This window comes from Lissotriton vulgaris, chromosome 2_1, assembly GCF_964263255.1.
Source record: "Lissotriton vulgaris chromosome 2_1, aLisVul1.2, whole genome shotgun sequence".
Lineage (NCBI taxonomy): Eukaryota > Metazoa > Chordata > Amphibia > Caudata > Salamandridae > Lissotriton > Lissotriton vulgaris.
Window position 1 is genome coordinate 1,094,954,959 of NC_141687.1, and position 288,358 is coordinate 1,095,243,316.

A 288,358-nucleotide genomic window follows, 5' to 3' on the forward strand; every position below is an offset into this window, starting at 1 on the left:
CCAGCGGGGCATCTGAATTAACCTGCCTAAGTACAGAATCTATTTCATTAATAAAAAGGGAAAAAAGAAGGGGCGCGATGACACAGCCCTGTCTAATGCCTAGATTAACACTAATACGGTCTGTGCATTCCCCCCCTTGGCCATGCCTTATACGTGCAGATAAATTAGAATATAATCTGGCCAAGAAATAAACAATCTCTGGCGGGGCACCTTGATCTAATAGGGTTGACCAGAGCAGCGCGTGGTCAACAAGATCAAAAGCGCTGCTTAGGTCAGCGAAGCAGAGAAAGAGCGAACCCTGCTTAGCACGAGTATACTTCCCTATTAGAAGATCTAAATTAATACATTGTTCTACGGTTCCCAAGCCCTTTCGGAATCCAAATTGGGACCGCACAAGTATGCCACTGCCCTCAGCCCACTCTTCAAGCCTGGCCAACATCACCCAGCTCATGATTTTCAGTGATGAGTCTAAAATGGAGATAGGTCGGTAGTTTATGGCAACCGACCTGTCCCCCTTTTTATATATCAGGATAATTACGGATTCCCCCCATGTGGACGGGGTGCAGTCCATAATTGCTGCATTAAAGACCTTTGTCAGGACAGGGCCCCACAATGCTATGTCTGCCTTTTACAGGTCAATGGGCACCCCATCAGGACCCGGAGCTTTCGCTCCCTTGCTATTCCTAATAGCAAGATCTACCTCCCGTGCAGTGATGCTTAGGGGGACAATTGGCCATAATTCTGCCTCTCCCTGTGAAGAATTCACAGCCCTCTCTGAATCAAAAATATTAGCGAAGTGGGTAACCCAACTATCCTCACTAACATGGGCAGTGATAGTTGGCATATCATCGCTCTTCAAGAGGGGGCAGTTAACCGTATTCCAAAATAACTTGCTATCTGATAGTTCAGCAGCCCTGGTCAAGTTATCCCACGCTTCCTCCTGTAATTCCAGCTTCCGGCATTTCAAATGCCCCTTGTAAGCGGCCCTGAGGTTAGTAATTATTGACCTATCTCTGGGCCTGCTGGATAAAGCTTTTTTTAGTTTCTGTAGTGACTCTGTACACTGAGAGTCAAACCAACCTATCTTGGGTTTCCAATTGGTATGCTTGAAAGAGGTCATAGTATCTTCTACAATGGCGTTAATCCTGTTAAAACTAGTTAATATGCCCCTTGGGTCTGTACTTTCATCAAGGCAGAGGTGCAAATCGGGCAGGCAGGCCGTCACGATTTTAACCATCAACTTTTCGGAGTTCTCTCCCTTCCACTTTATTCTGTGGCCGTTTTGTCTATATGGGACTATATCAGTAACCACAGTTTTAACTGCCGATACCTTGTTACCCCAAACAAGCAGTGTTACCGTGATACAATTGTGGTCGCTGATCGCAAGATCTAGTACGACCGGAGTGTCACAGTACTTACAAATATCCTCTGATACTAACAAATGGTCAATGACCGTGGCAGCATTCCTCCCTGTAAAGGTGGGGACGGGGTTTCCATCATCATCCTTTAATGTTTCTAGCACCACCAAGTCATATTTTGCGAGAACAGAGTTCAATGACTCTCCATAGGTGCTATGTATAAAGTGAGTACAATTTTCTCCTCTATCATCATATACTCCACACACATTAGTAGAGGAGAGAGGACACAACGGAATATTGAAGTCCCCACCCCAGATAAGTACAAAATTAACGTGATTAGCCCGGACAATCCCATCCACAGCTTTCGCAACTTCAATAACTGCGGTCAATCGCGTTAGATCGGGTAGATTATTATAAAAATTAATCAGTAAAACATTACGACCATTCCTGTGTCTCAGCCATAACAATTGGGAATAACATCCCACCATTACTTATCTTATAACTGACCCCGGGAAATCAACAGAAAGCAAAATAAGTAAACCGCCTTTGGCTCTGCCCATATTTGAACTCAGTGCTGGTAAATTAAAAGACACATAGCCCTCATAGCTGATATCATCTACACTCCATGTCTCTTGGAGGAATAGAATGTCGTATTTTTCCACAAATTCTCTCCAACCCAGGGCGCCCATTTTACTGTTCCAGCCCGCAATGTTCCAACTTGCTAGATTGTACCCTCGTCTATTTTTATCTGACCCAGCCATGGCGGTAGCACCACTGTCCCTATGTGTGGCATCTACTGCCCAAGTGTTTACTGGGTCGGGGGTCAGAATGCTGCATCCGTGCTTATGCGGTCGACATATAGGGGTCGATTAGGATCGCGGACGTAAACGTGTTCGGTCCGCCGAGGAAGGTGGCAAGATACTCCGGACCGGTCCGCGGATAAACCGCAATAGCGATTAGGATAATATATGAATGAAACACTGATCGCGGCAGACGGAGCACACCAAACCCCGTCCGCGGTGGTCAGAGTACACCTGAGACCGCCGCAAGCGGACGGAACCAAAAAAACACCGACCGCCGTGTACGCACATGACCGCGAGAACATCCACATCTCCTGCTATACCTGCGTAGTGTCCGTGTCCGCAATTAGGATAACTCCGCAAGTACCCCGGTAGCCACCGCGATCCACGTCTGCTGCGGTACCAATGTAACGAGAAACCGTGCTTCACAGCGGAAGGCCAACACGAACAACATCCCTACCATCAAACCAATGCCAAACAGTGCGACGGAAGTTAATACCAAACACATGAAAATGAACGACCACCCACCTGAAACATCAAAACCAATCACAAGACACTATGACCCACCGCCAGGTACCACATAATGCACACCAGTCAACACACCCACCTAGCACCTGACTGCCAATAACCATTCAGACAGGACCAAGACACAGACTATAAAATAACTCCCACCCACTCCCGAAATCCTCTGCATCACAGCATAGCTGCTAGCAAGAGACACCAGAGAACATACAGCACACACCGATATAATACACATAACCAACACCCAAACACACCCACTACACAAAGACCCACCACACCATTCCTACACACCACACACCTGCACCTCCCAACTCACTCAAACCCACACCCCGAGCACCACACACCATGGCACCAAAAAAGAACCCCAGTTTCACAGACACCGAGGTAAAGGTAATGGTGGATGAAATCGTCTGTGTAGAACCCCACTTATTCGGGGCCCTAGTGCAGCAGACCAGCGTAGCCAGGAAAAACCACATGTGGGACCGGATAGTCACCAGGGTGAATGCGTCTGGGACCGTGCCGAGGACCAAGCAGGAGATTCAGAGGCGGTGGCATGACCTCGAAACCCGTGTCAAATCCATCCGTGCCAAAAACCATCTCCGGGCAAATCACACTGGCGGTGGAACCCCCCCGGAGCCCTTACCCTTCACCGACTGGGAGGACAAGGTGCTGAGCATCCTGCACCCAGAGACCCTTGAAGGAATTGAGGATGGAGAAGAGGCTGGTAAGTACAAACCAAGCACCACGAGCACAACGACATGGTGTGCCTCACACAACTCAGAAGACACATCTCCCAGACCCCAACCCATGCATGCAGTCCACATACCCACCAACGTCTAAACCACTCCAACAGGCCCCCATGTCCATAGGGATGGCGGTGGTGGTGGGTGGGGTGTGTGAGAGGTCACTAGTCCAACTCCCAACAGGCCCCCATGTCCATAGGGATGGCGGTGGTGGTGGGTGGGGTGTGTGAGAGGTCACTAGTCCAACTCCCAACAGGCCCCCATGTCCATAGGGATGGCGGTGGTGGTAGGTGGGGTGTGTGAGAGGTCACTAGTCCAACTCCCAACAGGCCCCCATGTCCATAGGGATGGCGGTGGTGGTGGGTGGGGTGTGTGAGAGGTCACTAGTCCAACTCCCAACAGGCCCCCATGTCCATAGGGATGGCGGTGGTGGTGGGTGGGGTGTGTGAGAGGTCACTAGTCCAACTCCCAACAGGCCCCCATGTCCATAGGGATGGCGGTGGTGGTGGGTGGGGTGTGTGAGAGGACGGCACTACAACTCCCAACAGGCCCCCATGTCCATAGGGATGGCGGTGGTGGTGGGTGGGGTGTGTGAGAGGTCACTAGTCCAACTCCCAACAGGCCCCCATGTCCATAGGGATGGCGGTGGTGGTAGGGTGGGGTGTGTGAGAGGTCACTAGTCCAACTCCCAACAGGCCCCCATTGTCCATAGGGATGGCGGTGGTGGTGGGTGGGGTGTGTGAGAGGTCACTAGTCCAACTCCCAACAGGCCCTCATGTCCATAGGGATGGCGGTGGTGGTGGGTGGGGTGTGTGAGAGGTCACTAGTCCAACTCCCAACAGGCCCCCATGTCCATAGGGATGGCGGTGGTGGTGGGTGGGGTGTGTGAGTGGACGGCACTACAACTCCCAACAGGCACCCATGTCCATAGGGATGGCGGTGGTGGTGGGTGGGGTGTGTGAGAGGTCACTAGTCCAACTCCCAACAGGCCCCCATGTCCATAGGGATGGCGGTGGTGGTGGGTGGGGTGTGTGAGAGGACGGCACTACAACTCCCAACACGCACCCATGTCCATAGGGATGGCGGTGGTGGTGGGTGGGGTGTGTGAGAGGTCACTAGTCCAACTCCCAACAGGCCCCCATGTCCATAGGGATGGCGGTGGTGGTAGGTGGGGTGTGTGAGAGGTCACTAGTCCAACTCCCAACAGGCCCCCATGTCCATAGGGATGGCGGTGGTGGTGGGTGGGGTGTGTGAGAGGTCACTAGTCCAACTCCCAACAGGCCCCCATGTCCATAGGGATGGCGGTGGTGGTAGCATGGGGTGAGTGCGAGTGGCGACTGAATAGTCAACAATATGAAAATAACACGTAATGCCCACAGTACTCATCTTCACAATTTTGTTTTGCAGGTGATCGTAATCTCACAGGTGGAACCACCACCCGGCCTCCAGACTCACCTCACTCAGGACTCTCTGGGGACGATTGCACAGCCAGCTCCGGTGCGGAGGATGGTGCGGGCACAAGCAGGCAGCCAGGGCCATCTGGCTCCCAGGTGATACCAGCACCGACTACTACGGCCTCTGCTATTCCCACCACACCGGCCACTGTAATGTAATGTAATGTAAAATTTTATTTGTATCGCGCAGCAATCGCTCCAATGGAGCATCTAGGCGCTACCTCCGGCAAATTACCAGATGACAAAGTGACTCAGAGTTGGACCGAAAACAAAGGCATGCATCAAACTAGAGTTCTGGCCATGCTATCTTGCAGTTTGAATATCCAAGTTTTTAATTCTTTGCGGAACTCTGTTTCTTTATCCAGAGTTCTCAGGGCAGGAGGCAGAGTATTCCAAGCCTTTGCACCCAGTACTGCCAGGGACTTTCCTCCACGGGTTTTTAAACGAAACCTAGGAACCACCAAAGTATTGGAATTTGATGATCGTAGGCTTCTGGTTGGGCAGTATCTCTTGAATTTCTTCTGTAGATATAGTGGTCCTATTTTGTGCATTGCTCGAAATGTTATAATCAGAACTTTGAACAGGATCCTTTTTACAATGGGAAGCCAATGAAGAGCTTTTAATGCCCCTGAGGCTGACGATCTTTTTGGCCATTTAAGCACCAATCTGGCAGCGGCGCTTTGCACTAGCTGAAGCCTGTAAGTTACTTCTTTATTTGTGCCAGCATACAAACTGTTGCAATAATCTAAGCGCGACGTTACCAGCGCTACTGCAACAGTTTTCCTCGCCTCTAATGGGAGTATATCAAAGAATTTCCTCAGGCTTTTAATTAAGCCAAAGCACATTCCTGCCACTTTTATTGCCTGCTGCTTGAAGGCAAGATTGGAATCAAACGTGACCCCCAGGTTCTGAGCAACTATGGTGGTATGAGGCGGTATTTCTGCCCTTTCTGGCCACCATTGCCTGGGAATAAAGTCATTATTAGGGCCTAGCGGAATGATCTCTGTTTTTCCTGTATTACATTTTAGGTGATTCTTCCGCATCCAATCGAAGGTGGCAGTTAAACATTCCTTGAATGTTTCTTCCCATGACTGGTTGTCCCTATCCGTAACTAGTATTAACTGAGTATCATCGGCATATGCTACTACATCTATGCCAAAGGATGATATTAGTTTAATCAGGGGCGCAGTGTAGACATTAAATAATGTCGGACTAAGGCTGGACCCCTGGGGTACTCCCATTGTCTGATGTTTTTCCGTGGAGGTAAATTCCCCCAGGGTTACCACCTGTCTCCTGTCCCTTAGGTAATTTTCCAACCACTCTAGTACCGTCCCCTTCACGCCAGATGTTTTTAGCCGATCTAATAGGATGGCATGGGAGACCGTGTCGAAGGCCGCCGACAGATCTAATAAAATCAGGACGGTCTTCTTTCCTTGGTCTAGGGCAGTACGAATGGTATCTGTTGTGTACAGTAGAGCCGATTCTGTTGAATGCTGGGCTCTAAACCCCGCCTGATTGGGATGCCATATCTCGTTGACTTCTAAGAACCTGGTCAGCTGTTTATTAACCAGTGATTCAGCGATCTTACATAATGCTGGGAGAAGTGAGATAGGTCGCAGATTGGAAAGAGTCGCAGGGAAAGGGAGGGTTTTTTTCTGTAAGGGTTTCACTGCCGCAAGTTTTCATTCCAGTGGCACATTGGCCGTGGAAAGTGAATGATTTACGATTTCGTTAATCATAGGGTTTACTTCATCTACCATGAGATGCAGGAGTCTTATGGGACAGGGGTCAAATGGGGACCCAGATTTTGTGGTTAAGATTGTCTGCCTTGTTTCTTCCAGACTAATTGGGTGGAAGGTTGCTAACTGGTTCATAATTTCATCAGCACTTCCACCTTCTCTACTGGGTTCCAGAGAGGGAATTTCAAAATCTTTGGTTAGACCCTGTACTTCGTCCTCAAAATAATCAGCTATATTTTCGCAGAGGTCTTTTGAGGGTGGAATTTCCTGTGTTAAAAATGTGGGTTTATTAAAATCATTTACAATGTTAAAAATACATTTTTGTTTGTTTTTTGCAGCGACTATGGCAGATTCGTAGAATTTCCTTTTTGTTGATTTAATTCGCGCATGGTAGGTGCTTATAGCCCTTTTATATTTACCCCGCTCTTCCATGCTATAGTTTTTTCTCCATCTGCGTTCTGCTCTACGGAGCTCCCCCTGTGCTATTTTTAATTCTTGATTGTACCATGGAGCTGATTTTTTCTTAGTATTCTGTTTTCGAGTCCTGTTTGGCCGACTTGTCATATTTTTTAATTCAACCATCCATTCTCTGAAAGTGCTGGGGTCTGGGAACTCTGAGCCTGACACAGTAGGCTTACAATCCCTAGCCATCTCAATCAGATTTGGATTTGCCATTAAGGCCCTCCATTCTTGTAGGCCAGCCTGGTCGTACTTAACCTTATTATTACATTCCTTAGGGCTCTGAATAGGGAACATGAATGGTACTAGAGCATGGTCTGTCCATTTTTGAGGTATTGGGCAGTTTGTCTTAAGCGATTGCAGATTGGTGGCTATACAGTCAAGGGCATGACCTGCGTCATGGGTAGCTTGAACTGTCCCAATCTCTAGTCCGAGGACTTCCATTAATTCTTTAAAAGAGACAGCTGCGGTATCGGTGGTAGACTCCAAGTGTATATTCACATCTCCCAATAATGTAAAATTGGAGTATCTGAGCACCAGAGGACTCAGTACCTCTCCTATGTTATCCAGGAAGTCTTTACATGTACCTGGTGGGCGGTAAATGAGGGCCCCCGCAAATGTCATGGTCTCGCTGATTTTGATGCAGAAACCCATCCCCTCCGCCTCCTTTAATTCAGGGAGTTCAATCACTGAACATATATATGCCTCCTTGTGAATTATAGCTATTCCTCCTCCTCGTTTATCTCCTCCCCTGTGACCTGCACAGCCACCACCAGCACCACCACCACCACCTCCACCACCACCAGTACCACCACTCCTGCCCCTGCCACCCTGCCTAACCCACCGCACGACGCCGGGCCTGCGCCATCCCAGCCACGCAGGGAGAGTGTGCGGCAAACCAGTGAGGCGAGGCCACATCAGGCAGGCAGGAGCACAATGCAACGACGTTCTGAGGAAGGACACCCACCCAATGCCCTGGCACAGTCATTGGAAGCCCTAGCCAGGGTCCAGGAAAACTATGAACGTGGTCAGGCACAGGCAGATCGTGCCCACCAGGACTCTGTTGAGAACACCGAAATGTTGGGGGCCATTGAGAGGCGGCTTGGCCAAATTGTAGACATCATGTCCCAGAACACAACCATGTGGATGGGATGGATAGCCGCCAACACCACCCTCCCCACCCCCCTCAAACAACGCCACGGGCAGCAACACCACCGCCACTGCCACCTGCGCCCCTGGCGGCGGATGTGGAACGAGAGCAGCCTGCGCCCCCAGCTGACTCCGTCCCGCCTCAAAGACGGAGGGGCCGTCCGAGGCTGGAAGTGGGCGAGAGCAGTGTGAATGCTCCTTCCACACGCTCCAAGAGGAGCCGACAATGACTGTGACACTACCTGAGCCAGCCATTCACCCTGCCAACTATCCTGTCCCACCTAGCCAATCATTGGCACAGGCCTGCTGCACTAGGCAGACACCACCCTATGTGGTGTCAGCACGGACATTTCATCTGCCATTACCTTTAGCTCACACTCCCCCACCCCTTCACTCATTTGTAAATATGCACCAACACCAATGCACAATCTGTAATACCACTTACTCACTCAATGATGTGTTACCTCCATGTTTATTCACATGATTGCATCAGAAACAGACGTTACCAGGTTCAGGGATCCAAGTCCTACAGAATCATGCCGCAGCGGGAGTGACCTAGGGAAATACAGAAACATCAAAGACACGTCAGGAAACAGATTCACACTCATCACAACACACTGCAGTGCAACATTCCACAAACCACACTCATCACAACATGATTGGATGAGAGTACACACATCATGGAGACTTGCATGTCCAAAAAAATAAACACACACACACATGCATACATCACATTGCAGAACACACAGATGATGCACACCACAATGACACAACACCAGCAAACATACACAGGGCATACACAACCAGCACAAGAGGTGCACACTCACATTCAAGGGAAGTAGCGATCAATGAGCTGGCGCCTCTGGTCCACACCTTCCTCCTCACCACTATCCTCATCAGTCGACATGGGTGGGTCGGGAGGGCGAGGAACTTGCTGTTCATCAGGGTCCAAGAGCAGTTCAATGTTATTGCGCACAGCCAGGTTGTGGAGCATGCAGCAGGCAATAACGATCCTGCATACTTTGCCTGGTGAGTAAGGCAGGGCCCCTCCAGTCTTATCCAGGCACCGAAACCTAGACTTCAGCAGGCCAAAAGTACGTTCTACCACTTGACGTGTCCTTCCATGGGCATCATTGTATCGCATTTCTCCCGCTGTAGTTGGATTGCGTATGGGACTCAGCAGCCAAGGCCTGTTTGGGTAAGCCGAGTCGCCTATGTTGGTGGAAGAGAGAGAGAGACAGAAACATCACAACCAGAATTGGTGGGCACACCATGCCACACATATCACTCCTGTCACCACAGCATACTCACCAACAAGCCACGCTTGTGCCGGACGCAGATTTGCCATCATTTGGGGGACAATGCTGCTCCGCATGATGTGGGCGTCATGTGCAGAGCCTGGAAATCTTGCACACACATGTGATATTATGTTGTCGGCCTGGCACACCACCTGCACGTTGAGGGAATGGAAGTGCTTCCGATTCCTATACACCTGCTCACGTGCCCGTGGTGGAATGATAGCGATATGCGCGCCATCAATGGAACCCACAACGTGTGGTATCCGACCCAGTGCATAGAGGTCTGCTTTGACCGCTGCCAACTCTGCCGCCTGTGGGAAATGAATGTAGTCATGCTTGTACAGCATCATGGCTCTCAGTACATCCCGAAGTACCATGCTGAACATGGACTGTGACATCCCCCCGGCATGTCCAACTGTGTACTGAAAGGTGCCTGTAGCAAAAAAGTGGAGTGCCGCCATCACCTTTGCCGTGGGTGTAATGGAACCTGGATAGGTTCTTCGCGGCTGCAGGTGAGGAGACAATTGGTTCACAAGCTCCATCAATCGACGTCGATCCAGCCGGAATTTCCTGATCACCTCCTCGTCAACCATATCCTCCAGCACAGTGTATGGGCGATGGACATTTGGAGCCCTCCTGTGTGGGAGTAGATGGAATGGAAGTCAATTCACATACAACGCATGTCTGTGCAACTCACTCACATGTCAACGAACTCTACCAACACGTAAAATGCAGTGTATAATTGTCATATGTGTGACATCTCTGATTGTCACTACAACATGGATTGACGTAGCAACAATGTGCAGCCACTAGCAACATGATGTGTCTCAACATGTGCAATGCTACTTTGTCTCAGGTCAACATTACTGCCAACAAGACATGTGACATGACCCAAATGTGTAGGCGCCACATCACATACACACATGCAAGTGCATGCACACAAACGAAAAGATACACGCACACCATTTCATCATGCAACAATGGCAACACCAATAATGGTGGGCATACGTACATCACGTGCATGGTGACACAATAGGCAACACACATGCACTGAACACATGTGTACCCCCACCATAGTCATAATCTCACATATACCACACACTGACAACTGAATCAGAATGTGCCGATACATCCGGGATGTACTGTGTAGATGTGAGGTACTAGAAACTTGTGTAGGGAAATACCCAATGTCGACATGCACATGTGATGCACATTTGTGGCATACCGATGGCCATGGTATGGACACACATGGGATAGAGCATGACATGTGGAGTCACGCAATCACGCACACAACCGTCATCAGGCAGCTGCAGACAATAGAACAAGGTGCATCGTCAGAAAACATACAATCATTGGCGCCGCCATGGCGGTGCACTGCTTCCGCTTTTTACGACTGGGCATACACGGCCCGCGTTCCCTCTTCCCATTGGCTGCATGTGCACGGTCCGTCACGGTCACACACCGGCAACTGCATGTGCTAGGCTCCGGGACGGATGCTTCACTTGCAACAATGTTCAATCACTGGCGCCAACATGGCGGGGCACGTATTCGGCGGGGGAGGTGCAGGCCAACACATCCATTATTATTATTATTATTATTATTATTATTATGTTTCTTATATAGCGCCAGAATCGACCCCCAAAGGGGTATCTCCGCGCTTGCCTTGGGAACCCGTCCTGGCTTTTCCCTGTGAGATAGCCCCTACAGGGCATCCCCAAGGTGAAAGCCAAGCATCCCGCCGCGGGGGGCCGTTGTGGAGATTAAGCTAGCTTAATGCCCAGAGTTGCAGAGTGTGAACCCATGATTAGGTCAGGCACCGAAGCGGGAATTATCGAGTCCATGGACATTTGAGCTCAAGACCCTGCCGCGTCGGGAATTGAACCCTGGTCCCGGGTCTGACCTCTGCTTCAGGGTCTGCCTGCTCTAACCAGTGAGCCACACTTCTCCATTGATGTCAATGGACATGTCAGGTCATGACCCCCCTTACAGTCACATTGCATCATCCACCGTACACCGGCCGGCCCAGCCCGGGCCAGGACCGCCGTGCCGGCCATGTCAACCACCGCCGTGCCATGCCCCGTCCACCACCGCCGTGCCAGGGCTGGCACGGCGGTGGTTGCCATGGACGGCACGGCGGTAGTGGATGGGGCATGGCACGGCGGTGGTTGACATGGCCGGCACGGCGGTGGTGGACGGGGCCTGGCACGGCGGTGGTTGCCATGGCCGGCATGGCGGTAGTGGATGGGGCATGGCACGGCGGTGGTTGACATGGCCGGCACGGCGGTGGCAGACGGGGCCTGGCACGGCGGTGGTTGCCATGGCCAGCACGGCGGTAGTGGACGGGCCATGGCACGGCGGTGGTTGACATGGCCGGCACGTCGGTGGTGGACGCGGCATGGCACGGCGGTGGTTGACATGGCCGGCACGGCGGTCCTGGGCCGGGCTGGGCCGGCCGGTGTACGGTGGATGATGCAATGTGACTGTAAGGGGGGTCATGACCTGACATGTCCATTGACATCAGCTAATGGATGTGTTGGCCTGCACCTCCCCCGCCGAATACGTGCCCTGCCATGTTGGCGCCAGTGATTGAACATTGTAGCAAGAGAAGCATCTGTCCCGGAAGCTTCCACATGCGGGTGCCGGTGCGTGACCGTGACGGTCTGTGCACGTGCAGCCAATGGGAAGTGTGAACAAGGCCCGCGTATGCCCAATCGAATGTAGCATATGCTGTGCACCGCAACACCAGGGCCAGTCATTGGCCCATTTCCAAACACGCATCCAGGGCTGACCAATGGCTGGCGCCGTATACCACTGACAAGGCCTCAGGGCCCTATATATGTGTGATGTGCAAAAGCACACATTCTACGATGACCACCGACTGCTGCCTGTGACCATCACCTCCACCTGCTGCTGCGGAGCTGACCACCGACTGCTGCCTGTGACCATCACCTCCACCTGCTGCTGCGGAGCTGACCACCGACTGCTGCCTGTGACCATCACCTCCACCTGCTGCTGCTGAGCTGACCACCGACTGCTGCCTGTGACCGTCACCTCCACCTGCTGCTGCGGAGCTGACCACCGACTGCCGCTCTAGTGCCATACTCCGTGAACTTGCCATGTCGAGAGTCAAAGAGATCCGGTCTCGTCCCTTCACCGCCGCGGAGCTGGATGTCCTCGTGGACGGTGTGCTCCACAACTTCGGACGGCTGTACGGCGCACCCGGACAGGTGGTAAGTGCAGTGGGGGACATGTTGGTGTGCATGAGGTGGTCCATTACACCTGGGCTCTGAAATCTTGGCGGTGTGATGTGGGACCAACACATTAGTCGAAATGTGCATGGCTGCTGAGAGATACGTGTTGCCCCTATCTGTGTGACTGGCCAACTGTCCACTGACTTGCACCCTTTTGTCTCCCATCATGGTAGGTCAAGCTGCACCTTCGCAAGGACGTGTGGAGGAGCATTGCACGTGATGTACGGGCAGTGGGGGTGTCCAATAGACGACATACACACTGCCACAAACGCTGGGACGACATTTCCAGGCTGAGCAAGAATGTAGCGGAAGTGACACTAGGGATGATTCCAAGAACGCCACGTCTGGCCCGACGCTCAATGACCCCTCTCAAGCACCGTATCATTGCTGTGACGCATCCTGACCTGTCCGAGCGGCTGCGTGTGGATGAACAGTAACGTAGCGGTAAGCATACTGTCAGTGTATGTTGCTTGTGAGTTCAATGCATGTATTGTTGCCCAGACACATTAGTGACTTCCGTGTAGCGTGTGTCTCGTTGCAATGGCATGTTGGTGACATTGGCGCAGTGAAATGTCACGTCCAGGTCCGGCATGTTGACACGCCACTCGCTAAGCAGTTGAGTGTTGATGCACATGCTGTAGTGCTCCGTCACCCCATGGCAAGACTGGTGTGCAGATGTACGTGCTCATGCCCTGTCCGCATGCTGTACATGTTGCACAGCCAACACCACTTATTTCCTGTGAGGATGACTGTTAGGGGTGGCCCGTGTGCAGGTTGGGGGATCGATGTACTTTGTCATCAATGGCATTAGGGATTCCGTAGCAGTACTGTACGTGAGTGTGCCCATGACTTACACCAATTTCCTGTGCATTTCAGCATTGGCAGAGGGCACTCAGCCACAGACGGAGGAGATGATTGAAGGCAATGCATCCGGATCAGACGTCGCGCACACGCAGACTGACACAGAAGAGGCCAGCGCCGGAGAGGGGGACAGGACCGTCCCTGAGGACTCGCATGTGAAGACAACATCGTCATCATCTTCCGACAGTGTTGGTGAGTCAGCACTGTTGTCACAGACTGGGAGTGGGCAATCAACACCTTCGGTCGGGACACAGCACACAGGGTCCACCCTGGCGCCAACTGCACCATGTACTGTTCGTGCACGCAGGAGTAGGGGGAGCAGAGTGGCGTTCGGTGTCGGCACCGCTGCCCCAGCCTCGGTGAGCCAAAATGCTCTTTGTGCTGAGGCTGTTGATCTGCTGCAACAGCTGTGTGTGGGGCAGACCAATATGATAAATGCTTTCCAAGACCACGATAGGAAGTTGGGGCAGGTGGTGGCATTCATGGAAGGGATGCATGGCTATCTGGCTAGTCTACACAGGACAGTGCAGTCATTGGCTACCAGTGTGTCGTCTGCCATTGTACAGTCGCATGGACTGGGAGCTACTTCTGTTCCCCCATCTACAACACTGGATGTCTCAGGGGGGAGTGAATATTCTGACCAGGACTCTATTACAGGTTATTGCACTAGAAGCAGCGTCAGCCAGCACGTCAAGGCACGGAGGGCTCAGACACCATCCCCTAGGTCAGCAAAATGTGTTCACAAAGACAACGTCAGATACACTGGAGTACACACACGGGATCCACAAGAGGGGTTGGGTGAAATGCCTTCACATGCTGCACAGGCATCCCACACAAAAGGTACACCCAAGGCAAGGGCCACTCCCAGTTCCATGGACACTACCTTGGACAAGGACAGTCAGAAGACGAAGGCACCTCATGAGAGCAGGGACACTCCCAGGGACAGGGAGACTAGGAAGGAAGGAGCCACTGCCAAGGACAGGGAGACTAGGAAGGAAGGAGGCACTGCCAAGGATAGGGAGACTAGGAAGGAAGGAGGCACTCCCAAGGACAGGGAGACTAGGAAGGAAGGAGGCACTCCCAAAGACAGGGAGACTAGGAAGGAAGGAGGCACTCCCAAGGACAGGGAGACTAGGAAGGAAGGAGCCACTCCCAAGGGCAGGGTGACTAGGAAGGAAGGAGCCACTCCCAAGGGCAGGGAGACTAGGAAGGAAGGTGCCACTCCCAAGGGCAGGGACACTAGGAAGGAAGTAGCCACTCCCAAGGGCAGGGACACTAGGAAGGAAGGAGCCACTCCCAAGGGCAGGGACACTAGGAAGGAAGGAGCCACTACCAAGGGCAGGGACAAGGACAGTCAAAAGACAAACGCACCTAAGAAGAGCACGGACACTCCCAAGGGCAGGGACACACACAGGGAGAAGGTGTGTTCTGGGGATAGGTACACCACAGATGACAAGTCTGCTGCCAGGAACAGGGCACCATCCAGGGAACAGGGAAGGTCCACAGACAACATTCCTCCTACGGAAATGGAACATCCAAGTGACAAGGCATCTCCCATGGACAGTGGCGCTATTAAGGACAGGCTGCTATCTGGGTCTGTGGCCCATGTGTCAGTCACTCGGGCTGTGGCTGTGTCTCACACTCCTGTTTGTGGTGCTGCCAGTGTATCTGGGTCTGTGGCCCATGTGTCAGTCACTCATGTGTCAGTCACTCGGGCTGTGGCTGTGTCTCACACTCCTGTTTGTGGTGCTGCCAGTGTATCTGGGTCTGGGTCTGTGGCCCATGTGTCAGTCACTCGGGCTGTGGCTGTGTCTCACACTCCTGTATCAGGTGCTGGCAGTGTGTCTGGGTCTGTGGCTCACGTGTCAGTCACTACATCTGTGGCTGTGGGTCACACTCCTGTTTGTGGTGCTGGCAGTGTGTCTGGGTCTGTGGCGCATGTGTCAGTCACTCGAGCCGTGGCTGTGTCTCACACTCCAGTTTCTGGTGCTGGCAGTCTGTCCGATGCGGGTACTTCACGCAATCCACCTGATAGTGTGATGTGAGGTGCTGTTGACTTCACTCACATGTCATTGGACATGGTGTGTACATTGTCCATTGAAAACAGTCTTCCACTGGTGTGGTCCTTGGGACGGGTTCATTGTGATTCGTACTTGTGGTGCCTCAGATACTGCATTGTGCCCTCTCATGTACTGGCTCTGATGGACCTACTCTGGTGTCCACAATGCCCTGTTGCTGTTCTGATACTGCATTGAGCCCTCTCATGTACTGCCTCTGATGGACCTGCTCTGGTGTCCACAATGCCCTGTTGCTGTTCTGATACTGCTGTCTGCCCTCTCATGTGCTGCCTCTGATGTACCTGCTCTGGTGTGCACAATGCCCTGTTGCTGTTCTGATACTGCTGTCTGCCCTCTCATGTGCTGCCTCTGATGTACCTGCTCTGGTGTCCACAATGCCCTGTTGCTGATCTGATACTGCATTGTGCCCTCTCATGTACTGCCTCTGATGTACCTGCTCTGGTGTCCACAATGCCCTGTTGCTGTTCTGATACTGCTGTCTGCCCTCTCATTTGCTGCCTCTGATGGACCTTTTCAGTGCAATGGACTGTTGGTGCACTTAGCCCCTCTCATGTGCTGCCTCTGATGGACCTGCTCTGGTGTCCACAATGCCCTGTTGCTGTTCTGATACTGCTGTCTGCCCTCTCATGTGCTGCCTCTGATGTACCTGCTCTGGTGTCCACAATGCCCTGTTGCTGTTCTGATACTGCATTGTGCCCTCTCATGTACTGCCTCTGATGTACCTGCTCTGGTGTCCACAATGCCCTGTTGCTGTTCTGATACTGCTGTCTGCCCTCTCATGTGCTGCCTCTGGTGTACCTGCTCTGGTGTCCACAATGCCCTGTTGCTGTTCTGATACTGCATTGTGCCCTCTCATGTACTGCCTCTGATGTACCTGCTCTGGTGTCCACAATGCCCTGTTGCTGTTCTGATACTGCTGTCTGCCCTCTCATGTGCTGCCTCTGATGGACCTTTTCAGTGCAATGGACTGTTGGTGCACTTAGCCCCTCTAATGTGCTGCCTATAATGGACCTTTTCAGTGCAATGGACTGTTGGTGCACTTAGCCCCTCTCATGTGCTGCCTCTGATGGACCTGTGCCTTGCCATGGACTGTTGGTGCACTTAGCCCCTCTCATGTACTGCCTCTGATGGACCTGCTCTGGTGTCCACAATGCCCTGTTGCTGTTCGGATACTGCATTGTGCCCTCTCATGTACTGCCTCTGATGGACCTGCTCTGGTGTCCACAATGCCCTGTTGCTGTTCTGATACTGCTGTCTGCCCTCTCATGTGCTGCCTCTGATGTACCTGCTCTGGTGTCCACAATGCCCTGTTGCTGTTCTGATACTGCATTGTGCCCTCTCATGTACTGCCTCTGATGTACCTGCTCTGGTGTCCACAATGCCCTGTTGCTGTTCTGATACTGCTGTCTGCCCTCTCATGTGCTGCCTCTGATGTACCTGCTCTGGTGTCCACAATGCCCTGTTGCTGTTCTGATACTGCATTGTGCCCTCTCATGTACTGCCTCTGATGTACCTGCTCTGGTGTCCACAATGCCCTGTTGCTGTTCTGATACTGCTGTCTGCCCTCTCATGTGCTGCCTCTGATGGACCTTTTCAGTGCAATGGAATGTTGGTGCACTTAGCCCCTCTCATGTGCTGCCTCTGATGGACCTTTTCAGTGCAATGGACTGTTGGTGCACTTAGCCCCTCTCATGTGCTGCCTCTGATGGACCTGTGCCTTGCCATGGACTGTTGGTGCACTTAGCCCCTCTCATGTACTGCCTCTGATGGACCTGCTCTGGTGTCCACAATGCCCTGTTGCTGTTCTTATACTGCATTGTGCCCTCTCATGTACTGCCTCTGATGGACCTGCTCTGGTGTCCTCAATGCCCTGTTGCTGTTCTGATACTGCTGTCTGCCCTCTCATGTGCTGCCTCTGATGTACCTGCTCTGGTGTCCACTATGCCCATGCTCAAGCCTACACTGTGATGTTACCCCGATTATGTGTAAATAAACTTGTCAATCATGTGTCGTGGTTTGTCGGAGTCATTCCTGCGTGTGTGATGCTGGTGTGTATTTGTATTTACTTCAAGTCAGTGGGTTCAGATACATGTCACTCCCCCCTCCCTACGTCACGACCCTTGCAGGTGCTCCCCTCCACACGAATCAGTGGGTTCAGATACATGTCACTCCCCCCTCCCTACGTCACGGCCCTTGCAGGTACTCCTCTCCAGACAGCGAATGGTTTGTAGCCTACCTGCGTCGTCCTCGATGGTGGGCCAAGACTAGGACGTGGTGGATCGCGAAGAGTATCGGGTAAGCGTGTAGTGCTGGGTCCATGTCGGCGAGCGGCTCGTGGTGGGTATGTTCGCTGTGGGGCATCCGCAGTGTTCAGGCAGGTTGTTTTTCCGCAGCGCTTTTATGTGTATTTTCCGCCATCTTGATTTGGAGGACGGTCCTAGACGTCAGTCCGTACGGCGGAGTCTCTGGATTGGTTACGTCCGCCCCGTGGTCGGGTGTAGTTGGGCGACGGAGTGTGATCTTCCGGCGCGGACGGATTTTGGCCCATCTTTCCTATCCTGATCTGGCGGACGGAGTGTCCGCGACGGGCGGACACAGAATAGGCATGTTCCGCATGCTCCGGGGCTGCGGAGGCACTTCCGTCCGCCATCCTAATGTGCCCCATAGTGTTTAGCATCTCCTGGTCCGCATATTCATGCGACTCTGTGTCTTTATCTCCGATAGGGCCACAATTCACATTAACATTAGGTTGCACACAGTCTGGCAGCCCCTGGGGAACAAATGGGAATCCTCCCGTTCCTTCTTGTCCCTTATCTCCAGCAGGATCACAATCGTCAATGGTATTGGGTTGTAGACAATTTGGCTGCTTTGGTAAGTCCAATGGTACTTCTTCTATTCCCTCCTCAACCATAAAAGTTCCTGGTTCATGAGTCAAGTGATGTAGTCAGTCTACGGCCTCCAGCCAACTGAAGTGATTATAATTGAAGAAGGGGTCCGGGATATACATCGGAACCATTCTACCCCATGTTCCTCTGTTCCTACGTCTCCTTTCCACTCTTGTCCAATCATTGGTCCTCCCCTTTGGTTCTCCTAGGAAGTGAGGTGGGTAGAAGTATGCTAATGGTAATGACTGGATAGTTGTGTCAAGTGCTTGGTTAGGCCATGCACATATATGGGAGACAGTTCTCGGGTCTCTGAAGGTGACCACAATACTGTCCCCAGCTATATTTTTAGGCATCCTACCTATCCAAGAAACCCTCCTTACCATTCTAATCTCACTCGAGCTTCGGGGAGGCAGGGGTCTATTTAAACTGAGCCAATTTATTACCTTATTTTTTAGGGCAGCAAAGGGTTCCTTTGCATGCTCTCTCAGGGCAGGAACTCCTGCTAATATAACCACTAGAGGGTTAGCTTCTGGAGGTAAGTCCGGTGTTAATGAGCTACCCTCCACGTTGTTATCCGCATGCGCCTTTGCTTTATGTTGGTCGTCATGCTCCTTGGGAATAACCTGAGATGCCAATGGAGGTCCAGCAACTATATCACTACCGGACAAGGGCACTACCGTAGCAGAGGTTGTAATAACAGGTTTATCAGCTGGGACAGGTAGAGGTGTAGGTACATCCTTAGGAGTCCTCTGGGGCTTGCTAACATTTAACAGTACCTTGATAGACTTCTTAGCTTCCACTAACCCATTTAGAGTACTGGAATTTGCTTTCACCAATTTTTCCAGCTGGTCTAATTTTTCATTGAGCATTCTAGTTCGTTCTAGTAGGGGAAGCATTAGGGATTTCGCTAAGATTTCCATTTTACCCAGAAGTCTATCGTTGGCGCTATAATCTATAGCGGAATTAATGTCATTTGAAAGCCCCCCGCTTGGGCTATCGTGCTGGGTACTTAATACAGGTACAGGGTTGTTTTTTTAAAAGATTTTTGCCAAATTCCCCTTCTGGGGAGCCCCCCCTCTTTTCCTTTTACCCTTATTATCATTAGATTTGGGCATAGATTTGTAGTTATCTTTTACCGCCAGGTTCGGGGTTATTACAGATGGACTGAGTGTAGCAGGGATATGTGGGGAAGTGCTATGTAGGGAGGGGGACCCTGAAAGTCCACTAGTCATGATAGAATTTAAGCTAGCCTCTACTATATCTACTGGATCATGTTCCACCAATATAGAGCCTGTTTCAGGACGTTGGGCAGCTGTTAAGTCAGGGTTAGGAGAGACGGCAGTCTTATGGCTCCCAAAGACGAACGCTTTCCTGTTACTAGGTCTAATAAAAGTCGTTTTTCCGCCATGGCAATTTCTTTATCTAGAATAGCCGTGGCGCGCGTAAGAAATTGGTCCATCGTCCCGGTGACCGGCCCATCAACAGTCGTGACCGTTACCTTTCTCCCCTTTCCTGACCGTAAGACCATAACCCCAAAGTTAATAGTAACAGTAGTAGTATCCTTCCAGCTACTAAACACTGTTGTGACACAGACCTTCAAAGCGATGGGGCCCGGCCCGGCCTCTCCCGTACTCGGACGGCCTCAGACGGCCCGCCCTGTGCCCGGGCTTCACCCGGCGTCCCGCGAAGCGGACCTCAGCGTGGATTTAAAGCGCCTCCAGAAAAGTGCGCCGCGCTGAGGCTTCCAGGGATTGTGGTCCCGGGGCGGTGGCACGATGAAAATGCAGGAAGTGACTCTTGGCCGGTGGCGGCGTTCGTGTCCCTTGGTATGGCATCAGGTAGGTGTTCCAAAGTTATTCCCCCTGCTCCGCCGACCTCAGCTCAGATTTAAAGCGCCTCCAGGTGCTGGCGCGTGGTCAGAAGAGTGCGCCGCCGCTGAGGCTTCCGGGGATTGTGATCCCGGGGCGGCGGCACAATGAAAATGCAGGAAGTGACTTTTGGCCAGTGGCGGCGTTCGTGTTCCCTGGTATGGCGTCAGGTAGGTGCTTCCAAAGTTATTCCTCAATCTCTCAATGCGGTGATATATTCTGATGCACTAAAGTGAAATTTGTATTAAAGAAATATACTTTTTTGAATTTTGAAGACACTTTACAAATTTTTCATATATTATCTGTTGCATGATTTCCATGTCAAATGTTCCCATTATTCAGTCCTTGTTTGAGAGCCAAGAGCTTTAGGGCCCGATGTAGGTATCGAAATACCGGTCGGAAACGGCCGAAAATACCGATTTTCGGCCGTTTCCGACCGGTATTTGGATATTGATATGTAGGGGCATTTCAAAATACAGAATGGGTAATTTTACCGATTCTGTAAAATACCGAATCGGTAAAAATACTGAATCTGTATTTTGGAATGTAGGTAGCACTGAAATCAGTGCTACAGGGGTGTAAGAATTCATAATTTACCACCAACTAGAAGTTGGTGGTAAATAATGAAAACCCTCTAAAAAGCATTTTTTTTGCTTTTTAAACGGTGCCATGTTGCAGACATACATGCCCTTAGGGCATGTATGTCTGCAACATGTGCGCCTATACATAATTGAGGGTAGCAACAGGGTGTCAAAGTGACACCCTGTCACCCTTCAATGTTTCCTTAAATTACCCGATCGGTAAATACCGATTCGGTAATTGGCATTCATTCCTATGGGCCTCCAGGCCCATAGGAATGAATGGCAATTACCGAATCGGTATTTACCGATTCGGTAATTACCGAATCATTCCGATTCGGTAAATAATTCGGTAAATATACCTACATCCCGATTGCCAGTTCTTAAATACCGAATCGGTATGATTCGGTATTTAAGAATCGGTAATCTGGGATTACCTACATCGGGCCCTAAGTCCGGCTTTCCTTGTTAATTTGTTAGCTCGCCCATTTCCACTAAAGTATTGTGTATCACAGTTACTCTAGTTCCCACTCTCTAAGAATCTTGCTCTGGGGAGCAACACCTTGTTTTCTGAGGTTCTGGCAGGTTTCCACAGGTCTCAGAATTATAACTATTCCTTCCTCAGGTCTTAATAAGGAAGAATTGTGCCTTAGCAACACCAAAACATTGTTTTAAAGTTACCTGTCTATTTTTATAGCATAAAACGAAGCAAAAATGCTCAAATCATTAATTTTTCCAGTTCCAGCACTCAGTCCTAAGTAAGCCTCTGTTCTTTTAATAACTGTCATAGTTTGCCTTCCACCCATCAGGCTGAATGCGGTGATTACTGTGACTATCTTGTCTTCAGACGCCACCCAGCAGCATGGGCATAACTTCTTCTTTGACTTCTGCTTGAGTTAGGTAGCCAGGGCCGAATGCCACACACTCTACCTTTGCAAAAGGTGAGCTTGAACACTGCTTCCCCATTCAATATGCACACAATGAGGCATTTGCGGTGCTCCAACAGAGGTTTCAGTAGATTCTGCTGCTCTTAGTGTGACTCCTGCTGGTGAGAGAATCAGAAGGATCTAACAACAAGCTCCCAATGCTGTAGATGTTCCTGTGGCCCTAGTAGGTAGTGAACTCTTAGGGATTATGAAAAATACAACCATCACACAAAGAACAAGTGTCACAAATGTGCAGTGACCATTTAGCAGGACAATGGTAATGGTGTAGTACAGGGGTCTCCAACCGGTCGATCGCGAGCTGCCGGTAGCTCGCCAATCCCCTGGGAGTAGCTCGCACCGGTATTTAATTATTATGGCCTCACTCTGAGCTCTGGCATCTATTTACTACCCTTTTCTTCTCTTTGAAGGCCTTTTATGAGTACTTGCCCTCCCTCACCCAAACCAGCAGCTCAGATTGGCTGGAACGGGAGGGCAGAAGAACATGACGTTCTTCCTGAACTCCGGAGCAAGCAGGAACCGAGCCACCTGCCGTTTCCAGGCTGGTACCGCACTTTATATCCTGCAAGACATGGGCGCAGATAATCAGGACGGAACGCCTGGCAGCTGTAATTCAGGTGGCGCAAGCACTATTGATCTACTGCCCCTCCCAAGAACCGCAGCAGCTGCCTTTTGATCCTGCATGGAGCTGAGCACAGCAGCAGATTGGTACGCGAGCCCCTGTAGCTGCGTAGTGTGGTAATACAGCTAAGTGCATTTAAGACCCTTTGATTTGAACGTGCGTAGCTGTACATGCAATACTCCCCCGCCCAAAATGAAGAAATCGCAGTGAAACGCTGCCTGTTTTGAATGATTCTACAATACCTAATAAAGATACTGATAATAGCAAGACCCAACATGCGCCATGGGGAGCACTGTCCTCCTCTTCATGCAGCTGAAAAACATGCACCATTACCTCCTCGTCCTGTCTCCCCGTCCCATTCCTGATAAGTGAGCAGCTAGTCTGCTCCACAGAAACCCCTACCTAGCTGAGCTGTTTGCACTTCCCCCTAGGATGACGTCACCATCATGTGACTATAAAGGGAGAAGTGCATCCATTAATCATCCTGTTCTTTTTTTTCTGCGAACGCAGTTGCCTGTTACCTGGCTGTGCTGGAGGTTTGCCTTCTTATGGGTAAGTTTCTTTTGGCTTTTCTGTTGTATTTCGGCGGCCTGCTTTAGCGGCCGCCCTTTGTGTCTTTTATCCTATTTCTTCCCCCCCCCCCCGTGCTGCCTGGTTTTCATTGCCGGCGGTCTGTGCTTTTCATGCGCGGCTCGCGTTAGCGGCCGTTTCTGCCTGTCCTCACTCACCTTGTTTGCTGGGCCTGCTTCAACGGCTGTTTCCTTGGTGTTGGCAGTCCCCGATGGGCCCTGCTTTAGCGGGCGGGGGTTTCTGCTTGTGGAGGTTGAGGTGCACTGGATTTCCTGTGCTTTTGGGAGGGGGGGCGTGTTTGGCGTTTGGCTGGGTTTTTATTGTTCTGGCCTCCTTTTACCTGCACTCGTGTGAGTCCAGGTCCTCGGGACTTTGTGTCCTTTAAACGGGGTCCTTCCTGGCTGCATTTTGGTCCTTGCTTCTGCCTGCTTTTGGTAGTTTGAGTCTGGACTGGTTGCTGTCATGGATTCTGGGGCTTCTTCCTCTGCTACCCCTCTTGTTGCCCTGCGCATCCTTTTTGTTGTGGCTGTGGCTGCTGCTTTCCTGGCTTGGGACGCGGCTGGACCTCCTCCCAGGGTGCCTCGTGTCTCTTTGATTCCGCAGGCTGCTGCTGGGGATGTCATTGGTCCTGTTGATGAGGGGGTTGTACGTGGTTTGTTCAGGGTGCTGAGCTCGCTGGACTGTTCACCCATGTGCGGTCCTATTTGGACTTTTTCTCCTCCGGCGGAGGCTGTCTTTTTTGCGCAGTGTGTCCTGCCTGCTCCTGACTTTTTTCCTTTGCACGAGGCGGTACGCTATGTGATGTCTCGTGTATGGAAGGAGGTGGTCATGTCTTCTTTTCCTCATTTCCTGTCCCGGCGTTACCTTCTTGGGGGTTTTGCTACTGGGTTCCCTCAGGCTGTGCAGGTTGTGGATTTGATGGCTGACTTTTCCTCTCAGGGTTTGGTCGTTTCTATGTACGCCCTTCCTGCGGACGCTGTGGATAAGCGTGTTGAGGGGGCATGGTGGCGTTCCTGTGCTGCTTCTATAGTTTCTGTCCGGGCGAATACGGATTCTTCCTATATGGTTCGGTCGCTCCTTATGGATTTCCTGTCCCTGTCAGTTTTGCTGAGACCACGGTGAAGATACCACGCCTCTTTTGTCTCTGATGGAGTTGCGGGTGCGTTCCCTATCGGACTGCTTCTGGCGCTTCCGTTGTTGCCAGTCGTCATGTTTGGATGCATTCCTGGTAGGGGGATTCTTCCCAGGAGTCGGTCCTCCTTTTTGTTTCCCTTTGTGGGCTCCAGGGTGTTCGGTCCTCAGCTGGAGGGTATGGTCGAGCGGTCTGCTGGGTGCCGCAGGGTCTTGGCTCCGGTCTGCCCTTCTTCTCGGGGTCGTGGGTTTGGTTACCGTCGCATTTTGGGCCTCCTGCTTGTGGCGCTTCTCTGCCTTTTCGTGGCAGGGATCGTGGCCTGGGGGGGGGGGGGCCCTGGAAGTGCCAAGCCCCGCTCCGCTGCCGGTGTTACCACCCCCGCTTCCTACTCTCCTCGGTGACTGTCTGCCTTTGCCGGTTGGTGGTCGCCTCCAGTCCTTCTGTGCCCAGTGGTTGTCGGTTCCGGATGCCTGGGAGGTTCAGACTGTTTCGGAGGATTGCCAGATGGAGTTTTCCTCTCCTTCTCCTCCGGGTTTTGTACGGACTCCCCTGCCCCTTCTTCCTCTGCGTGGAGTTGTTTGTTGGCAGGTGTGCAACTCCTGTTGGTGTTGGGGGCTGTTGTGTGGGTTCCTCCGCTGGAGTGGGGCTTGGGTTGCTACTCAATCCTCTTTCTGGTTTCCAGGAGGTACTCTTCGGTTCTTCGTCCTGTTCTGGATCTGAAGCGGGTCGTTCGCTTCGTCCTCCGTCGTCCAGTCTGGATGGTGTCCCTCCAGTCCGTCCTGCCTCTGGTCCTTCCGGGTGGCTTCCTGCCATCCCTGGTTCTGTTGGTTGCGTGTCTGCACGTTCCTGTCCATCCGGATGACCAGTGTTTTCTGCGTTTTGCTGTGGGGTCCCTTCGCTTTCAGTTCGGTGTGCTGCCTTTCGGCCTGTCTTCAGCGCCCAGGGTTTTCACCTTGCTCCTGGCCCCTCTAGCTCTATCGGTTGTGGGCCGGGTGTGTCTTCTGCTGGGTTCCTTGTCGGCCATCGATGGTCCTCCCTGGTGCCCTCTCTGTCCCTGATGTTCCTGGGGTCTCTCTTCCGGATGGACCTGGGCATGGTGTTCTTCTCCCGGGGGCGCCGGTTTACTTTGTTTCATCTCCTTACCCGGCTTCTTTCCCTGACCCGGGTGTCTGCCTTTCTCTGGTTGCGGTGTCAGGGGGAGTTGGCGTCCGCTCTGCATCTCCCTCCTTGGGCCGGGCTGCGTCTGTACCCCCTGTTGCATCATGTTCTGTCGCGCTGGGAACCTGCCTCCTTGGACTGCGAGTCTCTGATCCCTGTCGCTCCGGGGATTCGGGCGGTTCTCCTGTGGGGGTTGTTCTCTCTCTCTCTTTCCCAGGGGTTCGGTCTTCTTCCTCCTCAGTCTGTGGTCGTGTTGTCCACGGATGCCAGTGCTTTGGGGTGGGGTGCCGTTCTGGGTGCCTCCTGGGCTCAGGGTCGGTGGTCCCGGTCTCTGTGCAGACGGACATTCAGGTGGTTCGTTCTTAAGTGCGTCACCTGGGGGTGGCATGTGTCGTGCTCTGTTTCTCCTGTCCCGGGTGATCGGCTTTTGGGCTGAGTAGCATCTCTTGTCTCTGACGGCGGTCTGTCTTCCGGGGAAGGAGAAAGGGCCTGCGGATTCTTTGTGCGGGGTGTTCCCCTCCTCGGTGTCCCTTTGTCTGTCCCCGGTTCTGTTCGACCTGTTGTCCTCCGGTTCCGCCTTCCTTGGCTGGTTCTGTTTGCCTCGGAGGTGTCCGCCCTTCTTCCTAGGTTTTGCGGCATGGTTCCCTCTCCGTTGGCGTGAGCTTCCGTTGCTTTCTCGATTCCTTGGTCGAGGGGTCTGCTGTTTGCCTTCCCTCCGTTTGCCTTGCTCCCGAGGGTCCTCGGGAAAATTCGTTGGGATCGGGCGGAGGTTCTCCTGGTGGTTCCGGCGGTCTTGGTTCCCCCTTCTCCTGACCATCTCTGTTTGCCCTCATTGGAGGTTTCCCCTGTCTCCCTCCCCCCTGCGGGCTCCTCTTCTCAGTCTTGCCTCCCTGCGACGCCTCCGGCTGGGGGTTTGGCACTTGAGAGGTTGAGTCTACTGGTTTTGGGTTGCTCGATGGAGGTTGCCCAATGTCTTCAGTTTTCCAGGCGTCCTTCCACCTGGCATTCTTATGCCCGCCACTGGAAGTGTTTTTCCACTTGGTGTCTGGGGTAGGGTCTCTCTTCTGCCTCCTGTGTGGCCGTTGTGATACTGGACTTCTTAAGAGATGGTTTCGTCCTGGGGCTTGCGGTGTCTTCCCTACGGGCGCAGTGGGCTGCCATTCTTGCCTTGCGGGGTTCCTCTGTTTCCTCTATCTCCCCGTTGGTGGTGGTTCTGCGGAGTTTCTTGCTTCAGCGTCCTGTGTCCTGTTCACCTGTGCCTCCTTGGGATCTTCCCTTGGTTCTGCGGGCTTTGGCAGGTCCTCCTTTCGTACCGTTGGACTCCGTGGCCCTGAAGTTCCTTTCTGCGAAGGTTATTTTCCTGGTGGCCATTACTTCTGGGCGGAGGGTTGGTGAGATTGGTGCTCTGATGGCTTCTCCCCCCTTCTTACGATTCTGCGCTGACAAGGTCATTCTCCGTCCGAGTCAGTTCTTTCTTCCTAAAGTGGTTTCTTCCTTTCACTGTCAGGAGGTTATTGTTCTCCCGGTGTTTTTTCCGGTTCCTTCTTCTCCTGAGGAGGTGCTCCTCCATTCATTAGATGTGCTGAGGGCTCTCAGCATCTACTTAGAGCGTACGGCTGGTTTTCGCAAGGTGGATTCCCTGTTCGTCACCTATGGCCTTTCGGGTCTGGGGCTTCGCCCTTCTCTGTCCGCCTTGTCTCGTTGGGTCAGGGGCGCTGTGGTTGCTGCTTACGATTCTGCCTACTGTCCCCTGCCTTCTTCGGTTCAGGGTCGGTCGACTCGGAGTGTTTCTTCCTCCTGGGCCGTGTTCAAAGGGGCCTCGTTGGGGGACTTTTGCAATGCTGCCACATGGGCTTCTCCCCTTGCTTTTGTTGCACGTATCCGTCTTCAGTTGGGGTTGGCGGCCTCTGCTGCTTTTGGGACTTGTGTCCTGTCTTCTGTACATGATTTGTAGTCTGTACTGTTTGCTATTGTTAAAATGGGCCTGTTTTTTCTCATACTTTCTGGTCTGTTTTTTTCTCACAATCACCGTGTGCTTGGGTATGGGCTCACTTATCAGGAATGGGACGGGGAGACAGGACGAGGAGGTAATGCCCGGTTACTTACCGGTAATACACATTACTCCGAGTCCTGGTCTCCCCGTCCCATTCCTGAGCCCTTCCCTCCCTCCCTGGTTTGGGTTTTTCTTTGGGTGATTGTTTGTTTTTTCGTTCTGGTTTTCTTTGGTATTTTCAGGATGATTAATGGATGCACTTCCCCCTTTATAGTCACATGATGGTGACGTCATCCTAGGGGGAAGTGCAAACAGCTCAGCTAGGTAGGGGTTTCTGTGGAGCAGACTAGCTGCTCACTTATCAGGAATGGGACGGGGAGACCAGGACTCGGAGTAATGTGTATTACCGGTAAGTAACCGGGCAATACCTTTATTCATAGTATTTCAACAAATGTTCTGTTTTATGCTTAATAACTCTGCTGCCTATTTCAGCAAAGGCCTACTTGCAATGGCTGCGGATTATCGGATTCAAAGATGTATTTTTTTAATTCAAGAAACAAGCCTGTGGGAAAAACCACTATGAATGCAAGTCAAAATGCTTTTACAGATAGCTATTCTCCTTGCTGTCCTCTGATTGAAATACAATTGCTTAGTGGTCTTGTGACTCTTTATTTATGGGAGTTTATTAGGCATAAATCAGATAATAAATAAAATAATGCTTTTAATTTTCCCTTTTCTGTTTACTGAGTGCTGAGTAAGACAACAGACAACCCCAGCCGCCGACAGGCCAGCCCCAGCGACGAGCAGTCTGAGTGCATGTGAGCAGGGCAATCCCCCAGTGGGCCGTTTTTGTTACAGGGCTATTTTTGCAAAATCGTCCCTGTAACAAAATCGACAGAAAACGGCCCTGGTAAAGAGCTGGGCGGCATCCCTAACCCCCCTCAGGAGGGCGGCCGAGCACTTTGACAGGGCCGGTTTTGGTTCCCAGTCCAGCCCTGCGTGCGATGCAGAAGTGAAGATATGCATTCTCAGAGTTGTCATTTAACGTGCTTTCTCTGTCAGCAAATAGATTAATGAAAAGATTATCAGCCCGTAAACAGAGAGATAGGCATAGAGGAGGCAGGAAGTAAGTGCATTCGCTACTAAACAGACAGAAAATTAATTTGCAGTGCTTTACGAAAAGGACAATCAAAGCATGGGACCGAGTCTACAGCCACTGTTGGTAACCTCGAAATGCGTCATCTGATCACGCAGATTAGAACAACTGGAAAAACCTCAAGCCACTGTTCCTGACTGCTGCAGCAGGTGCTCTGGCCCATGAGCAACCTTAGTAAGACTGACTTGAGCGCTCTACTCTGGACTGAAGCCTTTGTCCTGCAGGATGCCTCACAGAGATGTATTGTGAGTTAATTGATGGAGACTGTGACCTGCAGCGCTTCGTAACAGGTGCCTTAATCCCCTGATCTATTTTACTTTCATTGGAACTAATGAGCCATAGGTTAACGCAGAATAGTGAAGGAGGTACAGTGATCTCCAATATATATACTAGAACAGGAAACTTAGATCTGCAGGTAGGGAGATGATCTGCGTTAACCTATTCAACTATCATACTGCAGCAAGAACTGGTAACCTGCGGGTTACATCTGGAGCTCTGCAGCAAGCGCACTAACCTCCTGAGCTTTCATACTGGGTTTGAACCTGCAACCTTAAGGTTGCACGGCTATCTCTGCAGCAAGTGCCTTAACACATATACATTTTTCTGCAGCAGGTACATTAATCCACTGAATTCGCTGCTATGGAACTATCAAATGACCAGCATGCATGCATTGCCATTTGAAAATAAATGAAACTAGAGTTGCAACCTTTAAAAAAAAACAGATATTAATTGTTTTATTGTCTGCAACAGCCCAAACATGAAGGAAAATCATATGTATTAATTTGTAGCGGATCACTGACAGAATATCGACAGTCAAAATATCGACTTGCCAAAATATCGAGGTAAAAATATAGAATGCCAGAATATCGACTTCCTATCTACAAACATTGAAGTACAAAAATATTGACTCCAAAATATCGATAGGAAAAAATATAGACAGTCAAAATATCGAATTTTTTAAATATCTTAAAAGTAATTTAAAACGAATATAATAATAAATATAATTAATTTAAACATATTTAAAATACCTAAATAAATTTTAAATTAATAAATAATTAATGTAACTTGAAAAAAAAATATTTGAAAACATATATATATATATATATATATAATATGTATATATATATATATATATATATATACATATTATTAACAAAACATATACAATATTTTTTTTCTGTAGGATAGCGAAAGGGTTAAATTTACTATTCACACTCCAGAGAGTGCAACAGTAGGGAAAGCGTTGTATGGAGTAGGGGTAAAAATTAGTATTCCCACTCCACAAAGCGCAACAGTAGGGAAAGCGTTGGATAGCGTAAGGTTAAGAATTACTATTCCCACTCCAGTGAGCACAACAGTAGGGAAAGCGTTGGATAGCGTAGGGGTAAAAATTACTATTTCCACTCCAGAGAGCGCAACAGTAGGGAAATCATTGGATAGCGTAGGGGTAAAAATAACTATTCCCACTCCAGAGAGTGCAACAGTAGGAAAAGTGTTGGATAGCGTAGGAGTAAAAACTACTATTCCCACTCCAGTGAGTGCAACAGTAGAGAAAGCGTTGGATAGCGTAGGGATATAAATTACTATTCCTACTCCAGAGAGTACAACAGTAGGGAAAGCATTGGATAGCGTAGGGATAAAAATTACTGTTCCCCCTCCAGTGAGTGCAACAGTAGGAAAAGCGTTGGATAGCGTAGGGGTAAAAATTACTATTCCAACTCCAGAGAGTGCATCAGTAGGGAAAGAGTTGGATAGCATAGGGGTAAAAATTACTATTCCCACTCCAGCGAGCGCAACAGTAGGGAAAGTGTTGGATAGCGTAGGAGTAAAAATTACTATTCCCACTCCAGTGAGTGCAACAGTAGGGAGAGCGTTGGATAGCGTAGGGATAAAAATTACTATTCCTACTCCAGAGAGTGCAACAGTAGGGAAAGCGTTGGATAGCGTAGGGATACAAATTACTATTCCCACTCCAGTGAGTGCAACAGTAGGGAAAGCGTTGGATAGCGTAGGGGTAAAAATTACTATTCCCACTCCAGTGAGTGCAACAGTAGGGAAAGCTTTGGATAGCGTAGGGGTAAAAATTACTATTCCAACTCCAGTGAGTGCAACAGTAGGGAAAGTGTTGGATAGCATAGGAGTAAAAATTACTATTCCCACTCCAGTGATTGCAACAGTAGGGAAAGTGTTGGATAGCGTAGGAGTAAAAATTACTATTCCCACTCCAGTAAGTGCAACAGTAGGGAAAGCATTGGATAGCGTAGGGATAAAAATGACTATTCCTACTCCAGAGAGTGCAACAGTAGGGAAAGCGTTGGATAGCGTAAAGATAAAAATTACTATTCCCACTCTAGTGAGTGCAACAGTAGGGAAAGAGTTGGTTAGCGAAGGGGTAAAAGTTACTATTCCAACTCCAGAGAGTGCAACAGTAGGGAAAGCGTTGGATAGCGTAGGGGTAAAAATTACTATTCCCACTCCAGTGGGTGCAACAGTAGGGAAAGCGTTGGATAGCGTAGGGGTAAAAATTACTATTCCTACTCCGGAGAGTGCAACAGTAGGGAAAGCGTTGGATAGCGTAGGGGTAAAAATTACTATTCCCACTCCAGTGAGTGCAACAGTAGGGAAAGCATTGGATAGCGTAGGGGTAAAAATGACTATTCCCAGTGAGTGCAATAGTAGGGAAAGTAAATACTTCATATATAAATATAAATAACATAAATATTAATAACAATTACAAAATAATTAAAATATTTTACAATTTTATTAAATATATTAATTAATCAATTAAAATTACAAATAAAAATTTACTAATAATAAAAATGACCTACTAATACTAATTATTTACCAATTACCAATAAATTAATTTACAATATAAAAATAAATAAAAATTAGACACAAAAAAATATTTAAAAAATGTAATTACTTACAATTAAATTACTTCCCAAGCTATTCCCCTATAAACACACAACCCACTACAGAAAATAATGTAATAAAAGTAACATATTTATCAATTAATCAATTACAATAAATTACAAATTATATTTTAATTGATTACCAATTAATAATTAATTAACAATTAATTCTAAATAAATAACAATAAATAAAATAACATATTTAAATAATTATAATTAAATTACTTCCCACCCTATTCCCCTATAAACCCACAACTTGCTACAAAAAATAAATTACTAAAATTAACATATTTATCAATTAATCAATTAAAATTAATTACCAATTATATTTTAATTATTTACGAAGTAATAATTAATTGACAATTAATTTTAAATACATACCAATAAATAAAATAACATATTTAATTATTTATAATTAAATTACTTCCCACCCTATTCCCCTATAAACCCACAACCCGCTACAGAAAATAAATTACTAAAATTAACATATTTATCAATTAATCAATTAAAATTAATTACCAATTATATTTTAAATAATTACCAATTAATAATTAATTAACAATTAATTGTAAATAAATACCAATAAATAAAATAACATATTTAATTAATTATAATAAATTACTTCCCACACTATTCACCTATAAACCCACAACCCGCTACAGAAAATAAATTACTAAAATTAACATATTTATCAATTAATCAATTAAAATAATTACCAATTATATTTTAAATAATTACCAATTAATAATTAATTAACAATTAATTCTAAATAAATACCAATAAATAAAATAATATATTTAATTCATTATAATTAAATTACTTCCCACCCTATTCCCCTATAAACCCACAACCCGCTACAGAATTATATTACACAAAAATTAAAAATTAATATTAACTTACCTTAAATTCGATATTTTTGTTGTCTATATTCTGTGAAGTCGATATTATGTCCATTCTATATTTTTGATTCGATATTATGTCCATTCTATTCGATATTAAAATTTGCTAGTCGATATTTTGGTAGTCTATATTATGTCTAGTCGATATTATGTCTATTCTATATCTTTTACTCGATATTATGTCTAGTCGATAATAAAAACTCGATATTTTGACTCTATACCATGCTTACTAACCCAATGTATGGCACTGAATTACTTACCTATATGGAGAGCAAGCTACGGCATGTGTAGAGTGGGTGGTTGCAAGTGTTTTCTTTAGTTTCTGATCCTGTGTGGGAAGTGTTTCCATGTCTTGACTGATGAACACCAAGCTGCGGTTATCATGTTAAAGGGTCGCAGAGTGGTGGATGAGGAGCTGTGAGACAGCCTTAAAGTCAATGACACTGGGCGTTGGGGGTCTCTCGGAAAGATTTGTGAGTTGCTTAGCCTGTAGTAACTCACTACGATTTTCACTGATCAGAAGTAGCTCTCGCTACAGAAAAGGTTGGAAACCCCTGGTGCTTTATGGTTGAGTCTGAAGTCAAGATGTAACCGCGCCTGACCTAATTTGTTTTCTCGCCCCCCCCCAGCACCCTCCCCCCCCCACGCGGGGGGTTAGGGGTGCCGTCGAGCTCTTTGCCAGGGCTGGTTTTCTGCCGATTTTGTTACTGGGACGATTTTGCAAAAACAGCCCTGTAACAAAAACGGCCCACCAGGGGATTGCCCGGTGCCCGCTACGGCCAGTCCGGCCCTGCACGGCTGGGGTTGTCTGTTGTCTTACTCAGCACTCGGTAACTCGAAAAGGGAAAATTAAATGCATTATTTTGTTTATTATCTGATTTATGCCTAATAAACTCCCATAAATAAAGAGTCACAAGACCACTAAGCAATTGTATTTCAATCAGAGGACAGCAAGGAGAATAGCTATCTGTAAAAGCATTTTGACTTGCATTCATAGTGCTTTTTCCCACAGGCTTGTTTCTTGAATTAAAAAAATACATCTTTGAATCCGATAATCCGCAGCCATTGCAAGTAGGCCTTTGCTGAAGTAGGCAGCAGAGTTATTAAGCATAAAACAGAACATTTGTTGAAATATTATGAATAAAGGTATTGGTGCATGTTTTTCAGCTGCATGAAGAGGAGGACAGTGCTCCCCATGGCGCATGTTTGGTCTTGCTATTATCAGTATCTTTATTAGGTATTGTAGAATCATTCAAAACAGGCAGCGTTTCACTGCAATTTCTTCTTTTTGGGCGGGGGAGTATTGCATGTACAGCTACGCACGTTCAAATCAAAGGGTCTTAAATGCACTTAGCTGCATTACCGCACTATGCAGCTACAGGGGCTCGCTTACCAATCTGCTGCTGTGCTCAGCTCCATGCAGGATCAAAAGGCAGCTGCTGCGGTTCTTGGAAGGGGCAGTAGATCAATAGTGCTTGCGCCACCTGAATTACAGCTGCCAGGCGTTCCGTCCTGATTATCTGCGCCCATGTCTTGCAGGATATAAAGTTCTGTACCAGCCTGGAAATGGCAGGTGGCTCAGATCCTGCTTGCTCCGGAGTTCAGGAAGAACGTCATGTTCTTCTGCCCGCCCGTTCCAGCTAAGCTCCGTTTGCGGCCCCCGGGGAAAGCAGGTCGGCAGGCCAGGCTTTTCCCCGGGGAGTTCGCGCGAGGCTTAGGACAGGCAGGAAGTAGTTAGGGGTTAGGTCAGGGGTGGGAGGGGTTAGGAGGCTATTTAGGGGGACAGGAGGGGAACGACTTCCTTTTCCTGTCCCCGGTGCCTCAGGGAGAAGTCAGTTTTGGAGAAGTCAGTTTTGGGAGTGTAGGCGGAGTGTGATTTAGGTAGGCGGAGTGCTCTTTTACTGTATTGGACGTCGCAACTGGTGCCCCAGTGCGACGATTGGGTCAGTTTACGGTGTCTACAGTTAGGTGGGGTGCTATTTAGTTTTAAATTCGAAGCGTCGCTACTGGTGCTCCGGTGCGGTGAGCGTAGGTGCCAAACCTCACGCATCTCGCGGACGGACCGAGCACGGGTGCCAAACCTCACGCATCTCGCGGGCGGAACGGGAGCTCAATTTCTATAATGGCAACGCCTGATGCAGAGGCGGTGCGGGCTGCGCTATTAGTGCTTGGCCGGGCTGGGAGGGCGGATCTCCTACAGCCCGGTGTCCTGGACCAGGCGTGGGTCGGGATGACCCGCCCGCCCAGGTCAGCGTCTGCGGGGGTGGCTGCTGTTGTCGCAGCATGTATGGATGAGCCCTCTGGGGCTCGTGAGGGAGTGCCCAAGAAGGGGAAGGGTAAGAAGCAGCAGGAGGCCCCTAAGAAAGGGGGGAGGCGACTGAGCCTCCCTGCCAGGGTTGAGTCCGGGGACGTGGTCCTGGAGGAGGAGGGAGGGGCCGGAGGGGAAGGGCACATGGGCCCCAAAAGTGCCGTTGGGAGCCCGGGCAGGGCTAGGCTTCGCTGGCGTCACAGGCCAGGGTGTCTAGGAGCTTGGGTCAGTTGGTAGGGTATGACGAAAGCAGTGAGGGCAGTGGGGGGAAGGACCAGGATGATTGGGAGGTGGCGGCTGGAAAGGAGTTTGCTCTCACGCTGTCCGGGGGAGAGTCCGGGTGAGAGGAAGGGTTCACCATCCTTGAGCAGCCGGTCGACCTTTCGGGGGGCCGGAAAGGGGTTCTGAGGTCCCAGGGTTCCAAGGGCAAGGGTCCTCTGAAGGCGCAGCAGCAGGTGGGAGTAGGGCAGGCGGCGGGGAGTGCTGCGGCACCCGTGCCCGGGAAGGGAGGCCTGGGGGAGCCAGGGCAGTCTTCCATGTTTGACAGGTGGGTGCACATGACCGAGGAGGAGAGGGCCCGCGACCAGCGTCGTGTCATTGCAGAATACAAGAGGGAGTGGCAGCGCTTATGCGACGCCAGGGAGGCGAAGGCGGGTGGGGTGCTCAAGGGCGATGGGGCCCAGGCACCTGCGCGTGGTCGGGGGCCGGCTGGGGGTTGAGGAAAGGGGGCCCCAGGGGCTGAAGGGCAGTGGGTATGGGTGGAAGGTTCAGGGACTGCCTCGACGGATCAGAGACCTGGTGGCACCGGGGCCTCCCCGAGCACATACGGCTCGGGGGGGGGGTGGGAACAAGCCAGCAGGGATAGCTGGCAGAGGCCGGGGTGGGCCGGTGGGGCGCAAAACGGCCTCCAAATGCCGGGACGAAGAAGCAGGGGGGTCCGCGGCGGCCTGCCCTCCAACGAGGGATCGGGCACCGGTGATGTTGGAGTGCGAATTTATGCCTGGAGTGAAAGGGAAAGGTGCTAGAGAGTTGTGACGGAAGTGGTGCCGCTGGATGTGCAAGATGAATGGTTGGACTATGAGGATGAAGAGGATGATTTGGAAGAGGGTGAGTTGCGTGAACCTGAAAGTGTGTGCAAGGCTAGGGTGACAACGGCCAAGGTTGGTGCTTTCCAGGAGGCACGGGACGGCGCCAGTCGGGCCAGCAGAGGGATTTCGAAGCCGGCGGACGCACGGCGGCAGCAGAGGGACGCTCCTGCAACTTTATCAGGAGAGGGCGCTTGTTGGGACGCCTGGACGGAAGGGGGAAAAGGGGGAAGGAAGAAGCCCTGCCAGTCGGTGGGGGTGGGGAATGGGTCTGTGCGGACTGGGACCCCAGGTGGGGTGGTGCCTGTGACGGCTGATGGGGGGAAGCAGGTCGCAACGGCCAGCGCGCAGACTGACAAGGCGGAAGACATGGAGGGGAAGGAAGAAGGGGCCGAGAAGCTTCGGAAGAAGTTGCCATACATGGGGCTGGCGATGCCTCTGGGGTCACATTTGTCGGACAAAACGAGGGCGAGGATCTGAAGGCATGAATATCGCGGAGGGGGACTCCAAAGTGCTGTATGCGTCAGTGGATGATGCTATTGGTCTGGTGAGGTCGCGGGAAGGGGGGCAGAGTTGGCCAAGTGTGACATCAAGTCGGCCTTTCGCCTTCTCCCCATTCATCCGGCGGATTTCCCCTTGTTGGGCATGCAGTTTGACGGGGCCCTCTTAGTGGACATGGTGTTGCCGATGGGTTGTGCGATCTCCTGCGCGCTCTTCGAGACTTTCAGCTCCTTTTTGCAGTGGGCCTTTGTGGACCGCAGTGGGCACCGGCTGGTGTCCCACTATTTGGATGACTTTCTGTTTGTGGGCGCGGGTCGCTCTGGAGAATGTGGATCGGCTCTGCAGCAGTTTCAGTTGTTGGCACAGGATTTTGGGGTGCCGTTGGCACTGGAGAAGACGGAGGGGCCCAGTTGTTGCTTGACATTCGTTGGTATTGAGTTGGATTCGGTAACTTGGCAGGCGCGCTTACCAGTGAAGAAGGTGGCTGAGATGCAGGATGCTTTGAGAGGCACGCTAGAGGTCCGGAAGATGGATTTGAGGTCTGTGCAGCGTTTGATGGGATTGTTGAACTTTGCCTGCAGAGTGGTGAGGGCTGGGAGGACGTTTTGTAGGTGGCTCGGCATGGCCATGTCGGGCGTAGCCCTCCCACACCACAGGGTCAGGGTCACGCTGGGAGTCCGGTCGGACTTGCGAGTGTGGCTGGTGTTCCTGGAGGACTTCAATGGTGTGTCTTTGGATTTTGCGCGGGACAGGATGGTGTGGCAGGTTCAAATCTACTCGGACGCGGCGGGAGCGGCAGGTTTCGGGATCTTCTGGGACAGTCGCTGGTGTGCGGAACAGTGGCCAGCTCACTGGCTGCGCCAGGGCAGGAGCATTGCGTTTTTGGAGTTTTTTCCCTTGTTGGTTGCACTGCTGGTGTGGGGCCCAGAATTCAAGAACAGGTTGGTGTTGTTTCATGTGGACAATATGACGGTGGTGGACTTGGTGAATAACCAAAAAGCAAGGGACCTGCGAGTGCTGCAAAGTTTCATGCTGCTGTGTCTGCTTTTCAATGTGCTGTTTCGTGCGCAACATGGGCCTGGCGCGAGTAACGAAATTGCGGATGCGTTATCTCGTTCGCAGTGGCAGCGCTTCAGGAAGCTGGCGCCGGGAGCGGAAGCTTGCAAGACCAAGGTGCCGGAGGGTATCTGGGCATGGGGGAGTGAGAGTGGTTGGTTTGGTTGAGAAGTCCTTGGCGGAGTCCACTAGGCGTGGGCTGAGTTTGGGGTCTTTGTGGGTTGGGGGACGGATGCGGGGAGGTTGCCCAGAGAGGTGTGTTAGCAAAGGGTGGTGCACTTTGTGTTGGACTGCATGGATAGGGGATTGTCGCAGACGACGATTGCTGGCAAGTTGGCGGGAGTTTCTTTCTACAGCATGGTGTATTTTGGTTTTGATCCGGCTAGATCGAATCTGCTGAGTCGAATGTTGAAGGGTTGGGGGCGGGTGCGGGCGGAATTGGGTGGGGGGAGTTGCCCCGTGAGGCAGTCACGTTTGACTTGTTGGAGAAGGTTTTGAAGGAGTTGCATTTCTGTTGTTCCAACGGGGAGGAGGTGGTGTTGTTTCGCCTGTGCATGATCTGGATGTTTTTTGGAGCATTTCGTGTGTCAGAGTTGCTGGGGACCCGTGGGGCGCCGGGTCGGATGTTTGCAGATGTGCGTGTGGATGGGGTGCAATTGGGCATCTGGTTAGGGCGTTCTAAGACAGACCAGGTGGGACGGGGCAAGTGGGTATGGTTGTCGGAGAGTGGGTGTGCAAGCGTGTGCCCGGTGCGAGAGTGGTTGGGGTTTTGTGGCCAAGTGCGGAGGTCTGAAGGGGAGATTTTTGTGCACGCGTCGCGGAAGCGCTTGACGTCATTCCAGTTGCTGGCTGTTCTGCGGATGGCTTTGAGGAGACTGGGCAGGGATCCGGCTCGCTTTGGCACACATTCGTTTTGGATTGGGGCAGCCACTGCGGCGGCAGGCTTGGGTTGGTCGTGGGAGGAGATCCGGAGGATTGGTCGCTGGCGGTAGCGGTGCTGTGAGCGCTATGTGCGCAAGTGAGGGCGTGGGGCGCGCTGCTTGGACAGCTGCGCTGCTTGTCGTTTTCCTTGTTATGCTTTGGTACTAATCTCTTTCTCTTCATAGGTTGTGTGCGTGGACCAGGGGCCAAGACGGTCACTTGGGTCGTTGGGCATTCTTTTGTGCACTGGGCTTCAAAATACGCTGACAGGCATGTGTACGGCCATAGCCTGGGCCTGAGGAGCAGCCATCACGAAGTACAATGGAGGGGTAAGAGTGGAATGCGCTGGGGTGAACTGTTGCCGTGGCTAACAAGGAAAGTGTCGCAGCTGGGCTGCCCGGACATGCTTATCATCCACCTGGGGGATAATGACTTGGTGAAGCAATCGGGGGTGTCACTGTTGCATTTGATGCAGAGGGATTTGGAGGTGATGAAACGCAATCTGGCTGGCGCCTGTATTGTGTGGACTGAATTTGTGCCACGGAGGATCTGGAGGGGGTGCACTCAAGCCTGCGGCCGTTGAAAGGGCCAGCAGAAAATTGAACAGGGCTATGAGACTCTTTTGTGCGGATCAGGGTATCAAAGTGCTGGCTCATGTCGGGCTTCAGCTGGAACAGCCACTTCTTTTCAGGGACGACGGTGTGCACCTTTCTCACATGGGCAATGCATTTTACCTTATGGAGCTGCGGGATCTTATTAGTTTTTTGTGGAACGAATCGATATGGTGTAAGAGGGACTGAGTTCGAAAGGTGCACGCTTGGTGGGGCAGGTAACCGCCCTCCGGGGGTTCCCTGGGTGGCAGGAACTGGGAGGGGTGGGGAGTCCATGACGGGCAGAATCACCCTTCCAGGGAGGGGGTTACAGGTGCAGGATGGGAGACAGTGGTAGACGGGAGTGCGATGGATGGAAATGACGGAGGAGTTGGAAAGTGAAAAGGGGAAGTGAATGAGATGCAAAGAGGTTGTGGTGTGATTTGGGAGTGGCTGGTGGAGCACGTGAGTGGATGATGGGTGAAAGGCAGGATGCTGGGGGGTTGTTTAAAATTAATGATAATATGTTTATTTGTGAATGTCATGCCTGTCCTAATAAATGGCCTTTTACGTAAACTGGTGCGTGGAGTGGTTATTGCGCGATGCGGCCCCCGTGGAAAGCAGGTCGGCAGACCAGTCTTTTCCCCGGGGAGTTCGCACGAGGCTTAGGACAGGCAGGAAGTAGTTAGGGGTTAGGTCAGGGGTGGGAGGGGTTAGGAGGCTATTTAGGGGGACAGGAGGGGAACAACTTCCTTTTCCTGTCCCCGGTCCCTCAGGGAGAAGTCAGTTTTGCCACCCACCCACCCTACATAGCTGAAGGGGGACGCTGGGTGTTTTGTTGGAGTTGCCAAGTTGGGCAACATGCCAGTTTAGGACAGGATGGCACATTAAGGGGTGTTTCCGGGAACTGGGAGGAGTGGGGAGTCCATGACGGGCAGAATCACCCTTCCAGGGAGGGGGTTACAGGTGCAGGATGGGAGAGAGTGGTAGACGGGAGTGCGATGGATGGAAATGACGGAGGAGTTGGAAAGTGAAAAGGGGAAGTGAATGAGATGCAAAGAGGTTGTGGTGTGATTTGGGAGTGGCTGGTGGAGCACGTGAGTGGATGATGGGTGAAAGGCAGGATGTTGGGGGGATTGTTTAAAGTTAATGATGTTATGTTTATTTGTGAATGTCATGCCTGTCCTAATAAATGGCCTTTCACGCAACTGATGCGTGGAGTGGTTATTGCGCGATCAGTCAATCTGAGCTGCTGGTTTGGGTGAGGGCAGGCAAGTACTCATAAAAGGCTTACACAGAGAAGGAAAGGGTAATAAATAGATCTCAGAGTGAGGCCATAATAATTCAATACTGGCGCAAGCTACTCCCAGGGGGTCGGCGAGCTACCGGTAGCTTGCGATCGACCGGATGGAGACCCCTGCACCAGATAGTATTTCTGCCCACAGGGTATGACAGATGAGTGGTTTAATCCCTCTCTGCAGCCTATATGGCAAACTACACCCAAGAAATCCCAATTTCCTCTCACTTGCTCAAGGGGAATAGTTGTGCTATTCAGGCACAGAGTCAGCCGGCAACCAGGGAATGCAACTAATCCTGTGCATTTCTGAAACATAGAGAATGAGGGTGATCGATCCATGGTGGTGCGGCTTGCATGGTCCCAGCAAGTTTTCTTAACCAGAATGCCAAGCAAACATTAGAAATACGCTTCAAACACCCAAGTTCCTCTCTCTTTCCATGGGGCATTTCTGCAACATTTCAGCCTTTAGAGGTCTGTCAGCATCCAGAGCGCCTTCTCAACCCTTGGCCTTTCTAAAAACCTAGCAACCCAGGCGAAGCAAGTGTGATGTTTCTTGCATGGATCCAGCAGCATTTCTTGGGTCTAAAATACTATATTTCACTTATCTACATGCCAAAACAAGCATTGGAAATGCAATAGGTCTCGCATTAGAAAAGTTGGAGCTATTGGTATTGTAAATATAAATCCTTCTTAAGTTCTTTTTATGTTTTTAAAATATTAAAACTATTAATATTGTTCTTTGAAATGCCAATAGTAATAAAATTAGCTAATGTTACACCTATAGCATTATTAAAGCTACATGTTTAGTTTTCCCCTAACTTACATGTATTGGTATTACAAATTTCAATGGCTTTGGTCTTTGCTTTGAGTGTTGCTGTGGTGTTGCTGATTTGTGTTGTTGTGGTGTAGAGTGGTGCTGTGGTGTTGCTGGTGTTGCGCTGAGTGTTAATGTGTTGCTGCCTAGTGATAATGTGGTGGCGCAGAGCAGTGCTGTGTTGGTGCTGTGGTGTTGTTAGTGCGGGCACTGCTGCTCGGGGTATCTGCGAAATTTGTGTAAGTAAATGGAGAGGGAGGGAGAGAGTTGGAAGAGAGTGTGAAAGAGGCAGAAACGTGGAGATGAAAATAAAGAGCGAAGGGATCTGTAAGCTGAGAGATGTGGCATAACAGGACGCTCAGTAGTGCGGGCATTGCTGCTTGGGGTATCTGCGAGCTTTGTGTAAGTAAATGTAGAGGGAGGGAGAGAGTTGGAAGAGCGAGTGAAATTTGCAGAAACGTGGAGAGGAAAAGAAAGAGAGAAGGGATCTGTAAATTGAGAGATGTGGCATAACAGAACGCTTGCTAGTGCGGGCACTGCTGCTCGGGGTATCAGCGAGATTTGTGTAAGTAATTGGAGAGGGAGGGAGAGAGTTGGAAGAGAGAGTGAAAGAGGCAGAAACAGGAGAGTAAAAGAAAGATCGAAGGAATCTGTAAGCTGAGAGATGTGGCATAACAGAACGCTTGGTAGTGCGGGCACTGCTGCTCGGGGTATCGGTGAGATTTGTGTAAGTAAATGGAGCAGGAGGGAGAGAGTTGTAAGAGAGAGTGAAAGAGGCAGAAACGTGTATAGTAAAAGAAAGAGCGAAGGGTTCTGCAAGTTGAGAGATGTGGCATAACAGAACGCTCGCTAGTGCGGGCACTGCTGCTCGGGGTATCTGTGCGATTTGTGTAAGTAATTGGAGAGGGAGGGAGAGAGTTGGAAGAGAGAGTGAAAGAGGCAGAAATGTGGAGAGTAAAAGAAAGAGCGAAGGGATCTGTAAGCTGAGAGATGTGGCATAACAGAACGCTCGATAGTGCGGCAAGTGCTGCTCGGGGTATCTGCGAGATTTGTGTAAGTAAATGTAGAGTGAGGGAGAGAGTTGGAAGAGAGAGTGAAAGAGGCAGAAACGTGGAGAGGAAAAGAGAGCAAAGGGATCTGTAAGCTGAGAGATGTGGCATAACAGAACGCTCGGTAGTGCGGGCACTGCTGCTTGGGGTATTGGCGAGATTTGTGTAAGTAATTGGAGAGGGAGGGAGAGAGTTGGAAGAGAGAGTGAAAGAGGCAGAAATGTGGAGAGTAAAAGAAAGAGCGAAGGGATCTGTAAATTGAGAGATGTGGCATAACAGAACGCTCGCTAGTGCGGGCACTGCTGCTCGGGGTATCAGCGAGATTTGTGTAAGTAATTGGAGAGGGAGGGAGAGAGTTGGAAGAGAGAGTGAAATTTGCAGAAACGTGGAGAGGAAAAGAAAGAGCGAAGGGATCTGTAAATTGAGAGATGTGGCATAACAGAACGCTCGCTAGTGCGGGCACTGCTGCTCGGGGTATCAGCGAGATTTGTGTAAGTAATTGAAGAGGGAGGGAGAGAGTTGGAAGAGAGAGTGAAAGAGGCAGAAACGGGAGAGTAAAAGAAAGATCGAAGGAATCTGTAAGCTGAGAGATGTGGCATAACAGAACGCTTGGTAGTGCGGGCACTGCTGCTCGGGGTATCGGTGAGATTTGTGTAAGTAAATGGAGCAGGAGGGAGAGAGTTGTAAGAGAGAGTGAAAGAGGCAGAAACGTGTATAGTAAAAGAAAGAGCGAAGGGTTCTGTAAGTTGAGAGATGTGGCATAACAGAACGCTCGCTAGTGCGGGCACTGCTGCTCGGGGTATCTGTGCGATTTGTGTAAGTAATTGGAGAGGGAGGGAGAGAGTTGGAAGAGAGAGTGAAAGAGGCAGAAATGTGGAGAGTAAAAGAAAGAGCGAAGGGATCTGTAAGCTGAGAGATGTGGCATAACAGAACGCTCGATAGTGCGGCAAGTGCTGCTCGGGGTATCTGCGAGATTTGTGTAAGTAAATGTAGAGTGAGGGAGAGAGTTGGAAGAGAGAGTGAAAGAGGCAGAAACGTGGAGAGGAAAAGAGAGCAAAGGGATCTGTAAGCTGAGAGATGTGGCATAACAGAACGCTCGGTAGTGCGGGCACTGCTGCTTGGGGTATTGGCGAGATTTGTGTAAGTAATTGGAGAGGGAGGGAGAGAGTTGGAAGAGAGAGTGAAAGAGGCAGAAATGTGGAGAGTAAAAGAAAGAGCGAAGGGATCTGTAAATTGAGAGATGTGGCATAACAGAACGCTCGCTAGTGCGGGCACTGCTGCTCGGGGTATCAGCGAGATTTGTGTAAGTAATTGGAGAGGGAGGGAGAGAGTTGGAAGAGAGAGTGAAATTTGCAGAAACGTGGAGAGGAATAGAAAGAGCAAAGGGATCTGTAACCTGAGAGATGTGGCATAACAGAACGCTCGGGAGTGCGGGCACTGCTGCTCGGGGTATCGCCGAGATTTGTGTAAGTAAATGGAGAGGGAGGGAGAGAGTTGGAAGAGAGAGTGAAAGAGGCAGAAACGTGGAGAGTAAAAGAAAGAGCGAAGGGTTCTGTACGTTGAGATGTGGCATAACAGAACGCTCGGTATTGTGGGCACTGCTGTTCAGGGTATCGGCGAGATTTGTGTAAGTAATTGGAGAGGGAGGGAGAGAGTTGGAAGAGAAAGTGAAATTTGCAGAAACGTGGAGAGGAATAAAAAGAGCAAAGGGATCTGTAACCTGAGAGATGTGGCATAACAGAACGCTCGGTAGTGCGAGCACTGCTGTTTGGGGTATATGCAAGATTTGTGTAAGTAAATGGAGAGGGAGGGAGAGAGTTGGAAGAGAGAGTGAAAGAGGCAGAAACGTTGAGAGGAAAAGAAAGAGCGAAGGTATCTGTAAGCTGAGAGATGTGGCATAACAGAACGCTCGGTATTGTGGGCACTGCTGCTCTGGGTATCAGCGAGATTTGTGTAAGTAAATGGAGCGGGAGGGAGAGAGTTGTAAGAGAGAGTGTAAGAGGCTGAAACGTGTATAGTAAAAGAAAGAGCGAAGTGATCAGTAAGTTGAGAGATGTGGCATAACAGAACGCTCGCTAGTGCGGGCACTGCTGTTCGGGGTATCGGCGAGATTTGTGTAAGTAAATGGAGAGGGAGGGAGAGAGTTGGAAGAGAGAGTGAAAGAGGCAGAAACGTTGAGCGGAAAAGAAAGAGCGAAGGAATCTGTAAGTTGAGAGATGTGGCATAACAGAATGCTCGCTAGTGCGGGCACTGCTGCTCGGGGTATCGGCGAGATTTGTGTAAGTAATTGGAGAGGGAGGGAGAGAGTTGGAAGAGAGAGTGAAAGAGGCAGAAACGTGGAGAGGAAAAGAAAGAGCGGAGGTATCTGTAAGCTGAGAGATGTGGCATAACAGAACACTTGGTAGTGCGGGCAATGCTGCTTGGGGTATTGGCGAGATTTGTGTAAGTAATTGGAGAGGGAGGGAGAGAGTTGGAAGAGAGAGTGAAATTTGCAGAAACGTGGAGAGGAATAGAAAGAGCGAAGGGATCTGTAACCTGAGAGATGTGGCATAACAGAACGCTCGGGAGTGCGGGCACTGCTGCTCGGGGTATCGCCGAGATTTGTGTAAGTAAATGGAGAGGGAGGGAGAGAGTTGGAAGAGAGAGTGAAAGAGGCAGAAACGTGGAGAGTAAAAAAAAGAGCGAAGGGTTCTGTACGTTGGGAGATGTGGCATAACAGAACGCTCAGTATTGTGGGCACTGCTGTTCAGGGTATCGGCGAGATTTGTGTAAGTAATTGGAGAGGGAGGGAGAGAGTTGGAAGAGAAAGTGAAATTTGCAGAAACGTGGAGAGGAATAAAAAGAGCAAAGGGATCTGTAACCTGAGAGATGTGGCATAACAGAACGCTCGGTAGTGCGAGCACTGCTGCTCGGGGTATATGCGAGATTTGTGTAAGTAAATGGAGAGGGAGGGAGAGAGTTGGAAGAGAGAGTGAAAGAGGCAGAAAAGTTGAGAGGAAAAGAAAGAGCGAAGGTATCTGTAAGCTGAGAGATGTGGCATAACAGAACGCTCGGTATTGTGGGCACTGCTGCTCTGGGTATCAGCGAGATTTGTGTAAGTAAATGGAGCGGGAGGGAGAGAGTTGTAAGAGAGAGTGAAAGAGGCAGAAACGTGTATAGTAAAAGAAAGAGCGAAGTGATCAGTAAGTTGAGAGATGTGGCATAACAGAACGCTCGCTAGTGCGGGCACTGCTGTTCGGGGTATCGGCGAGATTTGTGTAAGTAAATGGAGAGGGAGGGAGAGAGTTGGAAGAGAGAGTGAAAGAGGCAGAAACGTTGAGCGGAAAAGAAAGAGCGAAGGAATCTGTAAGTTGAGAGATGTGGCATAACAGAATGCTCGCTAGTGCGGGCACTGCTGCTCGGGGTATCGGCGAGATTTGTGTAAGTAATTGGAGAGGGAGGGAGAGAGTTGGAAGAGAGAGTGAAAGAGGCAGAAACGTGGAGAGGAAAAGAAAGAGCGAAGGTATCTGTAAGCTGAGAGATGTGGCATAACAGAACGCTTGGTAGTGCGGGCACTGCTGCTCGGGGTATCTGCGAGATTTGTGTAAGTAAATGGAGCGGGAGGGAGAGAGTTGGAAGAGAGAGTGAAAGAGGCAGAAACGTGTATAGTAAAAGAAAGAGCGAAGGGATCTGTAAGTTGAGAGATGAGGCATAACAGAACGCTCGCTAGTGCGGGCACTGCTGCTCGGGGTATCGGCGAGATTTGTGTAAGTAATTGGAGAGGGAGGGAGAGAGTTGGAAGAGAGAGTGAAATTTGCAGAAACGTGGAGAGGAATAGAAAGAGCGAAGGGATCTGTAACCTTAGAGATGTGGCATAACAGAATGCTCGGTAGTACGGGCACTGCTGCTCGGGGTATCGCCGAGATTTGTGTAAGTAAATGGAGAGGGAGCTAGAGAGTTGGAAGAGAGAGTGAAAGAGACAGAAACGTGGAGAGTAAGAGAAAGAGCGAAGGAATCTGTAAGCTGAGAGATGTGGCATGACAGAACGCTTGGTAGTGCGGGCACTGCTGCTCGGGGTATCTGCGAGATTTGTGTAAGTAAATGGAGAGGGAGGGAGAGAGTTGGAAGAGAGAGTGAAATTTGCAGAAACGTGGAGAGGAATAGAAAGAGCGAAGGGATCTGTAACCTGAGAGATGTGGCATAACAGAATGCTCGGTAGTGCGGGCACTGCTGCTCGGGGTATCGGCGAGATTTGTGTAAGTAATTGGAGAGGGAGGGAGAGAGTTGGAAGAGAGAGTGAAATTTGCAGAAACGTGGAGAGGAATAGAAAGAGCGAAGGGATCTGTAACCTGAGAGATGTGGCATAACAGAATGCTCGGTAGTGCGGGCACTGCTGCTCGGGGTATCGCCGAGATTTGTGTAAGTAAATGGAGAGGGAGCTAGAGAGTTGGAAGAGAGAGTGAAAGAGACAGAAACGTGGAGAGTAAGAGAAAGAGCGAAGGAATCTGTAAGCTGAGAGATGTGGCATAACAGAACGCTTGGTAGTGCGGGCACTGCTGCTCGGGGTATCTGCGAGATTTGTGTAAGTAAATTGAGAGGGAGGGAGAGAGTTGGAAGAGAGAGTGAAAGAGGCAGAAACATTGAGAGGAAAAGAAAGAGCGAAGGTATCTGTAAGCTGAGAGATGTGGCATAACAGAATGCTCGGTATTGTGGGCACTGCTGCTCGGGGTATCGGCGAGATTTGTATAAGTAAATTGAGTGGGAGGGAGAGAGTTGTAAGAGAGAGTGAAAGAGGCAGAAACGTGGAGAGTAAAAGAAAGAGCGAAGGTATCTGTAAGCTGAGAGATGTGGCATAACAGAATGCTTGGTAGTACGGGCACTGCTGCTCGGAGTATCTGCGAGATTTGTGTAAGTAAATGGAGAGGGAGGGAGAGAGTTGGAAGAGAGAGTGAAAGAGGCAGAAACGTTGAGAGGAAAAGAAAGAGCGAAGGTATCCGTAAGCTGAGAGATGTGCCATAACAGAACGCTCGGTATTGTGGGCACTGCTGCTCGGGGTATCGGTGAGATTTGTGTAAGTAAATGGAGCTGGAGGGAGAGAGTTGTAAGAGAGAGTGAAAGAGGCAGAAACGTGTATAGTAAAAGAAAGAGCGAAGGGATCTGTAAGTTGAGAGATGTGGCATGACAGAACGCTCGCTAGTGCAGGCACTGCTGCTCGGGGTATCGGCGAGATTTGTGTAAGTAAATGGAGAGGAAGGGAGAGAGTTGGAAGAGAGAGTGAAAGAGGCAGAAACGTGGAGAGTAAAAGAAAGAGCGAAGAAATTTGTAAGCTGAGAGATGTGGCATAAAAAAACGCTCGGTATTGTGGGCACTGCTGCTCGGGGTATCGGCGAGATTTGTGTAAGTAAATGGAGCGGGAGGGAGAGAGTTGTAAGAGAGAGTGAAAGAGGCAGAAACGTGTATAGTAAAAGAAAGAGCGAAGAAATCTGTAAGCTGAGAGATGTGGCATAACAGAACGCTTGGTAGTGCGGGCACTGCTGCTCGTGGTATCGGCGAGATTTGTGTAAGTAATTGGAGAGGGAGGGAGAGAGTTGGAAGAGAGTTAAAGAGGCAGAAACGTGGAGAGGAAAAGAGAGCGAAGGGATCTGTAAGCTGAGAGATGTGGCATAACAGAACGCTCGGTAGTGCGGGCACTGCTGCTCGGGTATCTGCGAGATTTGTGTAAGTAAATGTAGAGGGAGGGAGAGAGTTGGAAGAGAGAGTGAAAGAGGCAGAAACGTGTAGAGTAAAAGAAAGAGCGAAGGAATCTGTAAGCTGAGAGATGTGGCATAACAGAACGCTTGGTAGTGCGGGCACTGCTGCTCGGGGTATCTGCGAGATTTGTGTAAGTAAATGGAGAGGGAGGGAGAGAGTTGGAAGAGAGAGTGAAAGAGGCAGAAACGTTGAGAGGAAAAGAAAGAGCGAAGGTATCTGTAAGCTGAGAGATGTGGCATAACAGAACGCTAGTTATTGTGGGCACTGCTGCTCGGGGTATCGGCGAGATTTGTGTAAGTAACTGGAGCGGGAGGGAGAGAGTTGTAAGAGAGAGTGAAAGAGGCAGAAACGTGTATGATAAAAGAAAGAGCGAAGGGATCTGTAAGTTGAGAGATGTGGCATAACAGAACGCTCGCTAGTGCGGGCACTGCTGCTCGGGGTATTGGCGACTTTTGTGTAAGTAAATGGAGAGGGAGGGAGAGAGTTGGAAGAGAGAGTGAAAGAGGCTGAAACGTGGAGAGTAAAAGAAAGAGCGAAGAAATCTGTAAGCTGAGAGATGTGGCATAACAGAACGCATGGTAGTGCGGGCACTGCTGCTCGGGTATATGCGAGATTTGTGTAAGTAAATGGAGAGGGAGGGAGAGAGTTGGAAGAGAGAGTGAAAGAGGCAGAAACGTTGAGAGGAAAAGAAAGAGAGAAGGTATCTGTAAGCTGAGAGATGTGGCATAACAGAACGCTAGTTATTGTGGGCACTGCTGCTCGGGGTATCGGCGAGATTTGTGTAAGTAACTGGAGCGGGAGGGAGAGAGTTGTAAGAGAGAGTGAAAGAGGCAGAAACGTGTATAGTAAAAGAAAGAGCGAAGGGATCTGTAAGTTGAGAGATGTGGCATAACAGAACGCTCGCTAGTGCGGGCACTGCTGCTCGGGGTATCGGCGAGATTTGTGTAAGTAAATGGAGAGGGAGGGAGAGAGTTGAAAGAGAGAGTGAAAGAGACTGAAACGTGGAGAGTAAAAGAAAGAGCGAAGAAATCTGTAAGCTGAGAGATGTGGCATAACAGAACGCTTGGTAGTGTGGGCACTGCTGTTCGGGGTATCGGCGAGATTTGCGTAAGTAATTGGAGAGGGAGGGAGAGAGTTGGAAGAGAAAGTTAAAGAGGCAGAAACGTGGAGAGGAAAAGAGAGCGAAGGGATCTGTAAGCTGAGAGATGTGGCATAACAGAACGCTCGGTAGTGCGGGCACTGCTGCTTGGGGGATCTGCGAGATTTGTGTAAGTAAATGTAGAGGGAGGGAGAGAGTTGGAAGAGAGAGTTAAAGAGGCAGAAACGTGGAGAGGAAAAGAAAGAGCAAAGGGATTTGTAAGCTGAGCGATGTGGCATAACAGAACGCTTGAGGTACTGAACTGCTCAGATAAACAAACGTGGAAAGATGGGGGAAACGGGGTCCCCAACACGGAGAAATGCTGGGCGGGAGGGGATTCGAAAAGCAGCACCCTGGAGAAGGGGAGAGGGTGTGGCGCAACGGCAATAGCACCCGCCTTTGGATCTGAGGAACTGCTTTCGAGTTTCAGTGTCAACTCAAAATGCTGTTACTCTGGGCAATTGAATAGTGTAACTGGTGCTCATGTAAAACGCGCTATTACCTTCGTGCCGAGTACCGACTATAAACAGCTGCCCAAAGATGCCAGCGAGTGGGAGGGAACGGGCCAAGCGCGCGCTCGAGAAGTCACGGATGAACAATTAACAGGCATTGTCGGAAATCCGGCTGTTTGGTTTGAGAGACTTTGGTTTAGCAGTAATAGGTTCGAGTAAACTCGACCTAAAAATGAAGGCACTTCCAGCCAATAGCCAAGGTCTTACCCATTCCATTGCCACACTTTTCCCAATTGAAATGCTGCCCCTTATGTGTGGATGGATCTAATGTACTTCGTAGGCACAGACAAAACCTGTAACCAGGTGAATACATCATTCACACCACATTGACTTCTCACAGTCCAATTTTTGACCAGTTTTTATTGCTGGCAGGCCAGCCATGTTTTTAATCGGGAAAAATGTGAAAATGCTACGGGTAAGACTTTTGTGGAACCCCACAGATTCTGGAGCTTTCCTTCACAGAAATATGAGAAAAGTCTAAGATTTAGCTACGGTTGGACATTTGCAAAGAATTCTAGGTAAGAAACTGCAGTGGGATCTATGCAAGACATATCACCCTCAATTAATGTGTGTCTACTCTTAAAAAATGTCAGGGGTTGGTAGGTTTTCTTGGGTGTCAGCTGACCCCTGGCCCAACTACTACAACAAGCCACATCCCCAGAATGAGTGCCCTTCAAAGAAAACATGTTTCGGCATCCACATTGAATTTTGGAGCCCTTCCTATTGCAGTTCCATCCACACAACTGGGGGTACACTTTTTAAAATATGAGAAATATGAGTTGATTCTAGGTTTTCAGTCAAGGTTTAATTTTTGCAGGGCAATCTGGGTAAGAAAACGTAATAGGATCCATGCAGGCCAACCAACACTGTACTCCCTGTGAATCTAGAGTACAGAAATGTCTATGGTAGGTTGGTTTCCATGGGGCCTGGGTGAGCCAGGTCCCAGATACTGCAACTTCCCACATCACCAGAATGAGTGTATTTCAGAGGAAAAATGTTGAAGCTTCCAAGTTGCTTTTGGGGCCCTTTCCTTTCTCAGGCCATACATTCAAACGGAGCACCGTTTTTCTTGGGAAAAGTGTAGAAGCACTGTGGCAAGACATTTTTGGATCCTTACAGATTCTGGAACTCTCCCTCTTGGATATGTTTAGGATTATCAATGATTTTTACTAACAACTGATGCTCACATTGCATCTAGATAAGAAAACGTGGTGGCTACATCACCTTAAACCACATCACACTAAACTTCCCTGAGTGTAGTTTTCAGAAATGTCTGGTATGGGTAAGTTTTCCTGGGTGATGACTGACACTGGGTCTAAATATCACAGCTAACCACATTCACAGAGATAATTAAATTCAAAGGGGAAATATTCATGTCTCCATTTTGCTTTGGTGGGCCTTTCATTTTGCTGGAGTAAGGCCCATTCACACAAGTGCAGTAACTTTTTTAGGATGCAGCCTACTAGAAAGCATGGCTTTCTAGGTTTGCAAAAAACATCCTGGGGACCTACAGAAAGTTGACCTAGGAATGCATTACGCCCGTTGCTTACCATTGGCTTTGTAACTTACATTTTCTGGCTTTCAATTTGCTGGCTTTATTTGCTTTAGGCCTATCCAGCTTGAGCTTGTCCCTCTTGTACCCAAACCTTGTTTACTGTGTTCTTCCACAAACTTTAAATATTATCTTGTTAAATTTGCTGTGCATTCAAAGGCAGAGGTCAAATGTTAAGCTGGTGCTCTGTTAAGCTGAGTCTTTCGGGGAGCTTGGTATTTATTTTTCTTTCTCTGACTTCAAAGTGAGGGTATTTATGTGACAATCATGCTGGAAAGTGGGAACCTGTTTGAGGAAGTCTGTACAGATGTTTTGTTTTTCTTCTAGAAAACAACAAAATGTAAATGTCTGTAAATGAACTGTGCTGACGATCAAATCAATACATTGGATGAATACATTTCCACACATCGTTTGTGCAGTGTATACTTTTATCAGTAAAACTGTATCTGAGTGCAAATGTAATGCTCATTTAATTTGAAGATGTGTTGTCTGTAATGGCAGTACGCTACCATACAATGCATACTCCATGCCACCACTCCACACAACTGCACTCTTGTCTGCACCACTTCACTCTTCTCCACTCTACTCTGTGCCAATGCACTCTTCCCACACTACTATGCACCACTGCACCACGTGCCACTCCATTTTATGCCACCCTGCTCTGAAAAATTACAATATATGCCACTGCACTGTACGCCAATGCACTCCATACCAGTTTTCTCAAAACCAATGTACTCAACACCAATCTACTCTGCACCATATCACTCTACACCACAATACTCTACCCCACAGCACTCTACACCACTCTATTCACCTCTGCGTTACAATACTCTATGCAACTCTATTCTAGTCTGAACTACTGTACCCTATGCCACTGCTCTCTACCCCACTCTATTCTGCACCACTGCACTCTTTGTCAATGCATTCTACGTCAATGCACTACACAGCACTCTACTATACACCATTGCACTCTGCAACAGTATACTCTGTCACTCTACTTCATGCGACTCTTCGTCACTGAGATCCGCGCCACTGAACTCTATGGCACTGAGCTCTAATGACTGAACTACTCTATGCCACTGCAGTCTACACCACTGTATTCCACTCTACACCAATCCACTTTACCCCACTCAATGTTATACCACTTCACTCTACACCAATGCTCTCTACACCACTTTACTCAAAATCAATACACTCTACGCCACTGCACTCTACACCAATCTGCTCTGCCCCAGTACACTGTACGCCATCATACTCTGACACTGCACTCTATGCATCTCTACACTATTGCACTCTGTTACTTTACTTTGCACCACTCTACGCCACTGCACTCTACGCCATTCTACACCACTGCACTCTAAGACATGCTACTCTATGGCACTCTACCCTGTGCCACTTTACTCCATGCCTCGGCACTCTACTCTGCACCACTGTAAACCAATGCACTCCAAGCCACTCTAATCTACTGTGCACCACTGCACTCTACGACTCTGTACTCTAGACAAATCCAGTCTGGGCTACTCCATCCTGCACTACTCCGCACCACTCAACTCTACAACACTGTACTCTATGGCTTGCTCTCAAGAAGACAAAAATTCAATTCTCCAACATATCTCTGCCTCTATCCAAGACTCACATAGAGATAAATCTAAGGCTCCTCTTAAATCCACATTGGACGTGAGTTGAATATACCATCACTTAGTCTCCTGTTACCTCTTACAAATATAATAGTGTTAGGGCCTTGATATGGCTCTTGATCGTTTTTCATTCGAATGAATACTATCACCATATTGTGTATTCTTATATGACGTAATATTCAAGTTTTGTTTAGTATACCATAGTATATTATATTTCTCTATCTTGTACTATTGTTTTGCTTCCTCGTTATTGCTTCCTCGTTTTTTTGTGTAAAAAACTGGCATCTTTTGCATGAAACACTGTTTAAATCATACTTAATTAGTCATAGTAGAGTCTAATGTTCTATTTTATATTTGTGCAATTCTATTTTCATGATGTTCTTCTTCCTCAGGTTTATTATCTGCTATTTTCAACATGTTCTGTTACATTTTAATGTTCTAGGCTGCAATGTCTAATATTAATCTATATTATTCTAGTTAATGTTTATACTGTTGATTAAGAATGGGTTTTAATTCATTTCAAGATATTCTCCCACCAATTTGTTGCTATTTATAACTCACATTCCACTATAGATCAATAAGACTTCATCCATTTTCAATATATCATAGCTCATTATAAGATTATATTTTGCACTTCTAATGTTCTACCATAATAGATCTTTTGTTTGTTGCTCTTAATATTATACATTATACTGTACCACAATGAGCCCTACTCTATTGTATATATTTAATGTTAATCTTTATATTTATAAACCCTCATTTATATAAGTTTACTACTCTCTCAACTCTATTTATGCATGTATTACATATTCCTTCAGAATAAACCATGAAATAAATATCTTCCCTTTTCACTCACTGTTGCATCATTTACCTCATATTATTTTATTTTGTGTTTCTCAGATGGATTAGTGTGCTGTCATAGGTTTTCGTCTTGTAATTTCTAACGCTCCTCACTATCTCGCTTTCCGATGGGGCCCACCCCCGTGGCGTTGCTCAAGTGAACCCGGACCCGCGGTTAACAGAGTCCCTAGTCCTGTTTCATTCCTACTCTCCCTTCACTTCAACATTCTTCTACATCCTTACATAACTTGTCACATTGTATCTACTTTACAATTTTCTAGACTATTTTCTCTTTCTCCTTGATTGTCTTCTAATATCCACATACTGCTATCTTCGTGGTAAGCCAGAGTACCCCCCCCCCCCTTTTCCTATTCTGCCCTCAATCCTCTTGTTGTATTTTCATTAATTTATCAGTCTTATCACTTATGACCACTATATTAAATATTGCTCTATTAATTCCTTTTGACTGTATTTCAGCATGACTAATATTCATCCACTCTCTACCATCACATGGAATGTCCATGACCTCACCCACCACATAAAAAGGAAAAAAGTACCTTCTTATCTCCACTCCAAACATGTACATATAGCCTTATTACAAGAAACACACTTAGATGCGCTAGAATCTGACAAACTTTGTAGAGATTGGGTGGGGAAGGTCATTCACAGCAGCATCCGAAAAGATGACTTCGCAGATACTAGCCCTGTCTGCAAGTGTGGAGTTTTAATCCTTATTCGCATGTCACTTCCAGTTACGATCTCTAAAAAATGGATGGATCCTGATGGCCATTATGTGTTTGCTAAACTACGTATTGGTAATTTTTACATCTGCTTAGGATCCGTTTTTGCTCCGACAGGCACTAAAAAATCAGTCTCCCTCCAGCTGAACCGCCTACTAACAGAGATTGATGCCTCACAATATCTCATTGGTGGGGATTGGACTTTGGTATGAGATCCTATACTAGACAAAACAGGTCCTTTGGATAAAGGAAACGCAGCAGATAGAGTTTATATTAAATGATATACTTTCAGATAACGGATTAGTTGATCATTGGCGTCTTAGTCATCCAACAGACACAGAATACACATTCTTCTCTCCCACCCATGGCACGTTTTCTCGCTTAGATTACTTTTTGACATCACATAAAGGGGTTCAATTGGTCACCGTATCTCGCATTTTAGAGGCAGCTTTGTCTGATCATTCTCCTGTCCTTCTATCTTTAGATCTAGGACTTTCTCAGCCAGGGCGCAAACCATGGCGTATGAACATCCAATGACACAGGACTCCGAAGGGTAAACTCCAATTGCAATCTCATCTCCACGATGATCTCTCTACTAACCTGTGTTCTGTAAATTCCAGTACGACTATATGGGCTGCAGCTAAAGCCACTATCAGAGGCCAGCTAATGCGTGATGCAGCACTCGCTAATAAGAAAAATAATGCAAAGCAAACAGAGTTAGAATGAGACATCCAATCTTATTCCCGCCTGTGTACATCAATTCCAACCTTGCATAATTGTAAATTATTAGAGCAAGGATGCATGTCCCTAAATAGCCTTTTTACCTCTAAAGCTGAAAATGCTTTGCAGACAATGAAGGGGAAGCATTACGAGCAGGGGGAGAAGGCCGGCAGATTGTTAGCTGCACAATTGCGTCAAAAAGAGGCAGCAATAGCCATCCCAGCTATTCGTTCAACACAAGGTGACATACACACAAGACCTCAAGAGATTGTTAATGAATTCACCTCTTTTTATCAATCCTCTCGGAATCATCTCCGTAGGTTGGCTCATACATTGTGGCCTGTCAAACACCTTTCAGAAGATGCATTAACCCTCTCACTTGACGCAGAAAAAGCGCTTGTTCGCATTGAATGGGAATACCCTTTTACAATAATGCAACAATTTGAATTAGGTGATCAATTTATAACTAAAGTATGTATATTATATGATAATCCCTCTGCTCAGGTGAATTGCGGGTGTTTTTATCTGATGCATTCCCGATTCGGAGAGGAACGCGCCAGGGTTGTCCCCTATCCCCTCTTCTTTTTCTTTTAGCAATGGAGCCATTAGCTGCCACAATCCGTCAATCTGCTGAAATCATGGGTGTTCAACTCCCAATTGGACATTCTAAAATGTACTTATATGCAGATGATATTCTACTTAATCTTACAGATCTCCCTCGATCTCTTCCTTCTCTTCTTCAAATTATCAATGACTTTTCCTCTTTGTCAGGTTATAAAATCAATTGGGACAAGAGTGAAGCTCTAACCATTTCTGATGGAACTACAAAAGCAGCTGTATACGGTTTTCCTTTTCATTGGCAGTCTTCACACCTCAGACACCTCAGATTTTTTTTAATAAAGGTTTGGGAAATATGGTTACAGACAATTTGGCTCCTCTGCTTTCTCAAATGCAACATGACTTTGACAAATAGAAAACTTTGGGGCTATCGCTTTGAGGCCGAGTTCAGGATGTCAAAATGGTCGCTCTTCTGCTTTTCATTTATAATTTGGGCATGCTCCTCCTTCAGATTCCTCTAGTTACACTTCGCTCAATAGATTCCAAGAAAGTCTTTTATATGGGGTTCTGCTAAGCCACGCCTAGCAATGGCAAAATTAAATGGAGGAATGGGTCTTCCATCTACTGAACACTATTCTCTTGCATTGCACATCTCTCAATTCTCTTACTTATAGGCAGGAGTCAAAGATATTACACAATGGGTTTCTATTGAGCGCCATCTTTTATCCATGGATTCACGTCTCTCTCTTTTGTATGACAGCGGCACTAGTCGTTCTGATCCCACAAAACAGATGTTAGCAGCTATGCATAAATCCTGGCAAAGAGGTTATTGTTTATTAGACTCAAACCCGGTAATTCATGTCAAAGCTCCCTTGTGGAACAATTCAGCTATACGCATTAATGGTCGCACTTTATCCTGGCCTTTGTGGCAAACAGCTGGCATCTTCTCCCCAGATCAACTTCTTCATAATGGAGACTTCAACCCCTTATCACAATTAAGTGAGGAATGTAATCTTCCTATACAGCAATCTTCTAAATACCTTCAATTCCAACAATGTTTGAAGAAACACCTAGGATCTTCCCCTTGGTTTCCTCAAGTACCTCCAATATTATCCTACTTAAATATATGGGCACAACATAAGGGAGTGACCTCTGGCCTTTATAAAACTTTTACGCTTCACCTATTTTCACAAACCCTCTCTCATAATCTTCAAAATAAATGGCAATACCGTTTATCTATTTCCTATACAGTTACTGAATGGGAACAGATATTAGAAGGATTACATAAAGGTGTCAGTGAAGCTAGGCTTACATTTTATATATTCAAAATTCTTCATGAATAGCACAGGTAACCGCTAATATTGCATAAAGCTGGTTTACTTTCGTAATCGGATTGTGGGAGATGTTCCACCTCTTGTTGTGAGGTAACACATTATCTGTGAATGCCCTAAGATACAGCCTTTTTGGACCTTTGTTGGCAACACATTGTAACCCACAATGTCATTATGTCTTCCACTTACATCTGCAAACATTCTTTTGCATGATTTACGTCATTCTCCAAAGCTCTCCAAACCACAAATTCGTCTTTTCCATACTGCATTGGCTACAGCTAAAATGTGTATTTTACACCATTGGAAGTCATCATCCCCACCCTCACAGGAAGAATAGTTAGTGGCAATGATGCAGACGGCTTCACATGAACGCACAATATACAACTTTCAGGATCAAGCTAATATTTTTCTCCCGACCTGGTCTCCTTACCTTAAAACTAAAGTGATACTGATAATTCTTCTGTCTCGCCTAATGCAATTTATCACATTGACTAATGTACTGTCTTACATCTTCATACATTGAATTGTTTCCACCATTACTTGCTTTTTTATATTTTCCCATCTTCCTTTACCATCTCTTCCCCTTCCTTTCTTTTCCTCTTACCCTCCCTTCTTCTTTACTCTGGCTCAACTTTTCCACATTTTTATTCTGGTCTATTATTTTCCTCTTATATTCTTCTTCCCCTTTTCCTTTCTTATATTATTTTCCTATCCTCTTTCAAACTATTGTGTCCTAAACTTTTGCAGGGGAAGTGTTTTCTATGATAGCACTTTTACCTATTATTATTAAGATGATCTTATGTAAAGTCACTTCTTTCATATTTACATTTGATTCATTTCTATTGTATCTATTATTAATACACGTGATATCAATTTTCTATTTCTCTCATTTCTCACTATGTATCTATTTATTTATTTATTTGTATATATACAACATGACTTCTTATATATTCCATATTTATATGTCTCTATTCATCACAAATTCCATGTATTCCATGTTACCTTTTATTCCTATAATATTTCTTCAATATTTATTATCAATTTATTGCTTTTACCTATTTTGTGTTACCATGTATCTAACTGTAAAACTCAATATAAAAATGTCTACACAAAAAAAAGCACTTCAGCGCGATATACAACTTTCTTTCAAAATGCAAGAGAACAAAAACAGCACTAAGTTCCTTTCACAATTCTGTTGGTTAAGAAAGGGACAATCCTACCTGATTGTACCTGAGAGAGGATCTACAACCTGGGAAAAGAAAACAGAAGTCTTCTTGCTGCAACTGGAATCTTCTTTCAGTAACCGGAGAACAGGAACAGCTGCTGCTCAAGCTCAGGGTTCTCAATAACCAGCAATGAGAACAGGGTGTGGCCCCTATTTAAATGGCTCAGGAAGAAGCTTCTAGAACAGGGCGTGGTCCCTGTTAGCTCACAGGCAACTACTGGAGCTGAGAAAGGACGAAAGGCATTGATAACATCATAGTCTGCAACAAGCATTGCCACAGACAAGTGGCAAAAGTCAAAACAAACATTGACAAACACAATAGAAAACAGTAAACAGATAACATCGTAGTCTGCAACAAGCATTGGTAAAGACGAGTGGCAAAGTCACAACAAGCATTGGCAAAGACAGTAGAAAACAGTAAACAGGTGCCAGACAAGGTGCACCAGGAATCTGCCGTGGCAGAATCATGACACCCAGTAGCCAGCTGGTAGGCCATTGGATTTGCACCCCTAGGTCATAGTGTTCAAAAATCAGGGTCTCACTTGTTCCGTTGGGAGTTGTAGTTTGGATAAGTCCACCTTACATCTACCCTTGTTCCATATAAGGTTGTCTAGCATTGTGTTCAATGAACAATATATGGTACGAGGAATAATGACCGAAAGGTTGGCAAAATAGGATAACAGCCTCGGTAACATCACCATCTTGGAGAGGGCTACACAACCTTGCAATATGAGGGGGAGGTAACACAAGAAAGCAACCTGTGGCCTGAACAATGAGATGGCTCTTGCAATGTTGCCCTCTATCAGGACCCGGGTTGAGTGGTAGATATTGATAAAAAAGTATTGAAAGTTTTGAGGCCCCCAAGTAGGATCATGAGCAGCAGCTGTGAGAGCGTGCAGCGGGCAAAGGGGATGTTGAGAGAGCAGACAGATCTTGTTCCAGTTCACCTCAGCCAAAATGTTGGCTGTATTCCAAATGCCCTCTCATATATCTTTTATATATACCAAAACATCAATAGCATATAGGAAGACCTCATGCGTCTTAACATTATGTGGCATGCCCCAGGCTCATCCCGACTTCTGAAGGAGTTGCGCAAGAGGCTCCATCGCCATTCTTGGCGCATGCCCCTGCTGATTAAGAAGTGGTTCAAAATCTCTTGGTCAATTTTAACCCTCACCATGGTCTCCGCATAAAGTAGTTGGATCATTTTCAATATCCTCCGATTGATGCTCAATTTCTGTAAGACCATACACATATACTCAAAATTGAGCATGTTGAACGCTTTTTTAAGATGAAGAACCAGGCAGGCAGAGTAAGGCCAGTATGGTGGGGTTTTAACATGTATGCAGTTCAGGAGATGGATATTATTAGGACATGGATCTGCCTAGTATAAATCCATTCTGGTTTGAATGACCAACTCCGACATGTGCCAGCAACGAGTTGCCAATATTTGGCTAAGGATTTTGTAATCGCTATCCATCCTAGAGAGTGGTCTATAACAGGCGATCTTCAGTGGATCCCTACTCGGTTTTGGCAGCGATACCAGCAATGCCTTGCAGATAGTAAGAGGTAGACAGCCAATATCAATAGAAGCAGAATACAACTCAGCCAATTAAGGGGCTAACAGAGTTTTTGTAGGCCGTCGATGCCCATAGTTTTACTCATGGGAGGGTTCCGTATTGCTCCACTGACCTCTTGTTCCATGATGGGACCATTCAGGGCTTCTCTCTAATCAGCTGTCACTGCTCGCAGCACAGTGTGAAGAAACTACACCGTTCTGGGTTGCTGCTATGGAAAGGTCCAGGAGGCGCAATGATTGGTAATGAGTATAAAAAATTGGCTCAAAGTTAGTTTCTTGTCAGAGGAAAAATGGCACTGCTGTACCATGAACCACATCTACAGTCCTTGTTTGATGTAATTTCGAACATTGCTTTTTACTGTGTCAACAAGCAGAGCTTCCTGTGAAACTTTAAACCTCTCTGTTATAATTTCCCTTTTCACAGACCCTTCATTAATATGTGTGAAAACTTCCAGGATCCAAATCAGGAGTGTATAATTTTCTTTTGTTTGCTGGTATATTACGCGATTCAGACATTTTCACTGCTTGCCTCGGTGGCCAAAAATGGTCTAACTTCACCTGCTGCAAAGTTTGGATCACTCATTGTGATGTTTTAAAAAATATATATGAATGTTCATGAACCATCAAACTTCACAAACTCACACAGTCCTAGAGAAAAAAATATGTGTGTAATTATATTGCAACAGCTTAAGGCAGACTCATTGCATGTGGTCAGAATGATAAACATCAAACAAGCATTGGCAAAGCCAGTAAGGCCTTGGCAATCCAAGAGCTATCAGCATTGTCAATGTTAATATCTATAGACGTTGTCAATGCATTGTCAATGCTAATGACACATCAGTGCAGCCATGCACACTCGGTGCCAGGTGAGGCCTGCCCGCCTCACACCAATGTGCCCTCACTCCTTCGGGGTCTATAGTACTGAAAGCAAAACAGCAGACACACATCCACACAGGAAAAGCGACATCTCAACAGCAGTTCTCTGCTTAAAAATGGTATTATATATAAAATTGTAATAACAATGTTTTTTACGTTGGTTTGCATAATGTAAGCAATTGCTTGTAGTTATTGTGGTCTCCTTGCATGCGTGGAACAACATATATATTCCTAATGAGTATGTTTGTTTCCACTATATATTTCTTGTTCCTTCTCATGAAAGAGATTAATAAAAAGTATATAAAGGAAATGTATGGTGGTAAATATAACATAGTCACTGTTGTACCCATGGGATGGTGAGCCTTTAATTTGATGGATGTGACAACTGAAAATCAAGCGCACAGGCAAGATGAAATAATACGCCAAGGGGAAATGTAAATATAAATTCACACTTCTGTGTATTTCATAGAGGCTCTAATGTGAGTGCATGTCTTAAATGTGAAACCGATGTAAAGCCTTTTTTAAGTGAATATTTTGAAAGTTATGTCAGAATTAAAAGTAATGTTTCACTGGTAAATCATTGCATTTATTTGTACTCTAAATTGCTGATAAGACATTTTTAATTGTGATTGCGCCTAAAACGTACACTTAAATCGCACTTCTATCACTACAATGGAAAGAGTATATTTAGGTATGTATTTACAAGGAAATCATAGGATTAAAAGCCTTCATTTAAACACATGTTTTACACTTAAATCAGATGCACTCAGAATTAAAAGTAATGTTGCACTGGCAAATCAAAATAAAAAATAAACGCAGTATGTTGAAAGTGTTTACTTTTGATTTACTGGTGCAACATTAAATTTAATTATGAATTCGTTGTGTGAATTACTTTTACAACATGAGCTTAAACAAAGGCTTTGAATCATTTGATTTTTTGTGTAAACACAAACCCAAATAAAGTCTTTAAATTGAAGTAAGAGAAGTGTGATTTTCCCATGTGTTTTTAAAGTCAATCACAGGCACTCAGAATTACATGTATATCATACAGATGCCAGACCTGAGTGTTGCCATACACCAATCATGTGTAGAATGCATGTGGATTACTTTTACAACATGCGATTAAACAAAGGCTTTGAATCATTTAATTTTGTTCATAAACAGGCATCCAAATAAAGGGGTCCATTAGGATGTCGGGCGGTGGCACCACAGCGGTGTTGGTGGGGCGGAAAGAAGCCCTTTTCCGACTGCGAGCTGCGGTACTCACGTCCGCCATATTAGTATAGCATAACTTAGGTCATTTCCCGACAGCCGCGGAGCGATGCGCACCGCCATCAAAGTGCGCCCGCTACCGCGGCGGTGGGAGCCAATGGAGACTCACTGCCATGCGGAATGATGTCCGCCCTGCTCCACAAATTAGGATTGCCCAAACAGGCAGACGCACCGCAGCGGAGACACCGCCCAACAAGACACAGCTGAAACTCGACAGCGGAGCATGATAGCAGCGACCCGGTCCTCTCCACCCGGTCATGAACGCCATGGACCCAGCTCTACATATGCATCCGGTCATGTATCTGCTACAGCACTACCATCAAATGGGCCGCCGCGGACACCGCCGCAGGTACGCAAATACACAAATACAACACACAACACACGGACTGGCAAAGGGTCCAATTCCACAACAGACACCCTGCTGGGGGTCACAACTCATCCACAAGGGCACCCACACATTACCCACCTGCCAACAAGTCACCCCTCTGCATCCGGGACACACATCGTCCACGAACTAGCAGCAACGTACCGTTCCCGGTCACGTCACCGCCGCGGGCAACACATGCGCACAATGCAGAAGGCAGAAGGCAGGGCCACTACAAGGCATGGGCAGGGTACAAAGACCACAGGGACACACCACCCCAAATACACATCAACACACCCCATCAATACACAGGCCAGGTGCCCATCCTGTGCACCCCCATGCACACCAACAAGCAACAAGCACAGTAACAAGCAAGCACAATACACACCTTGCACCACACAACAAACAACTAGGGAGACAGCCACTGCAGGATTGTCTGACAAGGAACACACAACACCAGTGCCTCACGCACTGAAGGCTGCCAATACTTCCCAATACATATACACACAAACAAACACACACCCTGGGTGTAGCCATGAACAGAACACACACACAAGGGATGCCTGAACATATGCCTGCCCAAACCAACACACAAACACTACAGGAACACACACAGAACCCCAACAGAAACAGACATACCCTGTCAGCCAAACTGTGGAAAGGCAATGGGAGCACAAACACAACATGCGTGCACAACATCATCACTCAAGAACAAAACATACACTCAACATACCACAAATCACACAAGAAGTGCACCTGCACAGACCTACACTGCCACATCAAGCCAACCACAGATGCCCATGAAAGCACAAATCATCAAATACCACAGGACATTAGGGGATGCACATCAGGCAATGTCAAGCCCACATACACACAGCACTGTATGCACAACAAGCACAACAGCTACACACAAACATGACTGACACAACCTCAACATACACACCACAAATCAGCACAGCACAAAAACAACAGCACACCCAGGAAGTGAAGCAATACCACAGCCAACACACAGACATCCAACACAACAACAACAGGATACACCACTCTGGGATACAAGAGCAAAACAACAAGGAGAAGTCACACAGAACTGCATGGACACAACAACACACTGCACAGTGCACAACAGACAACTCACACAAGAGCACACAATCATTTACACGGTGCAGGACAATCCAAACTACAGGCACACAACTCCTGCTGACACATGTGTGTCTATCACAATACAGGGGCACACACCCACACCCACACCCACTACAAAGTCACACCCTTCACACTGCACACCTCCTCACCACCCAAGAGCACACATCTCATGTAGGCCAGGGGACCAGGACTAAGTGCCAACACAAAATGAACATACACAAACACAGCTGGGCACATATACGGGAATAACACACATACATCATGACATTGCCCAGCCTGCAGGCAAATCTGTGCACAGCATCACACCCTGTGCTGGCAGTGTACCCCAACCTGACATGGCCATAAGTTAGCCAACAATAGCAAACCACTAAAAAGAGAACTGCATCACAGGTAAAAGAGCAAACACAGATAACACAAGTATCAGTGTTTGAATGGACTGATGACCCTGTCACCCCTGTTTAGAAATGTGATGCGGGCAAAGAGCTTGGCAATGTTTAAGTGACACATAGAGCATGGGGCACAGGCAACCAAATGCACACACCAAAAGAACTGTAATCAGCAAGGACACTGACAAAACACACAACAGGAGTAACTGTCTTTATTCACATATTGCACAGATGTGACAGTAGAACAACAGTGGACAAGAGCAAGGCACAAAATGCTGACCATATGCAAGAAAATCTGCACAGGCAAACTACAAACAGGAAGGCCAGGGGGCATGGTACAGGGGAGAGCACAACACAGCAGAGCAACGGGGCCAGTGCCTATGGCAGGTGGCACAGCAAGTACATGAGAGGCTGCACAGGTGAGAGTACAACACAGCAGAGCAACAGGGCCAGTGTCCTTGGCAGGTGGCACAGCAAGTACACGAGAGGCTGCACAGGTTAGAGTACAACACAGCACAACAACAGGGCCAGTCTCCATGGCACAGGTGAGAGTGCAACACAGTAGAGCAACAGGGCCAGTGTCCATGGCACAGGGGAGAGTACAACACAGCAGAGCAACAGGGCCAGTGTCCAGTGCACAGGGGAGAGTACAACACAGCAGAGCAACAGGGCCAGTGTCCATGGCACAGGTGAGAGTACAATACAGCAGAGCAACAGGGCCATTGTCCATGGCAGATGGCACAGCAAGTACATGAGAGGCTGCACAGGTGAGAGTACAACACAGCAGAGCAACAGGGTCAGTGTCCATGGCAGGTGGCACAGCAAGTACATGAGAGGCTGCACAGGTGAGAGCGCAACACAGCAGAGCAACAGGGCCAGTGTCCATGGCACAGGTGAGAATAGTTAAATAAACAAAGAGAATCCAACCCGCAGGTAGGGTGAAGTGTTCAACATGTGTTGGAGCACTTATTGTTTTGTAAAATACCCCTCACACACCAACAGGCCCCTTGGTGTCATGCTTCATCATCGGTGTCTTCGCACCCCTCTAACGAGATGCGGCGTGCTGCGACCTTCGACTACGTGGGAGCACTTATAGTTAATGACTATATGTGGTGCGTGTGTATTGGGTGTATTTACAAGTGAGTGGTGGGACGTGGTGAAGATTTAAAAAGTACCTGGCACATGAGTCTACTGGAAAAATTTATTCTTAACTCTGGCTGGTACTATTAAAAAAGGTGCAGTGTGAGGTCAGATCTGTTGTATTAATGAACAGGACCTCTGGTGTGCGTCGACATGTTTCGGAGGCAAAGCTCCTTCTTCAGGACGGGGGCACAACTTCCCCACCTTACTCACGTATTTCTAGATAATTTCAAAATGTATTATACAAAAGTGAAATATAAGGCTAAAATGTGCCTACAGCGGTCTGCTACAAGCTCAATGACTTATGAAGCTTGCTTGCTTGCTTCATGAGCAATAGGAACGTCTGGGGTGTTGCTATTTTTGCAATAGGATCGGGACATATTAATCACCGCCTTATCCCCACACGCTGCTCTGCTCCCTTCAGCGGAGCAGCGTGTGGGAATAAGGCGGTGATTAATATGTCCTGATCCTATTGCAAAAATAGCAACACCCCAGACATTCCTATTGCTCATGAAGCAAGCAAGCAAGCTTCATAAGTCATTGAGCTTGTAGCAGACCGCTGTAGGCACATTTTAGCCTTATATTTCACTTTTGTATAATACATTTTGAAATTATCTAGAAATACGTGAGTAAGGTGGGGAAGTTGTGCCCCCGTCCTGAAGAAGGAGCTTTGCCTCCGAAACATGTCGACGCACACCAGAGGTCCTGTTCATTAATACAACAGATCTGACCTCACACTGCACCTTTTTTAATAGTACCAGCCAGAGTTAAGAATGAATTTTTCCAGTAGACTCATGTGCCAGGTACTTTTTAAATCTTCACCACGTCCCACCACTCACTTGTAAATACACCCAATACACACGCACCACATATAGTCATTAACTATAAGTGCGCCCACGTAGTCGTAGGTCGCAGCACGCCGCATCCCGTTCGAGGGGTGCGAAGACCCCGATGATGAAGCATGACACCAAGGGGCCTGTTGGTGTGTGAGGGGTATTTTACAAAACAATAAGTGCTCCAACACATGTTGAACACTTCACCCTACCTGCGGGTTGGATTCTCTTTGTTTATTTAAGTATCTCTGTGGAGCAAGAATCCATTTCCCATTTGCTCTACCTCCCCCCTCTTGGTTTTTTGTACAGGTGAGAATAGAACACAGCAGAGCAACAGGGCCAGTGTCCATGGCACAGGTGAGAGTACAACACAGCAGAGCAACAGGGCCAGTGTCCATGACACAGGGAGAGTACAACACAGCAGTGAATGTCAATATCAGTGGCCAGGGAGAAATGCGGAATCAGGACATGAGAAGCTGCACAGTGAGTGTGTTTGACTGTACCAGTCCATGACCAGCAACACACCCAGGTGGCAAACAATGGGCAGGACTAGCACACCTGTATGCGAGATAGGTGTATGAGGGGGACTGCCACTCACATTTGGCTGTCAGGTGGACTTGGAGTTGGCTGTGTGTCGGCGACAGCAGGAACACTTGAGTGGGGAGACAGAGGCACAGGTGATGTAGGGCTATCTGTTGTCTGAGAAGCTGGAGGGCTGTTTGGACCAGGTGGCATAGTGGCACGTGGAGGTGGAGTCATGCAGACCTGTGACACAGTGGGGGTGGGAGAGGTTGGAGGGGTGCCCTTCCACTTTTTGGGAATACAAAATGGCTTCCTTGTCTTGAGGTTAATGGGAACTGGTGATGACACAACAGGCACACATACCGACTGTCCCGCATCAGGTGCAGACACTGGCACTACCTCTGGTGATGTGCTGGATCCTGTGGAACGCTTCGTCTGGCTACGCCTCTGAACCACCTTCCCCTGTTTGCCAGGTGTCTCACCTACAGTCCCCTCCTTTGCCTCTTTGCCAGGGGTGGCCCCTACAGTGCCCTCCTTTGCCTGTTTGCCAGGTGTGGCCCCTACAGTGCCTTCCTCCACCTGCTTTACTGGGCTTGAAATTGGAGTTGATGTGGTGGGGGGATGTGGCCCTGTGCCCTTCCTAGGTGTACCATTGCTATACAACACCTCCTCAGTGGTCACAGACACTGCACGCCTAGCTCTGCGTGAAATTTTAGCCCCTGGAGAGTCCTTTGATGGTGATGCCTCTGAGGCATGTAAGCCTGATGTCAGCCTCATTGCTTTTTCGGCATTGCTCTTCCCTGACAGGCTCTTGTCCTTGCATTCTGGGGTGGCTCTGCTCTTCTGTGGGGATGGTGTCTGTGGCCACGGCTGCTTGGGTTATGTCTGCTGTGTGCTCCTTGTGCTGTATCGTGTCTGTGATGCATGCGAACCGTGGTCACTGTCATCTGATGTGGCCACTGACTGAGGGGTGGACAAAGGCACCTGATCAGGAATGGGAGATGTGCTTGTTGAAGGGCAGACGTCACAGCGGATGACAAAGCTTGGACTGTACGGTGTAGCCCACCCAAGTCAGAGTGTATGCCCTCCATGTAGGCAACCACCTGGCCTAATTTCTTGTCATGGTCACTGAAGGCATTGAGCAGGGCGGTTCGGCCCGCACAAAGCTGGCGCAGGAGCTCAACAGACTCAGCACTGAGGGCAGCAGGGGGGACATGTACACCCTCAGCGGTGCCAGGTATGAATGTAACTCATCCCCTCTTACTGACAAAGACACGGCCAGCACCAGATGAAGTGGATGGGAGGCTGGGCACTGGCCGCTGTGTGGTAGATGATGTTGCAGACTCCCCCTCCCTAGTGCCTGCCAACATGGAGGCATCACCGCTGGCATCAGATGATGTAGTACTCTGAGTCTCAGCCACGGATTCCTCCTGCATACTACGGTCCCCTTCAGATGCGCTGGTGGGTTCTGTGTCACTGGCCTCTGGTGCAGCAGTGGTGCTACACTCGCCACCACTGGTTTCCGGCTCCCGTTCCTCCGTGTCCACTGGCGATTCTGCATGAGAGGGAGATGCAGGGTTGTGTTAGTGTCATCATCTGGACAATGCAATCCAATCAATGCAGTACAGGGGATGCCCAAAGCAACATGGTGACCACCACACCCTGCAATCACATTGCAGCAACACACTACATAGACAACAACAGTGCCTGTAACCCTGAATATCTGACATGACTGAGCCATGTTGAGGCCACACAGCACAACACCATGCCCGTAGATGAAGTGTATCAGAGAGACACCTTACCTGCCCACACCTATCATGTCCCAACACTCATTGCCACTGACAGACCTTCAGGGTACAGGAGGGGACAACACACACACCTATTAGGACATGACAGTCCACAATGTCAAGTAGGCCATACCAAGCACCATGTGTTACTCTGGGTCACCTTGTTGTCAGATGTGTGGGACTCAACCTCATGGTGCTTGCAAAGTAGGCATACATGAATTCACACTCAGATAGTGGACCCTGCTGTTCAACCCCTAATAGATTCCCCACACTATCCCAATGCAGAATGACCATGTGGATCCTAACACATCTGGCTATGAGAAAGTGCCACAGGCCCTGTACACATGCATCCTGTTAGACCTGACATCCTTGGCGTGGGTCCCCCATCCACTTTTTCGCCCTCTTCATGTGTGACCCCTTTTTTGTGCTGGACTAAGACGCGCTGAGTATGGCACCCCTGCTAACCAGAGCCATGGTGCAAGTGCTCCCTTTCAAAGTATAACCACAAACAGTGTATCTGACCCGGAGTAAATGGTAGGAACTCCAAATTAGTGTCCCTAACATCAGGGTGTATGAGACATTCTTGTCGGGGAATGAAGGTTAGACCCGGAGCATAGAAATTACCTTTGCAGAGGAATGTCCAGATTCCTAACCTCGTAGTGGGCCCCAGATGTGTAGTCAATGTCTGGGCTATCTCCCACAGCCTGAGGGTAGCTGGCCGCCGCCAGACAAGAGAGGCGGGGTAGTTCTGGCAAGTGTCCTGCTTGCAACAATGCCGGCCCCACTTCCTTCGGAGCGTCTGACACCCTTCAAAGTACGGGGGTGCCATCTGGCCGAAAAGACCCACAACAGAAACCTGGGTGGAGGGGAACACCCTACCTGATCAAAGACTTCATAGACCTTCTGGGATATAACATGGGAACCCTTGAACTGGAGACCAGATCACTTTTTGGACAAGAGAGCCCTGCTGACTTCATCGTGGCTCACGGATTGTACCTCATGTACGCAAAGCATCTCGCCATCCCAGGCCCTGCTGATTTTGTTGCGGCTCGGACTTTGAGTATCTTACCTCTGGTACGCAAAGCATTTCACCATCCCGAGCCCTGCTGACGTTGTCGCGGCTCGGACCTTGAGAATCGTACTTCCTGTACGCAAAGCATTTCACCATCCCGAACTCTGCTGACTTGGTCGCGGCTCGGACTAGAGAATCGTACGGTACACAAAGCCTTTTACCATCCCGAACCCTGCTGACTTTGTCGCGGCTCGGACCTTGAGAATCATACCTCCTGTACGCAAAGCATTTCACCACCACGAGCCCTGCTGATTTTGTCGTGGCTCGTGTCTTGATAAACGCACCTCTGTGCGCCAAGCCCTTCACCATCACGAGCCCTCCTGTATGCAAAGCATTTCACCATCACAAGCCCTGCTGACTTTGTTGCGGCTCGTACCTCGAGAATCGCACCCCTACTCTTGGACTGTGAGTACCCGAGTTGCCCTAGCTACTCGAACCCAACCGGAACTAACTTATTGTGGAATTGTACTGTCATTGGGCCTTGTGATAAATCAATATATATAGGATACTATATTTTCATAGAAAACCGGTGTGGTGTCCATTTGTAGTGTGGCAAGATATTACTGTGTATGATTATAAATGCTTTACACTGGCCCTCGAGGTTCAGTCTCACTGCTTGGTGACACTACTAAGGGGATAGCCCCCTATCTTAAATAGAGGAGGCAGGTCCCGGCTGGGACAGAGGTACTCACCCCTGCCCACCGATACAGCCCAATCTAACACATCCACTCCCAGCAAAGTCCCCATCCCCAAATACTCACTCCTGCCTTGCTGGCGATGCTCCTTCAGACGTGCATCCAGCTCAGGATTAGTCACTGCCAAAATGCGGCCATCAGTGGTGTTAAGTTGCGACGTGCCAAACGCCCAGTGCGCGGTTGCAGCCCCAAAGTCATCTCAGCCACGTTCTTTGCCAGCCGGCTGATGTCGTCCTACCTCTTGTGGCGGTGGGTGCATCATCAGTTGGATACCCCCAGGGCTCGCACCTTTGCTGCAATGGCCCTCCACATGGCCTTAGGCTGGTGTACCTTGAGCTGCAGGTATGGGAGAAAAGAAGGGTAAATGACCAGTTACACAGTGTCATGTACCAACATCTATCAGTACAGTGGCAAGACACAGACTCAGAACCTATTGTAATCTCCCTCCATCCCAAACTGGGGGACACCTCACAAGTGCACTCTGCATGGGCCAAACAGATGTGATAGCATGCATACTTGAGGGCGTAGAGGGTACCTGATATTCACACACACATGCAGGATGACTGCACTGAACCCCCTCAGTGGCTCGCAGACATCACCAGTCCCATGCATGTTTGACACCCCCCCTGCCCTACAGCTCCCTTCATTATAACTTGCCACTACATTGGGGCCACCATTGAGCCTTGAATACTGCGCCAGCACCTCGTCCACTAGGACCTCCAGCTCCTCGCTTGTGAATGGACTGGCATGGATCTTCTCTGTCCTTGCCATCCCTGTGGACATGGAACACCTGTGTCTGATGTGAGTGATGAAGGGTCCCAGGCAGCAGGCTCTTCAGGCAGCAGCAGGAGAGGGTCCCAGGCAGCAGGCTCTTCAGGCAGCAGCAGGAGAGGGTCCCAGCGATCTTCAGGCAGCAGCAGGAGAGAGTCCCAGGCAGCAGGCTCTTCAGGCAGCATCAGGAGAGGGTCCCAGGCAGCAGGCTCTACAGGCAGCAGCATGGGAGGGTCCCAGGCAGCAGGCTCTTCAGGCAGCAGCAGGAGAGGGTCCCAGGCAGCAGGCTCTTCAGGCTACAGCAGGAGAGGGTCCCAGGCAGCAGGCTCTTCAGGCAGCAGCAGGAGAGGGTCCCAGGCAGCAGGCTCTTCAGGCAGCAGCAGGAGAGGGTCACAGGCAGCAGGCTCTTCAGGCAACAGCAGGAGAGGGTCCCAGGTGGCAGGCTTTGTGAACAGTGGAAATGTGAGGCTCACTCCCACTGATTTAAAGCCCCCTGGGGTCGTTTGTAAGGTGCAAAGCTGCAACAATTGGTTGTCCAGGTCTGCCTCATTCAAACCCATCCAATGACCGCCTCCGCAATCATCGCTCCCTTTGGCTCTAGGCAATGCTCCGTGGCGGTGATACACCCCAGGGGCCCGGGGTGCGCTACCGTGATGGTGCATCTTTCAAACCCAGGGGGTGGTGCTGGGCTCACACCGCCGTGGCCAGACGGTAGCTACCGTGATTTGGGTGACGGCACATGCCCAACGCCATCTACCCATGTCTCCATGCCAATGGCTACCGCTCTTGTGAAGGGGGTGGTGCTGGGCTCACACTGCCGTGGCCAGGCAGTAGCTACCGCGATTTGGGTGACGGCGCATGCCCACCACCATCTACCCATGTCTCCATGCCAACGGCTACCGCACTTGTGAAGGGGGTGGTGCTGGGCTCACACCGCCGTGGCCAGGCGGTAGCTACCCCGATTTTGGGTACATGCAATGGCAATGTCCATCGTGAACACTGCATCAGTACACAGCAGCAACATGGCACATCATTGGGCGCACAATGCCATTATTCAATATAAAGGAAACAACAATGAGAAGGTTTGGCTATTCTGCTGAACACGCCAAGAAACAACTACCAATTGCCAATACTGCTACTTATTTAATCAATATTAGACAAGAAAGGACACAAACAAACTGGCCTTTCGAAACCGCTTTTTCAGTTTGACTTAATCTATTGAATTTTCACACTGTGATTTTAGAACATGTTCATTTTGACAAACTTTAGAATTTGATCATCACTACAAATATTACGACGGACCCTATATACATCAAGTTATTCTCAACAACCTAGATTCCGCATCAGATCTATACAACTCCATTCATTCTTTCAGCCTCAGACACCACCTCTTCAAAAAAACTCAAATTTCAGCTTCTCCACTCATTCATAAACTCGCCCTAAAAGGTGCTCATACAAACAAAAACAAAAAAGAAAAACTATACAACTCACTATTGGGGTACAAACAATTACAAAACTGTGAATCAATTTTCTCAATCCAAACTATTTTCATCAGAAAAGTTACTAATTCGAATAAACTGTTTTAGCAAAAGGCCATCTTAAATTTTATTGCTGAATGTACACTTTTTGAAAAAAAGCCTAAAACACTTTGCTACATTGGCCTTGCGACAAATGGTTGATGCGTTTCGAGTTCCTATGGTAGGGAACTCTCTTCAAGACCTCATAGTTCTGTAAAAAACAAGAAAACACTTGTCTTACTCAAAATAGAACAAGCAAATCATATCTGACCACTATCTCGTCAGGCAGCTCTGGTCTTCTTACCTTAATTCTTTACAAATATGTTTCTTGAAGGATACTGGCACATGCACTCTAAAATAAAGAAATTTAAAATAATATATAACCTAATTCTCAAAGGATCGCTTCTAAACGATATGAGTCTTAGTAAAAGCAGTCTGGTAGCTTACTTGCATTCTTCTGCGAAGGTGGAACCTCCCTGAAGGGGGTCTTGTTGTCTACTGGACTCCTGGCTCAAAGTAGGTTGTTTTCTGTAGTCAACCATGTATATCAACATGTTACAATTGCGTACTTATTTAAAAATTGTTTTAAATTCTGGCAAGGAGGCTTGTTGATTTTCGTGGGCTAATCGTACCTGTGAAGGCGTCTTTCGTGTGATAATTTCAAAGTATGCTTCCTATTATCGTCACCGTTCTGTAAAACATATAAAGGTCACTTTAGATGGCATAGTCCTCAAATCTCAGATATAGGGCAAATCACTTAGTGTGCTGTCTTCTTGTCGGGGAATTCTGATGGGCTCTTTGTTTAAACAAAATCGTGTCTTCTTGTTAAGCTTTAACTGGATTGTACTCAGTATTCAACTAAGTCTACGATGCGCGTTATTGTATTCTATTAATTGGATTGGGTCCAGCTGGGCCAGCGCGAGGCTATTAAAATCGCGCTTTTGATTCAATGCCTAAGGACTCCTGTATGGCTAGAATCATCATTTTATGATGTTAGCGGCGTCTTCCTGTCAAAGAATTAGACAGTGGCGCTGCTTATGCGCGTGGGTCTATGTACTGGTGCGGTTACTGCCGAAAGCTGTAGCTGTTCTCTGCTTTATTTTTTGCATTACGCACTAAAACATATCTTTCAAATGAGCAGGAATCGCAATTACCTGAATGCAAGAAGACGCGGGTAACTCAGGTCTCTCTTCCGTCGTTGTATTGATTCTCAGTAATGGCGGAATGCGTACTATCGCGGTATTTCAGCGCGACTTTCTCTCTGAGACTTCTGGGAGTTGAAGTCACATTAAGTTGCGATTATTTATGTAAACAGACTGACATGGCAGCTATGATGAATTATAGGAAGGTGTAGATTAACATGTATAAGAAGTTTGGGAAGCCCGTATCTCTGGTTTGACAGGCACCTGTTAGGTAGGAATGTCACAGATAGTTTAATCTTTATGGTGCACCTGGCAGCTGTTGTATTTAACCAAGAAAGTCTGGCCCATTATAAATATTACGCTTTTAGATGAGACATAAAAACATATTTATTAGTGCAGGCATCATGCCTTGGCAATAATGATGAGTCCTAGACAGCTATACATAGGCAGGTTTACGAAGGATCGTGTCTCTGGTTTAACAAGAAACTATGGCACAGGAGTATAGCAGCTAGTTTTAACTCTTATGTGGGGTAATGACTCGTTCGTGTTGTGCCTCTGGAAGTTGTTAATTTTGGTACAAGAATGTCTGGCCAATTATTTAGTTATGCCATTTTTGATGGATCTGAAAAACATATTGTTAAAGATGGTAAATTTCTGAAAGTTCATTAAGGCCATCAACAGCCGTGTTAAATTTAATAATTAGCATGGCTTCTGTCTTCGTCAATTTCTCCTCTAAGTCACCTCCTCTTACATCTTGTTCAACGTTTGAGATTATTGTCCACCGCAATTCTTTTTCTGTGTGTGTGTGGGTAAGCCAATGGTTCACTAGGGGTGCTGTTTTCACATTTTTTCTGATCCTTGATTTATGTTGAGATATGCGATGGCGTATCTCCTGATTGGTTTTGCCAAAGTAGACCTTTTGGCATGGACAGATAATTCCATAGATCGCGAATCTGGACTTACAGTTTGTAAAGCTTTCATGTTTCCAGAAGATGCCCTTGTGAGCGAACAGCTCCCCCTCAATTGTTGAATCGCAACAAATGCAAGTACCGCATTTATGGTGGCCTTTGATAGGTGGTAAGTTTACAAAGTCGCGTAGTGTAGGTGTTCATTCTTTCGGCAATGCCGCTCTCACAATCTGATTGGCTATACTTCTATCTTTTTTGAAGGCAAACAGGGGTACTTCACTGAGTTTGATGTCTAAATTTTTAACCAAGTGCCAATTGTTTTTAATCTGAGATTTTAGCCAGTTTGATGTTGAGCAGAATGTTGTAAGGCACACTATTTGATCCATGTTTTTTTTACATTTGGTTCTAGTAGTGCTTGGCGTGGAGTCCACCAAGCTCGTTTTATAGCTCATTTGAGCAATCTTTTAGGGTATCCTCTCGCGAGTAAGTTATCTTTTAGTTTGTTGGCGTGGTGAAACAATTCATCCTTGAAGGAGCAATTGCGCCTTATTCTCAAAAATTGGCCTACCGGTAAGTTGTCTTTCAGACTGCGTGGATGGTTACTGGAATAGTGGAGAGATTTATTCCTGTCTGCCTTCTTCTTGTATAGAGTTGTTTTCAGTCTTCCTTCAGATGGGTACACTTCAACATCCAGAAAAGAGATTTTATACTTTGAGCTGTTTATGCTGAATTTAATATTCTCCGTTTGATGGTTAAGCCATTCCTGGAAACTATGTAAGTCTTCTTCTGGTCCTTTCCAGATTAGGAAAACATCATCGATATATCGGACCCAACATCCGATATATCGATGGTTTGGGTAGTTCTGATATATGAATTTCTCTTCGTATTTTGACATAAACAGAATTGCCAGCTCTGGGGCGAAAGGACACCCCATAGCCATAGCCTCGCGCTGGCCCAGCTGGACCCAATCCAATTATTAGAATACCATAACGTGCATCGTAGACTTAGTTGAATACCGAGTACAATCCAGTTAAAGCTTATCAAGAAGACACAATTTTTTTTAAACAAAGAGCCCATCAGAATTCCCCGACAAGAAGACAGCACACTAAGTGATTTGCCCTATATCTGAGATTTGAGGACTATGCCATCTAAAGTGACCTTTATATGTTTTACAGAACGGTAACGATAACAGGAAGCACATTTTGAATTTTTCACACGAAAGACGCCTTCACAGGTACAATTAGCCCACGAAAATCAACAAGCCTCCTTGCCAGAATTTAGGCCAATTTCTAAATAAGTACGCAATTGTAACATGTTGACTGCAGAAAACAACCTACTTTGAGCCAGGAGTCCAGTAGACAGCAAGACCCCCTTCGCGGAGGCTCCACATTCGCAGAAGAACACAAGTAAGCTACCAGACTGCTTTTACTAAGACTCATATACTTTAGAAGCGATCCTTTGAGAATTAAGTTATATATTATTTTAAATTTCTTTATTTTAGAGTGCATGTGCCAGTATCCTTCAAGAAACATATTTGTAAAGAATTAAGGTAAGAAGGCCGGAGCTGCCTGACGAGATAGTATTCAGAGATGATTTGCTTGTTCTATTTTGATTGCGACAAGTGTTTTCTTGTTTTTTACAGAACTATGAGGTCCTGAAGAGAGTTCCCTACCACAGGAACTCAAAACGCGTCGACCATTTGTCGCTAGGCCAATCTAGCAAAGTGTTTTAGACTTTTTTCAAAAAGTGTACATTCAGCAATAACATTTAAGATGGCCTTTTGCTAAAACAGTTTATTCGAATTAGTAACTTTTCTGATGAAAATAGTTTGGATTGAGAAAATTGATTCACAGTTTTGTAATTGTTTGTACCCCAATAGTGAGTTTTATAGTTTTTCATTTTTGTTTTTGTTTGTATGAGCACCTTTTAGGGCGAGTTTATGAATGACTGGGGGAGCTGAAATTTGAGTATGATTGAAGAGGTGGTGTCTGAGGCTTAGAATGAATGGAGTTGTATAGATCTGATGCGGAATCTAGTTTGTTGAGAATAACTTGATGTATATAGGGTCCGTCATAATATTTGTAGTGATGATCGAATTCTAAAGTTTGTCAAAATGAACATATTCAAAAATCACAGTGTGAAAAATAAATAGATTAAGTCAAACTGAAAAAGCGGTTTCGAAAGGCCAGTTTGATTGGGTCCTTTCTTGTCCAATATTGATTAAATAAGTAGCAGTATTGGCAATTGGTAGTTGTTTCTTGTTATAGTTGGCGTGGCCTTACTGCAGAATAGCCAAACCCTCTCATTGTTGTTTCTATTATTAGCGGGAGCAGTCTCGCGAGGTGTAGCAAGACGCGAAATATCATCTGAGTAAGCCACAGTTGGATTTGTTAGGCAAAAGAGCAGCCTATTTTTGGTGTTTTAATAAGAATAAGGTATGCTAGGATGTTCCATGAATGAATGTATTAATTAGTTTTTGTTTCATGTTTTTTTTAATTATACATTTTATGACAACAGCAACCAACGATAATCCCCCTTTCTGACTATGAGTGAACAAGACACTTTTTCTTACAGTTAGGACCATATCCAAAAATTAATAAGCAATCCTCCACTATTTAGTTCGGCAGCACTGAGCTCAACAGCAAAAATCAACAACGAATCTGAAAAACTTATTCGGCTTAAAAAGAAATAGATTTGAACAGATCTCCATGGCCACTTCCGAATACAACATTTGAGATCAGGAACTATACCAAACGGATTAATAATATGGAATGTACTGGTAATTTTCACTGAATACCCTATTTATAAAGAAGGATACAGCTTTATAGAGACAAAATGCAGTAGCGACCTGATGGTCCTTACTGTAGAAACAGCTCAAAGACTCTCAAAAGAACAACTACAGGAAATTGAACAGGTGGAATCAGCAATCAAATCAAACCAACTTATCACCGATTCTAAGGCTCTACTTGATAAGGTTGAGAAAGACATCTTAGTATTCAAGGATTTCACTATAAATCAAAAGGAGACAAAATTTGAAAAAGACAAAAAAAGCTTCTCATTGGACAAAACTTATCCATATTTACAGCAAGACTTTTACACAAGGACCGACTCAAGGCGCTATCTGTCTGACTACAAAGGGAGATCTAGAAATAATTTTATTACTTTCTCCGACACGTCCTCTTCATCAAGTGGCAGCAAAACTGACAATATGAACAACAGGACTGGATTTAATAGGAGAGGGAATTTCCATCAAAATTTTCAGCAAAATCCGCAAGTACAACAGCAGCCTTTTTTAGGGAGAGGGCAGCAAAAAACACAAGCGGCAAATCCAGGTTCAACGTGCAGCCTTGGGAGATGTCGACACGACAACGGACCTACAGGAATTAAAAGAATCTCCCATCTATAATCTATCAAATAAAGTCTTGACCAAAAGTGAACTAAGTGCTTTGGAAAAAGGACTCTCGTGCGTTCCAACAAGATATACGAATTACGTCCAAATGAAGACAGAATTCATTGAGTTTTGCAGAAAGATTTGACTGACAACCTTTTTCTCAGGTCAGGAGATACAAAGAGATACAGAGACAACAGGACTGAAAAAAGCTTCAAAGTTCTGTCCTCCAACCAGTAAAACACCTAAAGACGTAACTTTATTTGAAAGAACAGTGCTCTCTGTAATTGCAGCAAAAGAGAAAACAAGACAGGGCTTTATTAAATACAACATGACAAAGCCAGAGAAAGAAGCATTGTTAAACCTGAAAAATGATGATTCAATCATGATAAAGCAAGCCGACAAAGGCGGGTCTGTAGGGATTTGGAGTACTCCCCAATATACCACAGAAGTAACTCGACAGCTCACAGATAATCAATGCTACAAGAAAATTGCTAAAGATCCTACTTGGGAGCTTCAAGGAGAACTTTTTGAGATCTTACAGATTGGCTTTGAGAATGGATTTTTGGGAAAGAAAGAATATGATTACCTCCAGAACAGACACCCTAGAACTCCAGTACTTTACGTACTACCAAAGGTGCACAAGAATGAACATCTACCACCTGGAAGACCGATAGTTTCAGGGTGCGAGTCCCTGTTCGAACCAGTCTCGAAATTTGTCGATTTCTTCCTTAAACCTTTCATGAGCCAAGTAAAATCCTATATACGAAACACAATGTTTTTTATTAACAAACTAGAGGTGATGGAATTTGACGAGCAGAAAGATCTACTTGTAAGTATGGAAGGGGTTTCCATCTATACACAGATCCCTCAAGATGAAGGTTTGGCGGTACTACAATCATTCCTTGACGAAAGAACATGACCGATGAAAGTCCCAACAAAATTCTTTGTGGAATTAGCCAGAATGTCTCTCAAGAAGAATTATTTCAAATTCAAAGAAGATTTCTATTATCAAATCAAAGGGGTGGCTATGGGGTGTCCTTTCGCCCCAGAGCTGGCAGTTCTGTTTATGTCAAAATACGAAGAGAAATTCGTACATCAGAACAACCCATACCATCGATATATCGGATGTTGTGTCCGATATATCGATGATGTTTTCCTAATCTGGAAAGGACCAGAAGAAGACTTACATAGTTTCCACAAATGGCTTAACCATCAAACCGAGGATATTAAATTCAGCATAAACAGCTCAAAGTATAAAATCTCTTTTCTTGATGTTGAAGTGTACCCATCTGAAGGAAGACTGAAAACAACTCCATATAAAAAGAAGGCAGACAGGAATAAATCTCTCCACTATTCCAGTAACCATCCACGCAGTCTGAGAGACAACTAACTGGTAGGCCAATTTTTGAGAATAAGGCGCAATTGCTCCTTCAAGGATGAATTCTTTCACCACGCCAACAAACTAAAAGACAACTTACTCGCGAGAGGATACCCTAAAAAATTGCTCAAAAGAGCTATAAAAGGAGCTTGGTGGACTCCACGCGAAGCACTACTAGAACCAAAAGTAAAAAAAACATGGATCGAATAGTGTGCATTACAACATTCTGCTCAACATCAAACTGGCTAAAAACTCAGATTAAAAACAATTGGCACTTAGTTAAAAATTTAGACATCAAACTCAGTGAAGTATCCTTGTTTGCCTTCAAAAAAGATAGAAGTATAGCCAATCAGATTGTGGGAGCGGCATTGCTGAAAGAACGAACACCTACACTACGCGACTTTGTAAACTTACCACCCATCAAAGGCCACCATAAATGCGCTACTTGCATTTGTTGCGATTCAAGAATTGAGGGGTAGCTGCTCGCTCACAAGGGCATCTTCTGGAAACATGAAAGCTTTACAAACTGTAAGTCCAGATTCTTGATCTATGGAATTATCTGTCTATGACAAAAGGTCTACATTGGCAAAACCAATCAGGAGATACGCCATCGCATATCTCAACATAAATCAAGGATCAGAAAACATTTGAAAACAGCACCCCTAGAGAACCATTGGCTTACCCACACAAACACACAGAAAAAGAATTGCGGTGGACAGTAATCTCAATGGTCGAACAAGATGCAAGAGGAGGTGACCTAGAGGAGAAATTGACAAAGAGAGAAGCCATGCTAATTATTAAATTTAACACGGCTGTTGATGGCCTTAATGAACTTTCAAAAAGGTACCATCTTTAACAATATGTTTTTCAGCTCCATCAAAAACAGCATGACTAACTATTTGGCCAGACATTCTTGTACCAAAATTAACAACTTCCAGAGGCGCAACATGAACGAGTCATTCCCCCACATAAGAGTTCAAACTATCTGCAATACTCCTGTGCCATAGTTTCTTGTTAAACCAGAGACACGATCCTTCTTAAACCTGCCTATGTATAGCTGTCTAGTACTCATAATTATTGCCAAGGCATGACGCCTGCACTAATAAATATGTTTTCATGTCTCATCTAAAAGCGTAATATTTAAAATGGGCCAGACTTCCTTGATTAAATACAACAGCTTCCAGATGCACCATAAAGATTAAACTATCTGTGTCAATCCTACCTAACAGGTGCCTGTCAAACCAGAGATACGGGCTTCCCAAACTTCTCATACATGTTAATCTACACCTTCCTATAATTCATCATAGCTGCCATGTCAGTCTGTTTGCATAAATAATCGCAACTTAATTTGAAGAACTTCAACTCCCAGAAGTCTCAGATAGAAAGTCGCGCTGAAATACCGCGATAGTACGCATTCCGCCATTACTGAGAATCAAAACAACGACGGAAGAGAGACCCGAGCTACCCGCGTCTTCTTGCATTCAGGTAATTGCGATTCCTGCTCATTTGAAAGATATGTTTTAGTGCGTAATGCAAAAAATAAAGCAGAGAACAGCTACAGCTTTCAGCAGTAACCGCACCGGTACATAGACCCACGCGCATAAGCAGCGCCACTGTCTAATTCTTTGACAGGAAGACGCCGCTAACATCATAAAACGATGATTCTAGCCATACCGGAGCCCTTAGGCATTGAATCAAAAGCGCGATTTTAATATCCTCGCGCTGGCCCAGCTGGACCCAATCCAATTAATAGAATACCATAACGCACATCGTAGACTTAGTTGAATACCGAGTACAATCCAGTTAAAGCTTATCAAGAAGACATGATTTTGTTTAAACAAAGAGCCCATCAGAATTCCCCGACAAGAAGACATCACACTAAGTGATTTGCCCTATATCTGAGATTTGAGGACTATGCCATCTAAAGTGACCTTTATATGTTTTACAGAACAGTGACGATAATAGGAAGCACATTTTGAATTTTTCACACGAAAGACGCCTTCACAGGTACGATTAGGCCACGAAAATCAACAAGCCTCCTTGCCAGAATTTAAAATAATTTTTAAATAAGTATGCAATTGTAATATGTTGATATACATTGTTGACTACAGAAAACAACCTACTTTGAGCCAGGAGTCCAGTAGACAACAAGACCCCCTTCGGGGAGGTTCCACATTTACAGAAGAATACAAGTAAGCTACCAGACTGCTTTTACTAAGACTCATATCCTTTAGAAGCGATCCTTTGAGAATTAGGTTATATATTATTTTAAATTTGTTTATTTTAGAGTGCATGTGCCAGTATCCTTCAAGAAACATATTTGTAAAGAATTAAGGTAAGAAGGCCGGAGCTGCCTGACGAAATAGTGTTCAGAGATGATTTGCTTGTTCTATTTTGAGTAAGACAAGGCTTTTCTTGTTTTTTCAGGACTATGAGGTCCTGAAGAGAGTTCCCTACCACAGAAACTCGAAACGCGTCGACCATTTGCCGCAAGGCCAATCTAGCAAAGTGTTTTAGGCTTTCTTTAAAAAGTGTACATTCAGCAATAAAATTTAAGATGGCCAGTTTATTCGAATTAGTAACTTTTCTGATGAAAATAGTTCGGATTGAGAAAATTGATTCACAGTTTTGTAATTGTTTGTACCCCAATAGTGAGTTGTATAGTTTTTCCTTTTTGATTTTGTTTGTATGAGCACCTTTTAGGGTGAGTTTATGAATGAGTGGAGAAGCTGAAATTTGAGTATGATTGAAGAGGTGGTGTCTGAGGCTGAAAGAATGAATGGAGTTGTATAGATCTGATGTGGAATCTAGTTTGTTGAGAATAACTTGATGTATATAGGGTCCGTCGTAATATTTGTAGTAATGATCGAATTCTAAAGTTTGTAAAAATGAACATGTTTTAAAATCACAGTGTGAAAAATAAATAGATTAAGTCGAACTGAAAAAGCGGTTTCGAAAGGCCAGTTTGATTGTGTCCTTTCTTGTCTAATATTGATTAAATAAGTAGCAGTATTGGCAATTGGTAGTTGTTTTTTATTATTCAATATAATGCACAGGTGGTCGCACGTTATATGTGAGGCACATTGGTCTGTGGTGCCTGCAATGTCACTTATGTATTTGATGTTTGATGAAGCTTCACAGTGTTAAGCTGATGTCAATGAAGTGTGACAAATCAATGTGTTGTGGGTCAGTGCTGACCTAGGCAAGGCTTGTCTCACTGTATGGTGTCGTTACTTACTTGTGCTACCATATCAGCTCATGTACACTAGTGACAGTTTTCCTGATACTGTAATCATTGGGCTCTTGATGTGTGCCAAGTTCACATGATGCATTGAGGTGTGACAGGTACAGCAGATGGGTATGAGCCAGTCATGTTCATTTGACACACTTTTGTGAATGGTACGGTACGAGGCGTGCACATGTGAGATGTGGTGTTCTGTATGTGTGCATTCCCATTGACCTATGTGTTGTTTGCGGCACTTTTGTATTGTAAATGGAGAGGTGTGCTCTCTGTGTGTCTCAAATGTCCACCCGTGTAACCTGGTGTGCCACGCATCTCTCATGGCAGTCTTTGTTTTTGAGTGACATCCTTAACGGAATGTGTTGTGGCCACCTCATGATGGTTGTCATTGACATTTACCCATTTACATCTGAACTAGGAGGAGGCCTAATCTCATATGTCACCTGACAGTGCTGGAGGAAATGGAGGATATAGCGATCATTCGCAAATTCCGCCTGGACAGACCGACCCTGAAGACCATTTGTGATCTGTTGGAACCCCACCTGCAGCCTCGTCACCACTCCCCAACTGCATTCACACCCACATACAAAGTGATGGCAGCCCTCCACTTTTTTGCAAATGGTTCTTTCCAGGAGACCATGGGCGGCGCTGCAGGGATGTCGCAACCCTTGTTCAGCATGGTGCTGAGGGATGTTCTTGCAGCCATGATGATATATAAGGATCGATACATACATTTTCCAAGGGGAGCAGAATTGGCCGGTGTGAAGGGTGACTTCTATCCCCTTGGGCACATCCCCCATGTTGTTGGTGCCATCGATTGCACCCATGTAGGTCTGGTGCCACCACAGGCGACTAAGCACATTTTTAGAAATTTCAAACATTATCATTCGATAAATGTGCAGGTGGTGTGTCTTGCGGACATGACCATTTCACATGTGTGTGCAAGATTCTCCAGCTCAGCCCATGATTCGTACATCATGAGGAATAGCATGGTGCCCCGGATGTTGGCAAATCTGCTTCCCGAGCGTTCTTGAATTGTGGGTGAGTATGCCTAGTGAGATGGTGTGCTGTGTGTGTGTGACATGCTAACCTCTGCAACATTGCAATGTGTGTTTGTCATTCACAGGTGACTCTGCATATCCCAGCCGTACATGGCTGCGGAGCCCACTATGAAATCCCAGGACCCCTGCTGACATCAGGTACAATCAGGTCCATGGCAGGACCCGACGTGTCATTGAGCGGACTTTTGGGCTGCTCAAGTCAAGATTCCGCTGCCTTGATAGGACTGGACGTGCACTGGCATACTCGCCTGGGAAGGCTGCAAGATCGTTGTGGCATGCTGTATGCTGTACAACATGGCCATTCACAAGGGAATTCCCCTGCTCCTGGATAATGGTGAGGAACCAAGGCCCCGCCTGCCCAAGGACCTGAGTCCAGTGATGAGGACAGTGGAGAGGAGGAAGGAGTTGACATGCGTCAACAGCTCATCACCTGCTACTTCACTTGAAGGTGGGTGAAGAGGTACAACTTGTACATTGTCTGGTGTGATTGTTTTTGTTGTGAAGGGCTATGGGCGGATGGTACAGATAGGCACATGTTGAGTCACCTGTGTGTGGAAAGGTGGCAGTGACATTGCATATGTGAACGTATGCAGAACTCTGTTTGTTGACACTTGCTGCACATTGTGTTGTATGCATGTAGACTTATGTGTATGTTTTGTGTAATGTTATGTCTGTGATGCCACACTGACACCAGTGACTGTTGATCTGTTGTGTCTCCCTAGGTGCTTCAAAATTATCCTGCGCTACATACTGTACATCTTTTGGATACATCATGGACATTTTAAAAACTGTAAATATTGCACTAAAAACAAAACAGCACAAATTCTAGTGCGTAAGGTATTTTATTTGCAAAATGGACATGCGAGGGGTGCGGGCATATTTACATGAAGGTGGTGATGGAGCAGTGAGTTGACAGTCATGGTAGATGAGATGCAAGAGTAGACACCACATGGATGTGGTGACCCAGTCCAACAGACAAGTGCCATTCACAAGGCAGTGTGGGGAAGGATTCTCCAAACAGTCAATGCAGTGGGTAAGAGGGTTGCCATCAGGGCTGGCTCCGTGACTGATGATTGGCAGGTGCTTTGCCTCCAGAGACTCCCAGGCTCTTCTTTGGATGCCCACTTGATCCCTTGGGCGGGGGGGGGGCTTGCTGCATGGTCAGCGGCATCTGAGGACTCAGCCCTCTCTGTTGGCGGAGGGGAGGATGGTGCACTGTCATCCTGCAGCACAACAGAGGGGGGCGGAGGTGTTGTTTTGGACGCAGGCCTGTCCCTCAGCAACGCCACTTGCTGGGCCATGAGGTCCACCATTTGACCAATGCGTGTGTCGATGGACCTCATCAGCAGGATGAGCTCACGTAATAGTTCGTCAGACCGGCCACTTTGTCCCTGGACCTGTTCATATGCACTGATGACTCTGGTGAAGTGGTCCAGGGATGGTGTGCCAACCTCCTGAGATTTGGGGGTGACCCTGGCCCTCCCACCTGCCCTGCTGCCACAGACCTGTTGCCTCACCACGGTGGGTCCACGCACACTCTCCCTGCCCTCCACAGTTGGTGGTGTGTCCTGGTCGTCCCCTGGTGGTGGTGGTGGTGGCCGAGGTGGCAGCGGTGGAGACACAGGCCGTGACTGCAGGGGTCTGCTGTGCTGTTGTTGGTGCAGCAGATGTGGTGGTGGGGAGGATGGGGTCCTGGGACCTGTTGGTCCTTGGCACACCAGATGGGCCGGCCCGGAGCTCATCGTCCAAACTATCCTGGGAGTCAACATCCGAGAGTCCATGTACAGGGGGTGGAGACTAGCTCTGCTGGTCGTTGCTGTCCTCAGCAGCGAGATCTTCATCACCTGTGGATTAGATGGTCAGTGTTGGGCAATGTGCAAGTATTCTGTTACCTGCATGTCATCCGCTGTCTGTACACTACACAATTGAAACAACTTCACTATTATTGTTAAATGCAATACTGGGTGTTATTACATGGTGCAGAGGAACATCAATTAATCATACATGTCAGGTATCGATGCATTGCATGCAATTGGTGCAGTGTGTAGTGATGCAGGTCCCACAACCACAAACAGCCAGACCAGTGAAGATGGCTACCTACCTGTAAGTTTGTTTGATGAACAATGCAATGGCTTCCATGTTCTCCTGGGTGGTGTGGGGGAGGTCTCTATCTTACTGGGGAGTGGGACAGGGAGCATTGTGGGAGTAGGGGTGCAGGCCTCCCACACCCAAAAAGGCCTCACAAGCAAGATGGCTAGCTACCTGTTAGGTGAGGGTGAACAGTGCAATGGCTGACACATGCTCCTGGGTGGGGGAGGCCTCTATCCTACTCAGGTGTGGAACAGGGTGCATGGAGGGAGTGGTAGTGCAGGCCTCCCACCCCAAACAAGCCTCCCAAACAAGATGGCTACCTACCTGTTAGGTTAGGGAGAACAGTGCAATGGCTGACACATGCTCCTTGGTGGGGGAGGCCTCCATGCTGCTGGAGTGTGGAACAGGGGGCATGGCGGGAGTCGTGGTACAGGCCTCCCACCCCCAAACAGGCCTCACAAGCAAGATGGCTAGCTACCTGTTAGGTGAGGGTGAACAGTGCAATGGCTGACACATGCTCCTGGGTGGGGGAGGCCTCTATCCTACTCAGGTGTGGAACAGGGTGCATGGAGGGAGTGGTAGTGCAGGCCTCCCACCCCAAACAAGCCTCCCAAACAAGATGGCTACCTACCTGTTAGGTGAGGGAGAACAGTGCAATGGCTGACACATGCTCCTTGGTGGGGGAGGCCTCCATGCTGCTGGAGTGTGGAACAGGGGGCTTGGTGGGAGTCAGTACAGGCCTCCCACCCCCAAACAAGCCTCACAAGCAAGATGGCTAGCTACCTGTTAGGTGAGGGTGAACAATGCAATGGTGTTTGGGTTGTGCAAGGAAGTATCTATCAGTGTGTTGGTTGCCATTTGTTTGTACTTACCAGCCTCCATTCCCCTGGATACTCCTGTGAGACTCTCTGGATGCAGTATGGCAAGCACCTTCTCCTCCCATGGTGTGAATGTTTACTGTGGGATGGGGAGGGCCACTGCCAGTCCCGTTAGCCAGTTCCCAGTTCTTACTCCTCCTCTCCTTGACAACCCTCTTCAGATCATGTCATGGCTTCATGATCCCCTTCTTGGATCGCGGGGTGGTCCCTACCGCATTGACCCTTTGGACTATCCTTTCCCACATTTGTGTCCTTGTGGCTAATGGCGTCTTTTGGACCAGGCTACAAAACTGTTGTGGTTCCACTCTTACTATCTTATTAACCATGACTGTCAGCTCACCCTCTGTGAATTTTGGCATTTTCTGTGCTGCCATGGTGAGTGGTGTTTGCAGTGTTTCTGGGTGCAGGGGTGTGTGTTGTGGGTGTTGTGTTGATGTGTGAGGTGTGTTGTGTGCTGGGGGATTGTTGGTGCTGGTATGATGGTGGAAGTGATGTGGTAGTGGTGGTGTTGGTGGGGTGTGTGTTGTGTTGTTTTGCCTCTCCTGTCAGATGTGGTGTATGCCCTTCTCTTCTGGAGTGTTGCAAAGGATTGTGGTCAGTAAAGGGGGTGATTTTATACTCAGCTGTGTGGGTGTGTCCAAATGGGCTTTTGCTATGAGGTGTGTTGTGGGTGTTGTCCTGGGAATTGTATTTAAATTTTGGGCATTTGTTTTATCATTGGTATGTGTTTTGTGTATTTGTAGGGCATGGCTACTTTGATTTGTGCTCAGTTAGGCATTATTGCGGTGTTTTGGCATTGTACGCCATTTTTTTCATGTACCGTCCGCTGTGGTGGCTATGCTGCAGCTGTTCCGCTGTCTCTCCCATTCACTCCTGTGTGTGACCGCGGTAATTCGGAAACTGCGGATCGTACAGCGGGACCATCGGGGAAATCCTAATTTCCCGTGCGGTATCTCCGCATTGCTAGCGGCGGGTTGTAGCTTTTCCGCTGCGTTTCCGACCGCCGCGCTCGGTTTTTGGACGTCACCGCCCGCGTCGGGCGGTTTTTGTTAGCCCGCTACTGCCGCGGTCAGTCCTTTTTGGCGGTTGATCCTAATTTGACCACCGGTTTGTTGGCGGTCCCGGCGGGCGGTTGTTTTCCGCCTCCATGGCGGTCGGGGTGATTTTCTGCCCGCTATCCTAATGGGGCCCAAAGTCTTTCAATTGAAGTAATACAAGTGTGTTTTAGCCACTTGTTTTGAAAATAAATCACAGGCATGCCGAATTACAAGTATGTCACACTGATGCCGGACATGAGTGTTGACGTAAACCAATCATGTGTAAAATAGCTAAACAGGTGCAGTTGGAAAACAGCATCCTGCATTTGACCTCAGTCTTTGAATGCAGAGCAAATGTAATAAGATAACAAGATTTACAGGCCTGTTTACAGAGGAGCTTGGAGCAGCGAGTGAAAACGCATCACACATGCCTAGTGCTCTTTAACAAAGAAAAAAGTAGTTGCTGAAACAGATCCTAAAATGGAAGCAGTGGAGGAATAGTGTAATTGGTCCATGCTCTTTGAGAGGGCTAAACACAGGAAGAAGCATGACCAATGCATGCCATGGACAAATGGGGAGAAAGAGTATGAGAGCGATGATGGAAACAGCAAATGAAAAGCCTTTAGGTAGTCTGAAGCCCACAAAGTATATACAAAATGTCTCTTCAAGACAGCCCATGTGCTGTCTAGACGTGACCTAAAAACTGGGGTAGTCATTTAAGGTAGGGTGGACAGCAGGGGACACTTTCCTGTTATAGAGATCACCACCTGCCTGGCAGATATCTCTGCTGCCTACAGTGCTGCAGCCCGTGCAGCTGTTTCACTGAAGGAACCTTGCTCAGCGGGTGCCATGTTTTTTTCGCCCACCAAGAAAAAATCTTTATTTTTCAAAAAACAAACTGCCAAAGCTGGAGTTTGTTTATGAAAAACACAAAAATCAATAGCTGTAGGACACAAGAGGTTTCAACCCTTCTCCTTATGGCCATTCTTTGATTTCCCTCCCTTTAACTTGCATGGCTTACATGCTTGTCCTAGGAAGGCAATGTGTGTGGCGTTTGCCGTACTCTAATTAAGGCGAGAGTCTGTCACATAACGGCCCTGTGGCAGATGCGTCGTCACGTGAAATGTTTCTGGGAGCTGACGCTGTGCTGTCAAAAACCCTGCACTTCTAAATTGAGAAGCGGGCCCATGAGTTTGGCAGAATGGGAATGTGTCAAACGTTAACCTCATAAGTGCTGCGCCCAGTCCAACGGCCGACGGCACCACTACCTCGGGAGTGCTGCCGTCGGCCGTTGGACGTTCCAGCTGCACCTGCGCAATGGAACGTTCAGCACTGGAGCTGGACGTTCCATAGCAGCTAAGGTGTTAGATTACCTCCCAAGTTTCCTATGGCCAATGGTTTCAATTATAATAAGTGGGTAGTTCTGCCTGACAAATGAACCTGTAGTTGATGGCCTATAGAACTGGAAGGAGTAGACTGTGTAGAGCACGAGAAGACAATTCTCTGGGAAATGGAGCTACTACAGTCTCTTGATGAAATATAGTGTATGAAAGCTAGGATGTGGTAGTAGAGAATCTTCATGGTCAACCATGTATATCTTTTAAGTCCCAGGGTGCATATGAGGTGAGCTGCAAGAGTCATGTAAATGATGGTGAGTTGCTGATAGCAAGATACTCCAGAGGCCCAGAATCAGAAATCTCAGTGCTTAGTATGAGATTTATACACCAAATTAGCTACCTAGTCCCAAACGTATTCAGAGGTTAACTCAGCTGTACTTTTCTGGAAAAGGTTAACTTGTTGTCAACCGTGTCTTTTTATGCAAACAGTGCAGTAAACAGGCCTAGGTGGTTTACTCGCTGTGGTGATACTTCAAGGATGGATTCACAATAGTGAGCAAGCGACAAGATTTATAATTATTTTAAAATATCGATATGTATAGACAGAACATGTTATAACTTTACAACATTGTTAGAGAGCAGTTGGCTTAAAAGCCTTCACTGCCTGAATAAGTCACATCTAACAGGATTGGAGTGTCTTTTTGGCGAATTGTACCTTCACTCCTGAGTACTCCTGCTGGTCAGAGACAACAGGTAGTGGTGGATAACTTCCCCTGGAAACTACACGGATCTATTCAGTATATTCTATGTCAGCCATATGTGAGAAAGTCTCTCTTGAGCAGGGCCACTGAAATTATGTGATTATTGACCCACAGCATTTTCTGCATAATTTTTAATTTCTGGTATTTGCCACATAACCCATCATCTGCAGATGTCAAGTAAAACACTGTCTATAGCTCAAATGGATTAAAAGTTACTAAACGTGCGGCAATATGTGTTGCAATGCAGTGGTAGACTCTTTGCAATGATTGACTAGTCACCTCTCTGTTGCTAATTTCTGTATTTGGGTGTCAAAGTGGTACTAATGAAATGAGGCCTTTGCCCAGATAGCCTTACCATGTGTAAATATGGCAAAGTAAGGAAGTACTATTAGTACTAAATGTGCTGCCTAAATACTACATAATTTGCCTTTTCTTGACCCATAATTTGGTCCTGTCCTGCTGCATAATTCTAGTGTACCCACTCTTGGGTGGACGTTACATTCTCCTCAAAAGCGTCTTCAATCTACCCTCTGGATATTTGATTATGCAGTGATAATGGCTGCCACAGTCATTCTGTATGCCACTACCTGCATCCTCCAGTTTCTTTAACTGGGAGCTATCCAACGTTTTTTGAATCAAGGTCCAAGTTGGAATTTGAATGTCAACTATGGAGCCAGCAAGCCATATCTGAGGATGCACAGGGAGTGAATTCTTGTCAGGAAATGATGTTGCTTTGCCATCAATGATCTCCAGGAAGGGATTTAATTAAAAAAGATACATCATAGGAAATGGCAATGAAATGGATCAAAATTACCACAAAAAGTAGTTATGTTCGACATAGAAATAATGTAATACTGATAATAAACGTTAATGAAGCATTGGCAAAGTCAATAATTCTGGATCTGGCTGTCACCCTTTTGGCTTGGTCAATAGTTGGTCTTTTATGTGTTTTTTACAAAAGTTTATTGTCGGGAATGTGGCCAGGTGTTCATTATGCCAAAAACAAAACCATTGGCTAGAACAAAACAGGTTTTTGGTCTCAGAAAGCACACATTGCTATGGTAGTACCTGGCACTTAAGGGAACTTAAGGGAACCTTATTGTGCGTGCACATGCTCCATATGAAAGTAGAGAACTGTTTCACTTAGAGTGATGTTAAACAATGGTTTATGAGGGCTCACCTACTGCCCCATACTGTATGCTGTAGTAGGACAGATGGCTGAAATTCCCCATCAGTAAGTATATAATTTGCATATTATTTCAGTAAAATCAACAGGTATTGGCTAGCAACAGATCTAAAAGTAATACAAAAGCAAAGGCTTAAATTAAATGCACACGGATATCAGCTCACTTTTCTCTGAAACAGAGAAGTGCATTGTAACAAATGAGACTACTCCACAAAACAAACATAATTCTGCATCACTACTATGACTACATTACACTGTTCACAAAAACAAAAGCAGTGAGTACAATGTACTACTGCAGACAGGTTATTAAAGCATGCTTGTCATTTGCATAAAGTACACTTATTTGGCCACAACATCAGCTTGTCATTTGTAAAAAGCACAGTCAGTCAGTGCTTCATTTGTAAAAAAATAAAATAATAAGTGCCAGGGCTCTAGTCAGGAAGCCACTGCAGGTTGAACCACACATTGCCCCTTCCATGCTGCCAATGACACTACAAACACAACTACTAACTATCACACTCCTACAAGTGTGACGATTAAGACTATTCCAGGGCCCCAAAACTATAAGAAAGGCTTGAGCTGCAGTTATTAGTCATTTGTATTGTATATTGAATTAATAATCGACTATTGTGCTCGTCTTAATTAGAAAGACAGCGCCACCATGTGGCAGACTGTCATAAGTGCCCTTGTTGACAATTAAGTTCCAGTACCGAGCACTGTAAACCACTTGCTCAAATTAAGCGCTCTGTTTTCCAAAACAACAGTTGCCGTTCACAGCCTTTCCCAGATTAATTTTACATTGTTTTCTTGCACCTGTCACTTACAGACATGCCTGCCCCGTTATCTGTGACCTTTGCATAGGGAGCTTGCATCGTGTGGCCCTCTGCCACGACCAGCTTGGTGGCCGAAAGTGTGGGTCACAGAGGATCATAGAAGAGTATGCTTGTAGGCTGCCTTTTCTTTCTGCAAGCAGTGCGAGTCAATACTTAACAGAGGAAACAGCTATCCAAACATTTAATGGAGCTACACATATAGCTGGACTTTGTCAGTGCAGAAAAAAGCACACACAGACATATTCACAATTTTTAAATAACACAATGTGCGTGCTCAACCCAAACTTGACTGTCCTGGCAGTGCTTAAAATGAAAAAACAAATACTCTGGTAACCCATAAATTGGACTAGGGATGGAGTCAGGTGTCAGCCTATGGATTTTTTTTAAAATACATAAATTGGCAACATGAAAAGAATATGGCGGTAAAATTGCTGCGGCTTAATTTCTCAGAACTGTGCACACACATATATTCACTAAAAAGAAACACAGTTAAACAAGCATTTGCAATGCAATAGGTCTCGCATTAGTTAAGTTTGAGCTGTAGGTATTGTAAATGACAAATTATTTATTTATGCTTTGTTTTTTAAATAAGCAAAATAAATTGCTTTGTCATTTACAATGCGAATAGTTGCAACTTTTGCAAATGTGACACCTTTAGCTTTTGTTTTTTGTGCTGGTGTACTTTGTGCTAACACGCAGATGTGCGTACTATAATCCATACAATCCATTCATGTTATCAACCTCAGAAGGATGAAAAGTGTATGTGTCTTCCATATTTGAAGGTTGAAAGCGCAGAATGCGTGCTGGCTAAAATGAAAAGGTTTTTTTTCAAAGCGGGTGCGGTGTGACAGATACAGCATGTGTAGTCCATTGTTTTCTAAAAGTATATATAGTTGTTCCCAGCTGCAAAGGAGAGATAGGCGAGAGGCATGTGTGTGTTTTATATGTGTGAAATGCGTCAAGTGTGCTGAGATATGCTTGTGGCGCTGTGAATATTTTTTTTTTGTTGCTGAATTAACGGGACTCATGTTATCGACCTCAGAAGGATGAAAAGGGAATGAGCATGGCCTATTTTAAGTTTGAAAGCGCCGAATGCATGCTGGGTAAACTGAAATGTTTTGTTTGAGACACAGGGGTGCGTGCGAGCAGTGCCTGTGTGTGTGAGCAGTGCCAGTGTGTGTGTGAAGTGCCTGTGTGTGTAAGCAGCGTCTGTGTGTGAGCAGTGTCTGTGTGTGCGAGCAGTGACTGTGTGTGAACCGTGCCTGTGTGTGAACAGTGCCTGTGTGTGATCATTGCCTGTGTGTGTGAGCAGTATGTGTGTATGAGAGCATTGTCTGTGTGACAGTAACTTGTGTGTGGGAGAGCAGTGTGTGGCAATGCAAAGGTGGCTCATGTTATTGACCTCAGAAGGATGAAAAGTGTATGTGTCTTCCATATTTGAAGGTTGAAAGCGCAGAATGCGTGCTGGCTAAAACTAAAAGGTTTGTTTTCAAAGGGGGCCCAGTGTGACAGAGACAGCATGTGTAGTACATTGTTTTCTAATAGTATATATAGTTGTTCCCAGCTGCAAAGGAGAGATAGGCGAGAGGCATGTGTGGTTTTTTTTTGTGTGAAATGCGTCAAGTGTGCTGAGATATGCTTGTGGCGCTGTGAATATTTATTTTTTTTGTTGCTGAATTAACGGGGCTCATGTTATCGACCTCAGAAGGATGAAAAGTGTATAAGTGTATGGGTCTTCCATATTTTAAGTTTGAAAGCGCAGAATGCGTGCTGGGTAAACTGAGTGTGTGTGAAGTGCCTGTGTGTGTGAGCAGCGTCTGTGTGTGTTAGCAGTGTCTGTGCGTGCGAGCAGTGACTGTGTGTGAACAGTGCCTGTGTGTAAACTGACAGTCTGAAGAAGAGTGGCACTATGTTTTGTAGTAGGGGCACGGAAGCCTTCTCATTTTAAACAATAGGATACTCTTATAAGTATTGAAAAACAAGTGCAAATTTCTTTGAAAACCATCCCTATTTATAAGTTTTCCCTGGCACCCTTGGCTGTGTGTGTGCGCAGTGCCGGTGTGTGTGTGATGTACTTTTTAATTTAAAAATGGCGGACGCAATTTTGTTCCTAGACGCTAACTGCGTTTTTTATGTTAGCGTTCTAGTCTTTTTTTAGTTTCCCTTTTTTGTTTTGATTGACGTTTATTTTACCCAATCGCATTGCTACGTTTTGTTACGTAGCGTTGCGATTGTTGTGCGTCATCGGGGAAATTCCCAGATCTTCGAGAACAGTCGTGTGTGAAAGACGTGTCGTGTTTCCTGTGTTGTTGCTGCGTCGTTTGACAGGTAAGTTTTAATTTTATTATTTTTATTTTTATTTTGTGTATGTAGTATTTATTCTGTTTATATTTCTTGTACGTTTATTATGTGTTTATAATGTTTTATTACCTTTGTGTATTCTGACTGTATCTGGGTTTGCAGATGTACTTATTGTATAGCTATGGAACGTTTTTAATTTTTGATGTGATATGTGTTTATGTTGTTGTTACTGAATATATTCCAATGTATTTATTGTATTTGATGTACTCCCGACATTTTTTTGTAATACTGTTTTTTATTGACAATGTATGAGTTTGATCGAACGGTTGTATTATATTCTCTGTGTCTTTCTTTCGCTTTATTCTTTCTTTGTGTTTACAATGATTTTTATTAATGAAGGGTGAGATGAATTTACACACTATCGGTATGCAACAACCTTAATTCTTTGTTTTTGTTTTGCTTTGTTTGAGGTAAAAAAAATGTTTAGGTGTTGTTTATACTGATTTAGACTATGTTAGTGTGTGAAGTGTTTTGAATCCAACCTTTATGGCAAGGTTGCTCATACAAACCGGAGTGGGTCTAAAGGCATTGCTGTCCTCAAAAATGTAATAAATCCCTAAGTCTAAAAGCATTCAATGAGTCCTAGTAGGGAAGTGAGATTTTAAAATAGAACATACATGGTTGTTGCTCGCTTTATGGCATACAAATATAAAAGTAACATTCAGGCGTGCAAGTAAATGTATAGCTCACCGGTAGCTGAGCTCTGCAGTACTCCTCGGCAGCAGAGAACTGACAATCTGACGAAGAGTGGCACTAAGTTTTGTTGTAGGGGCACGGAAGCCTTCTCATTTTAAACAAAAGGATACTCTTCTATGTATTGTAAAACAAGTGCAAACTTCTTCGAAAAGCATCCCTATTTATACGTGTTCCATGGCACCCTTGGCTGTGTGTGTGCGCAGTGCCCGTGTGTGTGCGCAGTGCCAGTGTGTGTGTGAAGTGCCTGTGTGTGAGAACAGTGCCTGTGTGTGAGCATTGCCTGTGTGTGAGCAGCCTGTGTGTATGAGAGTAGTGTGTGTGTGATGTAACTAGTGTGTGTGAGAGCAGTGTGTGTCAATGCAACGGGGCTCATGTTATCGACTTCAGAAGGATGAAAATGTATGTGTCTTCCATATTTGAAGGTTGAAAGCGCAGAATGCGTGCTGGCTAAAATGAAAAGGTTTGTTTTCAAAGCGGGTGCGGTGTGACAGATACAGCATGTGTAGTCCATTGTTTTCTAAAAGTATATATAGTTGTACCCAGCGGCAAAGGAAAGATAGGCACGAGGCGTGTGTGTTTTTTTTGTGTGAAATGCGTCAAGTGTGCTGAGATATGCTTGTGGCGCTGTGAATATAGATTTTTTTTTGTTGCCGAATTAACGGGGCTCATGTTATCGACCTCAGAAGGATGAAAAGGGAATGGGTATGGCATATTGTAAGTTTGAAAGCGCAGAATGTGTGCTGGGTAAACTGAATTAATTTTTTTGGAGACACAGGGGTGCGTGTGAGTAGCATCTATGTGTGTGAACAGTGCCTGTGTGTGACTATTGCCTGCGTGTGTGAGCAGTCTGTGTGTATGAGAACATTGTGTGTGTGACAGTAACTTGTGTGTGTGAGAACAGTGTGTGTCAATGCAACGGGGCTCATGTTTTCGACCTCAGAAGGATGAAAAGTGTATGTGTCTTCCATATTTGAAGGTTGTGTGCCTGGTGGAAAAGTGTGCACTGATGTTGTGGAGAGTGAGGCGCGCACTGGAAAGGAGGGAGGGGGTGGACGGCCTGCAACTGTAACAAAGAACATAGGGAGGAGGGCTTGTGTCACGTGGCAACAAAGAATGGCGCGCACTGGGGAGAGAGTCTGTGGGCTAAGTGTTGGCATTTGTAAACAAATGGAGAGAGAGGCGCGTGCTGGAGAGGGAGGGGGTGGGATGACTGGGCAGCTGAATGGAAGAGAGGCTGTGGTCTTCGTGTTGGCACGCTGGAGAGGGAGGGGGTGTGATGAGCGAGAGGCACGCGCTGGAGAGGGAGGGGGTGGGATGACTAGGGAGCTGAATGGAAGAGAGGCTGTGGTCTGCGTGTTGGCGGGCTGGAGGGGCAGGGGGTGGGATGACTGGGCAGCTGAATGGGAGAGAGGCTGTGGTCTGCGTGTTGGCGCGCTGGAGAGGCAGGGGGTGGGATGACTGGGCAGCTGAATGCAGCGTGCACAAAGTGAAGAGCCAATGAAAGCGCTTGAAAAATATGCCCGTGGGGAGAATGCGCAATGGGAGAGAGGCTGTGGGCTGCGTGTTGAGTGCTGGAGAGGGAGGGGGTGTGATGAGCGAGACACGCACGCTGGAGAGGCAGGGGGTGGGATGACTGGGCAGCTGAATGCAGCGTGCACAAAGTGAAGAGCCAATGAAAGCTCTTGAAAAAAATGCCAGTGGGGCGAATGCGCATGATTGTGTTCACATGAACTGTACTAAATACGCAATGGTTCAAGTGCTTGTTTTGCCTACTATACTCTCGTCTATTTATCCCTGCGGGATAGAATAGTCGAGACCTAAAAAGTGAGTTGTGTTTGAGGCTCAAATGCACAAACCGGTGTAGAGCAAGACTGTCGATGGGGAAATGTGGACAAGCATAAATATTGAGGTAAGAATGTCTTCTATTTTAAATATCGATGTAATTATTATTGATGTTAGAAATTCAATTAAATTCAATTCAATTCAATGTAAACTTTATTTCAGTCTTTTAGATCATAAAAGCACAGATTACAAAGAACATTCCCATTATACTTTTTGTCGGACAGTTGATTTTAACACATGGTGGGGTATTTAAAGACAACTACATGATCCATTCTAAAAGTGCAATTCAAGAAAGTTAACTAACTACATAAATACAACAAAAAAGTATTTTACAACCATTAAAAGTAGGCAAGTTGGAGGAGGAGCCGCACCAGCGACCAAGATGGCCGCTTGAGCATCGGCTCCGCCGGCCGCCACATCCTGACTTGCCATCCGGCACATTATCCTGAGCCCCGTCCCTACCGTCGGGTGGGGGACCGGCGCCTGAGCCACTGGGCGCAATTCCGAACGATTTGGGCGCTCTGATGACTTGAATCCACCGTCTGGAACTTTTGGGCCTTCAAGGAGCGCCACCGGGACCCTGCGTGTGGCACTGCCAGCTTTGGAGTTCAACAACAATGGCGAGTGGAACCGGAAGTGCGCGGTGGCCATCGATCCACGGAAGTCGTGTCGTATCTGCGGGGCCTCGGGGTTCCCTTCTCAAACTATTTTGCGCAGTGCACCCCTGCCAGTACGGAGCAACACGCGATTGCTTCGATTGACTTCGTGAAATATTGGCCTAGCTCGGGTGGCGGAGTTGGTGGCAGTGCAGAATTTGATAATGGCAGCGAGGGGGGACCCCGAAAAGCTACCTCCGAAATTATCGAGGACTACCAGACCGGTTCAGTCCAATAGACTGGAAAAGTATAATTTCTCAAAGGGCTCCCCGGTGGACGAGAAACGCGCCCAAGTGAGTGGCGAGGAAGGTAGCCCATATGGGGCGGACCCGACACTGAAAGACTTGATGGCAGCGATCACTGGGATCCAGTCTTCCCTCGGTAGGATGGACTCCAAATTGGACACAGTGACTATTGAGGTGGGCTTAATCCGAGCAGACCTAACTAAAACCTCGGAGAAGGTCAAATCACTCAAGATCAAAACATCGAGTCTCACGGGCGATGTGTCGGAACTCCAGCGAGAGGTGAGAGAACTGAAGGTGTCTCGGACTCAATTTGCCCGTAAGCTGGACAAATATGAAGCACGTGCGAGGCGCAATAACGTCCGCATTCTTGGCGTACCGGAGAGATCGGAGGGACAGGCCTCGGATCTGTTTGTGGAGGATCTTATCCTGAATCATCTAAAACCCAAGGGCCTCAGTAACTTTTTTACTGTGGAAAGAGCCCACAGAGTCCCCGGTGGACGCCCGTAGACTGGGGCACCTCCTCGTCCTATGATTGTCCGCATTTTGAACTTTCGGGACCGAGACACTATTCTGCAGGCTGCAAGATCCTCTGGACCTTTGGCATACGAGAACGCTCCCTTGCTTTTTTTCCCTGACTTTACCCAGGCAGTCCAGAAACAGCGGCAGGGTTTCATGGATATTAAGAGAAGGTTGCGCGCCTCGGAAATCAAGTACTCTATGCTGTTCCCTGCCCGCCTCCGGATAGAACGCGACGGCAAAGCTTGGTTCTTTGATCATCCTGATGCTGCAGCAGACTGGCTGGACCAAGTCCAGGGGCCGGACAAGGAGGGGGACACCCCGATGGACAACGAGGAACAATGATCCCTTTTTATCGTGTCAGTTGACTATGGTGGTGGGGGCGCTGGTTTGATTGGGGCGATCTCTTTTTCCCCACTGACATTGCTAATATTTTGGGGGTTTTGTGTATGTGACATTGTTGATGAGGTTTGTATGTGGGTTGGGATGGTGGAGGTTGGTGGCCTGTTGTAAGGTCCTGCTCCGTGTTCTACATTTAGATTTCATAGCTAGATCTGGGGAGACAGGCACACTGCTAGTTGGGGATGTGCAAAAGTTGCATGCAGGGGTGCAGGGTGGGGGGTTGGGGGGTTGGGTTGGGTTTTTTTTGTTTGTTGATTTGTGTTTTGTTTATGGCCAGTGCTTGCAATGGATGTCACAAAATGCTTCAGAATTCTCGGGGGATGAGTATGGCTTCAGCTAGATTGGGTTTGGGAGTGTCCGTTCTCAGTTGGAACGTGAATGGTTTGGGAGACAAGATCAAACGTGCCATGGTGGGGCAGCTGATTAGGCGCCGGTCACCGGATGTGGTCTTGCTCCAGGAGACTCATCTTATGGGAAAGAGATGCATGGCGCTACATAGAGGAGGGTATAAGTTGGTTGCTCATGCCGGTTTTAACTCGGGCTCCAGAGGGGTGGGGATGCTGGTTAAAAATTCCTTTCCGTTCACTATACAAGCTACCTGGTCTGATAACCGAGGCCGCTATGTCGGCATCTCGGGACTCTGGGAGGGCAGAACGATCACGTTCCTCTCTGTATATGTGCCCCCGCACTGCAGACAGACACCTTTCGTGATCTAAGCAGGGTGTTCTTGTCGCTACCCATTGGCATCATGGTAATAGGGGGTGATTTCAATGCTGTCATGGATGGGGAGCTGGATAGGTACCCCTCCGGGTGTTACTGCCCTCTCGTAGATGGTTGTCGGATTTTGTCTCTGGAACAGGCATGGTTGATGGGCGGAGACTCCGGCACCCCGGTGACCTGGAGTACAAGCATGTGTCAGCAGCGCACCACTCTTTTTCCAGAATTGATTATGTGTTAATACCTGCGTCGCAGACAATGTTTGTTCAGGAAGTACGTCATCTAGCCAGAGGAGTGTCTGATCACTCGCCGATCTGGCTGCAACTGAAAGTTGGTTCAAGCAATATGGCTAGGGTCGCCCCTATAAGCGTTTGGCAGTTGAGAGACATCGTTACCAAAAAAGAGCTGGTGCGTGCAACTGATAGCTACTTCCGTGAGAACGCAGGGGCGGTTGACTCTGACTACTCACTCTGGGAGGCCTACAAAACTGTAGTCAGAGGGGAGGCTCTCTCCCTAATCTCGGGGCAGAAGAAGAAGAGTAGGGCGGAAATTGACAGGATCGAGGCAGAGCTATCTGCCTTGGAAAGGGAGGTCTCCACCACTGGGGACCCGGGGGATATTCACCGCCTCGGTCTCCTTTGAGACGAGTACAAATGCTTGGCGCGCGATGGGGCGAGGGAGCAACACGCTAACACCCAAAGCAGAATTTATGAACACGGCGAGAAGGCCGGGAAACTTATTGCATGGTTGGAGAAGGGTGACTGGGGGTCGCGTCTGGTGCCTCAGCTGCAGATTACGGGCTCGGGGGTCATGACGGATCCGCAGCTCATAGTGGACGAGTTTGCCCGTTATTATGAGGAGGTCTATACTTCAGTGGGGTTGTTCACGGTGGAAGAGAATGCGGAGGTCATCCGAGACATCCCAATGCCCGTTTTATCGGCTGAGAACAGGGAGTTTTTGTATTCTGACATAACAAATGACGAGGTCGCGATGGCAATCCGGGGGGTTCTCTCTGGGAAAGCCTCGGGCCCGAACGGTATTCCCGTTGAACTTTATAAACTTCATGCAGACCGCCTGGCTCCGTTCCTGAAGGCTATGTATCTCGAGAGCCGGGAAAATGGCGTACTCCCTTATGACCAACGTATTGCTAATATTATTGTGATTTATAAAGAAGGCAAGCCTCGTTTGGATTTCTCCTCCTACCGCCCAATTTCTCTCTTAAATGCGGAGCCTAAGAATCTGGCCAAGCTCCTCGCAAATCGGTTGGTGAAATTCATTTCTGAGCTGGTGCATCCGGACCAGTCCGGCTTTATGCCGCGCCGCAACACTGCTCTTAATCTTCGTAGACTTCACGGGGTGGTGGTGGGTTCCACTCGCATTCATGAGCCTGCGGTACTTCTGTCAAGTCAAGTCAAAGGATCTTTATTCGGATATATAAAACATCCATAAAAGTACAGAGTCATCACAACAATCCATGTATAAGTAGTTAAAACAGTATAAAACGATTTAAAAATATACAGTCAAATTGTGCAAAGGTTGCATGGCAGTTTATATTAGGTAAAAACCGTCAAATTATATCATTTAAAACACATCACTTTATAGTCTAGGCAGATACTCAACAAATATAGACATTGTATAAGCTAGTTGGCTATGTAAATATTATTGTGAATTGACTGTGCGGGCTGCTATAAAGTGCGAAAGTGCAGGAAATAACATTCAAACTCAAGTACAACCACAGTAATATACAAGTGATTCAGTTTGTCAAGGCATGTTCATTGTTGCTCGGGAACGTGTCGCTGAAAGGAGGAAGCAACTTACTCTAAAAATTACTTCATCGCAACTCAACAGTAACAATTCCTTAAATGCTAGATTATAATCCACTATGGCGTACTCTTTGAACTAGGGAATTAAGTAAAGGTGTGTATATCTAGCATAGAAACCACAGAAGAACAAGAAATGTAACAGAGTTTGTTTACACCCTAAATTACAGGGACATTGCAAGGTCTCCAAATTTTTATTGAAGCCCAGAGGGAATGATAAGAGAAATCTAATACTTCCGTCCCTAAAACGGAAGAGCAAACGGCTGTTCCACCTCCCCAGATTTTTTCTAAGGTATCCTTGCGGCAAGTTATTAGGCCTGCTATCCTTAGCCAGGAGGGGAATATATCTTATAATGGCAGGTTTATGTTTCTCAGATATTTCTCTCTCTTTCTTGTATAAGTTATACAATGCCCCTCCTACTAGCTTATGTTGCATACGTTCGGCGGCTTGGAAGGAGAAGAATAAGTGCTCCATACCCACGCTTGCTAAACTACTTTTTACTGCCCCTAGCCAAGGTATGTGATTTGCCCTGTCACACTGTAGGCAGTCCATAATTATTTCATGGGTCAACGAAGCGGCAGGGTTCCGCCATATTTTTAGCCAGAATAATACTGGTCTTGACCTAATGAAATCCTCCACGTAAAAAAGATTCAACTCCCTGTGACAAATGTGAGTGGGTGCTGAGATAGACGCCCCCAGAACCTTTCTACAGAATCTATTCTCTTCAATCTGTATATTGGCACTATTAGAGTACCCCCATACATCTGCACCATAAGTTGCCGTAGGTAGGCATTGGGTTCTGTAGATTTGTAGTAACGGGTTTACAATCTCAGCACGTTTGGGTTGTCGGAGGCTAATTATGGAGTTTATAGCCTTACCTAGTTTATTCCTCCCGTGAGCCACATGGGGCTACCAAGAACATGTGTTAGAGAACATCAAGCCTAGATAGGGGAAAGTGCTAGTGCTTTTTAGTGCGTCGTTCCCGGAGAAGATCCGCTGAATGTTATATTTTTTGGGCCCGCACGACATTATATATGATTTGTTAAAATTGGTACACAAGCCAAGATCCGCCATAAAAGAAACAAAGCCCGTTATTAAAGTGCGCAGTGCTTTGGGGGTGCGGCCCATAAGGACCGCATCGTCCGCGTATAAAAGACAGGGGAGTAAGGTTCCGTTAATACTGGGGACATCACTGGTTAGTTTGGACAGTGAGTTACTTAATTCATTTATGGACAAGATAAAAAGCAGGGGGGCCAAGACACAACCTTGTCTGACCCCCCTGCCTATTAAAATGTCCTCTGAGACCTCCCCTTCGTTACTTATTCTAACGCGAGCTTTCAAGTCACTGTGCAAATGAGCCAAAAAATGTACAAGAGCCTTGTCCAGTCCATAATTTAAAAGGACCACCCATAATTTGGAGTGATTAACAAAATCAAAAGCTGAACTTAAATCCATAAATCCTAAACACAAGGGGGCTTTTTTAGCTATGATGTATTTGCCCATTATTAGGTTTAAATTCAGACATTGCTCCACAGTCCCCACATTGCTTCTAAAGCCTAACTGGCATGGGTGTAGAATCCTATTCTCCTCTCCCCAGACCCTGATCTTGTTAAAAATGACTCTGCCTAAAATCTTCAGAGTGTTATCAATTAAAGATATGGGATGATAACAACTAGGATTGAGTCTGTCACCCTTCTTAAAGATGGGGACAATAATGCTGTTAGACCAGGTTTCCGGGGCAGGGGTATGAGACAAGTTGTTAAAAACATTGCACAATAGGGTTGACCAAAATGCAGGCTCTGATTTAATTTGATCAATGGATAATCCATCAGGACCGGGAGCCTTATTACCTGCGCTTTGATTTATGGCATCTTCTACCTCCATTATCGTAAAATTTAGTGCCATAACTGGATAAATATCAATTGATGTGCAGGGTGCTGCATACATATTTGTGAAATGATCTACCCACATTTTACCTGATATGTTGCAGTTAATGGGGGAAATGTTTGATCCTATGGACCTCAGAGATTTAACTTCACCCCAAAATCCGGCAACGTCTTTTGAAGCAGCCGTGCGTGCAAGGGATTCCCACTTGTCTTTTAAAATGTCTTCAGCCCCGGTTTTTGTGGCACGCTTATAACGTGCTCTCAATAGTCTTACCAGGGACTGGTCTCGATGTTCTACAGAGAGAGCCTCCCTTAGTTCCCGGTTTGCTTTAGAGCAGGAGCTATAAAACCACCTAGGATCTTTGTTAGAGCGTTTGGGTGGTTTGGAGATCTCCATTTTAAAAGCCACGCATAGCCGTACAAAGGCTGCAATTATGTCTGGACCTTGATAGTCAATGGATAAACAGATGTTAATCAGTTGGGGATGCTTTTTAATGATACATGCTAAAAGCCCCTTATTATCAATCCCCTTCCAGATTACTCTAAGTTTATCAGTTGATGCTATCAGATTAGTTGCCCCTATTTCCTGTCGCTTATCCAATATTTTAATTGAATTAAAAATAGTCAAAATTGGGTTGTGATCACTGTGAACAGTACTAGGGACATCAGCCTTTATTAAACAATCCACAAGTAGGGAGGAAATGAATACGTAGTCAATTGTGGAAGAACAGCCGCGCCCTATGTATGTAGCCAAGGGACCTTCGCCTGTGGTACGACTGGCTAACTCCATGACATAAACTAAATCACGGGTTGCTATGTGATTAAGTAATTCCTCCCCTCATTTGCAGGGTAGCACCCGGCTGGAAGGGGCAGCTGGGTTAATGTTACCCTTATGAATGTGGGCGTTAAAGTCACCTCCCAGGATGATCCCATCAAATTTACCATAGGTATATCCATCCACAATTTTATCAATAAAATCAAATAACCTTATAAAATTATGATTGGGTTGAGATGAAAAATCGTTATTATAAAAATTGATTAAACATAGCTTAATTCTACCTTCTGTCGTTGGACGCCACTATGGCGTTCGACAGAGTGGAATGGTTTTATCTTTTTGCGGTGCTGGAGAAACTTGGGTTGTGCCCGGAATTTATACGATGGATCCGTCTCCTGTACACAGCTCCGTTGCCCCGGGTTGTGGTGAACAATCACAAGTCCTGTGACTTTCAGCTAGGGAGGGGCACCCGGCAGGGATGTCCCCTCTCGCCACTCTTGTTTGCCCTGGCCTTGGAGCTGCTTGCGGCTTGGGTGCGATGGGATAGATCGATCAAAGGGTTGCGTTGGACTCCGGAGTGGGAGGACAACATTTTGGTATATGCGGATGATATTCTTATGTATTTGACCTCCCCCCGGCAGTCCCTAATTGTTTTCATGGATACCTTGGCGATCTATGGGAGATATTCGGGTTTCGCCATTAATTGGAAGAAGTCGGTCCTCTTTGTGTTGAGCAGTGACCCCACTAGAGTGCCGGAGAATTGTCCGGTTAAAATAGAACTGGTGGGCTTCCGCTACCTTGGAGTTTTCATCTCTCTGGATCCTAAGACGCGTTTTGAGGCTAATTTGGTTCCCTCCCTGGCCAGACTCCGCCGGGATATTGTAAAATGGAAGGAGCTGCCGCTTTCCCTACTGGGTCGGGCCGTTCTGTTTAAAATGATGGTGCTACCACGGTTTTTATATGTTTTGCAGAACTTTTTTGATCCCGTGCCCCCCTCCTATTTTAACGAGATAGAATCTTTGCAGCGTCAGCTTCTTTGGGTTGGGAAGCCACGGATCGTGCTATCTAAACTGATGTTGCCCTGGTATGACGGTGGGATTGGACTGCCCAGTATTAGGAAATATTATTGGGCCTCCCAGCTGGCCTCAATCAATCATGCGATTTATGGCTCCCCGGCTGACCCCGGGTTCGCCATGGATCGTGGCCAGTTGCCGGGGGTGAGTACACCCAGATTTTGTATGCTAGGCGAGGCAGGTTTCCTTTGTTGGGTCTGGCGTCGGCTTCGGCGCAGGCGTGGCATGAGGCCAACTGTGCTCTTAAATGTGAGGGCAAGATAACTATGGCCACACCATTATGGAACTCAGAAGCTCTGGGTAGCCTGTGGAAGTCAAAGGGTTTTGATCACTGGGACATGATCGGTATCTCGAAGGTCCGCACTGTATGGGGCAAGAACGGGATATTGACTTTTGAGGAATTGCAGACTAGACACCAACTGAATGAGATCGAGCGATACCGCAATTCGCAAATTAAGCATGCACTGGCGGCGGCCGTCCCTCGCGATGTGAAGCCTCCGGAGGCTTTTCCGCTGGAGGATCGAATCCTGGATGGGTATCTTCCCACCAGGACGATTTCCCTGGTTTACAAGAAATTGGTCAACCACACTGAAGATCCCCTGGTGAAAGTCCGGGAACAATGGGTTGCAGATGGTCTGGTCTTGGATGATGAGGACTGGGTGGAGGCTGTGTCCTCCCCTCGGGAAGTGGCGATCTCCATGAGACTTCGGCTGGTGCAGCTTAGGATCCTTCACCGGTCCTACACCACGGGCCCTGGGTTGTGTCGCATGGGGCTCGCCTCAAATGCAGATTGTCGTAGGGGTTGTGGTATGACTGGTACTTTTATGCATATTTTGTGGGAGTACCCAGAGATTCATAACTATTGGACCAAGATCCGTGAGAAAATGAGTGAGGTGTGGGGTGTACAGATTGCACTTGAAGCACGCCGCTGTTTACTTAATGTATGGGAGCCTTCTGACCTCACGAGTCATGGCAAGCTTTGGGTCACTCTTGCCTGTATGATTGCTAAGCGAAATATCGCACAACTATGGGGTGCTTGTCAAGCTCCCCAGATTGGGAAGTGGATGGAAGACCTTGATTGGTGTATGTTTCGGGAGAGAGCTGTTTATGTGGCCAGAGGGAGACCCCGTAAATGGGGGAAGATATGGGATGTCTGGACTGCTTACCGAGGAGATATCTGTACACCGCCAGAAATAGATCCAATATGTGAGGACATTGAGGCACCATGAGCCCACTTTTTAACTCCTTCTTGATTCTGTATTGCTGGAACCCACATTCGCCGACTTTATTTCGCAGACGTCCACAGCATGATGGTCTTGTTATTTGTCATTCTTATTTATGTTTAATAAAACATTTTTTAAAAAAAGTAGGCACGTTAAAATCTATTAAAATCCTTTGGTCGCCATCCTTACAATTACAACATCCAAGTTATTTGATATCTGAGAATTCCACCAGATATGGACTTTCAAGGGTGAAGACAAAAAAGAAAAAAATAATTCATCACTGGGTTATCACAATTTTTAAAGTGCAAGTGGAAAATATATCAAATATTTACTAGAGCTACATACTGAGCTATTACAATTTCAAACCAATTTTAGCTCTTATGATATTAACATTAAAAAGAAGTCTGCTTACACCAAAACCCACCAATTGTGTTGCATCTGTCCTCAATATACGCTCAGCCTCTCTGCAATGCCTAATATTCAGATTATTGCAGAGAGGTTTAATCCATTTTTTCCTGTGTGTGTTGTATAATGGGCAAAAAAAGTAATATGTATAAGTCATCTTATACATGACCTCATTTGTGCATAGCATGCACTTATCATAATGTTTGGCATCACGATGCAACGCCATCTGGATTTATTATCATTTGTAAAACCCCATATCTAAATTTCAGGTACCAAGATTTCGCATTTTGCGGGCGCACCTCATCTAAAAATGGTTCAAACTGAGCTATATCTTTGAACAGGAGAAATGTTGATGTTAAAGAACTCAGACTTGAGTCATGTAGCAAATTATCATTAATGTAAGCCCAAAATGATGACTTTAAAACTTGCTACATGCCATGGTCAACTCTAAATGCTCCTCCCAATAATGTAGTAACCCTATCTTTTCTAACCAAGTTGACACATGTTGAAACCATGGGATAACCTTAAATAGTCCAGTGTTCATGATCTACTGAAGACCTTTTTTGTAATGTAAGAGCTCTGATGTTGACCAGATTCTGACCCAAAATAAGAGGGGGCGTAATAAAGCGAGATTATCAGTTTGTTTGAAATTTAGATCCATGACAACTGGAATTAGTGAAGTCCTGCATGGGAGAGACAATAATTTCCGAAAGAAATTATTTTCTCTAACTTCAAAATTACGTTTGCAGTAAGACCCCCATATTTCTGCTCCATACAAGGCGGCTGACTGAGCCTTAAATTTAAAAACCACAATGGCAGGAGATACTGCCTATGAAGGGCTCCCTCCGTGCTTTTTTAAAATAGGAGTAGAGTTTTGGAGACGGATTATTCTATTTTTTTCCAGTTGTGGTTTACAGGTCAATTTCGTGTCTAATGTGATACCTAAATAATGAAAACTATGTACGTACTATAATTTTTGATAATTTAGCTCTTAAGTCTTCTTAAAAGGTCGTGAGGATTAATGGACTTATATTTGGTCTTGCTGGAATTTATTTCAAGGCCCTTATTGTTGCAATACAACTGAAAGGAGTTCATCAGATTTTGAAGACCACTAGGGGCTTGCGAAATTAGGATAGTATCATGAGCGAAAAGTAACACTGGTATTACTTCGCCTCCCAACCTAGGTGAGTCGATTTGCAACCTTCCAAATATCGAGGGATGTAATTTACAAACAGGGTGAACAAGGTGGGTGCCAATACACATCCTTGTCGTACTCCCCCTCTCACCAGTATTTCCTTAGTGAGTTCACCCCTCGGTCCCCATCTCACTTTGGCATAATTTCCCTCATGGAGCCTAATTATTTGGACAAGCAATTCGAGAGGCACCCCAGATCTTTCAAGCAGCCCCGTAACAAGTTCCTGGGTACCAAATCAAACTCAGCCTTTAAATCTACAAAGGCAATGAATAAACTACCTTTCCTTAGATTTATATATTTCCAGCATATACACATAAATCTGAAGACTTGATCAATAGTGCCAGTTTTTTCCTAAACCCAGCTTGATATTTCGAAAGTAAATCAGCCTCTTCAATCCATACAGTTTAATCTGGTTAAAATGTGGTTAGCAAATATTTTTTGTGGGATATCAATCAAACAAATAGGGCGATAATTAGCCGGATCATGCCGATTTCCCTTGTTAAAAAATGTGACAATTTCTGACCCCTTCCATGCGTTTGGTATTGGTGCAAAATCAGCTATCGCATTACAAAGGCAATTTATATTTGGTCCCCAAACTCCAGTATCATGTTTTAAAAGATCACCAGGAATTTTATCTGGTCCTGGTGCTTTGCTTGATTTAACTGACTCTAATACTAATAATGTGTCTTCAAGGCTGAAGTGCAATTTAGCAACCTTAGCAATGTTGTCCATGTCTTTTGTTACCACAAAATCATCAGCGTTAGTTTCAGAATAGAGACCAGAAAAGTGTTCCACCCATGTATTTTCATCGAGGAATAAGTCTTTTTGCATCCTTCCTGATCTGTTCCCTTTGGCTATCAGGTTCCAAAATCCTGCCTGATCCTTGGCTTTAGCCGCACAGATTAGACCTGACCAGATCTCGTCATCCCATAGTTTCTTTGCTTTCTCTAGGGTCTGTTTATAATTATATCTTTTTGAGCTTATTGCAGCTATACTATTACTCTTGACAGCCTGAATTAGCTCTGTCTTAGCTACCCGGCAGTTCTTGCTACACCAGGGATTTCCACTTTTTTTATATGTCTAGTTCCTGCATTCCCCTCTTTAGGTTTTTTACTTAACACCGGACTTAAGGCATTGACCAGTGCGCCATGCAGGTCCAACATCTGAAACTTACCTATAGATTGTTCTAGGAGCAGTGTAATAGTATCTGTAAAAATGGAATAAATACTGGTCATGGCTTTAGTGTTCCCTAGGATATATGGCCACTTTACAGCTCGGTTGTTATAACTTGGTATGATTTCATCTTCTGTGGTGCCAATTTCCTTGTTACCATTTTTAGTGGAGAGGAAGAATTTCGATAATATCACCAACCTCAAGGGTCGATGGTCACTCTCCATTCTATCATCAATTTTTAATTCAACCAAGTGGCACCAAAACCCTAGTGCCACTAGTATATAATCTATGTTTGATCAGGATCGGGATCTACCTCTGCGGAAAGTATACGCATTTGGTCTATCAGAGGGTAGGCGTCCATTACATGCTCTCAGACTATGCCCCATTGTAAGCTTTAATATTTGGGCCACAGCTACTGAGCACTTCACGTCCTTATCACTTTCTATAACAGGAATATTGTATGCCATGTCAAATTACAATTGAACTTTACAAAGAAGGGGGTTTAAACCCATGCAGTCACGGGGACCTGGGCACTATGTGATACATATAAAGGGGGGTCCCCGTAGAGGAGAAATGTGTATTGTAAATTACATACACGACAAATATTCAACAATCAATAGAACAAAAATTATGTGAACGAATATCAGATTGGCATATATTATTTAATGACCAATGGTTTGTGAGTATCACGTGCAATACAAAAATCATGTAAATTAAGAGCCCCAAAGGGGGGGAGGAAAGGGAAGGGTAGTGCTCGAGGAAGTGTAGAGAGGTTATGACACAGTATAAAGAGGTAACAATACAAATTGGCACAGATTATCAAGGGATAATCAGAATACAAAAGTCCCAAATCAGGACTAAAAATTAAAGAACACATATAAACATTGCATTTCAACGGTCACATCTAATTATTAGAGAATTAAGGGGTGTGCCGGAATGACAAATTAAAGAAAGAACAGTCGACGTTTCGACCCCTATCTATAGGCCAAATGGAGTCCTTTTACGGGGTCTTCATCAGGACGTCAAATTGGGGAAGGAAGGTGGGGCCATTCTGTATAAAAGAATACAAACACGTATTTAGCTACAATTCATGGGGAGGATGAAGATCATCATCCTATCTACAGATTAGACACAGATGAAATAAATTGAATCTGATTTACCATGGTTGGAGACCCAGAAGGGTTCAATGCATAAGCAGAGGAACCACGCTTAACGTCGTGGTCAATCTGTTGGGATGGACGATTAAATTAATCAGGAGAAACAACAATCTGGAAGAGATGGAAAGATCTTACTATTTGGTATCTGCAGTTAACCCAAAAGAGAACAGTTAACCATAAAGTGCATCTTATCAACTGTCCTATGATGCAGTACAACATTGAGATTACCAAATTAGCTAGGAAAGACTGATCTCGACTACATGGAGAGTATTGTAATTTAAAATAGTACCTATAGGTCGCTGTGATTAGGACCTGCAGAAAATGATGGATGTACAGTCAGCTTCTATACTTGATATACCTTAATTAATCAAGAAGAATGAAACATGTTACCAGTTGCGTCGGTAATTAAAAGTGACCATCAAGTATTTGAGGTAGCAGGTAAGTGTATACTCACAGTTAGAGGTGCGCGATTTACCGTTATGAAATCGGCTGAGGCTGTGAGTGGTATGGTCTCAAAGTAACAGTCAAAACCGGAAAAGGTGTATTATTTCAACCTGGTGAAAGAGGGGATGTTTTAACGACCAGGCATGGATTTCAATCTCAACCGGAAGAGAAAGGCTAACATGCACAGATAATTATGCTCACACTTAGAGGTGCGTGATTTCACCGTTATAAAATCGGCTGATGCTGTCAGTGGTATGGTCTCAAAGTAATCGGATCCGGAAAAGATGTATTCTTTCAACCTGGTGAAAGAGGGAGTTTTTTAATTGCCAAGCACGGATTACTACATTATCAACAATCTCAACGGGATGAAAAAGTCTTACTTGCACAGATGAATATGCTCGCAAGTTCAAAGCGGCAGGTAACAATACGGCGCCTGTCCGTAAAATCTGTGAAAACATGTGCAGCGTGGGGCACCTTCGGATCGGTTGGAACACAAGTGGTCCGGTGTTTAATCTATGGGAAAGTAAGACTAGTTTACTGTGAGAGCGGGACTCGTGAGTTAGTAGGGTAACGAGTTGGGGTCTCAAACCGCTTTTAAAAGTACTTACACAATGCGGCACCAAGACTGCCAACTGCTTGCATCCCGAGCTCGAACTCCGCAGTCTGGGCTACGCGGAGTTTGGGGCGGAGCTAAACTCCGTATCGGTGAAGATAGAAGAGTTACTATCAGAAACCTCTAGGCTACATCGGATCCGGTGTAAGTATTGGGCAGCTCAAATTTAGAAAAAGACTCTGAAAAGCCTCTCTGATGTGACAGTGGCAATTATGATTGAGCAATGACAGCAAAATACACGCAATAGTGCAGCTCTCGTACAAGAGGCTGAAAACTATTTTCCATTGCTGCAACCATTGTGGATTAAGTGATGTACAAACAAGGTTCCATGCGACTCTTATCACAAAAGGTCGTAAATGGAAGAAGTATGTTCTTAATTGATGACATAATTCATAAATGCAGTTTAAAGAAAAGCTAAGCTGTTATAACATTATGCAACCTTGACCTAATCAATGAATTAGAAACAGTCAACATTGAAACATTATGTATAGCGAAGGTTCATAAAATTCTGCAACATAAGAGTGTAACAGTTCAGCATTGAAACATTACAACAGGGTTTTTGACTAGCCAAGTGCTGCCAATTGAGCTAAGCTACTGTCTTGTTCGTTCAAACCATTCTTGATGGAGTCCAGAAGGGACATCCATTTGGACTCTCGTGTGTTAAGTACAGTGGGCAGGTTACCCCCTCTTCTACCCAAGGATACTTTCTCAATGACAAACCAACGTAGGTCTGTTACAATGTGTCCTGCTAAACCCCAATGTTCAACAAGGGGCGCCCCTGCCACTTTGCACCTCAATCTGCTGGAGTGTGATGAAATTCGAGCTTTGATTTTTTGCTGAGTTTGCCCTACATATAATTGATTACAGGGGCACCGAATGATGTAAATTACTCCGGTGGTGTTACAATTCGTGTAGTGTTTTAAATTGTAAGTTCTGCCACCATGTGCAAATGATTTAGTCTGGACAGTAGTGTCGCACGCCGTGCAAGCACCACATCTGTAGTGTCCGATAACAGGGGGTAAGTTCCAAAGAGTTGTCAGGGTAGGTAGGTTTACAGACTCTAAATAGGAGTGGACCACCATATCCCTGATATTTTTGGCTCTCTTAAATGAGTGTAGGGGTAATTCCGTTTGGGCGATCACATCTGCAACCAAAGGCCAGTTTTGATTGATGATTTTTTTAAAATCATTACTGCGTGTGGAGAAGGTTGTGACGCAGATTATTCGATCAGCCGATGTTCGAGGAATTGTCTCTGGATTAAGAAGGGAATCTCGTGGGTTGTACCAGGCTCGTTTCCTGGCTCGTCTCACCATCCGTGTTGGATATCCTCGTGAGATTAGACGTTCACTCAAGACTTCGGACTCTCTCAGATAGTTAGCTCTCCACAAGAGCTAACTATCTGAGAGAGTCCGAAGTCTTGAGTGAACGTCTAATCTCACGAGGATATCCAACACGGATGGTGAGACGAGCCAGGAAACGAGCCTGGTACAACCCACGAGATTCCCTTCTTAATCCAGAGACAATTCCTCGAACATCGGCTGATCGAATAATCTGCGTCACAACCTTCTCCACACGCAGTAATGATTTAAAAAAAATCATCAATCAAAACTGGCCTTTGGTTGCAGATGTGATCGCCCAAACGGAATTACCCCTACACTCATTTAAGAGAGCCAAAAATATCAGGGATATGGTGGTCCACTCCTATTTAGAGTCTGTAAACCAACCTACCCTGACAACCATTTGGAACTTACCCCCTGTTATCGGACACTACAGATGTGGTGCTTGCACGGCGTGCGACACTACTGTCCAGACTAAATCATTTGCACATGGTGGCAGAACTTACAATTTAAAACACTACACGAATTGTAACACCACCGGAGTAATTTACATCATTCGGTGCCCCTGTAATCAATTATATGTAGGGCAAACTCAGCAAAAAATCAAAGCTCGAATTTCATCACACTCCAGCAGATTGAGGTGCAAAGTGGCAGGGGCGCCCCTTGTTGAACATTGGGGTTTAGCAGGACACATTGTAACAGACCTACGTTGGTTTGTCATTGAGAAAGTATCCTTGGGTAGAAGAGGGGGTAACCTGCCCACTGTACTTAACACACGAGAGTCCAAATGGATGTCCCTTCTGGACTCCATCAAGAATGGTTTGAACGAACAAGACAGTAGCTTAGCTCAATTGGCAGCACTTGGCTAGTCAAAAACCCTGTTGTAATGTTTCAATGCTGAACTGTTACACTCTTATGTTGCAGAATTTTATGAACCTTCGCTATACATAATGTTTCAATGTTGACTGTTTCTAATTCATTGATTAGGTCAAGGTTGCATAATGTTATAACAGCTTTGCTTTTCTTTAAACTGCATTTATGAATTATGTCATCAATTAAGAACATACTTCTTCCATTTACGACCTTTTGTGATAAGAGTCGCATGGAACCTTGTTTGTACATCACTTAATCCACAATGGTTGCAGCAATGGAAAATAGTTTTCAGCCTCTTGTACGAGAGCTGCACTATTGCGTGTATTTTGCTGTCATTGCTCAATCATAATTGCCACTGTCACATCAGAGAGGCTTTTCAGAGTCTTTTTCTAAATTTGAGCTGCCCAATACTTACACCGGATCCGATGTAGCCTAGAGGTTTCTGATAGTAACTCTTCTATCTTCACCGATACGGAGTTTAGCTCCGCCCCAAACTCCGCGTAGCTCAGACTGCGGAGTTCGAGCTCGGGATGCAAGCAGGTGGCAGTCTTGGTGCCGCATTGTGTAAGTACTTTTAAAAGCGGTTTGAGACCCCAACTCGTTACCCTACTAACTCACGAGTCCCGCTCTCACAGTAAACTAGTCTTACTTTCCCATAGATTAAACACCGGACCACTTGTGTTCCAACCGATCCGAAGGTGCCCCACGCTGCACATGTTTTCACAGATTTTACGGACAGGCGCCGTATTGTTACCTGCCGCTTTGAACTTGCGAGCATATTCATCTGTGCAAGTAAGACTTTTTCATCCCATTGAGATTGTTGATAATGTAGTAATCCGTGCTTGGCAATTAAAAAACTCCCTCTTTCACCAGGCTGAAAGAATACATCTTTTCCGGATCCGATTACTTTGAGACCATACCACTGACAGCATCAGCCGATTTTATAACGGTGAAATCACGCACCTCTAATTGTGAGCATAATTATCTGTGCATGTTAGCCTTTCTCTTCCGGTTGAGATTGAAATCCATGCCTGGTCGTTAAAACATCCCCTCTTTCACCAGGTTGAAATAATACACCTTTTCCGGTTTTGACTGTTACTTTGAGACCATACCACTCACAGCCTCAGCCGATTTCATAACGGTAAATCGCGCACCTCTAACTGTGAGTATACACTTACCTGCTACCTCAAATACTTGATGGTCACTTTTAATTACCGACGCAACTGGTAACATGTTTCATTCTTCTTGAATAATTAAGGTATATCAAGTATAGAAGCTGACTGTACATCCATCATTTTCTGCAGGTCCTAATCACAGCGACCTATAGGTACTATTTTAAATTACAATACTCTCCATGTAGTCGAGATCAGTCTTTCCTAGCTAATTTGGTAATCTCAATGTTGTACTGCATCATAGGACAGTTGATAAGATGCACTTTTTGGTTAACTGTTCTCTTTTGAGTTAACTGCAGATACCAAATAGTAAGATCTTTCCATCTCTTCCAGATTGTTGTTTCTCCTGATTAATTTAATCGTCCATCCCAACAGATTGACCACGACGTTAAGCGTGGTTCCTCTGCTTATGCATTGAACCCTTCTGGGTCTCCAACCATGGTAAATTAGATTCAATTTATTTCATCTGTGTCTAATCTGTAGATAGGAGGATGATCTTCATCCTCCCCATGAATTGTAGCTAAATACGTGTTTGTATTCTTTTATACAGAATGGCCCCACCTTCCTTCCCCAATTTGACGTCCTGATGAAGACCCCGTAAAAGGACTCCATTTGGCCTATAGATAGGGGTCGAAACGTCGACTGTTCTTTCTTTAATTTGTCATTCCGGCACACCCCTTAATTCTCTAATAATTAGATGTGACCGTTGAAATGCAATGTTTATATGTGTTCTTTAATTTTTAGTCCTGATTTGGGACTTTTGTATTCGGATTATCCCTTGATAATCTGTGCCAATTTGTATTGTTACCTCTTTATACTGTGTCATAACCTCTCTACACTTCCTCGAGCACTACCCTTCCCTTTCCTCCCCCCCTTTGGGGCTCTTAATTTACATGATTTTTGTATTGCACGTGATACTCACAAACCATTGGTCATTAAATAATATATGCCAATCTGATATTCGTTCACATAATTTTTGTTCTATTGATTGTTGAATATTTGTCGTGTATGTAATTTACAATACACATTTCTCTTCTACGGGGACCCCCCTTTATATGTATCAAATTACAATTGAAGTCACCTCCACTTATAATGCTTGGTGTATCTAAAAGGAGTTCTAGCTGGCTTATTACTGCTGATTCCCCATGCGCAGGGCTTGGTCTGTTATAGATGTTAAAAAGAAATAAAGCATCCCCATCCCTTGAGACTAATTTTAGTCCCAAAATATCTTGGGATGGTACATTTGGTGGGATGATATTGATTTCCTAGGAAATACGTATCCATATCACCAAGCCCCCCGAAGGCCTTCCTTTCACTGAGGGGCTGGCCCCCACACTTAGGGACCCATTAGGATGGCGGGTGGATTGCCCCTGCCGGGCCGGTGGTAACTACCGCTGGCCCGGCGGGGCAATCCGCCCGCCATCCTCAACAAAATGACCCCCTGCCACATTACGATGGCTGGGGGTCCGCGGCGGACGAAAAGTCCGTCCGCCGTATTTCCGCCGGTCGACTTCGCGAGCGGCAGAATAAGTGCTTTTCTATGGTGGCGGTGTCAGCGAGACACCGCCAACCATTTTACGATGAGGGCGGTCCGATGCTTTTCCACGACGACGGTAAGCATGGTCTTTACTTTGAGGGCCCGTTGCAGGCCCCCATGGTGAAGAAGAGGTGTGGGTGCACATGGGGGGTACCTTCCTGCATTTGCATACACAATGCAGCACACATCGCGCGGTGCCTGCCGCTTAGTGTATGCAAATGCATAACATGCATTTTTAACATTGCGGCGGGTGCTGGTGTAAACACAGCCCGCCGCAATGTTAAAAATGCATTATGTGCCCGCCAGTGTGGCGGGCGCATCATAATGTGCATGGCGCGACCGCTGCCCTCCTAATGTGCCCCTTAATGTTTTAAAGCCAACTCTATGTGATGTTTCTAATAACCAAGTCTCCTTTAAAAGGGTAATATCACTGAGCTCTATATATTCATTCCAGGATGTATCGGTTATATTCCTGTTTAAACCTGCTATAGTCCATGATGTAAAACATACTTCCGGAGTCCCAATCGACTACCTTGTCAACTGTAGGGCTCTTCCAATGTTTCTATTAGGTGAGTTGGGATCATGGCTTCCTATTGGCATAGCTACGTGCACCTCAGTACATGGCACCTTCAAATTCTGGATTCCTTCTGCTTTTCCTAAATGTATTATTCCGTTGGTCCCATCCATAAATAGGTCAGATTGGTAAACTTTCGCTATCAGTACCTTAGTGGCAGTTCTCCAAGCCATAAAATCATTAAACAGAGGTTCTGCTGGAGCATCCAACCTGTAATGTGAGCACTTTAGATGTCAATCTAAGTCCTCTAGGAATGACAGTCCCTCGAAACTATTAAAGAGTGGGACTAGAGTATCAGTGCCATTTGCATTTCCTCTCTCCGTTGGTTTGTAAAAATATCCCAACGGTAGTACACAAATACTAGTATTTCCTAATGGATCTTCCTCTTTGGTAGCTAATATAGCCCTAACCACCTGTGGCCGTCTAAAGTTAACCACCACACAATCGCCCATAATGTTCTTCCTTGATTCTCTCACCCATCCCACCCTACGCACCATTAAAATATCAGCAGCTAACAGTAAATTAAATTGCTTAAACTTTGCTAACCAATCTACCGTCTTGTTTCTTAAGTTCACCCAGTTCTCATTCTGATTCCTTCTAAGGGCCGGTACTCCTGCTAAAATTATCACATACGGACATGAGGCAGGGGGTAACTTTAGGACATCATCATTGGGTATTAGGTCTGTACCTTTAGGGCTCTATAGTACCGGCTTCCCGGTTTGAATACCTGATTTATCATAAACTGTTTGTCGATGTAAATTACCAGTCTCATTCCGTTGGTGTTCAGTACTAGCCCGTGTCCCACCTTCTGCTGTGACCCCCCCGTCAACTCATGTAGGCTTAGAATATAGCCTGGTACAATTCCCGGACACATTACGCCTCATACTGTCTTCCAATTCGACCAATGCTGACCTATCGCCTCCCTGTGATGTTAATAGCAATGGACCATTCTGTATTTTTTGTGGCCCTCCCTCCTGGGCATAATAACTAAGGGGATTACTGCTGTTATTCCGGTGTCCTATGGCTTTATGCAAATGTCCCAGCTTCTCTTCCAAGGACTTCAGAGCCACACTTATATGATCCACTATCTCAGTTAGCATAACCTACTTAGCAGATTCGAGGGATCTTTTTATAATTTGTTCAAAGTCCAGTTAGGAATTTCTTGGATCAAAATGATTTTGATCATTGTTAGCCTCAGTCTGGGTACTAACACTTTTTACAGGTACCCTTGGTGCATCAGTACTAGGACGTCGATTATGATGGTGGACGTACCTGCGTCCGTCCCCCACCCCGAGATGGAGGGACCGTCCGCAGGGGCAGCGGTGTTCCCTCCATACCAATTAGGATGTGACCGCCACCCTGGCGGTCACATCCCCTATCTTTAACATTGCGGCAGGTGCTGCTTGAAGCAGCACCCGCTGCAAGGTTAAAAATGCATGCTTTGCATTTGCATGCACAAAGCGGCAGGCACCGCAGGGGGGTACCATAGGTACCCCCCCATGTGCACCCCCACCCCCTTCACCCTGGGGGCCCGCAAGGGGCTCCCAGAAGCAAAGGTCCACATGCTTTTCCACTGTGGAAAAACCGCAGCGGAAAAGCATGTTTACACACACAGCCTAATTTGGCTGACGGTGTCTTGCAGACACCGACACCAAATTGCGGTCAACAACCCGCGGATCAGCAGCGGACGGACCTGCCATCCGCCGCTATTCCCACTGCCATCCTAATCTGCGGTGGGTGTTTTAACAGAACGTGGCGCTGAATCTGCATCCTTTGGGCCGGCGGTGGCTTCCACCGGCCCGGAGGATGCGCATTCAGCGCAATCATAATCGACCCCTAGGTTTGGATTTTGCTCCTTGTTCTGTACCCCCTGTGGTCTTGGCCCTAGATTTCCTTGCAACTGGGATAACTTTCTTTTTTGCTCTCTGATCATCCCCCTTTTCCCCCAATCTCGGGTTTTGCTTCCGTAATCTCGCTCCCATTTTTGACTTGGTGAGCTATTTGGGCCATTTTGCCCTGGGGGTAAGGAGACGATAGAGCAATTAGGTGTGAGCCCATCATCTGTACCTGTTTCTATAGATACCAATGGCAATGGATGCAGAGTACCTGATAGCTTAGGCGAGCGCATTTGAGTATGTGCCGGTTCAAGAGATAAACACCTTTCTGCAATTTGAATCTCATGATTTGATAAGGATTCTGCCCTGATAATAAAAGCATCCAATGTAGCAGCAGGGCCCTTACGTTTACTCATATTTAAGTCAGCACCTCTCTACACTATAAAAAGTGAAAGAAAACTTGCTTGTTAATTCAAAGAACACTTGGAAATGCACAAAGAATTCAAACAATACAATAATCCAAGCTTATCACAAAGCTACAAGGCTACCACTGTCCAGATGTCAGAGGGGTGGCCCAGTGAAGTCTCTATCAGGCTCTGACGGGCGCGGACGGGCCCGCCTTTGGCCCGGGCTTTGTACAGGCAGCGCCTGGGCATGCCCGCACGGGTCCTGCATTGCGGGAGCCCTCAACCATTTTTAAAGCGCCTCCTGGTGCTTAGATCTAACATGTTTTGTGTGTCAATTGAAGATGATGGGATATGCAGTCCCCTTCTTTGTTGGAACACGAGTGATGGCAGGAAGATCGTTGCAGTCCCCCCTGGGACTGTTCAGGCAAGTGACACTAGCAGGGCAGCAGAGGTGCGTAGTTTTCCACTGGAGCGGCAAGGTTAGGTGAGGGACCCGCGCTGCGGGAGCCCTCAAGCGTTTTTAAAGTGCCTCCTGGCGCTTAGCTCTGACATGTTTTGTGCACCACTAGAGGATGATGGGATATGCAATCCCCTTCTTTGTTAGAACACAAGTGGCATCAGGAAGATCGTTGCAGTCCACCTGGGACTGTTCAGGCAAGTGACACCAGCAGGGCAGCAGAGGTGCGTAGTTTTCCACTGGAGAGGCAAGGTTAGGTGAGGTACCCGCGCTGCGTGAGCCCTCGAGAGTTTTTAAAGTGCCTGCTGGCACTTAACTCTGATGTGTTTTGTGCGCCACTAGAGGATGATGGGATATGCAGTCCCCTTCTTTGTTGGAACACGAGTGGTGGCAGGAAGATCGTTGCAGTCCCCCCTGGGACTGTTCAGGTAAGTGAGACCAGCAAGGCAGCAGAGGTGTGTAGTTTTCCACTGGAGAGGCAAGGTTAGGTGAGGGACCTGCGCTGCGGGAGCCTTCGAGCATTTTTAAATCGCCTCCTGGCACTTAGCTCTGACATGTTTTGTGCGCCACTAGAGGATGATGGCATATGCAATCTCGTTCTTTGTTGGAAGACGAGTGGCGGCAGGAAGATCATTGCAGTTCCCCCTGGGACTGTTCAGGCAAGTGAGACCAGCAGGGCAGCAGAGGTGCGCAGTTTTCCACTGGAGCGGCAAGGTTAGTTGAGGGACCCCCGCTGCGGGAGCCCTCAAGCATTTTTAAAGTGCCTCCTGGCGCTTAGCTCTGACGTGTTTTGTGCGCCACTTGAGGATGATGGGATATGCAGTCCCTTTCTTTGTTGGAGCACGAGTGGCGGAAGGATGATCGTTCAAGTCCCCCCTTGGACTGTTCAGGCAAGAGAGCCCAGCAGGGCAGCAGAGGTGCGCAGTTTTCCACTGGAGCGGCAAGGTTAGTTGAGGTCGGGAGCCCTCGAGCATTTTTAAAGCGCCTCCTGGCGCTTAGCTCTGACGTGTTTTGTGCGCCACTAGAGGATGATATTTAACAACAAGGAGTGGTGATGGACAGAGTCTCTGAATTAAGCAGAATACTCTCACCCAGTCAAGAGATCAGGGCTAGATCCAACACCGTTTTTTAGCTCACTGCGCCATCCCAGCTCAGAACCTGGCTATATGCAAATTAGTCTGTTCCTGTCCCAGTGCATGATGGGAACAGGGCAAACCAAACTACCAAGCCAATTCTTACACTGGGAAGGAAACAAGCTTCCGGGGACCGGTTTCTGGCATTTCAGCCGTCGTCGGCCCGGCTTGCTTGAATCCTGATGGTGCAATGAGCAAGGGACTCACATCTGAGTATACCCTTCCACGCTTAGGGTGGACAAAATATTTAACAACAAGGGGTGGTGATGGACAGAGTCTCTGAATTAAGCAGAATACTCTCACCCAGTCAAGAGATCAGGGCTAGATCCAACACCGTTTTTTAGCTCACTGCACCATCCCAGCTCAGAACCTGGCTATATGCAAATTAGTCTGTTCCTGTCCCAGTGCATGATGGGAACAGGGCAAACCAAACTACCAAGCCAATTCTTACACTGGGAAGGAAACAAGCTTCCGGGGACCGGTTTCTGGCATTTCAGCCGTCGTCGGCCCGGCTTGCTTGAATCCTGAGGATGATGGGATATGCAGGTCCCTTCTTTGTTGGATCACGAGTGGCGACAGGAAGATCATTGCAGTCCCCCTGGCACTGTTCGGGCAAGTGAGACCAGCAGGGCAGCAGAGGTGTGTAGTTTTCCACTGGAGCGGCAAGGTTAGGTGGGGGGCCCGCGCTGCAGGAGCCCTCGAGCGTTTTTAAAACACCTCCTGGCGCTTATCTCTGACGTGTTTTGTGCGCCACTAAAGGATGATGGGATATGCAGTCCCCTTCTTTGTTGGAACACAAGTGGCAGCAGGAATATCATTGTAGTCCCCCCTGGGACTGTTCAGGCAAGTAAGACCAGCAGGGCAGCAGAGGTGCGTAGTTTTCCATTGGAGCGGCAAGATTAGGTGATTAGTTGTGTCAAAATATCGACATTGTGAAATATCGATGTAATAAATATAGCTGAAATAAATATCGATGTAAATTATATCGATATTATGTTTATTATGGAACTTTTATTTAGTTGTTTATTAGTTATATTATTTTATTTTTTCTAAATTTTTAATGTTTTAATGGAAAGAATACATGTGATTTTTTTTCTTTTTAATTTCTATATTCATTTTTAGGAGCTGGATGTTTATTTTATAGGGGATAAGGGTGGATAGTAATTTCAAAATTTTTATTTATCTTTTTTGTTAAATTTGAAAATTAGTAAATATTTTAGGAGCGGGTTGTTGGGTTTACAGGGGATAAGGGCGGGTAGTAGTTTAAAATTTTTGTTTAATATGTATTAAATTGTTAACATTTTCACATTTTTTAGGAGCGGGATGTTTGGTTTATAGGGGATAAGGGTGGGTAGTAATTTCAAAATGTTGTGTCAAAAGTCAAATTTAAAATTAAATCAAATTTGCAAAATGTGTTCAATAATTTAAAATAATTTAATTTTAAATATTAAATTAAATAATTTAATAAAAAATTGGTAATTAATTAATACATTATTTGAAATGTACACGTTTTATTATAAAATATATAAAAATAAAATTTTCTAATGCAACTAAATATATAAATCTAAAGTTTCTACATATTTTATCTTAAATTGTAAATGTACTATATTTTATTTTTTAATTATATATATTATATTTTGCAAAAATTTGAAAATGTATTTATTTTTTAAATTAGTTAACGATTAATAACAAAGTTTAATGTAAATAATTCTAATATTTGTGAAATTTGATTAAAAATAAATTATGATAGATATTATTATTTTTGTTGTTTTATTTGATTTGTGTACTATTTACATGTATAAAGAAATGTTATATTAATTTATTATATGTATTTCGAATTATATATATTTTTAAATAGTATAGATAAAATAGTGTGTATTAAATATTTTTTGGTTATAGTTTATCTGGATTTGGAGTTAAAACAGTAAATTATTATGGTTCACTATCCAGCACTTTCCCTGAGTTATATTGGAATTGGAGTTAGAATAGTAATTTATTATGGTTTATTATCCAGCACTTTCCCTGAGTTATATTGGATTTGAAGTTAGAATTGTAATTTATTATGGTTTACTATCCAGCACTCTCCCTGAGTTATATTGGATTTGGAGTTAGAATAGTAAATTATTATGGTTTACTATCCAGCACTTTTCCCTGAGTTATATTGGACTTGGAGTTAGAATAGTAAATTATTATGGTTTAATATCTAGCACTTTCCCTGAGTTATATTGGACTTGGAGTTAGACTAGTAAATTATTATGGTTTAATATCCAGCAATTTCCCTGAGTTATATTGGATTTGGAGTTAGAATAGTAATTTATTATGGTTTACTATCCAGCACTTTCCCTGAGTTATATTGGATTTGGGGTTAGAATAGTACATTATTATGGTTTACTATCCAGCACTTTCCCTGAGTTATATTGGATTTGGAGTTAGAATAGTAATTTATTATGGTTTACTATCCAGCACTTTCCCTGAGTTATATTGGACATGGAGTTAGAATAGTAAATTATTATGGTTTAATATCCAGCAATTTCCCTGAGTTATATTGGATTTGGAGTTAGAATAGTAATTTATTATGGTTTACTATCCAGTACTTTCCCTGAGTTATATTGGATTTGGAGTTCGAATAGTACATCATTATGGTTTAATATCCAGCACTTTCCCTGAGTTAGATTGGATTTGGAGTTAGAATAGTAAATTATTATGGTTTAATATACAGCACTTTCCCTGAGTTAGATTGGACTTGGAGTTACAATAGTACATTATTATGGTTTACTATCCAGCACTTTCCCTGAGTTATATTGGACTTGGAGTTAGAAAAGTACATTATTATGGTTAAATATCCAGCACTTTCCCTGAGTTGTAGTGGACTTGGAATTAGAATAGTAAATTATTATGGTTTACTATCCAGCACTTTCCCTGAGTTAGATTGGATTTGGAGTTAGAATAATAAATTATTGTGGGTTAATATCCAGCACGTTCCATGAGTTATATTGGATTTGGAGTTAGAATAATAATTTATTATGGTTTACTGTCCAGCACTTTCTTTGCCTTTAGTTGTATTTGGAGTTAGAATAGTGAATAATGATATTTGAATTGTTTTTCTGTTTATTACAATATTGAAAAGAAAAACACCTTGTTGTGGTTTTTCATATTTTATTAGGATATTGTAAAATATCATTAGAAATGTTCAAAAAATTATATTTTTTAACATTGATGTACAACTGTATTTGACAGTTTTTTAACATTTTAATATTTATTTGTTATACATGTATAATGTATAATAGTAAAGTAACATAGCATAATTTTTTCATGAATATACAGTATTTTTTGTATTGCTTAATATTTATAAATGAAAACATTTATACATTTTTCATGAACTTTTATTACATTTGTATTTAATGATGTATAAAATTGCAATAATTGTAATATATATGCATTGGACATTTTTTAAAATCATGTTTTATTATATAGCATAATAACTTTTATTTAATTTAAATCAAATTTAGTATGTTAAATAATTTACAATTTTTTTGGGATATTTCGAAAAGTATATATATACTTTTTTAACATTTGTATAATATTAGGAAATAAAGAGGTAATGTAATAACCATATTTTTTAATATACATTAATTATTATAATATAAAAGAAATTACATAAAAATAAGTAATGTATATTTTGCAATATTAATATGTTTATTTGAACATGAAAAAAATATATACTTTTTTCACATTTTTAAACCATTTTTTACTTTTTTCCATTCATTTCCATGGGGAGTTAGTCCTATTGTTTTTTAATTATACCGCCATTTTGTTTTCCTTTGTTCACTTTTTAGACTATCTACTACGTTGTTATGGGTCATTTGTGAAGATGGAACCTTGCGGGTTTGGAGCTGCTTCGTCTACGTTCCTGTAAGTTTACTTTTAATTATTTAAGTTAGTTTTAAGGTAGTGTTTAGTTTGTGGTAGTGTTAATGTGTTAGTAAAAGTGTTAGTTAACTGTTTGCGAAAGTTACGTGTTATATAAGTAGGTTAGTGATTTTGTCGTTTATTTACTCTCTAATGTTAATGTAATGCAAGATATTTTTTAATTACTATTTTACTATGTGTGTTTATAATTATTATATGTTGTTATTTCTATTTGTGGGTTTATTATTTGTTATGGGTGGGTGTTGTTTGATTTTATTTGCAGGTTCAGGATTTGGTGAACAGATGGAATTGTCTACGCGTTTTGTTTTAAATAAAGGATATAGTTGTTGCTTGTTTTAAAACAAGTTGCTATATATTTCCTTTTTTATCTGGATTTTGAGCGATTTTCATAGTAAAATATTTTTGGGTTTTTGGTTATCGAGAGGATTGAAACGTTGGATTTTTTTTCTACAGTTGTATTTTTTGGGGGGGTTGTTGTTACTATATGGATTGGTTTTCCCTTGGATTGTTTTTTAAATCATCTATTTCGAGGATATTCTACAGCTACAACACCATAAGTTGTTTTTAATATTTTTAAGGGTGGGCAATGTTTATTTGTGACTTAAATTGTTTTGCTAGTTATATTATGTCATATGATATTGAGTTATATATGAAATTTCATGACATATTTTAACTAATATAAAAATTAAAATAATTTGTGTGTTTTATATGTTTTTACTGTTTGCTATTTGTATTTAATTAAAGAGTAGATTTTGCTATTAGGTCTATGTGTTCTAGACCTTGGATACTTGGATACATTCTTGTTTTTTGTTGGAGGTATTCGTACATATTCATTGTTTGTTTACTCAGTTTTGGTACTATTTTTGTTATAGATTGTTCAATTCTTAGGCCCCCATTAGGATGGCGGGCGGACTTTGCCTGCCCGCCATCCTCATGCAAAACAGGACCGCCCGCCATAGGAGCGGCGGTCCCGCCTTGAGCAGTAGGATGCGCCCGCCACACAGGCGGGCGCATCCTGTATTTTTACCTTTGTGGTGGGCGGTGCAGAAAGCGCAGCCCGCCACAATGGTAAAAATACACATTGTGCATTTGAAAGCACAACATGACAGGCACCGCGCGGTGCCTGCCATGTTGCACTTTGAAATGCGGGGGGGTACCATAAGAACCCCCCATGTGCACCCCCCGCACTCCCAGGGGGCCCGCAAGGGCCACAGGGAGTCTCTGCATGCCTATCCGTGGCGGCATTACCACCACGGAAAAGCATGTCAGGAAGGGCATCCTAATATGGCTGGCGGTGTCTCATAGACACCGCCACCATATTAAACATTTTCCGCCCCGGCCGCAAGGTGACCTGGCGGAAAAGCGGCGGACGGAACGCCATTCTAATATGGCGGGGGGAATTCCGGAGATGATGTCGGGCGGATTGCCCCCGCCAGGCCGGCGATGGCTACCGCCAGCCTGGCGAGGGCAATCCGCCTGACATCATAATGGGCCCCTTAGTTCTTGGTAACTTTATTCATATTTTATTGATTGTATAAGTTTGTGTAGTGTTGTGGCCAGAAAGGCATTATGCCATCCTTCTACCGCGGTATTAGTTTTGGCTTTTTGTGCAATAGTGCTAGCGTAGACATTCCACCAGGGTATTTGGAATTTTGGTTGCCTACGGTGACCTGAACGATGCAACCTTCCCACCCAGGTGTCCTCAAAGTAATCCAACAAGGGAGTTAATTTTTTTTCATTAATGCGGTAGAAAGGACTGTCAATTAATAAATTATAGTAATTTGCCACTTCTGTTATTGATACATATGCTAGTGAAATACATTTTTCCATTTGGAATGCTAAGTTGCTGTTAGTAGAGTAGTCTATACTTAAGGTAGATTTTTGGAGGTGTCTCCACATACTTTGATTAAAGTGGTAGTAACACCCTTGTATTGATGTATGTGGGTATATTTTTAGAATAACTTGTATCATAGCTAGTTCAAAATCTATTATGATCCATTGGGGATAATAATTATTTGTTAATTCTTTTATTGTTGTTAATAGTTCTATATCGGTGGGATTCTTTTTATTTGGCAGCAATGCATAAATGAAGGGAATATTGGTTTCTTGATATTCACAATGAATGGTGTAAAGTTGATAAAATAGTTTTCGGCACACTTTAAAAGTTCTGTCCATCATCCACATCTCACAATTTTTTACTTTTTGCAAGTTGTTATTAGTTGCAAAATAAGAATTCTTTTATCATTGCTTTGGTTGTCATACATCAAGAATTTGTCTTCTTTGTGGGTAATAGTATATTCTTGTATTATTTCAATTTCTTGAAAGGTTTGGGGGTGAAGTTGGATCGGATGCTCTTTTAGCTATTAATCGTTTCAGGTTGAGGATGGAGGGCAATTGTCCTGTCACATGTTCAGATACTTTTGTCAATACATTTTTCAAAATTTCAGTGCTTGTTTGTTGGGAGCCTGTGCTTGCTTCTCGAATTGTTTCTAAGGCTTCCCTTACTTCTACTTCTGTCACATTGGGTGGATGGTTGTGCTCTCTCACATTCACAATGTTGTTATCTACAGTTGTAGCTCGACCATAACATGCAGTTGAATAGTATTTGCTACATTTCCAATATGTTTTGTTATCTTTTACTTTTTCTTGGGTGTAGGTATAACCCATGTAGGTGAGAATTAATTTTCCTTTTTGTGATGTGATAAAGCTTGCTCCTTCAGCCATTTCTAGGGTATATCTGTGAAAACATATATATTTGTGTTGAATGAATATGCTATGGTTATATCAAAATTTGTTTGTTTGATTAGTAATTTAAAACAAATACTTACATTATTGTTCTTTCTGTTTTGTTGATGGCTTTATTTGTTGTTACTGCAGTGCCACTGTTGTAATTTCTGGGGTATAAAATAGTTTGAGTTAATAATATTGTATATTATTTTTAGAGTCTTTGATTTTATGATTTATTAAAAGTGAAAGTATACTTAATTTTTGTAGTAGATGAATTTAATTTGTTGTATGTTCTTTGGTAGATGCAGTTTGTTGAAGCTGTGATGAAAAATGTATACATTAGTTTCTTTTTTATATTTTTCTCTTTGTAAAAGTATTAGACAATGTTACTTTATTTCTAGATAAAGTTTGCTATTTTATTAGTTCTTGTTTTTTTCATGTAGGATTAGCTATGGTAGTCAACCACATTTGTATTTTATACTTTTTGCTGTTGATGATAGGAAGTTTAGTTTTTATTTATAAAGAAGAGAACATTTAAATAATTTAGGGAGTTAAACTAAGGATGTTGAGGACTTGTATTAATCAAAAAAGTTTTTTTTTTTTTTGTCCTCATTTGCCTTCCCTTTCCGACAAGGGTCATACCAACCACCTTGCACGACTTGGAGACGTTATTTGATTTTCCGGTGGCCGAGGTGTCCCAAAACCAGAAGGAGAGTGTCTTTAACTCCATCTAGGTATTTTTCAACCTGTAGGACCAAATCGATTCTAAACTGGCCCTGGTCCAGGAGCGTTAATGGCATAATCATCGGACCCAGGGAAAAAAAAAGAAAACCCCAGGTTCACCTCCAGTTAATTAAGAGATCCCAAAAAGCCAAATTACGTTTACTAGCTGTTCTTTTGAGGTCCATTTTAGAAGTTTCATATAAAGATGAAAGCCACCGAGAGTGTAAAGGGGGAGTTTTTTCTATCCACTGGATACAGATCTGTCTTCTCGCCAATAAAATCGCATAGAAAAGGAAAGATTTCTCCTTGCCCTTAATATTGTCTTCTATTCCAAAGATGACAAGTGGAAGAGTAATTGACAAAGATGTATGTAGAATAGAATTTAGAGTATTTTTCACCTCTTCCCAAAAATTCGAAAGATCTGGGCATTCTAGGAACATATGTATGTCATTGGCACCTATCATGTTACATTTATTACATTTTTTGTCTGGTAGGAATTTAGACAGTTTTAATGGTGTTATGTATGCGCAGTGAATTGAACTAGATAGTTACGTCTTAACCATACGGGTTTTACCGTTTTGTACAGTAATCCGCAAGATTGTTGCCATTTCTCGTCACAAGGAGTGTTAATCACTAATCCCCATAACTCATCTGGTAATTTAAACTCCCCATCGTTTTCTTCTAGCATCTGCCAGTACCAGGTAGCTACTTCTTTCCCTCCACTGGGTCGCTCTACCAGCATTTGTTCTAATACGCTAGTTTTTCCAATGTTGGTGTCTATGCGGCTCTGTGATCTCACCCAGCTGTCTAGTTGGATATATTTGAATCTAGATATTTCTGTTCCTACAAGTTCATGTAATTCGTTCCAGGCTATTCATTTCCCGTCTATAAACAGTTGACCCCACCTAATAATACCTACTTCTTTTATGATATTTGAGAGCCTGTCTTTCAAAAATGGTGGTAGGCCGGGTGAGTGCCAAATTGGTGAGTACGTAGAATAATATGACAAGCCTATTTTTTTTCCTTATATTATACCAATTTTTAGCCCATGATTGTGCCATTTTAAGTTTAATTTTTTTGAAAAATTTGTGACTTCCAAATTTAAACATAAAACCCTCTGGTGGTAAGTTTGCCCCCAATAAAATTGCTTTGTACATGGAATTAGAAGTTAAATTGGATGGTGTTTTCAGTAACATTCTCGAGTGTGACAACTGGAAAGCCCATGAGTAGTACAACAAGTCTGGGAGTGCAAGGCCCCCCTTTTCCCTTCTTCTTCTTAATTTTTTCCATGCTATTCTTGTTGTTTTATAATTCCATATGAAGGAGTTGATTTCTCTTTGGGATTTTTCAATTTGTTTCTGTTCAAATGCGGTTGGGATTGTATTAAAAATAAAAGTGAACTTAGGGAAGATACACATTTTAACTAGATTTACTCTGCCCGTTATAGATAGTGGTAGATGTGACCAGGACTTTAAAAGTTTTTTACTTTCAATATGTATTCTTTCTAGATTATTTGATCCAATCTTATCCACTTCCTGGGTTATTCTTATTCCTAAATAACGCATTGATGTTGAGATGTTTGCCTCTAACTGAATATTTGGAAGGTTCCATACCATAATCTCCGTTTTGCTGGAGTTAATATCATATCCTGATATCTGGCCGAAATCCTTTGCACATGCGATAATAACTGGGAGTGCCTTAACTGGATCAAATGTGCAGACCAAGATATCATCTGCATATAAAGCTACCCGCTTTTCCCACTCTCCATAGCTAAAAGATGGAATATTAGCCTCGTTCCTTAAAATTTGAGCGAACGGTTCAATGTATAAGTTAAAAAGGAGCGGGGAAAGCGGGCAGCCCTGCCTTGTGCCTCTAGTTATGCTGAAGGCATCGGTTAAACCCCCATTAATCATTAGCCTAGCAGAAGGTGTATTATATAATAGTTTAATTGTTCTGCAAAAGCCTTCTCCACAATTAAATTTTTTTAATACATCGTTTAGATAGAGCCAATTGACTCTATCAAACGCTTTCGTTGTGTCTAAAGTCAGAGTAGCTAGGGGCGCGGATACGGCAGTTGCGATATCTATGGCCCCCACTAGTTCGTGAGTTAACTCCGCTAACTGTCTCCCTTTAATGTATCCCTTTTGATCAGGGTGAATGATATTACAAATGACGCTAGCCAGTCTTGTGGAGATAATATTTGTGAATATTTTATAATCACTATTAAGAAGTGATATTGGTCTGTATGACCCACACTCTAATGGAGATTTTCCAGGTTTAGGAATAAGTAATATGGTGGCTTCTCCCCAAGATTTAGGTGGTATATCTCCATTTAATAAGATTCCATTAAAAAGTAATGTGAGCTCTGGAGCTGTTATGTGTTCAAGAAATCTGTAAATTTCTCCTGGCAGACCATCCGGCCCTGCCGCTTTTCCTTTTTTTGAATGGCGAATTGCTTTTATTACTTCTTCCACAGAGATCTCTTTCTCTAATGATTTATTTTGACTCGTTGATAAGGTTGGAAGTGTGATAGCATCTAACCACCTATCTCTTGCTTGTTGGTCATTGGGGAGATCTTCTTTATAGATCTCCTTAAAAAATTCGTAAAATGCCTTTCCTATATCTTGATTAGTTAATCTAGTCTCAGTCTCTCCTGTAACCTTGATTTCTCTAATATAGTTAAGGGCTTTATCGGCTTTTATTTTCCATGCCAAAATTTTTCCTGAAGCTTCTCCGAACTCAAAGTGGGAAGATTTACTCACTTCCCACCTTTTATTTATTATTTCTTGTAGAATATTTTACATGTGGTTTTTCAATTCGGCCAGCTTTTCATGATCTGAAGATGTTACTAATGTCGGGTCCAATCTTAATTCTAGATGTTTCATGTCCATTTCTAATGTCCTAATTTTCTCATTACATGTTCTCTGTCTATAAGAGGCTCTGTTAGTAATCTGTCCTCTTAGGAAGGCCTTAAATGTCTCCCAAACCACTGTGGGGGTAGCAGAATATTTATTAGTGTCAAAAAAGGATAGGGTCTCTTCTGATAAAAATTTGACCTCTTCCTCCTCCAGCAAAAGTGTCTGATCAAAAGACCAGGAAGGATGTTTAACTAGGTTACCTATTTTCAAAGTAAATTCTATTGCAGAATGGTCTGATAAGTGTGATGGTAAATAGTTTATTGATGCTAGGGTATCTTTTAGACAGTAGCTGAAAAAAGCGTAGTCGATTCTGGATTTATGCTTAAAGCGACTGTTTCTAAAGGATACTCCTGGCTTGTTGCCCACTTTTTCTCTCCACAGATTCACCAAACCTAGATGTTTCATAATTGATTTAAGAGTTTCTCTTGATTTCACAGTGCTAGCGACTCTGGATTTAGTTGATTTGTCTAATGTTAGATCAAGAACAATATTGAAGTCTCCCATCCAAATTATTGGCTCCTGGGTTGATATTAGTTGGTTTCTTACGGCATCCAGATGTGATGGGTCATCGGAGTTTTGACCATAATAGCCAACCAATATCTTATTCTGACCCTCAAGAGAAACTTTAACTATCAGCCATCTTCCTGTCTTATCTTCCTTGCAGTCTAAAATTTGTGCTCTTGCGGATTTTTTAAAGATAAATATAACCCCTCTTATGTTCGCATTATGGTCAGTGGAACAAAATGTATCTACCCACCTTTGTTTCTTTAGTATAGTAGTAGCCTCTGATTTAAGAAGGTGAGTTTCCTGCAACACAATGATCTGCGCTTGCGAGTCTCTCAGGTATTGTAAAATCCGGTCTCTTCTTCCTTGCACTCGCAGACCATTAACGTTCCAGGATATGAAATTTAAATTTGTCATAATTTGACCTCACCCCCTGCCTTCTCCCTCATTTTTAACTTTAGAATTCAATGTTTGTCTGATTTTAGGGTGTTGTTGTTTAGTTGTTGAAAAAGGTTGGTTTCTAAAACCTTAAATTGAACTGACAGATGAGGATTTTTATTTTCTTGCCCCTCCTCCCCCCTCCCCCACCCACCCTGGGAAACCCCCCCTTACTTATTCTGGCTCGGTGTTGAGCCAGTTTCCGCCCGCCAGTAACCTGTCCCTAGCCCCTCCACTGCTACCATTTTCGTAAAATAAAAAAAGGGGGTTTTCTTACCTATGTTCTTGTGTAATCTGTTATAGTAGTATTTGTAGATCTCCTTTCTCACTCTCTCCAGCAAAGTAACAGTCTTCCTCCGTGTTTGGCTGAAAAACGGTAATTTTTGTAAGTTAGGTAATAGTTTTCATAGTGGTTAGTTAAGTAGTTCTAAATTTTAATTGGTTTGTGGTTTTGTTGTTTGAATTCATTGGTTGAGAAACTTTTTTGAATTTGGTTGCAGTTACTTTTTAATTAGGTAATTATCAGCCTGATTCATGAAAACCGAAATCTGCGATTTTCAAATTGCGATTAACAGCGAATCGCAATTTAGAAATCGCAGATCGGTATTCATGAAATTTACCGAGAAAATAATGCGATTCGCACATGGCCGCAAAAAGCGTTTGCGAGTTACGGAAATCGCAGAATAATCGCTATTTTCGGCAACATCCGTGTAGGAATTGCGATATCGCTAATTGCGAGATCGCAAAATGCGAGATCGCAAAATCGCGAGATCGGGAAAATGGGAAGTCGCATTTCAAGCACAGGGATGACATCACAACCAGGAAGCAGCCAGTTCCCACCCCAATTCACTACAGTGACTGGCACTCCATCCAACTCTACCAGGCAATGTCGGGGGGGACGATACCAGCGAGGGCACCTCCAGTGTGAGCAGCCTGTCTGCCTCACAGGTTGCGGTGTTATGATGTAGCACCAGGCCCACTGCAGGGTCACGTGCGGTGGCAGAGGAGGACCCGGAGAGGCGCTTGGGTGCTGCGCGCCGGAGGCACACCTGAGTTACATGTACTTTTACAGGAACATGCTGACACTACAAGCCTGCCCTGTGTTTTGGACGCAGCAGTATGGGGCAATACTGATTGCATAGGAAGGATGGCAACTTAACACTATTATTGTGAATCCAACAATAATATTTATTCTTTCATCATACATTGGCGTCCTGTCATTATTTCCATTTCCATGCAATTGTGACTTAGTTGGGTGAGGGGAGTGGGTGCACTAGAAACTGTTCATTGTGATGTGGTTGCGGCGTCTGTGGCCTTCAGCTGGGTTATCCCCGCGTGCATGGCGCACATGTGCAGGTGGCCGGTCGTCCCCTTCCGACTCACTGCCAGAGATGTCTACAGGTATCCGGCGCTTGGTAGCAATGTTGTGTAGTATTGCACACACAGCCACAATGCGGCAGCACACATCAGGACTGTAGTAAATGGCCCCACCTGTCTTGTGAAGTATGCGGAATCTGCTCTTCAGTAGCCCAAAAGTCCTCTCAATGCAATTCCTTGTGCGTATGTGTGATACGTTGTAACGCCGTTGCTGTGGTGTAGCAGGGTTGAGGTATGGGGTGAGGAGGTATTCTCGCAGGGCGTAGCCACTGTCACCTGAATGAGAGGAGCAGGCGGTGAGTGCCTGTGCAGCGCAGCTACTTCATCGCAGTGTGACATTGTGGGTAAAGTGTACTTACCAAGTAAGTGTCCTTCCCCGAAGTCTCCCCTGGTCAGTCGTGTGTGGAGGCCGCTGTGCCGGAATATGAATGAGTCATGTGTACTCCCCGGGTACTGTACCACTATGTCTGTGATGTATGTCTTAGCATTGCAGACCATCTGGATGTTAAGGGAGTGGTAGGACTTGCGATTGCTGTACATGTACTCCGTTGCAGCTGGTGGGCAGATGTGGATGTGGGTACAGTCAATGCATCCTATCACGTGTGGGAAATGGGCAACATTGTAGAATTGAAGCTTGGTCTCATCCAAATCCTGTTGGCTAGTTGGAAATTTGATGTGGCGGTGTAGCTGGGTCAGCATTGCGTCAAGGAAACTCCCTAGGCAGCGGGACATGGTGGGCTGGGATATCCCCCCAGCAGCCGCAACTATCCCCTGGAAGCTCCCGGAGGCCAGGAGGTGCAGGCTACACAATACCTGGACATGTGTTGGCACGGCATTGGTCCGCCTTGTTGGGTGCTGCATCAGGGGGTCAAGGTCCTAAATTAGCTTGATGATCATTGCCCCATTCAGGCGGTACTTTGCGTATATTTGCTCTCTAGTTTGGCCCAGCAGGGTGACCCGCTGGCGGAATATCCTGTCCTGGATTCTGCGTCTCCTCCGTGCTGCTCGCTGTAGCCTTCGCCGCCTGACCACCATGTACATTCCTGGCATTGTGACACTCCTTATGCTGATGCTGCTTCTCCTTAAGTGTGTTTGGTCAGGCCAGCACCAGTTGCTGATTGGCCAACGGTTTTTCAAATTTTTTTTTACTATGGGTTTGATGGTTACCACCTGCTTTGGGTTGTCCTTAAATTGCGCCTCGCAAACTGCGATTTTGGGTTTTTTCGCTAATTGCGATTTTTCATGAATCCCGATTGCGATGATATTGCGAGTTTTTTCTATTTTTTACGCAGATTCCGTGATTTCTCACTATTTCCGATTCGCAAATGGTCTACTGTCGGGATTCTGCGAAGCTTTTTGCGATTTCGCAATTCTGTGTTAGCGATTTCGCTATAATCGTGGTGAATACCGATTAGGGAAATTGCGCCCGCTATAGCATTTTCGCAGCTATTGCGAGCGCAATTTTGCTTCATGAATCAGGCTGTTTATTTGTTGTTTGTTAGTTGTTTATAATTTATTTTTAGTTGTAGATATAATTTAGAAAATGGTTGTATATGAAATGTATGTTATAAAATATGTGTTAGTGAGTATATTTTAATTATGGGGCATGTATATATTTATTTGCATTTTTATAGTTGATTAATATTTATTTTAAGTATATACTAAATTTATATATGTTGGTATAATACGTTTTTTAATTTTTTAATGTATTAAATTGTTAGATAGTTGAAAGGAGTGTTTATTTAATGTTGAATAGTATTGGCGATATATTTTGTATAAGTTATGAGCAGATTTGTAAGTCGATATTAGTGTTATCGATATTTTTGTAATGTTTTTTTAATTTGCATTTTTCGATATTTTTGTATTCAATATGTTTGTAGTCGATATATTTGTTAACGATATTTATTAAGGCGATAATTACATATCGATATTTGTGTTAAAACTTGTTTATGTATAGGATGACAATATTTTTGTGTACAATATTTTCACCTTGATGTTTTTTTGGTCGGTGTTTTTGTGATCGATATTTTAACAGTGATCCGCACAAACCCTCTGAAATCCGCCAGTTATGGGAAGGGATGCAGACAGCACATGAAATAACTCACTCTAAACTGCCATATTTTTCTGAAGGTACCTTTTTATGGTCTATCTTGACAGCGCAGCTGTCGCCAGACAATTATGTGAGCATTACTACAGAAGGGCCTTGCCTCCACCCACATATTGGGAGCCAAGAGTACATGTTTTGATTGGGCAGAGGTTGTGTACTTCCACAAAAAGTACTTGTCCTCCACGCATCCGTGATCATTCTGTTTATTTATCCAGCTGCCTAAGCTTGAACTTTCAGAGGCACACACATGACATTGGAATGCTACCAAAGTGTCTTGGATATCTAGATGACTTGTGTTGTTTTTCTTTGGCAGCAGTACAGAAGGGAGGAGGGCAGTCATTAACCTACAAGTATGTTTGGATCTGGCTTGACAGTGCAACTGTCACCTCACCTTTTAACCTGCACCAGTATTATTGTACACATCTTTGCTTCTAATTAACATATAATGTACAGGGGGTCAAAGGGGGTTATTTACCGACCTGTCACCTTATGCCCCTAACAATAAGTTTACAAAAACTAAGAAAGGTGACCAGGTCAAGATGGGATTCTCTATAGCCAGTAGTGACTCTTTTCACACATGTTACTCTAAGTTTCTCAGCCACCACCACGACAGCCCACATCTTTGCTTCCACACAAAAGCATATCTATCCTCATGCTATTTACTTGTAATGTTTTACTTTACCATACAACATTCCTTTAAAGCCAGATCTATTGGCAGTGCCAATGCTGGCATGTTTTTGTGCCATTGCCAAATATCTGTTTTGTTAATGGCGGTAGGCCAAGAGTTATGTTGTGTGCGTTCTTTGCCATACACAACAGGCACATTTCAGTGGTTTTGTGACCTGCAACAACCCTGCACCCAACCAACTGTGTGTGCCCATCCATGGTGCGCATGGCTGCCATATCCTGCATCCGTCTGCGACAGGCAAACCAGAGTTATGTGAGGCATTTGGTCCTGGGGCATGGCCTGTGACAAGGCACTGTGCCTATAATATCCCATCACATGGGCTGAACACAATATAATGGGACACATTTACAAAAGGACAGGTCTTCTAGCCTTTTCAGGGTGCCACCAAAAAAAAAAAGCAGTAACAGTTCACAAAAACCCAATGCATAAGACATTAAAACTTGTTATGACCATAGCAACATATATTTACAGTGTTTATTATATAGAGATATTCAGTGTTAACTTTGTTAATGGCAAGCAGCATTGCGTGTTTCAAAATACTGCAAGCATGAGTATTGTTCTATTTTTACGCATGATGCAAAACACCTTTAAGACTGTAACAAAGAACCCTGCAACTCAAAGTCTTAACACTTCATTTGTCCCCTGGGAGACTTAGGGCGCCCATCTGAAATTGAAGTGGGAGGCTCCTAAAGTGGCTGTTGCACTCATGGCAAACCCAAAATAATTTCTAAACTGTTAGTCATGGCCCTGCCCTGCCTGGGGAACAACATGCTAAAAATACACATTTAGATTGGCCCAACGGAGGGTCTTATGAGGTGAGTCTCTCACACAACTGATGGGGGCCATGGTGTTGCTTTTGATGTGCTGATGGCTGTCAGCTTTGGCACTTCTTTTGGTATACATTCTGGGGCGCCTCATATTTTTTAAGAATAGTAGCTCAGCTGTAGGTGGCCACCCAAAGCAGTGGGGGAGCCTAACAGCCTCTGTACCTGGATCTGCTTCGATGCACTGATTCAGGAGCTTGCAGCTGCATTTCTTCCCACCCGAAGTTAGGCCATATTTATCAAGTAGTTGCATTGCACTTGCACCACGCAACAGGATGCAAGCGCGACACAACTACTTAGTGCAATTTATCAAGACATGCAAGGCCACCGTGCATGGCTCTGATTGACTTGATAGTTCTGGAGCAATTCAAAGCAGCGCAAATCGCTGCATTGCGTTACTCTACCTCAGGGAGGCATTCCATGAGAGGTGCGTGAGTGTTCACATGCAACATCCATGCATTTGTCCCAGGTTTACCATAATGGTGCAAGGGTGCCTAGATTGGTGCTAGGTAGCACATTGTGCCCCAGTGCCAGTAAAGGGCTGGAATGCGATGTATTATATTAAATACACTGCTCCTGCCCTTTACCTGTCCCGCAGTGCAGCAAGGTGACTTGCTGCGCTGCATGACATATTGGTATATATGACCCTTAGCACAAGCAGTTTACTGAGGTGTTGCACCACAAGCTCCCCCTAGACAGGTTCTCTAGAATAAAAAGGGGCAACCTAGTAACCCAGGGACCTGGACCAGACAGTAAATATGTAAAAGGTGGTCCCCACAGAAGAAGTGTAGCCCTTGACTTCCACAGCAATAGTATCAAAACAGAGATAGAGTCATCCCTTTTAAGAGTCAATTTTCAGTAATGCGTTTAGTGTATTTATTTTTAAGTATCTTCTCAGTTATGAATATATATATATATATATATATATATATATATATATATATATATATATATATATATATATATATATATATATATATATATATATATATATATATATATATATATATATATTACCTACTGGCGATAGCCAGTAGGTATATATAGTTAGGACGGTTTACCATAGGAAATCCCCAACATTCTATTGGGAATAACTTTGGCCCTGGTTGATGAATCTTCGCAAATTTCTCAAAGAAGATGGCTCGCTCCGTTCCGCTCCTTCCCTGAAAATTTGGGGGGGATTCGTCAAGTGGGGGCTGAGAAAAAAGGGGGGTCCCAAAACGTGTTTTCCCCATGTTAATTTCCATAGGACCTTTAGACTCGGCTACAGCCCGAACGGCTGAACGGAATTATTTGAAATTTCGTAAAATGGAAGAGACTGGTTCGCAGATTACGCTTTTCTTTAAATGGTGTAAATCCGTCCAGTATTTGCTGAGAAAATTGCATTTAAATTCAATTATATATCTATAAGCGCGCACGCGTGCGCGCACTGTCCCCGCCTGCCTGCCTGAAATTGGGCCGCCGCGCTGCCCGCGGCGACCCGGAAGTGCCTGCGTGTCCGGCTGGAAATGTCCGCCCCCGCCGCAAGGGGGAAGAAGGATGATGGCGGCTGACTCTGCAGGGCTCCCATGATGTGAGGGAGCCCTCCCATTCGCAAGAGTGCCCACCTCGTTTTTGTCTCCGCCTGCCTGCCTAAAATCGGGCCGCCGCGCTGCCCGCGGTGACCCGGAAGTGCTGGGGCCGGCCGGCCAATCCCAGCGCGGCCGGCCGGGAATGCCCGCCCTCCGCCGCGAGGGGAGAAGAAGGAAGACGGCGGCTGAAAAAACAAACAGCAAAACTTCGATGTGAACTTACTACTGCTCATGTCCCCGGGCCCCCCGCTCCTCATGGCTGGCAGGAACTTTCGGCAGTTAGCAGGAGGAGGAGGGGGGTGGTCATGGAGACCCGCTGCCCAGCTCCGGCCAGATGCACGCTGCTCGCACCATGGCAGGCGCGGGCAGACTGCTTCCCGGCAGAGAGAGCGGCGAGGAGGAGGGTGCTGGCGAGAGGGGGAGCCCGGCGTCCCCTGGAGTGACCCCCCTGCACCCGGAGTGTTGCTACTGTACTTCTGAGGCAGCCGACTCGCGGCTTCCAGACAGGATGGACATGCACGTGAAACCCGAGAACAGCCCCCCTCCCCTCCCCAAAGGCAGAAGAAACTCACTTCCAATGCATTGCCCGTGAGGCAGCCGTGCGCCCCCACCACAGCCCGGGAGCAGCACGTCCCGCAGTGCCCACGCTGCCAGATCCCAGCGCCTCTCTCCCCTGTCTGTCTGTCTGTCTGCCCCCTCCCCGCCTCCCCGCACCAGCGCCGCTATCGTGTTTATCTCCCTCCTTACCTGTTGATTAATCGTCAACAATCTCAGCAGTCTTGAAGATGGTGGCGCTCTGACCCGAGCCATGAACCGCCTTCTGTTGTTTGCATTGTTGATCTTGGACGAGGATTTTTGGGGAGAGAGAGAAAGGGTTTCCTGGTCCCCCCCAGTGTGTGCTGCGAGGAGGGAAAGGGGGGTCGTGGGGGGTCTTGTGCGGGAGATCTGACGGCGCCCCCCCTCTGCTCCTCAGACCGGCTGGATCTCGCAGGCTGATCTCGCTTCTTTATCAGAAATGTTATCGCTTGTCAGGACCTCAGTCTCGGAGCATTACGTCAGTTTCAAGACACCAACACTATTAATATCAAAGGAGCCTTTAGCAGAGGGAAGCACCACCCCAGCCTGAGAGCTCTTAAAGCGACAGGAGCCTCGCAGCCGCCAGCAGCCACCATTCCTCTGCGGCCCGGCCAAAAAGTGAGGGACGGATGCAGCGGCGGCGGCGCGGCAGCCACACTTGTCTGGCCCAGCAGCAGCAGCAGCAGCAGCAGCCTGCAGCACTTTTTTGTATAACAGTATGAACAGTTTAGAACAGGACTAGGTGCTTCAGTTTCTGGTGCTTTGCTTTCCAGCAGTTTTAACATCTTCTTAGTATGTCTTGTTGCTCAAATGGGTTTAACTGCTCATATTTATATGTTTTCCTGTTTTTTATTGCTTGATTTTGGTTGCGATAAAGTGTCCCTCATATTTGTTGAAATGTCACTCATAATTACGGTGAATTTATGAAAATACCACACACAGCAATCTGAAACCTTGCCAGCTATGGTTTTCAGCCACTACTGTGCTTAAATACCCATCATGCATTCAACAGCCATCCATCCATGTTCCAGCCAACAATCATGCATCCATCCAACACCCACCCACCCTCCCACCCACCATTCATGCACCACATCCATCCACCCACCCATCCATCCATCCTGCATCCATCCATCATTCATGCATCCATTCACCCATCTATCATGCATGCATCCATCCATGCATCCACCCAACAATCATTCATCCATCATGCATCCAACCATCGTTCATGCATCGAAAATCAGATCCCTAGGGCTGCTCAGGTGGTCCCACAAGGATAGTAACATATCTAAACGTTATCCGCTAATAGAATTAGCATTTTCAAAACCTTGCAAATTCACTGAAAAAACCATAGGTTTCTGCCCTTACATATCTATATATTAGCATTTAAAAAACCAATGAAATTCACTGAAAAAACCATAGGTTATACACTATATATAGTTAGGAATTAGCCTTTAAAAAACCAATGAAATTCACTAAAAAAACCATAGGTTTTAGGCCTTATATAGTTAGGAATTAACATATAAAAAACCATTGAAATTCCTCCTATATAGTTAGCTGGACATTTTATTGATATAAAACCAATGAAATTCAACATATAGTTAGGTGCATTAACTATATATTTCGCGCATCCGCAATCCAATGCTGATGATGTCACATATTACATCATTCATGACATGGTCAGTGACATCACTGATGACAGCTCATTTAACATCAATAATTACACCACTAATGATATACTTCATGTGATAATACAATGCACCTTACACTCTAATACACCTAGTGTAAAATACAGAGTATTATTTTTGAAACTATTGACACACCAATACCATTTACTACATACCCACTAACTGATTCCTACGTCTACATGCACATTCATTCATTCACCCATAAGGTCATTCGTACATACTGTCACTCATCATTGCAACACTATCATATGCAGTCATACACCTATGCAGACACTCACACACTGCCACTCATCCATGGAGTTACTCACACACCTACTCAGTCCTGTAAAGAATCAATCACACTTTGATTTCTTCATCTATACAGTTAAACACAGAACGGATTACATTTTCACAGATATACAAACACATACTTACTCACTTATACAATCAAATCCTTCATCCATACTCTTATACTCTTATACATCCTCTCATTCTTCAATATGTAAAACATATTTAAACTTTACAAAAACACACAGACACTGGATGATGTCATCAGTGATGTCACTGACCATGTCATGAATGATGTAATATGTGACATCATCAGCATTGGATTGCGGATGCGCGAAATATATAGTTAATGCACCTAACTATATGTTGAATTTCATTGGTTTTATATCAATAAAATGTCCAGCTAACTATATAGGAGGAATTTCAATGGTTTTTTTATATGTTAATTCCTAACTATATAAGGCCTAAAACCTATGGTTTTTTTAGTGAATATATATATATATATATATATATATATATATATATATATATATATATATATATGCCACAGATCCTCTCCTGTTAGAAGAAAGGGAAGGGACACAGCGGGTTCGTTCAGGACATTTATTAAAACAAGAGTCAGCATGACCGGTTTCGGCGTCAAGCCTCTTCAGATGCCGCAGTTCGTGTGGGGTGATTCCTTTAAGTGGTAACAAGCTCCTCCCATTATGTAACGAGAGGCCCAGCTGCTGCACATACTTGCGCTGACGTCACAGTAGTCTCTGTTGCGGACCACTGATCCCGTTGTGCATTTTGTTGTTGTCAGATGTGCCACAGGGAAAAGGTAGCCCACGATAGTGTTGCAAACAAATGTCCTTGGGTCCCCTACTTCCACACCCTCATGCCGAATGTTATCGAGGCAGATGGCGAAAGTCAAAGCGGACGCCGCTCACCTGGGAAATCCCAGACCGCCTATGACAGCAGTTCCTCGATGTTGCCGGTGAATGGGTGGACTGTGTTAATCCAATATCTTGGTTGTTTGTAGTTAGTTGCCCAACGTCCTGTAAGTAACACAGCCCTGATAGGAAGGGTCCCCTCGAAAAGCGCCACAGGATGCACTTTGTAGAATGCCACAGATCCTCTCCTGTTAGAAGAAAGGGAAGGGACACAGCGGGTTTCGTTCAGGACATTTATTAAAACAAGAGTCAGCATGACCGGTTTCGGCGTCAAGCCTCTTCAGATGCCGCAGTTCGTGTGAGGTGATTCCTTTAAGTGGTAACAAGCTCCTCCCATTATGTAACGAGAGGCCCAGCTGCTGCACATACTTGCACTGACGTCACAGTAGTCTCTGTTGCGGACCACTGATCCCGTCGTGCATCTTGTTGTTGTCAGATGTGCCACAGGGAAAAGGTAGCCCACGATAGTGTTGCAAACAAATGTCCTTGGGTCCCCTACTTCCACACCCTCATGCCGAATGTTATCGAGGCAGATGGCGAAAGTCAAAGCGGACGCCGCTCACCTGGGAAATCCCAGACCGCCTATGACAGCAGTTCCTCGATGTTGCCGGTGAATGGGTGGACTGTGTTAATCCAATATCTTGGTTGTTTGTAGTTAGTTGCCCAACGTCCTGTAAGTAACACAGCCCTGATAGGAAGGGTCCCCTCGAAAAGCGCCACAGGATGCACTTTGTAGAATGCCACAGATCCTCTCCTGTTAGAAGAAAGGGAAGGGACACAGCGGGGTTCGTTCAGGACATTTATTAAAACAAGAGTCAGCATGACCGGTTTCGGCGTCAAGCCTCTTCAGATGCCGCAGTTCGTGTGAGGTGATTCCTTTAAGTGGTAACAAGCTCCTCCCATTATGTAACGAGAGGCCCAGCTGCTGCACATACTTGCGCTGACGTCACAGTAGTCTCTGTTGCGGACCACTGATCCCGTCGTGCATCTTGTTGTTGTCAGATGTGCCACAGGGAAAAGGTAGCCCACGATAGTGTTGCAAACAAATGTCCTTGGGTCCCCTACTTCCACACCCTCATGCCGAATGTTATCGAGGCAGATGGCGAAAGTCAAAGCGGACGCCGCTCACCTGGGAAATCCCAGACCGCCTATGACAGCAGTTCCTCGATGTTGCCGGTGAATGGGTGGACTGTGTTAATCCAATATCTTGGTTGTTTGTAGTTAGTTGCCCAATGTCCTGTAAGTAACACAGCCCTGATAGGAAGGGTCCCCTCGAAAAGCGCCACAGGATGCACTTTGTAGAATGCCACAGATCCTCTCCTGTTAGAAGAAAGGGAAGGGACACAGCGGGGTTCGTTCAGGACATTTATTAAAACAAGAGTCAGCATGACCGGTTTCGGCGTCAAGCCTCTTCAGATGCCGCAGTTCGTGTGAGGTGATTCCTTTAAGTGTATATATATAAATGTTTAGTCTTTTTTATACATTACTTATATTATACAAAAGATAAGGTGGTCCTATAAGGTGATGGCGCAGTGAGAGTGATCAATAGTGAAAAAAGTGCATACATGCTGTGTACAAAAATATATTCATGTGATCGATAGGGATAATAGAGTGCTTGAAGTCAATGCTCATCAAGCAAGTATTGATATCCACCATCAACTTCTTAAAAACACAGTCCACAAATGTTGATTCATCATAATCTGGATGTAAAAAATATTTAGGAAGCACCAAAATAGTAGCAGAAGATTATGCAGTCATATAGAAATTGAAATTCTAGTGGGTAAAATAACTACTGGAAGAATATATATCACAACATCTAGTTGGAAAATGGGTGCAATGCTGGTTGTCAAAATCATCCGAAAATGTATTTTATTTATTTTTATTTTATTTATAAAGTTTTACATAGCGCTAGCTAGGCCCGTGGGTATCAGAGCACTTCACATACACAAAGGAAATAAAAAAAATGGTATAACATCACAGGACATGAGGATGCATAAAAATATAAGCAAAGACATAATATTTATGTATCCAGTGAGTGGAGAAAGACGCAGGTGGTTGACAGAGTCAGATAATCACCATCCTTGAAGGTCAGAGTGAGGGGGGAGTACATTAGGTTATTGATGCCTAGGTTGGTTGACTTGGCTGGCAAAGTATTGGTTGAAGAGAAGGATTTTCAGGTCCTTTTTGTAGCAAGAGAAGGAGGGGTTGCATCTGAGGTCAGTAGGGAGTGCGTTCCATATCCTGGGTATGTTACCAAAAAGGACCGGCACTGGGTCATTTTCTTTTGCAGTTTTGGAGGAATGAGAAGAAGTGAGTTGGTGCTTCTCAGAGTTCTGGATTTTCCTGCTTTTACCAGTTTGCTGTTTAGATATTTGGCTGATTGGGCGTGAAGGTCCTTGAGTGTGATGCAGGCCAGGTTGTAAATACATCTACCTTCCATGGGAATCCAGTTGAGAGCGTTGAGGGTTGGTGAGATGTGTTCAAATCTTTTTACATCAGTTATGAGTCGCAAATAAGCTACTTCTTTAAATGCATTTGGTACATTGTGCTTTAATAAGCAGCCTCCAATGAACCCAGAAGAATAATGGGTGCAATGCTGGATTCTTAAACCATCCATATTTATGTTCTTATCTTTTAAAATATAAAGTACTTTGCTCTTCAGTGAGCAGCTTCCACGGTCTCCTACAGCCAGCTTGCATTATAGAAGGAACTTATTTTCTGATGATTTTGACATCCAGCATTGCGCCCGTTTTTCAACTAGACGTTGTGATAAATATCCTTCCAGCAGTTATATCACCCACTAGAATTCCAATTTCTTAATGACTACGCAATCTTCTGCCACTATTTTTCTTGTTTCCTGTATATTTTTTATGTCCTGATGATGACCCTGCTTTAAATAACTTATGCCCAAGGGTCGAAACATCGATGAATCAACACATGTGGAGTGTGTTTTTAAGAATTTTATGGTGGATATCAATACTTGCTTGACGAGTATTGACTTCAAACACTCGATTATCCCAATCAGCCACATGTATATATTCCTGTACATAGCATGTCTGCAATTTTTTCGCTATTGATCAAACTCACTGCACCGCCACATTGTAGGAGCATCTTTTGTATGATATAAGTAATGTATAATAAACAATAAAATTTAATATATATATTCAAAACTGAGAAGATACATAAAAATAAATGACTAAACGCATTATTGAAAACCGACTCTTGTAAGGGTTTTACTCTAGCTCTGTCTTGATACTATTGCGGTGGAAGTCAAGGGCTACACTTCTCCCTTGGGGACCACCTTTTACATATATACCCCCCAGACAGGGGCACGCCACAATGCTCCTGAACTGAAGAACGCTATGAATGTACACCACAGCTACAGTCAAGATGGCTTCACACCCAGTGGCGGGCGGGGGCTCTCCAGGGACAATGTTTGAAGCAGTGCATCTGCACAATAACCATTTATTTTTACAATAACCCAAACAGCAACTCCAAACAGTTTTAGCCTAACCCTTAAAACAACTCTAACTATAACCCTATTGTAACGTGAACCCCTATGCAGTGTTAAAGAATAGAGTGATGCGTGTTTCATAATTTGCTTTGAATCATTTAATCAATCGACCATAACCTATGCCTTTAGTGTAACCCATACCCTAAAAAAAAACAGAAAAAACCTTAACCACACAATGTTTACATCACTCCTTAAAATAGATATTTTAAACTTTCGGTGGATAGTCTTCATTACTACTGACAATTGAAAAAAAATGCCAAATTTATTACGCCACCAGATGGCAGTAGAAACCCATTACTGATCTTTTTAAACTGATGCACTTTAAAGCTCCATGTGAGTGAGTTGCCTCCAAAAATCGGAGAAGAAATGATTTGAATGTAGAACAAGCATTTACAATGCAATGGTTTTGCCTTTGTTAAAGTTAGAGCTATTGGCATTGCTCTTGACATTATTTTTATTTATGTTTTTTTTAACATAAATAAATGGCATTGTCATTTACAATGCCACTAGCTTTATCTCTCGCAAATGACACACACAAACACACACAGAGCCCCCACACACACACCCACACAGAGCCCCCCACACACACAGCCACACAGAGCCCCCCACACACACAGCCACACAGAGCCCCCCACACACACAGCCACACAAAGCTCCCCACACACACAGCCACACAGAGCCCTCCACACACCCACACAGAGCCTTCCACACACACCCACACAGCACAAACAGGCAACAGGGGCACACGGAGGCACAAGCAGGCAACAGGGGCACACGGAGGCACAAGCAGGCAACAGGGGCACACGGAGGCACAAGCAGGCAACAGGGGCACACGGAGGCACAAGCAGGCAACAGGGGCACACGGAGGCACAAGCAGGCAACAGGGTCACGAAAACAAGCACAAGCAGACAAAAGGGTCACAAGCAGGAATTGTAATTTAGACGGGGCTGAAGTGGAGAACGGTCAGTAGGGAAGTAGTGCGGCTGGTGCAGTGGTACCAGGCCGAAAGGTGAGAGGGGCTGTCTGCACCCCAGTTTGGACAGTTTCCACTACCTAACAGGGATTGGTGGGAGGGGGGCGTACTTCTTGCTTGCTTTAGGGCTGTTACTTCGGGGACGCAGTGCACGCTCTTGCCTGCTGCCGCCGGGACACGACAACAGGCAGGGAGAGGACAGGCTGGGAGAGGGCAGGGAGGGGACAGGCTGGGAGAGGGCAGGCTGGGAGAGGGCAGGCTGGAAGTGGACAAGCTGGGAGAGGACAGGCTGGGAAAGGTCATGGAGGGGACAGGCTGGGAGAGGGCAGGCTGGAAGAGGACGAGCAGGGAGGGGACAGGCTGGGAGTGGGCAGGCCGGGAGAAAACAGGCTGGGAGTGGGCAGGCCGGGAGTGGGCAGGCTGGGAGTGGACAGGCTGGGAGTGGACAGGCTGGGAGTGGACAGGCTGCGAGAGGACAGGCTGCGAGAGGACAGGCTGCGAGAGGACAGGCTGGGAGAGGACAGGCTGGGAGAGGGCAGGCTGGGTGACGACAGGCTGGGAGAGGACAGGCTGGGAAGCAGAGAGGGTTTTAACTGAGAAGTCTGCCAGCGCGGAGCTCTCCGGGGCGCAGAGCAGCAGCAGGGCCCAGCAGAGCAGGGCGGGGGGCAGCCGCCCAGGTCCACCATGGTTTGGCTCCGAGCCCCAAGCTCACATGGACACTTTCCACTACCTAACAGGGATTGGTGGGAGGGGGGGCGTGCCACCTCCTGGTCCGAGGGCTGAAATTCCCGAATGTAAACCCGGTCCTTGGTCCTGGCATCCTCCTCTTCAGCGGCGACAAAGGACGAGGAGACCGGGGCAGCTGCTGGCATCATGTAATTTGAAGTTGGAAAAAAAATATGGAACGATGCACAATTTGGACAACACCTGTAACCACCAACACATGTAAAACGGGGACAACATCAGCTTGCGCCCAATTTTGGACTTCTTAGCGCCCTCATACTGAGCTTTAAACCGTGCTGACACCAACGCAGCATTATTAGATTAACAGGAAATATTTTGCTCAGTTGAGGCTATTTGATCAGCCGTGTTTCAATGAATATTGGTAATCGCAATCGATATGAATAATTCTAAATATAAATAGAACCCTGTTCCGGAGGGAACGGGAGTAGAACGGAGGGAAGAATTGGGCGTACTGTCCCGGAGCAGCAGGTTAGGACTTGGCGCTGATGCGGGCTTGGTTACAGTAACAGCCTGCAAACAATTCGGCAAGTAAACTTTAATTGCCATTATTAAAATTCTTCAGGTTGTTTATCGTGAGCCTTCCTTCCTTCCTCTCGCCTCCCTGCCCAGCGCACCTTGTTTTAACAAGTCTGCCAGCCCCAAACCCACACACCTCTAATTATGGACTCAGGCGGGATTCGGAGGGGCTACCATCCCCTTAGTACCTCACCCTTAAAAAAAAAAACTAAAGAGAAAAAGCCACAAATATTCGGTTACCGTCGCTGTTTTAACAAGTCCACTCGAAAGTCGTTCTAAAATGATTGTCTTTTCGTTTTTCGTTAAAATGGAGGGTTATGGAAATATGCAGCAGGAGTGCAAGATTCACCCCACCTCCATCGAAAACCTACTCCAACATCACTTAATCCGGAGCTTCATTCAGAACTCGGGGAGACACGGAGAGCGAGGCAGCGGTAGGGGGGCGGGAACGGGAGCCGAGGCAGCGGTAGGGGGGCGGGAACGGGGCCGGGGAGACACAGAGAGCTAGGCAGCGGTAGGGGGGTGGGAACGGGGCACAGGAAGGCGGGTGCCGGCTCAATGCCGGACCAGATTCGGGGAACAGCCTGCAAACAATTCGGCAAGTAAACTTTAATTGCCATTATTAAAATTCTTCAGGTTGTTTATCGTGAGCCTTCCTTCCTTCCTCTCGCCTCCCTGCCCAGCGCACCTTGTTTTAACAAGTCTGCCAGCCCCAAACCCACACACCTCTAATTATGGACTCAGGCGGGATTCGGAGGGGCTACCCTCCCCTTAGTACCTCACCCTTAAAAAAAGAAAACTAAAGAGAAAAAGCCACAAATATTCGGTTACCGTCGCTGTTTTAACAAGTCCGCTCGAAAGTCGTTCTAAAATGATTGTCTTTTCGTTTTTCGTTAAAATGGAGGGTTATGGAAATATGCAGCAGGAGTGCAAGATTCACCCCACCTCTATCGAAAACCTACTCCAACATCACTTAATCCGGAGCTTCATTCAGAACTCGGGGAGACACGGAGAGCGAGGTAGCGGTAGGGGGGCGGGAACGGGAGCTGAGGCAGCGGTAGGGGGGCGGGAACGGGGCCGGGGAGACACAGAGAGCGAGGCAGCGGTAGGGGGGCGGGAATGGGGCACAGGAAGGCGGGTGCCGGCTCAATGCCGACCAGATTCGGGGGCGTTCCCGAGGGCTTTTGGCTGACGTAGCGTGACGTAGCCAAAAGCCAAAAATTCTCGGGAACGCCCCCGAATCTGGTCCGGCATTGACAGACAGGCCCGTCTTCCAATGGCTAGCCTCCATTTATGGAGCTAGCCAATGAAAGACGGGGGCGTTCCTGTCTCCCGTACTATTCTCATTAGGTTTTCGCCTGCGCGAAAAAGATGCGCAGAGCGCATCTTTTCGCCAGGCAAAACCTAAAAAGTAGTGAATGATTTTACTTATTTCTGGTCATGAAAAACTGATGTTTTTTAAAAGGTCTTCTGTAATATTTCAAACCACCCCAATTTTATACCATTTAAAATGTAAGCAAAGGTTAGTCAAGAAATCTTTATTAAGCATACTCCTGCCATAAAAGATACTCAGTGCTTTAAAATACATGTACATAATGTAAGATTCCTGAGATATAAAACTATTATTAAAAATACAAACTTCTGATATCAATTTATCATGGCACAATGCCAATAGAAAGATTCTACGTCTCACAATCTTGACATACCACCTCTTATTACAATACAATGGGGCATATTCTCAAGGATTTATCCCCAAGTTAGCGGGACATTATAGTAACCAAAGTGGCGATATATTTATCGCCCCATTCACAAGCTGGTGCTAACAGCCCATATCAGCAGTTTACCTTCGATAGCAGCCGCAAAAAAGGCGTTCCCGTGCAAAATGCTGCGACAATACCAATTCACAACATTCTCAACGAACAGCCCGATTGGCGATAAGAACCCAAAACAGGCGATAAGGTGCGTTAGCTGCAGGAAATGAACACCTACTCTATCCTGGTGTAAAGTCAGATGACAGCCTGCACCAGATAAGGAAGCCCAGCCCAGAGCCACACCTGAAGGGCAACAGATGCCATGGAACCACTGCTCATGCAGCTCGGAGCCCCAACCGGGCCCCAACACACACCGCCACCAACCCCAGGACCCCCCACCCCTCGGCCCCTCTACCCCAACCCCCCCTCCCCCGGCAAAGACATGCCACATCAACTTCACGAAATCATGTACCAAAGAATCCGCCTGATGTCGCAAACTAACATTAGGTTACATGTGTCGTCACAAAAATGAGCATCACACATTCACCTTTGAATTACCAAACGAAAATGTATTTAAAAAAAGTAATTAGAACAATAATGAAGACACATGACGGCTCTCCTCGGGACAATCTGTAGGTCACAGCCTGCAAGACAAATAAGAAGATGTGCCATGCCCTCACCAAAGTCAGAGAGAGCGAAGGAGAGAGAGAGATACAGAGAGAGAAGAGAGAAAGAGAGGGAGAGAGAGAGTAAGACGGAAAGAGAGGGAGGGAGGGATGGAGAGAGAAAGACGGAGAGAGAGGGAGGGAGAGAGAAAAACTGAAAGAGAGGGAGAGAGAAAAACAGAACGAGAGGGAGAGAGAAAAACGGAAAGAGAGGGAGGGACAGAGAAAAACTGAAAGAGAGGGAGAGAGAAAAAAGGAAAGAGAGGAAGGGGGAGAGAAAGAAAGAAAGAAAGAAAGAGAGGGAGGGAGAGGGTGTGAGAAAGTGGCTCTATATATACTGGACTAGAATGAAGGACAGTGCGTATAGAGTCCACCAACCCCAGAGGTATAACAGAGGTTAAAGTCAGAACTGACCTTACTCTCCAAAGTGGTAGCTTGGTCGAGCAGAAAGGCAGTACCAGAGGACAGTGTAAAGCATTTGTTGTACACACTCAGTCAGCAAAAGGTTTCACACACTCAAGGACCGAACTCCAGGCCAATTGTTTTTATATCCACAGATTTAGGTGTTTTATTTTTAGAACCAACAGTTATAAAAATATACTTTTCTTGTTATGAGTTCACTCATGTAATTACTTTGCAAAGGAGCAATACAGTTCGTGCACACAATTAATACAGTATTGACAGTAGGCAACCCAATCCTAAAACACACTATAGCATTGAGCTCAACGGGTTTTCCACATGTAAGTACAGTTGATTACTATATAGATTACTTTAGTAGTCCCAGGACTAGATCCTAGATTCAGTCCCGGGGGCTAAGCTGAAACCAGATTAGCAAAAACGTTTTAGTTACTGAAGTGAATTTTCAGGAATATAAAGCTGTTTTAAAAGTTCACACTTAGAAACGTTTCAATGGAAATCTGACAATGTTATTCAATGGGAGAAAATTCAGGTTGCAGGTAAAGTACGATTGTGTTACTTTTGTAACCCAGCACTGGTCTTCTAGGGCCAGCACTGGGGTCTTAACTCAAAACAGATAGGTAATTGCGTTTCAGTATTTCGTGTGATTTTTAAAGAATATTTCAAGTTTTCAAAAGTAGACACTAAAAAGAAATTTCATAGACAAGCAGACAATGGGTTCCTATGGAGAAAATACAGACTACTAGTAACCCCGCTAGGGATTACTTTTGCGTTTCAGTACTGGGCTGAAAGGTACAGTACTGGCTTCTTCCCTGATCACAGGTGAGTACTAGGAATTCGGACTTTGGCTGATTTTATGTGAATATTTTCAGATTTCAAAACTTCACACTTTGAAAATTTTCGAGTCAAAACGAGTCAATGTTATCCAATGGCAGGTAAGTAAATTACCGGTTTCCAGGTGAGTACTTCGTTGGTGAAGTAAAAGTTCTGGGCATAGACTCAGGGGTCCCCCAGGGTCAGGTAAGTACAGTTAGTTCACTCCCAGCGGCACAGGGACGGCCGGGTAAAGAGGTAGTTAGGCCCAATGATATCCAATGAGGGAAGAGGGGCCTTCGGTTGGTGGCGGCTGGCTAGCAGGCCACGCGGCTGTGGGAGCTGGGCTCCTGGTCACTTGCTCAGGGCAAGGGGGGAAGTAGGATAGGACACAGGGGTCACAGCCAGCGGCACTCGGGCGGCTGGGTGCAGGGTGCTTTTGAGGCGCTGGGCGCTCAATGTTATCCAATGGGAAAGGTCAAAAAGGAACAAAGGCTGCAGGCTCGGGGACGGAGACTCTCCAGGGGCGACCAGCACTTCAAGAGGTAAGTTGGGATTTTGGAGCACAGGTAGGTACCCCAAAGGGAGGCACAGGGGGCTGTAGGGCGCCGGGTGCAGGGGTGTCTTTGGGTGTCGGAAAAGCTTCCCCTTGACTGGTCGCGGTTGGGGTGGCCTCTGGTTCTGAGTCGGCAGGCGTCTGCTGGTTCATCGAGGAGGGTCTTTGGGCACTGGACTTCGGGTTCCAGTCACCGGGGGGACATCCTCGTGGTCTTGGTTTGGTTGGGCCCGGCCTGAGCTCGGCGGGTGCAGAGTGGGCTGGTCCGGACCTTCCTGGTTGGCACCAGGTGGGTTGTTGCAGCAGAGCCTCTGCTGATGGGAGTCCCAGTCTTCAAGAGGGTCAAGGCAGGCAGGTCCTCCGGGTGTCCCAAGGTTGCTGTCTGCAGGAGTCACCGGGATTAAGCAGGAGCAGGTTCCAGGATCGACAGGCCGGTAGGGCTGGGGGCAAGTCAGTTGTGGTCATCCTGTTGTTAGCAGCTGCACGGCGGGTCTTCTTCTTCTTGATTTTCTTTCTTCTCTTCGTATCGAGATCTGAGGAAGGAAGGTTCAGGGAGCCCCTAAATACTGAATTTGAGGGCGTTACAGGTAGGGCAAGGACAGGGACCAATGGGTTCCTGCCCTGGTGTGAGTACACCCCCTAGCCTGCTCTTCTCCTGTGGAAGAGGGGCAGGAGCCTAGCTGTGATTGGGCAAGGCTCTCCATCTTCAAGATGGCCGGAGCCCGGGGTCGTGCTTATCCTCGTCTCCCCCAACTGAGGGGTGGGGTTAGCACAAACTGGCACACCCCCCCTTCCTGACGTAGTTTTTCCCACCAGTCTTCCCGCCAGAGTGGGGGGGCAGGACTGGTGGGGGCTGGTTGCTGGGTACAGCAAATGGTCTGGAGAAGCTCACAGAGGCGGCATGCCTTTGAAGCTTCCCCCTGCCCATCCTGGGGGAGGAGACCTAGCACCTCGCCCAGGATGTGCATTGTTGCAGGCCCAGGAGAGCGGGGGCTATCCTACACAGGGGTCCAGCAACATGTTTACTGTGTGGCAGCCTCTGCAGCCACTCAGCCCAGACGTGGATTGTAGGTTTGGGTTTTGGAGGGCATCTCTAAGATGCCCTCTGGTGCATTTTACATTAAATCTCACACTGGCATCAGTGCGGGTTTAATGTGCTGAGAAGTTTGGTACCAAACTTGTCAGTCTTCAGTGTAGCCATTATGGTGCTGGGGAGTTCGTAATGACAACCTCCCAGCACCATATACTCTTAATGGCATCAATGCACTTACAGTGCCCAGGAATGGCCCTGGGTACTGTAGGGGCACAGGGCTCATGCACCTGTGCCCACACCCCTGGCATAGGGCACCCAGCTGAGAAGTTGCTGATGTATGCCAGGGCAGTGGGTTTGTGGGCATGGCACACAGGGGTGTGTGCCATGTTGACTCTTGTTTTAGTTCTGTACTTAGGCACTCAGCCTGCAAAGGCAGTGTGTGGGTGCCAGGGTACAGGGCCCCTGAGGGTGGCACAATAAGTGCTGCAGCCCTCAGAGGTCTTCTTTGGTCACCATGCCCTGGGTACCTAGGGTACCATTTACTAATACTGACAGGTGGCCAGAAATGCCAATTGGGTCTTCTGTTTCAGCATAGTTTTAGGGAAGGAACACAGGCCCTGGGTACCTGGTTGGCAGGAACCCAGGGCACACTCAGTCAAAGCACATCAGCAGTTCATAAAAAAGTGGGGGCATACCAATGCAAGAAAAATGATACTTCCTCACAGCGGGGAAGAGAGAAAAGAAAAGAGGGAGAGGGACAGGGAGCGAGAGTGCCGACACTGCACACCCAGGCCTCACTGCTCACCTGCTGCCACCAGTGTGTCACCAACCATGTGCCGGTATGTAGTGCAGTTGCCCAGGTGTCACAGGTGAGGTAGTCCTTCGGTAGGTTTAGTCCCGTCACCCCTTCATTTCATTTCCAACATGGCGCTGCTTTGTTTGGTTAGTGCTCTAGTGTTTGCGCTTTGCCTGACAGTACAGCTGTATTAGCGCGCGCTGATTTGAAAGCTGCGCACTTCAACTGAAGCTTTCGCCGAAGTACAACGTTTCCTGAGTCCCGTGTCTGAGGAGTTCTTCCTCAGCCTTCAGCATTCAGAGTTCTGCTCTCCAGTGCCAGCTACCGTGCCCTCTAAGATTTGGCCAGTCTAAGATTTGGAACAAAGGATTAGTGAACATTTTCTTCCTAATGAGCTTGAATTGTGGAAGATGGAAGGTCCAGAACGTGAGATAAGAGAAGCGAAACCTTTCTTTCAAGGAAAACCTTTTGTTCCCAATGAAGATCTTCGCAAGGAGGTGATTCAAATGTTCCATGAGCATCCACTGGCTGGCCATAAAGGGGTTAAAAAAAATTGGAACTCTTGAAACGATCATTTTGTTGGCCTGGCATGGACCCCCCTACCCATGGCATACTGTATCCATGGATTTCATTGTGGATTTGCCATCAAGCAAGGGTTACTCTGTCAACTGGGTGGTGGTTGATCATTTTTCTAAAATGAGTCATTTCTTTCCTTTAAAGGCCCTTCCAACTGCTTCTAGTTTAGCTAGTCTATTTATTCAAAATATTGTAAAACTACATAGAATTCCAAGTGTAGTGATTTCAGATAGAGATTCACAGTTCGCTTCTCGATTTTGGAGATCATTTCTAAAAGGATTGGGAGTTGATGTCCGTCTGTCCACCAGTTTCCATCCAGAGACTGATGGACATACAGAGAGAGTTAATCAGGATCTAGAACAATATCTACGACTTTACCTGATGGATCAGGAAGGGGAGTGGCTTGAGTTGCTTGTTACTGCTGAATTTGCATATAACAATTCGGTCCATTCTTCTACTGGTTTTTCATCTTTCTACCTTAATTCAGGCAGACATCCCAACATGTTGCCTGAGAAGGTAGATTTAGATGTACCAGAAGCAGAGGAGGCAGTACAGAAATTGAAAGAAGCTTACCAGAAAGCATCTGATAATCTGGTTAAGGCAAAAGAATCTCAGAAGAAACAGGCTGACAAAAGACGAAAAGACAGTCCCAATTTTAAACCAGGAGATCAGGTTTGGGTCTCAACTCGACATATGCGGTTGAGAGGAAATAGAAAATTTCAACCTAGATTTTTGGGTCCCTATCCAGTGGTAAAAATGATCAATCCTGTTAGTGTAAAAGTAAAACTTCCTTGTAAGTTAAGGATACATCCAACTTTTCATGTTTCTCTGGTCAAAAGAAGCCCTCCAGCTTTGACACAGATTGCCACTCCAGTCGCTGTGCAAGTGTATTCAGAGGAAGAGGTTGAGGTCAAAAGAATTCTGGATTCCAAGATCAAAAAAGGTCAATTATGGTATCTGGTTGACTGGAAGGGTTTCGGTCCAGAGGAGAGGTCTTGGGAGCCCAGTTCAAACGTTCATGCTCCCAGATTGATCAAGGAGTTTCATAAAACAAATACTCAGTAGCCTAGAGAGGGGGTTTTGGTGAGGGGTACTGTCAGGATTGGGCAAAATCTTCACCAGTCTAGATTCAGTGGTCCCAGTTTCAAATTCAAACAGGCTGAATCCCTGTGTAATTCCCCTATTTCATGTACCGAATTGGTGGCACAGGTGAGGTAGTCCTTCGGTAGGTTTAGTCCGTTACCCTTTCATTTCATTTCCAACATGGCGCTGCTTTGTTTGGTTAGCGCTCCAGTGTTTGCGCTTTGCCTGACAGTACAGCTGTATCAGCGCGCGCTGATTTGAAAGCTGCACACTTCAACTGAAGTTTTCGCCGGAGTACAACGTTTCCTGAGTCCCGCGTCTGAGAAGTTCTTTCTCAGCCTTCAGCATTCACAGTTCTGCTCGCCAGTGGCAGCTACCGTACCCTAGGAATGACCAAGTATTGCTTCTTCGTTTTTTGGTCATTCAACGATATTCCGGTGAGGTGTTTTGTATTTTTCCTGTTAAGTCGTCAGTCAGGGAGTTCCAGCACTGCAAGGTTCCAGTGAGAATTGGAAGTTTAGACCTTATCTATATAATTTCTACAAAGCGTTATTTTTTTTCTCACGCTAGACTTTCCCTCGCTAACCCTTGTTTAAAGGTTTCATTTATGACCTTTTGCATACTGTTTCTTGGACACATTAAAAGCTCAATTGTTCTGTTGGCACCACAAGGACCTTCGATATCCAGAGGCTATCACAGTCAATAAAGACTGCTCATTTTCGAACTGTTCCTATGTTTCATTCAACAAGCTACAAGTAGGCAGAAATATATATATATATTTGTACTTACCTCCATTCAGTATTTGGACTGCAATAACTTTGTGAAAACTTCTCTCTGAGGAAAAGAAGAGGAAAGTTTATTCTACCTTATGCAGCAAGTCATTCAGAAGCTGAAAAGAAAGCAGTGTTTTCATTTGCATTATATAAGAGAGTAGCTAACCCCCACACAAATTAAGGTATAGTGTTCAGTAAAGAATTCTATTGCATATGCATTAGAGTAGATAATAGAATGTTCTAGACTGTAGTAATTGTGCTTCTTTCACAGGTGCAGTAAGGTGTACTCTAGTAGGAGTCCAGCGACGAAACCAGTGTGGCAGTCTCTCTTTCTCTCCCAATCCCCTTTCCCCCCTGTTTCTGGCATCGGAGAGATTCCGGGTCAGGAGCATTGGGGAGTTGGGAAATATTCATCAAAGATCTTCAGCCATTCAGCTCCTGTGGAAGGTTTGATCATTTGGTATGGATTCTGACAGGTGCAGACGACAGGATGTCACCTTTGGCCCTGGGAATGTGATGTTGCAATGCCCTAGACCCTCATATCTACATTAACACCACACGGATACACCCAGATAGAGAATGAAAATGGCATCAATCACGTGCGCCTGGCCCTTTTTATTGGCAATATCACATGTCCTGTGACACGTGTGCTGGATGGGTGTGGTGTGGGTGTAAACCAGCCATGAGGGAGTGGCTGCAGCATGCTGACAACTAGACCTGGGATCAGCAGAACACTGCAGGAAAGACCTGGGGCATGTAGCGTTGTCGACCCCCCCTTGAGCGTAAGGGGATTGGGCTGTCCCGGCGTATGCCAGTCAATCATAAGGGTTTGAACAATGACCCGAGGCTCTGGACGTGGTTCCATACTGGGCTGGACAAGGAAGTAACTAATGCGTGTGTCCCGGTTGTTGTGTTGGTGCCACCCGGAACGATTCAGCAATGTGTCACCCTGTGACCCAAGTCCAACGACATGAGCAACATGGTCATAAGGGGGAATCACTGAGTCTACATTCATCCATACTTCCATACTTGAAAGATCGTAGACATGACACATTTGTGTGATTATGAATGTTTAATGCACATTCAGTGGAGTGTTGCAGCTCGAGCAGTACAGGGCCATGTAAACCCCACTTTACAATGTAGGCCCGTGGAGAGCCAGCCAGAGTCCTTCAGAGAATGTCAAGTCCAAAGGAAGAGGATGAGTTCACTACACAGTCTGATTGCTGTGTAATTGGAGATAAAACAGAATATGGCAGTCCATGTCGAAGTTGAAGGTGAGTGTCGCAGAGTTTATCGGGGCAGTGGAAGGTGATGATGCAGAGGGCAGAACCAAGCAGAAACAGGCACTATGGTGGAGATGAATGCTACAGTTTTCTCCTTACCAGTAGGCGGTTTCATCCGCTTCTTCGTCCTCTGCTGTTTCATGTGCCTCACGTATGGGTTGTGGTGTTCTGTCTGCAGCACTTTGAGGCAGTGACACATCAGTGGACGGAGGTGGAATGTATGCTGCACTGTGTGGCACTGACACTTCAGGGGTGGAGAGGTGGCTGTTGTGGTAGCAGCAGCATGCATCAGCCCGATGCCCTGTGGCAGCAATGCCATGAGGATGGTCCTGAGGTCATTGAGGAACCCAGCTACCTCTCGCTGGTGTGAAGCCGTGGCAGCCGCTCTTTCCGCCTGTGTCCGCTCCATGGCCTCCATTAACCTCCACATGTGTCCCAACTCCTGTGTGACATCTCTAGAGCCACTCTGACTGGACAGTTGTTCTAGTCTCTGAGTGAGGGCTCCAGCGATGTCAGCCATGATCCGTTGGTGAGCATGGAGTGGACTGTGGGTATCTCTTAGGGACTGTGAGGGGTCCCTGATGGGACTTAGACACCCGCGTATAGCATCTAGTTTGGCTGCCATGCTGTCGAACCCCATCGCAGCTGTTCAGCCAGATTCTCCTGGCACCCCAACACACGGTGTTGGAAGGCCATGTGTTCTTCGTGGGGGTCCTGGAAGGCAGCCGTGGTGGTGGGTGCTGCCTGCTGCTTGGTCTGTGCAGGGGTGTGGCCTCCTTATGGCAGCAGGGCTGCCCTGCTGCTGGAGGTGGGGTGTGGAAGCTGTCAATGAACTCTTGGATGCGGGACAGTGGACATTTCGGCAATATGACAGATGTGTTTGTACTTGTACATTATCAACTCACATTTCCCTCCATTTCCAAATGTGATTGGCCAGTTTCTACACACAAGCGGCACCAGTTGTGTCCTCTGTCAATGTTGATGTGCTCTGCATGTTATGTGTGTGTCCTGCATTTTGGGGGTGTCACCCCTGCAACTCTGATGTTGCTGCCCCTTCTCCCTTTCGTGTGGTGTGCCTTTGACTTCTGTGCTTATACAGTGCTGAGATGTTGCATACTTGCGTACATTGGTCTCTTGGTGGGAGTTGGGGGTCTGGGGCATGGTTTGTCTGCAGATATGCTCTACTTAAATGAGCATGTGTGCCACTGTGCCCATCTCCCCCAGTCGCCTAGTCCCTGGTCATTACTCACCCTGGTGCTGTTTTGTCAGGTCATGTTGAGCAGTGTCCGGTCCCCCAACTCCTGCAACCGTATCGTCCAGCTCCTCTTGTGGCGCAAAACTCCCACCTCCAGTCTGCATTGCTGCCTTCCGGTTGTTTGCGAGTTTCTGCTTGGTTTTGCGCTTCACATCATTCCAGCGCCTCTTGACCTCTTCCATTGTCCTCTTCAGCACTCTGACTGCATTCACCTTGAACACAATGGACTGCCATATTCCATTTTTTGTTGCCAAGGACACAGTGGAGGTGACAAACAGTAGTTGATGGTGTCCTACCACCTCCGTTATCAGGATCCTGTTTTCCTGCGGACTGAACCACTTCTTCCTACTCTTCTTGTCCTTGCCCTGCCCAGACCCCAAAGTCCCAGGCTGGTCCTCTTGGGGGCTTGTGGGGGTCTGGTTGTCCTCTGTACTTGCTCCGGCAACATCCATTGTGCTTCACTGTTGTTTGGCTTTTGTTTGTATGTTTTTTTTCTACTTTTTCGCCTGAGGTCTGTGAATTGCAGGCCTGTTGCTGGTTTTCGGTGATTTTTATATCGTTATTGGACTCATCGCAACTTTTTTTGCGTTTATGTTTCACATTTGTGAGGTGTCGCATTGACTTTATCGCAGTCATTTGATGCGTTATCGTGAGCCTATCGCATGGTATCACCGTGTTGAGAATACAACTTTAACACAGTGTTATTTTCCCGCAATAGACTGTGATTTGAAGAGTTGCATTAGGCTAATTTTGCGGTAATTATCACACGTTCTTGAGAATATCCCCCCCACTGAACAAGTGTGTGCAACTTAATTTGATCTTCCAAATAGGGAATTCCTATCTCATTATGGCAAATAAAATTAGAAGTATTTTTCGGGGCAGTAAGAAGTCAGCGTAGAAAGGCATTCTCAAGCAGATGTAAACCATTCCAGTTGTTGTATGCCCCAATTCTACTTCATAACTTGCAATGTGAATACACTGGACAACATCTCCTTGAGAGGTCTATATCTCAATTCACTCAAGAACCAGAAAACTGTGTTAATGGCTTTTTCGGATTGTGGTCCTCTAACTGAGTACACTGAGCGGATTGGAGAGCTCTGTGAATTAACAATATAGCCTAGTTTTCATAGAGCAATGTCCACAGGTCATCACGAAAGATTTGGAAAGTTTCGTATTAAAATTGAGATCTGATATAAACTAGGCAAACAAACCTCACACCTTCACAAGCCATTGGCAATTCGGGCCATTAAAATTGCCTCATCTGCGTATACAGTAGAGGCAGTGGGTGAGTCCCTATCTGTGGCATGTTCTGCCCCCCTTGCTCTTAGGTATATATGTTATGTGTATTTGTAAAGCGCACTATCACCCGCAAGGATATAATAGCACAGAGTAGGTGTGTGTGTGCATAGCCCCATCTGTAGGATGGTTAATTGAAAAGCCAAGTCTTCAGCTTCTTGCAGACTTTATGAAGAGAGGGAGAGGCTATGACATGGAGAGGGAGGTTGTTCCGCTCTTTAGAAATGATGTAAGAGGAGGGCATGGTTGTGGATAATCTCAATCCCCTCATTGCTCAAATGCAACGTGATTTTGAAAAGTGGAAGGCATTAGGTCTCTCAATGTGGGGCAGGGTTCAAGCCGTGAAAATGGTTACTCTTTCTCATTTTCTTTATGTCCTCGGCATGCTCCCTATTCAGGTCCCTTTAACTATGTTACATTCAATTGATTCTAAGATAAAATCTTTTATATGGAACTCTGCCAAACCCCGTCTCTCAGCTTCAAAACTAAAGGCTCATCGATCCTATGGAGGAATAGGTCTACCTTCAGTGGAACATTATGCTTTGGCATTACAACTTTCTCAAATGTCATATATGCTTCCACATTCATTGGATGCGCCACAGTGGGTACATCTTGAACACTACCTTTCATTAACAAAAGCAGGTCTTTCTGTTTTATATGGCTCTGAATCTCGTCCCCGAGACTCTACTAATCCTATTTTGTCAGCTATGCCCGCCACTTGGCAAAGGGCACACTACGTACTGGGCTCAAATCCTCGTCTCCATAGGAAAGCACCAGTATGGAATAATTCTGCAATTCGTATTAATAGAAAATCAATGTTTTGGCCTATTTGGGAATCAGCAGGTGTTTCCACCCTAGATCAACTTTTTTCAAATGGTGATATTAAATCATTTGTCCAACTGCAGGAAGAATTTCATTTGCCTGATATTCAACTTTCAAAATATAACCAGTTACGGCAATCCTTACGAAGAAGTCTAGGACCCCCACCATGGCTCTTGCCTGACTCACCAATTGTGACTTATCTCCACACTTGGGGTAAGTTGAAAGGAGCTACATCTGGATTCTACCAAACTCTTACTTCGCATCTTTTTTCTCAACCCTTATCGCAAACTCTACGTACTAAATGGCAAACCTTATTATCGGTCTCTTATACCAATGATGAATGGTCTGACATTCTTAACAATCTCAATAAGGGTGCTCGTGAAGCACGATTGAAATTTTGTTTATTCAAAATTTTACATGATTGGCACTGGTCTCCAACAAAACTGCATAAAGCTGGCTTGCTTCCGCATTCTAACTGCTGGAGATGTGATAGTGCGTCTTGTAACATTTCTCATATCATCTGTGGCTGTCCTGTGATCCAACCCTTTTGGAATTATGTAGGTAAAACCTTGCGTTCAACTATGCCTCTACAAATTCCACTTTCGCATGCTACCATTCTTCTTCATGATACACGTCAATCACAATCACTTTCTAAGCCTCAAGCCCAACTTTTACACACAGCCTTAGCTACAGCCAAAATTTGTATATTACAGCAATGGAAATCGCCTCAACCACCATCACAAGAAACATGGATGGTAGCCATGATCCAAACAGCTTCCTACGAACGTATGATATACAACATACAGGATCAAGCTGATCTCTTTCTTCGAATATGGTCACCCTTTCTAGCTTCAAATACTGATGCTAACGCTAATGGCCCTTCTACGCAGTAATTTACCTTTATTTCCTTTTATACTCATTCATTATTCATTATTGGTGGTTATAAATCTCAACACATTGTATTTATGCCGTCCTGAGCACAGAAGAGGTTATGAACTATTTGTTGTTGTTTTTAATAGCTATTCACCAGAACTTTTACATGTAATTCTATATCTTTTAATATGAATATTTATACATGTGTGTCTCTGCTTACACTTACATTCTCCACGATATGCCTATTGTTTTCATTTATTGTTCGTACATTTCTCTATATTATTCATTTCACTCTCTTTTTCCATCTTCATCTCGTATTTCATTTTTCTACCTCATCTCCCATGGTTCCGTAACAAAATATTCATATACCTGTAATATAATGTAATTTATTTAATTTTGTTTAAGTCACAGAATATTATTATATATATTTTTTTTCTCTTTCTTCGAATCAGCCTAATTAATCTGTTATCGTAAGTATTTATTGTATCGTATCGTATTTTATCTTACTTTATCTAATCTTATCTATCTTTTAGAATGTCCTCTCATACATTTATATATATATATACCTTAAATGAAATTACTTAACCTGTATATTCACCTCCTACCTATTCGCATTGTCCTTTGTCTATTGTCTTTTTCTCCTTGGAACATACTCATATTGTATTATGCTCCATATTTGTACTTTTTTCACTTACCGATTTCTTTTGTGATCCCTCCTTTCCTTTCCTCTCTCTTCCCCCTTCCATTAATTCAATTTTTTATGGCCTCAATATAAATCCAAATATTTGTCCTTGCGCTTATATGTTTATGTATTTATTACATTATATAATAGGATTAATTATTCAATTTTTTTTACTAAATGCTTATATATAACAATGTTCTTATATATTTATTGTTTGATAATACATACAGTTATCATAATATATGTATTTTTTCTATTTATAAATTTCAATAAAAAATTGAAACACAAAAAAAGAAATGATGTAAGAGAACGCTAGTACTTCTGATCTCGTTCTGTGTATGTGTGTGATGGTTGCAAGATGGAGTCCTGTGGAGCGGAGGTGTCTGAATGGTTGTTGAACTGATACACAACTGTTCAGGTAGGTGGGACCTGAGATTGTGGAGTGATTTTAATGTGTGCATGAGGAGCTTGAATTGAGTGTTTTTGTGTATTGGAAGCCAGTGTAGTTCCCTGAGGTGTGGGGTAATGTGAGTTCTGTGTGCGAGGTTGAAGATGAAACAGGCCGGCGAGTTCTGAATGGTTTGTAGTCATCTGGAGAGTTGCTTGGTGATCCAGGGGTAGAGGGTGTTCCCACAGTCCAATGTACTTGTGACCAGGGAGTGAGTGACAGTTTTTCGTGTGTTGCTTGGGAGCCTTTTGAAGACCTTCCTCAGCATCTTCTGGGTGTGCAAGCAGGATGCAGTGACAGCATTGACTTGTGCAGTCATAGCTAGTTTGCTGTTGATGATTATTCTGAAGTCCCAGGTATAAGTTACCAGAGTGGGTGTGGGTCCAAGTTCAGCCGGCCACCAGTTGGAGTCCCATGGTGAGGTGTTCTTGCAGAAGATCACTACTTCTGTCTTGTCAGTGTTGAGCTTGAGACATTTGGCTTCCATCCAGTTACCGACTTCGGTCATGCAAGCGGTAAACTTGTTACTTGTGTGGGGGGTTTTGTCTGAGAGGGAGAGTTTGAGATGCTTGCTATATAGTTCCAGATCATTAATGTACATGTACAGAGAAAGAGGGATTCCTGCCTCAATCTCCTGCTTATTCTTAAGTGACTTGTGCACTTACCCTTCAAAATCATATCTTATGCAAGCTCTCATGTTGGTTTGTAGCTGCAACAAGAAATGAACAGTGGGAGGATTAACGCCCAGCACAAACATTTTGTTCCACAACGTATTCTGATTGACTTGATTGAATGGGTTTGACAAATCCATAAACTCAAAGTGCATAGGATCACTGTTAAATTATCGATCACAAAAATACCGACGTACAAAAACATTGAGGTGAAAATATTGTATACAAAAATATTGCCATCCTATACATAAACAAGTTTTTACACAAATATCGATATTTAATTATCGCCTTAATAAATATTGTGAACAAAAATATAGACTACAGACATATCGAAAACAAAAACATTGAAAATTATAAATTAAAAACAAGCACAACAAAAATATTGATAACACTAATATCGAAGTACAAATATATTTATAACTTATACAAAAAATATTGATAATACTATTCAAAATTAAGGGGCCGATTCTGATTCGGTAAAATCCCCTACGAATAGCTGTATGGAGCATATTTCCCATACGGATCGTACACCTTCAACGTCCCCGTACATACGATGAAGTACGATCCGAACCCAAAGCAGATCTCCGTACGAATTGTATCAAACACAGTACGACCAAAAAATATGTGCGAATTGTATCCGGAACACGCATTACGCGACGTCCGTACGTAAACAAGCAACAGTTTCCGGCCCAGCAAGTACGATTCGTCTCTGCGACACTCCGTACAACCCTTTTTCTACGAGAGCTCAAAACGTCCGTAAAAGCAGAGTCCGACCCGAACCACATCCCCGGTACGCGACATACACGCCATGAACCCCATCGTCCGTGTCATCTCAGTCCTGTACGCCTACGACCTGGTGCACAGAAACAGACGACGGCGCATACAGTGAGATCAACATACCGCAACAACGGAAGTGTACTTGTACGGTGCGTCTTATATGCTAGCTAGCTCGCTCGCTCGCGTATAGCACCATTGCAATAGTAATACGAGCCGCACACACACGCCATGAATGTTGGGGTACGGTGCGTTTCACGCGCTTGCGTATGGCACCATTGCAATAGTGATACAATGCGCATACATGTCATGAATGTTGGGGTATGGTGCGTTTCACGCGCTCGTGTATGGCACCATTGCAATAGTGATACGATGCGCACACACGCCATGAATGTTGGGGTTCAGCACCCTCACAATACTTATACGAGGCACACACGCGCCATCAACCCCATGTGGCCAACAGTATGAGGGTGGGTGGATATGACTCACAGCAGAGGCCATACATATGAGGGGTGGGTGCAGAGGACTCCCAGCAGTGGCCAGACATATGAGGGGTGAGTGGATATGACTCCCAGCCGAGGCCAACAGTATGGGGGTGGGTGCAGAAGACTCCCAGCAGAGGCCAGACATATGAGGGGTGGGTAGATATGACTCCCAGCAGAGGCCAGACATATGAGGGGTGGGTGCAGAGGACTCCCAGCAGAGGCCAACAGTATGGGGGCGGGTGCAGAGGACTCCCAGCAGTGGCCAGACATATGAGGGGTGGGTGCAGAAAACTCCCTGCATTGGCCAGACATATGAGGGGTGGGTGCAGAGGACTCCCAGCAGTGCCCAGACACATGAGGGGTGGGTGCAGAGGACTCCCAGCAGAGGCCAACAGTATGGGGGTGGGTGCAGAGGACTCCCATTGAGCATTGAGCATCGTGCATGGGTGTGTACCTGGGCCACATGGGATGAGGGCAATTGGGCATTGGCGTCCACAGAAATGTTTGCAGTGGTGGGCAATTTTTTAACTTCATCATCATTCCCCTTGCACCCTTCTTACCACTGCCTTGCACCCTTCTCCCCCTCCCCCTTGCACCCTTCTCTCCCTCCCCCTTGCACCCTTCTCCCCCTCCCCCTTGTACTATGCTCTACCTCCGCCTTGAACCATTTTCTAACTTGCACCCTTCTCCACTCTGCCATGCACCCTTCTCCCCCTCCCCCTTGGACCCTTCTCCCCTCCCTCTTGCACCCTTCTCCTCCTCCCCCTTGTACCCTGCTCCACCTCCGCCTTGAACCCTTTTCTACCTTGCACCCTTGCCCCTCTGCCTTGCACCCTTCTTGCCCTCCCCCTTGCGCCCTTCTCCCCCTCCCCTTGCAACCTTCTCCCCCTCCCCCTTGTACCCTTCTCCCCCTCCCCCTTGTACCCTGCTCCACCTCTGCCTTGCACCCTTTTCTACCTTGCACCATTCTCCCCTCTGCCTTGCACACTTCTCCACTCCCCCTTTCACCCTTCTCGCCATCTGCCTTGCAACCTTCTCGGACACCCCCTTGCACCCTTCCCACCCAATGGAAGGGGCTGTCACCTGGAACAATGTCACCATTTCAAAAGCATGATGGACTAGGTCTGGCCCTGACTGGGTCCACACCAGATGCACTGGCAATCCAGGGGGGGCAAGAGCCCCCCTTGACCCCCCTGCGGACGCCCATGCAATTGGGTCTGATTTGGAGTCCCACAATGCATTTTGTGACACCCACCCTCCCAGCATACCGGACGTCCTTTTTTGGGTCTGTACTTCTTGTAGCATGGGACGTAGCATGGCCTTGCTTTCTCAATGGGGCATACACATGTTTGTGGCATTAGCGTTGTTTTTGAATGTAGTTGTGGGCCGGTGGGCGCTTGGGGGTTGGTGCAGGCATTTTTTGTACTTGGGGTGTGGATGCCATTACCTCCATGTTACATGAGTTGTTTGTGTACTCACCAGGCTCTACGACTCTTTCAATTCCATGTACTCCCAGCGGCGGTAGCAGGGCCATCACCTTCTCCTCCCAGGGCTGGTACTGTACTGGTCTGCGGGGACCACCACCTCCAGTGTGCTGGCTCTGTTGGTACTCCTCGTCCATCTTCCGCTTGATTATGCTCCGCAGATCGTACCACCTGGCCTGGCAATCCTTTCTTCTGCATCTGATGGGTGCAACAGCATTCACCCTATTGATTATCCTCTCCCACAGCTGTGTTTTCTCAGCTATGCTGGTCCGTCTGACCAATGCGCCAAACAGCTGTGGCTCGACTCTGATGACTTCATCTACAAGGATCTCCATCTCCTCCTTTGTGAACTTTGGATTCTTCTGTGCGGACATGGTGTGGGGTGACAGTGTGTATGGATGTGGGTGTGTGGGTCTGAATGTGAAGGGGGGTGTGGGTCAGAATGTGATTGGGGTATGTGTGAAGGTCAATGTGAGCAGTTGGTGGTGTGTTTCAGTGTGTCTTGATAATTGTGTCTGTTGCAAAGGATCATGGTTTGTGTGTGTGGGCCCTTTTTATTCGTCCATTTGTGGGTGGGGCTTAGTTTGAATTTTTGGTGTGTGTGTTTAAAAGGGTGTTTCTGAGTTAGCCCCTCTGTTTACCTGTTTGGATCTGGCCAGGACATTCATTTCCATAGTTTGTACACTGGAGACGTGTTTTGTGGTGTTGTGTGAGTCATTTTCACCCTCCTTGGGCTGTTTTACAGTGTCCGCGTGGTTCAGTACGGCTCGTTTACTTGTATTCGCTTCTGTTTATTTGAGTGTGCAACGCGACGTTGTCGCGGTACGAGTCGTTTTCTACATCCGTGTGCTGTTTTTAGGGGTTTGCCTGCGCTTTGTTCCGGGGGGGGTTCGACTCATATTTGATTTTGTGGCTGGCTCATGCGTGATGTTTTTATGGGGTTCGCGTGCGCTTCGTTCCGGGGGGGGGGGTTCATCTCGTATTTGATTTTGTGGCTCGTCCATACGCGACGTTTTTACAGGGTTCGCATGCGCTTCGTTCAGGGGGGGTTCGTATTGTATTGGATTTTGTGGGTCGCTCATTCGCGATGTTTTACAGGGTTCGTGTGCGCTTCGTTCAGGGGGGTTCGTCTCGTATTTGATTTTGTGGCTCGCTCATACGCAAAGTTTTCTGTACGAATCGCAGATCATTCGCAACGTTTTCCGTACAAATCGCATTCTGATTCCCGGGTCTGGATCGTACTTCTCGGGTCGTACATCATGTTTACGATTCGTACGGTTCACTTTCAGGGTCCGTTTCGTACGGTTTTTTCCCTTGCTTTTCGTACGGTTCGCAAAGATTCAGGCGTATTTTTTACCTACGGATCGTACTACGCGATTCGGACGGATTAGTACGATTCGGACGGATTAGTACAATTCGTACGGAAACGGCTACGATTTCGAATCGTAGTACGGATTTGTTTCCCGAATCGACCCCTAAATGAACACTCCTTGCAACTATATAATAATTAAATATAATAAACCAAATAATATTTAATAATACCAACATATAATAAATTATTATATATTTAAAACAAATATAAAACAATTGCAAAAACACAAATAAATATATACATTCACAAAATACAATAAATATACTCACTAACACATATTTATTCACATATACATATCATATACAACAATTATTTAAGTTATAAAATAAAATTATTAACAAATATTTTTAAATAATTACAACAAAAAGTATGTTATAAACATCTAACAAACAACACATATAATTATCTAATTAAAAGGTAACTGCTACCTAATTCAAAAAATGTATCTCAATCAATGAATTTAAACTAAAAGACCACAAACCAATTAAAATTGAGAAGTACTGAACTAACCACTATAATAACTAACACCTAACTTAAAGAAAATTACAGTTTATCGGCCAAACACGGAGGAAGAGCATTACTTTGCTGGAGAGAGAGAGAAAGAAGATCTATAAAAACTACTATGACAGATTATACAACAACACAGGTAAGAAAAAGCCTTTTTTATTTAATATAAATGCCTCAACATCCTTAACTTAACTCCCTAAATTATTTAAATGTTCTCTTCTTTTAAATTAAAACTAAGCTTCCTAACAACAACAGCAAAAAAGAAAATGTGATTAAGTACCTTATCTAATTCTACATGATAAAATGTATGAACTATTAAAAAACAAACTTTACTAGAAATAAAATAAAATTGTCTAATTGTGTTACAAGCTTATAAAGATAAAACAAAACTAATTTATAAATTTTTCATCACAGCTTCAACAAACTGCAACAAATAACATCCACCAAATTTAGTTCATCTACTACAAAAAGTAAGTATACTTTCACTGTAAATAAATTATTAAGACAAAGAAACTAACAATAATCTCCAATATAATTAACATAAACAATTTTCTACCCCATCTACAGGAATGACAACTGTGAAACTCAAAAAACAACAAATAAAGCCATCAACGAAACAGAAAGAACAATAATGTAAGTATTTTCTTTAAAATACTAATAAAACAAACATTTTTTTATATGACCAAAGCATATTTACTTAACACATATGTATATGTCTTCACAGATATACCCTAGAAATGGCTGAAGGAGCAAGCTTTATTACATCGCAAAAGGGAAAATTAATGCTTAGCTACATGGGTTATACCTACACCCAAAAAAATGTGAAAGATAATAAAACACATTAGAAATGTAGCAAATACTATTAAACTGTATGTTATGGTCGAGCTACAACTATAGATAACAACGTTGTGAATGTGAGAGAGCACAACCATCCACCCAATGTGACAGAATTAGAAGTAAGGGAAGCCTTAGAAACAATTCGAGAAGCAAGCACAGGCTCCCAACAGATAAGCACTGAAATCTTGATAAATGTGTTGACGAAAGTACCAGAACATGTCACAGGACAATTGCCCTCTATCCCCAACCTGAAACGATTAATAGATAAAACTAAAAGAGCTTCCGATCCAACTCCACCCACCCCCCAAACCTTTCAAGAAATTGAAATACTACCTGAATGTACTATTACCCACAAAGAGGACAAATTCTTGATGTATGACAACCAAAGTAATGCTAAAATAATTTTTGTTTTTGCATCTATTAATAACTTGCAAAAATTGAAACACTGTGAAACATGGATGGAACTTTTAAAGTGTGCCCAAAACCATTTTACCAACTTTACACCATTCATTGTGAATTTCAGGAAACCTATATTCCCCTCATTTATGCATTGTAGCCAAATAAAAATAATCCCATTTATATTGAACTATTAACAACAATAAAATAATTAACTAATAATTATTATCCCCAAAGGATAATAATAGATTTTAAACTAGCTATGATACAAGCTATTCTAAAAATATATCCACATACTGCAATCTAAGGGTGTTACTACCACTTTAAACAAAGTATGTGGAGACACCTCCAAAAATCTACCTTAGGTATTGAGTACTCTACTAACAGCAACTTTGAATATCAAATAAAAAAAATTAATTGCACTAGCATACGTGCCAACAATACAAGTAGCAAATTATTATAACTTGTTAATAGATAGTCCTTTCTACCACATTAATGGGAAAAAAATACTCCCTTGTTGGATTACTTAGAGGACCCCTGGGTGGGGAGGTTGGATCGTTCAGGTCACCGTAGACAACCAACATTTCAAATTCCCCGGTGGAATGTCTACGCTAGCACTATTGCACAAAAAGCTAATACTAATAACGCGGTAGAAGGAGGGCATAATGCCTTCCAGGCCACAAAAAGGAGGGGGCAACGAACACTGTACAAACTTATACAATCAATTGAAAAAGAACAAAGTTACCAAGAGCTCAGAGTGCAACAATCTCTAACCAAAATAGGACCAAAACTAAGTAAACAAACAATTAATATGTATGAATACTTCCACCAAAAATCAAGAATGTATCCAAATATCCAAGTCTAGAATACATGGACCTAATAGCAAAATCTATTCTTTAATTTAAAACAAATAGCAAACATTAAAAACATATCAAACACACAAAGTATTTTTATTTTTATATTAGTTAAAATATGTCATAAAGTTTCTATATAACTCACTATGATATGACATAATATAATTAATAAAAAAATAAAATTCACAAATAGACATTGCCCACCCTCAATAATGTTAAAAACAACTTACGGTTGTGTAGCTGTAGAATATCCTCGAAATAGATTAAATGAAAAACAATCCATGGCAAAAATAATCCATGTAGTAATGAAATACCCCAAAAAATGGAAAAATACAACTGTAGAAAAAAAATGCAACGCAGCAATCCTCTCGATAACGAAACCATAAAAAGCCAAAAATATTTAACTCTAAAAAACACTCCAACAACCCAATGAAAAAAGGAAATGTATTGCAACTTGTTTTTAAAAGAAGAAACAACAATTTCTTTTATTTAAAAAAAACAAAAACACTTGGACAATTCCATCTGTTCACCAAAGCCCAGACTTGTAAATAAAAGTAAACAACACCCACCCCTAACAAATATATAAACGCACAAATCGAAATAACAACATATAACAAATATAAACACACGTAGTAAAATAATAAGTAAAGTAACATTGCATTTTAATAACATTCGATTGTAAATAAATCACTAAATCACTACCCTACGTAAATAACACGTAACTTTCGTAAAAATAGTAAAAAAAACACGTTTACAAAGGCATTAACACTACCACTAACTTAACACTACCGTAAAACTAACTTAAAAGTAATAAAAACTAAACTTACAGGAATGTAGACGAAGCAGCTCCCTACCACGAGGTTCCATCTTCACAAATGACCCAAACAACAAAGTAGATAGTTCAAAAAGTGATTAAAGGAAAACAAAATGGCGGCATAATTAATACAAAAAGAGGACTAACTCCCCATAGTAATAAATGGAAAATATTAAAAAATGCTTTAGAAATGTATACAAATGTATTATATATTTTTTATAAATGTTTAAAATAAACATATGAGACTTGTAAATGATACATTAATTATTTTATTACAAAAAATTATAATATAATTATTAATGTATATTACAAAATATGTTAATTACATACACTCTTTATTTCCTAATATTATTCAAATGTTCAAAAATATATATGTATTTTTCAAAATATAAATAGAAAAACTTGTGAATTATTTAACATACTACACTGTATTTTATTAAAATAAAATGTAATATATATAATAAAACATAATGTAAAACTATGTACAATGTGTATATTTTCCAACTACTGCACTTTTATAAATCATGATATAAAAATATAATAAAAGTTGATGACACATATTTAAATGTTTGCATTAAAAATATTAAACAATACAAAAGATACTGTATATTAATGTAAAAATTATACTATTTTACTTTACCATTATATATGTATACCAAAAATATAGTAAATGTTTAAGAACTGTCAAATACATTTGAACATCAATGTAATACAATAGAATTTGTTGAACATGTCTAAATAAATGTTACAATATCTTAATAAAATATGAAAAAAACATAACAAGGTGTATTATGTTGTCAATATTGTAATAAATTGTAAAAATATTTTAAATGTCATAATTTACTATTCTAACTGCAACTCCCAAAAAAATATAGGAAAATGCTGGATGGTAAACCATAATAATGTAGTATTATAACTCCAAATCTAATGAATTTCAGGGAAAGTGCTGGATGGTAAAACATAATAATTTACTATTCTAACTCCAAAACTCAATGAAACTCAGGGAAAGTGCTTGATATTAACCATAATAATTTACTATTCTAACTCCAAATCCAATGAAACTCAGGGAAAGTGCTGGATGGTAAACCATAATAATGTACTATTATAACTCCAAATCTAATGAATTTCAGGGAAAGTGCTGGATGGTAAAACATAATAATTTACTATTCTAACTCCAAATCCAATGAAACTCAGGGAAAGTGCTTGATATTAAACCATAATAATTTACCATTCTAACTCCAAATCCAATGAAACTCAGGGAAAGTGCTGGATGGTAAACCATAATAATTTACTATTCTAACTCCAAATTCAATAAAACTCGGGGACATTATTGGATATTAAACCATAATAATTTACAATTCTAACTCCAAATCCGATAAAACTCAGGGAAAGTGCTGTATGGTAAACCATAACAATTTACTATTCTAACTCCAAATCCAATGAAACTCTGGAAAAGTGCTGGATATTGAACCACATGAATTTACTATTCTAACTCCAAATCCAATGAAACTCAGGGAAAGTGCTGGATATTAAACCATAATAATTTACTATTTTAATTCTAAATCCAAGGAAAATCAGGGAAAGAGCTGGATAGGAAACCACAATAATTTACTATTTTAACTCCAAATCCAATGAAACTCAGGGAAAGTGCAGGACAATAAACCATAATAATTTACTATTCTAACTCCAAATCCAATTAAACTCAGGAAAAGTGCTGGGTATTAAACCATAATAATTTACTATTCTAACTCAAAATCCAATGAAACTCAGGGAAAATGCTGGATATTAAATCATAATATTTTACTATTCTCCACATCCATATAAACTATCAACAACAAATATTTAATATACACTCTTTGCTGCTGCGGGGACCACGTCAGATAGCGCTGCCTGTAAAATTAGATTATTTGTTTTGGAATCTGTTTTTAACTCACCCGAATTGCGTTGTTATCTTAATTGGGAATTGTTCTCTGTCCTTGAGCTGACGCACTCACAGCTACCCTCCCAGAGGCCTCAGCCAATCGGCCGGTACGGGGTGGAGCGTGGAGGTGGGGCCGGGCATTTAAACCTGACTGTAGCGCGGGGAGCGTGCAATTGTATGTTTGCTGCTGCGCGGACCACGTCAGATAGCGCTGCCTGTAAAATTTGATTATTCGTTTTAGAATCAGGTTTTTTTTTAAACTGTTTTTATTGAAACAATAAGAAATGTGGCAATACATACAGCAGCATATATATTGGATGTGTTCTCAAAACTCAGTTACATCACGTCACAGAATGTATAGCAATTATTTGTTAAAGACATTTCAACATTATTCCCTTTCTAGTGCCCAGCCTTATATCATTCCTAATGTTGTTCCTTACCCTTCCTCGTCCTCCCCATCTGAGCTATCTACCTCTGACTCTGGCAATGGGTCACATATGTCCCCTCGGTATGTATTCCACGTCATCCATATTTTATTCCACTTCCGTGGGCATCCCCTGCTTGCATATACTGTGCATATACTGTGCGCTCAATGATCATCGTCAAGTCCATATTCCTATACCATGTCGACAGTGTCGGCACCTCCACTGCTCCCCATTTCTGCGCAATGTCTCGTTTGGCAATCAGGAAGCCCAGTGTAACCCAGATCTGCATGTACCGCGAGAGGTCGTTGGGCTCCCATATATTTAGTAAACACCTTCTCGGGTTTGGTAGGAGTGACACTTTGGTTGTCTGTGATATGGTGCGTAGTACTTGACGCCAGTAGCTTACCAATATTGGACACTCCCACAAGGTGTGCATAAAGGTGCCCTCCTCCCCACATCCCCTGAGGCAGAATGGGTGTGGTGCTCTCTGCATTTTATGTAGGGTGGTTCTAGTATAGTATATGCCGTGCAATTTTTTGAGCTGCACTAGTCTGAGCCTGCTGGATATTCCCACCTCCTTAGGTGACGCTAGGGCTTCCAGCCACTCCTGATCTTCTAACTCTCCCACGTCTGTTGCCCATTTAAGCCTCTGTGTGTTTGTGCGGTCTGGGAGGTTATTTAGCAGTTTCCGGTATGTGAATGAGGTGGCCCTTGTTTCCATATAGTCTGTGAGCAGCCGGACTTCCAGCGGGGAAGCCTCTGAAATGTCTGTGTCTGGTGGCAGTGCCTTCAATAAGGTGTGTCGTATTTGCATGTATCTGAATTTCTCCTGCGAGCCCAATTGATATTGTTGTTGTAATTGCTCGAATGGCAGCATCGTTCCTTTATCCCACAGGTCTCCCACTGTGGAGACACCTATGTTGTCCCATTGTGTGAACCCTTTACTTCGTCGTAGGTGCCCTAACACATTGGTGTCCCACAGTGGGATCAGCTTGGTTATCACCCCTTTCCATCCTAGCCGGGTCTGTGCCACATGCCAGATTTGGGCAGTGTGCTTAGTTTGGCCTATCAGTTTCGAGACTCTGTTATACAGCACTGCTAGCATATTATTTGTTCCCAGCTGTGCCCTGTCCGCCCTGTATGCTGGGTCGTCTTGTGGCATGTGAATCCATTGGTTTATTACTTTAAGTTGCGCCACCCAATAGTATAGTTGGAGGTTCGGTAGCGCAATCCCCACATCATACCAGCTCTTGTACAGCTCTTGTACAACTTCGCTTGGGCTATACGAGGGCGGTATGCCCCTTCTCAGGGGCGGTTGCCCCTGAGAAGGATCGACACTTGTGCCGCTACTTGTCAAAAATAGCGGGGTGAAATGAGGTTGGGCGTGTTTTCTAGTACGTAGAGGAATCTAGGGAGTGCTTTCATTTTGTACAATGCTGCCCTCCCGAGCAGTGTAAGGGGCAGTGATGCCCAATGCGTCACGTTGCGTCTCAGCCTGTCCAGTGGCGGTGTCAAATTTTTGGCAAAGAAGTCAGCTATGGTTCTAGTGACGTGGATTCCTAAGTATTTAAAGGAGTCTTCAGCAATCAATAATGAGCAGTCCGTGGGCAGTGCCGGTGGGGGCCCCTTTAGAATGAAAATGACCGATTTCGTCCAATTGATTGTATATCCAGAGAGTCTCCCATGGGTATTGCAAATATTAAGAAGTTCAGGTATGCCGGTTTCCGGCTCTGTCAAATACACTAACATGTCATCAGCGTAGAGTGAAAGGCGGTCTTCCCAACCCTCCTTCCAACTGATACCCTTCAGCAGCGGGGTCGCCCTAATTAGTGTTTGCCAGGGGCTCCAGTACTAGTGCAAATAAGAGTGGGGACAGTGGGCATCCCTGGCGTGTTCCTCGCGCTAGCGGTATCTCATCTGATAAATGACCATTAGCAGTCACCCGGGCCACGGGATTGATGTATAAGAGTCTTATCCAGGCACAGAATTTAGGGCCAAATCCCACAAGTCGTAGTACTCCGAATAAATATTTCCATTCTACCATGTCAAATGCCATTCTCGCATCCATTGATAATATCACTTTTGGTCCCGTTAGGAATGGGGCCCTCGCCAGCGCCCCCTGCACGCTTCTCAGATTAAGTACTGTGTTCCTGTGAGGCAGGAAACCGGATTGGTCTGGGTGTGTTAATTGCGGCAGATGGGCCATCAATCTGTTCGCCAATAGTTTTGCTAAGATCTTGGCTTCTGCGTTTAGGAGCGATATTGGGCGGTATGATGTACATTCCGCCGGTGGTTTCCCGGGTTTTGGGATTGCCACTATTGTCGCGATACGTTGGTCTAATGGGAGTTCAGCTCTCTCCAGACTTTCATTATACATCGCTAGTAAGGGTGGGCCTAATGTTTCTGGCATTTGCTTAAACCATTCTATGGGTATCCCGTTAGGTCCTTGTGCCTTTCCTGATTTCACCGCATTAATTGCAGTTTGCAATTCTGCCAGAGTTAGTTCCCCGTCCAGTTCTAATGCTGTCTCCGGTGCCAGCGTCGGCATCTCGATCTGCACTAGGGAGTCCTGTACCTCTGTGTCTGTCAGTATTGTAGTTGGAGTGTATACCTCTCTGAAGTGGTCCGCTAGTAAGTGTACTATTTCTTCTGGGTGTGAGTGAACAGAGCCTTCCCCTGATTGTAATTGTTGTATGCCTTTAATGCCATCTCCTTTCTTGTCTAGCCATGCCAGCATTTTGCCGGCCTGTCTCCTATATCATAAACTTTGTGTTTAGTCAGTGTCATGTTGGCCGTGGTCCGCTTTTCCAGATAATCTTTGAACTGCCGTTGGCGGAGTTTCAGGATATGAGATGTGTCTTGTGTTGGGTTTAGTGTGTGAGCCGTATCCGCCTCTGAGAGGGCCAGTTCTAATTCTGTAAGTTCCCTCTGTTGTAATCGCTTATGACCTGTGATGGATGCAATGGCCTGTCCCCTAAATACCATTTTGTAAGCTTCTCATACTATTATGGCGGAGTTTACTGATGTCGTGTTTTCCTCAAAATAATGTTTGGTTGTTGTACGGAGTTCTTTCTTAATGGTTGGTACCTTAAGGTAACCTGGATAAATGGGATATATGCGTCGGCGAGCTTTTTCTTGACATGAAAGTGTTAGCATGATTGGGGAGTGGTCTGAAATGCCTCTTGGTCGTATGTCTACCTCCTCGACATTTTGAAGGCTGGTGCCTAATAGCAAAAAATTATCTATCCGGGAGAGACTGTTATGTACCGCGGAGTGGTATGTGTATTGACAGGTAGTGGGGTGTGTGTGCCTTCATATATCTATGAGACCCATCGCTTCTAAGAATCCTTGGAATCGGGACGGCAACGGCGTTTGTGACCGAGCGGGGTATCTGTCTAAGGCTGCCTCTAGTGTGGTATTAAAATCTCCTCCTATGATGAGGTCTCCCTCTGGAAGTGTTAGCAGGAATTTGCTGAGTGCCGGTAGAGCCACTGAGTGAAGTGCTGGCGGTATGTACACTGACACTACATTCAGGCTTCTGCCCTCCCATTGGCCCTGGACTGCTGCGAATCGACCTTGATCGTCAACCTTAGTCTGCAGGACCAGGAATGGTGACGTCTACCTAATCAATATGCTGGTTCCCCTGGATCCCGAGGAGAACTCGGAGTGTGCGATCATTTTGTACCCCCATCTGTCTAGCGCTTTGCACGCTGTTCCTACAAGGTGTGTCTCCTGGAGGAGAGCCAGTTTTGGGCCATGACGTTTCAGCTCGTGTAGTATCAGTCCCCTCTTTATTTTGTCCCCCAGCCCTCTTACGTTTCATGTCAATATTTTAAGGGGGTGTACCGATGTTTTCTGTGTCATGTCAACCGAGCCATTAGGCATTGAGTTTCACGCCATATGTGGTGTGTGACTGTAAGGGGTATCCCATTCTCTATTTTACAGCCAGCAGTGCTACTGAGCTGGTGAAGTTGGAGAAGGAGGATGAGTGTAGATTACACTCCCCTTGTGTGTAATAAAGCCAGGTGTCTAGTGTGTGCCGTGCCTTCTGAGCTAGAAGCCTATCTTGCAATTGCTGCGTTCCCCTATGGTCATTGCCACTAACCATTGCTAACCAATTACAAAAGGTAACAACTGTTCCCCCCCTCCCTTCCCCGCCCTCCCTGCCTCCCTGCTTAGCGGTATTGTATTGTAACTACCTGCCACCCCAACTCAGCAGAGTGCTCCTTCCCTCACAAAAACATAGTACTTGCTTGTCCGGGGTAAGAGGTCCCGCGGAGGCCTTAGCCCTCCGCATCCTCCGGGCCCACCTCAGTCCACCATCTCGGCCGGCCCAGCCCTGGTTGTGTTACATGTTTTTTGTCTCTGCTGACCAGTCCGCCGGCAGATTATCAAGTGGCACTTGGAGTGTCCCTTCTTCTATTCTTGTTCCTGGCTCGGTGTCTGTTCCGATTCTGAGTGTCTTGTTCCTTGTGATCCCCGGGTCGTCTTCTTCTTCTCGTCGGCGGCGATGTCTGCCTCCACGATTTTGGTTTCCCACCGTTCACCATCCTTCAATCCAGTCCTGCGCCGCTTCTGGCATTTCAAAGAACCATGCTCGGCCATCTGCAACCACTCAAAGCTTTGCAGGGAAGATCATAGAGTACAGCAATTCTTGGGCTCTCAGTATTTGTTTCACCTCCTGGAAGCTCCGTCTGCGTCTAGATACTGCTGCAGTGTGATCTGGGAAAAAGGTTATTATAGAGTTTTGCACATGTATGGGCGGAGAGACTCTTGCTGCCTGGAGAATGGCGTCCCTGTCTCTGAAGTTAAACAGCTTTACGAGTACTGGTCTTGGGGGGGGGGGGGGCCTGGTTTCGGCCTGCCGCCTGGCACCCGGCGTGCTCGTTTGATTGAGAAGAAGTTTGAGAGTCCCCTGGGTTGGAGCCTGATTTTCACCAGTTCCACATCCATCGCTTGCTTGCCTTCTGTCTCTGGAATGCCAATTATACGTATGTTGTTCCGTCTGGCACGCCCTTCCTGATCATCAAGCTTCTCCGCTAGCAGTTTGTTTTCTTTTTGAAGTTGAGAGACAGCAGATTGTAATTCAGACGTGTATGTTACCAGCGATTTCGTTATTATTTCAACTTCCTTTACCCTGTCCGTCATTTTGTGCAGGTCAGCTCGGAGCAGTGAGACATCAGTCGACATAGTGCCCACCGTGGTCTGTACGCCAGACAGTGCCTTCATGATGTCTTCCAGAGTGATTTTTTTCCCGGCCCCATCTCCTTCCGGGCTTTTCCCAGTAGGCGTGCATCCTTCTGGGTGGGTGGCCGAGTTCTTTTCGAAAGCAAATTTGTCCAATTTAGCTTGTGTGGCGCTATCTTTGGGGCCCCTTCCCGCCATGGTTTTCTCCGCGTGGGGTCGGGTAGTCCCTGCTTTGTGCAATTTCGCCTTTTGGTCGCGTATGTTGTGAAGGTCTTGGTGGGTCTTGCTACGTCGGTCCTCAATTGCTTGTAGGCGCCAAGGGTCCTGCGCCCCAGTTGTCCTTTATTTTTTCCGGTGGGTGTTAGTGCAGTACGTCCCTGCCTCGGGCCCCTTCTTGTCGTTGTGCCTTGTGCTGCATCACCGCTCCTTTTCCTTGCCCCTCACTGTGGTGTTGAGTCTTGCACCACCCTCCCTGGAAGAAGAGGAGTGGTGGGCAAACCGCCGCTGTGGCCCCAAATGCCTGGGGTTTTGCTGCGGCCCTCTGGGTTATTAAGGTCCTCGCGCACCACGCCCGTGTGATACAACTGTGCGGATTGATGAAGGAATCATGTGGCAGTCGTGATACAATGGTTGTCGGCGCGTTGCGTTTTCTCAGGGCCCCCTCGTGTAGTGGCCGTGACCGCCGTGTGTGGAAGAAGTTAGTAATGGGTCGTGATTTAGACAGTGAGGGGGGCTGCAGCCGCGTCAGGGCCAGCGCCACTTCTTCAGTCACCACCGATGCTGGGATTTTCGAACCAACGCTGTTGCTCTGTTTTTTTAGAATCTGTTTTTAACTCACCCGAATCACGTTGTTATCTTAATTGGGAATTGTTCTCAGTCCTTGAGCTGACGCACTCACAGCTCCCCTCCCAGAGGCCTCAGCCAATCGGCCGGTACAGGGTGGAGCGTGGAGGCGGGCCGGGCATTTAAACCTGACTGTGGCACGGGGAGCGAGCAATTGTATGTTTGCTGCTGCGCGGACCACGTCAGATAGTGCTACCTGTAAAATTTGATTATTTGTTTTAGAATTTGTTTTTAACTCACCCGAATCACATTGTTATCTTAATTGGGAATTGTTCTCTGTCCTTGAGCTGACGCACTCACAGCTCCCCTCCCAGAGGCCTCAGCAAATTGGCCGGTAAGGGGTGGAGCGTGGAGGCGGGGCCGCGGCATATATGTACACCAGCACGCGGAAGCGCAGCAGACGTGCGCAGCAGACGCGCACAGCAGATGCGTGCAGCAGACGCGCGCAGTGGGCGCGCCAAAGGCAAGCCCGTCTGCGCCCATCCGTGCCAGACCGGGCCTAGGGGCCACAAACCCTGTCCAAATTATTACTTACTCCCCGATGGTACTTAGGTCGCTAGAGCAATCGCAAGCTCTGCTAGCGCATGAAGTCTTTGACCGCATCAAAGCTCATGGTATCCTTCGTGACCAAGCGGACCATCTTAAACCCTCGTCCTTGATGCCCTCTTCTTCCCCCACTGCTTGCCCCACCACAGGCAACTCGACCTCTCTTCGGGTCTTGTATCTTAATATCCGCTCCCTGGTGAAGCACCAATTGGACATATTCATGCTGCTACTATCAGACAAACCGGATGTTCTACTGCTCTCCGAGACTTGGCTTACTCTGGACTCCACACCAGACATTTTAGCGGCACTCCCCTCTGATTATTACATCCTATCGGCTAACCTACCTCCAAGGAAGATGGGAGGGGGAGTTGCTGCCATCATACACAAAAACTATAAGTTTATCATGCTGACCTCTCTGGTTTTACCAGAAGTTGAGAACATCTTCATTAATCTCGAAACTAACTCAGGATCACTGGCTCTGGTGCTTATTTACCGCCCCCCCCAGCCCATGCCTTCTTTCCCCCACTCCCTCAGCGACAGATAGCAAACCTCAACATGAACCATGCCAGAGTCCTACTTATTGGGACCTAAAGTATTGGTTCAATGATGTATGTGGTGGGCCTCAGGCGGCTGAACTTTCCGAATTGCTTTCTAATATCAATCTGGCCCAACATCTTACTGCCCCCACCCACATCAAGGGCCATACCCTGGACCAAATTTGGTCTCACAACATAGAACTCTTGCTACCTCTAATCTCTCCCTGTATATGGTTTGACCACCATTTGATTGAATTTCTATCCACCTTCAATGGCAGGGCTAAGAGTCCTAAGGTGGCGGGAGGCCTGACTAGAAAGTGGAGAACACTTGACACCCAGGGATTCATTCATTCACTAGCCAGCTCCCTCCCCACCGTTATTCCCAACTCTAATGTTGACTCCATGGAGAAAGATATTGCTAACTGGCTACGGGCGGCCAGCGACACTCACGCCCTGCTTACTAAATTTTCACGTGCTAGACATTCTGATGCCCACAAATGGTTCACTAGTGAACTTAAACCCCAAAAACGTATGCTCCGCCAGTCAGCGAGGAAATGGAGGCACTGTTATGCCAGTGAAGATAGACAGCTCTATCTGTTAGCCCGCAGGGACTATAAGAAAGCCTTACTGACCGCTAAGGCTTCGTATTTCTCAGCGAGAATCCTCACCGCCCTGAACAAAGCTAGAGAAATCTTTAGGATTGTAAATGACCTTAGCAGTGATGAAAGAATCTCTCCTAGGCAAGCCCCGACTCAAGAGCTGTGAAATTCCTTGAACAATTTCCTTGTGGAAAAAATCAAAATCATCAGGGCCAGCATCCCTCCTACTGCCCATGTGGAGTCTCTAGATGACACTCCTAATAACTTATCCACTTTGAATCAGTTCATAGCTATATGCCCTAACACTTTGGGGTCGATTCCGATTTGGGAAAAACCGCTTCGAATAGCCGTTCTGAGCGTTTTTCCCGTACGAATCGTACCCTGCAACGTCCCTGGTACGTACGACGAAGTACGATTCGTACCAGGAGCTGGACTCCGTACGAATCGTACAGAGACCGTACGAATCAAATCCCAGTATGAATCTCCCTCGGAACCCGCTGTATGCGACATCTGTACGGTTCACGGCTGCTTTTTCCGACCCGGCAAGTACGATTCGTGTCGGGTACGCACCATACGACCCTTTTTCTACGGGAGCTGAAAACAGCCGTAAAAGCAGAGTTCGCCCCGAAACAGGTACGGAACGGCCCCCCCGGGTACGGTGCGTACACCCCATGATCGCAGGGGTACGGTGCGTACCCCTGCGATCACGGGGTGTACGCACCGTACCCCGCGATCTTGGGGTGTACACACCGTACCCCATGTTCGCTGGGTGTACGGTGCGTACACCCTGCGATCGTGGGGTACGGTGCGTACACCCCAAGATCGCAGGGGTACGCACGTGCCCCTGCTATCATGGGGTGTATTCACCGTACGGTGTGTAAGTGATTGTGTGCTTTTCCGTACGAATCGCCCTTACCTGACGTGGACCGTACAAATCGCGTCCTCATACCCCGGTCCGGATCGTACTCGTCGGGTCATACGACATGTGTACAAGTCGTACGGTTCACTGTTTCAGCCTTGCAATACGTACGGATCACGACGATTCAGACGGATTGACTGAATATGGATCGTACTACGCGACTCGGACGGATGGGTACGAATCGTACGGCGATGGCTCCGGATGAAAATCGTACGGAATCGGCCCCTTTATCTGAGTTATTTGTCCCGAGTCAAGTCGGGCTCTCCCAAGGACTGCTGCCCTCCCTCTGTCCTGAGGGATACCTTTTCGGCCTTACCTTACAGTATTCTCCCTTTCCTTAATGAATCCCTCAGCAAGGGCGAAGTACCTAAAGCCTTCAAAAATGCTACGTTAGTTCCTCTTCTAAAGAAACCAGGGGCAGACCCCTCGAATTCCTCCAATTACCGTCCTATTTCCCTACTTCCCTTACTGGCAAAAATCTTGGACGCCCACGTGGCTAGGTGCTTTTCCAACTTCATTGAAAAATCAGATTATCTTGAGCCTAATCAAGCCGGATTCCAGCCTGCTCACTCTACGGAGTCAGTTATTCTGGCAGTAATGGACACCTTGAGGACTAATGCTGACATAGGAACCCCGCAGGCACTTGTGCTAATGGGCCTGTCGGCTACGTTCGACACGGTCGACCATAACATCTTGCTGTACCGTGTCGAACAAGCAGGTATTCGGGGCTCCGCCTTTAAGTGGATAAAGTCCTTTCTCAGGGGCAGAACCCAAGCAGTTCGCCTTGGGGTCTACACTGCTCCTAATCTGTCTACTTCCTGTGGTGTCCCACAGGGTTGTCCCTTTCCCCACTGTTGTTCAATCTCTACATTAGGCCTCTGATTCACTCACTCAAAGCCAGGAGAATAACTGTTTTTAATTACGCTGACGACCTCCAGCTTGTTTTTTCTTTGGATTCCCCCAATGCCGCCGCTGAATTTCAATCCACGATGCTTCACATTCAGCGTTGGATGGATCTTAATCAACTGAAACTCAACCCAGGCAAGACGGATCTGGTGCTGCCTGGGAAGAGCTCTACTTGCTGGGGATCTCACTTCTGGCCATGCGAATTAGGCCCACCCCCTACCCCCTCTCTATCAGTGAAAAGTCTTGGAGTGACTATAGACTCCGATCTCTCATTTAAAGGACACGTGGGAGCTGTGGTCTCCGCCAGTCTTTTCCAGTTGCGTAAAATCAGGAAAATTGCTCACCTGTTGTCCCACTCAGCTATGGTCCGGGTGGTAATAGCGCTGGTGCTTTCACGCCTAGATTTCTCTAACTCTCTTTACACTGGTCTATCCCAGGGCCTGCTTAACCACCTTCAAATGATTCAGAATCAGGCGGCAAGACTTATTCACAAACAGCGGAGATGGCAATCGGCCAGGCCTCTGCTGTCAAAACTTCATTGGTTGCACATAGCGCAACGCGCTACCTTTAAGACAGGCTACATAGTCTTTAAAGCGTTGCACTGTAATAGCCCAAAATTTCTTAATGACCTGATTACCAAGCATGTCGCTAGGTGCAACCTTCGATCAGCCCACCTTCATCTCCTAACTACTCCCACCATCAAACTGAAAAGGCAGGGTGGACGCAGGTTCTCCTACCTGGCACCTAGGCTTTGGAACTCACTTTCACTCTCAACTAGGAACTGTGACAGCCTCTTGGGCTTTTGAAGGGCCTTGAAAACATGGCTCTTCAGGCAATCCTGCTAACCTGGCTCCCGGCATTAACATTCATACGATTAGCGCCATGAAACCTTTGGTGACCATGCGCTTTACAAGCTCCTACTAACAAGCTCCTACTAACTCTTTCATTTACAGTATTTAAAAATATATATCCTTAAAACTACATATAAGAAATTAACAGAAATGTCATACTAAATTAAAAACAAATTATATGAAAAAACAAATATAAAATTCTTTATTTTTCTTAGTATTTTTTCAAATGTAAAATATTTTTTTAATATTAAACAATTTCATTAATAATTAAATAAATATTTTAAAAAATTACATTGGCATTACATTGATTATCAAATTCTCTATAAAATGTATATTAATATATTTTCACTTCAAAGAAATATATTAATTTTATATATTTCATAATTAAATTTGTATAATTCAAATATAAAATGTATTTATTACCATATTTTCCAATTTTTATTTTATGTATGTTTCAAATTAAAAGTATATTAAATTATTATACACAATTTACAAATTTGATTATTTATTTTTAATAAATTATCAATTACAATTTAAAAACAGTTTCGCAAAAATTATAATTTTAAATGATACATTTTGAATTTCAAATTAAAAAAATTCTAAATTTAAATTATTATTATTAGACTTTTGACACAACATTTTTGATGGACGGAGCACTGAAACTTTTCAGACACTCACCCCAGTCACAGATGGGGTTGAATCCATCATCATTCTTTAGCTCACATCATCACCCAAGTTCAGACCTAGCCATATACAAATCAGTCTTGACCCTGTTCCTAATGGTAACAGTCCAGCCTGAACTGCCAAGCCAGGTCTACTGTGGACCGGAAACAAGCATCCTGGACCGGTTTCGGGGTAACACCCCTCATCAGCTAGGCTAGCTTGAATCCAGTGGCAAAGTGAGCAAGGGACCCATGTCTGAGTATACCCTGCCAACTTAGGGTGAACAAAGGAAACACAAGGATATGATAGACTCAGCGCTGAAACTTTTCAGACACTCACCTCCATTCACAAATCTGGGATGAATCCATCATTGTTCTTTAGTTCACTATGCCATCCCAGTTCAGACCCAGTCATATGCAAATCAGTCTTGACCCTGTTCCTCATGGGAATAGTCCAGCCTGAGCTGCCAAGCCAGGTCTTCTCTGGGCCTGAAACAAGCATCCTGGGACTGGTTTCAGGGTAACACCCCTCATCCGCCAGGCTAGCTTGAATCCAGTGTAAAGTGAGCAAGGGGCCCACATCAGGGCATAACATGCCAACTTAGGGTGAACAAAGCAAACACAAGGAGATGATGGCCAGAGCACTGAAACTTTTCAGAAACTCACCCCAATCCCAGATCTGAGCTGAACCCATCATCATTCTTTAGCTCACTTCGCCAGCCCAGTTTAGACCCAGTCATATGAAAATCAGTCCTGACCCTGTTCCTCGTGGGAACAGTCCAGCCGGAACTGCCAAGCCAGTTTTCCTCTAAACTGGAAACAAGCATCCTGTGACCAGATTCGAGGTGACACCCCTCATCAGCCAGACTAGCAGGAATCCAGTGGCAAAGTGAGCAAGGGATCCACGTCTAGGCATACCCTGACAACTTAGGGAAAACAAAACAAACAGAAGAAGAAGATAGACGGAGTGCTGAAACTTTTCAGACAATCACCCCCCAGTCCCAGATCTGGGTTGAATCCATCATCGTTCTTTAGCTCACCTTGCCACCCCAGTAGAGACCCAGCCATATCCAAATCAGTCTCGACCCTGTTTCTCATGGGTACAGTCCAGCCCAAACTACCAAGCCAGGTCTTCTCTGGACCGAAAACAAGCATCCTTTGACCAGTTTCGGGGTAACACCCCTCATCAGCCAGAATAACTTGAAACCATTGGCAAAGTGAACAAGGAACCCACGTCCAGCCTACCCCGCCAACTTATGGCGAACCAAACAAACACAAGTTAATTGGTACTTAGTTCATGAACATTGGCCTCTGGCACTAGGATGCCGTTGGTAACCATGTGCTTTATAAATGTTTTACAATTACAATTACAACTCATCCCAGTCACAGATCTTGGATGAATCCTTCATCGTTCTTTAGCTCATTTCGCCACCCCAGTTCAGACCCAGCCATATGCAAATCAGTCTTGGCCCTGTTCCTCATGAGAACAGTTCAGCTCTGTCTGCCATCTTGTTGTATTTGCTATGTTCGCCCTAAGTGGCCAAGGGTATGCCCAGACATGGGTCACTTACTCACTGTGCCACTGGATTCAAGCTAGTCTGGCTGATGAGGGGTAATACAGCCAAACTGGTCCCAGTATGCTTGTTTCCAGTCCAGGGAGGACCCGGTCTGGCAGTTCGGGCTGGACTGTTCCCATGAGGAATAGGGTCAAGACTGATTTGCATATAGCTCGTTCCAAACTGGGGTGGCATAGTGAGCAAAAGAATAATGGATTAAACCCAGATCCATGACTAGGGTAAGTGGTTAAAAAGTGTCAGCACTCCGTCTGTCATCTTGTTGTATTTGCTATGTTCGCCCTAAGTGGCCAAGGGTATGCCCAGACATGGGTCCCTTCCTAACTGTGCCACTGGATTCAACCTAGCCTGGCTGATGAGGGGTAATACATCAATCCGGTCCCAGGATGCTTGTTTCCGGGCCAGGGAGGACCTGGCCTGGCAGTTTGGGCTGTACTGTTAGCACGAGGCACAGGGTCAAGACTGATTTGCATCTGGCAGGGTCCAAACTGGGGTGGCATAGTGAGCAAAAGAACAATGGATTAAACCCAGATCTGTGAGTGCGGGTGAGCGGTTGAAAAGTTTCAGCACTCCTTCCATCATCTTGTTGTGTTTCTTATCTTTCTAACAATCAGCAGGGACTCAATCCGGGCCAACAGCTTTCCCTGACAGGCTCTTTGACAAAGCCAGCTTAACCTCTTCAAGTTTGAACTCCACCTCACTCTCTGGTTTTGTATAAACTCCTTCCTGTGTTTTTTCATTAATTGCTTTTTCATTAATTGTTTGGAAGCCATTTGTTCGGGGAGTGACTGAAGTGTAATACACTTTGAGAAAGGACTTATCTGTGTTTATCTTAAGTTTTGCTAGCATTGGGAATGTTGCTCAACTTCGAAAACAAAAAAGGGTTTCCTCTTGGATCTCAAACTGAGTGGAGTGTGAGATCTTATTGCAACAGTGATCAAGCTTGTAATATATATATGTATATATATTCACAGAAAAAAACATAGTTTTAGGGACGTTATAGTTAGTTGGACATTTCACTCACAGAAAACGATAGAAACTCCACTGTTATAGTTAGTTGAGCTAACTATAACTCGTGCCCCCACAATGCACTGCTGATGACATTACATATTACATCATTCATGACATGGTCAGTGACATAACTGATGACATCTCAAATGACATCACTGATGACATCATCCAGTGAATGTGTGTTTCTATAAAATGTGAATATGTTTTATATATATATATAAATATATATATATATATATATATATATATATATATATATAATATATATATATATATATATATATATATATATATATATATATGCCAAAGTGTATTGAAGAATGAATGGGTGTATAAGAATCTTACTTAATGCATGTGTTAGCGACTGATACAGACATTCACACAGTTTAGGTTGTCAGTTGGTGTGTAAGCAGTTGCATAGGTTGGTTAGAATGTAAATGAAGATCTATATGGGCTTTCGATTGGTTGTCTGAGTATCTATATGGGTGCCTGAGTGTCTGTGTGGGTGGAGGGTGTGACTCTGTGCATAGACGTGTAAGTGGAAAATTCACTGGGTATATGTGTTAAAGTCTGTATCTGTGAAGGGCTGTATGGCTGGAAGAGTGTGTATGGGTGTGTTGGTGAATAAATGGATGCCTCAGTGGTACATGTGTGAGGAACTGCATATGTGAAAGGCAGTATATGTGAGTGTTCGACTGTATAAATGACTATATGTGAGAGTGACTGATTGTGAGAGGGCCTGTATGGATCAGTGTGTGCTTGTATTAGTTATAGTATTAGAGTGTAAGTATGTGTGAGTATATGTTTAAATAAGTGAAGTGGTATGTGTATAACTGTACAGGCGAGTAAATGAAAGTGTGATTGATTATTTCCATTAGTGACTAGGTGTGTGAATAACTCTATGAATGAGAGGCAGTCTCTGAGTGTCTGTATAGATATATGACTGAATATGATAATGCTGTATTGATGGCTAACTATATATATATTAGTGACTGTATGGGTCAATGAATGGATTTGTGTGTAGACCTAGGAATTAGTGAGTGGATATGTAATAACTGGTATTGGTGTGTTCATGGTTTCGAAAAATATAGTCTGTATTTTAGAGTGGGTGTATCAAGTGTTATATTAGGGTCTGATGAGGGGCATCAGATTTTCACATGGATGATGTCATCAGTGATGTCATTTGAGATGTCATAAGTGATGTCATCAGTGATGTTACTGACCATGTCATGAATGATGTAATATGTGACGTCATCAGCAGTGCATTGCGGGGGCGCGAGTTATAGTTAGCTCAACTAACTATAACAGCGGAATTTCTATCGTTTTGTATGAGTGAAATATCCAACTAACTATAACGTCCCTAAAACCTATGGTTTTTCCTGTGAATTTCTAAGGTTTTTTAAATGCTAGTTCCTAACTATAACGTCTGTAAAATCTATGTTTTTTTCAGTGAATTTCAAAGGTTTTTTAAATGCTAATTTCTAACTATAACGCACCTGAAACCTATGGTTTTTTCAGTGAATTTCAAAGGTTTTTTAAATGCGAATTTCTAATTATAATGCTCATTAAACATTTCTTTTTTTTCTGTGTTTTTTAATTATCATCCCATTCTCAACCTGGTGAAAACTGCAAATCTCATCACTCTTCCATCGATACCTTCCACCAACAAAATCGCCACAAACAAGAGCCACAACTAACGCTAATGATATGCAAAGTAGGCGTTCCTGTGCAAAAAAACACGAAAACACCACTTTCCCATATTTTCAACAACCAGCCAAATCTGCAATGTGATCCAAAAAGCAGACAATAAGCCGACTTACCAGTAACAAATTAACATCAACCTTTAACGGGTGAAAGGAGGTCGACTATCTACTGCGTGAATTAGACCCAACTCACAGCCACATCTAAAGACCAACATGTGATAGAGCTACTAATCATGCCGCTCCGACACCCAACAAGGCCACAACACCCAGCGCCACCAACACCAGAACCTCAGCCCCGGACCCTCCGCCGCTACTACCGCCGAGGCAGCTCAAAACAGGACAACGGACCTTCCCAATACACCATGGCCCCTCAGCCGCATAATAGCTAAATGTTGGGAGTTGTGGCAACCAACTATGTATGAAGGAAGCAAGTCACCCATCAATAATAATGCACACAATGCCTAGTGTAAGGTTGATGTGCTGCACAGACCTCACCATGCAAAGCACAAACCTCTCCATGTGGAGATATACTATTGATACTTTTACTGTAGTGCACAGTGGACGGACCCATGTTACCTCAGGCAGTGGGGAAGATCTCTGTCAAGTAGCTGTCTTGCCCCCCTGGAAGCGGAAGCGGAGTGGGCTGGTCCAACGTACGCCACTCCAGTGTAGGAGTATGAATAAATAGGCCAGGCCCTGGGCATGGTTCACTTGTGGGAAGACCAACGGGTCTGCAGAGCGGCGGTCCTCACCCTGGCACGTGGCTGCCGCCATGACCGAGGGCCTCCTCCACACAGGCCCTCTGCGAGCCCAGTGGCACAGCACCGCAAACTTATGTCTGTACCTACTATTGCCTTGGTTCTACACTGCGGACAGCAGGGTTCACAACTGGAATTCAGCCTTGATTTATTAATTGCACAGAGAATTGTACTCTAGGTCCTCGGATTTTGTCAAGAAGAAGTGAAAAAAGCATTCCTCGATGTCTATGCTAACTACTGCCTTCGATCTACACTGTGGACAGCAGGGTTCACAATTCAGATGCAGTGGTGATTGCAGATGACGCAGTCCAGTTCGCAAGACATGTTGCTCCCATTGCGGCCCGCCGGGACCACGCAACATTGCAGGATGCGCACACGCTGTGTGCTTCCCATGCTCCTAACTCACTGCACCATAAGTCATCTCCACGTGGCCTTATCAAGGCAAGACATTGCTCCCAGTGCGGCCCGCTGGGACCACGTATCCTCGCAGGGTGTGCACACGCTGAGTACTCCAGGTGCCACTAACTGTGCAGCTCAACTCAACGCCACATAGCTCTGCGCCCATCCTGACCGCTGCCTGCGCCCTACACTGGGGTTACACAGTTCACAATTCAAGATTAGTAGCGACGCAAATTGTATAAGAGACTATAATGAGTTAAGAAGACCAAATGCTCCCAATCTGTGCAGCTCAAGTCAACGTCACCTGCCTGTGGGCCTTTGCTGACCGCTGCCTCCGGCCTACACTGTGGAAGACCGGTGACACGTAGTACCAACTAACCCTGTTCAACACAAGCTGATCCCACATGTGTAACTGGTTCCTGAGTCCTGAATGGCAGCGACCCCAACTTTGTGGCAGTGACCACAGCACCAGACTCCCTTCAATCAGTGAAGGATATTTGCATATGGAAGGCCAGCAACAGGTGGTGCCACTGCACCTGTACTATGCAGGCCGGTGAGGCCACCAACGCACGCACATGGCTATGGGCCCTTGCTCACCTCTACGTCTGACCTACACTGTGGAAGACCGTCGAAACATGGTGCCACTAACCGTCTTCAACACAAGCCGATCCCACATGTGTAACTGTGTCCTGAATAGCAGTGACCCCCAACTCTGTGAGTCAACCACAGCACTAGAGTACCTTCGATCAGTGAGGCTTATTGCCATATGGAAGGCTGGCAACACATGCTGCCACTAACTCTGTTTAACACAAGCCAATCCCACATGTGTAATTGTGTCCTGAGTCCTGAATGGCAGTGACCCCTAGTTTGTGGCAGCGACCACAGCACCAGACTCCCTTTCATCAGTGAGGCATATTTCCATATGCAATGGCGGCAACACATGGTGCCACTAACTCTCTTTAACACAAGCCGATCCCAAATGTGTAACTGTATCCTGAATCCTGAATCACTCTGCCCCCAGTCCGTGGCAGCGACCACAGCATCCCAATCCCTTCAATCAGTGAGGCATATTTCGATATGCAAGGCCGGCGACACGTAGTCCCACTAACCCTCTTTAACACAAGCCGATCCCACATGTGTAACTGTGCCCCGAGTCCTGAATGTCAGTGACCTCAACTTCATGGCAACGACCACAGCACCTCACCCCCTTCGATTAGTGAGGATTATTTACAGATTGAAGTCTTCCGACAAGTGGTGCCACTGAACCTGCACTACGCAGGCTGGTGAGGCCACCAACGTATGCACATCGCTGTGGGCCCTTCCTCATCGCAACCTCTGGCCTACAATACGGTCAGCAGGCCTCACAACACAGATACAGTCCCGATTCCACATGACACAGTCCAGTAGGCAAGACACAGTGCTCCCAGTGTGACCCATCCACATCAAGCATGATCACAGGCTCATACAGTCTCAATGCTTCTGGTGCCACTAACCCTATTTAGCACAAACCAATCCCACATGTGTAACTGTGTCCTGAGTCCTGAATGGCAGTGACCCCAACATCGTGGCAGCGACAACAGCACCAGACTCCCTTCCGTCTTATTTGTTGTTCTTTTCTTTAAATACATTTTTTTATATGTAAATCTATAAATGACTAAGATTCTTCTTTGTCCAACCGCACAGGGACACTTCCGGGCCCAAGAAGGTTGTTGGGGGTATGCTGGTAATGTGGGAAGAGGGTACTTTACCTAATAATGTGAGGAGAGGGAGCCTCAAAGGGGTATCACTCACAGAAAGAACTCCGATATGTTTTCACAAATGCCTCGGACAGATGCCAGCTGAAGGACTTAATCACAAAATGGTTTTTCAATACTTATGTAGTGTGAATTATGAACAGTTCGGACCCAGGCTCGCAGAGGGACAGCTGCGGCCCATCCGCTCGACTCCCAGACGCAGTACTACGAGCTGTCCTCTTCATTGTGTCTATCCCTGCCCTGATCAGTCGTACGCCACACCATGCCACTCCGATTACGTTCCAACATTGCCCACACATAACTACCTGTCGCAGGGGTATTCGCTGTTGGTGTGCAGGTCAGTGGTCTAGTTTTCAACATCTCACGGCCACTCCCTGAGGGCAGTTTTGCACACACACCACACCCATCCGAACATGTGACACAGGCCATGTGACCAGGCAAATATAATAGATCGACGTCACATCCTTTATTGCCGGTGCTGACTAGCTGGTGAACGCTCCACGGGTCTCAACCATAAAGAGTCCATGAAAAGTTGTGCAGAAGGTTAGTCGCACCCTCAGCTGTATGGCCGTCAGCAGCCTACCATCCCCTTGCTGCGGACTTCATATGCATAGGGTTAGTGCCACCCAAAACTCATATGGCCATCAGGGGCCTACCACCATGTCGCACGGACTTGAGTTCCAGAGGCTTAGCAGCACCAAACCCTGAGGTGCTCCCTGCCATTGATGACTCAGCAACTTGTTTGAGATCTGCCGGGCCGCTGAGAAGCTCGCGAACAAGCTAATGTGGTCTCCGCCATTCAGGACTTAGGACTCAGCGACATCTATAAGATCCGTACAGAATCAGCAACACGTCTGAGATCGGTGGGGTTTTAACAGGCTTGTGGAGTCCGCCCACTGCTGCACCCTTCACTGGCACCAGGAAATTATTTGCTCATGGATGAGCAGAGGCGGCAGTCTCTCTCTCTCTCTCTCTCTCTCACTCCCCTCTCTCTCTCTCACTCTCTTCATTCCTTTCCTTCTATCTCTCCCCCCCTCCCTTTCTTTCCTTCCCTCTCTTTTTCTCCCTGGCTTGTTTTCCATCTCTGTTTCTCTCTCTCAGTCCTTTGATATGCGCATTACACACATCCTTATTTTGTGCTTTATTTTCCAGGCACTGTCGTCGACATCCATGGTCCCCACAGGAGTCTTCCACCTTGTTGTTTTCTATTATGTTTGTTAAATTTTGTTTATTGGTTTCTTTTTTATATATATATATTAACAAAAAATTTACATTTGAAAATAGTTTATGGTTTATATATGTTTATAAAAAATAAAGTTTGACAAAAAAAATGTATTAACCTTTTCGGTTGTTTTCTTAACTGCTGTGTGACTCTTTCTTGTTCTTATTACTGTTATTTGCTGGTATCCACCATGGTGTTAAATTTTGGAGCACTTATCGCGGGAATACTGGTGATCTCTGCAGTTTACACCAACTTCTGAATACTGTGTTAGATTTATCTCAACTTTAGTTGCATTAAAGTGCTGATAATAAAATGCAGAGTAGCTGTGCCCGTGCAAAAAGACACGAGGTGCACCTTTGCGATTTCTTCTAAATACTAAAATCCTGTGTTGAATTGCACTGAGGTAGTGCCTGCACTTACAGTGTACACACAAAATCAATGAAGAAATCTCATTGTATTTATATTGATTAGGAATAGTGCGTCAGGTGCTGGATCTTGACGGGATACACTGCCCAGTTTGTATATTGTTCTGCACACAAAAAAATGAAATCACAACTTTCACAACTGCAATGCAAAATTAATTCCGGCGATAACCCACGTTACCACCAGGAATTTTACACCTGCTTTCTGCTGGTGTTAATCAGGACGGCTACCTGCAGCATGAAAGGAAACACAGCCAAGAGCCACACCAGAACGCCCACATGTGCCATAGAGTCAATGAGCATGATACAGGGATACTCATGAGGGCCACAAGACTCATCGCAACAACCCCAGGACCACCAATGCCCCCAAACACGCATCAGAGCATGTGTGTCTGTGTGGTCATTGTGTTAGCATGATAGGCACGGGCCCTGCAACATCACAGTGTGCTGTCTTCAGCAGACGTTACCATGACTCCTCAGCATTGGCAGTGACGCACTCATCCTCCTGAAAGCACAACACACCTGTGCTAATCTGGCGTAGACAGGTCAGCACAGGGGTGTGCCTATCCGGCATGGGAAACAGGGTGTCTCGGACATGTCCGTGTGCAGGAAGTGCGGTAAGTGTGTCTCTGTGTTCTGGTGTGGCCTGCCACAAGGGCCGCAGCAGACGATGTTGTAAAGTGGCATACACCACCACCAAATGGCACTCTCATGGTGTAGTTTGAATGCCGCAGGACATGCCGGAGTAGGCATTATAATGCTGTGCCTTACGAGTGCACGGGATACAACAGTGTACCGTACAAAAGTATGGGGGCTCATGGGAGGGAGGAGCAGCTGTTTGGCAACGTAACACGCAGTGAACACGTGCTGGGCATCTCATCCATGATGACTACAGTCGCAGACATCCCACAACACCCACGACCGGCCTTTGTACACATCCTGTATGAACGCAGCGTGGTTTTCACTTCTATGCTCGTTCATTGGTGTGATGTTGCCGGGTTGTGTGACTTACGCTCCTTGTGGGTGTGTTTCATTTTGGCCATTGTTTGTCTATACTTGTGCTGTACTTGATTGCACATGTGTGCCATTGTGCCCATCCCCCCTGTCCCCCTACTCCCTGCTTCTTCCTCTTCCCGGTGCTGTTGTTTCTATAATTTTGTTCCTCCACACATAAATACATGTAAAGAACAAATTAGAATACTTCCTTGATTCTTTTACGTTTCAAAACGTCTCTCTATTAGTTTCTTTTTAATTTTCCATATAAACAGTTTTTTTCATATTCAACGACACATTGGCCCCTCAGCCGCACAATAGCTAAATGTTGGGAGTTGTGGCAACCAACTATGTATGAAGGAAGCAAGTCATCCATCAATAATAATGCACACAATGCCTAGTGTAAGGCTGGTGTGCTGCACAGACCTCACCATGCAAAGCACAAACCTCTCCATGTGGAGATATACTATTGATACTTTTACTGTAGTGCACAGTGGGCGGAACCATGTTACCTCAGGCAATGGGGAAGATCTCGGTCATGTAGCTGTCTTGCCCCCCCTGGAAGCGGAAGCAGAGTGGGCTGGTCCAACGTACGCCACTCCAGCGTAGGAGTATGAATGAATAGGCCAGGCCCTGGGCATGGTTCACTTGTGGGAAGACCAACAGGTCACAGAGCTCTCGCTTTGATCACCGGCTCTACTCACCCATGGGGTGAGTAGTTTGCGCTTTACAAATACCGTATTGATTTACCTTCGCACTCCCTATACAACACCACCTAAGCACCATATACAAGTTGGACAGGTGTGGCACGGAGCCCAGAGCACATGACTTCACAGCATAGCACACACAGTTTAGGCTCACAGTTTCATCCCCGAGTCCAGCAGCAGCTCAATTTAGCAGCATGACACTCTAGACCTCACTTAAATTTCCGTACCCAGCACTTTCAGACCGGTAGGGGTCAGTAGTTCAGCGGCTTTACCCCGACTCCGGCAGCAGCTCAGCTTACACCCCCAGCATCATCAGACCCGTAGGAGTGAGTAGTTTGCACTTCACAAATACCGAATTGATTTCATATGCGCCACTTTACCTTCGCACTTCCTGTAAAACACCCCCTAAGCACCATACACAAGTTACAATGTTCGAAACAAAAATTCATCCGAGTAGGTATAACTACATGCTCACACTACTTGGACAGATGTGGCACAGCGGCCAGAGCACATGACTTCACAGCATATGACACACAGTTTGGGCTCACCCTTTCATCCCGAGTCCGGCAGCAGCTCAGCTTAGCAGCATGAGACTCTAGACAGTACCTCACATATTTTCCGTACCCCAGGACTTTCAGACCAGTACGGGTCAGTAGTTTGTCCTAGTAGGTATAAACATATGCTGATACTACTTCCACAGGTGTAATGCAGCGGCCACGGCACATGACTTCACAGCATAAGACACACAATTTGGGCTCACGCTTTAATCCCCGAGTCCCGCACCAGCTCACCTTAGCAGCATCAGACTCAAGGCAATACCTCACTTAATTTCCTTAGCCCACCACTTTCACCCCGGTAGGGGTGAATACTTCGCTTCACACCCCCTCTATAGCACATCCTAAACACCACACAGAGGTTACAGTGCTCCTACCCTCCTCTTTTCCACTTTTTTGCCCTTTTTGCCCCTTACTCACTTCTACGGAATCCCAAATTGGCGGCCAACACTTCCTAGTTGCAACCGCTCGCACTGCTCGCAGCCAATCAGCAGCAAGCTTGTGCTCGTAACGCCTCAGCCAATCAGATGGCAGAATTCCCAAATATCAATATCTGTAAATGTCGATATTTCTCCAAAACTACTGAACAAATTTACACCAAATAAACAAAAGCGTGCTTTCTAGACCAAGACCCTTCTCCCTGCCAAATGTGGGGTAATTCTGTTCACCCGTTTGACCTGTAGCCTTGTCTAAAGTTTCCTATGGAAATTAACATGGACAAAACACATTTTGGGACCCCCTTTTATCTCGGCCCCCCTTGACCAATCACCTCCAAACTTTCAACATAGGAGCTGATATGAGCAAAGAATTAGTTTTGAAACTTTCATGAAGATTCATCAAACGACTCTAAAGGTATAAGCGAAACATAAAATGCTCTTCCTATGGAAACTTGGTCTTAACTTTAACTACCTACTGCCGACCGCCAGTAGGTAATATATATATATACAGGCGCAATCCCGATACCACTGTGCCTTTCCTCCTCCCTCAGAGAAGCGTGACCAGGGAACGGACTACCAAACAGCAAGTCTTTTCAAATTTTGTGTTTTATTCCAACATCAGCAGACATGATGCGTTTCGACCGGAGAATCCGGTCTTGATCACATGACATGCCCTGACCACCCAAGTGTTAAATACTGTCATATTGGAAACTAGCTCCTCCCAGCAGGCATAGAAGTGAACAACAGACTTTAAATGCTTGTAAATTTTTCAGACCACCAACATGCCTTTACTTGAAACGTTTTTCAATAAGTATTGTGAGTTGAATCAAGGTAGGTCTAAAATCAATTAATTTTAAGATCCATATATGCGGGTTAATGTATGTATATATACACATGAGCAATACTGGGCAAGTGCCCCATAAATATATATCCAAATAATGCATCCGCTATAATGAGATCAAGTACATATCTTCTTATATTGTTCAGTACGCTGTATCAAAAGTTGTTAAAAGTTCATAACAGTATTTCAATTAATTGTGTTAAAAAAATTGTATATAGTGCAATATTTAAATTTAACAGAAATGCAACTCTATCATTAGTTCCATAATTAGCTTGCTATTTTTGAAACATATTAAAAAATAATAATGAATAAAGAGGTAAGTTGCATCGGACTACAATATCAATACGTATTGCAATAAAGTGCAAGTGCAAGTTAGTGCAAAACCAGAGAGCATTTGGACTAAAGTGTCATAGTAATGTTTGAACAATACCTATCTATTGCATTTAAATACATAACAATAACGACAATTATTGCGTGAATTCATGACCTCTTGTTCATAAAGTTGTATTGTAACCAATAAAGTACACAATAATAATCTATAGACTCAAGTTAAAATCATGTGCACACAGCAATCAGTGAGCTTCCCACCTCACAAACACCAGATAAAAACCAGTAAAACCAGATAGCCAGTAAAACTAGTTAAAATCTAGTAAAAAATGAAGCTAAAACCCACATAAAAACCATTTATATATAATTAAAACAACAATCCATAAAAAATCATCATCACAGTTAAATCAAGAGCATAGCAGCATATCTAGAGGTTCAATATTCATAAAAAATTGTATAAAACTTCCCTGTGTTTAAACCGTTCGGCATTTTTGTATCGAATTGTACAATATATTGGCTTTCCAGTTGTCGTAAATTCTTTTCCCTGTTGCCACCTCTAATAGAATTTGGCACGGCATCAATTACAAAATATTTAAGATCATTTAAGTTGTTTTGGTGTACTAATTTGAAATGATGTGCTACAGGGTAACTGGAATCAGAGTTAACAATCGCACGTAAGTGCTGGAGAATGCGATTGAACACTTGAGGTTTTGTACTGCCTATATATCTTAACTGACAAGTACACTCTAAAACATAGACTGCGTAGTCAGTTTTGCATGTGACCGGTCCTTTGATTTTACATGGACTTGGAGAAAAAGCATCTAACAGTTCTGTTTTGTTCACACCAAATTTAAATGCCCTGCAGGAGCTGCATTTGTAAAATCCTGCCCTATTTGATAACCAATTTCCTTTTTTCTTGCACCTCAGGGCTAGATTTTACCAGGACATCCCTCATACAGGGTACCCGTCTGAATGTAATAGATGGTGAATCTTCTATTTCCAAAGATAGAGAGATGTCAGATTTCAAGATAGGCCAGTTCTTAGTAATAATTTGTCTGACCTGTTTATGATGACAACTATACACAGTTATTAATCTGACAGGTGGTTTCTCACTTTTAGATTCACTGCGTTCGTTTAAAGGAATGATATTTTCCTCACTACGAGTTGTTGGTACATTCGGTGAACCATGTATTTTGGCTAACGCTGTTCTCAAATCTGCCATATTGTAACCTCTCACTAAGAATCTCTGTACAGACTCATTTAGACATATCGTCAAATCTTTCTCATTGCTGCAGATACTTTTAATTCTTAGGAACTCCCCATTGGGGATGCTCTTGATCAGATGCCTGGGGTGGGTGCTACTAGTGTGGAGGATCGAATTCCCAGCAGTTATTTTCCTGTGTAACTATATATATATAGAGACATGGAGTGTCACTGAAGTTAGAAAACACTGATTGATGACTCAAATATTTCATAATAAACCACTTTATAAAAGAAAACCACTGGGCCATTACCCACAAGGCCTAGAAATTTCATTTTATCTGAGGGCACATTATTTCATATCAAAAAACTGCATGGCATACATCATGCTCTGAGGGCATTATGGGGTTTATTTTCATTGTTGACGTAGGAGTGGTGTATCATGACCAACTTGAGGCTTCACTCCACAGGCTTCCCCACCCCGTGAGCTATGATCCCTTCCCACACTCAACAATGGTAATAAATTCCATATTACACTTGCACATCTGTAACTATATACCTTTCTCTCTCTATTCTGTACATAACAGTGGTGGTTGGCAATGTGTATTTGTGATTCAGCCACACTTTCCATTGAAAATGTCCCCTGTATTGAGTACATTCATCCTACCCGCCAGTTCAAGTGCAAGACTGTGAGTATATGGTATCCAGGGACATAGCTTCAGGGAGGGTGTTTGGGGTGTTACACCCCCCTAATAAATATATTCTCTGATGAACAGTTGGGCACAGGTGCTTTCAGTTGGGTAGGGTGAGGTGTCTTTCTGATTCTACCTGGGATTTTTGCATGCACAGACTGATAACACATGCACTCTCTGTTTTGAAACTCCTCAGAATTGTTGGTTATTCTCAAAATAATGTGTCTTTCTTACTTACAACTCATACCAATATGCATTCCTCTCCCTTTCCACTGCCCCTTAAGCCCCTCTCATGCACCCTGCTTGTCATATCATGTATTTTATCACTATGTGCCAGCGTGATTGTTGGGAAATCTGAAGCTCACAGCGTCCCATGCTCACTGACCAAGCTACGACCCTGATGGAATCCTGTTTTTTTAATGTTTATCCTTAGGCTCAAACTAGTGTGTGCATAGCCCTAGGCCTGTCCTTTGACAGGTCCTGGACCTGTCTTGTGACCTGAAAAGGTGCACCAAGTGTGCCATCATTTAAAGATGGTGGACTACTGTCCGTGTGGTTGGTTTAGCTTGTAGAGCGATGGTGGCAGCGTAACCTGTTTTGTGAATCCAGAGTTGTATCCAAACCTTTTTATGTGTCACTGGAGTGGTGGTCTGCTGGCTCACTCATGTAAAGATCCGCTTTTATGCACTAACCCAGACCAAGTGCAGAGATCTCAGATTTCTTTGTGTCTCTGTTATGGGTGCTTCTGGCTGGAGTTTTACCTGCTGTGAGGAGCATCACCCTGCACAAAGATTGTGTCTATAAAGTATCTATGAAAGGACGACACTTGAAAAAAACTCCCCAACCCAGTCGCGAAAGTCCCAAGAAATAATCCTCATCTCCTGTCTTTTTGTACCTTAAAACAGAGGGAGCCACTGACCCACTTGTTCTTCCTGTTCCTAATTCCCTTTTTACAATAAAAGGAAGTGCTCCGCAGAGTGCTCAGAGGACAGCTCTGCAACAAGACCTGGTGTCTGCCGAACAACCAGCTTCCCAGAAGTGAGGGGACATCACCTGCAATCTAGCTGTGCTGGAAGATGATGTTCCCATGACCTGAGTGTTGCGAAGCCAGCCTGCCTTCTGCGAGAGGAGCCTGCCAATCCTGCAGGAGAAGCGACTCCTCAGGGATTGCCAGAAGCAGCTAGGCCCTGGTGGTGTCAGATTCTATCACAAAAAGAAGATTGTGGAAAGCAATCTGAAGTTTTAGGCTAGGGCGTAGTTTCAGGGGGTGTTTGGGTTGTCACACCTCCTAATATAAATAGTTGAGGACAGGTACTTTCAGTAGGGTTTGTGGGATGTCATTTCAGTCAGATTTCACCAGGGATTTTTAAACAGACAAAAAGGCACACACACTCTCACCCTCTCTGTTTTAAAAGTCCTCAGAATATTGGCTATTTAAAAAAAAAAATTGGGGCATATTTACAAGAACTTAACACTGCCGTATCGTCACTTTTTTGACGTCATGGCGTTTTTTTTATTGCCTTATTGACAAGTTGCCGCTAACTGCAGTTAGAGGCACTTTTCAAGCATAAACGTAAATTTTCAAGATTGCCACTTCTGGTGGCTGGATTTAAGGCAAATGCGTTACCGTGTTAAAACTGCCGCTAACCACACTTTGCAATATTTACATTGAAATTCCCATATGTTGATAACCCTCCAAAATTGCTACTAAGTCCAGTTAGAGGCAGTATTTTAAGACCAAAAAATAGCTGGTCTTAAATTTGTTGCAAACACTTGGGTCCACATATAGGATGTTTGGCTGCAGGACAGCGCTGCAAGGAATATTGCTGCTGTGCCCTGCACCCCAACAAAAGGTCATGAATGCGCCCTATCAATAAGATAGGGCACATTCCTGGGCCTCATTCATGAAAAGTGTTGCATTGCTGTGACAAAACAGTGTTGCAACACTTTTCAATGCACCCTTGTTGCGACACCATGGATGCGCCGTATTTACTGTACAGCGCTGGAATCCTGATGTATCTGTCAGCACTAAAGTCACGCAATGCTGCAGTTGTGGCGATCCACCCGTCAAAACACCCCGCTGGATGGCCTTTTACCCCCACCACATTAGCATGGTGGGGGTACCGCGGCTGACGGAGAGACCGTCCACCACTTTTCCGCCGGTAGGCAATCGTCCCAATTGCCTACTGGGCGGAAAAGGCCCATAATGGCCATCCATATTATGATGTGACATTTTCAATGCCTTTCCATGGCGGAGACTCCGCCATGGAAAGGCATGCAGGGTTTCCTGTGGGGGCCCATTGTGGACCCCTAGGGGGTGGGGGGCTGCACTTGGGGGGTATCCATGGTACCCCCCAACATTGGTACGCACAAGGTGGCAGGCACCGTGTGGTGCCGGTCACGTTGTGCATGCCAATGCACAACATACATATATTGCATTGTGGCGGGTGCTGCTTACAGTACGGCCCGCCACAATGCAATATATACGGGATGTCCTAATTGGCGGTGCAGGACCGCCGCACCACTCGGGTGGCGGGCGGACTGGGGTCCACCCGCCATCCTAATAGACCCCTTAGTGTGGCACACCCCTGCAGTGATGTGCTATAAGGTCGACATGTTTCATGCCAATTTGTCAAGTAGACGGAAATTCTTCAGGACCAGTGGTAGGATCTATCTATACTATTGAAGGTGGTCAGTGGTAGTGCAAGTCAAAGATCACACACAGTACCCTAAATGTGGTACCTGTCAATCTAGAATGACAACCTGTAATGAAACAAGAAATTCACAGCACAAATTTAGGGAGAACTTGGCATTCCTCATACAGTTTACAACCATGCCCATGCAGCACTCAAACAGTGAGAAAGTCATGCTACATGCTGAAGTGCTGTGGCAACCCATGTGGCGGCGGTGTTAAAAACAAATCAGTGGCAACAATTACGTGGTAACTCTCCCCTTTGGGGTCAGTGGTTCGTGTCAGCGTATTCCAGAAGGTATGGACACTGAAGCAACTAGTGCCCTCTCAATTAGGAATAGCAATAGCATTGTAAAAAGGCAGGTTTGGTTAAAAAGATGGGCCTACCTGTCGCAGTGACCTAGGGTTCGCCCGACACCCTCAGATCAATGTGTCAAAAGAAGTCTGGTTATGTGTCCCATGACTTGGGGTACAGAGGAAGGATGTTTGAGATGGCTCGTGCAAATCGGTATGGTGCAAGAGAGCGTGCGGTGACGCCCAGTACCCAGAACGATTACAACGGGATTGGCCGAGGCCGTGTCCATCCATTGCACTCTCCGGGGCCAGGACGACCACAGAAATCCCCTGTGCATCACTCGTGAGTATCCCTTTCCCGCTACATATGTGGCAGCTCCTTTGGATTTCCTGATGCCATCACCCGAGGTGAATTCATGCAGTTTGTGCTATTACAGACAGCTGGCTGGCTGCTCTTGATCCTCCTGACACCACAGTGATGCGCGGGGGATTGGTGATGATGGTGGTGGTGTACAGTGGGAGTGGTGAAGGCGTGATGTATACAATGATGATCGGTCCAGGAGAGTTTGGTGGTGTGGCTTTGGTTTAAGTTCCTGCTGGCGGAGAAGATGGGGTCAAGCGTGTGTCTGGCTATGTGGGCCGGTGAGGTGAATAGCTGCTTGAGTCTGATGTTAGCAAGGATCTCTAGGAGGGTGTTGGTGTTCTGGTCATTGGGGTTGTCCAGGTGGAAGTTGAGGTCTCCGAGTAGAATGTAGTTGGTGGATGGAGAGAGCCTGCGGTGCGATGAGGTCTACGATGGCATTGGTGAATGGGGGGTCATGGGGCGGGGGGCCTGTAGACGAGGGGGCCTGCTGAGGGTGGTGTTGTGCTTGGTCTGGATCTGGAAGTGGAGGTGTTCCATGGTCGCCATTGGGTCATTAGAGTGTGTGGTCATTGGGATTGCGCTTTTGTAGACGATGGCAATGCCTCCTCCAGGGTGGTTGGGGTGGTCCTTGTGGGTGATGTTGTAGCCGTCAGGGATGGCGATGGCACTGTCCTGTCCGGGGCAGAGGTTGGTTCAGGTTTCAGTGAAGAAGGCGATGTCTGAAGAGTTGTGAAGGGGCCATATGTTGAGGAGGGTGCAGTTGAGCCGGTCGGGTGCGATGTTGGTTGGCTGGGGGGCGAAAGGTGATAGTGTGTTGATGTGGCAGAAGGTGCATTTGCAGTTTTGGCAAGCAAAGGGTGCAAGGATATTCTTCAGTGATGCTAGATGGCAGGCAGTGTGGCATCCAGAGTTGAGGGCGAGGATGGTGCTGGCATCATAGCAGTAAAGTGTCCGGGAGGCAAGGTCCATGGCATTGGGCATGGTCCATGCCGAGACAACACAGACAAGCTTGCCTTTGGCGTGCATTTGGTGCACCAGTGGCACGCCCGCTCTGCATGGCTGCACAGCGTCCGTCATTAAGTAGTGCTGTGGGGGACTGGACAGCTGGAAGGTGGGAAACACGGGAAAGGACACTGGAGGGGTGGGGCTGTGGTGGATCACAGCGTCAATGAAGGAGGGTTGAATGATAGGTGCTTTTAATCGGATTTGACTTGCCACAAGGATTGCCAGAGACTGCTGCCCCAGCCTGACTGCCTTTTTCCTCGCCCTTCACCTCGCTCAGCTGCTCCCCGGGCCGGTTTCTCGCTGGTGTGAGCGGCTCTGCGGTCGGCAGAGAGCACACGCGCTCCCAGTAAGAGGACAGGCCGGGTGAGTGATTGTAAGTGCCAGCAGCGCGTTGAGCCTACCGGGGGACTGCGAGGACCAGCAGCCTCAGCTCTACACAGCTGGTGCCTCTTCCCCCGGCGGCCACGCCCCCAGCCTCCAGCAAATTTAAACGCTGTAACCACCGGCTGTGGTGGGTGCTTTTAATCGGATTTGACTTGCCACAAGGATTGCCAGAGACTGCTGTCCCAGCCTGACTGCCTTTTTCCTCGCCCTTCACCTTTCGCGACACCCGCTGCGCGGGTGCCGCTCAGCTGCTCCCCGGGCCGGTTTCTCGCTGGTGTGAGCGGCTCTGCGGTCGGCAGAGAGCACACGCGCTCCCAGTAAGAGGACAGGCCGGGTGAGTGATTGTAAGTGCCAGCAGCGCGTTGAGCCTACCGGGGGACTGCGAGGACCAGCAGCCTCAGCTCTACACAGCTGGTGCCTCTTCCCCCGGCGGCCACGCCCCCAGCCTCCAGCAAATTTAAACGCTGTAACCACCGGCTGTGGTGGGTGCTTTTAATCGGATTTGACTTGCCACAAGGATTGCCAGAGACTGCTGTCCCAGCCTGACTGCCTTTTTCCTCGCCCTTCACCTTTCGCGACACCCGCTGCGCGGGTGCCGCTCAGCTGCTCCCCGGGCCGGTTTCTCGCTGGTGTGAGCGGCTCTGTGGTCGGCAGAGAGCACACGCGCTCCCAGTAAGAGGACAGGCCGGGTGAGTGATTGTAAGTGCCAGCAGCGCGTTGAGCCTACCGGGGGACTGCGAGGACCAGCAGCCTCAGCTCTACACAGCTGGTGCCTCTTCCCCCGGCGGCCACGCCCCCAGCCTCCAGCAAATTTAAACGCTGTAACCACCGGCTGTGGTGGGTGCTTTTAATCGGATTTGACTTGCCACAAGGATTGCCAGAGACTGCTGTCCCAGCCTGACTGCCTTTTTCCTCGCCCTTCACCTTTCGGGACACCCGCTATGCGGGTGCCGCTCAGCTGCTCCCCGGGCCGGTTTCTCGCTGGTGTGAGCGGCTCTGCGGTCGGCAGAGAGCACACGCGCTCCCAGTAAGAGGACAGGCCGGGTGAGTGATTGTAAGTGCCAGCAGCGCGTTGAGCCTACTGGGGGACTGTGAGGACCAGCAGCCTCAGCTCTATACAGCTGGTGCCTCTTCCCCCGGCGGCCACGCCCCCAGCCTCCTCGTATTTACTGACTTGGGCACTTCCGCATCGCGGGACGCACGCGGGACGCAGGCCGGGGCGAAGACCGGGCAAAAAGCGGGCCGTTTGAGGCCGTTCGAGTACGTAAGAGTGCGGTCCGGGCCCTGTCTCTTTGCCTGCCACGCCGAGGTCATTGAAACATCATCAAAATGAGTACAAGGGAAACCAGGAGTAAAACATCTTCCCTAGCCGCGGCCGGAGCTGTCAAAGGCCCTATCGACACCTACTTTGCTAAAGCGGGTTCTCTCCTGATTGAAGAAATCGAGGTCCTTGAGCGAAGAATATCCCAAGAAATAGACTGGGTAAGGAGATCTTCAATGGGCCCGATGGCCCAAGCTAGAACCCCAGAAGATAGATCTGGTCTACCAACTAGTTATAGCATTGACCAGGTTACCTGTTCACTACCAGGTCCCACAATCAATAACCCAGAATTTACCATCGAGGTTCCGAGTGACTTTGAGGATATGAGCCTCATGGCCTTACCCAATACCCAAAACACCCAACCGACCCCAACAGAGAACATTGATGTAGCTAACGTTATAGAACCTAGCAAAGATTGTAATAGGGGGATCAGAGAAGGGGCCATACAAAAAAAGAAGCAGGGTACACAAAACAAAGATGATGATAAGATTAAATCTCCCAAACCCAAACAATCCAGAGGTAAAAGGGGGAAGGGGGTCACCTCTGCCTCTATGACAGAGAGGTCGGCAATGCCAACCCCCCCTAGAACTGCCAAACCAAACCTCATTACCACAGCCCACTAACAATGCACAACTAGATATTACCTCTGATGACATTACACTGGAGGATATAGGCACTCTTCTCAGGTCCTTGTTGAGTCCCCTTGAGGCTAGACTGATCAAAATCGAAGCAAGACTAGTTAATATCGAAAAGGCAACTGTACAACTTGCCGACTCAAGGAAAAGTGATAATAACGGGTCAAAAATAGTGAAAGAGGGTTCGGGATCAAAACCCACTAAGGGCAATGGACCCCCTACACTAACAAACAATAAGCCCCCATCTACAAATCCCAAACCTACACAATCTATATCTAACAATACTCTGCAACTACCAGAGGCCAATAAGGCCTCTACCCCAACACCACAAACAGTGACTGCCATTCCAAAAACAATTCCGCCATCAAAAGTGAAGGCTTTGCCCTCGACCAACACTAAGGGAGATCCACTACTGACTAGAGAGAAATCAAACACCAATCGAAGAATAAAGCCTATAAACCTCCCTCCCGAGGTAGCACCTTATACTCTAGTTTTGGCGGGGGTTCCGGAACTAAACCATCTCACATTCGAATCCACTACTTCACTGAAGAATAAAGTCATAAACTGGCTCTCGGTAAATAGACCACTTCCAAGAGGAATAACTAGTGACATTTCCATGGTTAGGAGGGTAATGTGGGTGGGCTACACTGAGAAATCCATCAGGGGAGACTGTATTCTGGTCACTTTTAGAGACCCGAATACTGCCGCGTACATTTGCACTTGGGCTTCCGATGAGGATTATGGTAGCGTTGTTCAACCACTTCCTCTTTCATTTTTCTACCCCTCCAATCTTTATAACTTGGAGGACTATAGATGGGGGTACCACCAAGAGCTGTTGGAGGGTTGGGAAAATCGTCCTAGGGAGAGATTTGACCATCAGCAACACAGGGGAAGACCAATAGAACAGTTTTCCTCATACGGGGACGAGGCTGGCTGGGAAACTGTCACAAGAAGGAGGGGGGGTGGCGGTTATAAGAGGGGAATCCCTGGGCCATATAGAACACATTACCCTGCCTATCTCTCTACGCACAATAGATACAGTAGCCTAGAAACAGTAGACTGACAGGAGGCTGAAGAGGGGAGTGCTCTACTAGCATCCCCTATGATTGGGAGTAGAGCACTCCCCGAGGCATCCAGTATAGTTGAACTTAGTCAAGTCCAAGGCACGACAAATCTAATTACAACCCCTGCCAATAAGCCCACGGGCACGAATTATTCCCCCACAAGCCAACTGGCGTCCATTGAGCCTACCCCTAATAACTCTGCCATTCCTGGCCAAGCTACTGCTGAATCATCACAAATAACAGTGATCTCTTGGAACGTGGCAGGCCTTGCTAGTAAAATAGATTGTACAGAGTGGGGTTCTTATATCAGCTCCAAAAATATACTCCTCTTTCAAGAGACCTGGGCGCGTGAGGAGATATCTTTCCCGGGCTTTGCTTCTTTCTTCAAAGCTGCTAAATGGGGGGGAAGCGGTAGGCCGTCAGGGGGACTCATGACATGGGTAGCTACGGACTTAGGCTGCCAAGCATCCTATGTAGAAACCGCCTCCGATGATCTATTGGCTGTTTTACTTGAGTGGCCTGACTCCGTGAAGTTGTTAGTCATTAATATTTACTCAAGGCCGGTACCAATGCACAAAGAATCTGGTACTATAGATGAGCTAGCAGGGCTCTTAGAAGACATTCCATGTGAACTCGCCTGCCTGGTAGGAGGTGATTTTAATTCTCACTACGAACCCCTGCCTGGACTACGTGATGGTCCTTCCCATGAGGAAGATTCATGCTGGTTCATTCCAGAGACGGTGGCACCACCTCCGAGGGCCTGGACCCCCTTGGCCTTGCAGATAACTGCCCTCACTCTCAACCTAGGCCTAATGGCGTGCAACGGCCGCTGTAAATCAGATATACCAAGCCTCCATACCTATAACAAAATTGGTAGTGAATCTAGACTGGATTACATAATGGTTAAACTGTTTATGTGGCCAGCAATAGTCGATTTCAAAGTCACTGAAAGAATGGACAGTGACCATAACGCCTTGGAATTGACTCTTTCCCTGCCTGGTGGTGAGGTCATATCCCACGGATCGGGCAAAGACAAGGCGGGCCTCCTACTTGAAAACAATCGGAGGAAAGTCAAGTGGGAGAAATTGGCCAACAGTCTAGATAGGATACCCCGGCTATATGAAAGGATCATCCCATTTCTGGAGAATGCCTTTCAGGTAGGAAACGAGGTCCAAGACGAGGCTAGCAGAGGTAAGCTTGCACAAATACATGCTGATATGATTAATACCCTAGAGGAGGATCTGTTTTCATCCTCAGGGAAAAGGAAAGGCCCCATGCCCAAGACGTCTTGGTATAATGCCACTTGTAGGGAAGCGAAGACCCTCTTGCTACATGCCATAAAAGAACGCCTTAATAAGGAAGAAATCCGTGTCAGGAGAAAAACGTATAAAACTCTCCTGGAGAATGCGCGGGCTGAATGGGACCATGACTATTGGGAAAATCTCGCCAAAGCACTAACAACAAGAGATTCCCGCAAATTCTGGCGTATAGTCGCGAATGGCACGAAGGACTTATCCTCCGCAATAGAGCCTAATATATCCCCCTTGGTATGGCAGAGTCATTTTGAGGCACTGTATGCGGAGGGAGGGGGGGATCAAAACAGCGATGTAATCACAAGCACATCTAGCTCCACTGGGGTTCCTTTTAACGAAAAAGAGGTGAGGGATGCCATAAAAGGCTTAGCCGTAGGGAAAGCCCCGGGACTTGACGGGGTGCCAGGAGACCTGTTTAAGCAGGAACCAGGGATATGGGCAGCTTATCTTACATTGATATTCAATGCCATCCTGGGGGGAATGGAGGTGCCCGATACTTGGAGGGGAGCAGAGGTGGTCCCAATTTACAAAAAGGGATCCCCCCTGCTTCCCTCCAACTATCGACCCATTAGTCTCATTGACATATCCCAGAAACTCTTTGGTAGACTGATCTTGAATCGACTACAGGCCTGGATAGAAGAGATGGACATCCTGTCCCCCTATCAGGCAGGATTTAGGCAGGGTGTTTCGACCATAGACCAAATCTTCAGGTTAAACCTACTCTATTGGAGAACAGCTGTAATCGAGGGCGGCACTCTATATACCATCTTTGTAGACTTACGTGCCGCCTTCGATTTAGTACCCAGAGTGAGGCTGTGGAGAGTTATGGAAGAGCTGAACGTCCCTGGGGATATTTTGGCAATCCTGATGAGACTCCATTGTAACAACTACGCCCGCGTAAGGTGTGGCAAAGGTGGCAAGTTAACCGAAAGGTTCCCCGTTCGCAGAGGGGTGAGACAGGGTTGTGTGCTCGCACCGACCCTGTTTTGCCTCTTTGTGAACGGGGTTGTAGCCCACCTAAACAGGATTGCCAATACCGATGCCCCAAAGTTGACAGGCAGCAGGGTGCCTGCAATCATGTTTGCAGATGACACCCTGTTGCTGTCCAAATCCCCTATGGGAATCCAACGCATTTTGGACGGCTTTTTAGAGTTCTGCTCTGAACACGGCTTGGAGATCAACCCACAAAAAACTAAATTTATGATCTTGAATCCTAACCCCCATAATCGAGCCCCACCTAGGCTAGGCACTGTCCAATTAGAACGTGTGCATAATATTGAATACCTGGGGATTACTCTAAATGAACATCTAACGTGGACGACTCACCAGACTAAAGTGACCATCAAACTGGCTCAGTTGGCGGGTGGCACGATGCGTCTGGTGAACAAATCTCTTTATCGCCCACTAACCCCAATTATTCATATTTACAAAACTCAAGCCCGGGCGGGTGTCACATATGGGGGTGAGTTGTGGGGGCATTCCAAATCTCTAAAATTACAGTCAACTGAAAATAAATTTTTGAGACAGGTTGTTGCTCTACCCCAGAGTACTCCCCTACTTCCCCTTAGATTAGACCTGGGAATTCGATCAATAACAGAGGAGCTGGGACTTAAACCCCTAACCTTTTGGAGGCGCTTGTGGTGTAGCCCAGACCTTATAAGCTACAGAGAGGAACTACAGGAATTCCTGGAACTGAGGAATGCTAAAAGGATCCCGTGGATGATTTATGTCAAGGGAATGTTAGAGGAGATGGGCTTTTCGGAATTATGGACGGATCCTTTAAACTTTTGTGTAAAGACTCCAAAAAAGGTACTCGCAAGAGCATATTATGAACTGATGCTCACAAGAGCCATTGATGCCTCTCGAGAAGGATCCTTGACACACCTGTTCCTTAAAGCGAAAGACTCTTATCATCTCGAAAGTACTCTAGACTCAATCTCCCCTACATTAACGAGAAAACTATTTTTACAGTGGAGATATGGATGCCTTCCTCTAGCTTCATTCACAGCGTCATGGCAATCCTGCTCCACCGCAGAATCTTGCCCAGTGTGTGCTCATCCGAAAGAAGATGATGTTCACGCTGTCTTCTTCTGCAAGGGCTACGAGAGGAGCAGGAAATGCTGGCTAGTCCCGTTACTTAAGAACTTGGGTTTTAGATCTTTCCAACCTGCCTACAGAATTTTAAAGACAGACCTCTCTCCCATTGTGGTTTTTGCCCTCTCAAACTTTTTAACCTCCATGTGGTTCACTCGGAGCCGAGTGATGAAAAGACTTGTATAATAGTACCCCTGAAACTTCCATCGCTTTCATTGCACCCCATGTTCTTCTTTTAACACGTCTTAACTATCGGATCACATTATGTTTAATTAATTTTTTATTGTGTATAAATACTATGCATCTTTTATGATCTGTGATCGAAATAAAGATTTTTGAAATGAAAATGAATGATAGTACAATGCTGGTAAATACATTGCATGCCTTTTCCTCTCATGTTTTAGCCTGGGAACAGCAGTTGTGGCCAAGTGCATTGGGGAACCTCCCGATGCAGGTGATGCAACAGGACACCTTAGGCATGAAGTTGCAGCGCTTCCGCCACACAAGTATGGTGCAACTCAGGGGTCTTACCTTTCACAGCATCCAGGCGTGCCAAATCCTCCGGCCTGTGGTGCAGAGAGGAGCAGCCCACCATTGGCAATCTCCTCTGTGAGCCCCGGTGTAGTGGTGATAAAGTGTTATGCTATGCAGACCTCCCTATTTTGGTGCGCAGGAGCCTCTAGCGATCACAGCTCTGTGGGGCGCCAGGCATACAGGTCAGCAACATGTCTCCATGCAACCTGCCAGACTTCACCACCAGATAAGGTGCATCGCCGATGCCTCAATGTCTACCGTCAAGGCCAAAGGGCTTGGCACCAAAGCAGCCCGCCTCCACCTTCAGGCCACAGCAACTCCACAGCACCTCCGACTCCCACTTCAGGTCTCAGACACAGGCCCAGCAAGTCCTCCAGGGACTGTCCATGCTTCCAGGCTTCGGCTGCCTTGGTATCTCAAGACAAGCGCTATGTAAAGTGATGCATCACTGGTTTTCCCCAGCGATATGCCTCTTTACATAAATGGAGCCCTGAATCTGCATTTCCTCTTCCCCATGGACTCTGGCTAGTCATCCTGGCTGTTGTGGGTTGTGGGGGGTGGGGGGCGGTTGTTTACCTGTACTGAACATGGCCATGGCTGCTTCATTCTGTATTCCATTGTTTTTATTTTTTGTTTATCCTTGGTGGTGGACTTATAGGCCATTTTTGCCTCTAGAGGCAGAAAAGAGATGTTGGGCTGACTAATGTGAGTTTTTTGCCTCTAATTGGCCTTTTGTCACTTTCTGCTCGCCAGTGGCATACATTTTATCACCTTGACGCTAGTGTTAGCAGTAGGTTTTGCCACATATAGCTGATAGTATCTCCTTGTAGCAACGTATTGTCCATACGTCAGTAATAGGGCAATAGTTTTCGGCGATAGGCAGCGTTACAAAAATTGCTGCTAACGCTAATTAGCAGCAATTCTTGTAAATATACCCCATTGTGTTTTCTCTCTTAGTACTCCTACCAATCCACATTCCTCTCCCTTTCTACAGCCCCTTAGGCCCCTCTCATGCACCCTGCTTGTCTTATAATGTATTAAAACATTATATGCTAGCCCGATTGTTGGAAAATCTGAAGCTCACTTCCCCCCATCTTACTGACTAAGCTACGACCCTGGTCTTAGGAGCACGGGGCACAGTCTCTTTGATTTTAAGAACCACAGAAAGGAATTGTTACCGCTGTGACCAAGAATTGTGCCTGAGGTGGATGCCACTGCTATAACCCAACTTCTGCTAAAGCAGACATTGCCACTCTCAACAGAACTGTGACAGAGGTGGACTGTGCTGTTAGAACCAAGAACTGTGTCTGAGGCAAACTCTGCTGCCATAATCAAGATGGTGCACTTGATGGTGTGCCTATAGCTGCCCTCATGCCAATTTGACCCCTAACGCTATGATGGGCCACTTGCTGCACCTCACCACAATACCCAGAACTCATTCCAACTCTTGTTGTCAGCCTCTGCCAATATTTAGTACATGCACCATTGGCGTAACAAAGGACCTCTGCAGCTCCCTCAGTGCTGGGGGTCCGAGCTCCAGGGGGCCCCATCAGCACAGTACCCTGGCCTGAGAGCTCCTGAGTGAGTCTGGAGGGGGGCCCCTCCATGTACTTTGTAGGGGGGGGCTCAAGTTTCATTACACCACTGACATGCACCCCATCTGCGAGGACGCTGGATGGCATCTCTCACTGCTTTATTCTACTGTGGCCAACCCGGATCACGATCCAAGCCTATGGCTGGCATCTTTTCTCCTGGAAACAGAAGAAAAAAAGAGATGCAGGCGGAGGTTCCCACTGACTGCTGAAAGTGAACACTGTGATGCTCTGTGGTGAGACTGAACCAAAGGGGACACTATTGAACTAACCATCAACATGCCGAAAAACAGACAATCTAAACTCTAGGTGGGCATAAGACCAGCAGCAGGTCAATATCTTTAGATAAGGTGCTATGTTTTCTCCTCCGTGCTACACTGCAGAGCATATTTGGACATTGTGCTTCACTGCATGAAATCTTAGTAAATTTGGACTGAAGTGTGTTGTTTCAACTTGTTTCACAAGTTATTTCCAGAAACATTCTATAAAACAGTCAGGAAATGAATATAGCTTGATGATATGATCCAAGACAATGTTTTCCAAATCTGTTTCTGTGGGGATTTCTTCCAAGGGAATACAATGTCTGAAAAGTCTATTAGCACCAAAAATGGTGTGTACCTTTTGGTCTTGAGAAGACCCACTATAAAATCCATTGAAAGCACTGTCCATTTCTGCTATGGGTCTCTCTTTCAAAGATGTCTAAACACAGTTGAGTTATGGTATCGGGATATGGGATGATGTTGCAAACGTTTGGTAGGAATTAACAAAGATTGTCCTCGATAGATTAGGCCTTTCTATGATCTGTTTCTTTTTTTTACTCAGGTCCATCTGTTTATCTATTTCCTGATTAAATTGCTGAACCTATGCTACAAATGGAGGAAATTCTCTGGAATCCCTCAGGATAACCAAGATAATGTAGCGGGAGGCAGCTTGGCATCAGGCCTTTCTTCATGGTGAGACATGGCATTTGCCTTACCTTGGCATGTACGAGAATGATAGTCAATAGTTATAACTATAATGGTATCTGGAAACGAAGAGAGTTCAAGTCCAAGGACAACATTTGCATATTTCATTGATTTTAGAATAAGAGTCTGGTCTGTCCATACACGATGAATATGATTTTCTCAGTACAGTCTCTTAGCGATTGATTCATTAATTGCAAGTAATTTCTAATACAGATAATGTAATTTAGTCAAATTGAGGATATCTTTCAAGAATATTACGCTACTGCAAGGCTTCTGTCTCTTCATTCTTTTGTGACAATACAGCTCCAATACCAAAACGGGGAGGCGTTGCTTTATTTGACAAAAGATAATTCTGCATCCAGATGTTGTGAGACTCGTACAGTGGGAAAGACTGGCTTCCATATGTGAAATGCTTTGGTCAGCCTAGTAATGGGACCAGTGATATTAAAGAGTCCTGGAATGGAACAGCGATTTAAAAAGAAATCGAGAATTCCATAAATCTATGTACTTATTTCACTGAATTTCTCACTTCACGACTACTGAAATCTTGGATATCACGGTACTTCTCCAGATATCTGAAATTAAAAGAATACCTTTGTTCCACACTTTTGTGTTTTCTCAATTTTTATTTTCAATTAATTTATAGGAAATAAAGAGTTGCTGCAGTTTTGCCAAGCTGTCACTGGTTATTGCTACTCAGATCAATTAATTCTATATATTAGGACAGTGATTCATAGGGGTCCGTAAAGCCATCTCACGGTGTCCCGGACTACTTAGAAAATTAAATAATACTAACAGACTAATAAAGTTTATATAAATAAATAAGTAAAATGTACAATTGAAAAATGCAAAATGTTCTGCAAATGTGAAGGAATTAGAAATTGTAGGGCTAACGATCTCTTGCACACCGGAACGTCAATTTTTTGAGGTTCTGGTGGCGCAATGTGCCCCATCATATTTACATGACCCCCTAAAGCCACTTTGTGTGCCTTTTCAGGGCCTTGTAAATATGAGCCCCATTTACGTAGAACACTGCGTGAAAGTGGCGTTCCATGGGTGTTGCTGTGGGTGCTTTTCCCATGCAACACCCATCAAATCTGAAGCATTACCAGATTTACAAGAAATTGTAACCCTGGGAATGCATCAGAATTTAACCCACTCCAGGGGTGGCGTTAAGGCGGCGCAACGAGGATGAAATATTTAGATTTCTCCTTATTTTTACCTTTTTCTATGTGTTTTGCATTCTGCAGCAGACATAGAAAGAGGAAATCACCTGAATTGATTGATTTTGTGCAGGAAGGTATCTAATAAGAATGCCGCAAATAAAGTTACCTCGCTACTATGCAAATTAATGCTATATGTAATATGGAGTGACAGTGCGAAAGGCTGATGCAAAAAGGTTTTGAAAAGCAGCGTATTTTGATAAATAATCCATTGCAAATTAAGCTGTAATCTGATGTGCCATTAAGCAAAGATCAACCAGGTGTATACAAAGAGACATTTTAGCATAAAGTCAATTGAATATCATAATGCTATCTGCTTAGCAAATCATTCCAACACGAAAATACTTTACTTACCGGAACAACTAAAGAGCATCATCATACCACAGCCTGCTGTGAATTGGCCGCAGAGGGAGGGCCGGGTTGTGCTTGTGGAGCTGTCCATAAACGAAGTGGCCCACTACCAAATCTATTGAGTGGGGGCTCAGAACAACTCTTCAGATCTCCATTAAAGTAAAGAGCTTCAATGGAGAGCAAGGCGAGGCCAAAGCTCCTCTAACTGTCAAGTCTGACCCTGAAGCCAGCACGCCACAAGGCTCTAGAGATGGTTTGCAAGAGCAAGTTCACCAAGAAGGAGTAGAGAGGTCACTGCTTTTCACCAATGGTTACACTGCTGATGACAAATCTGCTGATGATAGTCTGCTGACTATCGTCATTTTTATACTGCCAAAAAACATAATATTGGTAATAGATGGGCTGCTTGGATAGAGACTTTTGAAGATTTCATAGATGCACTAGATGACAAAAAGATTATCAAGTATCTGAAGAAAATGGCTGATATCACAAAATGGGGAAGTGGCATGCAATCAAATCAAAGCAGACTTGAATGTCAAGTTCAATCCAGTGCCAAATGTAGATTACGAAAGATACATCTGCGGTCAAGAACGCCAGACAGTAGGTGAAACCTTCAATTAATTTTTCGAGAGACTGGATTTCCTTATAAAACACTGTAAGTTCAGTGAATTTAATGATGAGGAAGCTACATGCTTCAGAGGTATAGATGGATGTCTGTCAGATTCCTTTCAATTATGAATACTGAAGGAAACTCTGAGCTTAGAGCAAGTCCTCCCGGCTGCCTGAGCAGAAGAGCATGCTAATCGACCAGCAGCTGGAATGGAGGCTAAAGGTGCCCAGAATGCATCTGTGATGAACCTGAAAAGTAAGCCAAAGCATAAAGCGATGTCTCCACAGAAATAAAAAATTGTTACAGATGCTGACTGTTGTTTCCACATGATGGTAGATGTCCCAACATTGGACAGATTTGCAGTGGCTGTGGCAAAGCGAACCATTGTGTGACGGTTTGCAAAGTGAAGGGAAAAGTAAGTGTTTCACAGCATGAAGACAAATGGCCGAACAGCGCTGCATTAGAACAATCACACAAAGCCAAGCGGTAACGCCAACTGAGGCAAATCGACACCAACCAAAGTTGATCGTCAACAAAATCATCATCAAAGAGTTCCTCTGTTTCAGTTTCAATTGAAAGTGACCATGATAATTGTGCAATGTCGATGTTAACTCAGGAGAGTAATGCACATTTGGGACTAGTCAAATATGAGAAAAAACGGGGGCGTGGCCAAGAGAGCCATCGTGGCGGATGCAGCTTAACGAAGCTCCGTCCCGCCTGACACATTTCCGCCAAAATATCCTGCCTTCCCCCGCCCCGGAGCGTCCCAGAGGGGAGAATCCAGCATCGGACATCGGTGGCGGGCCCTGAGCACAATTCTGGCCAGATTGGCGAGCTGGGGGTTGGAGATCGTGGCCCTGTGCAGTGGAGCCTACACCGTGCAGTGTAGCCGGGGGCCTCGATTTTCACGAATCCCGGCGGCGAACGAGGAGGCGGTGCAGACGGCGAGTGGCGAGTGGTGCCGGTCCCTGGCTTGGCGGAACTAGTGAAGATACCTGGCAGCTCGGACCCGGCCTCCCACAGCCCCCGGCGACAGCGAGATCCCGGGTACAACGGCCGGCTTACCACCCCAGTGCTCAGGAGGGGCGGTGAGGTCTAGCTCGGAAGGAGAAGCCGGGGGCTCGATTTTGGTGTGCTCCCGGGGGGCGGACCCCGTCCTCAGACTTGGTTACGGCCTCCTCTGGACACAGCTGGCCCCAGAGGGGCAAACAGTAAGGAGGTGTGCAGTGCTCCCTGGGGGGTGAGCTGTGGGGCCCTGTGGAGCTGCGCGGCTGAAAGGGGCCAGTGGTAGCTGTTGCGGCGGTCGGGCCGCATTGGTGGAGAGGGTCGAGCGGGGGCCCACTCGGGGCACGCCTTGGCCCTGAAGCCCACGGCCAAGGGGGGGCTGGACGGAAGAAGGACCGGCTGACACTGGGTCCACCCTACTGGTGTGCAAGGGCCATGGGGGCGCAAATTGCCTGGCAGAAGGCCCCCTAGCAGTGCGGTACCCAGAAGGTGGCGAGCAGGGTGCTGCCCCTATCCTAGGGAACGTTATCTGGGGCCAATACCGACATCTAGGACAACACAGGGCCAACCGCATAACCCTTCGGCGGTCAGACTGGGCCGTGGCGGTGGGCTGGGCGGTGCAGAAGGCTCACCTACTGGGAGAAATCGCTGCCCCCCTGGCGGACGGCCTGGCGGAGGAGACCGGGGGCATCAGACCAGAGTGTGGGTTTGACCGGATAAGGGCCAGACACACGCACGTGGCACCGGCGATAGCAGAGCGGGGCCCACAGAAGAAACGATGACTGGCCTCCGGGGGGGCTGTTCACAGCGACTAGTGGCCATGACAAGAGGTGGCGGCGGTGGGGGGCCTCCCAAACAAGGCCCCATTGACAAGTTCACGGATCCCAGCGGCAGTGCAGGGGCGACAGGCGGCCGCCCGGATTCTGGGCCAGACAACGCCGCTCTCATGGCAGCCATAACCCAGTCCCGGGACATGCTGGATGGGAAGATAGGGGCCGTGGGGTCCGATGTCACACTATTGCGCCAGGATCTGCGAAACGCCGTGTCTTGCATGATAAAAGCTGAAACACGCATCTCTGGGGTTGAAGATGATGTCGAGGCCCTGAAGCGCAAGGTAGCCAGCATGGAGTCAGTTCAGTAGGGCTTGGCACTCCGAGTGGAGGATGCGGAGGGAGGTGCCAGGCGGAACAACCTGCGCTTTGTGGGACTGCCCAAAGGATGTGAGAAAGGCAACATGGAGGGCTTCTTGAAAGAGTGGCTGGAGGGCTGGCTCCCCCCTGATTCAATCTCCCGATGTTTCGTGATTGAGCGGGCGCATCGGGCCCTCATACAAAAAACACCGGTAGGAGCACGACCGCGGCCGGTGATAGCTAAACTGTTGAACTATCATGACTGTGACACTATCCTGAAAATCGCCAGAGCGAAGGAGCCTTTGCTCTATGAGAACCACCGAATCCTGATTTTCCCGGACTATACTCGAATGGTGCAACAGCAGCGGCAATCGTTTACAGCGGCCAAGGCTCGCCTGCGAGAGCTAAAACTTCCCAATGCCTTGCTATATCCGGCCCGCCTGCAGGTAGTGTTTCAGTCCCGCACCCACTTCTTCGACACCCCTGAGGAGGTGTTCAAATGGACAGACGAGACAGTGTCGGTCAGAGTGCATACACCTCCAGGGCTGGAGTCGGACTCCTCTCAGAGTGGGACGAAGTCACGGGCCTCCCGAGGGGCTCGGCGGAAGGGTAATTGGAGGTCCAGGTCCCGGCAGTGCTCTACGTCGGGCAATGCATCGGAGAGGGGTAAAGGGGCCCCTGGCAGCCGAGCAGAGGGAACTTGATATTTATGGCGGACAATCCTTGGGAGCGCAGTATATAATATGACTGGGCACAGTACTGCACATTAGCGTGTTGATGTTTTGTTCTCTACTGTACGGGTGAGTGGCTCTTGCGGAGGTGATTCACATATAGCTTTGAGAATAATGGGGCGCGGAGGGGTGGGGGGGATGTTCTGGGTGGGCAGTTCCCCGACGTGCGGGTTGGTTGCGGGGTTTGGGAGAGTTTAATGGGGATCCATTGGTGTAGACGGCCTCAGGCCTCATGTTGGGGGCCGGGTGTCCGCTGTACCGCAACAGGTACTTCAACATTTTTGAGGTATGGGGTGGGGGGTTGGGGTAGGGGGGTTGTTAGAGTTCAGGGGCAGGGTCAGTTGGGGGGGGTCGCATGGTCCCATGGGGGTCTGGAATGTTGGTTTGTGTGCACCGGCTGGGCCCAATGTCTGGGCGTTCGCCCTAGATGTTCCCTAATGGCAGGTCTCGAGAATAGGGCGCGTGGGTCCAGGGGCTCTCTTAGGGTCCTCAGTTGGAATGTACGGGGAGTTCTGGACAAGGTTAAGAGAGGGGCAGTTCTGGGTCAAGCGAAGAGGGCTGGCGCTGATGTGTGGATGCTTCAAGAAACCCACCTACTGGGCACAAAAACGCTGTGCCTACAGCGCTATGGCTACCAACAGGTGTTTCATGCAGGCTTTGCGAGGGGTTCTAAGGGAGTAGCCATCCTCGTACACCGCAGGATCGCATATGTCCACTCAGCTCACTGGCTTGATACGCAGGGTCGCTATATCATTATTAAAGTTATGGTGGGTGAGGAGCCGCTGGTCATCGGGAGTGTCTATGCTCCGCCTCCCCTACAGTGGTCTCTGGTCGAAAAGCTGTTTGAGGTGTGGGCGGACATTCCTGAAGTGCTGGCAGTTATTGGGGGAGATTGGAATGTTGTTATGGACTGCCTTACGGAGAGGTATCGACCTGTGGGTGGTGGGGTGGTGGATCCCTCCACTAAACTTAATGACATGGCTCTGGGGCTTAATTGGGTGGACACTTGGCGGCACCTACATGATATCATGCAGGGATACACGTACCTATCTGCAGTTCATAAATCCTTCTCTAGGCTGGATTACATATTTGTCCCCGGAGCAGCGATTACTAGGGTGGAGGCGGCAGACATCCTGCCACGCGGGCTATCGGACCATTCCCTCACCACTGGCGGCGGCCATTCAGGTGGTGCCTCTCTGTGTGGCACCTACAGCAGCCACAATATCAGAAACATATGGGCGAGGCCATTGCCCACTTCCTGACTGAGAATGTGGGGTCTGTGGCGGAAGTCGGTACGGTATGGGAGTCCATGAAGCCAACACTTAGAGGGGTGGACATAGCCTGGTGTGCAGCTGCTCGGAAGAAACGCAGGGAGAACCTAGTTCGGGCTGAGGCCGAAATTGAGGCATTAGAGCTCCAGGGAAGTACAGAGGGTGGGGCGCAGGCGGTGGGGCAGCTCCTCTTGGCGCAGCAGTCGTGTGCGTCCATGCTGATGGATGAAGCCAAACAGGTTTGGCTCGCGACACGCATCCGGATTTACCAATGGTGGGATAAATCAGGAACGATGCTCCACCGGCTCTGTCAGGGCACGTTTCAGGCCCAGACCCTGCCTCGGATACTAGATGACGAGGGCTCCCTGGTCACAGATCCCACAGAATTGGCGGAAGGATTTGCCACTTATTACGCAAGTCTATATACCCCGAACGAATGTCTTCCCGCAGACGTGGTGGACAAATTCCTAGCTGATCTGCCGCCACGCGTGGTTTCGGACGAGGCACAGGAGCGTCTGGAGCTCCCACTGACAGAGGAGGAACTTGGCACAGCACTGGGCGAACTTAACACAGGTAAGGCGCCCGGGCCCAACGTGTTCCCCAGTGAATTCTACAGGAAGTACTACGTACAGCTCGGGGTCCATTATAGAGCGGCCGTGGAAGGGGCCAGGGAGCGGGGTAGTCTCCCCCCATTCTGGAGACATGCAGAGGTGGTTGTCTTTCACAAGCCGGGCCGACCCCCAGAGCAACACGCATCGTACCGCCCGATTTCCCTACTAAATGTAGAAGCGAAGATCTTGGCCAAAGCGCTGTCCAATCGGCTCCTACCCTATGTAGCAGACCTTATTCACCCAGACCAGGCCGGTTTCTTGCCCCAGAGGGCGACCAGGCATAACATTCGGAGAGCGCATGTGGCAGTAGCGGCTGTTCGGAATACCGGGGTGCGGCGGTGCTCCTGTTGGCCGATATGGACAGGGCGTTCGACTCGCTGAGCTGGGTCTACCTGTTTGCCCTTTTGCCGTGGCTTAACATTGGTCGCCACTTCCTGTCATATCTACGGCTGCTGTATACAGACCTGACCGCCTCGTCAGGGAGGCAGGGGTTACCTCCTCCAGATTCACCATTGGGCAGGGCACCCGGCAGAGCTGTCCCCTCTCGCCCTATCTTTTTCCCCTGGCCATGGAGCCGCTGGCTGCATGGGTGCGCATGGATGCGCAGCTATGGGGGTTCGAATGAGATCAGGGCCTGTCCGACAGAATTGAGCTATATGCGGATGATGTCCTATTTTTCCTAATAGATATCAACAGGTCAGGGCCGCGCATAATGGAAATCATGCAGATTTTTGGCGAGACGTCGGGGCTCAACATGAACCACCGCAAATCCACCCTCTGGGTGCTGGGGGGGTACTCGCAGGTGGGGGATTGGGCTTCAGCACTACAGGTAGTGGTAGGGGGCATTAAATACTTGGGGGTGTTCATCTCCGAGGTCCCAGCGGTCTCCTGGGAGCGGAATGTGGTACCAGTGTGGGAGCAGGCTGGGGCAGATATTAAAACATGGACCGGCATGCCGGTGACCATTTATGGCAGATCATCCATATTTAAAATGGTGGCTCTCCCCAGGCTGCTGTACCAACTGCAGAATCACCCCTATCCAATTCCCTCTCACTGGTTTCGACAAGTGGACGCTGTGTTAGGACAGCGCACTGCTTTCTGTCCTCCTAGTGTGGTGGCTTAGCGACCTCTGATATCCTTTCCTACTATCAGGCATCCCATCTCCTCGTCTTAAATGATTGGTGGCACGGGGATAAGGGTGACCAGGCATACGCCCTGGAGCGCTTCCTGATGGCTGCTCATACGCTTCACACTATATTATATGCAGCGCAGATTCGGAAGACACTACCACCGGTCACGCAGCTAGTGTTTCAGATTTGGAGACAGGCCTTGCGGCGTATGGGTTGGTGGAATACACTGACAGGTGAAACACCCCTATGCCGCAATGGTCGATTCCCCGGTCTGGCTGCTCTACAGGGGTTTGGAGGGTGGGACAGCATTGGAAAATCCACACTAGGGGATGTGCTGTCAGGGGTGACCCTTAAGTCTTTTCAGGAACTGAGCCAGGAGTTTGGCATGCCCCGATCTCAGTTCTTTAAGTATCTCCAGTTCCGCCATGTCCTCGCCCCGTGTCTGGAGGGATTGGAATCACTCCCCGAGTTTAGCCCCCTGGAAGCTAAGGTGTTCATGGGAGACCCGGGGACCAAAAAGATATCCTGCATATACCAGTCCCTGGTTACACATTGTTCCCCCTCATTACAGACGCTACGAGAGTTATGGGAGGCGGATGTTGGTGTGATAGAAGAGGAGGATTCGAGAGAGACATTGGCGGGGCCCCGGGGTGCCGCTATTTTGATACGCCTCCGGCTTATACAGTTTAAATACCTCCATAGGGTGTATTACACTAGATAACGTTTGTGGCGGGCGGGTCTGATTGCATCTCCGGACTGTCTACGATGTGGGCTCGAAATTGGGACATTTCTACATACAGTGTGGAGTTGTACTTTACTGGCAGGTTTTGGAAAGGGGTGTGGGATTGTATGTCTGAGGTCCTGGGGTGTGAACTCCCCCGTACGCCACAGCTGGGCCTCCTCCATGTGCTAGATGGGGTAGGGGGAAATATCTATAAGCGGGGGGCTGTGGTTGCATTGATTGTATATGCTTCTTTACTCTTTTAATATTCATCTAGAAGAAAATTGGATTGTATTCTAATTGTTGTAGCCTAAAAGTCCTGCAGCTATCTCTGGGTTACAGAGACCTGCGTGTTGTATACAATCTCAAATAAAACTTGTTTTAAAAAAAATATATGACAAAAAACACAGATGAAAGAAAGATTAACATGAAAAAGCACAAAAGAGATACAGACATTGTCTAAAGATTACCCTGAAGATAAATGGTTGTTTTATACCTTTTATTATTGATAGCGGTGCGTCAATAAACATTTATGCCCGTGGAAAAGTATTGGGAATTGTCTTTCTTACCACAGCTTACACAATTGAAAACTAAATTATATACATGGGCTGCGTTGACACCTTTATAAAAGTCAAGGTTCATTTGTAGCTACAATGAAACACAAGAACACAGTGGTACAAGTGTACTTCAAGGTACAGCTTCAATGTTATCACTGCTGCTGATATAGAACTGATATCAGTGAACTACAATATGAATGGTCATCATGACATAGTAAGTCAATTTCTTTCATTATTTCATGGGTTATGAAAGCTCAAGACTATGAAACAAAAGGTACATATAAATGACGATGTTTGTCCTGTTGCCCAAAGATACAGAAAAATTGCATTTCACTTGCAAGAAGCTGTTGAATGGGAACATAATTTGGTGCTCCGACATAATATCAATGAACACTCCGCTGGTCCAATGCCATGGATTTCTTCCATTGTAGTAGTAGTGCCTAAAAGAGACAGTGAAGTAACTGTATGCATGTGTGTTGACATGTGACAGGCAAACAAGGCAATCGAGAGAGAACAATATTCAGGTCCATACATTGCTGATATGATAACTCCATTGAATGGTGTAAAGTTTTTCTCTCGACTCGACTTAAAGAAAGGATATCACCAGTTGGAACTTTTAGAGAATTGCAGCTACATTACAAACTTTTCTACACACATTTGTCTGTTTCGCTATAAGTGACTGAGTTTTGGTATATCCTCTGCTGCATTACTTTTCCAAGACGTCATCCAACGTATCATACAACCTGTTATAAATTCCTTCAACTAGATAGATGATATATTAGTATTCGAAGATACTCAGAAAGAGTATGACAAAGCTCTCATGCAAGTATGTTGTTTGCTAAATGATGCTGGTTTGACGTCGAGAGCTGAGAAAAGGGAATTCCATCACACAAAATTTTAATTTTTTGGCCATATGTTTTCTGATGGGGGTATGACACCAGACCCAGCTAAAGTGCAAACGCTATCTGCTGCTAATCCCCCACAGGGCATTTCTATATTACGTTAATTCCTTTGTAATGGCCAGGTACTGTTCTAGATACATACAAGACTGTAAGAAAGTGCCCCTTTTTGACATGGTCACCCACACCTTTTGTCTGGTAAATGATGTGATTTTGACTGAAAGTGCACTGTGTTCCTCTATCCAGGTCCTCAGTGCCAGAACTCTTTCTCAAAACTGTACAATTGATCCCCCAATTGGCTCAGGTCTGAGGTACTAATGAGGGTCCCTAAGGGCTGCCGTACAAATTGTGGCACCCCAAGGGACCCCTCACTAAGCACATGTAAGACTGCCATTGTAGGCTGCGTGTCTTGGTGTAGACGAAAGTGAAAATGCAACATGTCACAACCCCCTGTGTGCCATGTCCTTAACACCGCATGTAATATTTGGAAGTCACCCCTACAGAAGGCCAGACAGCCCTAAAGCAGGGTGCTGAATATTACATGTGAGGGCATATCTGCGTGAGAGATATGCCCCTGTGCTTGTAATTCCTATTACTGCCAGTACAAGTGACCAGGGAATCCATTTTAAAATGTGTAGTACACTGGTGAAAAGGAGTTCCACAGCTACATGATGGCTTTAATGAAAATAGGGATACTTGGTATCAAACATCTCATATTGGTAAACCCACACTAATGCCAGTGTCAGGTTTACCAATACATGCCCTCAGAGGGCATCTTAGAGGTGCTCTGTGAAAACCTCCCAGCCTCTGGTGTACTTGCTGACAGGTTTCTGCCAGCCTGCCACCCGAGACTCTGTTCTGACCTCCTGGAGTGAGAGCCTTTGGTCTCAGGAGACCCACAACAAAAGCATGCCCCTCCCACAGAATGACCTGCTGATTAGCCTCCTAGGGCCAGCATGCTTCATGGAAGGTGTATCTGTCTCCCCTCACAGGAGAGGAAGCCACCCCCTTTCCAGAACCCCCTTGGCACTTGGAACAGGCGGGAAAATTAGCTAGTCAGGTAGGGGTGCCAGCTGTAGGCTAGTACCACCCCTAAAGTAGGCTACTGTAAGGTAGACACTATTTTTCAGTAGTAGCCATCTTTGTAAATGCATACTTTGGAATTCTAGGACAGGGTCATATAAGGGGCATAGTGACCCCAATTGTCAGTAGGTCATTGGCTGCTACCCAACACCCCTAAATTCAGTATTTAGGGGTGTCTCTGGCACCAGGGAAGCTGATTCTCACGACCTAAGAAGAGAGAAGACAGGGAAGAGCCGCTAAAGCAGAGAGTAGGAGTAGCTGACCTGGTACCAACCCTGCTGGCCGGTCTAAATCCCTAGTTGAAAATTGTGCCAAAGTTAACTCCTACTGCAGCTGTTGGCCCCAGAAACCTGGCAGGACTGCCTGCCTTCGAAAAAAACCTCAAGACCTATCAAGAACAGCAGACCTGCTCTGAAGAAACGCCAAGAAAAAAAGGCTCTGAGGCCTCCGGAACAACCAAAACATGACACCAGAAGCCACCACTGCATCTGTCGCCTCCAGCCCAATTTGAAGTGGACCACCAGTGCCAACAAGGTCACCAAGCCCTCCAGAGTCTGAGTCCATTGAGATTTCACCCCTTCTGGACACCCGACGTCGCCCTCAGCCTCTGCATGCAGTCCTCCTCAACTGCAACTGCTCCGGTAAGGAAGACCCCGACACCTAAGGACACCCCTGCATTCATTGCACCCAGGCCTTGGAGAAGAAGAGAAGAAGACCAAAGGAGTCCCCCCCGTCCACGAGCATCACAAGTCCTGAGCCCACTTGCTGGTTCAGCCCGGCTGGCCTCCAGGCCAGAGCCTGCAGCCTCTTTTCACAGTGACCAATCTCCATTGAAATACATTGGAAACCCAATGCTGATTTGAACCCTGCACCAGGCCGCCCTCATGCTGCTGGTGGTGTACTGTTTGTGCTGCCTTAGACCTTGACCAGCACTCACTTCAATCCTGGGGATTGGTCTTGTAAGCCGTTGTACTATACCTGTTTGAAGAACTTGTTCTTCCTTCCATAAGATAACATTGCAGAACCCAGAAATTGCACTGTGTCTACTTTTTAAAGTGAAAAGAATTTATATTTAAACACATACTTACCTGAAGGATTTTTCTCAATGCCTAAACATATATAAAGATACCTGCTATTTTTATAAACTGGTGTGGATCTCCTTTATAAGTCGTGTGTGTGATTTATTAATCACTGTGTGTATTTGCAAATGTCTTGCAGTCCTCTGTGTCACACCTAAAGCTGCTCGACCACACTACCCCTAATAGAGCACTTTGGGATTGCATAGCAAGTCTCTATACACTCATAAGGGAACCCCTGGACTCTTTACATGGTATATCAGGTTATTGATATATCATATAAAGAACCAGCTTACTACAAATAATTTGCCAGGGTCAGGGTTATGAGAACTGAGGAAAAAGAATGTTGTGTTTCAGTGGTCACAAGAGTGTGAGTAAAGTTTCAAGAGAATTAAGCAAGCTATTGAGAATACCGCTGATATTACCTACGTTGAACCAAACTTCATACATAGGTTGTTGTTGATGCTAGCCATGTCGGATTTGGCGCAACCCTTGCACAGCCCAAATGTCCGAAAGCATATCTTGGCTTACGCCCGTAACAGCTTGTCACAAACATACCATGCTTATTCACAACCTAAGAAAGAAAGCTTTGCAGTGATGTGGGCTTGTAAATATATGTCCATGTGTTCTTATATGGAAAGCCTTTCACAGTAGTGACCAATCATCAAGCACTATTGATAATATTAAGCAATCCAAAAGCCAAGATGCGTCCTCATATTGAATGCTGGGGTCTGAGTTTACAAGAATACAACTACACAATTGTTCACTGTCCAGAAAAAGATCAAAATCCTGCTGATTATTTTTCAATAGTGCAATTACTATGCCCTGGCACCCCATCTAAGAGGGCTGAAGCATACATAAATGTAATTGTAAAATCGAGCACACCGGCATTAGAACACATTGCCATGAGCTAAGCTTGTAACACATGCTGACATTGAAAGACATCATTGCTCACCAATCTTGTAACCAGGACTCTTGAATGCTCACAAAGTGATAGTGAATACTTAAAAGTTAGAAATGTTAGAGATGAACTGTCTCTAACCAGGAAGGCCTCTTCACAATTGCCATTCCAGAGAGTCTACGACAGCAAGTAATTGAAGTGGCCCATAAAGAACACCAAGGAATAGTTGCCACTAACACAGCTCTTTGAGGCAGAGTCTGGTTTCCTCATCTCAATGAAAGGGTTGAAAGAGAGTTAAAGGCTTTATATTTATGCAACTGTCTCTCATCCAATGTTACTCAGCACCATTTAAACATGTCAGAATTGCCTAACCATTTTTGGGAAAGAATTGCTGTTGATTTCTTTGGTCCTTTTGAGAATGGACATCATCTGATGGTCATTGTTGATGAATACTTCTGCTTTCCATTGGCAGAAGATCTTTCATCCATTACTCATGAAAAGGTAATCGAAAGATTAGATAACAACTTTGCGACATAGTGTATCCCTGTGATCTACAAATCTGACAATAGCCAGCCCTTCAATAGACAAATGTTCAGAGACTTTCTCAGCCATCTTAATGTAAAGAATCAAAAAAGCATTCCTCCTTGGCCCCAGGCCTTGTAGAACAATTCATAAGGACTCTAAAGAAAGCTGTGCAGCGTGCTGCATTAGAGTCGCTGAATCTAAAGGTTGTTTTGAATACTACTTTTTAAGCTTAATTATCGACCCCTCACTTGACGACAGGGGACAGCTCTGCAACCTTAATGTCTGGGAGGAGAGGATGGGTGACAAAGTCACCGCAATGGACCAACATCAGAGCAATGACTGAGAAAGGCATTTGCACAGAAGATTCTGGTCACAAGCAAAAAATGAAAATCTATGCTGACAACTGACATCACGTGAAAGATATCACTTTCAAGAGAGGAGGTGAATTACTAGTTCAATAATCTTGAAAACGAAAATCTGTTGCTCCCTTCGAGGCTGAGCCCTTTACTCTTACAACCACTACAGGACACGTAATGACTGCCCAATGTCCTGGGCAGTCCCTTTCTAGAGATTATTCTAACTTCAGACATGCGGCTCATCACTCACCAAACATCGATGTCACTGTAGAGACTGGGTCCAGACAGACAGTTGATGATTCTGTGACTGCTATTCTTTCCACCTCACCTATGCAGATCACTGACACTGCGACTGCCAGCTCCCGGTTTCTGATGACCTAATCAGGACATGTGATCCAAGCGCCACAAAGGCTCATTGAAGAGTTATCAGTTCATATGTATTTGTAATTTTTTATGTATTTATTCATTTATTTATTTATTGTAAAACGTATTACCTTTTTATTTAACAAAGAGGGAGATGTAGTTTCGTGTAAGTGAAGAATGACAGAACTCTTTTGGTTCCCGATGGAATCTGTACACCTGTGACGTAAGCGTTGGAGGGTAATGAAGTAAATGCAGGTTTAGAATGTTTAGCTCTTAATTACACACTGAAGAATAAAGACTTGTATAAATACTCTGCATGTGTTGCTTAGTCATTGGTGAGTGCTCAGGCTTGGTAGGACACTACACGTGGGAGCAATGCAAGTGCATCAAACAGAATATAGTATGGACGATAAGTGGCGTTAACTGAACTTAGAGACACTGCAGCCTTCCTATTGAAATTAAAATTTCACTTTTTTTATATATTTGTGTATCATTTAAATTAAATATTTAATAATGTGTGTATTTGTGTGAATAATGCGTATGTCTATATTTTTGTGTATTGTTTTGCCATTCAAATCATAGAAAATGCTTAGACCAGGGTGCCGAGCTTGCGGTAATGACTCAGTGGGGGTTCCGGGATTCGAAATATGATTCAGTGGTGGTCCCTGGGTTCCAGGAATGATTAAGTGGGGGTCCTCAGAAGTCACAAGATTAAGAACCACTGTATTAGGATGTAGAAACTTCTTCTCTTCCCTCAAGACACTCTGGCTCGTCCTTTAACTGAAGTTTCTGGTTTGCTTTTAAATGTATTTAACATAATTGCTAATTGATTATTGATACATTTCCAGACAAACACAAACCAGAAACCCCAGAAAAGGGATAAACAAGAGCATTTCAAAGGGAGAGAAGGAATCTTTATTTGTCTTACAAAAAAATCTCCAGATATCTAAAAAAAAATGGTTTGTGAGACTTCAAAGATTCATTTTTCCACTTTTGAGCAAGTAGAGTGCTGGTGTGGCCTAGGGAGAACTTCACTGAGATTCGTGCAATGTTTAAAGTTGGTTGACTATAACAAAATGATGGACAAGTGTAGGAGCAGAGAGAGAGGGGTGGAACTAGATTTAGGAGAGATGGGGTAGAATAGAAGGGAGGCTGAAATTACAGCTGGAAGGAAGAGAAGTGAGATAGAGAAAGAAAATATAGAGCTATGGGAAGTAAGGAGGAGCAGGACAGCTGGTGGGAGAAAGAGTATTGGGCCAAATCTCACTAGTGTTACATTAATATTGTTAGGAAAAATCCACGGGGCAAAGAGAGGTGCTAATGGAGAGGAAAAACCAAGTTGGTGGGGCAAGATAAAGGGAGACTTGAAAGATGGGAGCTGGGTGGTAGGGCTGAGTTGGGAAGATAAAAGATAGATGAGAAAAAGGGACTGGGAGATAATAGGGGTAAAGTCAGAGGAGAAAAATTAGGTAAAGAGAATGGACAAAAGTGAGAAGATGAGAACTATGATCCAGGAGACAGTAGAGTGCTGATAGGGCCGAATGAAGTAAGTAGAAGAGTTAGGAAAGAAAGGAGTTGGTCTGAAAAAGGGAGAGGGGAGCGGGGCATGGGAAAGATGGTGGCCTCATCAGATGCATCTTAACGAGCTCTGAGGCTGGCCCATGCATAATGCTCCTCTAATCCTTCCCATCCAGAGGTAATTTCCTGATTTTTACAGCCCAGGCTGCCTGCCATTTGCAGGAGGACAACAAACAACACTGTGTCCAGTGTGTGTTGTCTCCATTTCGGCAGCATTGTGGATGAGCAGAGTTGCCCAGAGGAGAGGCCTAGAACAGGATATGTCCCCGGGAGCTTGTTTCCTTCCCAGTGTAAGAATTGGCTTTTGTAGTTTGGTTTGCCCTGTTCCCATTATGCACTGGGACAGGAACAGACTAATTTGCATACAGCCAGGTTCTGAAACTGGGATGGTGCAGTGAGCTAAAAAATGGTGTTGGATCTAGCCCTGATCTCTTGACTGGGTGAGAGCTTTCTGCTTAATTCAGAGACTCTGTCCCTCACCACCCCTTGTTGTAAATATTTTTGTCCACCCTAAGCGTGGAAGGGTATTCTCAGATGTGAGACCCTTGCTCATTGCACCATCAGGATTCAAGCAAACCGGGCCGAAGACGGCTGTAATGCCAGAAACCGGTCCCCGGGAGCTTGTTTCCTTCCCAGTGTAAGAATTGGCTTTTGTAGTTTGGTTTGCCCTGTTCCCATCATGCACTGGGACAGGAACAGACTAATTTGCATACAGCCAGGTTCTGAAACTGGGATGGTGCAGTGAGCTAAAAAACGGTGTTGGATCTAGCCCTGATCTCTTGACTGGGTAAGAGCTTTCTGCTTAATTCAGAGACTCTGTCCCTCACCACCCCTTGTTGTAAATATTTTTGTCCACCCTAAGAGTGGAAGGGTATTCTCAGATGTGAGACCCTTGCTCATTGCACCATCAGGATTCAAGCAAACCGGGCCGAAGACGGCTGTAATGCCAGAAACCGGTCCCCGGGAGCTTGTTTCCTTCCCAGTGTAAGAATTGGCTTTTGTAGTTTGGTTTGCCCTGTTCCCATCATGCACTGGGACAGGAACAGACTAATTTGCATACAGCCAGGTTCTGAAACTGGGATGGTGCAGTGAGCTAAAAAACGGTGTTGGATCTAGCCCTGATCTCTTGACTGGGTGAGAGCTTTCTGCTTAATTCAGAGACTCTGTCCCTCACCACCCCTTGTTGTAAATATTTTTGTCCACCCTAAGCGTGGAAGGGTATTCTCAGATGTGAGACCCTTGCTCATTGCACCATCAGGATTCAAGCAAACCGGGCCGAAGACGGCTGTAATGCCAGAAACCGGTCCCCGGGAGCTTGTTTCCTTCCCAGTGTAAGAATTGGCTTTTGTAGTTTGGTTTGCCCTGTTCCCATCATGCACTGGGACAGGAACAGACTAATTTGCATACAGCCAGGTTCTGAAACTGGGATGGTGCAGTGATCTAAAAAACGGTGTTGGATCTAGCCCTGATCTCTTGACTGGGTGAGAGCTTTCTGCTTAATTCAGAGACTCTGTCCCTCACCACCCCTTGTTGTAAATATTTTTGTCCACCCTAAGCGTGGAAGGGTATTCTCAGATGTGAGACCCTTGCTCATTGCACCATCAGGATTCAAGCAAACCGGGCCGAAGACGGCTGTAATGCCAGAAACCGGTCCCCGGGAGCTTGTTTCCTTCCCAGTGTAAGAATTGGCTTTTGTAGTTTGGTTTGCCCTGTTCCCATCATGCACTGGGACAGGAACAGACTAATTTGCATACAGCCAGGTTCTGAAACTGGGATGGTGCAGTGAGCTAAAAAACGGTGTTGGATCTAGCCCTGATCTCTTGACTGGGTGAGAGCTTTCTGCTTAATTCAGAGACTCTGTCCCTCACCACCCCTTGTTGTAAATATTTTTGTCCACCCTAAGCGTGGAAGGGTATTCTCAGATGTGAGACCCTTGCTCATTGCACCATCAGGATTCAAGCAAACCGGGCCGAAGACGGCTGTAATGCCAGAAACCGGTCCCCGGGAGCTTGTTTCCTTCCCAGTGTAAGAATTGGCTTTTGTAGTTTGGTTTGCCCTGTTCCCATCATGCACTGGGACAGGAACAGACTAATTTGCATACAGCCAGGTTCTGAAACTGGGATGGTGCAGTGAGCTAAAAAACGGTGTTGGATCTAGCCCTGATCTCTTGACTGGGTGAGAGCTTTCTGCTTAATTCAGAGACTCTGTCCCTCACCACCCCTTGTTGTAAATATTTTTGTCCACCCTAAGCGTGGAAGGGTATTCTCAGATGTGAGACCCTTGCTCATTGCACCATCAGGATTCAAGCAAACCGGGCCGAAGACGGCTGTAATGCCAGAAACCGGTCCCCGGGAGCCTGTTTCCTTCCCAGTGTAAGAATTGGCTTTTGTAGTTTGGTTTGCCCTGTTCCCATCATGCACTGGGACAGGAACAGACTAATTTGCATACAGCCAGGTTCTGAAACTGGGATGGTGCAGTGAGCTAAAAAACGGTGTTGGATCTAGCCCTGATCTCTTGACTGGGTGAGAGCTTTCTGCTTAATTCAGAGACTCTGTCCCTCACCACCCCTTGTTGTAAATATTTTTGTCCACCCTAAGCGTGGAAGGGTATTCTCAGATGTGAGACCCTTGCTCATTGCACCATCAGGATTCAAGCAAACCGGGCTGAAGACGGCTGTAATGCCAGAAACCGGTCCCCGGGAGCTTGTTTCCTTCCCAGTGTAAGAATTGGCTTTTGTAGTTTGGTTTGCCCTGTTCCCATCATGCACTGGGACAGGAACAGACTAATTTGCATACAGCCAGGTTCTGAAACTGGGATGGTGCAGTGAGCTAAAAAACGGTGTTGGATCTAGCCCTGATCTCTTGACTGGGTGAGAGCTTTCTGCTTAATTCAGAGACTCTGTCCCTCACCACCCCTTGTTGTAAATATAGAACAGGATATGTGGCGGCACAGTCCCACTGCTAAATGTGGACCTTACCACATAGGAGCTGGTGCAAGGATCAGAGCAGCAAGGGCATCCGCCCCCCATTAATCTCCCTAAGGTGTCCCAGAGGGCAGCTCCTGACCCCTGTGGCGGGAGACCCTCTGCATTATCTGGGCTTGAGCCCCAAGAGACTTTACGGCTGTATTGAGCCAAGCGACTGCCCTCCTGAGGCCGTGAGGTCATGATACATTGGGGCAAGGCTGAACCCAATCTGGCCTACATGATAGCCGCTGCAATCTCTCTAAGCAGTGAGTGTGGCGCGCAGGCCTGTTGTTGCGTGCTGCAAGGGACCAAGTAGGAAGTGAGGGGCGCCTCGGAGCGGTGAGGACATCTGGCACCCGCCATTAACCTTGGAGTGTCCCAGAGGGAGGCTCTCGACCTCTGTGTGTGGGCCCCCCTGCCTCGCCAAGACCTGAGCCTTGATAGGATCTAAAGGGGCATGCTGAGCCGAGCGGCCAACACCTGTCTAAATGTCTGCGGCCACAGGGGCCTGCACTTCTTGGAGTGAGATTGCCCCCGGTCGGGCCCCCTGGACAAAGCTGTGGTCTTCCTAACCGGCGCATGCAGTGCGTGGGCCTGACGATGACTGAGCCACTTGGCGACGTACACTGCGGCACAATCATACTCAACCAGCTGTACCAAAGAACAGCTAGGAAAACACGCAGCATTGATGTGTGCCAGCATGAAAGAGCTACAGTGAGTTCCCCGTAGTATTGTCCTCCGCTTCTGGCCCTTTTGAGTTTTGTCCTACCTAATGGATCTCCCAAACCCGTGCTTGGCCTGCTGTCTGCCAGCCTGGGCTTGAAGCTGCTGGGAAGAACAAGATACACTGTATCCCTGGTTCTTGTTCCCCCATAGACCCGGACTGATGAGGGTGGCCCTGAACATGCTGGGGTTGATAGCCATAGTCCATTCTGTGCAGCTCGATGTGCTGTTACTTTCTTGAACATTGGTTGCCTCTCTCAATGTCTGATCCTTCATAGGCTTGACTGTGGACCAGTTACCTTGCACACATAATTCCTACAGTGCCCATCCCCCACCGCAAGTGCACACGCCTCTTACTTTTTTGGTCTAGCGAGCCCCCGAGGTGCCAGGGACTGTGCAGATGAATTGCCTTGAAGTGCATGCCTCCATCAGGCAGTTTCTGAACTAACCCTGTCACGCTGTGCTTCACATCAGGGGCCCTTGCTGTTGATTAGACCAGAGGCCCACCGATTCAAGTCCCCCATCTGCAGGTGCACGTTACCTGCTGCGAGACATAGCGCAGCAGACTATACCAGAAATTTACGATGTTCTGGCTCTGAGTGCTGGCAGTTGGGAATAAGGACCTGCATCCTGCTTCAACACTGGCCTATAAGTGGGTGCCATTACATGGAACAGAGAACTGCTTTCTTATTTCATCTACAATGGACACCCTGTGGGATATAATGATGGTAAAACCCAAGTTTGCCAAGTCTCTGACACCTGCTACCTTTCACACACATTCCACTCAATTTGAAAAGTGCTCCAAGCGATTCTGGACACTAAAATGTTATTGGAGACCAAGATCACACAGTATCCCTTGATGTGAATCTGTAAGAGGCAATCATCAAAAACTGGCTGACCGGGTGGATGAAGCTGAGTCTACCCTGACCACCCTGAAACCCACAGTACTAGAGTTACAAGTTCAACTGAAGACGATGGGATTGGAGGGGGCCTCTCTGCAATGCAGAACAGAAGATGCAGAAGGGTGCTCCAGGCGCAACGATGTACGCCTGCTGGGATTTCCCGAATGATCAAGGGAGCTATTAATTAAAACCGTGCTAGCGAGGAAATGCCAAAATTCTTTTCAATGCAAAGGGCTGAACGGATACCTGCAAAAACAACAATTGATGGACAGAATGCAGAACAATGTCATACATTCACCCCAGTACAGAGATCTGGGCCTAAATCCATCGTTTTTTTGCACTCCACACCACCCCAGTTCAGACATGGCCATATGCAAATCAGCCTTGACCCTGTGCCTCATGGGAACAGTCCAGCCCGAACTGCCAAGCCATGTCTTCCCTGGACCGGAATCAAGCATCCTAGGACCGATTTCTGGGTATCAGCCGTCTTCAGCCAGGATAGCTTGACTCCAGTGGTGTGGAGAGCACGGGACTCACGTCTGAGCATACCCATCCCACTCGGGGTGACAAATGCAAAAACAACAATTGATGGACAGAATGCAGAACAATGTCATACATTCACCCCAGTACAGAGATCTGGGCCTAAATCCATCGTTTTTTTGCACTCCACACCACCCCAGTTCAGACATGGCCATATGCAAATCAACGTTGACCCTGTGACTCATGGGAACAGTCCAGCCCGAACTGCCAAGCCATGTCTTCCCTGGACCGGAATCAAGCATTCTAGGACTGGTTTCTGGTTATCAGCCGTCTCCAGCCAGGATAGCTTGACTCCAGTGGTGTGCAGAGCACGGGACTCACGTCTGAGCATACCCGTCCCACTCGGCGTGCAAATGGGATGAACGGATACCTGGCAGGTTGCACCCCTCCACCGAGCCCCACCATGTCCAATTATTACCAGTCTTCTCAATTTTCGCAACCATGACCTAGTGTTGCAACATTTTCAGGTAAAGGCCCCCTGGCTATGTGGGTATGCTGTGATCACAGTGTATCCTGATTTTACAACAGAGGTGCAATGTCTTAGTGGATCCTATATCAAGGTCAAATAACCCCACAGGGTTGTCGCCGTTGATGCAACCCATGTTTTACCTGCCCTAGAGAATGTGTGGACCTGGCTACATGCCAAAGGACTGGCTCACACTCCACTTGAGGCCTCAGCTGCTGGGGAATGGTTGGTACCCCGCCCTCGATAACAGAAGCAGAAATCCCTTAAAATCTGTCCCACTCGGGCCCAGGCTGAGCAGGCAAGGGCAGTAAAACAAGTCTTGCAGTACAGCACAAACCGCTTTGTTCTTCTACGCACAGAGCACCCTTTGGAGTCTGTCTCTCACACTGGTGGTTCTGGGTCCTCCAAGGCCCGAAAATTACTCCACGATCAGCAGATGACTTGTAGTCCACACCAGTCTGGGCCTCCTTGGGCAAACACCTGCAGAATTGGACTGCTAATACAGCAGGGCATTACCAAGGTAAGCCATGGAGATTTGAGCTGGCTGGATGATAAGTCTCCGAAACAGGCTCATGCCACGGAACACTTGGGCTTTGGTTTTTCCACGCTCCACAGAGACTCCAATGTGGATGTGTTTTGCCCATTGTCTAGTATATTTAGTTTTTGGCCAAGGACTCGTTTGAAACCTGATCTGGGGAGGGAACACTTGTTTTATTGTTTTTGTTGTTTTATGTTTGTTTGTATGGAGTATTTGTATGCAGTCAAGCTCATATAGTGTGCATGTAGCTAGTGGGAGGAAGTGTTGGACATGAGGTGTGAGAGGATATGCAACACTATTTTTTTGCCTGGAACACACATCACCACTATGCGTCATGGGAATATGCACTGATAATCTTACCCCACTCTACAGTGTGAATAAATGGAATATGCGGCGCATGCTAACTGCTAAAAGATACAGAATTTATGGCTACCTTCAGTGGCATCACACTCGCCATGTTACAGGAAACGCATCTCACAATCACAGAACTCCAAAAGGTGTGTGAGCACCAATGAGCCATTGCTGGATTAAATGGTTTTAATAGAAGAGCGGTGCTGGAGCTCCTTAACAAACCACAGCAGCAGCCTACTCGACCGGTCACCCTCTGCATGCAACATGGTAAAGGTGACGTTTATAGTTGTGCTGTCCCAGTTGTGCATCTGCCTGTCTGTAGTGCCTTCAGAGTTGCTAAAGACGCTCGATCCCTACAGTGCAATAAGCCATGTCCCACTCCAAGCAGTGGTGTCAGCAGCGGCATGTCAGTAGTGGTGTTAGCAGCGACATGTCAGTAGTGACGTGTCAGCAGCGGCATGTCAGCAGTGGTGTGTCAGCAGTGATGTAGCAGCAGTGGTGTGTCAACAGCGGCTTGTCAGCAGCGGCGTGTCAGCAGCGTCATGTGCACATTCATGCATTCTTTAGATTAAAAAAAAACATCAACTGCACCTCAAGCGTATAGTAACAAAGTAGCATAAAATTAAGAAAAAGCATCCCACAGGCAAGATATAGCAACAAGTAGCGTAGAATATACAAAATGCATCCCACACGCAAGAGACCGTACCTTAATTGCATAACCGATATCACCAAAAAAATCCATTACCAAGCCAATCAGAAACGCATAATGCACTAAAGCTAAACTTTTATGCCGAGTCTGCTGTCTGGATGCTAATGTTACGGACATCCCCTCAAAACGCTTCCAACGGCATGTGCACATTCAAGCATTGTTTAGATTTTTTTTAAAGCGTATAGTAACAAAGTAGGGTAACCAAATAGCGTAGAATGCAGTCCACGCGCAAGCACATGCAACAGTTTTCAAAAAAAGTGCAGCAAGTCAATGTTAAACCCACAGTCTAACTTCGCCAGTAAAAGAACCAATCACGCTGGGCGTGGCCTAAAGAGGACAGGGTGGCAACCAGGAGGGACTAAAAACCCTCTGGTACAATCAACAAAAGCTGTTCTGAATAAGTGATGACAAACTACGCATACCAATCACATTTGCAGGCGGAGCGGAGACAGAACTTCTAGAACCGCATCGATTCCAAGAAGCTCTCGCATGGCAAGGGCAGCGTATGTGCGCTGCTAACGCCAGGCGAGACCTAAAAACTGTTGTTACACAGTTACAGTGTGGCTGCAAAGTGACCTTTCCTCAGGCCATCTTACATGTTTCATTTAATACAAAGTAAGCATTTGTAAATATGACCTAAATTTCTTCGTTTTTTACAATAATCCTTACCAGTTAAGAGCGTTCCGTTTTTTTTTTACTTCAGGGATCTTTTTATTATAATACGCAACACTGCTTTATGCACTAACAGTTACACAGTTGAGGATGGTTTTCTTGGCAAACCAAACATTTCGAATTGCTAATGGGCTATTCGGGGTGGAGTAGAAGGTTGCACTCAAGCATCACATGGCAGCCAACCCCTTAGGAATGATAAACATAGTTTACTATCGGGTTTTTTGGAGGGAGCGACCGAATGGAGACACCTGCTGTGACAAGAAGCCGCATTTCAATGCTGTCTCTGCGTTCCAGTTGGATTTGTACTGCAGGCTACCTTCCCTCACCTCCGCCTACAGTTAGCTAGAGGCGCACATCAAAAGCATCCTTACTAATGTACAGGTCCAAAACAAGGTGACCTCTCCCCAGCCCATCTAACCGCTCTGAAGCCTTAATATGTTGCAATCTGCATAATACTTCACACTTCCTCCCCTGGTCGTCTCCCCAGGCTACTTACAAACATACATAACAAGCATTTGCAATGCAATAGGACTCGCATTAGGAAAGTTTGATCTATTGGTATTGTAAATGGCAAATATGTTATTCATGTGTTGGTTTTGAAAATAGCGTAATTAATAGCTTTGTCATTTACAATGCCAATATTTTTAACTTTCGCAAACGTGACACCTATAGCATCTGTAATGCAATATGTGTTGTATTTACATGACTTAGATGTATTAATGTTACAAATAACAATGGCTTTTATTTTTTTTACAATGAATACTTAAATAAAAAGTTATTGTAATTTATAATGGCAATAGCTTACATTTTTGTAAATAACTTTTGGGAAGATTATGTTCATTGTATTTTATTGTGATGAAAATCCAAGAACAGCAGTGAAATATTAACATCTTTTTGTGACATTTGTAATAAAGCTTGAAACATTGAGAGAATATCTTAGAACCAGTTGTTGTTGAATGGTTGCGCAGAGTGATGCTGTGGCCTTCAGTGGTGCTGAGTGATGCTCTAGCCTTCAGTGGTGCTGAGTGATGCTGTGGCGCTCAGTGGTGCTGAATGATGCTGTGGCATTCAGTGGTGCTGTGGCGTTGAGTGGTGCTGTGACGTTAAGTGGTGCTGTGGTGTTGAGTGGTGCTGAGTAATGCTGTGTGGTTGAGAGATGCTGTGGCATTGAGTGATGGTGTGGCGTTGAGTGATGCTGTGCGCTGAGTGGTGCTGTGGCATTGAGTGGTGCTGTGGCATTGAGTGGTGCTGTGGCACTGAGTGGTGCTGTTGTGTTGAGTGGTGCTGTGGCGTTGAGGGGTGCTGTGGCGTTGAGGGGTGCTGTGGTGTTGAGTGGTGCTGTGGCGTTGAGTGCTGCTGTGGCGTTGAGTGGTACTGAGTGATGCTGTGGCGTTGAGAGATGCTGTGGCGTTGAGAGATGCTGTGGCGTTGAGTAATGCTGTGACGTTGAGTGATGCTGTGGCGTTGAGGGATGCTGTGCACTGAGTGGTGCTGTGGCATTGAGTGGTGCTGTGGCGTTGAGTGGTGCTGTGGCATTGAGGGGTGCTGTGGCATTCAGTGGTGCTGAGTGATTCTGTGGCACTGAGTGATGCTGTGGCGTTGAGTGGTGCTGTGGCTTTGAGTGGTGCTGTGGTGTTGAGGGGTGCTATGGCATTGAGTGGTGCTGTGGCATTCAGTGGTGCTGTTGTGTTGAGTGGTGCTGTGGCGTTGAGGGGTGCTGTGGCGTTGAGTGGTGCTGTGGTGTTGAGTGGTGCTGTGGTATTGAGTGGTACTGTGGCGTTGAGTGGTGCTGCGGTGTTTAGTGGTGCTGAGTGATGCTGTGGCATTGAGAGATGCTGTGGCATTGAGTGATGCGGTGGCGTTGAGTAATGCTGTGACGTTGAGTGATGCTGTGGCGTTGAGGGATGCTGGCGCTGAGTGGTGCTGTGGCATTGAGTGGTGCTGTGGAATTGAGTGGTGCTGTGGAATTGAGGAGTGCTGTGGCGTTGAGGGGTGCTGTGGCCTTCAGTGGTGCTGAGTGATTCTGTGGCACTGAGTGATGCTGTGGTGTTGAGTGGTGCTGTGGCTTTGAGTGGTGCTGTAGTGTTGAGTGGTGCTGTGGTGTTGAGTGGTGCTGTGGAGATGAGTGGTGCTGTGGAGATGAGTGGTGCTGTGGAGTTGAGGGATGCTGTGCGCTGAGTGGGGCTGTGGCATTGAGTGGTGCTGTGGCGTTGAGGGGTGCTGTGGCATTGAGGGGTGCTGTGTCATTCAGTGGTGCTAAGTGGCGCTGAGTGATGCTGTGGCACTAAGTGGTGCTGTGGCGTTGAGTGGTGCTGTGGTGTTGAGTGGTGCTGTGACGTTGAGTGGTGCTGTGGCGTTGAGTGGTGCTGTGGCGTTGAGTGGTGCTGAGGCGTTGAGAGATGCTGTGGCATTGAGTGATGGTGTAAAACACAAAATGCTAAAGTACCTCATGCATGTTTATTGCTTTTGTGTCTCACATGTTAGTTTAGTCCTTTTTAGATTGGGTAGTGACTGTAGCAGTATGTATGATAGAATGAATGGTATGAATCTAGAATGAGTCATTTTCTTGGGGTTCTGCACTTTGAAAAGTTTTCTGTCTTAGTAAAACTCACCAAAATTGATTAATAGAAAGTGTTGATACAATCTTTTTATATATAAATAATTTGATATGTACTTAAAATGAAAAAAAAACAGAACAAATGAAAAATAAAAATATAAATAACATGTTTGAATAAACCTAATGTCTTTCTTATACACTGCATCCTTTGTGAAATATGTTGTGAAGTAATCATCAGAAAAAATATATAGGTCTAACTAGAGGTACTTTAGCATTTTGTGTTTTTCTCTCTCCCTCCTCTGGACCTCAAATTATATTTGGGAGGACTCTTGTCATTTAGCTCATTGAGTGATGGTGTGGCGTTGAGTGATGCTGTGCGCTGAGTGGTGCTGTGGCATTGAGTGGTGCTGTGGCATTGAGTGGTGCTGTTGTGTTGAGTGGTGCTGTGGCGTTGAGGGGTGCTGTGGCGTTGAGTGGTGCTGTGGTATTGAGTGGTGCTGTGGCGTTGAGTGGTGCTGAGTGATGCTGTGGCGTTGAGAGATGCTGTGGCCTTGAGTGATGCGGTGGCGTTGAGTAATGCTGTGGCGTTGAGTGATGCTGTGGCATTGAGGGATGCTGTACGCTGAGTGGTGCTGTGGCATTGAGTGGTGTTGTGGCATTGAGTGGTGCTGTGGCATTGAGTGGTGCTGTGGCATTGAGGGGTGCAACACCAGCAATTCTACCAGCATAGAGCAGCAAGATTAATGCAATACAAACCAAAAGAAATAACAAAATCTACCCTACAGATTCAGATACACCACCAAGCAGGCTTGCAAACGGAACACTGAGCGTGTTCAGGTTAAGTACTGGCTTCGATGTCAGAAACGTTCACATGCTACGTTTGGCGGACATCTGCAAAATGCTGTTCTCGCTTGACTAGATAAGTTAATAGACACAGCGGGGGAGCCCTGCGTTGTCCGGAGAAGTAAATCGAGCTGCCTTCGAAGTGCGGCTCGGCCTTGAGGAGGCATAAAAGGTTGATTGTAGTAAATAAAAGCCTCACAGATAATGTAGCCCAAGCCTGAATTGCTGTCCAGTTAAGCGGAGCCCATGAGGAATGTGAATGAGTACTACGTAAAGTAAACTGCAAATGACATTTCGCAAATAACAATTCGCAAGAATGAATGTTTATGCGCTCTGGTGACACGAGAACATACATTTACACATAAAATGTACGATGAGTTCATTATGGCTGCAGATTAAGCTCGCATGCGTCGTAACATGAGGAATTGTAGAAGTGCGGCTCGGCCGTGAGGAGACATACAAGGTTGATTAAAAACGAACGTTAGCAAACAAAGCGCACACAATGCTCGTAAAAGGATTGTGTGAAACGCACAGTAGTTGGATACGAAGCTATAATGACATTTCCACTGAGGTGCGAGAGGAGTGGACGCCAAACATAAAACGCAACCTTCCAAGTTTCCATCACTCGCAACAGAAAGCGCTACTCCAGAAAGCAAATTCAGCAACTCTTCAGAACAAGATGGTGCTAAACAGGTTAACTTGGGATTAGGGAGGGACCGGGATCAAGTGTTGCGAAAGGGCTGATGGGGTTGAAGGTTAACTGTGAAGCGGATTTTACATTGAAAGGTAAAAAAGCATCTGGTGAGTCAGGGGGCGGGTGAGCGGGAGGCATTCCTTTGTAGTCTGGTGGGGGGAATGCGAGGCACAAATGGTGTAATGGTTGTGTGATGGGGGCAGGGGAGCGAGCGAGTGGGGGGAGCGAGCGAGTGGGAGGGAACGAGGCATTCCATTGAAGTCTGGTGCGAGGCTGATGGGTTTGAGGTGCACGAGCATCACATGAACTGCACGTAATCCGCGCTTGTTCAAAGAGTTTGTTTCAACTCCTATAGATCTCAACATCTGCAATGCGCAAGCGCTTCGGCAGAGGTCGAGACCTAAAAACGTTGTTACACAGATAGAGGGTGGGTGCAAAGTGACTTTTCCCCAGCAAATCTTATGTGTTTCATTTAATGCAAAGTAAACATTTGTAAATGCACCCTAAATTGCTCCCTTTTTAAAAAATGATAACCCTTGCCAGCTAGGAACGATCCGGCGCACACCAAAAGCATCCTTACTAATGCACAGGTCTAAGGCAAGGTGACCTCTTCCCAGCCCATCTAACCATGCCAAACATTTAATATGAAACAATCTGCACAAAAGTTCAGGCTTTGTTTCCTGGCTTTGCCCCCCAGCTACTTACAGGCATACATAAAAAACTGTTGTTACAGGGTTACAGTGCTGCTGCAATACCAGAACCCACATTTCACAATTTGAAACACAATACAAGCATTTTCGCATTTGCGAGAGTTTGAGCTATTGGCATTGTAAATGACAATGCCTTTAATTTATGTGTTTTGAAACGTGTAATGTGGTGCGTAAACACAAATTCTTTACGAGAAGCAAGGCTGGCAGTAACTGAGTCTCTTTTACCGCAAGCCTTGCTTCTGGTAAGCACTACAAGTACAAAGAGGCACAGTTACTGCCAGCCTTGCATGTCGTAAGAAACGCCTATAAGTACAAAGTGAGTGTTTACACAATACTTGCAAGTTTTCAAAACACATAAATAAAAATGCATTGTCAGTTACAATGCCAAAAGCTCAAACTTTCGCAAATGCAAGACCTATTACATTGCAAATGCTTTTTTATGTATTGGGACTAAAAGAGTACCCGTCCATGACTCTTGAATTTGCCTTCCTGATCTATACTCCGTAAATATTGGTGCCATAATGGTGGCCCATTTAGAGACTGTTCCCTTATATACCATTGGAGGTATGCCGCTTGGGCCTGGTGCCCCTCCTGGGCGCATTTTATTTATAATGTGCTCGACCATCATATCTGCTGTTATTTCCTTCTGATCGTTTGGTGCTGGCGGTGGCTCTAAGCTAGGTAATATGCTGGTGAAAGTAGCCGGTTTGTGATTTGTGCTGTCTTCACTGGGCGAGTTTGCGTCAAGAGCGTATATGTGATTTTCCCACGCTTTGGCCAAGATGTTTGTGACAGAGGGTTGCAGATTTGATTTGAAGCAGTTGTTCATCCACATCCAGAATCTCTTCTGGTCCTGGGACTTTATTATTTCATGGGCTTTGATCCAGTGAGATTCTTCAGCCATTCTTCGACAAGAGAATCTTGTTTTCCTGTAACTATGAGGGATTGCTGCCAACTTTTACTGGGGTGATCTATGTTCAGAGATTTCATTGGTGATATTTTGTGTGGTATAGTTTAATTTACGTATAATTGCAGATATTAACTCTTTTTGTTTTTTGAGGTGGTCATCTGTTAAGTATGTTGTGCACGGATTACTCTTCATCCCTCTTAGTTTATCCCTAATCTCTCCCAGAAGTTGTTCCCAAGATATTGTCGGGATTAGATTACCATTTCCCTCAGTTGCTCTGGACAGGTTTAATTTTACTTCTCCATCCATTTTTTCTCTATGTTCGATCAACCACCTTTTTTTCCTGATTGGCTCCAGATTGGCCTCCTCACTGATCAATTGGATTTTTGGGTGATTGCATTGTGGTGATAGAATATTGCAGGAGATGATGGCATGGTCACCTGCCAGTGAGGGAGTAACAGCAAAATCTTGTGCTGCGTGAAAATGCACAATTGAGATCCAAACATAGTCTAGAGTGGCCAGTCTGGAGTGGGAGAAGTGAGTATACGCTGCTGGTGAGTCAGAGACTCGGAAGCCCAGTTGGTTGAAATAGGCTGACAATTCGAGCCCATGGTTGTTCTTTCGTTGGGAAACAGCCATTACAACACAACTTTCACAACGCACTATCATTACAACTAAACTTTTACCACGCAGGATCCATTACAACGCATGCCATTCAACGCAGCTGCTGTTACAACGCATGCCATTATAACGTAAGTATGGGTAAGTATTTCATTTAATTTTAACCCATACACCATCCAACACTTACCCTACTTTTACACCACCCTTGAGTTAGAATAGTAATTTTAACCCCTACACTATCCAACACTTACCCTACTATTACACCGCCCTGGAGTTAGAATAGTCATTTTAACCCCTACACTATCCAATATTTACTCTACTATTACATTCCCATTAATTAAAATTTAAAAAAAATACTTACCCATACTTACGTTGTAATGGCATGCGTTGTAATAGCAGCTGCGTTGTAATGGCATGCGTTGTAATGGCATGCGTTGTAAGGGATCCTGCGTTGCAAAAGTTTTGTTGTAATGGTATGCGTTGTGAATGTATGCGTTGTAACGTCATACATTCTCTTTCGTTGGTACTGGCAGCTTATTTCTGGAAAAGACCAGGTTGAGTCATCCAAAGCTACCAGGGAGGAGTTTAAATCTGACTCCATTAGATTTACGTTAAAATCACCCATAATTAGCCATAGATCGTCCGGGTATTCAGCATGTAAATCGCTGATTATTGGCAGCATTCTATTTAACGATGTTTCTCTTTTGGGCTTAGAGGGATGAAGGTAGATACAGACCAAGATCATTTGCCGCTGAAGAAGGGCGAAGAAGATGCCATGCAAAGAGGACTGTCAAAGCCGACTTACTTGGCCCCAGCCCTACCGGCCTGTCCGCAGCCCTCGAAGATCTTGCGAAGAAAATATGCCTGTCCTGCAGTCAGCAACCTCCACAACTCCTGGTTGGACTGCCTGCCTTTGAAGAAGACCAGAACTCCCAAGGACAGCAGTTCTGCCCACAAGAAAGCAACACATAAGACTCTGGTGCCCTCTGGATCTTCGATTCCTGACCCCTCTGCACCCGATGCCTCCGGCCTGTGTCCAGGGGCCCCACAGATCCAGTAAAGGTTCCCCTGCGAACATGAGTCCAAGTCCAGCTTTGGCTAACCCCTCCTGTACTTTACAATGACACCTGCAGTGTGAAGCCAAAGGCTCCCCGTGCAGGCCTCCGGTAAGAGAAACCAGACGTCAAAGGACATCCCTGCACTGAAGCCCCTGGGCCTTGAGGAGCTTGACCAACGGTGTCTCTATGACCTACAAATCCCAACTTACCTCTGCTTCTGATGATTTCCTTCATGCAGCCTCCAGTTTGTCAACTGTGGCCTGTTTTCCAAACAGAGTTTCTCCACTGAATTACATTGGGCGCCCAAGACAGTGTTTGCACCCTGCAGCCGGCCATCCCTGTGCCGCTGGTGGTATATGTTTGGTGCTGCCTTGTAGCCCCACCCTTGTGCTTGCCTAAAATCTCAGAAGCTTGAGCCCTACAGCTGCTTTACTTACCAGCAAGCAATGTGTCTTCAAGCAACCCCAGTCTCCAATGGGTAATATTGGGCCTGATTTTCAACTTTGACCCTTGCACCCTGCCGCCCCTGTGCCGCTGGTGCTGCAGTGTTTATGCTTACCTGAACCTTGCCCTCTGCTGACCCTGCAACCCCAAGACTGGATATGTAAGTTGCTTACTTACCTGTGAAACCACATTATTGTTTTTCTCCATAGCTTAACTTTGCAAAGACTGAATATTGCACTAGGTATCCACTTTGGAAACTGAAAAGAATTCCTATTTAAAAATATACTTAACTTTTTGGAAAGTTGTTGGTCTTAAACTAAATCTTAAGGAAATCTTTTTTTTATAAAATTGAAGGAAATCTTTTTTTTATAAAATTGGTGTGGGTCTCCTTTTTGAGTCGCCTGTCATTTATTGGTCATTGTGTGCAAAACAAATGTTTTACACTCCTCTATGTTAGGCCTAAGGCTGCTCACCCACACTAGCACAAATAGAGCACTTTGAGTTTACATTGAGCCCTGTAAGCTTCTTTGGGAATCTCTGGACTCTGTGCACGGTGTAGACACATAGTGGTATACCATATACATAGCCAGCTTCCTACAACATCCATGTGTTTAAACAGGGCCACACTCTGCTCTGGATATTTTTCATAATATATTTTATAAAAAATCTAAAATGCTGCCGTTTAATTTTATATTATCATGGATAACCTAGTTTGTTTGAACAGTTCATATTTTTCCTCCTTGGATCCTTCTTTAGCTCCCAGCTCCCTATGCAACAGCTTAAACATTTTAACATATACTCCCTGCCAGATCTTTTCTGTGGTAGACAAGATATGATATGCCCACAGCGGCTTTGTCAACCCCATGCATGGCAACTTATTTACTTTCAAGTCCTTGATTTCCGTGACCTATGCTATTTCGACCTTACCTCTCTCCCCCTCACCCCAATCTGCTCTCCAGCGTCGGTTCCTGTGTTCTTAGCCTTGTCACCTTGTTGTTCTCCTGCTGACGTCCCTATCCATGTATGAGACCCTCTGTCCCTTTGTGCAGTCTCCTTCTTTTTTTTTCTTACTCATTTTTATTGCTATCCGTATAAATTTGTTCAAAGTACAGACAACAGGCACATCTACATGAAGCTCCTTCCGTCTTAACAGTATTGCATTATTAAAAAAATAACTTCTCATGAATATTGCAAACATTTGCTATTGAAAAAGAAGATAAAGAAAAAAAAAGAAAGAAAAAGAGAAAAAAGGCATTGCTAGAAAGATAGTTCATAATTAGAAGGGAGTCAGGACCTTCCAACAATCGCCCGTCGCCCGATTCCTGCGCTACTCTATGCGGATGACGCAGTAGTTATGGACCGAACTCCAGTCCAACTCCAGATCCAATTAAATTCATACTGCAAATTCATGGCCTCGTTGGACCTAAAGGTCAACATAAAGAAAACATTAGTCATGCATTTTGGGAAAAAGAGATCTAAGCATAAATCGATTTGTATTGATAATGCAAAGTTGGATTGTACCAAGACTTATCCCTATTTAGGTATACTTTTTGATAATACCTCCTCCTGGAAACCGGCCATTGATAGTAGATATTTCCTATTCTTAAGAGCCTTCTCCGCATTGATTGCCTTCTCCCGTAAAATAGGTAAGCCGCCCCCCAAAGAACTTCTGCAAATATACTACGCCAAATGCCATAGTGCAGCTATATATGGCGCTGGGTGTGGGGCTATGTACCTGTGGCTAATTTACAAAGGGTTGAGAACATCTTCATCCGCTATCTTCTGGCTGTTCCCCAGTCCTCTATAACCTATGCCTGTCACATGGAATTAGGCATGGACTACATTGATGACCACATAAAAATCCAGCCTATACTATTGTGGCATCGCATTTGGACGACGGAGCAGTGCCACCTAACCCGTACATTAATTGAAGACTGTCTGGTTTTAGATAATTGGTCGAATGTTCCATGGCTGTTATATGTACATAACTTCTTAAATGACCTGGGCCTCTCTAAATATTTTAAAGACCCGGCAGTCTTAAATACTATTACTAGAAAGGCCCTACGATTGCTGTGCTTATCTCATCTGGGGGAAATCCGCTTGGCTCAAGAATCCCAAAAAGCCACAAACTGCCATATTTTAACCATCCAACGCTCCTTGGGCATCCAGCCGTATCTTACTTTCTGTCTGACTACTTACGAGAAGTATCTGTTGACTCGGTTTAGACTTAATTTGTTTTTTCGTTTGGTTATATTTCCAGGGAGACAGGACAGGTCAATTCCCATCATCCAGTGTCCCTGTGATGGTACCTCTGAACAGTCAAATATACATGTATTACTGTTCTGCAAATATTATGTAGTACCACGCAAACGATGGATTATTCCTATCCTATCGTCCCTTTGGTCTGAGAAGATGTTGTCCCGTCTTTATGGCATTACAATTCTTAGATACAGCATCAAATGCCAAATGTATAGCCATGCATTTAAAAACCTGTCTGAAAATCCGAGCCATTTTGGAGACTAACGGTAATTTTATAGAACAATTAGATCATTGTTGATCGACATGCTTGACTTTGTATTTTTAGCTGTTAGAATTATAGTATGGATGTAAGGCTTTATTGTACGTGTGCTCACACACTTTGTTTAATTCTATCTTTATTGTGTAATTATGATGTATATGAAATTGTATATATTGATTGTCGCTTTTATGATTTTATATTTGCTCTAAAATCGAATAAAGCTTTCTACTACTACTACTAGTTCATAATTCTAATGCCATTGAAATCATTTACAGCATAATTTGTTAATATTTGCAGCTAGAAAAAGAAGAAAAAGAAAAAAAAAGGCATTACGAGAAAGGATGTGTATCCTGATATTTCATATTTCAAATGCCTTTAATGGTCACCATTTAAAATGAAATTCATTAGCAATTGGGGGTGGACATATACACCTGCATTTTAATATAAGTACACTGCAAAAAAAAGGAACAATGGACCCTAAGACATGACTGAATAGGTGTGAATTAATATAGTTGCAACCCATTGTCAACATCTGTTTCTTTATTTATTCTATATTATAGTACCCGTAGCTATTGATTGATTGTGCTCCCCATATTTGTGCAAATTTCCGAATAGCCCCTTTCCTGAGGGAATAAAGGTTTTCTCTTTCTTTTGTGTTTCTCATTTTGATTGCCCATTGTGCATGTTTAGGTGGATCTCATGATTTCCACTTTTGTAAGATCAATGATCTAGCTATTAGTGAAGCATTGAACACAAACTGTTTTTGTTCCATCGTTAAAGTAGTTTTAGAGATCCCAAACAGAATTACCATAGGATTGGGGTCAATGCTGCATTCAAGTTGTTGATTAATTGACTGAAAGACCCTAGTCCAGTAAACAGTTAATTTCGGGCAGGAGCAGCACATATGCAGCCAGTTCCCTTTTGAATGATTACATCTGGGGCAATCAGATTATATTTCTGGGAACAATTTTTGCAACTTGGCAGGGGTATAATTGCCATTTAGAAAAAAATGCCATTCGTTTATAATTGGCCCCTCGAACGTCCTTGGTGGACCATTTATTATAGTCTTGCCATTAGTTTGCATTTATGCGACATCCCATAGTCTCCTGTATTTTTAGCAGAGTTATTGGGACTATGAAGTCATATATATTTTGCTGCAAGATATGGTATCACTTTCCGATTCCTGCCATGTGTTTAATGTGCAAAGCATACTTGACTGCTTCAGAAAGTGGATCTGCCGGGAGTCGCAATTTCTTAACTGGACTTGAGATTTGTAGATATGAGAAAATTAAGATAGGGGGTTCTTCTATTTTATCTTGACTAATTTGACCCCAAGATGTAACCTCTCCTTGTAGTACCAAACCTTTAATTTGATAAATGTCCAGCCTTTCCCAGTTCTTCAATGTCTGTGTATCAATTGCAACTCCAGGTTCCCTACAATGTACCAACTTAGTTTCTGGATGTAGTGGTGTAAATTGATACTCCTCTTTTAGTCGATTGAGTCTATCATGGATGATGCGGGTAGTCTTGAATCGGTAACATTTGGGTAGCTTAGGTATTTTAATAAAAGATCTTAAATCTATATTTTTTTCAGATAACATTTGATGTAAATAGAAGTTAGGGCCATACCCTTGGGCTGATAATGCGTGTCCACACCAGTCCAAAAGAGTAGCTTGGAAATATTTTTGTATCTATGGTAACACTAGACCACCTTCTTCCGGTCGCAATTGCAGTTGTTAATTTGGTTAGCGGTTTCTTCCCTCTGCAAATGAATTTTCGAACTAATTGATCTATTCCAGAAAAGTAGGTGGGAGGAATTTTGATGAGAACATTTGACAAAACGAAAATAAATAATGGAAGTATCATCATTGTTATCAGTGCCACCCTTCCAATTATAGATAGAGGTAAATTGTGCCAATTATTGAGAATCTTGGTAACTTTATTTAATGATGTAATATAGTTAACTCTGAAGAGTGTGTATAATCATTTGAGACCCAAATACCTAGATAGCGAATAGGATTATGTGTTACCCACCCTACTCTGAAGGGCCAGAGGCAGAATCTGGTTGTGACAATTGAATAGTAGAATCTCCGATTTACTGTCATTAATTTTATACCCCCCCAGTTTCGAGACTCATGGCCACATTCATTTTGTGTCTTGTCACCCCAGCTCCTCCGGTGTCTGGCGATCTACGGTCCGAAGTGGCAGGGGGTGCAGGAAGTCTCTAATAAGGGATGGGCTAACCGCTGCCGGGGCAGCATACAACCTCTCGTAGTAGCTTTGGAAGGCAGTATTTATTCCATCCAGACTGTAGAGAGGTTCACCTGTTTCCTGACTTAGTTGGGTGATAGGTGACCCATGGGTTTCCGGTTGGATCAACCACACCAAGAGCCGTCCGGCTCTCCCGTCTTCCCTCTGCATCCTATTTAAGTACTCATTGAGGCTGTGGCAACAGAGGCTGTTCAGCACATCCTGATATTTCACTTGCGCCTCTTGTAACCCAATCAGGGAAGCGAGGTCACCTCGCTGAGCATTATCGAATCGACGCTGCTCTCTCTCCAAATCCAGATATTCTTTGCATATTTCACGCTGTGCCCCAATGGACTGCCCCATGCAGTGACCCCATACCACTGCCTTAAAGGCCTCCCATTCTAGCAGGGCAGAGGACACCTTATGTGCATTCGCAGGGAAGAAAGATTCAATGAGCGCCATCAATGAGGACCAATGTGGTGCATCTTCCAATGCCAGCATGTTAAATCTCCAGGAGGGGATTGGAAGTAGTCTCCCTAAGGGTTGATAAGACAACAATCGGGGTCTGTGGTCTGATAGAGTATGCCCTAGATATGCAGTGTGTGTGATGAAGCCACAAAAAATACGCTCCCAGTAGTACCTGCCCGCTCATGTACTCAGCTATTGTGGTTGAGAGGGAAGTTAGGTAGGTAGTCTGAACGTAGTTGGGCGCATAGATGTTTCCAAGTGTTACCTCTCTTCCAGCCAGTCTACCCGTTAGGATTATATACCTGCCCTTCATGTCTATCAGCGAATGTGTGAGGTCAAAAGGGACTCCAGCTTTACCCATATTAACACCCCTCTGGAGAAAGCCGAGGTGGTTGTTGCGAAGTCCTGGCCCCTCCACCTTTTGCGAAGCTTCCCAGCTTTGTCCATAGTTAGATGGGTCTCCTGGAGGAGAGCTATGTGTATCTCCCTGCGCTTCAAATATGAATGAATATTATGGCGTTTAGACATGGTTCCCATACCCCTTATGTTCCAGGACAAAAACTGTATGTTATTGTGCGTTTGTACCATGGTAGCTGTAGATCTCTTGCAGGTCGGCCCGTGGACCCTCCCATGTTCCCGCTCCCACAAGCATGTAGAACCACTCTATTCTGCAAACAGTCAAAAGAAAATTAACATAACAACCCCATTACTGAACAACTCCCCAACTCCAAGGCAATCTGACAATGGCCAGCCTCCCAAATTGATTGTAGAACATCAAACACTAGGTAAAGCCCAGCTCCAAAGGAATTAGGGACTCAACAGGGTGGCAAAGACAAAGGTGTAATCTGAAACGTGTCAAGTGCCCATGGTGCGCCGGCCCAAAGCAATGTAAGCCAAGCCTGGCATCCGGCAGGCATCCAGAGCCCTCACGTCACCCCCGGTGGAATCACCAAGAGTCCCCAACCCACCCCTTCATCAAATAATCTCATCTGCAGTGCCAGGAGTCACCGCCGATAGTGCGGTGCTGCCGTCACAGGAAGAGTCCGACTTGATCCCCTCAGCCTCCCTCGAGGAGCGGATCCAGCGTCCGATGGGGGTCTTCTGTCCTGCATTATGGCCGCTACCGCCTGCAGAGCCTCAGCCCTCTCCTTTTCAGTTTGTGAGGATGTTGGCCGGTTTGGTGTTCCGCACCTGGCACGCCTCCTGGATCTCCGCCGGGGTTCCCGTTTCTCAGAGGCCACTACCTGCGACCATGCAGTTAGGGGGGGCTCCTGTTTTGTATGTCTCTAACCACTTCCAGGCAGCCTTGGGATCATTACAAAAGTGTGCTTGCCTGTCTAGGAGTATATGTAGTAGGGCAGGGAAGATCAAAGAATACTGGAGCACCCCGTCCCTTAGTGCTTTCTTGACCTCTAGAAAGGAGGTTCGCTTTTTCTGGACATCCAGGGTGTAATCAGGGAATATGGAGACTTTACTATTGCCCACCATGTATGGGCCTTATACTCGGGCTTTGTGCAGGTAAGCATCTCTGTCCCTAAAATGGAGGAGTCTGGCCACCACAGGATGCGGGGTTCGGCCAGGAGTCGGCAGCCTAGCCAGGACGCGGTGCACTCTCTCAAGAGTGTAGCAGGTCGATAGGCCTTCAGGGGCCACCACAGTCCGGAGCCATTGTTCAACGAAGGTCACCATATCACTGCTCTCAATTTCTTCAGGCAGGCCAAGGACCCTTATATTGTTCCGCCTATTCCGCAATTCAACATCTTTTGCTCCCCGCTCCAAGATGCGGATTCGCTCAGTGAGGTCTCCCAATGGCGCTGTGTCAGTCCCCCTTTGATGTCTTACCGTTAGGGGAATCGCCCCCATAGAGCTACGCTCCATCAAGCGCACCACAGATCTCAGGCAGGCCCTTCACAGGGGTCACCACTGCCATACCAGTATCCAATTTGCCTTTCAGGCCGTGGGATAGAGAAAGAGTAGGCACAGCAGTGCCCTTATGTTAATCTGTGCCTAGTTCCCTCTTTGCTGCCAGCCAGGCCGTCTGTGCACAGCTTTAATTACCATTCACCAGCCGGGCCCCAGGGCTTCACTCCTCCCCAGGCACCCGTCTTGCCAGTACTTGGGCTTCTATCCGCCCTGCAGCTATTCTCTAGGGCCTCATAGCCGGGTTCTCAGCGCCCAGCTTGCACCTCCGGGGGGCCAAACTTCGCTGGGGTGCACCCCGCACCGCACCTCTGCAGTGGGATTTTTCCACCATCCCCTGCCGGCTCCAGGGTGGGCCGCAGGTGCTGAACCGCTCACCTGAAGTGCTGCACCACAGGGATCTCTCCTTTCATGGCTGCCGCACTGGCCAGCCCAACGTCACCAAGCGCTTCAGATTTTGCCGGTTCCCACTTGATATCAGGGGCCGGCCGCTGACACTCAACGCTCTGGCTCGTTCCTCCACTGTTTGCACGGCTGCCGGGTTTCACCACTCCGCAGTCCGCTGCCCCACAGGTCCCTCGACCACAGGTTTCGCTGTCACTCCTTTGCCGGACTCCCTGTCAGGGCCCCCAGCAGTCTATCCGCGCTGGTAGCCAGTACCCGCTGGGGCCTTTGCTTCGCCTCGTTGCTGCCAAGGTTCTCTAGGTGTTCCCGGGTCTCTCCCCCAGCCATGCCCTGGGGTTTATACCGCCATTTTCTCAGTGCTCAGGTCACCACTGCCTTACCAGTATCCAATTTGCCTTTCAGGCCGTGGGATAGAGAAAGAGTAGGCACAGCAGTGCCCTTATGTTACTCTGTGCCTAGTTCCCTCTTTGCTGCCAGCCAGGCCGTCTGTGCACAGCTTTAATTACCATTCACCAGCCGGGCCCCAGGGCTTCACTCCTCCCCAGGCACCCGTCTTGCCAGTACTTGGGCTTCTATCCGCCCTGCAGCTATTCTCTAGGGCCTCATAGCCGGGTTCTCAGCGCCCAGCTTGCACCTCCGGGGGGCCAAACCTCGCTGGGGTGCACCCCGCACCGCTGCAGTGGGATTTTTCCACCATCCCCTGTCGGCTCCAGGGTGGGCCGCAGGTGCCGAACCGCTCACCTGAAGTGCTGCACCACAGGGATCTCTCCTTTTATGGCTGCCGCACTGGCCAGCCCAACGTCACCAAGCGCTTCAGATTTTGCCGGTTCCCACTCGATATCAGGGGCCGGCCGCTGACACTCAACGCTCTGGCTCGTTCCTCCACTGTTTGCACGGCTGCCGGGTTTCACCACTCCGCAGTCCGCTGCCCCACAGGTCCCTCGACCACAGGTTTCGCTGTCACTCCTTTGCCGGACTCCCTGTCAGGGCCCCCAGCAGTCTATCCGCGCTGGTAGCCAGTACCCGCTGGGGCCTTTGCTTCGCCTCGTTGCTGCCAAGGTTCTCTAGGTATTCCCGGGTCTCTCCCCCAGCCGTGCCCTGGGGTTTATACCGCCATTTTCTCAGTGCTCAGGTCAGCACTGCTTTCGTTCGGCAGCTCCAAGTCTCAGCTCCCCCGCGACTCGGGCGATCCCGCCTCCCATCCCAGGGGGGTCTCCGGTGCTCAGGACTGCCCTGGGCGGTGTGTCCGAGCTCCGTCTGCCTCCAGGAGAACAGAATGATTGCGGGCCGGCGAGGAGCTACAGGCTCACGCGTCCGCCATCTTCGGCGTTCAAGCCACGCCTCTGTGCAGCCTCCTTCTATTGTGTACTTTTTGCTTCTTTTGCATCTTACCTTCGTTCCTCCGTGCCTACCCCATTGTCCTTAACATACCAGTACATCTGTAGACATGTAGTTTATGCCTCATTTCCATTCACAGCCTTCACCCTAATTGACATCATAACCAAGGCCGTCCAAGTGGCCCTTACATCCTTACCTGTCATTAAGGTCAGTGCCGGCTCTGTAGTCTGCTGCCTTGCCAGTAGAAGCCTCCTGCCCGCCAACCTGATATCAGTGGATTAGGAAGGTATGGTGTCTTAAGCCTGTAAAATACTATGTGGACACTGATTAACAAACCCACCCCCCACCCCCCATGGACCTTCCTGCCCCTTGCTGCCACCACCTCTACTCCGCCTCATCATTCGCATCACTGTCCACGACCTCACCCTCCCCTCCAGTCTCCATCCTCATAGTCCAATTCCATAATTAATTTGCCCCCTCCCACTCAGCGTGTGGTGATACCGCCACCAGAAATTGCACATTATGACCCACTTCAGGTTAAATGTCTACCTTCTCTGGGGGTGGGAGGGCAGTAACAAACCCTCCCAGGTCCTCTGTAGTAGCAGGCCACCTTGACTTGACCCATATGCCTTTCCTCCCGTAGATTCTCTGCGCTTGCCCTCTAGTAGGCCAGACGAGTCCTTACTGGACCTTTCTGTGTCTAATACGCCAGGTCCCATGACACCATCCAGCTGACTGCTCTGTGCCATACCATCACTTCTCCTAGGGTTGTTGAGCCACACTGTACGCTCCATAGTCTGCTGCCCACAGATGTCCCAAACCTGTACGAAAGAGGTTAGATCCAGTGTGCATAACCCTTGCTGCCCTACGTTCCTCTCTGTCCATTCTGTCTCTCCACTGACTTCCATACTCCTGTTACCCCACCCCAGAGCCCTAGACCATGCCGCTCAGATACCTACTGGCTCGCTAGAAGCAGACTGTGGATACTCAACTGCAAACCTCTCTTATGCCCTCGCTACGCCTATGCGTTGTCCTCACTTCCTTTCCCATTTCTGGTGCTCTAGTGTAGCGATTCTGGGTATCAGGCATAGGGCAGGGCTTCAAAGTCGCAACAACACTACAACTTCCAGAACGCCCTGGGCTCTGGCAGTCCGTAACCGGCAACTGAGAAGTGGTATTTAAGAGCCTCCCAGGAAGTGCGAGGTGCTTGTCAATCGTTCCAGATTCCTGGCCTGAACCCGACCATCGTTGTTACCTACATCGCAGCTGATACCGCGGACGTTTTCCTTCCCGCTGAGGACGCCGCAGCTGATACCGCGGACGCTTTCCTTCCCGCTGAGGACGCCGCAGCTGATACCGCGGACGCTTTCCTTCCCGCTTCATTTTGGAGGTAGGAACTAGTCTAGCACGGCCGTGCTATACAGACAGCTTCTTATGTTTATATTCCTGACTTTGCTCGTGTAGCGTACCCAGGCGTACTTTAATCGGTTCTCATTCCCCGCCCGGCAAGAACCTTAAGCCTGCACTGTGGGGATTGCATCGATCACAGAAACGCCTTGACTAACGCCTTCCTCTGGGTCCTGTGCAGTAACAGCCTGAGGATTGGTATAGGTGTTCAACACGTCAGATATATTTCTCACCGAGGTTCCGGCATCCAGCGCTGTGGGGCAACTAGTGAGTATCCCCTAGCTCACCTTATATGTAACTGTCTGGCACCTCCTCCAAACCTGGGTAATGGTTTCCTTTGTTTTCCTAGCTGTGCTGAGCTACGAAGAATCCCTCCTCGAGACCAGACCTAGAAGGGTACCCCATCAACAACGCGCTTCCTTTATTTTGTCCCTTCCCTTTTCCCCGGATTGCGATCCTTCTCTAGTGTGTTTGCCGCACTGGGAGGGTTGGCACTTACGGGAATTGGGAGGTCTCTCTTCAAGCTGTGGTCCCCGCTGGCTAGAAGAAGACAGGTTAGTGGTATAGCATTACCTGTGTGGGTTACTAACTGTCTGTTCCGTGACATCTAGACTAGCTAGACTATGCTCCACTACCTCCCGGCCTTCATCCTCGCTCCACTTCAACCCCAACACTGCTGGGCCCACCAGTGGCCCTGTGGAAAGGCACTGGGCCAAGGTCTTGCTTCAGGTCCCTTTTCCCCGCAGCATCTCCCCCCGCCCCCAAATCACCTCCACTTGCCATTGTACATGCGGACCTTGCAGCGCCATTTACAGACATTATTGAATCCCCAGAGATTTCCGTGGCTTAGCCCCAACACATCCTGCCTCTTCAGCATGTATATTTGCACGTGTAACGTCCAACCACTGTGCTTCACCTCCTACTTTGCCAATTCGGATATCTAAATCCTCTTGGGAAGGCAACACCACTACCTTGCCACTCACCTCTGACATAGCTACAACTGGACGCGTTCCCCTCCTCCTGCTTGCCTCTGAATCATTATGAATCAAAGGCGGGACAAGGAGCAGATACAATAGGTCCAGCGACCAAGCTCCTAAATGGAAAATCTAGCACAAAAGGGTGCTGTTCCTCATGGGGTAGTGGGGTGATAATAATAATAATAATAAAAACATTTATTAAGCGCCTGGCTGCACAAAACTGTGTATCCCCGCGCTAACTGCTAGTACAAAACAATCCAGAGGAGAAGAGTCAGGAAACTCAGCAGAGGCATTACTATTTAGGGAACAGGTGAGTTTTTAATTTTGCCCTGAATCTCATTTCGGAGGGCTCCATCCGCAAATGGAGCAGAAGTGCGTTCCAGTGTTTAGTGGCCAAATAGCGGAAAGATCTTCCTCCCATTTTAGCTCTTGTGATGCGAGGGATTTTAAATAGCATCGTGCCTGACGATCTTAAATCTCTCGTCGGGCGGTGGATGGTGATGAGACTTTTCAGGTAGTCGGAACCTCTGTTCTGGGCAATACGGTGGGCATAGCAGAGAGTTTTAAATATAATTCTCTCTTTAATTGGGAGCCAATGGAGTTTGAATAGCGCATTTTTGGTGGAAGTTTTTCTTGGGAGACCAAGCACCAGCCGCGCAGCTGAGTTCTGAACACATTGTAATTGTTTTTTTAATTTTGGAAAAGGTGATGGACAGAGTTTCTGAATGATGCAGAATACTCCTACCCAGTCAAGAGATCAGGGCTTGATCCATCACCGTTTTTTAGCTCACTGCACCATCCCAGCTCAGAACCTGGCTACATTGTAATTGGTGCAGTCCCTTCTGATTCAGGCCTAACAGGAGAGCATTACCATAGTCCAGATGAGGTGTTATTAAAGCATGGACTATGGATTTTCTGGCTTCGGTGGGCAGGAGGTCGAGTACCTTGCGAAGCATTTTTATTATGCCGAAGCATTTGCCTGTCACTTTATTTACATGGGTTTTACCAGAGAGGTCAGCGTCCAGCATAACGCCTAGATTTTTCACCGTCTCCACAGGAGTAGGCAACTCACCTAGTTCGCTGGGCCACCATGCATGAGACCATACAGAGACATCTCTTCCTACTACCAGAACCTCTGTCTTGTCTCCATTTAAACGGAGACAGTTGTTGTTCATCCAAGTGGCTATCGCTGACATGCAGTTTGAGAAATTGGTGGCAAGTTCTCTACTCTCTGGGGTTAATTTAAACACCAACTGGGTGTCGTAAGCGTAGCTGACAATGCCCACCCCAAACTCCTCTCCAATGTGTGCCAGGGGTTCCCTATAGATGTTAAATAACGTTGGGCTCAAACTAGAGCCCTGTGGAACCCCATGGCTCACACTGCGAGGCGATGATTTGAAGGGTGGGCAATGAAGTTGGAACGTTCTGTCAGTCAGGAAGGACTGGAACCAGGTAAGAGCTAGGCCCTTTACTCCCATGTCCGAGAGACGAGACAGCAGCGTTGAGTGCAGCAAGGTATCAAACGCTGCACTTAGGTCCAATAGGACCAACGCTGCTGTCTCTCCCTCGTCCACCATCTTCCGAATATGTTCAGTCGAGTACAGGACTGCCGATTCGGTTGAGTGGCCTGATCTAAATCCTGACTGGGAGGAATGGAGGAGGGCTTCTTTCTCCAGAAAGTCCATGAGTTGTTTATTTGCCACCTTTTCTATAATTTTGGCACAGAATGGAAGAAGTGAGATTGGTCTTAAGTTTTGAAATTGAGAAATTGGGATGTTTGGTTTCTTTTTTAAAGGTATTACTTGAGCAGATTTCCAGCTTTTCAGGACGTGGCCTTCCTGGAACGATACGGTTATCATGTTACTGATTTGATCTATTAATATATTTTCCATGACAGCCTTACATTGTTCCGGGAGACAGGCTTCAGTGGGGGAGCCAGAGCGTATTCCATTAATAATTTTCATTAGGTCCTGTTTATTCGGAGTTCTGAATCTGGTGAATAGGGATTTGTGAGTGAGGGAGCTTTGATTATCTGCAGTGTCATTAGCTATGTTAATGCTGCCTGAAAAGGTGGCATGGATTTTTTCTACTTTCTCCACAAAGAAATCAGCTATACGATCGCATATCTCTGTGGAGTAAGTATCTTTTGTATCCAGACGTGTAGGAATGGTGATTTCTCTATAGAGGCAGAATAACTCTTTCGTGGGGTTCTTGGCTTCCTCAATTCTGCTTTTGTAATAGTGACTTTATTCTGTTCTTACCAATTTCTGATATTTTTTCAATTCGGTTTTGTAGCTTTCTTTGAGTTCCGGAGTATAGTTTTTCCTCCATTTACGCTCTATAGATTTGCATAGGGCTTTAGCAGTTTTAAGTTTCTCTGAGAACCAGGGGCCGGTTTTGGATTGTCTGGCTGGAGGTTTGGTAGTCCATGGCGCAATTTTGTCTAAAGCTTTTGCTAACCAGAGTTCATAATTGACCCATACCTCTTGTAAAGAATTCCCTGTTAAAGGGGGTTGTTCAGCTAGCATATCTTTAAAAAGTTGAGGGGTGAATTTTTTTAAATTCCGGCGTTTATAAGGCGGATGTTTAGTATGTGTATTTTTAATGTATTTTCTAGTTATCTCAAACGGCACCATGCTATGGTCAGACCAGATTAGTGGAATTGGGGGAGAAGTTTTGATACCTTCCCAATTTGCAAAGATAGGGTCTAATAGATGTCCCTGTTGATGGGTGGGAGTAGTAAAGAGAAGTTTTAGGTCTACAGAATTAAGTGCACTCACTAAAAGTTGAGCTTCACTGGAATTACTATCTTCTAAGTGAAGATTGAGGTCGCCTAGGATGATTACATTTTTATGTCTAATGGCGAGCTGAGTGGCTAATTCAATGAGTTGGCTGCAAAAAGGCACCGCAGTACCAGGGGGTCTGTATATAAGTAGACCGGTAATCGTGGTAGTTGGATCTGGTTTTATAGTGAACATACCGCACTCACTATTGATTGTTGTTAGTTTAGTTAATGTGCATTCGAATTCTTCTTTACAGATCATTGCTAATCCACCCCCACGTTGTCTTTGTCTATCAAGTCTTAGGAGACTGTAGTTGAGGGGGGTGGCGTCTAAGATATCAGGGGAAGATGCTTCATCTAGCCATGTTTCCGTGAGAAACAAGGCGTCTAGGTCTCTATTAGTCAAGAGGTCGTGGATTTCTATTTTATGTTTAGTCATGGACCTACAATTAAGTAATAGCATTTTTAAGTTCGTGGTCTTACCAGGTTTTTTTTGCATAGCGTAGGGAGTGGTTGATGGCATATGTTACAAAACGAAGGTATAGATTCCGGGTCTATTGAGTGCAAGCATTTGCGAGACAGTGTCTTACCAAGTTTCAGGAGGTCAGATTTTGAGTAGTGGAGATAGTGGCTCTCATTTTTAAGAACCTCTGTGGTTGTTGGAGGGATGGGTCTATAGAGTCCAGCCCCGCGCCCCGGTCGTTCGCGGACGGGCGCAGACGGGCTGAACTCTGAGATGGCTCCGGCGCGCGATCGGCGCGCCCGCAATGCGCGTCCGCTGCGCGGAGCCATTGACGTATGTCTTTATGCCGTCCTCCGAGCGACGTGCACTGCGAGCCCTCACCAAGATGGCCGCTACCCTAATCCACTCAGTCCCCGCAGATGACGGCCCGTAATTCGGCCACACCCACAGGGTAAAGCTAAGCAAGTAGTCTGCTCGTTATCTGGGATGCGGGTAAAATCATAAAGGTATGAACACCCTTGCCTTATCTGTCGCTACACACAGTTTAGTGGCAGTGTCTACAGCATAAGTTGCCACTGTGTCGATTAGCGCAATGTCAGCTTAAGCGCGAAGGGAGGGGGGAAGGACACACGGGGAATAATTCAACAATTTTAAAATCCGACAGAGAAGTTAAAAAGGTAGCCTCCCGGCTCAAGCCTCAGGAGAAGAATGCAAAAGCAGTCAAATTGCTCACGTGTTTTCCCTGTCTTTATGCCGTCGTCCGAGCGACGTGCACTGCGAGTCCTCACCAAGATGGCCGCTACCCTAATCCACTCAGTCCCCGCAGATGACGGCCCGTAATTCGGCCACATCCACAGGGTAAAGCTAAGCAAGTAGTCTGCTCGTTATCTGGGATGCGGGTAAAATCATAAAGGTATGAACACCCTTGCCTTATCTATCGCTACACTCAGTTTAGTGGCAGTGTCTACAGCATAAGTTGCCACTGTGTCGATTAGTGCGATGTCAGCTTAAGCGCGAAGGGAGGGGGGAAGGACACACGGGGAATAATTCAACAATTTTAAAATCCGACAGAGAAGTTAAAAAGGTATCCTCCCGGCTCAAGCCTCAGGAGAAGAATGCAAAAGCAGTCAAATTGCTCACGTGTTTTCCCTGTCTTTATGCCGTCGTCCGAGCGACGTGCACTGCGAGCCCTCACCAAGATGGCCGCTACCCTAATCCACTCAGTCCCCGCAGATGACGGCCCGTAATTCGGCCACACCCACAGGGTAAAGCTAAGCAAGTAGTCTGCTTGTTATCTGGGATGCGGGTAAAATCATAAAGGTATGAACACCCTTGCCTTATCTATCGCTACACACAGTTTAGTGGAAGTGTCTACAGCATAAGTTGCCACTGTGTCGATTAGCGCGATGTCAGCTTAAGCGCGAAGGGAGGGGGGAAGGACACATGGGGAATAATTCAACAATTTTAAAATCCGACAGAGAAGTTAAAAAGGTAGCCTCCCGGCTCAAGCCTCAGGAGAAGAATGCAAAAGCAGACTGTCAGAAGGAACTGGCGGGTAGACCAGAGGGACTGGGAGGGGACCTGAGTGATCAGATCTGAATGCCCTCACACAGGCACAAGGTTGTCATTTTTCATCATTGGGATGCTCCTCGTCAGGCCGGTGCTGCAATGCCCGACAGGTCTTTCAGTGGGGGCACTTTAGCGGAGATCTTCTGATCTTAGACACACTAATGTATGGAAGTGAGAGGGTGTCAGTGTAAGGTGGTGTGTAGGAAACTGTACTTCTGAAAAACTGCATCAATACTTAGTAGAACTAGGTTTAAGCTCTCGCCAGGAGTTGGGGAAGAAGGCTGACCAATGGATCAAAACAAGGGTGTCCCAAAAGTCTCATACTGGAGTAACCAAAAGAAAGGGTTTGCTAATCCCCCCACGGGAAAGATGCGAAACAGTCTAAGGAAAAAGATAGAGAGTCTTCTAAAGTACCCCAAAAACCTGTTCAAGAGGGTGGGCCGGGAGACACTTCACAATTCAAGGGTGGGAAGCAGGTTAAGAACTGGGATTTCAAAAAAGCTTGATCTTTCACTTGTAAGGCCAATGGACACCTAACTGGGGGCTCTTTCTGTCCCATAAAGGCTTTCACTAGTGCACCCCCAGTTACCACTGGGGTGGTGAGTCTCCAAATAGGATCTGTAGGAAGGTGGATACCTGACTATGGTTGCCCCCAACTTTTTGCCTGGTGTTTCGCTGGTTTTCCGACTTAGTTGACCTGGGACCCTGCTGTTCAGGGCCCCAGGCCTACTGCTCTCTCTGTAAAATGGATTCCATGTACCTTAGGTGCATTTACCAATTGGTACTGGGCCACCTTATCAGACCCTGTAACTCAGGGCATAGGTGTACCCAGGGCCTACCAGGGGCTGCAGCATGTATTATGCCACCCCTGGCTGGCCATCTAAATCTGACACAACTGGCTGCACGACAGCTGGGGCAAGGTGGTGTAATCACCCTTTGCTTTAGATATAGTATACCTATATCTAACCCTAAAATGGACACTCGTATTCCTATCAGTCACTCCTATGGCAGGCCTTAACAATCCTGAAGGCAGAGTGCTCGGAATCGTGTGAGATGGTGCTCTGGCATGAGCTGAGCCCGTTTGCAGCTTGTGGAACCAAGTCCTAATAGCTGTTCCATGATAACGCATACCATATACTCTTAAGTGCATTATAATCCTCGTGGTTATATGCCAACTCTGGTATCGCTTTATCAAAACATGTCGAGTAAGGTGTCATACGAATTGGAATACTAACCCCTCGCCAATTCTGGCGACGGGGTTAGCATTCCACCCTTCTAGAGGGACACGACATGTATGTAACTGTGAACCCCGGTTAAAGTTAACTCAAGCCTCAGCATCACAAAATGGATGCTGCCACCACAGACACAAGTCTGACTTCCTGCTGCTGGGAGTTCTTCCAGTGAGGGAGGCTTGGACAAAGGGTTTCCTGTCAGGGGCGGTGCTAGCACCATCCAGTGGCGGCTGGTGACATTTGAAAGTGGTGGGGCATAAAATGATTGGCATACTGCACCGTTGCGAGCGAGCGCAGTGGGACGCATAATGTTGCACACTAAAGACTGACAGCGTGACAGCCAAAAGTTCAAGGACTCAGGAAAGAACCAGACGTCCCTTCAGCCAAGAGCAGGCAAGGAGCTGGCATCGTTGACGCCGGGCAGTGTTTCATTTAACTGTGGGCTCAGATTGCCATTTTAATTGGACTCCTACCATCGCGTTGTAGACAATCCCGGGTTCCTCTTAGGCATGTACGTGCGTTTTACCTAATGTAACCAGCGTGGGTAGCAGCTAGTTAGATCTATAAAATACTACCTTTTATTCGATTCTGAAACGACACAGGCGGTCTGCCTGCTGGTAACTCGGTCTCAACCAGAAACAATGCTGGCGGCCCTTTAGTTGATAGGAAGTGCATTCAGCATTACAATAGACAGGGTCAATAAAGCGCCTAGAGTGAAAGTATGGAAGGGTAGCAGGCTCTAGAAATCACAGATGGATTAAATTCATCAGTGCAGATGTACAGGATTTAAAATGTTCCTCATCCATCACATTTTCGTTGTCTGTCTACAGGTCGCGCATCATATTTCTCCACATAATTATATCAAATCCAACCACGGCCATATTAGCAGTAAGATATCCCTGCAGCTGGTCTACTAGAATACAAGACATAGGTTTTATTAGAGGGGTATTAATTCGGCAATTTGTCAAAATAATATATACAGGCAACGTTTTGTGTCAAGATCTTTGTACAGTCGGGAACTCTGCTGGGCCTAGCATTCTAAATACAATAAATCAGAAATTAACATATTCGGCATCAATTAGAAACTATATAAATTATACACACACCTTCACAAACCCGAAGCTTCTCCAAGTTTTACTTTCTCTTTTTGTCTGATAATTAACTTGCAAATCATGAGAATCATTCGTTTATAGTGCCAGGACACTTTCTGATCCCTGTTTTTGGGTTAACAGGAGAAGTGGAGAACGTATTACAAAGAATAATCAGTGCAGCCTTGCAAAGAACGATTGGTCTAGGCACGCCGGACCATGGTTATCTGTTGTTTTCTCTGGGGGCAGATTGTCTCTGGGGGCAGATTGTTCAAGCCGCCTGCGCTAAAAGTTATAAATCATGACGCATATGTATTTTTTATTACCGATTTTGCCGCGTGAATGAGTAAAATGCTCTAGCGTTGCAGAAAACACACACACATACACAACAGACAACACTCAAAGAAATGTATTCAATTTCACACACGCATACACACAAAATAAAATAAAAACACACACACACTCTTACAGGTGCACTGATACAGCCCTGCGGTGCCTTCTGCTGCTGCAGAACTGGGCCTTGAAGTTCCAGTACTGGGCCACACACACAGACCTCTGCACCGCTCCTACTCCTGGCCCTGGGGTGCAGTGTCTCCTACTACTTCAGCACTTTGAACCCTTCACATAACACAACAGAAATGTGTTAATTATTAATCTTACTGCAATACCCGGAGTCCTACAGCTGGGGGATCCAAGTAGCGCACAGCTCACCCCGTACTGGTACAGACATGCCAAGGGTCCCAGCTGCCCTTGCGTGAACCCTAACCCGTTTGCTTCGCCTGACCTCCACTGATGACTGTACACACCGGGGGGGCCCTTGTGGTTGTGTTTACCAGGGCCAGCCCTTCCGTCACCGTGGGGGTAGCACGAGTGTGGCCTGGCGCTAGACAGGCCTGCTGACAGGGGCACGAGGACACGGCTCATTTTAATTACAATCTAGTAGTATTCTTACTTAATATTCACACAGATATACAATTACAAAGTATAGATAACTCCACACCATTTGATTAGTGCAAACTAATGCCACACACCTTAATGTAATTCATCTATCAGAGAGACCGCACTGAAGCTATCACTCTCTGTCGCAACCATCTGCATCTTAATCGCAGGTCTAAGGTGATATTATTTCGTGTGGAGGACATGTATAGGCAAAACTGCAAAATCCTCCGCCTTTACTAAATGAAGCATCAGGGGAAGCTCAAGCGTTTCAGTATACAGTTGTACGTCACGTTTCATGCTTTAAAATCAAGTGTCTCGCACTCCCTCCCCGGCTCGCGCATGAACAATGTATGTGAGATTTCCCAGCGCTTTGAATGTGCACTGTAGAGAGGCCGAGCAAAATGCTCATGTTAACGTTGTCAAACTTAACTTACCTTAGGCTCCGCTTCCGCCTTCAAGGACTGACTCCCGCGGCGCCGTCCTGTTTGAAATTTCCATGGTGCTCGACTCGTCGTGACGCAGCAGGAAGGCTGCAGACATCCTCCCTCCCCTCCACCACAGCACAGCGCTGTGATAGGTTCGGCCGGCTGCCCTACCTACGTCATTTCTCTCTGTATGCTGCAGCATACAGAGAGCAGGGAGAGTGGGAGGGGTTACGCGAGGGCAGGGGGGAGCGGCTTGCCTACTGTGTTAATACTGTCTGTTTGGGTAGCCTCTCAGGCAGTCCAAACAGACAGTATTACCAACAGTGGGCAAGCCGCTCCCCCCTGCCCTCGAGTAACACCTCCCACACAGGAACTTCTGATTTCTCGTCGTTCGAGAAGGCAAGGCAGAAACAAATGGTAGTTATTATCATTGGTAATAACTACCTTTGTTTGCCTTCTCGCACGGCGAGAAAACAGGGGGGGGCGGCGCCCAAACGCCCACATGGACCAGCCGCCGCTGGCACCATCCCAGACAGGGTTTTGTGTATCCTGGGTAGGCAGGGCTTTAGAGGAAGGTGACTGCAAGTGGCAACCCGGTGCTCACTATGCATCTGCCGGCTAGAACCAGTTCTAGGGGCACACCAGCCCCTGAGCTGGGGAAAGTCCGGCATGGGAGAGGGATGTAACCACCCCCCTTCCTGGTCCCACCCATGGGCAGGACCTAGTCGCGTGCCAGCCCCTTTTCCTAGTATAAAGATAGGAGCGGGCCCCCTTCCAAATTAGATCATCTTTGAATCCTGAAACTACTTTCTACGAAAGGAACTCTCGACTTCTTCTCAAGATTTCTCCCTTGTGACTAAGGAGTAGTCACCCTGCACCCGCAGGCACCATCTAAGAACACTGCGGTTTGCTGCACGTCCTTCCTCCGGAATCTGACCGACCAGCACGACGAGACCCGGCTTCCCTGGCACCTCTGACCTCTACCTACATCGTCAGCTCAGCTGAGATCCGTGGGTGTGACGAGACCTCGAGGGACCGGCCATCTTCAGAACTGCACGACGCTTATCCAGCACGACCGCTGAGGGATCCTCGAGTGAGTGCTTTGGGGTTTGAGAAGCCCCAACCCTGAGCAGCTCCAGCACCGAAGTTCAGCCTCCCAGCATCCACGAGATCTGCGTAGGGCCCTTCTGCTCTTTGCTGCTCACCGCGTTGTCTGGCTACTAGCCTGCTGGCTTGTGGCCTTCCCGACGACGAACGACGACATCAACACTGCTGGTCTGGTTGCTCCAGACTGGCCCTTGCTCCCCTCCAACGAAGGAGCACCCCGGACCCTCCTGGTCCACTCCAGACGCCATTTTGAGTCCACCGCGTGGGCTTGCATTTGCCAAGACTTGTTGCCCCAATCCTGGGTCCAGCGACGTCGACAGCAGATACCATCGTGGGACAGCTCGCACCTCCATCCTGGTCGCCGACAACGCCTCCTGGTCCGTAAGACTGCAGAGCCCAGCGTCGCCCACTCACCTCGTTGAGGTGACTCCATCCGGTGCCATCCTGGTGCCCATCTAATCACTGGCTAGTGATTCAGAACTTGGTCCCCTCTGCTTACAGGTGTCTTCCATCTTCGATCCAGGTTTGGATCACTTCGAACTTCAACACTGGTCGCCTGCCAGCAACTTCTTCTTTCAGGCTCCATAGACTGCAACGAGGATTCCCGACGTCTTTCCAGACCTATGCATCCGCAGCCCCTGGGCTAGGTAACCTAAGCATTTCGGTGCTCCAGCATAGCCTCACTATCCAAGGGTCCAGGTCCTTTTTCGTTTCAGCTCTACCTAGTCGGATTTGTCCGATAACACTAACTTTGTAATTTCTAGCAACCATAGACTTCGTCCCGCATCCCGCGTGAGAGTGCACACTCTGCACCCGATCTCCCTAGGCCTCCTGCTAGTAATCTGAAGGTTCAGTAGTCAAGTCCTAGCGATCCTAAAGTCTATTAGAGTAGTACTTACCTGCTAGTAATTTCGCATTCCACTTTTGTAGTATATGGTTTTTCGTGCCCCTCGGGCATTTGTGTAAATTGTGCGATTTGAGTATTTTCCTAAGAGCTTTGTATTGTGCTTAGCACCCTGTCCTCATAAAGAGTCCAGGGTTGTTGTGTTCTAAATAAATATCCTTTTATTTTCATAACAACTTGTGTGGTGTCCTTTCACTTGGTGTTCAAGGGGTATATGTGATGGTATAACAGCTGGCTTAACACGCCCTCTAGAGTTTAGCCTAAAGACTGCTCTTGTCCATGCTACTAGGATAGCTGGTCTACGGTTGACTTACAACCAATCATCAATAAGGGTTGTTTGGACTGATACAAAGTGCTCACTAGAATAGTGAAAATTATATATCAGGCCAACTTCTCACAGGATCCTTGGTGTGCCCTGACCAGGTCAGAGAGCACGCTGAAGCTACCTTATTCTCAGAGGGTGTGGTGGATGTAGCTGCCTTGGCTGTCTGACCCGGTAACCTGGAGAAATGTAGACAACAACCCCATATCAATGGGGTTAGAGTACAAGCACTGAGGGATACAGGTGCAAGTGTTACCATGGTGACTAAAAAACTGGAATCCCCAGTGCAGTACTTAGAGGGACAAACTTATCCAGTCACCAGTGCTGATGACCATACTAAGGTTCATCCTAGGGCTATGGTGTCCTTAGAGTGGGGAGGGGTTACTGGCTAAAAGAAGGTGGTTGTGTCCTCTGCCATCCCAGTACAGTGCCTGCTACAGAATGATCTGGAGTCCTCAGCATGGGCTACGATAGAGCTAAGATGCAATGCAGGCATGATGGGAATTCCAGAATAGGTGTGCGTAAAAACAAGAGAACAAAGCATAGCCCAGGGCGAACTAGAGGAGTTGGAGCCTGGAATAATGGCCAAACCCTGCAAGAGAAAAAGGTAAAAAGGCTGGGAAACCAACTTCCGAGCAGCCATAAGTTCAGGTATCCTCTCCTCAGGGAGAAAACCTGTTAGCCCTAGAGGGAAGTGAGCCCAGGGAACGTGGGCCTCACACATCAGAGCTCCAAGCCCCAGGGGGATCCTCTAGGGAAGAGCTGTGCCACAGAAAAAGAACCTGTCCCACTCAAGGGCCTGAGACAGCAAGCCGCTGCACAGGAAAAGGGAGATGTCAGTGGCTCCCAAAAAACCTATTGGGAGGAGGGGTTCCTGTATACTGAGGCCAGAGATCCCGAACTTGGTGCAATTAGGAGTGGTAGTGCCCCAGCAAAACAATGTTCTTACCAGCTATGGCCGGCACAGGTAACCGCAGTGGGGCGGGGGGAAGTTGACAGACGACAGAATAGGTATAATTAAATAAATAAATAATTCCTATTCTGTCCTTTGTCAACTTCCTCCCGGCCACACCCCGACGCACCGCACTTATCTGTGCCAGCCGCAGCTGGTTCTTACTCTCATTGCCCCATGGCATCCCCTAAATTGGGCATCATGTCCAGGGAAAGACTTGGGAGTAGGCTAGTTGCCCACTTCTGCGGGCCGCGAGAAGTACACTCTTTGGAAATGTAAATAGTCTGTCATATTTTTATATGGGATTTGTTGCACAGTTGCTGTGCCACACATTTTGAGGCTCAGCTCGTGCAATGGTTTAGAGCCCAGTCAGACCCTTGGCATGGCTCAGCTCTCCCTGTTAATGATTGGCTCACCACAGGAGTGTGGGAGCACTTAGTGTTTTGTAAAATACCCCTCACACACCAAAAGGCCCCTTGGTGTCATGCTTCATCGTAGGGGTCTTCGCACCCCTCTAGCGGGATGCGGCGTGCTGCGACCTACGACTACGCGGGAGCACTGATAGTAATGACTATGTGTGGTGCGTGTGGTGCAAGTGATAGGGATATTTATGTGAGTGGTGGGATTTAGTGAAGAGTTAAAAAGTACCTGGCTCTTGGGTGTACAGGAAAAAACTTTATTCACAACCCCGGGCTGGTACTACTAAAAGAAGTGAAGTGCGAGGTTTAATCTGTCGTATTTATGGACAGTACCTCATGTGTGCGTCGACATGTTTCGGAGCATGTGCTCCTTCTTCAGGACGGGGGCACAACTTCCCCACCTTACTCACGTTTCACTAGTTTGTAACTTAAAAGTTTTGTGTAAGTAACAAAAAGTGAAAAATAATTATTAAGTGTATAAAAATATATTGGCTATAATGTGCCTACAGCGGTTTTTGCTCAAGTTACATGCAATTGCATGACCTGAAAAAGAAAAAAGAAAAAGGAGATGGTCACCCTAGTCATGGGTAGCACAAACAGGTGCAGTCAACTGGAGCAAACCATTTGCGCAATTGGCCCTGTAAAAGAGGAACTAACAAGACATACAACATAGAAAACACGCATATTTGTCTCTGAAATGAGTATAAAGGAAGTGTTGGTCATACTTAATAGATATAGCTTGCTTGCTTCATGAGCACTCTAGAACATCTGGGGTGATTGCTATTTGTGCAATCTAAGCAGAGAAACAATCTGGGTTTTAAAATCATTTCTTACTTACTTTGTCATAAGGAATGCTTTGTGTTGCCAACTCTATACTCACAAACTCGGGATGAGTTGTCCTCTGTCTTACCCCACACGCTGCTCCGCTGGAATGAATCAGAGAGTCTGCCGTATGTGGTATTTATACCCGGTATTCCTAATTAGTGGAGCCGTCTAATGAGCCCAAGTGGATGTGATGTTATACCCAAATAAGGGCAATCGCCCTTTATTCAATGATTGTTAGGCTGATTGTAGGTCCTTTTAGGGCAGGTCCGGTAGAGCCTGCTCTCATTTCAGCCCCGTGTCCCTGCGTACGCCCCCGGGGTCTGTCTTAGCTTCGCGCATGCTCAGATAGTGTCTACCGCAACGCGCATGCGCGGCGGGAAGACACAGAGTCCGGCGCCTGCGTTCTTGGCTCAGAAGTGGTCGCACTGCATAGTTTTTTGTACCGTAGTAATCTCACGATTTGCTTTTGAAGAATGGGGGATCTTTAAAGCGGATAAAGCCAATGTTTTTACCGAACAGGGAGATTTAGGTAGGGCCATTGAAGTATAATAAAAACATTGTCATAATCACACGCATTGCTTACGGAGACTGGGGGATCAAGCCAAAGTTTTTAACGAGCATGGAGATTTCGATAGTGCTATTCGCGTGTAATAAAAACATTGTCATTTTAGATATAACAGAGACACTATATCCTTTACCAGATTCCATGATGTACTGATTTATTTCAACTATAGGTACAGCGACAGAACCTTTGTCAAAGTATGTTGACAATTATTTACGCCCCCATATTCCTAAAATTAGGTCTTATGTAAGAGACACACGCCACATGATTTCTAAAATTGAGAATATTGATTTCAATCCCCTTACTGACCTATTAGTTACGTTAGACGTAGAGTCTTTATATAGTAACATACCCCTTCAGGCAGCTATGGAAACCACTGAGTGATTTATCGAAAAACAAGAGATACTATGTTCAAAGGCCTTTATTCTCAACTGTTTGAGGATTGTCCTAACTGAGAACATCTTTCAGTTTGGTGCTCAATTTTATCGCCAAACAAAGGGGGTAAGTATGGGGGCCTCAGTAGCCCCTTCAGTAGCCAACATTTATATGGCCGCTTTTGAAAACAGATGCATCCACAATGAAATTGCCCCTTTCTTTGAGTCGGTCTCCCATTGTTCCAGATACATAGATGATATTTTCTTTGTCTGGACCAATGGGAGAGAAACTCTAACAGAATTCCTGCTTTGGATCAACGCTGCAGATCTAAACCTAAAATTTACAGCGCATGTTAGTGCAGAAAAAGTGGAGTTTTTAGACATCGTCATTTTGAATGACCATAATCGACTTAAAGTTGATTTATTTGTAAAACCCACGGCAAGAAACACCCTCCTGCACTATAATAGTTTTCATCCCCGCAACCAAAAGGACAGTATTCCTTTCTCCCAATTCTTGCGTGTCAGACGTAACTGCTCTACCCTTGCAGATTTTGACAAGCAAGCTGATGTAATGCGATCCAAATTCATAGAAAGAGGATACCCGCACCGGCTGGTGAGTGACTCTTTTGAAAGAGCACGGTATTATGATTGAGACTGTCTGTTGAGAGCAAAACCAGCTAAAGACAATAAACAGGTAGTCTGCATTATTAAACATTCTACAGTTAATGCAAGAATAAAACAGATAATCAATTCAAGCTGGCATATTCTCAACAGTAACTGTCCCAATGATCAAAAATTAGCGAAACCTTTATTTGCGCATCGTCGCAATAAGAACATCAAAGATCGCATTGTACATTCTAGGTTCTGTAATCCTTTGAACCAACGGAAATTCATACAGAAATCCATCCTGACTAACCATCCCATCATAGGTACCATACCTTGTTCCATGTGTAAATCCTGCAATAATATAATTGCAGGGGAAGAGTTTAGCCACAACGGACATACCACTAAGGCCAAGGAACTATGGAATTGTAAAACTACTAATGTAGTATATTTCATCCAATGCCCATGCGCTCTTGGATACATAGGAGAGACGTTAATAGCAATCCAAGTTCGCCTTACTGAGCACCGCTCGGCAATAAACACGAAAAAAACGATTGCCCCCATGGTAAAACATTTCATGGAACAAAACCATAGTCCAGATGAATTTAGATGGCGTATATTAGAGAAAATCCATACGCCCGACACTAAAGGTGGTCTCCAAATAAGAAAAAAGCGTGAGGTTTTCTGGATGTTCGTCTTTGACACCTTCAAAAATGGGCTTAATAGCGATATACCCTGGGAGAACGCTATTTACTGACCCTTCTAAAATGAGAAATGTAGCTGCCCACTGTTTAATGAAAAACTGAACCTTACTAGTCTGATTTCCCTGTTCATTTGTGCAGGTATTTAACCTGCAATATTAAAAATCCCCCTCAAACAAATATGAATAGTCCTTAAAAACTTCTAGATCCTTTGAATTTAAATGCTGGTCTTATGTTATAAATTTGCTCTCTGAGAAAACATTTGTTCGTAATTGTTCGTGCTTATATCAATATATATGCACGCTAGAACCAGCACAGCCTATAGAGCCCGTATTTCCGGGTCTAATGGAGCTATCAATATCTTTCTGTGCGTTTCGGGACGTCGATTACGGACGTCGGTGTGTTTAAATAGCTCACACCTGAATCGCTCTCGTTGGCTTTCTACAATCACCGCTACGAGTCAGCTCGCGGTTGTATCACTCCTGGTCTGCTCGGCTATATTTTAAAAATCGGTAAGCGTATATATGTCTGAATGATTGAACATTCTGTCTGCTATAAATTTCATCTGTCAGGAATTAATTTTGACATCTATATAAATTTTCTCTTAGTGTGAAGCCGAAAACTGTACCTCATATTCGGAGGCTAGCTTTCAACACGACGCCCTCACCAATTTTAAAACAGGTACTTTATAAATTAGCACCAGCTAGACATCTATATCTTGTAGAAAATGTCAAATAGTCTCATATATACCATAATGTTTATCTTTTTTAGAACACTTTATTCTATTATACCTTTTGCGACCAGGAGTTCCTCGATTATCCATTTCACTATAAGGTAATCCCTTACCACCTTGCATATTTTTTTTTTTTCACCAATTAAAAAATTCGGCCAATAATGTCCAGCCAGAGTAGGATATAGAATCAAAGAAACTTTAGTTCTCCTTATAAGATGGTTCATTAATCAAGTCAAGTCAAGTCAAGAAGGCTTTATTTCTATAAAAATTATCATAAAAGCTTCATTTAAAATACACAATTTCATGTTTAAAATGACATGATAAACAAAACACAAGAAATTTAATATACAGTTAATTAAAAAAAAATCCGAAGTTCATTGGAAAAAATAGATATTTCCTAAGATGATTTAAAAACGGATTAAACAATTGATTTAAGCCTCTTGGATCTAATGGACCAAGCCCATGATAAGAATTTTGCAAGAATGCAAGCATATAAGGTACAACAGTCAGACCTGAGTATGCGTATTGCCTCCGCATGACGCCTAGTGCCTAGCTGGCGACATAGATGTTTAAGCCATTTCTTCCGTGGCAGGGTATACTCTCCGCATTCAAACAAGAAATGCGCCACTGTCTCTGGTCTGCCTATGCACATTGGACAGAACTCTGTGGTTTGCACGGGTGGTTTCCACCGTGATGAAAAGGCATACAAAGGAAGAGTACCTGCTCTAAATTTAAAATAAAGGGCCCTGTCAAAAGGTTTCTCGATTATGTCTAAATATAGGTCTCGTATTGGCAGGTCCTTAAAGTTCAGGAAATCTTCCGTTAGTCTGCCCAAGCAATCATTAGTGTCCCTTTTTGACGCTACCCAATTCCAGTACAGAGTTTTGAGAGTTTCTTTTGGTGGAGAGGATCTGTTTAGCCATGCTTCTTTTAGGCCCAAATTGGATAACAAGATTTTCATATCTCTCAACCATTTAATTTTCTGCCATCCTGGAAGTGACATAATTTCTGAAAGGCCTTGCGCATATTTGCCAAGTTCCTGTACTCGCCGAAGTTTTGCTTTGTCGTCAATTGGGCGACAACCTAAATCCAGCATTAGCGGGACCATAGGCGTACCTTGCGGGAGGGACATAATTGCTCAGCAAAATTTCCACTCAGATCTTGGCAATTCGTTTGTAATAGATGAGACCCATAACTCAGCCCCATAAAGAGCAGAGCTAACCCCTTTGGCTGTATAAATTTCAAGAACAGTAGATATGGGTCTAATAACACAAGAGCGTTGTTCTTTCAATAGGGCTCCTGTTAGACGTTTGTGGGTTAGCAACATTTTATCCAAATGAGGGGCCCATTGCATTTTGTGGGACAACCGTATGCCTAGATAGTCAGAAACATCTACTTTCCCCAAAGGTTCTCCATTCAGGGTAGGAGGGCAAATTGTTTTTTTTGAGGGATTCAGCACAAGATACTTCGTCTTTTCGGTATTGATAATCAAACCCCGTTCAGAGCAAAAGGACTGAAAATTGTTCAAAAGTCTTTGGAGGCCAATCGGGGTTTTCGATATCAAAAGCGTATCGTCCGCGAAGAGAAGGGTTGGTATACGCTCTCCAGCCAGGGATGGTTCATCTGAAGGATGTCTCCGAAGGTGCTCGACCACCCCATTGATGTAAAGGGAAAAAAGGGTGGGAGCTAGGACACATCCCTGGCGGACCCCCCTCTCTACTGGGATGCTACTAGTTTTTTCACCCTCTGGGCCCCACCTTATCTGGGCAAAACTATTTTCATGGAGCCTAATAAGTAATGAGAGGATATAGTGCGGCAACCCCATGTCTGCCAGAACACCCCAAAGGGTCTTCCTCGGTACAAGGTCAAAGGCAGTCTTTAAATCGATAAAAGCGAGATAAAGACTGCCCTTGCCTATAACCACTACCTTCCAATATATCATCATTAGCCTAAAGGCTTGCTCGATTGTGCCAGTGCCCACTCGGAACCCTGCCTGGTAGTCGGAGAGAATATTATTTTGATCTATCCAATCCAATATTCTGACCAATAGGACCTTGCCAACTACTTTTTGGCTAATATCCAACAGACTAATTGGTCTATAATTGGATGGATCATCTCTGGCGCCTTTTTTATAAATGGGGACAACCTCCGCCCCTTTCCATGATGTGGGAATAGGTGCACCCCTACAGATGGCAACGAGAAAGCAGTAGATGAATTTTCCCCACTTCTGGATATCTGATCTCAACAGATCCCCCGGTATGCCATCCGGTCCAGCAGCTTTTTGGGGCCTGATAGAGCTTATTGTTAAACCTTAGGCTGCAGCATCAACATTATCGGCGCCATCTTGCCCCCTTTTCGAGCCCATTCATGCGCGTAAGCGGCAGCCTTTTTGAACACCATGGCCTCTCTGCCCATCGTTGATAGCCAGCGCGTCTCTCTCTCTCTCTCTCCCCTGACCTCGCAAAGCGTCCCCCGCACGCTGACAGCCCCCACTCTCACATGCCTTGGGTCATAAACCCCTCTTCCACGCAGCTCTGCCTCGGAACCCCATCCTGTTCCCAGCGCGACACCTCCTTCCATTCCTTTCATGGTCCCGGATCCTTTGATAAAACCCCCTTTCCTTTGTGCCCGTTTGTCTTACTCGTTCCCAGGCCGCCACCTGGCCCTGCGGATACTGTTATTGCCCCCCCCCCTCCTGTACAGTAGGAAGCCTCCCCCATCAAAGGATCCATGAGTTGACCAAAGCCCCCACCCCATGAGATCCGATCGACCTCACACATTCCGTGAATCGGCGGAATGTCCAGCTGCGCGATAATCATCACCTGTTGTGACCGGGGTGGGGACTTCAACTGTAAATGTGTGTGGGAACGGGCCTGAAGCGGGGATTCCGAGGATGTCTTTCCTTACATCAAAGTAATGACAGAGATGTGTTTAACGTAATAAAGCAATACACTCGTGTATAAGAGGCCAGGCCTCAGAGATGCGGCTAGAGCACCTCGAGAAGATACCCTGTTGTCTGATTTGACGTGTTCTGTTCCGTCGGAATAAAACTTCTGTTTCCTGCCTTCCAGTCTCCAGCGCCTGCCTCTTTGTTTGGGTAAACTCGAGTGGGTATAGAGGCGACTAACGCCGGGCAACTTCGGAAAAGGTCTTCTGCCTGTACCTTTTTCAACAATTGGCGTCCCAAACGTGGGGCCCATCAGCGACCAGTGGATCCAGTGGGAGAGGTCCTGACGACAGAGTGAACGACTGCAACGATCGGGAGTGCACCTGTCCGATAGACCCTCGTCTGACAGCCGATCATCCGAACTTCACTGATTCCGAACAGACCTCTCTCGAGTGATCTACGGTCCTGACTGGGAACCATCAGGAGTGCCACGAGGAATACGAAGAATAGAGGACGATCGGGCGCTGGATTCGGAAGACAAGAAACTGTCCATGCGGTCCGGGTAAGGTCGTGTAAACACGACGAATTGCGAAATGATTGTTTGATTGTTTAGAAAATACTAGTATTACTCTTTGATTGATTTATTTGAAGATTCGCTGTCTGCAAACGGAGAAACAACAGGCTCTCTCTTTGCAAACAGTGAAGGATAGGTAACGCAGCTGTTGTATCTATCTTTCTTCCCCACTGATTAATTGATTGAACCCGAACTACTGTTCGCGGATTACTTTCTGGAGATTCTCTGTCTACAAACAGGAAAGAACAGGTTCCCTCTTTGCAGGTAGTGAAAGGGTAGGGAACGCAGACCTTTGCGTGCCTATTTATTCTCCCCATTGATTATTTGATTGACCGAACATTGACCGCTCGATATTGGTTCATGAGGTATTCACCGCCTGCAAACAACGTAGAATAGAAATATTCTGTCTAGTCTTTGCACACGGTGATAAGATAGGTAGTGCTGACTCTTGTCCCCATTTCCGTCATGCCTGTCTTCTCCCCACTGATTGGTAGCCTGTTTAGCCCGGACCGCTTATTAGAGATGAACCATCCGGCTCCACTGGAGGGCACCCCTAATAAGGACATGTTCATGAAACATGGATTGATCGCTATAGCCTATAGCAAGCTGTGGCATAAATATACGAAAAAGGATCGAGAAAGTCAGTGGCCACTGATAGGATCCTTCGATGATGATAAAATGAGCGCGCTAGAAACAGCCCTTGGTAAAAACAAGACAACGCCCACTATGCTTGATAGTTTCGGCATGTGGCGCAAAGAAACTGAACAACGTAAAAAGAAAACTGAGAGTAGGTTGGGAAAAGAGCTGCGAAAAGCAGCCCACCAAGCTGCTCAGAAACTAGAAGAAGAGATAAAAGAAAGAGAGGAAGCCAAACAGAAACTAGAAATAGAAACATCAAACCAGTGTCCGGTTAGAACGCCCCCTACGCTCTATCCTGAATTACCCTCGAAACAACGAGCCAACGATGATCTGCTGTTAGGTCCTCCGATCATCTACATGCCCCCTCCATATGCCCCTTCCCAACTCTTAGCACAGCACCCACTACCCCCAAGTACAAACGAGAGTAGTGCCACAGCTTCGGCCCCCATGGCCTCTGTGCCGGCCAAACTCCTTGTATTAGATACTACACAAACAACAACGTTAGGCGACCCCGAGACCCGAGGGGCCGGTTCTGCAAGAACAAACAGATTAAGCAAAGATGAGCGAGCAGGGATTGACAAGATAGTAAGGACACTAGTAGAAAGGAAGGAAGATGAAGAGTATATCACAGATATATTTAAATCATATACAGGAAGTCACAGACGACACTTCACCGTTCGACTGTGTTACTATGTCTTGAACGCATACGAGGACCGATATCGAGACAAAGGTCCTGAGAGCCTAACGACTCTGTACCGGAAGGTCGATATCGGGGATGAGGGCGAGTGTGATGTGACGGACCTCCTTACGCGCACGCTTGAGGTCTTCCGCCACCTCACTGAACAAAAATCGGGAACTAAAACCACGACATCCGTAGTGACCAAACCGCAAACTGAGCAATCTAACACCATGATGCCGATACGAGAAGCTGCCGCTTACTGGGTTCCTCCACGAGGTGAGGGGACTCACGATGATGCAAACAACAAAGATGCAAAAGGAAGGGTAGAGTACAACTGGGTCTACCAGCCGTGGGACCGGCAAGAGATTCTGACATTCCGGAAATCTCTGCCCGATCTACGTAAAAACCCCACTGCCTTCTATACTGAGTTAGCTACAGCCCTAGGTTCGACGATTATGACCCTGGCTGACATCGACTTGTTTTTCGGGTTATGTCTACCAGCTGATGTGTGGAAGCAAATCCGGAAAGTCGACCACCTTGAGCTGTTTGGACATACCTGGTCACAACTCGATGGCATTGATAAACAACGAGAACCTGGACAAAAGCCTTTGAAATCCATTTTAGACCTCCCAGATAAGATCGTACAGAAATTAAAAACCCTGATTCCAGAAAAGAAAGTGGACTGGTCGATAGTAACGGCCTGTCGCCAGAAACCCCAGGAGGATGTATCGGATTACTTCTCCCGGTTTGAAACGGTGTTCTCCAATTACAGCGGTCAGGACATGACCACTGCAACCGGACACCATCTGTTTGTCCAGAATTATGTTAAGGGTCTGTCACCAGAGGTCTCCCAGAAACTGCAGGCCAGCGAGAGTAGTTGGGCAGCCTCCAAACCTACGGCTATCCTCCAGATGGCCCAATATTATGAACATCAGAAAAATGAAAACGATAGAGCAACAGAGAAAAAGAAGAAAGACTTGAAAGAGAGGGTGATGATTGCGCAACTGCAAGGGGTGACTATAGGACGAGACCAATACAGGGGGAATTATCAGACGAACGTCCCTAAGACTGCACCTCCCAAGGACCGCACTTCGACTCCCCACATTGGACGTACGGACATTAGAGAGGACCAGTGCGCTTTCTGTAAAGGAACTGGCCATTGGAAATCCCAATGCCCGATCCTTTTGGAAATAATCAGAAACAAAGACCCCAAGGACATAGCGAGTGGACCGAGAAATAGGGGACAGTCGTGAGGGCCCCCAAATGACACGACTAACGATAGATCAGGCAGACCAAACACATTTGATCGACCCAGACAGAACCAATGCCAGCAATCTGACTACGATGACGTCCACGACTTCGCATAGGATTGCCAAGGGCAAGGGAGGGATCCAGTCGAGCTCTATGTTGACCAGCAAGGCCCTTATGTCACTGCTAAGGTCCTGGGTACAAGGTCTCCATTTCTGGTAGACACTGGCGCAACACGTAGTGCGTTATCTAAACGACTGATTCCAAGGGCACCCTTGTCTGGCTCACTCATAACCTCGACAGGTTTCGATGGAACGCCCTCCACTAACCCTTTGTCTGCCCCAATCCTCTTCGACTTAGAAAACAACACCACTAACACCACGTTTTTGCTTTCTGCCAATAGCCCTGACGCCATTATGGGACTTGACTTATTGAAACACTTCCGAGCGACAATCAGATGTTCTCAAGACGGAGTTCGAGTTTTCCTCTACGACAACCCCGCTCTGCTTAGACATTGCCCTCCCCGACGCATGTTTTCCATCACCGACGCTGACACCTCCCTGCTTGACACTCTGCCTCCGCATCTGTGGGCCAAGACGGATTCGGACGTAGGGCGCATGATGATTGACCCAGTGCACATTACTGTCCGACCAGACGCAACACTCCCAAAACTTCCACAATATCGGATATCGCCCGAGGGCTAGAAGGCATTGGTAAAGATTATTCAGTCACTGATAGACGCAGGAGTGGTAGAGGAAGTGGTCAGCAACGTTTGCAACAGCCCTATCTTGCCCATCATCAAGAAACAGGGAGAAGGAGATGAGAAAGCATACCGCTTTATCATCGACCTTCGAGAGATCAACAAAGTGGTGGTACCCCAGTACCCCGTGGTCTCAGACATCACCACCATCCTGACTCTGATCCCTTCTACGGCCACCACCTTCACTGTCATTGACCTCAAAAATGCATTCTTTTCCATCCCCATCCACCCAGACAGCCGATATCTCTTCGGCTTCACCCTAAAAGCCCGCTCATATAGGTTCTGCCGAGCACCCCAGGGCTACACAGAAAGCCCTAGCATCTACAGCCAGGCCCTCAAGAGACAACTAGATCAAGTCCAGTTACCCGATGGAGTGGTGTTAGTACAATATGTCGATGACATCCTTTTGGCAGCCGACACCACTCCCTTAGCAGTTGCAGCCACCATTCAACTCCTGCACTTCCTTGCGGAAAACGGCCACAAGGTCTCCAAGAAGAAGTTGCAATTCTGCCAACCCCAGGCCACCTACCTAGGCCACCTTTTGTCCAAAGACGGAAGGAAACTCACTCCCGACCGGATCCAAACCATTCTCGAAACACCTGTCCCTAAGACTCAGAAACAGGTTCGCTCCCTACTAGGCCTCACCTCCTTCTGCCGGCAGTGGTTACCAAACTTCAGCCTCATTGTGAAACCGCTGCTTTCTCTGCTAGCCAAAGACGTCCCCTTCCCACTCCCTTGGACCCCCGAATGCCAAACCTCCTTCACGGAACTACGAGATGCCCTTTGTTCGGCCCCTGTCCTAGGTACCCCCGATTACACAAAGCCCTTCTACCTTTACACTCACGAAGGGGAGGGGTGCGCTTTATCTGTCCTGACCCAGTCCATTGGCCCAAAGCAACGACCGTGCGCTTACTTCTCTGCCACTCTTGACCCTGTAGCCAGAGCCTTGCCTGCCTGCCTTCGAGCTGTAGCTGCCGCTGCTATCTCTATCCGCTAGAGTGAGGGGATCGTGCTCTCGAATCCCCTCACGGTACTGGTACCCCATGCAGTTGACACCCTCCTGAACCAAACCAAGACGCAACACCTGACGAGTGCACGACTGACTGGATACGAATTGACTTTGCTTGCACCCCATATCACCTTGAAAAGATGCACCACACTGAACCCAGCAACTCTGTTACCTTTACCAGAGAACGATCCCAATGTGCACCCTGTACATGACTGCGTGACTCTTACGGACGAACAGACTAGAAGTAGGGTTGACCTCAGAGACACGGCTTTTCCTGACCCTGACGGAGAGCTGTGGGTGGACGGTTCTTGCATCAAACTCCCCGATGGCACCACTTCAGCTGCCTATGCAGTCACCACGGCTCGAACTGTAGTCGAGACAGCCCGCATCACACAACGATCTGCCCAGGCAGCGGAACTGATTGCCCTAACACGAGCCTGCATTCTAGCTGCAGGAACCACAGCGAACATTTACACTGACAGCCAGTACGCCTTCGGGGTGGTTCATCATTTTGGGCTCCTTTGGAGAGAAAGGGGATTCTTGACCTCACACGGCACCCCCATCTTGCATGGAGATTTAGTCTCCGCCTTGATCGAAGCTGTCCTTCTCCCCAAGAGGCTTGCGGTCATCAAATGCCAGGCACACAAGAAGGTGACGGACATTATTGGACAGGGAAATGCACTAGCCGACATCACTGCCCGAACGACAGCCGAAAATAGGACGACAACACGTATGTACGTGACCAGGTCACAAGCAGAAAAATGGACTGACGCTAGGGACACTATTAGAGACATTCAAATGGCTAGCACACAACACGAACTGACTGAATGGACACGGGTGGGATTGAAGGATGACGAAGGCTGCTGGCGGACAAAGGACACAAACAAATGGTTGCTACCTGACTCGTACCTGATTCCCATACTGACTATGGCACACTCCCCTGCCCACATAGGATCAGCCCCCATGATTGAACTTGTCTCCAGAGTTTGGCACAATGATAAAATCACAGACTCTGCCAAACGTCTGGTCCAACAATGCTTGATATGCCTGCAACACAACCCCGGGAAAGGAACTGTAGTACCCCGGGGAGGGTTTGGGGTCCCAAATCACCCGTTTGAAGTCCTGCAGATGGACTACATCCAGCTAGACAGATGCCAAGGCCTGAAATATGTACTTGTAGTAGTATGCGCATTTAGCAAGTGGGTGGAAGCATACCCAACCTGTGACAACACTGCTATGGCCACTGCAAAGGTACTATTAAAGGAATTTTTCCCTCGCTACGGCCTCTGTCGAATTTTATGGAGCGACAATGGCCCCCACTTCATAGCCGAAGTCATCCAGCTCATCATAAAGGGGCTGGGCATCAAGCAGAAGTTCCACGCAGTTTTTCACCCCCAGTCTGCGGGTCTCGTTGAGCGACACAATGCCACCCTGAAGCTCAAATTGGCCAAGATAGTGGCTACCACGGGTCTGAAATGGCCAGATGCCCTCCCACTGGCATTGCTATCGATGCGTTCCACCCCCACCAAGCATCACTTGACACCTTATGAAGTTGTTTTTGGTCGACCCATGAGTGTCTGGTCTGCACCGAAACCAACTTCCATTCATGACGTCCCGGACGTCCTAATGTCTGATTATCTGTACAAATTGACTGAAACTCTGTCTGTCATTCATCAGCAGGTGCAGCAGGCCATCCCCGATGCTTCCAGGGGTCCGGGTCACGCCATCCAACCTGGAGATTTCGTGCTGATCCGAAATTTCCAGCGAACGAAAAGTCTGGAACCCAGGTGGACGGGCCCCTGGCAAGTGCTGCTCACCACCCGGACGGCTCTTCGTGTGGAGGGGAAACGGCACTGGCTGCATGCGCACCACTGCAAGAAGGTCTCCTCGACCTTGACCACAACAGAAAACATCGACAACCAAGAAGAGCTCCTGAACAAGGACCGACCGTCACTAGCCTGCTATCCTGATTCCGAAGCCCTTGAACTTGCAAAATTCTCTGATCCTACTGTGCCATCCAGAGAAGGGTATTTCCTGCGACGAAAGGAGGGAGCTTCGGCTAAGCAGACCACGGACTAAGTTAAATCTCAGAACGGTGACCTAAACATCATCAAGGGTCACCCGGAGAGACGCTAAACGAAGTCTGTGGTTCTGCCCGCTACCGAGCACCTTGAAGATGATGGAAGCGCCAAACAAGAAGATGATGGAAGCGCCAAATAAGAAGATGATGGAAGCAACAGGAAATACCCACTACAGAAACCCGAAAGCAGACAGACTCCACAGCTCAAAGACAATTGCACTTTTTGTCGCGATCCTTTTCTGCTTCCTCCTCATGACCACGCTCTGGATTATGGAAGAAAATGCACCTGCTCACGAAACATTCCTGACCACTGCTCAGCCTACCACCATGAAGGAACATTATCTGATCTCGCTCTCTCCTCAACTCAGAGAGAGGCGAAAGGAATTTTGGAATAACTCTTTTGTACAGTTGCTGCACCAGCACAATCTTGCCACCAACGCCACCAACTGTTGGATCTGTGGGTTGCTACCCCACGCCACTGGACACTCGATACCTTTCATCCCTTCACCCTTTTCAGTTCACGGCTCCTGCCTTGCTTGGCTGATCCTCCTGCAAGAAAGCTATAAAGACAATGCTACCTCCGGCAAAACCATGACTCACTTCTATCATGGGGTCTGGCGAAACCGGACAAAGACACACTTCTGCCCGCAGACCTCCAACGACTCAATCCACATGGACATCCCTGCTAAGGAACGAATTGAAATGCAGGTGTTCAACAATCCAACCAGACCCACCTTCTCCTACCTGCGGAAGCGAACGGCCGCCACTCTGACTGTGGCCCTGTCAGTCATCAACGTCACAGGCCACATGTGCATAGAGGGGCTTGGGACACAGCTGGTAGGCCACAGTGCTTGCCGTTTCACCAAAACTTTGGACTCCACTGATCCACCTTCCTTTGTGTCGTCCCCAAATATGTATTTCGTCTGCGGCACAAAAGCTTATACCTGGCTCCCCAAAGGCTGGGGGGGCACTTGTTTCATCTCCTTCATCCTTCCTCCGACTTATTTGGCCCCAGCGAATCATCATAGACAAAAACGAGCCAAGGACATTGAACAAGCCGACTCAACAGGAGCGCAGTTCCTCGATGCTATGAAGGGACTTGTTCCACTCTGGGGCCCGATGGCAAACAGCCGTGCCATCCGACATTTGACCCAGGCAGTTGAGACCACGATGAACATCACAGCTGGTATCCTTGCTAACAACACCGCCGAACTTCAAGCAGTCCGCTTGGTGGCCTTTCAGAACCGCCTTGTCCTAGATGTGGTTCTTGCGGACCGTGGTGGAGCCTGCCGAATTATTGGGTCCAGCTGCTGTACATTCATACCGGACAATTCACCCTCAGTGTACAAGGCCATCGAACATCTCCACAGACTCTCTTCAGAAGTCCACCAGGAACAGGAAGAATGGTCGCTTGGTGGCTGGTTCTGGAGTACTGTAAAGAACTGGGGCTGGAGACTGTTTACCATTATCCTGATCCCTGTAGTTGTGATATGTGGTCTATGCTTAGGCATTCAATGTCTGCCACCTCTGTGTTCACTATGCACAAATTGTATTTGCCCTAAAACTGTGGACTTTAGAAATGAACGCATGGGAGCTTTGTATGATGCCGAGGTCAGAGATCCAATGAAGATTGATATCGAATAGGCAAGCTGGCTAGATATGTTGAAAAGGGAGGACTGTTAAACCTTAGGCTGCAGCATCAACATTATCGGCGCCATCTTGCCCCCTTTTCGAGCCCATTCATGCGCGTAAGCGGCAGCCATTTTGAACACCATGGCCTCTCTGCCCATCGTTGATAGCCAGCGCGTCTCTCTCTCTCTCTCTCCCCTGACCTCGCAAAGCGTCCCCCGCACGCTGACAGCCCCCACTCTCACATGCCTTGGGTCATAAACCCCTCTTCCACGCAGCTCTGCCTCGGAACCCCATCCTGTTCCCAGCGCGACACCTCCTTCCATTCCTTTCATGGTCTCGGATCCTTTGATAAAACCCCCTTTCCTTTGTGCCCGTTTGTCTTACTCGTTCCCAGGCCGCCACCTGGCCCTGCGGATACTGTTATTGCCCCCCCCCCCTCCTGTACAGTAGGAAGCCTCCCCCATCAAAGGATCCATGAGTTGACCAAAGCCCCCACCCCATGAGATCCGATCGACCTCACACATTCCGTGAATCGGCGGAATGTCCAGCTGCGCGATAATCATCACCTGTTGTGACCGGGGTGGGGACTTCAACTGTAAATGTGTGTGGGAACGGGCCTGAAGCGGGGATTCCGAGGATGTCTTTCCTTACATCAAAGTAATGACAGAGATGTGTTTAACGTAATAAAGCAATAAACTCGTGTATAAGAGGCCAGGCCTCAGAGATGCGGCTAGAGCACCTCGAGAAGATACCCTGTTGTCTGATTTGACGTGTTCTGTTCCGTCGGAATAAAACTTCTGTTTCCTGCCTTCCAGTCTCCAGCGCCTGCCTCTTTGTTTGGGTAAACTCGAGTGGGTATAGAGGCGACTAACGCCGGGCAACTTCGGAAAAGGTCTTCTGCCTGTACCTTTTTCAACATTATGGCATACTCCACTTCTTTTATTGTAAAGTCAGAGCTTTCCTGAAGGGTCGCCCAATCCAAATCAATCTCAGGTAAATTCCCTGCCCTTACTTCAGCAGCAGTGTATAACTTTGAGAAATGGTTGACCCACGCCTGACTTGGGATATTACATGTTATCAGATCAGTGTCGGGTCTGTTTCTGGCTCTTATTGTGTCCCAGAAGCATTTTGAGTCCCTCTTAGAGCTAGCCTCTTTAAGAGTACGCCAGTACTCCTCTTCCCACTCTCTTTTTGCATGTGCCAGTGTAAACCTATACTCTTTCCTGACTATCTGTATCAAGGGTTGGGATTTCCCTTTAACGGCCTCTATTAAAAGTGACTTTGCCCGTCTGCATGCTGGGGTGTACCAGTCGTGCTTCCCTGGCTTGGGTTTACACTGAGATGGATTCCCCCCTACGAACCCCTTACCCTGGAATACATCCCCTATAGACTTAACAGCTGCCTCGAAAATAGACGTCGCCTTTTCAGCTGAATGGGCCAGATTGGTAGCATCTAATTCGGTCTGAGAAGTCTGAAGTAATTCCTTAATGGTAGAAAGTTTGACAGCGTCAGTGGCGATTTTATTCCACTTAAGACGTCGTCCACAGGATGCAACAGTGGTTTTATGAGTGCATTTGGGGAAGGGTGCGATTACTTTACTAGGCCAGGGATTGTGTAAAGATAAGGAAAGCGAGTTATGATCGCTCTCCACGGTGGGTTGGACAACCATATCCTTAACCAGTCCCCAAAGTTTTAAATCCAACAGGATATAGTCAATTCTCGAGGTTTGATCAACCCTGTTGAAAGTGGGAGCACCTAGGCGATCAGAAATTGTACGGCCGTTCGTGGCTCTTAAGCCAAACTCCAATGTTAGAGCATTTAGTTGGACTGCAGTTCGTGACCATCTTTTTATCGGGGCAATAGATAGTACTGGAATACCCCATCTACTATCATCCTCACTTAGGTCTGAACTATCCTCCATAGGGAGTGGTTCATATGTACAATTAAAAGCGCCTGCTATTCAGGTATAATCACCTTCTGCATGATCTCTTAGTTCTGTTTCAAGGGTGGATATTACTAGGGACGTCAACCCATTTTTAGTTCCTCTGGCATAAACATTGTACAAGGCAAGGGATAAGCCCCTACTATGATTTCTCAGTACAATTGCTAATATATCTAGGCTGTTAACATGCTTAGATGTAATATGGCAGTTAAGAGAAGTGCTTACCCAGATAAGAAGCCCGCCAGAGGGACGACCCTTTCCTTGTGTGGCTTTCACAGCGGGCACAAAGTACGTTACAAAACCAACCCGGTGGAGCGGTTCAACACTCCAAGTCTCTTGAAACAGGCAAATTTTATGCGCCTCGACCAAGTCGTTCCATTCTGGCGAGCCCAGTTTCCTATGGATACCTGCAAGGTTCCAGCTAAGTATTTTTATTGAACCCTTATCAGGATTACTATCGCTCCCACTGTTGTTGTGCAGTCCCAGACACTCTATTGGTTGGAAAGATGATACTAGTTGGATTTTAGTTGGAACTATCTGGGTTGATAGCTTGGGGCTCTTAGTGTGCCAACCGGTCAGTGTATGCTCCTCCTCCCCTTCTTTCAGATATAAAGAATATAAAGAAGGGGTACTAATTGGCTCAGATATGAGTCAATCTACCTCATCGAGAGCACAAAACCGGTTCCAATGGGTAAATTGGGAAAGAAAAGGATCAACTACAGATGGGCCAGGCCAAGATGATTGCCAGTGATGGAAGGCATGCTGGGGAACTTGAGGATAGGCCCTATTTAAAGTAAAATTAGTTTTCGGAATGTATTGTCTATGTACCATCGGGTAGAAGTAAGAGAGGGGAAGTGGGTGAATTTGAGTATTTGCTCCGCTAGTGGGTGCACTGCATATGTGGTTCACTACCGCTGTATTTCTGAAATTAACGGTTATGACATCCCCTGCTATAGTTTTAGTGTTTCTACCCACCCACTCTCCTCTTCTAACCGCAAGTATTTCCCCGGACATATGTGGGGGTAGGGGTCTGTTGATCTGTAACCATTGGGCACATTTATTTCTTAATTCAACATTTGTCTCCCTTCTACCTTCCTTCAGTGGTGGTACGCCCGTTAGTACGACTACAAAAGGTGCAGCTTCCACTGGCAAGTTGATTGTCCTAAAACGAGCTGGTCTTGGCTTTGACTCTTGGGTTTTAGTAGGGGAGGAAATTGAGTTTGTGTGTTTGCTAGGACTTTGGGCATCCTTAGTTGCTGAATTAGAGGGTTTTCCAGTTTCCAACTCCTCTGGGTCTGCAAAATGGAACCAGCAGAGCTTGGAAGCGGGACAGAAGGAACATCTTTTTTACCCCCAATTTGGGTCTGACAGTGTGGGTCTTTAGCTATGTTTGCTGGGGGCAATTTCGGCTTTGTAGCTATGTCTAATTTGCTGGCGTTTCCCCCCAATGTCACTCCTTTCGATCTCCCTTGGGATAATGTGCCCTCGATACTGCCTGGCTTATTGGACCCCGCCCCTTTGGTGTTCATTAGTGATGTCAATCTATCAATTTTTGACATAAGGGGCTTGATGTGAGCAATAATTGTGGCTTCTAAGTCCGCTTTAAGGTCCGCTACCATGTTAGTTACCCAGCAAGGTATACCTGGTGAGTGACTAGGAATTGGGGTCACTAGATTATGATTACGTGTATTAGCGTTCGTCCTTTTCTTTTTCCTATGTACACTACTAACATTGCTTACATTCCCTTTTCCTGAGCATATATTACTTGTTGTTTCGCTATCCCTTATGGAATTTGAATCTGGCATAGAGTTCTTTGGGACCCCTGGTGACTCAGTAGGAGGCTGGCCGCACGGAAGTTCCGCGAAAGAAGCAGTGACTCCAAGACTTAAGTCTAAATCCTCGGTAATGTTTAGGGATGGAGACAAGCGATTAACTGTTGCCTCCTGGGAGTCGTGCAGAATTATTGTTGGTGGTAAAGATAGTCTCCTTTCCGTGTTGGCTATAGCTGAAGATACAACCCCAATAGTTTGTTGCAACATAAGGTCAATAGCAGTTAAAGTGGGGACAGTTTGAGGTACAGGTTCCTTACGCTTAGTTTTGGATCGTAAGATAGGCATTTTGCCGGTTTTGAGACCCTTCCTCATGCCAGTAAACATATGCAACGGAAAGAGGGGTGGCCCGGCCCGGCCTCTTCTGGCCGTAGAGGGCCCGCCCTTTGCTCGGGCTTCGCCCCGGGCGTCCCGCTTGCGTCCCGCAAGGCGGGACCTCACCTGGTAATGAGGATGAGAGGGCGTTTGTGGGCGGGGCACGCAGGGGGGCTGACCGGATGTTGCTTGGTCACGCAGGGATTCCTGGGAGAGTGAGTCCCTGCCGCGCTACTCCCCCGCAGCCTCTCTGCACCACAGATGTACCCCAGGCTCGGTCGAACAGGCAGCAGACAGCGTTGCTGGGCGGTCCTCCCACGAAGCGGCTCCCGCGGAGCGGGAGCGGCAAGAAGTTGAGGTAAGGGGCAAGGCAAACAGAGTATCACCACGGCGTCCAAGATTGCACGGAGGGTCACAAGGGTCTGACTCCACAAGGTCCTTTTCAGCCGTTTGCCGGTGTGGGCGGGGCACGCAGGGGGGCGCTGACCGGATGTTGCTTGGTCACGCAGGGACTCCTGGGAGAGTGCGTCCCTGCCGCGCTACTCCCCCGCAGCCTCTCTGCACCACAGATGTACCCCAGGCTCGGTCGAACAGGCAGCAGACAGCGTTGGTGGGCGGTCCTCCTACGAAGCGGCTCCCGCGGAGCGGGAGCGGCGAGAAGTTGAGGTAAGGGGCAAGACAAACAGAGTATCCCCACGGCGTCCAAGATTGCACGGAGGGTCACAAGGGTCTGACTCCACAAGGTCCTTTTCAGCCGTTTGCCGGTGTGGGCGGGGCACGCAGGGGGCGCTGACCGGATGTTGCTTGGTCACACAGGGACTCCGGGGAGAGTGAGTCCCTGCCGCGCTACTCCGCCGCAGCCTCTCTGCACCACAGATGTACCCCAGGCTCGGTCGAACAGGCAGCAGACAGCGTTGGTGGGCGGTCCTCCCACGAAGCGGCTCCCGCGGAGCGGGACAGGCGAGAAGTTGAGGTAAGGGGCAAGGCAAACAGAGTATCCCCACGGCGTCCAAGATTGCACAAGATTGGTTCATTAATATTAATGCAACCTTTTCCTCTTAAATCAAACTGTTGGATAATGAATTAATAAAATAGGAGTACAAGTCAACTATATGATTTTCAAACGCATGTTGACCGCATTACCCATACGGAACGAACCTTAAACGTTTGACCTGTATAATAAGAAGGTTATGTCCGAATAATTATACACTAAATCAAGTAAATATTAAAATTTATTTGGACCTATAGATTCTATCTTGAAGAAAGGATCCTCCAGGGGAAAAAGAATTCCCGGATACGAAGCATTGTTTTCGTCAGACTAAAGC